This window comes from Erpetoichthys calabaricus, chromosome 3 (assembly GCF_900747795.2).
Source record: "Erpetoichthys calabaricus chromosome 3, fErpCal1.3, whole genome shotgun sequence".
NCBI classification, from domain to species: Eukaryota; Metazoa; Chordata; class Cladistia; order Polypteriformes; family Polypteridae; genus Erpetoichthys; species Erpetoichthys calabaricus.
Window position 1 is genome coordinate 53,438,222 of NC_041396.2, and position 233,958 is coordinate 53,672,179.

At 37.7% G+C, this 233,958-nt stretch overlaps 4 protein-coding genes across 12 annotated transcripts; 3 read left to right on the top strand and 1 right to left on the bottom strand.

Annotated features, from left to right (window-relative positions):
- The first annotated feature begins 2,478 nt into the window (after nucleotides 1-2,478).
- tp53i3 (tumor protein p53 inducible protein 3) lies at nucleotides 2,479-19,186 on the top strand. 5 transcript variants are annotated; one of them, XM_051925606.1, is made up of 6 exons: nucleotides 2,479-2,857; nucleotides 4,760-4,903; nucleotides 10,712-10,967; nucleotides 12,404-12,616; nucleotides 17,518-17,714; nucleotides 18,831-19,186. In XM_051925606.1, exons 2-6 carry the CDS (start codon nucleotides 4,766-4,768, stop codon nucleotides 19,017-19,019), a joined length of 993 nt encoding a protein of 330 aa, XP_051781566.1. In that variant the 5' UTR covers nucleotides 2,479-2,857; nucleotides 4,760-4,765; the 3' UTR covers nucleotides 19,020-19,186. The 5 variants fall into 5 exon arrangements, with proteins under 5 accessions (XP_051781566.1, XP_028652653.1, XP_028652654.1 ...); XM_028796820.2 differs by having other exon boundaries at nucleotides 2,479-2,685; XM_028796821.2 differs by having other exon boundaries at nucleotides 2,479-2,634.
- Nucleotides 19,187-23,815: 4,629 nt separating this feature from the next.
- On the top strand, nucleotides 23,816-35,236 carry LOC114648038 (uncharacterized). The gene is made up of 6 exons (XM_028796826.2): nucleotides 23,816-24,063; nucleotides 26,019-26,053; nucleotides 28,621-28,654; nucleotides 31,807-32,214; nucleotides 33,715-33,846; nucleotides 34,989-35,236. The coding sequence occupies exons 1-6, from the start codon at nucleotides 24,044-24,046 to the stop codon at nucleotides 35,197-35,199; spliced, it is 840 nt and encodes a 279-aa protein (XP_028652659.2). The 5' UTR covers nucleotides 23,816-24,043; the 3' UTR covers nucleotides 35,200-35,236.
- Nucleotides 35,237-36,448: 1,212 nt separating this feature from the next.
- slc25a27 (solute carrier family 25 member 27) lies at nucleotides 36,449-69,515 on the bottom strand. 2 transcript variants are annotated; one of them, XM_028796830.2, is made up of 9 exons: nucleotides 68,969-69,515; nucleotides 57,845-58,030; nucleotides 57,372-57,456; nucleotides 56,020-56,142; nucleotides 50,193-50,305; nucleotides 47,807-47,891; nucleotides 41,386-41,478; nucleotides 38,574-38,676; nucleotides 36,449-38,482 (listed from the first exon to the last, which is right to left on the bottom strand). In XM_028796830.2, exons 2-9 carry the CDS (start codon nucleotides 57,930-57,932, stop codon nucleotides 38,411-38,413), a joined length of 762 nt encoding a protein of 253 aa, XP_028652663.1. In that variant the 5' UTR covers nucleotides 57,933-58,030; nucleotides 68,969-69,515; the 3' UTR covers nucleotides 36,449-38,410. The 2 variants fall into 2 exon arrangements, with proteins under 2 accessions (XP_028652663.1, XP_028652662.2); XM_028796829.2 differs by having other exon boundaries at nucleotides 36,451-38,482; nucleotides 69,160-69,515.
- A 171-nt stretch (nucleotides 69,516-69,686) lies between these two features.
- LOC114648040 (24-hydroxycholesterol 7-alpha-hydroxylase) lies at nucleotides 69,687-219,372 on the top strand. Of its 4 annotated transcripts, XM_028796831.2 has the most exons (12): nucleotides 69,687-69,912; nucleotides 79,989-80,124; nucleotides 85,054-85,228; nucleotides 88,431-88,580; nucleotides 89,157-89,250; nucleotides 110,039-110,134; nucleotides 112,791-112,881; nucleotides 134,334-134,467; nucleotides 150,957-151,052; nucleotides 156,000-156,088; nucleotides 210,041-210,128; nucleotides 218,447-219,372. In XM_028796831.2, the coding sequence occupies exons 1-12, from the start codon at nucleotides 69,736-69,738 to the stop codon at nucleotides 218,516-218,518; spliced, it is 1,398 nt and encodes a 465-aa protein (XP_028652664.2). In that variant the 5' UTR covers nucleotides 69,687-69,735; the 3' UTR covers nucleotides 218,519-219,372. The 4 variants fall into 4 exon arrangements, with proteins under 4 accessions (XP_028652664.2, XP_051781564.1, XP_051781563.1 ...); XM_051925604.1 differs by lacking the exon at nucleotides 210,041-210,128; XM_051925603.1 differs by lacking the exons at nucleotides 210,041-210,128; nucleotides 218,447-219,372 and adding an exon at nucleotides 166,525-166,717.
- Nucleotides 219,373-233,958: the final 14,586 nt, after the last annotated feature.

Here is a 233,958-nt window from a genome sequence, read left to right on the forward strand (position 1 = left end):
GTGCGCCGTTACTGGTATTTTGATAAAAGAATTTGAACAACATATAAGAAGCGTATAAATTATTAAACAGTAATACATTAACATTTAAGAAGTAAAGATACATTGAGTACTACTGCAGTGCTTTCGGGTATACTACATTTTTTATTTGCATATTATGTGCATAAATGTATAAATTATTTGGTGTACCTACCCGAGAACACGTGACATATAGCTGACCGTGGGAGAAGCATGGATTTTAAACACGCTTTGAGTTCATCTGCTGGTGTCCCTCGTGGAATAACTGGTAATGTTTGACGAAAATCTCCTGCGAGTAAAACATCAGTGCCTCCCATTATTTTGGTAGGATCTCTGAGATCTTGCATTGTTCGGTTCAAGGCTTCATGAGCTCTTTTATGTGCCATGGTGCACTCATCCCAAACTATTATCTTTGAATGTTGCAAGACTTTTGCTTTTCCAGAGCCCTTGCGTATGTTGCAAATTGGATTTTCGTCGTGAGCGAGGTTTAATGGTAATTGCAATGCCGAATGTGCTGTACGGCCTCCATCTAATAATGTAGAAGCGATTCCCCAAGATGCTACAGCCAGAGCTATGTCACCATTCGCTCTCCCGACAAGAATCTGGTTTATTAGGAATGTTTTTCCTGTTCCTCTGTGGTCATACGTAATTTCCGTTTCAAATGCGAAAAGAATTTTATATACAGTATATAGATATAAATCGCAGTACCGGAAAGATAATGTTTAATAGTTTAGAAAATTAATTTTAATGTCAAACAGTAACCAGTACATAAAATTTATTTCATGAAACAGCTGGCCCATGACCAGCCCAGAGTCCGCGGCCCACTGGGCATTGCCCAAATGCCCTAATGGCCTGTCTGCCCCTGGTCAGGCCTTGCACTTTCTTTTTGATTTTGTTTGCCACTCAAAAAAATTAGGAAGATAACTCAAAGTCAGTTGTGAAGGTTGAGTGTCTTTTATGTTTTAAGGTCATGATGTTTTGAAAACCTTTGGCACAGTTCTGCTTCCGATTTCATTCTCTTTGTTCCTTCATTTATTTTTAAAGGAATGATGAAGCTTACAAAGCACTGGTAGCTATGTCTGAAACAATAGCTTTCAACTGTTGATTAATATTAATAATACTAAAATTCAATGTTAGATATGTCAATTTTATTACTACAGAGGGTGACAAAGAGAGCTCTCACCTCAGGTGCTCTCATTTACAAAAATTCCCCAGTCTTGGTGTGTGGGTCCCAAGTAGTGTCCATGCTGGCATGGGTTCACTCAAAGAGGTGAGGAGCAAAAAGGAGCTGCTCCTTCTGAGCCAATGTGAGCAATGGGACGCTTTGATTTGGCATGGTCGAGGAGAGCTGGGGTGGGACAGACAGGAGTGGAGTCTCGCAACAGACGCTCTATAAGATGGAGCACAGGTGACTGTGGATACTCGGGCACAGTCGCTGTGTAGCCAAAGGACCTTTTAAGTCAAGCTATTTACCTGTTTATTTGCTGAAGTAGTTCAGGTTTTTTATCTTTCAATAAGCTTGTCAAAATGTCTAAATTCCTGTTTTTACTTTATCATTCTTGGGTATTGAGTGTTGCTTGATGTGGAGAAAAATGAATTTAAATGATTTTAAAATAAGGCTGCATCATAACACAATGAGAAAAAAGTGAAGGGGTGTAAATCCACTCTATATACTCCCTTTTTGAAAATATTGTTATCTATATGACAAATGCAAGCACCACCACATCTGTGCTCCATTTTCAGGAAAACAGATGCTGCAAACCTTCAAAAAAACAGAACGGAAGCACATTTTTGGTACTTTAAAATAACATTTTAATACATTTATATTTTCAGTGATCTTTTCAGTCCAGTATGTATATATCGCAGTTTCTCAGTTGCATTTAATAATAATAATTCATTACATTTATATAGCGCTTTTCTCAGTACTCAAAGCGCTATCCACACAGAGAGGAACCGGGAACCGAACCCACAATCTTCTTACTGCAAAGCAGCAGCACTACCACTGCGCCAACCTATAGCACAGCTGCCTCACAGAATCTGCGTCTAGGACTCCTGTTCTCCAAAGGCTCGTTCTCTACGTGCAGTTTTAATGTTCTGCCGTGTCACTCCTTCTGCCTGACCCCAAAGTCATATGAGTGCGATAGATTGGTGGCAGACCTTTGATTATCTGACGTCTAGGTGCTGCATTGTGCCTGATATTGAGACGGGACTGGCAACGAATCCACACGCCCCTGAGATATCTCAGGTGAATTTAACTATGTTATATCGTTATCAGTTAATTTTCCTCAAGTGAGTTATAGAAAGGCTAGAATTTCTGCAATATTTTTAGAACATCCCAAATGTAGGCGAGCAGCGCGAAAGCAAACAACAGACAAGGCGGCTTGGAGGAGAGACGACGGGGAGGGCGTGTCGTGGGCGTGTTCGGAATGGAGCACCGCCCTTTATGGGAAGAGGCGCCCGGTGAGGTGTCAGTGTCACGTGTGCTGCTCCGCTCGGGAACGAAAGGCAAAGTTTAACGCGTGCAGTTTATTTTTCTAGTGCCGTTACACGATGAATATTTTCCTAAAATACGATTATTTATGCCACATTAACAGTAAATGATACATCTGTAATAACGAGGCAGGTCAGCGGGAAGTCGAGCCGAGCAAAGCCAAGCTCAGCTACACTCTGGTTGGTATTTTAACTTCTGGAGAGGACTTTTCATTTTTACCATAAGGCGCAGTCGGACGGTGAAATAAGAATTCTCGTCGTGACAACGAGAGCGGAACGTTTCGCTTCTTTTCCTCCGTTTGTCTGCAGCTGAGATCTCATAATCGAAGAAGAGGCACTTCTGCCATTGCAAGTAGGGAACTTGTTTTCGGTTACTTTTAGAAGCGAGAAACGATATTGTTCATTTATTTTCTTGTTTGTTGATTATGTTGAGGCTGTCTTGAGAATTCGGGGTTTAACGTCCGTCATGGTACCGGCTATTTGTGCCACGACTTTCTGCAGCTTACATCCATCTCTGGCTTTCACTAAATTCTTTAATAAAACCAGAGTATACGTGGCGCGTGTTTTGGTTAAGTTACACACTGGGTTACTGGTTTTAAATCAGGACATTAGGACGAATACCTGAGGGTGTAAATGACATTAATTTCTGTGGTGTGGTGTTGTTACTCGTCTGCCTCGAAAACAAGCGAGAAAAGTAAATTAAAGAAAAACCACAGTCAACATAATTTTAATAATGTAACGTGCTTCCTGTCTATATAAAATGCATTTGAAAAGATCCAAGTAAGCACTTCATACAAATATATATATATATATAATATACACAGCGGGGGGTCCAGATCTAATTATGCAATTATTGCATTGCATTAAAAGTTGCATAGTTAGATCTGACCACCCTATATATAATATATATACATTTTTATAAACGCAGTACATGCATATCCTCACAGAGCCAAGCCCAGTAATAAGCACATGGCACCAGGCAGGAACAGGCCATGGCCAGGGCGCCAGTCCATCACATGTCCTGTCCACCTAAACTCCATGTCTTTGTACTGTGGGAGGATGCCCACCCAGTGAGGACCTGGGATGTCATCCCCAGTCTCCTTATTGTGAGGCAGCAGTTACTACCTTTGTTCCAGCATACCATGGGTTATTTTATTCAAATTATAACTAAAGTTTTTTTTAGTTCAAATATTCCAAAAAATCCAGCCTCCTGCAGTGAGTACAAATTAGAAGAGCTAATCCTGGCATCTCCAATGGAGATCTTCCTGATAAATATCCAATTGGATTTGTGGGTACAATGAGCGATTACCAGATGAAAAATAGTAATGATAACAGCAGTCCTAAAGTGGTTTAATACATTTCAGGGTCACTGGAACCAGAGTCTGTCCTGGCAGCATCTGCCACAATTAGAGATGAATCCTGATGAGTCCATCACGTGGGTCACTTACCCTTCACACTGGACCAGTGTGAAAAGTGGAGGAAAACCCACAGACACCTGAGAATGGGCAGTGTCCATACTGTATGAACACTAAACCATGTAGATTTGAACCCAGTAATCTACATTGTGAGACAGCAGAGCTAACCAGTTTGCCCACTTTGTATAATTAGTCATTTTTGATTTTATAAAACTGATCCAGTTGTTTCTTCATGACTGATTATAGTCATTTACATTACATTTACTTATTTGGTTGGCACTTTTATCCAAGGTAACATAGTATTTGAGAAAGAATTGGTTACTTTTCTTGTAGTTTTTCCAGTTGGAGCCCAGGCAAGTGAAGTGACTTTCTTATGGTCACACACTGTCTATAATGGCATCTGAACCCACAACATCAGGGGTTGAAGTCCAAAGCCTTAACCATTACACAACATTGCCTGACGGCTGAATTCGATATTTGCCCCGTCTCTTTGTGTTGCAAGATTCTAGCATGTCAACAGTCAAGTAGAGGCATAAAGGGTCAAAAATAATCAGGTCCTGCTCGGATAGTACTTATGATAATCATAAAGACAGCAGCTTAAAATATTTTGAAAGAACCAAAAATCAAGAGAATTTACCTGTGAAACAAAAACATATTTTAATATTTGACCTAATGAGACGCCATTGGAAACAAGCAGTCAAACTAAACAAGTTAGCTTACATGTGGGTACTGTCACGTGATTAACTAACAGCTAACATGAAATTAAATACAAATAAGTAGATGACAAGTGATGCAGTTTTGAAAAAATATTTCTTATTTGGAATTTGTGTCTAATGCAGGGCAAGATGTTGGCAGTGCATTTTGACTCGCCAGGTGAAGCTGAAAATCTTTACATCAAGGAAGTCGCCAGGCCTGAGCCAAGCGAAGGTGAAGTTCTTATTAAAGTGCACGCGAGTGCCCTGAACAGAGCAGACCTCCTGCAGGTAATGTGTTAAACACGTAATCCGGTGGCGCTGTAAGAGAAAATGAAACTGTATTGATCTTTCACTAAACACCAGCGCAGGGGTGTGCAACTCTGGTCCTGGAGGGTAACTGGGGCTACAGGTTCTGATTCTAACCCTTTTTGTTATTAGTGGGCAGTATTTGCTGCTAATGAACTATTTTGCCTTAATTTTAACTGATGTACTATTTAAGATTCAGACCCCTCTACTGTTTCCTTTCTCCTTAATTAGTAACCAAATTTAAACCCGTGCCCATTATACAATATCTGAAAATAAAGAAAGCTCAGGTCCACAAAACACTTTCATGGTACTCTTTAAAAAAATAAATAAATAAAATAAAGAATTTTACAAATATCGGCTGTGGCAGAGTGAGAGCAGCAACAAGCCATAGAATTAAATAATGGCTTAAATTGACAATAAGAATTGGCTTCTGATTAAGAAACTGGTTGAAGTTTAAGGCCCCAACTTAGCTGGTCATCTGTTGGCCCATTTCACGTCTCATTTTTGTTTGGCCGCCACTTAAAGAAAACAGAAGAAACATTGATCAGTCTTGAAGACTGGCATTTGTATAATATGTAAAAACATTTTAAAGTCCCTTCCTTTAAAAGATGCCAGAGTACTGTGGGAAAAGAATCTCTTACTCAACATTTTAGAAAAAGAGTGGAAGGCAGCCACACACAGAATACACTCTAGCTCCACATGTGCAAAGCATACAATTACTCAACTTAAAATCTTTTATCAAGCACATCTATTACGTTTGAAATTCTCTGAAAAGTTTTCAGGGCAGGAACCAACCTGCAAACATTTCTGTTGAGCTCTAGCCTCACTGGTTGACATGTTTTGGGCCTGCACCAAATTAACATCATTCTGGACCAAAATCTTTAAATGCCTATCAGACAGCCTTGGTGTCACAATCCCTCCTAATCCACTAACAGCTGTGTTTGGTGTACTCCAGATGGGCTTAAGGTGCAGAAGGACAAACAAACTGTAATTGCCTTAATTTCACCATTGGCACGCAGACTTGTCTTGCTCAACTGGAAGAATCCTAGCCCAACTCTTTTTAACTCATTGGATAACTGATGTATATTATATATATACTATTTATGTAGTAATTTATATTATATAATTATATAATATTATAATTATAATTTATATTATATAATTAAATTCATCCATCCATCCATTATCCAACCCGCTGAATCCGAACACAGGGTCACGGGGGTCTGCTGGAGCCAATCCCAGCCAACACAGGGCACAAGGCAGGAACCAATCCCAGGCAGGGTGCCAACCCACCGCAGTATAATTAAATTATATAATTAAATTTATATATAACATATATGCACTATTTGAAATTGGAAAAAAATCAAATTCTCACTTAGAGGATCTGTACAAAACATTTTAAAATCTTGGCAGGACCTAATCAATAACATTTTAGAATGAGAAATTATATTGGGGAAAATGATTCTCTTCCTTCTTTTCTACTACAGCTACTCTGACTGTTGGCCTTCACCTCTTTCTCTTGGGTGGGGGTTGAATTGAATTTAGTCTCATTCAGTTTGACTTGATTGTATGTAATGTTACGTGCTTTTAATAAAACCAATTTAAAAAAGGAAAACATAATTAATTCAGAGGACAGAGTTTTAAAAACAAGGCAATTAAAATGAAGGAAAATAAATCAATTAACAGCAGAAGCTGGTCACTGATGAAGAAAGTGGCAAGAAGAAAAACCTGCATAAAGTCCAGGAATTGGAGTTAGACACCCCTAACTTTTATGATATATTTTATGCAATTGGTAGACAGTAGCATTCATTTTTATTGTGTTTACTCCCCCCACACACACCTGACACCTCACCATTAACCACACCATGTCTTTGCTGTTGCTTGGCAACTGCAATTACAGTACAGTCACCTGAGGCCTTTTGGATTAACTACCAATACTGAAGCGGGCTTATGGTGTCTACATGTTGTTCAGCAGTTGAGGCTTTGAAGCTTAGATTAAAGTTTGTTTTTTCATAGTTTCTGATTGCGTGTGGTTGTTTTTTTTTTATCTATTCAAATTATTGCTATGGCTTTGTTCAGTAGTTTTGCCCATTTTGCTTACTTTCTGCTTGGCTTTACACATATTTAACTATAATGACCCAGACTAAAACCTTTCATGAATTATAGAATGATATTTCATTTTATGAGCATCAACAGTTTGACCACAAGATACTCAATTCATGTCATTAGGTGAGCCAAGAGTCGATCAGTTAGGCAAACATTCATATTGGGTTAGTGTCCGCATTAAAATTTTGGCTTCGGTATCAATACCAACATCAGTATCTGCACCAAGATGGTTCCAAAGCAAATAACAGATGCATCTCCCCCTGTCTCACAGCTGCTTCATTCTCCCAGCCCACAAACACTTGTGCCTCCTTGCAGCACCACACCCCGCAAATTAATTACAGGAGCTCCGCTCTTTGGACTCTGTGGTGTTTTGTGTAAATGTGTACAGTACGTTTGAAGACATTCCCCCCTTGGATCTCCAGTTACGCAAACAAACAAAGAGTGCGAGGTGTTTGAAAACTACCATTTACCACCAGTACTGAAATGCTGGTACTGTGCAGTTCTAAAAATTGGTCTTTTCTGTACCTTTTCAGTACTTGTATACCATGCAACACTACACTGGGCACCTAGAAATCCAAATCTAGGAAGTGTAGTGTAATTACAGAAAATAACCAAAAATTCACTGTAATACTTCTTTATTTTGAGAAGTGTTCGTTTTTTTTTTTTTTTACATAAAGAAGTTTACAGCAGCCTGTAGCTCCTAAATAAAATGGCGTCGACATGATTCCATTTGACATATGCACTAAGGCACCTGTGGGGAAGCATCTGGAGATGCAAAGTGCATTGAGCACAGTGATGTCATCAACAAAAGGGATAACAGCAAATTTAAGTAAATAAAATGGTTTTCTATAGAACCAAAATTGGAAAAATTATTCGGATTGAATCAATATAAATTTAGTTCACAAAAGATCATGGCACTGTTCTCATCAGCTCATCAGTACTCTTGACTGTCCTGTGTTTGAATGTGACTGTTACGCCGATGTCACATTACATGACTTTTTACCATGGGGTTTGTCAGATTTGCAGAATGGATTCGCTGATCTTGCGTCAAATTACATGACTGGAAAAGTGCAGCCCATTTTACATTTACCGACTGAGTGCCAATCCCAGCTCGCCCCTTTTTCTGACAGCCAGTAGCGTGCTGCCTGACAGAGCTGGTGGTGTATGAAGTGCTCACAGCTGCAGCGAGTTCAGCAGCAATCTCTGCCATTTATATCTATTGTGCCTTCTGTTGTGGTATGTAAAATATGAGACATCAAACAGATGAGCTTCTGTTCTTTTTGTGAGGTCCATAGCCCCATGCTGCATGACAGAGCGTTGTGTGAAGGGTTAATAGTTTTTGTGCATTCAGCCCCAGTCTTGGCTCTTTTGTTTTATGTGGTAAAACAGAATGAAAAAGAGAAAAAAGACATCAGACAGATGAGTTTTTCTTTTATTTGTGAGGCTCAAAATGTGTCGTCTTTATTCCTCGTTGCCACATTCTCTGCATTGGCTCTCTGCACATACAACCCGTCCCTCTGACTAAAAGCAGAGTCAAACCTGATTGATTTTATCATAACTAGTCGCAGACTAGTTGGTCTCAGTCGTTAGGCAAGTCACATCTGATAGTCAGCTTCACTGGAGCTCGCCACTGACAGCATCCTACCGGCTCAGATTGTGTAAATGAAGGCTACGACTGACAATCACTGGAAAAGCCGTCTAATGTAACATAGCCTTTAGTGTCTCACAGTTGACTACATCTTTTATTGATGCTGCCAGCTGCTTTAGTTTTTTGTTCTTAACTGAGGCCTCCTGTATCCAACAGGGGTCAAATATAAGTGTGCAGAAAACAGTGAATTTCCTCTATGGCTGGGGTCTAGCACCAAGTGATGCCACAATTAAGATTTTTGAGCAGCTTTTTTTTTCGGCGGCTCAGTGTTAAAGTGGCTGCTTTAGGGTTTTAGGTTTTACTCCCAAAATGGGATCTGCCTGTGAGGAGTTTGCATTGCCATTATCCAGTTGGAAAATGAATCATATGAGTTGGCTTTGAAATGTTTGCGGACACACGAGAAGGAGGACAGATGGGTTGTGTGTGTTATGGCAAGAGATATATCCCACTGTATGATATTTCTTCTAAAATATTTTGATTTGATCTTTAAAATAGAAATATTGAGAAAGATTTCCCCCAAAGTGACAAATTTCTGGAAGGGCTGCATTTTTGCACTTTCAGCAGATTAATATAAGTAAGGTGGTCTGCCATTCATAAGATACAGACTGATCAAGTGATTACTGATATTGAAATTATCTATAGTTACTTTGCTGTATATAAGTTTTTACAGTAGACTATCACATTTTTTACAACATCAAACTGCATGCATACCATGAGGCTCGACCAAAGATCTCACATCGTAATGTTATATGAGATTTTCCTAAACACCTGTAATATTTTATAAGCTCGTAAAATCATAGAGTGTATGCCTGTTCCCTAATCGGCCATAAGAACAAGAAAGTCATTAAGTGTGAGTAGGTATCCAAATTCCTTATGTCGTAACACATGAGAAAATTGCAAGGTGTATGCCTGCTGTGTGACATTTATACATTGAATTATTTCACTGATATTTTTTATCATGACTCATGCAGCAAGAATTATACTGATAAGAAACCAAACATTTCATGACACACTTGTTAGCATGTACACATGATCTAGTTTTTGAACTGCCATTAGACAGTCAAAAATGAACAACCTTCAGCAATAGGTAGCATCATTTTAGTAAATTAGCTGACCACACATTGTGCCTTCAACATAAACGTTGAAGAGAGTATAGTGCAGCTCACCTGAGTGTACGGTGATTAACGTAGCTTGTAGGAATTAGTCTGAAATTAAAGGTACATTAATGCCAAATGAAAAAAAAATGTTTGCTTATAGAATTGGTTAACCATGTTGTCTTTCTGATCACTGCTAGGGCATTTGTGAGGCTCTGATCATGCATCTTCTACCCACCATGAGAATTTTCACTGCAAAACATTAATAGATATTATTATTACCATTAACAACTTTCTTGACTCTTTTATCCTCATTGCAGTCTTTGTTACTGCTAGGTTATGACAAATGTGTTCTGAGATGTTTCAGGTATGGAAGATGGATGTTTTGAGGTAAGGCAGTTATACTAATCATGGTGACATGGCACTTGGTACATGCAAATAGGAATTTCACTGTACTTTGACCCGTCATTATAATTTTTATTTAGCAGATGCCTTTATGTTTGTGACCAACAGAAACAAACTGTTATGCATGCAATTTAAGTGATTAGAAATTACAGAGCTAACGATGATCTCACTCACCCGATTTAATTTACACTTTACACGTTGTCACCAAGTGAGTCATTACAATGAGTGTTGAATTCTCCTCAAGCAGTTTAGCAGCTGAAGAGAAAAAAATAGCTCAATGAAAAACGATGCCTTTTCATACTGTATGTGGCCTCCTAATTAATAAAAGTTTATGGAAAGGAAGAGAACGATGATGATCTGCAGAAGATAGAGTCACACTGTGCCTGTATGATTGCCAAACATCTCAGTTAGAGGAAACTGAATCTTACACGTCCAGTGGTCAAGTTTTTTCACACATGGACATGTCTGTTTTCTTGTGTCATGATTTTCAAATCCAATGCCATTTATTCTTCTCTTTAAATACCTTCTATTCTGCAGAGAAGAGGATTCTATTTGCCCCCTCCTGGTGCCAGTGAGATACTCGGCCTTGAGGCAGCTGGTGTTGTAGTGAGTGAAGGAGCAGACTGGTCTGTAGGGGACAGGGTCATGGCCCTGCTGTCAGGTGGAGGGAATGCAGAGTATGTGACTGTTCCAGAAGACCAGTTGATGGCCATTCCCAATCAGATGACATTCATTCAGGCTGCTGCCATTCCTGAGGCCTGGCTCACCGCATACCAGCTTTTACATTTTGTAGGTAAGATATTACTCCTAATCTTAACAAAGAAAAGACACTGTTTAGGCATTCACAGTTAATGAAGATACTGAATAATATTGAAAACATGCCTAAACATTATATTCTACAATTGATGTAGGCAATAAATGAAATACTGAATCCCTTTTGCATTTCCACACATATTTTATTCTCTTTAGAGCTGTGGCTACCTTGGCTATAAAGCAAGAAGCAACCTCCTAAAGGGTTTTAAACTATCCTAGGACACACTTTGCCCACTGGGCCAATTTAGAGATGCCAGTTAACTTTGATGTCTCTGGAATGTGGGTGGAAAACTGGAGTATCTAGAGAAATACCCACATAAACAAGATGGGAACAATGACTGGCCTGAGTTTAGACCCAGGACTAAGGCTGTAAAGGAAGCATTCTAACCATAACCTCAAAAGACAAATCAGAAAATTGGAAGGAGAAGTGTGCTTAGTGAACTGGGATGTGAAAAATGTTCACATTTCAGCCAACATCAAATTTCTAGTTAATTAGCAGCAGAATCAGTGAAGGTCATGGGTGAGCAGTGACCAAAGACTACCAGGAGCTCAGGGAAGGAAAAGAGTCTGCTACAAATGATGATCCAAGTGGTAGTCCATTAATCATATGGGTGGGACAGTATATCTGAGAGGAGCAATGAATTGTGAGTGAAAACTGTAATGTATCTGCACTATTACACAAAGTATCAGTTATTTTGTGGATGAGTCAACACTTTCAGGGCAGTATTTTTATGCAGCGGTAGAGCTACTGCCTCACGACAAGGAGAGTGTGATTCATGTGCCAGCGTGGAAGTTGCATGTACCCCCTGTGTGTATGTGAGTTTTTTCTGGGTGCTCTGGTTTCCTCCCACAGTCCAGAGATACGCGTTTTAGGTGGATTAGTGTGGCCCAAGTACAGTATGTGTCTTCACTCCGGAATGGACTGGCACCCTGTCCCGGGATTGTTCCTGATTTGTGCCCGATGCTTGTTGGGATAGGTTCCAGGTTCCCCATGACACTGCCCTGAATAAGCAGGTAAAGAAAGTGAATGGATGGACATTATGTTTTCTACTGGGCTGTTGTGTGTGCTGGTAAACTTAGTAAGAATTTGGAGAGTTAATTCAGTAAAGACTTTGCATCCCAGTTGTCAGATGTGTTTTTAAATGTAGATATGGTAATAGTATCATTTTCTTTTTAAATGTTATGACATCCAGGGTATACTAAAAACCTTTCACAGATTCTTTCTTCTTGTCATTGCTAAGGATTTCAGCATTTGACTTTTTGAGGTCTTACATGAGAATTGTGTGTTCATTTCTTTGATAAATTCTGATTTGCCAGTGGACATTTGTTTTTAATAATTAAATGTAACACACGTAAGTACAATTAGTAAACTCTAAAACTAGCCAAAAGTTTAATTCAGTGCCCTTCTGTTTTCAGCTGAAGTGAAAAACGGCGAGACAGTACTAATCCATGCTGGAGGTAGTGGTGTTGGCACTGCTGCCATACAGCTGTGCCGGCTGGCAGGAGCTGTTCCAGTTGTAACAGCAGGAAGTGCTGACAAACTGAAGAAGTCAATGGAGTTGGGAGCTGCAGCCGGGTTTAATTATAAAGAGGAAGATTTCTCTAGCTGCTTGTTGACATTCACAAAAGGTGAGCTTGTGCCTACAGGTATCATTTAAGAAAAGCATGCTTTAATCTAATAGGAAAATTGAAAATACTATTGGCAGTTAGTGCTCTATCTAGTGTTGGTTCCCTTCTTGCCCCTTGTGCTGTTGGGATAAACAATGGCTTACCCATGACCCAGAACTGGACCGAAGGGTTAGAAAATGGATAGGTAAATTGATGGTTTCTCAAAAATACGATACCTGTCGATTACAGTAGTATGTGACTAGGGAATCTATTCCCGGATGGGTTTATCCATTCCCGGCAATTTGGGAATCCTGCATTTCATTCCCGGGAATCCCGGGCTCCCGTGGATGGCACAGTGCACAGGCATCTCACATGTGAACGGTTTTAGAACGACTGACACTTATTTTTAATAAAACTACTGCAATATGTTGACACAAATAAAAGATTAACCTTATCTACAAGCAGTTCATGCTGTCATAGAAGTACATGTATCTTTAGTTGCGGTAATAAGAGCGTAGCAAGCACAACGTCTTCACAGGTGGTGCAGTGGTAGTGCTGCTGCTTTGCAGTAAGGAGACTGTGGAAGATTATGGGTTCGCTTCCCGGTTGCTCCCTGTGTGGATAGCGCTTTGAGTACTAAGAAAAGTGCTATATAAATGTAATGAATTACTATTATTATTATTATTAACGTGTCCAGCGTGCGATTGTCCGGGCAAGAGCGCACCTTCGTGCAGAAGTACGCCAGCCGCTGAGAAAGCACGCTCTGCCTCCACTGAAGTAGGCGGCACAATCATCAGATACTGAACTTGTTCTAAACAACACCCGCGCTTGCCGTTTCTCTGAAACACCGCCATTTCAGCTTTTACTGATGCATCCAGTTTCTTGTCATCATTCTGTGATGGCAAGTTTCTTGGCACAGATAATGCGGATGCAACCGACTGACGCATTGCAATTTTAAGTTGCTGTTCAAAGCTGTTGTCTGATGGAAGTGCAAGCTGCAGCAATGGCACCACCTTAATTATTTTCAACTATAACTCTGTTATTTCTTGATCGATTTTTACACTTTTACACGCTATATATGCAAGCTTGGCCGTTCCCGTATTCCCGGGAATGCGGGAATGAAAAATGTCCAGGAATCCCAGGCTCCCGGTACTTGGGAGCCTGGGAATGGATTCCCTATATGTGATGTGTTTCCTCCAATTGATTTATAAATTTCTAGAAGAAGTTTTATTAACACCCCCATCCTGATTTTTGTAGGTTTCACTGTAGCCAGTAATTTGATCAGAGGCTATTCTGATTATTATAATTCATTCAATTTTCCGGACATTCTCTTATTGGGCTGCATATCTCAGAGGCTAGGGAGCTGTTATCCTTGAACAGAATAGCTGAAGTTGATTGAGGACGAATTTTGAAAAGCCAGTAAGCACTTGGTTAATTATATATGGGAAGATATACTTGGTCACTTTTGTAATGAGACTAGACTACCACTTTCCTGATGCAGTGACCAGTCTGACTACTCTTTATGGTACTGCATGCAGGCAGAATGCTATAGGGAGTCTTGCATTTAAAAGAAAAAAACCCTGTGTCTCCAAAAAATCACTGAACCATACAGTCATTGTTTAGTGCTTTGTGGTGATACACATACAGCAAAGTCATTGTTAAATGTTTTTTTCGTTTGGGAAGATAGACATGAAGGGAGCTTCCTGCATCTTTTTTGCCCCTTTTTACTATTTTTCTCCAAAGGCATTTGTCAACAAAAATCTAAAAGAATATTTCAATATATAAATCAACATAATTGTGACAGACTGTCAAAAACAAAACAAGAAAATGTGTCTTTCCTTAGGATGGATGACAACCACTGCCTTTGCTGCTGTTACAGCTCATTATTTTGAGTGCAAGATGGTAACTCATCCGGGACCAGGTCTATCACAGAGCACACATAACTAGTCGATGTAGAATCATCAGTCAGCCTAACCTTGGGATGTGGGAATAAAGTGGAAGAATTGGCAGACTGAAGCAGTGTGCCAGACACAGTACAGTGGCCTTCCCGAGCGTTTTATAGTTCAAATCGAGTAATTTTTAAATAGAATACTAATTTCACAGATTTGGTACAGGAGTTGATCTGTGTTTTTGTTCAGTTCCTCAGAATCCTGAGATCAAAGAGTCAAATTTGAAAATGGAACACTGAATTGATAAATCAAAAATAAATGAAGGTGCTGAACTATTTTACTATTAGGTTTAACCAGGACAATTAAAGTGTGAAAAGGAAAAAAAAATTCACAAGGATGACACTAAAAACCTAGTACAGGCTTCCACTGCTGACCACATTATGCATGGACTGCATTTTGTATATTGCATTACATATGTCATACTAGTGGGCAGTGTGGTGTAGTGGTCAAGACTTTGGACTTGAAGCCTTGAGGCTGTAGGTTCTTGAATTCAAATCCCACTACAGACATGAGAAAGTCAAAGGAAATGTAACCAATTGTCGCCTTTGATAAAGGAGTCGACCTAATACTGTAGGCTCATGTTTAGGCTCCCGACTTACACTAAAAACAGGCTGGAGACCTGGGGCCTCATGTATAAATGGTGCGTACGCACAAAAATGCTCACATCGCGATGTATAAAAACTAAACTTGGCGTGATGCTACGCACATTCTCACGCCAGCTCAATCCATTGCGTATGTAAGTTTTCGGCTCGGTTTTGCAAACTGGCAGCACCCAGTGTCAAAGCAGTGCTACTCTTCTTTTGTAGTTTCTCTTTCTTTTTTAGATTCACATCCCTGACACAGCTTTATCAAATATACTGAAATTAAACACATGTCATGTATTAGTTTAAGACATCTGATTGTAATCAACCTTTAACAATATAATGGTCCGCGGAATGGCCAAACTATTCCAAATACCATAGCCACTTTAATGTTGTTACTCTCAGTGTACCATTCAGAGTATTTTAACCCAGTCTATCTGAGTGTGGAATCACAGCTCTACAGCAGCTGATTGGAAACAGAATTTTCAGGATAGAGCTTTTAGCACACGCTGCCTCAGCCATGCACACAGTCTGTTAGAACTTCTCCCATTTGGCAAATGCTTCAGAGCCTTTCCTGTTGGACCTCGCGGTTCAGAAACAGTTTCATTCCAAGAGCTCTAAACACACTGAGATCATTCCATAAAGTGCTCCTCGTAGAACTGTTCGTACTTATAAGTACAATTACCTCACTGTAAACTTGCACTACAGTTGTAATATTGCACAACCTGAGGCACTTTATGAACTATTTCACTATCTGCACTATATGTACATGTATATTGTATTTATGCTTTCATATTGTATATTTTTTCATTGTTTTTTAGCATATTATTATTATTACTGTTATTTTAGCATTTTATAGTAAAATCAGTTTATGGAGGATTTGCATATTGAATCTCATTGTACTGTACAATAACAATAAGGGAATTCAATTCAATAGAAGAAAGCGTGTATTTACATATGGTGATGACTGGCTTCTAAGTCGATTTAGATTTCCAAGCTCTTATCTTCTTGGAGATATTGATATCATTTTTAAGATGTAATGCAGTAAAGTATGTATGTTACATTATACAGATAAATGTTTAACTACATTTAAATAATGTATATTGTTATTAATTAAACACTTGAGGGCATGGTGTCGATGCGGGAGTGATGAGCTGGCGCACCGTTCAGGGATTGTTCCTGCCTCGTTGTGTATGTTGGCTGGGACTGGCGCGTGACCCTGTATGGATAGATGGATGGAATAATTAAACATGTACTACGAAGATATTTCAAGGTTCCTTAAAAGTTTTGAAGAATCGGCATTCTAAGCTTACAGATGGCTTGACATTTATTATAGAGCTGATTATGTGGCGATTGGTTACTTGGAGAAAGAAAAGGAAGGACAGGAATTGAAGGTTAATATGTTTGAAAGAGACTGTACTGCTGCATTAAATTATTCTATTGAGGGTTGTGCACGGCACAGCAAGCAACTCCGGGAGGCAGGAACAATCTCTGGATGGGGTTCCAGCTCATCACTACCACTGCGCCACTGTGTCCCCAGGTTTAATACATGCTTTAATTCCTATCATCATGGAAATGATATCAAGTATACATCTTAGTATTTAAATTGTTCAGTGAGCTGTGATGTCATGAATGTAATGTATTCTGTGTCCTGTCGGCGTAAGAGAAAGCCTGTTTAAGAAGCACGTAGTGATTCACACACATAGAGTACATAGAAGAACACAGTATTTAACGTGCTACTTTAGTTACGATGGGATTTGAGAAAATGGTAAATTAAACGATTTTAAGGTGAAGTTTATGATCTACTTTAATGACAAAATAAACTAAGTGATTAAAGTGTCGAGGTGGGGTGGCAAGCATGTGCGTTACCTTTCAGGCTGACCGGGATTTATGTAGTGGAAGAATGTGGAAGTTGGTGTACGCACAGATTTATGCATCTGGATTTTTTTTGTGCATACGCACATTTCTGATTTTGTCCGTACGCAATGAGGAACATTATTGGGGCTTTATTAAGTATTGGAGCTTTTATTCAAACACACAGCAAACTGGGCAACTTCTTAGTTATCTGTCTTGCTCCAACTCTGCTCTTCCAATTAAAATAACGTGAAGGTATATAATTGTTGGGGGTTCAACTGCAGAGAGACAGGTGCAGAGGTTGGAGTGGAGCTGGACAGAGAGAGTGACTAGAAGAGCAGGTGAGACAGTTGGCTTTAAAGTCTCAAAGTATTGTACAATAAGTGCATTATGCAGTAATGCAGTTTACATTGGTAAACTTAAAGCCATTTTGTATTTAAGCTGTGTTTGAAAGTATGTTTTCTCCTTGACTAAAGCAGAGAGCGAAGGTTACAATACTAGTACCACTGTTATATCTGTTGCACACAAATTCCTACAGGTCATGGTGCAGATATAATACTGGACTGTGTTGGTGCATCTATGTGGGAGCAGAATGTGAAATGTCTGAGTATGGATGGTCGATGGGTTTTATATGGCACTATGGGAGGAGTGGAAGTGCATGGAGATATCCTGAGACAACTGCTTTTCAAAAGAGGACAGCTTCTTACTAGTCTGCTAAGATCACGTAGCCCAGAGGTATGTATAGTAGAAAATAACCACGTTAATGAATGGATTTTTACATTGTACTGGAATTATTACACTGTTATTACATAAGTTATTACATTTTGTTATTTTACTATAAATACTTATATTGTTACTACTATGATTTAAGTACAGGCTGGTCTAAGTTTATGGAAATTCCATAAATAAGAACAAGCACATAAAAAATCATTTGAACTGAATTCAGTTAATTCCCATCTGTTGATTTCCATTATATACTTGGAGGAAAACTAGTTTTGACAAGGGTAAATATGTAGCAGCCATCACTAGTAGTGACAAATACTACTGCACAGCAGTCCTTGTACTCATTTTCAGTCATATTGTGGTTTTGCGTATGTATGTTGTGGAAAGTAGCTGGCAGTGTACGCTGTAAGCTCAGTAACTAGTAAGCAGTTTGATTGGTAGCTGGCCATTCTCACCTTTGCCGTTTCAAGGATTATAGCTGCTGGGAGGAGGAGGAGGTTACACTCCTAGTGATCCACTGGTTAAGACAGTACATGTCAGCGAATATAACTGGCAGCTAGAGGGGCAGCTGTCTGTTTAGCAGAGAAATGACAGAACCTACTACTTACAATTACCAGCGTCCAGATATTCTTAGAGGGTATACTGATGGGAGGGGGAGGTAACAGTCTGAGTGATCCCTCAGAAATGACAGCATGTCTTTGTTGAGGGATCAGTTATCTGTTAATGATGACTGTTCATGTGATGAATCTATAAGGTACTGTGTCATTTTCAAAAACTGTTGGATGTTTAAGGATAAAGTCAACATACTGTACATATATGTAGTTCATTATAGTTTAAATTATTTGTGTTTTATGATTTGGAGTACAATAATGCAGCTTCATAGTCCTCTGATTAATGAACTTCAAACATTTTCCTGTAAAATAATAAAGCATTATGCATGTTTGCAGATATTTCTGTTAACTTGCATACAAAAATCTTGTTACTAACGTTGGCAGGAATGGAGCTCATTTGTAATTTTGAGCATTGTCTGTATATGTGCTTTAATTATATGTAATATGTTTTGTTAACTATGATGTAATTGTATGTTAATATTTTGTGTTTTGATTAAAAATTGTTGTTTTGCTTCAGTATAAATCCAAGCTTGTCAAAACATTTGATGAAAATGTCCTGCCATATTTTTCTTCTGATTCACGGACACCTCTACATCCGGTGATTGACAGCATCTACAAGATGGACGAGATTGTGAGTGCCCATAAGCACATGGAGGGCAACAAAAACTTAGGCAAAATAATCATTAATCTAGACAGTGAAGATTAGTGCTGTATGAGATATTTACATTAGGAAGAAATACTACATTTTCTGTGCATCGTGTTTTACTTAAGTAAACTAAACAATATTTTAATTAACTAATTTTAAAAACTAAAACTAAAATTTTAGTAAGCCTGTAAATGTGAGTTAATTTTCAAAGCTACACTGTTATTTCATTCAGTTATGGAAAAATTACTTAAAAATGCCTTTGAGTGTAAATTTGTCCTTCATGAAACCAGAGGCTGAGTTTAAAGGTGATCGATTGACAGAAGCCTCCTCTCAACCCAAAGGCACAAAAGCAGCACCTGCAGGCGCAATGTCTGGCAACAGTACTGGAGTGACTTCTCCTGAGGTCACAGGCCTTTGAATGGTTGTACTACTTCCTAGCTGGGATGACAGGAAAGGTGACTCCTCTCAGGCAGTGATGAAGACTGGCAACTCTGGCAGTGGTGGGAGGACTGGAACTGGTGGTTCAAACTGTGTAGCAGTAAAGACGCGATTGGAGCTGCAGGAACCAGTGACTTGAATTCAACAGCAATGAAAACCAGAACTGAAGGCCCCATATTTACATCAGTGAAGACAGGAAGATTCTACTTGAGTGCAGATGTAGACATTGTTTTCCTTTTTATTACTTTGTTTGGTTTATCTAGAAAAAAAAATCAAGTTTCTTCTTAACCAAATTATAATTGGGCCTCATCACTGGTCAAATGCTCTTGAAGATCCTCTGATTCATCTGGATCACAATTTGTTCTGACTGTCCAAAACCTGCCTGAAACAACTAGACTGTTCTGACATTGAAAAACCACTAGCGCAAGTTAATTTAAATACATTGGCACTATCATTAAATTTATTAAAAATCTATTAAAAAGAAATGTGTGTAGTATGTGCAAATTATTTGAATTAGATTTATGGTTTTGTTTCTTTAGGGGCAAAGCTGTTTTGTTATGACTCCATGTGTAACCAACACCAAAAAAATAGAAAGGCCCAAGCGCAAAATGGGCATTAGATGTTTAAAAAATCACCAAAAGGAAGAAGGAACAGTAAAAAAAAATCCTTGAAAAGACCTTAAATAAATACTTTACATTTGAATAAATGAATCCAAGAAAAGACAAAAAGTTTAATAGTAAACTAAAAAAGACAATAGTTACAAAAATGCAAAGGCACACAAATAGAAGTAGAAAAACAAGGAGAAACTATTACATATGGAGCGTATAAATTTTAAAAAAGGGAGCGTAGTCCAAAATCCAGAGTGTGTAAATCATACATAGAAAAGCAAAGGGTCATATTACCAAAAAGTCCAAAATGAAATTTAAAACAAAACACAAACATGAACAACCAGCTTAACGCCTCAGCAGTTTACATGAGGCATGTTGGGTGTTAAATAGGACTCAATAGGGGGGACCTGCCTCCTTAGACTCAGAATACGAGTAGCTACACATACAGTGCCCATCGAAAGTATTCAGCCTCTTGGAAATGTTCACATTTTACAACATTTAATCACAGCATTGCTATATTTCAGCCAGTACGGACCAACTGTCTACCACACTACTTGGTAGCTTATTATGTGTCTACGGTTCTCTGTGTAAAGAAAAACTTCCTAATGTTTCTGCGAAGTTTCCCCTTAACAGGTTTCTAACAGTGTCCCCATGTTCTTGGTGAACTCATTTTAAAGTATCAGTCTCGATCCACTGTACTAATTCCCTTCATAATTTTAAACACTTCAATCGTGTCTCCTTTTAATCTTTTGCTTAAACTGAAAAGGTTCAGCTTTTTTTTTTAACCTCCCATTATAATTCATCCCCTGTAGCCCTGGAATCAGCCTAGTCGCTCTTCTCTGGACCTTTTCTAGTGCTGCTATGTCCTTTTTGTATTCTGGAGACCAAAACTGCACACAGTACTCCAGATGAGGCCTCACCCGTGTGTTAGATAGAAAGCCTCAGCATAACCTCCTTGGACTTGTACTCCACACATCGTGCTACAGTATAACCCAATGTCCTGTTAGCCTTCTTAATGGCTACTGAACGCTGTCTGGGACACCAGGAAGTACTCTGCTCTGTTCAGTTTATGGCCTGTCTGTACAAAGAAGTGACTATAACAGAGGAATGAGGTTTATCTATAGGCACTTTTGGTCTCTTGGTGGCCTCCCGCAATATCTTCTTCTTGTTTGGTCACTCAGTTTTTATGGATGGCCTGCTCTAGCGGATTTACAGCATACTCTTACCATTTTTTACTGACTGGACTCCAGAGATATCCAGCGACTTCGAGATTTTCTTGTCTCCATCCTGAGTTGTTCTTTTTAATCTCCTTTTCATGGAGTTGTTTGAAGTGTCCTTTTGCCTTCATTGTGTAGGTCAGACCGCCATACTGACTCACTCCAAGTTGGACCTTCCACATACTGGTGCATTTATCTTACAATCAGCTGAATCCCCAGTCAGGTGATCTCCATTGTGCCAGTGCTGTGACTTCTAAAACCAATTGGCTGCAGCAGTGAAGATTTAGGGGTGTCATATTAAAGGGGTGAGTACTTAAGAAATCGGTTATTTTGTGTTTTAGACCCCTTTGCTGAGATTTTTTTTCACTTGGCCATTAAAGAGTGTTTTTGTGTTTATCAATTGAGTTCACTTGAGTTCAATGTTGAAGAACAATAAAATGTGAAGACTTCCAAGATGGTGAATTCTTTATATGCACACTAAGTACTTGGGGGTCCAAATCAATGAGGGGCTCGACTGGTCTAATAACACTAACACTACTATATATGATGAGAATGGGCTCCACGTATTCTGGCAATACCCTCCTGTCTTTTCATTTTAGAAGCACATATGCCACCTACTTTCTTTCTTTCTTTTTCTTTCTTTCTTTCAATGCTCATCTTTTAGATTTCTCCATGCTTCTGTATAACCCTTATTTTGTTGACCAAATTAATTATTGCCTCCTGCTGTAAGCACCTGAATGTGTAACTGAAGACAACTGGCAGTCCTCCTCCTCCTCCAGTTGAATGCGCCTTGTGTTGTCTGCAGTGTGAGTTAATGGTGCCTCCACCAGTGCAAGTGAAACTTGATCTACGGCTGCTCAGTTGTTAAATTTCTCTTTTTCTCTAATGCCTTGATTTTGTTTTTCTAAAAACTATTACTTGCTGTTTTTTCTTATTCTTGATTAGTTGTGATTCTTTAAATCCCATTTTGCCTTCTCTAGCGACTGGATTCTCCCAGAGTATATTACTCCTTGGCTCACTCTGGGTTGCATAGGGAGGGCGGACTCCTTGTCCGTTTTCTTTTCTAATGCACATTTTTCTATCTCCTGTCATTTTATCTCACTATTATATAAAAAATCTTTCAACGCAACGAGACTTTTTAGGAGACAAGACTAGACTACTGCCATGATATTTTTTCAAGTCACGCCCTCCTCTCCACCATTTTCAAACAAGACCACAGTCCTCTCCCCTCTCAGTCTTGTGAATGCTTTTGTCAGACACAGTTCCTGCACTCTCAGCACTTAGAAATTTTAATGTTTTCCTCACTTTAAGTTCCTAAATCTTATTGAAGAATTTCATCCCGAAGGGTTATCAACAGAAAAAATGAGTACAAGCGCAATCTTAGCACCGAGAAACGATGAAGTCAAATGAATTTTTGCCAACAATGATAATCAGTTACACAGCAAATTGGTTAAATGTGTGTCAATAGACTGCTGAAATAGTTGGTGGTGATCGTGTGGAAGAATAAAAGATCAACTTACAATATCATGAAGAATATCTACAACCGTTAACACCGTCTGGTCTTCCACCGCACAAATTACTGTAGAAAGAAGGATGTATCAAAGAAAGGTAATGTAGTACATCTTCAGGGGATAACATCACACAACAAAGGAGATCTTGATATGCCATTCGTATTAAAGCGTTTACAGTTTCCCATTAGAATAGCTTTTGCAAGACAATTAACAAATCTCAGGGCCAAACATTTGAAAAAGTCGTTTTATTCAACAGAAAGAAATGAAATTCAGTCACGGCAGTTATACGTCATGATGCAAATGTAACACTTCACATGAAAATTAAAATCTATTTAAATTGGACATCCGCATCCCCATATGCGAGCAGCAGAACCACAAAGAAGCTAGCGCGTAGAGCTGGACGGTGGGGTTGGCCCCTTAGTCTTTATCAAATAAAAAGTTAATCACAAAATAAACTGTAAAACTGGACAGAGCAGACTCTTAGAAGACTGAGCTCCTTTAGTGGTGGTACTGACATCCTTCACATCTACAACTTGCACAAGGTTGGACAAGTCTAGTATCACCAAGGACTACATTAGAAAGGGCAGAGCAGACCATTTTCCTTAGGAGACTTTGTTCCTATAATGTGAGTAGTGACATCCTTCACATCTTCTGTAACTCTGTGATGACCAGTGCGATTTCCTACACTGTGGTGTGCTGGACTGGTCCATAACATCACTTTAAGAGAGGCCCACCAAATTAACAAGCTCATTAAAAGGGCAGGCTCAGCTATGGGATATAATCTGGAATTAGCAAAGGAGAGAATTAAAACAAAACTGAGTGCCATTATGAACAAAGCTGCACATCCTCTCTGTGACACAACACTGAGGACTTTTAGCCAACAAATTTTTCAGCAGAACTGTGTCAAGAAACACTATGGGGCTCCTTAATACCAACATCTATCTATCTATCTATCTATCTATCTATCTATCTATCTATCTATCTATCTATCTATCTATCTATCTATCTATCTATCTATCTATCTATCTATCTATCTATCTATCTATCTTACTTGTGAACCATCTTTACACTAAAGTATAAACTGCTGAGTTAAGATGGCTATCATACGGTGTCGTGATAATAAGCTGCAACATCTGTAATCCTGTTCAGGGGTGGCCATTTAAGGTGAGTACACAGGACTACAAATACCAGAATTCATTGTGCAAGATTTAAAAAACAAACCAACCCATTTGTCAACGCCCATTTCCTTAAAAACTGGTTTGACTTGCGAAGCTTCAGATACAAGTTTCTTTGTTGCTGAGCCGAATAAAATGTTTTTGGATTCCACCAGGTAAATTAAAGGGCTGCTTGATGTGGATTTGTGTTCGGGTGTTGTGGCTTTCAGATGAGTTCTTACTTGATTGGATTTTTGTCTCCTGTTGCTGTTCGTGATCAGAAGTTACAGCATTTGAAAAAAATGGCGGGATAAGTGATCTGCGAAGAGGCCAGGGTGTAACCTGTGGCGCGTCTTTAAAGTGCTTGTTGTGTAAATCGGTCTTGTTTTGTGGTTCATGAAGTTAGATTAAGACATCCCATAAAAGTGCTCAGCTGCCAAAGGCTGTTGGCTTTATGAAGACATTTTTAAAATTGCTGGATGTATAAACTGCACTAGATCATTCTTTAGAGCTGTCGACATTTTTCAGTATTAATACTGGGAATGCTTGTGTTGTGTACAGATTAGATCTGTGGTTGTCATGCAGATGGGACATTTAGATGACGTGGAGCAGGAAACAGACCTGGCGCAGCCACCGCTTCACTGCCTTTAGTGCTTCCACTGACCAATGTGTATTCCTCGTTATTCCTTTATTAATTGACTGCTGAACATGAATATCTCTGTTATTTTATTATTAGTTTGTATTTGAATGATGTACACATTTACAGATAAAAACTCTTCCGTGTATATTGCATAACACAATGGTAAGCTCTATGCCCCCTTTGAACCCAGTGCTGCTGAGAAAGTATTCAACCATCCGCCTGTGGCGCTTATTTGGATTAAAGGCTGTCAGAAAGTAGACGGATATGAATAGCGTGACATACACAAGGGTCCAATAGTGACGCCTCTCTTGGGAAGAATGTGAAGGCTCTTCAACACACTCAGTGGGGACGAGGGGCCTAAAGTCCAAACTCTGGCCCACTCCTCAATGGCCTTAGATGAGTTGGTCTCCTGTGAATGAAGAAGTGTTGATGACGCTGGCTTGTTTGCTGAGGTCTGTTTCTGGTGCCCTTTTATAGCACAAAAGTCCTTCCAGCATGGTGTCTGTCACTGGGAGACTGGCTGGCTGCTCCTGCTGTATGTTAGACGCCATCACATTACAAGGAAGGAAGGAGTGCGGCGAGTCGCATCATAAAGCTGATAAATGTTGGCAAGAGTTTTAACTCTTTGTGTTTTAGAGGGCATTAGTAGTTAACCTTGTGGTGCAGCGTTCTGGCAGCGGCATGGGAATGTGTGAGAACTTTGAGTTCTCTCAGGCTGTCCGTGGGGTTTTGGAGTATCAGCACATCCATGGTGGGAGAGGAGGGAGCCATCCAGCCTGGCGCTCTTTGGCCACATGGTGGAGGGGTGCAGAGGAGATTGCCCGCTGACTGAGCTTTCATGAGAGCTCACGGTGGTGCGCTGTCGCAGTGGCATGCCGACAGGGTCATCCGATTATGGGGCAGCCGCACAGATTAGAGACAGTATTTAAGGCCGGAGTGGTTTATAGACGAGAGAAGACATGAGAGAGGAGCGTCCCTCTGCTTACTTATTTGAGAACAGCAGCAGGCCTGCCAAGCAGTTTAGGAGTGACGGACATTTGCGGTGGCAGTCCGACTCCAGTTGTGCGGTGTGGAAGGGAATGGCAGACGGCGGAGGATCTGAGAACGGGGAAAACTCGGTAAAGAGTTTCAGCAGACTGAGTGGAGGCGTGCGGTGGCCAGGGAAGGCGCTGGTGTGGATTTCTGCTGTTGGTCGAGGTTGAAGAGTCGCATTTGGGATTTTTTATTTTTAAGCCGTTTTTATTTTCTCTGTATTTTTACCTTGTGTGAGCCAACATGAACAAAGTCTGTGTAACAAAAGGTACACGTTGACATTCGAAGTTAAATCATTAGTTAAATACTTGGTAGATATGACCGTCTGTGTATGTCATTATGGCACCGGCACTCACCCGGTCCTGACCAGCAAGGTACCCACTAGTCCAGTAAGCACCGGGCATCACAAGGAGGCCTTCATTATATAAAATCATTAACGGACATATTTTGTATTTGCAGACTAAAAATGTATTATGAGGACCTCATTAAAAGTGGTAAGTGGCTTTCCTTCTTTTGTCTTGTTTGTAAGAGCCATTTTTTCAGTTTTTTCTCTATTTTGTGTGATCTGTTTTGCTTAAATTTTTTACTAAAACCTTTAAAAGAAAGATATTTGGGTCATGGAATTATTTGAAAACATGTCCCACTACTGCCTGGACCGTCCTATGAAGCAAACTAAAAGCTGCAAAAATTTGCTAATTCAGAACAAATGCCGCTGGTTATTTGCTGAACGTGTAAAACATGCCTGCGGTGCTTTTTAGGACCGCCAGTGGAGAGAGAGAGACGGGGGTCAGTTTTTATTTTATGTTTAGCTGGAAACTGTAAATAAAATATAAACAGAAGTGCTTTTAAGAAGAGTTTAAATTGGGCACTGAAAACATTCACTACTCAGCTTCATTGTACATTTTTTATGCCACCCCAAATTAGATCATACGCACTGGAAAGGTTTAAATACTTAGTATCCTACATTATAAATAATATATTTTAATTTGTGGCTAGATGCATTATAAATATAACACACACACATATAGTGATAAAAGGCGCTATATGAGCGCTGACTCAACACAGACTTGACACCAGAGGCACACGTAAAATTTCTTCACCTGGGGGCCATGTCTTCCCCGTGTCCCTCAGGCACAACGCAGTCTCAGCGCTGAGCACAAACCGCACAAAGTAAACTCCTTCATCTCTCTCTCTGAGATCCTCCACTCCTCCCAGGCAGCTTTGTCCCTCTTCCTCCCGACTCTGGCTTCCGGAGTAGTGGCTGCTGGTTCCTTTTAGTCCACCCGGAACTGCTCCCGGTGCTTGGTCGCCCGTTTCCGGTTACACTCGCGGGTGTGGCTGAAGAAGCACCCAGACGGGCTCAGGAACCCCTGCAGCGTCCCCTGGTGGCCACCCCGGACCTCAGCAGGGCTGAGGAGAACTCCATCTCCCAGGGAGCCCTGCGGGTGTCTGGGGCACCACTGTCACTCGGGGGCTGCCACCCAGCGTTCCGGGGGAAGTACTGTGCAGCCGATGGCTGTTTCCCTGGACCAAGTACAGAAGGGGCCCCGGCTGTCTGCCACAATATATATATTATATATATATATATATATATATATATATATATATATATATATATATACAGTATATATACACACACACACATATATACATATACTAGGGGGGGCAAGCCCCCCTGGCGCCTTTGGCACCCAATCCCCAGTTGCAGACAGAATATTAGTAAAATCTGTAAATGTACAAAAGAAAAATTATTATTTATTGGAGTCAAAATCTTAAAATTCTATAAATGTGTAAAAGAAAAATTAATTATTATTTAATGGAGTAAAAATCATGAAATGAGAATAAAATATTTACCCTCTTACCGATTGGAGTATTCCTGTTAAACTGAGGTCCAGAGACTAAATAAACAATCCATTCATTTTAACTGACAAAAACCAACGTCACATTAAAGTTCAATACATTCTTAAAAGAATAATACCAAACATATATATGTAGGTTTTAAAATAAGCCTGATTTAAAGCGTAACAAAAAAGTGACATAAAATCATTGCACTGTTAGGCTTAGGATTTTATATAGTGAGAGAGAGTAGATAAATATTGTGACGCATGAGTCCCTGTCTAACACCTGAAAACACGAGGCTGAGTCTCGGTACTTTAGCAAATCCAGCTTTAGTCATCTTGAAACAGGAACAGCGCAGTTATTTATTGTTGCGTGATCTGCCACTCTCCTATACACAGACACAGCAGTCAGGCAGGGTCGTGGTCATGTTAGTGGCCAAGTAATACTGTTCCCTGCATTTATAATGCATCACCCATCGATGGCAGGTGCTTATAGAGCAACTGCTATCGACTCGGATTCGCTTCGGCGACAAGCTGCTGCAGCACTGCGAGCCTGTGGTTGCCCAGGCAATGGATAAGCTGTCTTCGACAGACACAGCAATCGCACTTTGGGATGCTGTTTGGCGTGTCGTCCTGTTGTGGGGAGTCCCAAAAGAGAGTTCAGAAACCTTACTATATATATATATATATATTTGCAGCTGGAGATCCACAAAGGGAGAAAAAATGAATCACGCATCATAAAGTAGTTTTTATTCTTGAGCTTTCAACCCCTGCCAGGGGTCTTCATCAGAGGATAGTGCTTAGACTTACAAGAATCAAAGGCAATATATAGCAACACATTACGTGGAGGGGGGTGGGGGTGGGGGGACGGCTAAGTCAGTGTGTGGGGGGGGTTAAAAAAAACTACTTTATGATACGTGATTCATTTTTTCTCCCTTTGTGGATCTCCAGCTGCAAATATGCAGACCGTATCACAGACCTTCTCTTCCATATATATATATATATATATATATATATATATATATAAAAACACACAACAGGCTTAGCCCCTCCCACCCCCACCTGGTACGCTCATGAATTTGAGCTTAATTGAGCACAAGAGTTGGTGACTTCGCCTGCTGGGCGATGGGAATAGGAGGCTATGCTGCTGTTCATTAATGCAGAAGGTGATGGTGGTGTCAATGTGACATTCTTGTTTACATAATGTTATTTTTTTGTTACAGGTCTTCAACTTCAAAAGAAAAATAATAAGGCAAGGTAATGTTTTTAAATTGGTTTTCTAAGAGTTCTGCTTTAGAGGAAGCACAACTGCCATCAATCATACACCATTTTCTGACCTGTCTAAAGCCTTCTCAATGCATTAATGCTGTTGTGAACTAGAGGTCTCAAGCACAAAATTACTTAAGAGTCCCAAAATTACTTAAAGTGTCCAGTAGAGGGTGGGAAACCATCCGGCCAGTAATGAAAAGAGCAACGGAGAATCTTTTATAAAGAAAAAAGATTTCTTTCACAAAAAATACTCTTACTAAATAAAGCTCTAAAGAGCGCAAAAGAGAAAAGGATCTGCCTGAAAGGCAAGCTAGAGGAGGACAAGCCCCTGTACGAAATCCAAAAAGTGGTCAAAAATCAAAGTGAAACGTCACAAAAAAATCACAAAAGCAATGAAATAACTGTAGAGAAACTCGCCATACCATAAGCACACTCAATGAACTGCAGTGTACTATGGGTATTTACTCACAAGGCAAACACAAGGGCTGGGGACATCCCTTTGACGGTGATGGGCAGGTGGATCCAACTCTTGGGGGACCACCACAAAACACAATGAATGTAGCAGAAGTTACTTGAGCAGATAGAAACTAAATATACAATAAAAAAGAACAAAATAAACATAAATAAGAATCTTCACATTTGATTTTGAACCTCTTTTTATGCATACGCAACTTTTATAAACGAGTCCCCAGGAGAGTGTGGCCTGTATTCTAGTTACTGGTTGGAATTCTGTTTTATCACAGATGCATAACTTTTGCTATTTGAGACTTTTTGAGTTATTTTTATTGGCCCCGCTTCTGAAAAAAAGCCCATTAAGGCAGAAATGAATCCTATACAGGGGCCTCATTTATAAAGCTGGCGTATGCACTAAAAGATGGTCAGAATGTGCGTGCACAACTTCCCACGCAAACATCGGGATTTAAAAAAAGAACACTTGACTGGTGAACATGCGTATATTTATGGCAACTCTGAGCCGTGTGTACACAACATTTCGGAGAAACTGGGAAATGATGACAACTTTGATCAAGTAGGTAAATGCAGACAAGCCTCGTACACAGAATAATTCAAATCAACGAGCTGTTATTATACTGTGCATCGACGTGACAAATATACTGAAGCTCCCTGCCTCTGATAAACAGCAGCACATGTCAAGAGAAGCAGTGAAATCCGTGCCAGTCACGCCTTAGTGGGCCTGTGCCACATCCAAAGGGGCACAGATACCTGCATAACACTGTATCGCTTCTTCAATGACACCACCACCGACTGCACCCAAGCCTTCTGACACACTGAGGGCACCAAAGAGGCACCACTGCCTTTCTGAACTGCACGTGAACATCTGCTGCTGACTTCATCTCCACTGCATCGGGAAATGGCAAACGTCAAGGCACTGCAGTGGCAAGTGGGAAGTGGCAGATTAACCACAGAATGTTAACACTAACTCTTGTGGAAAATGCTGCAGTAACATCAACATCTATTTCTGTAGCACAGTTTCACACACAGGATGTCGCTCAAAGTGCTTTAAAAGATGTCAAAGAGAAAAAATGTAGATAAGAATAAGAAATGAATAAATAACATACAAAAAACAATGGAAAAAAAGATGAACGTGTAATTCATAGACATTCCAAGTCGATCCTCAAGTCTCTAAAGATGCCGAGTCAGGACCCCCTCGTGCAGCAGAACTGGATGGCGCTGTGCTCAGAGAACTGTCAGGCTCAGAGGTTTTTGTAGGTTGTTTGTGTGTTTAAACTATTTATATATTATATATATATATTGCTTTCTGATTATACTATGTAACACAATTTTTGTTCCTGGCTTCCAAGAGTTATATTTCAAATGCTTATGTCTAAAGCCTATGGAAAAAACGACTACATTCAGCACAAACTTTGATTTTATGACCACAGCCCAGAAAATTTCGTATTTATAGTGACAAAACAAGAGAATTTTTATCTTTTCGTTCATGCGGTCTGATAAAGAACACTTGCATGATAAATAGACAAAGACAGTCAAAACCACTCAAAAAGGTTCAGAAATGAGTAGGTGTTCTAGATTTGCGACTGTACTGCAAATCGCTTTCTCAAAGAAGCCCCCAAATGTAGTCCCCCATCATGTTTTCGTTATACTGTCCTTGGTAATGACGTTCAAAGTCCAGTATATCCTGATAAAAGCGCTCGCTTTGCTCCTCTGAGTAAGCTCCCATGTTCTCCTTGAATTTGTCAAGATGAGTGTCAAGGATATCTGCAATATCTTCCTTGCTGTCTGACTTGCTGCTGTCTCCTGAAGATGGCTGATCCCTCTTCAGAGGAGTGGAAACGGGCAGCTCGGGGCAGTGTGGTACTGGGGCAATGGAAGAAGGAATGTCTGGATAAACGATTTGAGGTGCATTCTTGCCAGTGCGACGTTTGGTAGGATCCACCATGCAGAAGTAGCAGTTGCTTGAGTGGTCAGTCGGTTGCCGCCAAATTCGCGGGATAGCAAACTTCATGGCTCTCTTTTCTCCCCTGTACCAACCTTCAAGAGTGTTCTTGCAATATTCACATGTGAAATGAGGTGCCCAGGGCTTGTCTTGATCCCCGACAGGCATGCCGAAGTATGCCTTGTAGGCCTCGCACATCTTACGACATGCTTTCACGGAATACTTTCTCGCTCTTGTCTTTATAAATTGTCCACAGACGTAGCAAAATGCATCTGCTGGGTGCAAGCAACCTCTTGATGCCATCTAAATCAAATCAAAAAAATAACATAAACTGAATTGTTGGTTTGAGTCACTTGTGCTTCTATACTTGTATGACTGCTATTGGACAGTCCGAGAACGTTCTAGAAAGTTCTAAAAGTTTCTTGAAAGTTCTAGACAATCCTGGAAAATTCCAGAAACTTCTGGACAATTCTAACAGTTCAAGAATATTCTAGAAGACTACTCAGTATTGAATGTGAATCAAGAATTTTCTCGAAAACAGACAAATTTCAAAATATCATTGTCCTGATCACAAAAGCAAAGTTTTTGTGGAACAACAGCTATTTGCTATTTTTTTTTAGACATAACGGGTTAGGAAAACACACTTTGTACCCAGGAACAAAATAAAAATAAAAATTTGTTACATAGTGTTATAAATGTGTCTAAATAAATTTTTTCTTTCTTTCAGTTTTCAGTGGGAGCTCATTCTTACAAATATGACGGACCACTGTTACATGCCCCCCGGTGCAATGCTGGGGAACAGCATCATTATTAATACCACTGTGCAAGATTGCCTTCTAACTGGTCTGCACATAATTCACATATTACCAGATATCTGGGATATCATGAGTGTTGATCCTTTTTTTAACGCCATATTTAATTTTTTAAACTTACAAAAATTTAATGAGGCTAAAATTTTATGGACTCTAAAATTACAAATTGATATTGGCAAAAATTGTTTTGAGAATGATTTTATTCAAGTACATTGTAATATAAAAGACCACCTTGCAAATTTTAATGGCATAAAATGTTCCCCTCAATTATCTGATGGTCAATGGAGTGGATCTGAAGAAAAAGTATACAGAACAACTATGAGGTAAAGTCACGCAACTTTAAAACCTTAATGAGCTTAGTGGCAGCCCATTGATAAAGATGACTGGGATTTACTTCCATGCTTAATGTATCAGAAATGAGTGTGTGTGTGTGTGTGTGTCAAAATAGGTGGGAATGTGTGAAATCCTTCAGACTCTTCATCCTCAAGTAGAACAGAAGAGATACGACAAATGAAAGGAGACCATTGACTCCATCAAGCCCGTTTGTTTAGCTAAGTGCTAAGCTGTCCCCATATCACATCCAGTTTCTGCTTCAACGACACGTCTCGGTAGCTTTTTCCAGGTTTGCACGACTCTTTGCATGATGAAGAGCTTCCAGGCTTCAGTCCCAAATGCACTTCCCCTTACTTTCCACTATTGGTATTCTCGATTTTGTGATTCACCATTTGTTGACAGACTCCACACAGTCTCCTCTCCTTGAGATTGAACAGGCTTAAATCTGCCATGACCTCATGTCCTGGGAGAAGCGCCTGGTTGCTCTCCTCTGTGCAGCGTCAAGTGCCGCTATGTGATTTTTTTTGTAGTGCGGTGACCAGAACTGCACACAACACTCCAGATGTGGTCTCACTAGTGTGTGTGTTATGTAGTCAGAACAACATGCCATTCTACACTATAAGGAGTATTATTGGATGTATGGTGAGCTCACATTATGTACCCAATACCAGTCAATGGGTGACTCAGTTCAGACTTCCCTTTGTGAAGCTGCCAAACTCAAAAGCCCTGCACAGTTGGCATTTGTTTTGTATAACAAATAAACCCCAAATACAGGCTTAGCAGCACTATTTGTTCACGCTAAAACTATGAAGGTATCAGATTTATTTCTGAGATTCCTACATTTTAATTTGTATGTAATGACACGTTGTGTTTTGAAATTATGTACAATGTGCAGATGTTGTTAAACAGAGATGGAATCTTGAGAACGTGTCACCTTTCAAGGGCAGCGTCTTCTGGAGATACTGTACATACCACCGCATCAAATGATTACATCACCATTTAAACTGTGTGACGCATTTGTGAATCTTGGTGTACCTCAGTCACTTTTAGAAGGCTGTGCGGTTCTGAAAGATAAATCGCACTGGCACTAGTGGAGCTGATGGGCCTGTCAGGGGTGCTGCTTAAATGACCTCGGTTATCACTGAAAATCCTGGGCGGCACACAAAGAACGAGTCAACATGGCAGCACTTCACAGTTCTCAGTTCAGTATACAAAGAGCGTACTGGACGGTCAGATGGATTGGGTACGAGGACAGTCTGGGCCCACCATTACATACTTTAGTGGAGGAGGCTTCTGAACTTTAGTAACCTAAAGATGGCTCTGGGTTCACACAAGTTATACTGCATAGTAGCCAATGTGTGATTTGTGAAATGCAACCTTTCAATTTTAAGTTGATGCTTAATTGTATGTAGAAGAACCAAGCAAGAAGACTCATAAAACATAGAAGTTAAGTCTTTTTGACTACAACCTCTAATTCTGATCTATTTCAGGCCATTTGAAGAGTTTGGATATGCTATAGCATTTGGGAAAACATGCATTCATCCGACCCTTGTATTGGTACATATTATTAAACAAGAATCATTGAAATATTTTCCTATATTTATTACAGATGATTATGGCAGGTGAGCCTTTCTGCAGATTGTTAAAGATATTGTCATTTCTTTTTTGTTATTTATTTGATTGCTTTGTAAGTATTTAAAACTGTGCTGTCTAATGTTACACGTACATTTGGATTTTGGTGATGGGTCACACCAGTGAGTTAGAAAACCTCACCGTACTCTGGAGACAATATTAAACACAACAAAAATGCAAAACAATCAGCAAAAACAAAAGTCATAGTAATCTTCTCTCTCTATATATAAAATCCTAAGCCCGAAAGTGCAATGATTTTATGTGACTTTTTGTTACACTTTAAATCAGGTTTATTTTAAAACTTACATATATATGTTTGGTATCATTCTGTTCAGGATTTATCGATCTTTAATGTGAAGTTGTTAGATTTTCAGATTCTTATTCCATTTTTAAATTATAAACTAAAAAATATCAAGAACTCACGTCCCGCGAGATGAGACTTTGTGCCAAGAGATTTAACCACACCCGGAAATAAAAGACAAAGAGTAGGACAGCTGCTGTAAAGGCTTTTAAATGTTCAAAGCGCCGCATGAGATGCAGATCACATAGCAAACCAGCAGCTGATCGAACAAACAGCAAGTAAAAAAACCAAACTATGTGTTTCCCACTGTATCACCATTTAAGAGGGGGTTTTGGAGGAGCGACCGCGTCTCCTTGGGGTGCGTTCAGCCCCCCTCTTCACAACACGAGCGGCAGAGACATGAAGTGGCTGGCACATAGCGCAGGCTGGAGGGGTTAGTGAGCGAAGTGAGCAGGGGGTGATCCCCCTGGTAGTCTAATAAACACACAAAAACAAATGATCTCTGTAAAGTCAAAAATGAACTGGGACTGAATATCAAGAAGGAAAAAAAACCTCAGCATGACGCACGTTAAGAAAAGAGACAGACAAGAAATCACAGGGCCTGGGGCTCGTGAGGTGCACAGCGTCCATCGTCTGTGTACATAAACTTTGTGCCTGTCAATAAGTGACATGTATGGAAGTACGTAGAAGCTCTTCATTTTGGTTCCACACATCTCTTTTCTCTTTTAACTCATCACTTGTTCATACTGTACACTTCAATTGTGTATGGAATTCTTTAGAACTAATATCACCGTCCCGTTTCTGACATTTCTGTCTGTCTTCTGCTTTCAGAGATTATGCACTTCAGTTTTTGATTATGGAAGTTGTGCAACCCGAGGGCAGTCAAGTGGCTCTGTGTGCACACTTCAGTGGAAGCTGGTTTCTATTTGGCCTTCCTCATTCACCAACATTTATGCCCACTGATCTTCAGCAACTGAAAGGAAACGACTGTTATTACCCTGTCCTGTGTGCTTATACTCGAAAGTTGCCAAATAATGTTTAAATCTTTTTTCATAAAATAAAGAGTGACTTTAAATGCACTTAACAGAGGTTCTTGTTTTTCTTTGAAGGAGTGTAATTGAGCAGAGAAGCGTAAAAGGTAAGTTTCATATCGTTCATGTCAAAGTTATTTCTTCACAAAGATGTTATATATGAATAAGACAAAGACATGTTTTCTTAAATCGAACCTTTTGCTGCTTCAAAGTGGAAGTATTCAGTAAGGCTTTTGTTTTCTGTCTATACCCATGCCCCATGAATTCCAATGGCAAACACCAGTGCAGGCAAGATATTGTTAAAAGTGCATAGAAAATGCTGGCATGCAATTTTGCATGGCAAATGGCACATATACTGTCTTTGTAAAGAAATAGCTTTGACTTGAAAGATGCAGAACGTATCCTTTAACGTCTGGTAATGTAGCATTCTTTAAGTATGCATGTGTGTTATATGAAGCCTGTTAACAGTGGCATTCGGGTATTTAAAAAGAAAGTCGTTAGATAGGGTGAGATGTTCCCCATGGAACTACAGTGTTATTATCCCTAAAACCAGGTGATGGCACAAAATAGGAACTGTGGGATCATTTAGTTTAGGATAAGTTAGGCTACTCCTTTAGGCCAGTTCAGCTGATCATTATTTGAGAAGGGTTGTCTAATTAGCGCACTTGAACATTTTTACAGTATGAACAAATGAACTCCTTGTTTGACCCAAAAAGCAACTCCTGGGATGGCATCTGAATGGCTCACAACCTCTCAATTCTCATGAATTTTGGAGCGGACACATGATACGGAGCCACGGCTTGCTAGCAGCTAAGTGGTGCAATCAGAAGTGCACATTATCAGCAGTTCAGTGTTACCGTTTCTGGGATAGCCAGCTGTTTCACCCCAAACTCCTCTTCTCTATTCACTTCTGTCATGCATCTGCATTTCTTCAGCTCACCTCTAGGCCTTTTTACTATCCACCTATAGATCAAGTCTCGGTTTCACCCAGTCGTCATCATCCTTTCACATCACATGCCCATACCATCAAAGGCAGCACCTCTGCAAGATGACACTTAGAGGTTCAACATCCACTCTGCTGTGCAGATCTACATACTTCAGCCTGTCTTTCACTGTCACAGCACACAACCATCTTATCATACACACCTCAGTTCTTTCTAATTTCCACCGGTGTTTTGATTTTAATGCCCAGGTCCCACAACCGTACAACATAAAGGTACTGTATATACACAAGAGGTTTCAGTGAAGTCACTGTGGACGTCCATAATGGTAGTACTGTACTCCTCTAAATTTTCACCAACCACACCTGAATCTCGTGGTCACTGCTAAATCTGACCCACCAGTAGAGCCTAGCATATCGTCAAGATAACTTATCAGCCCCTCTAATTTTGGATCGCCTTCAGTCACAAAGCCTGCCATGTCGCTGACTGTGCATATCACCATAAAATACTTTCATATAAATTTCATTTAGATTTTATTTTTAATGAATACTTCTTGCAAGCACCTCTTTATTAAAGTTATTTTATTATTTTAGAAACATTTTGAGGTCAGGACAGTGGAACAGTGACTAGTACAACTGTTTCATTGATTCAGCACACTGGGCCCTGCACTTGGTCATTGTCTTTGTGAGGTTTGCTCTTCCCAGGTATGCATGATGGGTAAGTTTTCAACCCAAATATGAGCACGTCAGGTAAACTGACCTAACACAAAGCCGACTGCAGTAATGTACGGCTCTGCCGCTGCAAACCTTAAGTACACTAAGCGTGTTTGTGAAGGATATGTTAGATACTATCAGAACTACTTCCTAATAAGCCATTATAAGAACTTGTTTCACAATGTTTTGATTTACGTTTGTTTCTGAAGGTGACCATTTTTTTCCCTGAAGGTACGCATCTGATTCCCAACAGCACAAATATCCTGAAAAAATAGGGCATTTGGAGATCTCCAGTAATAAAAGTAAATCTGTATATATATGTAAAAGTTAACATATGTGTGTGTGTGTGTGTGTATATGTATGTATGTTCCAGCATCACTTCCGAACAGCTGGAGTGATTTTCATGAAACTTGGTACACGTTTTTCATTGGTCAACTAAAAATACTGTAGGGTGAAATCAACCCTAACCCCGTAACCTTCTGGGTAGGGTGGGGGGTGATCTTGCAGTCTTGTATGCACGTTATCATCCAGTTGACACTCAGAACGACCACCAGAGGGCGAACTGGAGGTGACTGCCAGCATTCTTTATGTTTGAGCACCACATTGAAATTAAATACAGCTGGCCGGTTCCGAGCGTCAACTGGATGATAACATACACATAGGACCACCACAAGACAAGCACATTAGTGAGTCTCTTTGTTTGTTAATTTATTTTTATTTTTAAAGTTGTGTTTTTTTTTTTTAATTATATTTTTCTCAAACAATTAAAAAAAACAAACTTTATTTTCCTCCCGGGCAATGCCGGATATTTCAGCTATGTTAGCTAGTTAAATATAATGTTATTAAAATATATTTTTAAATCTTATAATAAAGTGTTCATTTTTCTACTGTTTTTTATTATATGCAACATGTGAACATTCATTGTAGCTAGCTAGATAATGCACTTACATAACCGACAGACTACAGAGCGATATCGTTCACCTCTCTATTCCAGAAATGAGCACATGAGTGGAACACAAAAGTAACCGAGGTGTGGAGTGCATTTGTTGCAGACACCAATGTGAGGCAGGTGCTGCTCTTTTGAGACTCTTAAATGGGGTCCCACCTGGAGTTTAGAAATTGAGAAGATCAGATCAAAAGTGGTCAGAAGAGGGAGGGAGTGGTGACACGGAGTTCAGGCGCCCACCTGATAAAAGGTCAGGAGCGGCCACAGCCCGTGCTGAGCTAAATGGGTGCCAATCAAAGACGCTGACAATAACTCGGCATGTGCGGCTCGTTTTTCTGGGAGATTTTGAAAGTCTCACTAAAGCCTATGCAGTCCGTTCTAATTTTTTGAGAACTAATGTTCAAACATGTGAGCAGACAGGCACAATTCAACAATAATCAGGTCTTAAGGTATAATGAATAGATGTGTTTTATAAAGAGGAACATAAAAATAAGCAAAAATGTGGGTAATGAGTGTTAAACCAGCATTACATAAATATATAATAATTTCTCTGTTGATGTGAGGTGGACTAGAAGCAGCTTTAGTAAACACATTTTTCATTTTCAAGTTACCATTGCAGGCATTAGAATGAGCTAACGCCTAACATTCTTCGAATCTGTTCAAAACTCAGCCAAAATGTCAAGGACCAGGGTGCCTGCACAAAAAAATGAAAGAAATTAATTTTCTAAACTAACAACAAAAGGACATTGTGTCTGTTTGTATGCATTGTATAAAAATGAACTCACCATTCTCATCCATGTTGGTATAAACCCTTTATATAAAGATCCAAAGCCTTCATTGCGTATTGCTTGTATTAGACAGTCAACAGAGGATTTGTAGAGTAAGCCCCTGGTTAGCAAAAAGCAAAGGAATGACAGCTAATCATTACTACTAAAACTTGAACTTATACCAAATAAGGCTATAGAAAACATGAGGACTGAAACAGATGTAAGTACTAACTTAAATGTTCTTGTAAATGATGCATCTATGAATTTGTTTTGACACACTTTTCTTACCACTTCAGCGTCGCAGTATTAGGCCTAGAAAGGTTACAAACCGGACCAAGTCAGACGGTGCACACACACGAATGCTACTGAACCGTGCTCAGGCCCACCTCTTCCAAGTGGGCCAGGTCATGGTACGGTTTACCCGGCACGGAGCGATCACACTAATCAGGTGAACTAGACTTTGCGGGGTTACATGCGGACAAATGTGCTAGGGCATGGAGCGAATTGTCAGTGTGCGTACACCCTGAATGAGCCATGTGAACTGAAGAGATCGCTCGCTAAGGTTGTTGCCATGTTAATGTTTACTTTACTGCATATAAAACAGTTAAATTGTTTAAAATATTTTTTATAAACGTTGCACCACTAATAATTAGCGACCCCGGGGATGGTCAATATGATAGCCGCCACTACAAAGTTGTTTTTGAAATGCGAAAGTCCTGTTTGGTGGTTTAGGTTTTAGAAAACCTGCAGACAGCATACAGACTCTTCAGATAAGGACAAGCTCCTTCATTCTGTCTTTTAACTATAAGTGTAAGAACCAAATCCTTTACGTTAATGGTACATTTTTTTAGCCTGCTTAGCTTGAACTTGAATACAGTAGAGCTTAACGTAGATAATGGAAGATTCTGTTTATCCCCCTATAAGTTATAGAAAATGGAATGTTCATAATCTTAACTCTGTGTGAGTTAAGATACACTGAAGTTAGACAACGAGAAAGAAATGTGAATGGTTAGACAGATATTAAAGGCCTCTCATTTTCTGACCATCTGCTAAATGGAAACCTTAAGAAATGTACTGTAACTTAGATATTTAAGACAGAATCTCATAAGTTCCTTTTTTTTCCTTTTATTTTTTGCATGTACTATGAAGTTTTGTTCTCTATTTTTTTATTTAACTTCACTAAAATCTTTAAAAACTTGGACTGCGGAGTATTTTCTTGTACAACAAATCATGCTAGTGTCGGAATGTCTGATGGCTGCACTTGAGCTATTTTGAACCATTTAGAAACCTTTGTCAAATGCAGCTACGGTTACTGTATGCAAAAGCATCCATGACCGTCTCCTTCATGAACAAACGGAAAAGTAAAGTAAAAGAAAGCAATTTTGTATTCCCCAAACATTTAAACATTTACCAAGCTCCCCTATTCCACTATCTAGGTCACAAACATCGGGATAGATCCTGACATACTGGTACACAAGAAGAACGCACCATGGATGGGATGCCAGTCCATTACTCAACACATTCATTCATACCAGGAAGGTTAAGAAGCTCAACTCTAGGATGAGGGAGGAAGCCAAAGTGCTCAAAGTGGCTCCATGGAGACGTGAGGAGAACATGCAATGTCTGCCTTGACACTGTTGTGTGGTAAGGTTGTCAGTCTGGCTCTTCACCATTTAACAGTCAGAATGTCTGACGTGTTGTTTTTACCACATACAGTGTGCATAATTCCTGTAGAGCTAATCCAGTTTGAGGGGATTAAATCCATCTGCTTAAGCAAATAGAGGTTACTTTAAAATAAAGGCTACAAAATAAACTTGAATTAAGAGTACATTTTTAAAAATATAAGCAAGCATTATTCCATACAGACAACTTTAGATACAAGAAGAAAACGATCACATGATGTAGTTAGAAATCCGTTGATCTTCAAATCTCAACTTGATAAGTTTTGGAAATGTTACATCAATGGTGGATAGGGTGGGACATTAGCACTGCTGCCTCACAGCTTCAGGGCTGGTTTGCTCACTGTCCTTGTGGTAAATGCATGTTCTCACAGCGTTTTTCTATCAGTACTGAACAGCATTTTGTAACAGTACTGCAGTTTTCCTCCAACATCCCGAAGATACGCACAAAAGTTAACGTGACAATTCTAAAGTGGACCCACATCAGTGACTTGAGGCAGTGCTCATGATGGACCGGCACCCTGCGTACACTGCGGACAAGAGAGATTCAAACTTTGAAATGTTAGTGCTAACCACTGAATTACGATGACATACAAATGATGGTATTGATCACTTTGATAAACACTTTGAAATAATGAATTTTAAAAATAGTATTTAGCTAAATACAATAAATGAAAAATGCTTCTTGAACTTTTTGCTGTCAACACTAAAGCTCAAGTACAGCATTACAATTACTAATCACCACAGTAAACTACAGCGTTTAAGTGGATTAAAATGTCTATACAGATTGCGCACTGTTTCTTAAAGCCACTTGTACATCTTGGATGTATTTAAATGGTGGAAAGAGTGGCCTGTAGCCCAAAGAAGAGGACTAACTGATACTTCACTGCTTCTGACCCGGTGCCTCACAGTTATTCCTGAGGGTGCCATTCACTTGACAACAATTCTAAATATGGCTGCCAATACTTAAACTCTTTAGTAACACAATTGTTGTGATTCACTCTTGCAAGGCTTTGTAATTTGGGAGAGTTAAACAGATGGCACCAAACTGAACCGCACTACCCCCTTACAAATCTCACTGTAGTACAATTAATTAAAGACATTACTACTAAATTGATTACCACATTTCTAATTATAAAAGTTAAACTCACCTTCCTTTTGCATCTGTTGGCTGATTCATGATTCTGGTTTTAACTACATCAGCAGGAGTTCCTACTATGGCAGCAACAAGTCCTGAGCAAATGCTGGAAAAAGGGAAGAATTGCAGACATGCACATCACTTGTTTAATAAGGAACTGTAACAACTGCATACACAGCACATAAAGAGACGAGATCCCTCACTCAGGATTAGCATTTTATTTCAGCTTTCCAGACTCTGAAGAAACAACCTAAAATGTGTTCCTTACATGCAAAAATGTTTTTGTCAAATTTTTATAATAAGAAATCTGTGGCCTTGTCTGAAAGACTTTATATCAGGGAGGCTGGTTTAATCCCACTCTGTGTCACATTACCTGTAAAAATTTCTGTCTATATGTAAATGCACAGGCCTTCTGTGTGTAATTTTGTGTTTCAGACATTAGCATTAAATGTCATTTGTATGATTTGGTGGAAAACAAACAATAACTTTACAGTGGTCTTTGTGCCCCTGCAGCTACAGAGGCAGCTTACGTGTGCAGTTTACATTTTTGCCCCTGTAACTGTGGAGCTATAAAGTTCTAAAAAGAAAATGTTTGTATGGTAGTCATCATGGCAAGATGCTCACATAAAATGATGGATGCTTACTGGTTTTGTTTTTTACACTAGTTATTGTATAGTTGGTAACATATCTTTATATATAATACACTACCGTGGCTGTCCGTTTGTCTGTCCAGGATTTTAAATCACCTGTAGCTCGTAAACCGTTTGGTACATATATACTACGCGACGTCTACTATCCGCTTTCGGGGTGATGATTGACCTCCAAGGTTATTCCTCTTTTTATTTTTATTTTATTGTAGAATCAACTCTCAGCAGCGGCTAGCAGGGTGGCACATGCATACCAGCGCCATTCTCATTCCCTACCACCTTCGCTGTCACTTCCCCTAACTCTTCATATCTTAAGTCATTCTTGAGGGAGATTGAAGACTTAAGTGTCAGCTTAAGTGAAAGATTAAGAAAATGCACCAAGTAATTGCAACACAAACACTGATTTAATCACTTTTAACGAGAGAAGATGCCGACAAAAGAAGAGAAGAAGCGGACCACTAGGGTGGAGAAAAGGAGAGCTGCTCAGGAAGCAGCAAGCGCATCAAACTCTGAGCCAAAGAATGCTAAACATACAGAGAAAGAGGATGGAAACTATTAATGCTCAAGTCAAGTATATTCACTGCACGTTATCACGCCATTACTGGTAATTAAATGAAACTGGACAGTATCCCATTGCTAAACTTCCTGTTGGAGTCTGAGCAAGTCACTTAAATTGCCTGAACTTTAAGTATTGAAACTGTAGTCCATACTTATAAGGCACCTTGGGGTGGCACACACTGTAGAAAGGTGCCAGATACAAAATAGAAGGTAACGTGTGAATTGACATCACTGACCACAGAAGACAACTGGCCAGTTTGTGTAAAATGATTCATATTTAATTTCTTCACAGTGTGTCAGCAGCAATTTCTTTATTTTGAAATACTAGTTTAATTAATTTATTAAATCACTGTGAAAAACATCCTGAAACAGTTAATGTGACTTATGGGTGTGTGGTATGATCCATGTAAAGCAAAAACAGTTTGATTTATAAACTAATAAAAAGATGTAATTTTCCTAAGTTAAGTAATCCAATTTCAGTAATAAGACTCAACGATTAAAAATATTCAAATAAAAAGCATGAACGTTACTGGCATACAGTACATAAAATGGCATACATGAACAGAATTTAGTGCTGAATAAAATTAAATTGCAAATTCAACAAAATATGAAAATACATGCATACATAATGTGTGTAAATAAAATATATCAAGATAAATTCATTGCTAAAACCTTTCAACGGATGTTTGCAGAACTCTCCCCTGGCCCTCCCAATTCTTGCACATCCCAAAGACGTGTTCCTAAAGAGCTTGCTATGAGACAGTGTGGCGGTTTGTGTGAAAGTTACCAGAGATGGATTGGTGATCCACCAGTGGTAGGTTGCTCCTTTGTGCTCAATGATGCTACTGCTAAATGAACCATTTAAAATAAAATGTATTTCAGTATTTGAGTGATGGCCTAGAACAGGGGTGTCAAACTCCGGTCCTGGAGGGCCACAGCAGCTAAAGGTTTTCATTCTATTCCTTTTCCTAATCAGTGACCAGTTTTCACTGCTAATTAACTTTTTTCCCCATCATTTTAATTAATATCCCCTGTTAGAAGGATTCAACCCTCTGAATCGATTCTTTTCTTCATTAAATGACAGCCAAACAAAAATGAGATGTGAAATGAGCGAATAGATGACCAGCTAAACTGGGGCTTCAAACTCCAACCAATTTCTTAATGAGAAGCCCATTCTTGCTGTTAATTAAACCCGTTATTTAATTCCATGGCTTGTTGCTGCTCTCATTCTGCCACAGCACACATTTTCAAAACTGTTTTCTATTTTTTCTAAGAACATTGTCAAAATGTTTTGGTGACCTGAGAGATCAACCTTACTGAGACCTTCACCTTTCTTTATTTTCAGATAGTGTGTGATGGGCACAAATGAGCTGGTCATGTGGTGGCTTGTTTTGTGTCTCTTTATTGTTTGGCTGCTAATTAAAGAAAAAGAAATGACTAAGGGGCCTGAGTCAAGCTAATTATAAGAAACTAGAGAAACAGCCCGTTTCGAAGATGAAACGGGCACGAGTGGAATAGTAATAAGTATAAGCACAACAAACCTGATATAGGTGTATTGAATGAATGTGTAATTAGGCCTCGAGCTGTAGTCGAAATCGCCTTTCAGGCCTCTAGAGCTTTAATCGAAGTTGCCTTTCTCTTTGAATTTTTGCGGCCGTAAATCCGCTGCCTGCCGCAATGTCTGTCTTGTAAGGTTTTTCGGGCAGCTGTGCAGAAGGCGACTTCGCATTCGGCTTCGGACAGACGTGAGTGAGTCAGTAAGTGGGCTGGCGAATTATATATAAGATAATTAGCAGCAAAAACTGGTCACTAATTAAGAAGATGGTAAGAATGAAAACCTACAGCCACTGCGGCACTCCAGGACTGGAGTTTGACACTCCTGGCCGAAGGTGTCAGACTTGAAATTCTTTGAATTGCCTCACAAAGGTATAACAATGTTCACAAAATAAACGTCTTCCCATAATTGAATTGATTAAATCTATAAAAGGTTAAGGCTGCATGATGACAGGCTTTGAAATTTAAAAGGATGTATTCTTTGGGTACACCATGAACTAAAGTTGAATAGCAGGCAGTCAAATCTTGGAGAGGTTTTTTAGGAAAACTTTTCAGGAGTTGATGTTAAGATGATGAACTTAAGTTTAATTTTGGCACACTCAAAACTTTAAATTAAGGCTTTGTATGGACAGACAGCTAGATTCAGTCTTTTAAACTCTCATATTATCATTTTGTTTTCTTTGTAAAACTCCACAGTGGTGATGCATGCTCCTCATGGTGGTATAAAAAAGCTGATTTATGTCAAGATTGGCTGTGAATACAACATGTGTATCGCTGAGATGCTGGCACAATTCTTTTAAAATAAAAGTATTGTATCTATTGTGCTGTATTTTCTTTTGCCATTTGTATTAGAAAGCTAATATGAGGGCTGTTCAAAAAGTTTCTGCACTTTTTTAAACTATTAATTAAGAATTTCAAAAACAAATGACATCAGTTTTCTACATAGTCACCTTCGTTTGCGATGCAATTTTCCCAGTGTCGTACCAACTTTTTAATGCCCAATTACTACTCCTCCCGCATTCACCATTTCCAACAAAAATATAAACGTGTGGAAACTTTTTTGACGTCCCTTATATATTGTATATAAACACCAAGCTTCTTTAGCTAACTTTTGTAGAGTAATTTGGACATGACTCTATGAACAAGTAGATGACAGTTATGTCCCAGGTAGGCACATCCTACAATTCACACGTTTACTTTAATTTGCTATAACATAGCTGGCAGATTTGCCTTACAAAAAGGTTAGGCCTTTAATCCATTAACCAAAATATTAGTAATGTAAGTGAAACTTGTATTCAGAAAGTGGCAGTGGACATTTTTGGCATTCGCCAAGTTACTTTTGATGGCTCTGTAGGCAATGACGCAGAAATCACTTTAACTAAGGCTGCATGAAAACAGAAGGATCACTCAAAATACGTATACATGCAGAGTGCACTAGATTTACAGTCATATGAAAAAGTTTGGGAACCCCTCTTAATTCTTTGGATTTTTGATTATCATTGGCTGAGCTTTCAAAGTAGCAACTTCCTTTTAATATATGACATGCCTTGCGGAAACAGTAGTATTTCAGTAGTGACATTAAGTTTATTGGATTAACAGAAAATATGCAATATGCATCATAACAAAATTAGACAGGCACATAAATTTGGGCACCCCAACAGAGATATTACATCAATACTTAGTTGAGCCTCCTTTTGCAAATATAACAGCTTCTAGACGCCTCCTATAGCCTTTGATGAGTGTCTGGATTCTGGATGGAGGTATTTTTGACCATTCTTCCATACAAAATCTCTCCAGTTCAGTTAAATTTAATGGCTTCTGAGCATGGACAGCCTGCTTCAAATCATTCCATAGATTTTCGATGATATTCAAGTCAGGGGACTGTGACGGCCATTCCAAAACATTATACTTCTCCCTCTGCATGAATGCCTTTGTAGATTTTGAACTGTGTTTTGGGTCATTGTCTTGATGGAATATCCAGCCCCTGCGTAACTTCAACTTTGTGACTGATGTTTGAACATTATCCTGAAGAATTTGTTATTATAGATAGATAGATATAGATATAGATACTTTATTAATCCCAAAGGGAAATTCACAATATTGGGTTGAATTCATCTGACCCTCGACTTTAACAAGGGCCCCAGTCCCTGAACTAGCCACACAGCCCCACAGCATGATGGAACCTCCACCAAATTTGACAGTAAGTAGCAGGTGTTTTTCTTGGAATGAGGTGTTGTTCTTCCGCCATGCAAAGCGCTTTTTGTTATGACCAAATAACTCAATTTGTATCTCATCAGTCCAAAGCACTTTGTTCCAAAACGAATCTGGCTTGTCTAAATAAGCATTTGCATACAACAAGCGACTCTGTTTGTGGCGTGAGTGCAGAAAGGGCTTCTTTCTCATCACCCTGCCATACAGATATTCTTTGTGCAAATTGTGCTGAATTGTAGAACGATGTACAGATACACCATCTGTAGCAAGATGTTCTTGTAGGTCTTTGGAGGTGATCTGTGGGTTGTCAGTAACCATTCTCACAATACTGCGTATATGCCGCTCCTTTATTTTTCTTGGCCTGCCAGACCTGCTGGGTTTAACAGCAACTGTGCCTGTGGCCTTCCATTTCCAGATTACATTCCTTACAGTTGAAACTGACAGTTTAAACCTCTGAGATAGCTTTTTGTAGCCTTCCCCTAAACCATGATACTGAACAATCTTTGTTTTCAGATCTTTTGAGAGTTGCTTTGAGGATCCCCTGCTGTCACTCTTCAAAGGAGAGTCAAAGGGAAGCACAACTTGCGACTGACCACCATAAATACCTTTTCTCATGATTGGACACTTCTGTCTATGACGTTCAAGGCTTAACGAGCTAATCCAACCAATTTGGTGTTGCAGGTAATCAGTATTGAGCAGTTACATGCATTCAAATCAGCAAAATGACAAGGGTACCCAAATTTTTGCCAGTTTTTCACGTTTGATTTAATTTCATAAAACTAAATACTGCTTCACTAAAAATCTTTGTTCGGAAAACACCCCAGTACTCAGATGTTCCTAGGAAATGAAAAACATACCACTGTTGTCTTTTTTGTTGAAAGTAGAGTCAGTTATTATGCAGGTTGAGAGGGGTTCCCAAACTTTTTCATATGATTGTATATGTCCATGTGTTATGCCAATAGCAATATCAACATAATCAAGGTTTTTTGACAGCATCTTCAACAACCTGGGAGCATACAAAAATTTGGTCACAACTCAGAGTGAGCGTGCATGTTTAGGGCAGCTGATGTCAGGCTCATGAGAATGTTTCAACATTTCGAATTTATAAAGGCAACCTATTAGTTTTTTTTTACTGCATTTTTACTGCACTGCTTTTGAACATTTTTGGTCACACGGAACATTCATGGAAATACGAATCAGTTTGTTTTCAAGCAAGTACAGTATAAGATCTCAAGCTTCCATGCAGGTATTTCACCCATTCTAAAACGATACACAGTCAAACATTCTAAAAGCAGCACTGGACGTATTTGTTTCACTTTGAACTTTCTACCCCCTTTTAACCGGTAACGCCAGATATATATAATATGGAGCTTAGGAGATTGAATATCAAAGTATTAATAACGCATTCAGACCACTTTGGCATACTGAAATATAAATGATAAAAACAATAATGAATAGACATACCTTGCTAAACCATGGCATATGCTATTGTCTGGCAGGGGTGTATTTCGCAGTAAAAAGTGTTTTACTGTATCATATGTAGTTAAATCTGGAAAGAGGAAAAATTACAAAAACAGACTTACAAATTTGAATTCATAATAATTACATACTTCTGATTTTGAGTAAGGATTATTTTTTTATAATAATATCCATAGAAAACATATGACATTTGTTATCTTGGGTGCAGCCACATTAAATACAGGCCAAACAGGTGAAAACCTGCAAGACTTACAAAAACATCATGTGATTTAAACAGACATGAGCATACTCCTCGTGTTTGTGAGACAGACGAACCTGTAAAATACCGTCAACTGGACTCTTCTACAATCCTCTGGGCTTGCACCTCTTAAACTTTACCAGGATTGGAAACCACAACAAGCGGCAACAGAAAGAATTTGTGAACTTGAGGTTCATGTTTAAATCTAATCTCTGTAGCTATAGATAAAAGATTTCCCTTTTAAGTATTTTAAACTTAAAGCTTTGTCAATTTGCGCTTTGTGAAAGATTCTTGTGATAATTTTATCTTTGACTACTCTTGTAGTTATTCCACCTTAGGCAACAGATAATTAAAAAGAAAACATCAATCCTTCTCTGATCTAAATAAAAGTGTTACTTTAGTGTTTTATGTTTGTTTTAGCACCTAATGTTCAATCATTTGACTGAGTCTGGATCTCACCAAATCAGAAAAATTGAGTAGTTCTAAATTCTCATAAATTTTTAACTAATTTTTAGTTTAATCTTGTAAAATAATATGGTATTTACAACTTCATGAATTTGATTTGAAACTAATGTTATCACAATTTAAATTATATTTATTATATATTAAACTGGGAAGAGGTGGGTGGTGAAAAGCTGAACAGGTTTATATCTCATTACTACTCCTTTATTTGTTGTACAGAAGTGACTGCATTTCAGTTGAAGGTCTGTCAGATGTGTCATGTTTGCTGATAACACCACACATTTTGATAGTGTCTGCGAATAGAAATAAGGTAACTGAGCTGGTCAAATGGTGTAGCCTTAATAACCCACAATTAAGTGCCAACGAAATAAAACAATTGGTGGCAGTCTATAAGCAAACCAATTGATCACTCTCACCTTTATACATCAACTTGTAGAGGTACAGGAATATCAAAGTCCAGGGCCACAATTTTCAGCACTCTAGGACTAGAGGTCAACACTTCTGTTTATACTTAACAAAGCCTCTCAGAACAAGTTCAAGACTCATAGTACGTAATGACTGTTTTCTACAGGTCCCTTATTAAAAAATGTTTTGAGCTTCTTCTTCACAGTTTGGTATATTAATGTCCATACCAAGGACAAAAGGTAGGTTGAGGAAGTCGTGTACCTTGATTCTAACACCTTCTCCCCATTGTCAGTTCACACTTAATTTGCAGACAAAAACATAAGGCCCTTAACATATTTTTCGATCTGTTACATTCAAATCTTAGTCACCCTCCTTCCATGTGGAAAATACTCAGGTTAGTGAACTCCAGGAACTACCAGGTTTCAAGCTGTGTGATGCATAAATTTAACATCTTGACCTTATGAGTTTTCATTACTGATTTGATCAATATATCTAAGCGTTTTTGTAACCAGCTGTTCAGCTGGGGACTTTTGGGGAACAACAGCCATTATGGTATATATTAGAATTGATGTTTTCTTTGAATATGTTTATTTGTATGAGTTTTATAAAATAAGATACCATGTAACTGATACTGTCAACAGATATTCTGCTAGATAAAGGCGGCCTATCAACATCTTTATTGCATTTTTAGCTGAAGACTACTTTGAACAAAGTCTTTTTTAACATCACTTGTCACATGGCATCATAGTAATGTAATTTACACATACACATGCATATATACAGTATGATATTAGGAGAATAGGTATTACATTAGAAGTTTCAGATTGTGTCACTACTAAATCACTGAAACCATTCTCTTTTCCTTTTGCTAATAAAAAACGTTCAGCATTAAATGGTAAAATTCATAGATAAAGTAGGACTTTTGGGAACTTCAAATGTGTGTGAAACTGGATCAGTTTGATTTAATTACAAATTTGACAAAAAGGGCAGCTCAATAGCTGCTGTTTCAAAGTTCCAGACATGTGGGTTTCATTTACAGGGTGATTGATTTTGGCTTGGAGTACACATGGTCTCTGTGGTTATAGATGCACTTGTTAGGATAACTGGCTTCATATACGTGTCATTGTGTGTGTGCGGTGTCTTGGTCTGGTGATGGGTTAGTCTCTCGCTTGTTCTTGATGCTGCTAGATTAAGTTACAACTTCCCTCTACCCTATATTGGAAAAAAGCAGTTTAAGAAAATGGATGGATGAAAATTTCACAATACCTCCTAAGTTGACCAAAGCGGCCCTCTGCACATTGGGAACCCATCCTGCCCAGAGACCACGCACACCTCCTTCTGAAAGTATTTTCATAAAGGCATGGAAAGGTCCTTGGACTCTAGGACATCAAAACATTTCTTCAGTTCAGATGTTAATATTCATACAAAGCTTCCACATCTTTTAAAAATGCTTTGCTTCCTGCACATTTTTAAATCAATAATAGAGGCTGTGCAGGTTTCAGTGATATTCCTATTATAATTTAGAGTAATACTATAATTTAAAAGTACAGTAATCCCTCCTCGATCGCGGGGGTTGCGTTCCAGAACCCCCCGCGAAACGTGAAAATCCGCGAAGTAGAAACCATATGTTTATATGGTTATTTTTATATTGTCATGCTTGGGTCACAGATTTGCACAGAAACACAGGAGGTTGTAGAGAGACAGGAACGTTATTCAAACACTGCAAACAAACATTTGTCTCTTTTTCAAAAGTTTAAACTGTGCTCCATGACAAGACAGAGATGACAGTTCCGTCTCACAATTAAAAGAATGCAAACATATCTTCCTCTTCAAAGGAGTGCCCGTCAGAGAGAGAGGGAGAAAAAAGCAAACAGTCAAAAATCAATAGGGCTGTTTGGCTTTTAAGTATGCGAAGCACCGCAAAGTAGCTGCGAGGAAGGGAGCAAGCATCTTTCAGCATTTTTTAGAGGAGCGTCCGTATCCTCTAGGCCAGTAGGCGAACAGCCCCTCTGCTCACACCCCCTTCGTCGTAGCGAGAGAGAAAGAGAGAGAGGAAAGCAAACAATCAAAAATCAATATGTGCTGTTTGATCTTTCAAGTATGCAAAGCACCATGCGGGAAGCATAACGCTTGCAAAGCTGCCACATGTAAGCCCAGCAAAGAAGGGAGCACTGTGATGGTAATCTTTCTGCGTTTTTTGAGGAGCGGCCGTGTCCTCTAGGGGTGCGAACAGCCCCCGTGCTCACAATATATTTGAGGAGTTTTATTTAATACATAATACGCGCTGTGGTTGGGTAGCTTCTCAGCCATCTGCCAATAGCGTCCCTTGTATGAAATCAACTGGGCAAACCAACTGAGGAAGCATGTACCAGAAATTAAAAGACCCATTGTCCGCAGAAATCCGCGAACCAGCAAAAAATCCGCGATATATATTTAAATATGTTTACATATAAAATCCGCGATGGAGTGAAGCCGCGAAAGTCGAACCGCGATATAGCGAGGGATTACTGTATAAACGGAAGCTATGAGGTAACTAGCATAGAAAGGCCCTTAGAAAAAATAATCCCATAGAATATACAATAAAAGTATCTTTAACTTATTGCTATTTTATTTTTTTCAACATCTGATTGCAAATACGGAGTATAATGTTTGCATTCTGGGCCTTTTCAAGTACAATCAGGACATTACCTGTGAGAGCTGGGCAATTGCTAAGACTTCTTTCTACATGTTTAATATGTTTATTTATGCTACTGGTCTGTGATGAACTGGCATCCCATCCAAATTTCATTGCTGCCTTGCATCAGATGCTAATGGGACATGCTATGGCCCCAAAGACCCTTAAGTGGATTAAGTGAATCCAATAGTGGATGGATGGATTTGTAATATTACTGCTTTCATCCAACTGACTACTGTCTGCATACAAATTATCTGTGAAAAATAACTAGTTTTCTGAGGAAGGTGTGTAGTTATGTACAGTAGCATGGCAAACCCCTTGAAAGTCATCATAATGTTCTGCATGACAAATGATTTGTACACATATTTACCCATTCAGTATTTTAATGTGATCTCTTATGCTGTAACAATACATTTTCAAAGTTAAAATAAACCATTTTCTGTAGATATTTAACTGAAGAAGAAAAACTCAAAACTTAGTGTTTGCATAAGTATTTAAACCTCTGTGCTTTGGAAGCGCCAGGTTTACAGAAATGATAACTTAGTCACAAATGACATGAAGGTGACAGCCATTTGACAGTCATAATTAAACATAATTAGGTACGACTTGTGAGTCCTTTGTATCTCTCTTGATTCAAAAAGCACCCTTTGTAAGGGCCATTGTCTTTGTTGGACAATCACTGGAAAAATGAAGACAAAGCAGCATTCTGCTAATGTGAGAAATGAAGTCATTGAAATGCACTAGGCAGGAAATGGCTACAAAAACAATCTAAGAGTTTGAATGTCCCATTAAGCACTGTTGGATCCATCATCAGAAAGTGGAAGGGTTAGGGTTAGTAAACTAAACATCAAAGCAAGCCGTTGACAGGTGAGAGAGGCTACTAAAACTCTAACTGTCACTCTTAGAAGTCTGCAATGCTCGATGGCTGAAACAGGAGTGAAGATGCATGGCTCTACAATTTCAAGAGCTCTCCATAAAACAGGCCTCTACGGGAGGGTAGCAAGAAAGAAAACATTCCTTAAGAAGGTCCACATGAAAGTACATCTGGTATTTGCTACAAAGCATGAGAAAGACTCGGTTAAGATGTGGGAAAAGGTTTTATGGTCAGATGAGACCAAAATAGAACTTTTTGGCCAAACTTCAAAGAGGTATGGGTGGCGTAAAACTAACACTGCCTATGCCACAAGAAACACCACACATATGGTGAAATATGGTGGTGGCAGCATCATGCTATGGGGATGCTTTTCATGTGCTGGGACTGGGAATCCTGTCAGAGTTGAAGGGACAAAGGACGGACACAAATACGGCCCAATATTGCTTGAGAACTTGTTCCAGTCTGCTATGAACCTATGGCTTGGGTGCAGATTCATCTTTCAGCATGACAATGACGCCAGGCATAAAGCCAAAGCGACACTGAAATGGCTCAAAAACAGAGAGGTGAATGTTTTGCAATGGCCAAGTCCTGATCTTAACCCTATTGAGAATCTGTGGCACTACATGAAAACTACTGTCCAGAGGCCACCTCCCACCAGCCTAGATGATATCTCTTGTGAATTCTGCCAAGGAGAATGGGGAAGAATCACTCCTGAACAATGTGCAAATTCTTATGCAAACACTAACTTCTAAGTTAGTAACTCTTCAGTTAAATATCTACAGAAAATGGTTTACTTTGACTTTGGAAATGTATTTGTACAGCATAAGAGTTCACATTAAAAGTACTGTATGGATAAATATGTGTATAAATCTTTTGTCATGCAGAAAATTATGATGACTTTCAAGGGGACTGAATACTTTTGCACGCCACTCTACATAACTATTTTATTTTAAAACAAAAATCGACTTTTCATTTTGTTAAATCAAATTACTGCTTTTGATCGACACTATAGGTGTAACAAGCATATCCAGATACACTTGTTCCCAACCATGACACCTCTTATAAGTGAAATTTTTTTTGTGGCCAGCTCTGCAGCTAGGAGAGCTGGTAAAGGAAATGCTAAAAAAAAACAAAAAAAAAAAAAAACAAACAGGCATAAACATATTGTTCAAGTGGCTGGATCATTTGTGCCAGTCAGGTTTCCATTCAGTGCAAAAATGCTAGTGATGTAGAAGGTGTGGTTTTGCAATGGCTTTCCACATGGATGTGGTGAAGCTTTGTTTGGCACAGTGACATCCGTCCGATTCTTTTCTGCATTGTTCATGTATATTTTTAGTTTTGCTTAGAGGGAAAAGTACATTTATTACATCATAGGTCAGTAGCGCTCAGCTTTTAAAATGACATTTGTCTTTGTTAAATCAAGCGGTGACTCATTCATTCAGAAATTCTCTCCTGCTGAGGCCTAGACATTAATTCTTTTTGCCTATTTTGTGCTTTAAATGAGTGTACAGTAATGGTACTTTTATATTACTTGTGTATCTGTGACTGCTTGCTGGCATAAGCTTACAGTATTTACTTTGTGTTTTTAAAACTTCAGTGTTTAGGTGACCTCTGCTGGCCATTTTCATTTTCATTCAAGTTTACATTTACAATTACATGTATTTTCTTGTCAGACACACTTTTATCAAAGGCAACTTACAAAAACGGTAAACATTACGCTAGGGTCTGTTTGCTCAGCAAGTGTAGTTGGACAGGTAAAAAAAGTTGATTGCCACAAGTGAAAAGATGTAATAACTAATACATTTACAATAATAGATTACAATCAATAAAGCAAATAAACTTAATCTAACAACAAATTAACCAACAATATAAAATATTACAGAGCAAGGTTCTTTTTAGAGTATAGAGCTAAGAGGTAGAGTTAAGTCTCGCAGTCTTGCTCAGTTTAACACATATATATGATCTGTTTAGTCCTGTGAGGGTCTTCCAGCTATTGTGAATTAGTATTCTGTTGTTAGTTCTTAATATTGTAAAAGCGAGGCGATCACAACAAGCTTATAACATTGTAGAAAGTGTTTTTCGCAACTACACTCAATCTTCTATATAATAAAATGCTACTGACTCTGTGTGTGTGTGTTTGTGTGTCTGGCCCTTCTCAGCAATCTGAATGGTCAGTTTGGCTTTGGTCTGATTGGTCAGTTTCACTTTGGCTGCTCAGACAAACAAGACTGATACAGGAAGCGCTAGGCAAGAGTATTCGAGACACAGGTTACAATGGAAAGGTGTAGGAGGAAAACTGAGAGTTGCCTTTAAAGATGGGAAGTATTTGGAAGACAAGAATAATGTTTTCACAGTGCGTAATAGCAGTAGTCAAAAAACGGACAGGAGGCAAGCAAGACATCTCGAAATGACAAAGCCTGAGAAGCAGGCTTTACAGGAGTGCGACTGAGAAAGGAAGGGACAGACAAGGATACCAAGGAAAGGCGTATGAAGAGTGCTGAGGGAACACATAAGACAAGAGATACCAAGTATAAAATATTTTTAAATGTATTCTATTACCTGTCTTCAACAAGTAATATAGCTAGTAATACATAAAATAACCTGTAATATGTAAATCTGCATTAATTCACTGAATTAGTTGAACTGATTATAATAATACATATTAGATGTACTTTGATTTGATTAACTGAAGTTATTGTGCAATCTGGGCTAAAAAGTAAATAGAAAGGGGTGCCATCCACGATTAGTTTGCATGTTCTCTCTGTGTCTGTCTGAGTACTCCAGTTGTCCTCCCAACTTTCCAAAAGTTTATGTTATTTGGTAATGAATGGGCCTTGTGTGTGTATCAATGAACCCTGTGATGCAATGGCACCAGTTGTTTCCTGCCTTGTCCTTGATGTTGCTCCTAATCCCACACCCTGAATTACATATTTCATATTGTTATGTTAGGTTTTAATGTTTTAAACATAACAGTTGCTAAACTGTTGCATTTTTGGCTAATTCAAATCAATCAAACCTGCCTTTTTATCTATTTCTTTTATAAAATTCTCAGTAACAATAAGGATAATAGTGTTCAGAAATATTTGGTAAAAAATGTTTACATTTATACAGTCAACAAAAAAACATGTCGTTTGGAGAGGACTTTAATGTTAAGCAAAAGAATCAGTAATTAATAAACACATAAAATAAAATCTATTCTCTTGCTCTTATAAAAAGAATCATAATCCTGTATGCTACAGCAAATGGTTTCACGTGTGATAAAATCTGTATGAACAGTTATTGTATGTAGCCTTTTAAATGCTAAAATCATTTTGATTTATTTATAAAAAAAGTGTAGGCTCAGTTCTCCATAACTAAAGAATCTCGTTAATTCATAACTAATTAAGTGTTGGGTTATTACATTAGACATCTTAAGCTGACAGACAGCATCAGCACACAGAGCACACACAAAAATCAAAAAATAAAACTGGGTTTTCATGAAGCTACACTTTTCTGTATTAAATGGATGTGTATAAAGTGTCAGTATCATCATCATTTAGGCTTACCTTGGTGGCTTTCCTTCTAATCTTCTTTTCCCTTCCATCTGCATTTGGACTTTTACAAGGTCTGTTGGGCTAGCAAAAAACTGTCCAATGGCACCGGATAGCATAGCACCAACAGATGCTTTCCTGAGTCATAAAAATTGACAGTGTATTTTGATTAAGAGCTTTGTAATAGATAAAACCAAAAAGCAATCATTACTTAGCAATATACTGATTTCAAGGTAGAAAATACATAAAGATTCATGTTCTGAGCAGAAAAAATCTGTAACAATTAGCAATTTAGTATAATATATACTTACTATGATAGAACTGCACCTTATGCTTTTAAAATTGTTGCTGTTGTAAAACTAAGGATATAGGGAAACTGTGCATAATGTGTGCTACTTATGAAAACAGTACAGTTACTGAACGGAAACAGTGGGGGCGGCAGGACATTAAACTGGTAAGCAGTATTGGTTCATGACTCAGAGAGTCCTGGTTCAAATTTGACACAACCATATTCTTAGTAGGACTTGCTTTGTTTCCTGTGTCCTTCATTAATATCTCAAAGACATGTAAGTTAGCATAACTGGCTACTCCAAATTGTCCGAGTGTGTGTGTGTGTGTTTGTGTGTGAGAGAGAGACAGAGAGAGTGTACCCTGCAAAGGACTTCAATACTTTCAGGGTTTTGCTCTTGTTATGCTCCCAATGCTGCTGTGATCAGTTTGGACACTTGCAACCATAAATTGAATTAAGCATGTATACAGTACTGTATTTAGAACACAATTACGTAGCATTGTCTGTTTTGACCTTTAGTGCTACAGCTATCAAATTTTACAGTTTATGTGTCAGGTTATGCAAGTTTTGGCAATGGTACTACTGAAGCATTGGATTAAATAGTGTGCTGTTAAACTGCATTGATAAACATTTGAACTCTGCTGAAATATACCAGGCTTGTAAATGCTAACCTTGATTGAACTGCTCGGTTTTTACTAACTCAGGTGAGTAATACAGTGGCTTGTGTAACAAATGATTTAAATCTGGAATTTCATTTCAGGGTTTATTTTTAGATTTGTCTATGATTACATTAATGTCTTAATATAACTAAATCCCTGAGCAGCGACTCCCAACTTTGAACACATTCATAAACAGATCTAATCCAAATTTTTACAGTAGACGAAATGTTGCAGAGAATTACTAATTAAGTAATTATGAGGTTGAATACATTAATAAACAACATTAAATTAATGAAGAGAACCAAGACAATCCTTAGGCATCTTTCTTTTCACCTGAGACTTTACTATTGACAAGCACTGTTTTACAAGGGAAGGTTCTGAAAACAGAGTATGTTTAATTGTATTTAATTTTTACTGACCACAGTGGAAAACTGCCATCTTCATTTCTTCCCAACACCGAGTCTCGCAGCTGTTCATAAGCAAGCATCCGCACACCTGAATACACTGTCCATTCGAATGTCAAACAATAATAATTAAAATAAAGACAACAGTAATGCAGACAAGACTGCAGAAGAATTGCATTGTAAAGGATGACATTTGGACAGTTCCCTTGTTTCAAATAATGCTCTTGTCTGCCAAATTGATTTTGACTTTAATTGTGTATACTGTAGTATATTAGTATCCTTATTTTAGGGAAAACTGTTACAAATAGTTTCAGGATAAAAAAAGAAATGCATCTGTCTTGATATACAGTATACTGCATTAGAAAAATTAAAAAAATATAAATGATCGAATATATTTTAGGAATGCAACCTCACTTCTTTCTAATAATGCAAAACAGTCATCATTGGTCCACTAATGCAGATTAATAATAAAATTAATCAGGTAGTACCTATGTGTCTGTAGATGGCAGGAGTGACTCCTTGCCACAGCTTAAGCGGCCCTTCTTCAGTAACAATTCCAATTGCTGTGCGGACCATCCCTTTGTATGGCACGTTCTTCCTTTCACCATGAAGCTGATGAGCGAGTTCACCTTGAATCTGGAGTCGGGTTTTTGTCAGATCCAGTGGAAAGGTAACTGAAAAAGCACCATGTGAATGTCTTATGTATAATTCCTTTAATGCACATATATACATACTGTATTCTCAACCCACTAAATTTAATGCATGGTCATGCAGGGGGGTTTGGTGGGCAGGAGCCTATCATTGCAGCAGTGGTTGCAAGGTGAGAAACAACACTGCACAGGGCAACAGTCAACTACAGGTACCATATGTGTACACTCTCAAATTAGAATTGGCACGTAACCTAAACTAATTGTGTTTGAGGTTGCAACTGTAAAATCCATGCAGACCCAGGAGAAACATAGAAACTCCACTCAGTCAACATCCTAGTGTAGGATTTGAACCCAGGAAACTGAATGTCTGTGGAAGCACTGCTATCACAACTGTACCACCCATTAAAGAAGCTAGAATAGATTAAAGTGAAAATGTAAGGTAGAGTAATACTTTTGAAATTTTACTTTGTTTGACTTCTAAATTCATTAAAATATTATGCTTTAAAAAACATATTTTATTGTAAAACACATTTGATTATAGGTCAAATTAAATTAAATAAAACAAAAGCACATTTTTAAACATTAGAGTGTTTATACCATTGGTCCATGCATAACTAAGATGGGTGACTGATAACAGTAAATTTATGATCTATTTTCTATTGGAATGAGAATAGTGCTGTAGTTGGCCCTGCTGCCTTTTGGATCTAACGTCCAGAGTTTAAGTCCTGCAGTCTCTTTATCTGTGAGGTGTTTGCATGTACTTCCCATGTCTGTGTTGGTTTTCCTCTGGGAAGTCTGGTTTCCCTCCTCTCTCTCTAGAAATGTGCATGTTAGGTGATTTGGAAACTCTAAACAGGACCCATGTGAGTGTGTTTGTGAGTGTAAATTGATTGCAATAGACTGATGTAGCAGAGATATGCTTCAGCACCCCTAAATCTTGGACTGGATCGAGTCAGCTTGACAAATTTTAGCTATAATTCAGTTGATTTAACAAATTCTTCTGTATTGTAACAGGTTTTGTTTATGGAAGCCTGATGTTGAAATGGTTACCACAGTCCTTGGTTGGTTACTATCTGTTTGGCATTTGAATGTTCTCTTTGTGTTGAATTTTTTTTTTTTTGGTTACTTTGGTGTTGCCCGATTTCTCAAAAACATGCAGGTTAGGTTGATTGGTGACTAAAGTCTGAAGTCCTACAAACCTTTTTTCTGATACTGTATTGGTAGGCTCCACTCAAATACATGATATTAATAGAGTATGCAAACGTTGTCTCTCTAATGAAGATCTGTTCCTACAAATGATTGATAACCCAGAAATATGAAAGGTTTGTATTCATCTTACTATAAAAAGAAAAGACATTTGTGCCCTGAAAGTATGAGCAGATGGAAGCTCAGCCACATAAATGTACATTAATAATTTATAGTTTTAAGCAATTTGTTTAAAACAGTTATTCTGTTTTAAAGACAAAATGTAATTACTAGCTATTGCTGTGCAGTCTCAGTTATGGGATGCACTCTGGAACTCCTGAAGGTGGTAGCAAAGGAGAGAATTAAAACAAAACTGATTGCCACTGTGAACAATGCTGCACATCCTCACTCTTACAAACTAACACGGAGTACTTTCAGCATATTATATATATATATATTATATATATATATATATATATAAATATACAATACCAGCCAAAAGTTTTAGAAACCTCAGTTTTTTGCAAAAATGCACACAATTTAATGTCTTAATGTTTCATGAAATCAAGGCATAGAACAACTAAACAATGGCAAATAAAAACATTGCTCAAGGAATCATTAAGTATATAAAATTTTATTCAAATTTTTGATATATTAAAGTAGCCATCTTTTGCTGATTTAAAAGCCAAACAGTGGTAACCTTTTTGATTCAGAATGCCAGTCACTCTGTGCAAGTCACCAACTCTGCCACCAGCAAAAGAACACACCAGACCATCACTCTTCCTCTTCCATGTCTGACAGCTGGTGTGACATACTGAGGAACCATCCTTCCACCAACTAGATGGCATTGAAACATCATGTGTGATGAACCAAAGATTTCAAATTTTGATTCATTGGTCTGTAAGACTTCCTGCAGTAGTCCACAGCTGGTATTTCAAGGCCCTATTTTGTCCTTTGGCTTTCTTACTGCCACTTGCCCCGTCAAACCTGCGGTGCAAAGTCTCCTCTTCACAGTTAGAAACTGCTTTTTTGTACCACTGTTAAGCTGAGCTTGAACCTGTTGTGTTGTGAGGCACATGTCATGCAAGCTGGTGACCATCAGAAACTGGTCTTCTGATTGGGTTGTAACTTTGGGTCTGCTAGATCTCTTCCTATCAGTTTCTTCCAGTTTCCAATTGCCTTTAGACTGTGTAGGACACCATACTCAGTGACACTTTGATTTTTCTTTTGCAATTTCTCTAAATGAAAGGCCTACACTTCTAACGGCAATAATGCTCTGCCTCATTTCATTTGTTAATTGCCATTTTCTTGTTATTATCGCTGGTATTTACAACTTTCTACTGTGTAATATTGTCCAAGTAGTACTTCAGAAGATGTTGTAACACGGTCTCTTCCAACTCTGCTCTTAAGACAGACAGGGTTTTTAAGTAATCAACAAAAGTCGGGACACCTTTGCAAACTGTTTGATTCAACTTGCAACGCTTACTTTACTTTAATTGCTGCAGAATATCTGTAGGTTGTAACCTATTAGTTGTTCTCTGCAGGATGGCCCATTTGTAATATTCTGAAATTCCATTTTTTTCAGTTTTTGTAACCTAAACTTTAAATTTAAACCTCTGGCAGTTTACTGCTTACATTTTCACCATTTTAGGTCATTCATGGCATTTCAATTGATTAAATTTGAAGATAAACTGGAAAAACTGAAGTGGTATATATATATATATATACAGTGGTGTGAAAAACTATTTGCCCCCTTCCTGATTTCTTATTCTTTTGCATGTTTGTCACACAAAATGTTTCTGATCATCAAACACATTTAACCATTAGTCAAATATAACACAAGTAAACACAAAATGCAGTTTGTAAATGGTGGTTTTTATTATTTAGGGAGAAAAAAAATCCAAACCTACATGGCCCTGTGTGAAAAAGTAATTGCCCCCTGAACCTAATAACTGGTTGGGCCACCCTTAGCAGCAATAACTGCAATCAAGCGTTTGCGATAACTTGCAATGAGTCTTTGACAGCGCTCTGGAGGAATTTTGGCCCACTCATCTTTGCAAAATTGTTGTAATTCAGCTTTATTTGAGGGTTTTCTAGCATGAACCGCCTTTTTAAGGTCATGCCATAGCATCTCAATTGGATTCAGGTCAGGACTTTGACTAGGCCACTCCAAAGTCTTCATTTTGTTTTTCTTCAGCCATTCAGAGGTGGATTTTCTGGTGTGTTTTGGGTCATTGTCCTGTTGCAGCACTCAAGATCGCTTCAGCTTGAGTTGACGAACAGATGGCCGAACATTCTCCTTCAGGATTTTTTGGTAGACAGTAGAATTCATGGTTCCATCTATCACAGCAAGCCTTCCAGGTCCTGAAGCAGCAAAACAACCCCAGACCATCACACTACCACTACCATATTTTACTGTTGGTATGATGTTCTTTTTCTGAAATGCTGTGTTCCTTTTACGCCAGATGTAACGGGACATTTGCCTTCCAAAAAGTTCAACTTTTGTCTCATCAGTCCACAAGGTATTTTCCCAAAAGTCTTGGCAATCATTGAGATGTTTCTTAGCAAAATTGAGACGAGCCCTAATGTTCTTTTTGCTTAACAGTGGTTTGCGTCTTGGACATCTGCCATGCAGGCCGTTTTTGCCCAGTCTCTTTCTTATGGTGGAGTCGTGAACACTGACCTTAATTGAGGCAAGTGAGGCCTGCAGTTCTTTAGACGTTGTCCTGGGGTCTTTTGTGACCTCTCGGATGAGTCGTCTCTGCGCTCTTGGGGTAATTTTGGTCGGCCGGCCACTCCTGGGAAGGTTCACCACTGTTCCATGTTTTTGCCATTTGTGGATAATGGCTCTCACTGTGGTTCGCTGGAGTCCCAAAGCTTTAGAAATGGCTTTATAACCTTTACCAGACTGATAGATCTCAATTACTTCTGTTCTCATTTGTTCCTGAATTTCTTTGGATCTTGGCATGATGTCTAGCTTTTGAGGTGCTTTTGGTCTACTTCTCTGTGTCAGGCAGCTCCTATTTAAGTGATTTCTTGATTGAAACAGGTGTGGCAGTAATCAGGCCTGGGGGTGGCTACGGAAATTGAACTCAGGTGTGATACACCACAGTTAGGTTATTTTTTAACAAGGGGGCAATTACTTTTTCACACAGGGCCATGTAGGTTTGGATTTTTTTTCTCCCTAAATAATAAAAACCATCATTTAAAAACTGCATTTTGTGTTTACTTGTGTTATATTTGACTAATGGTTAAATGTGTTTGATGATCAGAAACATTTTGTGTGACAAACATGCAAAAGAATAAGAAATCAGGAAGGGGGCAAATAGTTTTTCACACCACTGTATATATATATATATATATATATATATATATATATATATAAACTAAATAACTATATTATATATTTGTTTATTTAATGAACTTCTGTAAAAAGCCAAACTTCCCTATGGAGAAAAATAAAATTCTGTCTATACTCAAAATTGCATAACTGGCCAACAGCCTTAATCTGCTGGATTCTAATATTCTGCTCTCTGTGGGTACACTACTATTCTCTGCCATGAATTTGTGCACTCAGGAAATTGGGATTAAAATAAAACACTTCTAGATTTTACTTCCATGTCATTTTTAATATGATTTTAAGAGTTGTGATGTTACTAAACCTTTATATTGAACTATGCCCAATGCTGTACATCAAGAAATTATGCACTTTTTTCACCACCTTGAGCTGTGAAAATCTGAATTTTTTTACTGTTTTTATTGTCTATACTTGTAGCCCTAGGGAGCGAAGTGACTTTTTCCAAGATTGACTCTGCAAAATCCACACTCTGAATTATTTCATGCTATGCATCCCAAACCAACTGCTTGGAAGACAAAAAGGACGAATTCTGGGAAAGTGTTGATGCGCTCCTGCAATCTATACTTTATGATGAGCACCTACTTATTGGTGGCAATCTGAATGGACACATTGGAACAGCCAGAGATGGCTACATGCAGCAACATGGGGGCCAAGGTTTCAGCACCTGAAATGACGCTGGATATTAGACTGCGTGGTGGGCTCATGATCTCATCATCACCAATACTTTCTACAAAAATTGAACATCACATTTGGTAACATACAACAGTGGAGGGCACTCCACTCAAACTGGAAAATTGCATCGTCCAGCAGAGTGACCTTAAGCTGGCATTGGAGGGCAAGGTTATCCCGTGAGACAATGTTGCCCCACAGTGCAGCCTCCTCGTATTCGACTTAAGGATTAAACTTGATGGACCCACAAAAATCCAAAAGATGAGAGAGGTACACATCAAGTGGTGGAAGCTAGTGGAGGCAAAAGAACAGATCACTGATGAACTTGGAAAACTTGAGATAGAGCCCAACTAATAAATACAAGACCATTGGTCAGAAATCCTTGATCAGATCCAAAAAGTAGCCACCCGGACACTGGGAAAATGAAACCTTGTAGGCAATATTTACCAACAAACAGGCCTGGTAGTGGAGAGAAGAATTACAAGTGCTGATCAAAGAGAATAAAATGGTGCTAAAGAAATGGTACAAATCACAACCCGATGATGATCGACAATGATACAAGATGCTTAAATCAGCAGCAAAGCAAAGGCTAGACATTACAAAGAACTGTATACCCAGATGGACGAGCCCAGAGGTGCCAACAAACTATCCCACCTTGCCAACTGGCATCACCGATCAACCCAAAATATTGGACAAGTTAAGATTATCAAGGAAGAAGACCAGAGAATCCTAGGGGATCCGACTGATATCTTACAGCACTGGAATGCCTTGTTTTCAAAGATCTCTAATGAAAAGTTCCTGCACCAGCCCATCCCAGAAGCCGACCCAACTGGAGGCCCCGTTCCCAAGATAACCACCAAGGACATTGAACGGGCAGACAGGAAGATGAAGAATGGGAAAGTCACAGGACCAGACAATATACCAGCGGAGGTCTGGAAGTTACTTGGCAGCAGTGGTGCCAATCTGCTGGCAACACTCTTCAACTGCATCATCGCTGAAGGCAAGTCACCGAACTTGGTCCACTAGCATTATGATCCCGATATGGAAAAGCAAAGAAGACATTAACAACTGTATAAACTACCTCCTGATTTGCTTACTTTGTCATACCATGAAGATTTTCGAACACGCGCTGGAGAGAAGATTAAGGAACATTGTGGCAATCCTGAACAATCAGCGTGGATTTGTCAGCAGTTGGCGCATGACGGACATCTTAGATGCCCTTTGGCTCCTGAAGGAGAGACACCGGGAAAAGAACAAGCAGCATCACATGGCCTTCCTAGACCTGGAGAAGGCGTTCGACTGAGTAAAATGGCGAGCCCTCCGAACTCATGCATAAGCATACGACTAGTGGGCACAACTGCTTTACGTGGAAGCCACCAGCATACTTTTGTGCCTAGCCAGCATCTCACCACCCTTGACCATCAACAGGGGTGTCCATCAGGGATCTACACTTTCGCCCATGCTTTTTACCCTATGCAAGGACACAACCACCGTGGATCTCCAGATGCTGCATCCATGGACACAATCCTGTACACCAATGACGTTGTGCTTATAGAGGAAACCCAGCAGGCCTTAGAAGATCTTATGAAGTGATAGAAAACATGACTCAAAAAACATGGTCTCCGATTAAATATCAAGCAAATAGATACATGGAGTGTGGCACCCAGACTGATGGGGCCATCCGAGTCTGTGTACATGAGCTCATGAATTTCACTGAATTACCTGGAATCACTCGTCTGTTCAACAACAACAACAACAACATTTATTTATATAGCACATTTTCATACAAAAAGTAGCTCAAAGTGCTTTACATAATGAAGAAAAGAAGAATAAAAGACAAATAAGAAATTAAAATAAGACAACATTAGTTAACATAGAAAGGAGTAAGGTCCGATGGCCAGGGTGGACAGAAAAAACAAAAAAAAACTCCAGAAGGCTGGAGAAAAAAATAAAATCTGTAGGGGTTCCAGGCCACGAGACCGCCCAGTCCCCTTTGGGCATTCTACCTAACATAAATGAAATAGTCCTCTTTGTATTTAGGGTTCTCACGGAGTCACTTGATGCTGATGGTTATACAGACTTCTGGCTTTTAATCCATCCATCATTGTTGGAACATCATGGTGCTTTGGGTAGATGGTGGTGGCACAAGCCACCACCAATAGGACACCGGAAAAGAAAACAGAAGAGAGAGTAGGGGTTGGTACAAATTTTGAATGAATAGTTATTATAATGAATTGGATATACAGAGTGTCAGGATTAAATTACAGTGAAGTTATGAGAAGGCCATGTTAAAGTAATGTGTTTTCAGTAGTTTTTTAAAGTGCTCCACTGTATTAGCCTGGCGAATTCCTACTGGCAGGCTATTCCAGATTTTAGGTGCATAACAGCAGAAGGCCGCCTCACCACTTCTTTTAAGTTTTGCTCTTGGAATTCTAAGGAGACACTCAGTTGAGGATCTGAGGTTGCGATTTGGAATATAAGGTGTCAGACATTCCGATATATAAGACGGGGCGAGATTATTTAAAGCTTTATAAACCATAAGCAGAATTTTAAAGTCAATTCTGAATGACACAGGTAACCAGTGTAGTGACATCAAAACTGGAGAAATGTGTTCGGATTTTCTTTTCCTGGTAAGGATTCTAGCAGCTGCATTCTGCACTAACTGCAAACGATTGATGTCTTTTTTGGGTAGTCCTGAGAGGAGTGCATTACAGTAATCTAGCCGACTAAAGACAAACGCATGAACTAATTTCTCTGCATCTTTCGATGATATAAGAGGTCTAACTTTTGCTATGTTCCTTAGGTGAAAAAATGCTGTCCTAGTGATTTTATTAATATGCGATTTAAAATTCAGATTACAATCAACGGTTACCCCTAAGCTTTTTACCTCCGATTTGACTTTTAATCCTAATGCATCCAGTTTATTTCTAATAGCCTCATTGTATCCATTATTGCCAATCACTAAGATTTCGGTTTTTTCTTTATTTAATTTGAGAAAGTTACTATTCATCCATTCTGAGATACAGGTTAGACATTGTGTTAGCGAATCAAGAGATTTGGGGTCATCAGGTGCTATTGATAAATACAGCTGTGTGTCATCAGCATAGCTGTGGTAGCTCACGTTATGTCCCGAGATAATCTGACCTAATGGAAGCATGTAGATTGAGAAGAGCAGCGGACCCAGGATAGAGCCTTGTGGAACACCATATAGAATATCATGTGTCTTTGAGTTATAATTATCACAACTAACAAAGAATTTTCTCCCTGCCAGGTAGGATTCAAACCAGTTTAAGACACTGCCAGAGAGGCCCACCCATTGACTAAGGCGATTCTTAAGAATATTATGATCAATAGTGTCAAATGCGGCACTCAAATCTAAGAGGATGAGAACAGATAAATGGCCTCTGTCTGCATTTACCCGCAAGTCATTTACTACTTTAACGAGTGCAGTTTCTGTGCTGTGATTTGTTCTAAAACCTGACTGAAATTTATCAAGAATAGCATGTTTATTGAGGTGCTCATTTAACTGCATAATGACTGCCTTCTCTAGAATTTTACTTAAGAAAGGCAGGTTAGAGATGGGTCTATAATTTTCAAGAGAAGAGGGGTCGAGATTATTTTTCTTAAGTAGGGGTTTAACTACTGCAGTCTTAAGACAGTCTGGGAAGACCCCCGTTCAGATGGTGACACCCACCCAGATGCCCAAGCTTCAGTCAATGCAGCATGGCTGAAGTGGTGCCAGGTCACTGGTGTCCTCTGTGACCGCAAGATCCCAAAATATCTGAAGAACATATATACGTATAGTGGTTATCCACCTAGTGGCCATTTATGGGGCAGAATGCTGGCCAGCCTCCACCAACCACGAGCAAGCACTAAAAATCATGGAGATGCAAATGCTGTGATGGGTATTCAACCTGACCAGACTCAACCATGTTATGAATGAAGATGTTCAGAAGTTCATGTGTGTGGCACCAATTGATGAGAAGCTGTGTAATGCATAGCTCGGATGGTATGGCTATGTCAAGTGACAACAGCTCAGTGGCAAAGACACAAATATGCCAGAGCCCATGAGGAAGACTGAAAAACGTTGGCTTGACCGAATCAAAGAGGATGAGCGACAAGTCAACATTGTGCCAGGGACATCCTTGACCGGAACAAGTGGCAGGTAGCATGTTTGACAGCTGACCATGCAGAAATGTGAGAAAAAAGCTAGGAAGAAGACTCTGCAAAATCTTTTGGTTTATAGCCGAGCATATTGTGCTAGAACATATTGTATAGCAATTAGTTCTCACATAAAATTACAATACTCTGTGTGGGCTACAGCAGTGTACGTTATTTGTACAGAGAAACAATCTGCTGCAATATATGACTGAGAATTTTATGTTAGTGCATATAAAATAGTCTGATGATAATTACTGAAAACCCTTTATAGATAGACAGATAAAATGAGTCATGGTGCCTTGTGATGCACCTTGCCACAAAAGTTACTATAAGATAAGAAGGGTTGTGTTTTTTTGTTTATTAACTTCTTTTATGAATAGTGACTGATAAAACAATTTCTCAAATAAATTTAGCTAGGATTTGCATGTGGCACAGCTAAAAAGGAGTAAAACTGCCACATGAAAAAGTGATTTATATGTTTTGAAAAAAGTGATGAATTATACAAAGAGCTGAAAGATTTACAAAGTGTGATGATCTCTCTAGGAAATGCTAGTACCAAAAACATGAATGGCGCAATTAAGCAATTCTGACAGTATTATGATGTTAGAACCTGTATATTTTAATTGGACCATTCTAACCAAGACACATTACAGGAAAAAAAAATTATTTGAAAAACCGAACTGTGTGGAAAAACTTAAATATCATGTGTATACTGGAACAGTGACAGATAATGATCTGCTTGCCTTTAAGTTCATACAATATATTCCGTGCAAATGTATGGAGATAACTTTATCAAAAGCAACAGTGTAAATCAGCCTAACATATCTACTGATATAATGCAAGCTTTGGGTGAAGATCAAGATCAGACAGAACATGCAGTTTCTGATCCAAGGCAAGGATAATAAAAAGGGCATAGTACTATACCATAGGTTAATGACTAAATTTACATATTCACAGACTTCAGCACTCAATTGGTAGGAGATTCTGAGACCTTGATGCAACCTCGATAGAGAAGTCTCATTGATGTTATCATAAATTAATATACTCCTGGTACAAATTCAAAACTCTCATCCAAACACACACTGGTCTAGCAATTTTCATATTAAGTTGCATACTGTACCTTATGAAGTCACACATTTGTAAAATAACAGTACAGGCAGATCAATGAACTCGATTAATACAACAGACTGTAATTTTCAGGTTGTTTCTTAATCAGTAGGCGGCAATACCTGTCTGGGAATTCTTTATTCACACAAACACAACATACACATCTTCAAAAGTTTAAGGCAGGGAATCTGGGATGTTGGAAATAATAACACTATTGGAAAGTAATCAAAAATGAATCGATATAGTTTCATTACTACAAAAATTGTTTTCATGCATTATGCAGAATAAACTTTTTTTCAATACATTTTCAATACAACTACTTTTAGATATTAATTTGACCGTCTGCTACGCCATAGAGTAGACTGTGAACACCTGGTCAATGGCACTGGATAACTACAGTGTTTTTTCAACATTAATTATGTTTGGAAAATTATTACCTGAAGAAATTTTTACAGTAGTACACATCAATTTTGTCAATTTACCTGTAAATCACTCATACATAGCTTTGAAAGTCCAAACTCCGGAAGGTCCGGATGCGCTTTGACACCACGCTAGACATGCGGCGTTTCTTTTCAAATGTCCTCCTTTGCACGCCACTAACTACCGTAACTGCACGAGACTATCGACAAAGTCCCCCGTGTGTCCTGCACCCCCTCTCTGCTTAATTCCATACCTATTTCGGCAAGAGCGGCCGCGCAGGCAGACAGCATGAACTTTGTCATCCGTGGCCATTTCTCTGCAGTTGACAGATTTTCCTCTTCCATTTCTATTAACACCAATTACTAGATAAATAAGGTGGCGGTGTAGCTTAAGAGGTTCGTCATTTGGTGAAGATTTACACAAGACACTGCTACATAAACCACCTCTGTGTGAAAACGAGCGGTATCCAGTCTCCAATTGTGGGACAAAGTCCTCTCCGTGTGTCCTACGCGTTATCACACAAATCATACGAAGTGAAAGAGCAGAAATAATCATTTGTAGTTCCTGACAGGCGCTGCTAAAATTAACTGCCAGTCCTATACCGCCGAGAATGACAAGGAGAATGGCGTTCTTAAAAAATACAATTCCCACAATTCCACTTTCTCCTAGCGCGGGAAATACTCGCCCCTTTTTGTAATTGGATAGCGTTCAATTTTTCCTTTCAATGATTGGGTGGTCAACACATCACTTAATAATCACCTCTTTTGATCGTGTGTATTACTAAACGCGCTCACATTACACCGGGGTTATATTGAATTTTGTATGCACGATGGTTCCTGCAGTGCTATGCTTAATTGCAGTATTAGTACTTTCATTCTGCTTATTTTACACAAAGAACAAACAACATAATTACCCTCCTTGCATCAGAGGCTGGTTGCCCTGGTTCGGAGTTGCCTTCCAATTTGGCAGGGCTCCTTTGGACTTTGTGGAAAAAGCCCGAGCCAAGGTAATCAGGTTTTTGCTATTCACGTGTGTTTTTGCAAAAAAGATGTGATGAGATTAATAACTGAAGCGCCGTTCTCGTTAGATTTTGTTTTCAGTTTTGAGAAAGCGCTATATAAATGTAAAGAATTATTATTATTAGTTTTACTTATTAGTTTTACTTGCAACAAATGCGTTTGTTTATATTGGTGAGTAAATTTGTTAACATTTTTGTGGAATGTTTTTTGAAGTTGGCAAGAACAAATGCAGGATTTTCATAAAAATAATATTCAATAATGAAGTCCAAGCTGTAAACAAGTAACAAGTACTTTTTAAAAATAAATGAAAATAAGAACATGACCCCAAACAAGTGTTCATTGTCAAAATAAAAAGTGCTATGTCTGTTAATGTAAAAGTCTCGATTTTTGAACCGTATTTTTGCATTTGTGTCAAAACCGTCTAAATAAAAAGTAAAACAAAAAAGTAAAAATAGAAAACATGAAGGTGTACAGTATCAAGAACAAAAGTTGTCGAAAAGTAATAAGCCTCACATGAATCCGAACACATTATTTTATACGTTTTTAAAGTTTGGGTCATTTAAAATAACTGCTACATCCCCGATCTAAATAATGTATTGAAACTATAGGAAGATATTCATGTATCCTTCAATCCATCCATCCATGCATCAGTTCAGGGTTAAGGCTGCTGAATTCTACACAGATTATATGTCCAAACAGTGTTTTGTAGCAACTACCCAGTGTGCCACACTGCTGCCTTATTCAAAGTTTCATTTACCACTTTTGTATCTGAATGATAATTTTGTTAAAAGAGCATTACAGTAATCAGTACACATGTATTATGTTTGAGTGGCTGGAAATACAATGCAGAATAAACAGTCAATTGACAATGTTTGATAAGGTATGATTTGCAGTTTACAGCATGGCTAAATGTTAAAGAGAAACATGTAGATTTTCCACAGTAAATCCAAAGTAAACATGAGTGTGGGGAGCTTAAGTAGTATTGTGTAGTGAAGTGGATCTTTAAGATACCTGTTATGAAGGTCTGTAAGCTAGAGTAGTTCTGATTGTGAGAAACTAATTTCATTTCATGAGAACAAGAAGAGAGTATAGGAGAACCTTTTAAGTATTCCTGAATGGCAGATGCTTAGTAAGTAGGCAGAAAGAGGTACAGCAGAGTCTTCAAGGAGGATCCTACAGAGAGAAGCAGTGTGAGAATGATGAAAGATTAATGTGGAGCAGAGCCATTAAGAGGACTTCTGATCAGGGTAAGTTTTGTGAACTGGATTCTTGTTGCAGGACAGGGGTGGTAATATGAGTGTTGCGTGGTGTAGTTGGTTTACTCATTTACTGCTTTTATTTGGCTTTGGATAACTGGAAGGATTATTATATTTTAATTCACAGTTGGATTAACAAGTACAGTACCTGAAAAGAATTTTCTTTCTTTCAACATCCTTTGAAGGAAAGTCAGCAGAGGTTTCTAAGATAATACTGGCTTCTTGACCCTAACTGCTGGCTAATCAGTTTATGCTTACTCTAATCTGAAAATCTATTACCGCTTAAATTCTTAGCGGTCATATACCATGTTCTCTTTTAAATCATATAAGAATTAATAAAAGAAAGTATTAACATATTACTTATTTTTGATTTTCTACTAAAACAAATTTAACTAACATAAATATGGTTTAAGGGAAAAAAAATTGAAGTGCTGTCTCGTTTAAGCTCACTTAGGTGATCTGTTTATACAGACATGGAAGCGTAAGAGTGTAATAGCAAATCCTCACAATTTATTGCATTGACCAAAAACCTGTGGTGTGACCTCATACTGGACTTGACTAATTTTGAACGCATAGTTCCTTTGAGCTCCAGTAGTACCTAGACTGACTTTATTATCCCCAAATATATTCGATAAAAGTTGATGTATTAGGATTATAAAAATATATTGATTGAAATTAAATGCAGTCTTTTACTGTTTCACAGACAAACATCCATAGTCATACTATTTGGGAGTTTGAAGTTGCATATGCAGTATATTGTAAACTTATATGCATTTTCGTTGTGCTAGCATCTTTAGGATCTGGGGACTTTTTGGTTAAGTTTTATGACTCAATTAAGGGAACAGTGGTCTGTGCTTGGCAGTTGACAATGCAGGTAATGAGTGGGTGGATAGCACTTTATAGTTTCAGCACAATGACTTATCAATGAATGTTATCATAAACTGTTACTAGATATATGAATAGGGCAGCATGGTGGCGCAGTGGTAGTGCTGCTGCCTTGCAGTAAGGAGACCTGGGTTCACTTCCCAGGTCCTCCCTGTGTGGAGTTTGTATGTTCTCCCTGTGTCTGCATCGGTTTCCTCCCACAGTCCAAATGCATGCAGGTTAGGTGCATTGGCGATCCTAAATTGTCTCTAGTGTGTGCTTGTGTGTGTACCCTGTGGTGGTCTGGCGCCCTGCCTGGGATTTGTTCCTGCCTTGCGCCTTGTGTTGGCTGGGATTGACTCCAGCAGACCCCCGTGACCCTGTGTTAGGATATAGTAGGTTGGAAAATGACTGACTGACTGACTGACTGACTGACTGACAGATATATGAATAATCATTTTAAGTATATTGATATACTGTATGTGAAATAATAGTTTGTTATGCAATATTTGTTAATGTGTTATTAGTGAAACTTATTATACAGTTACTTTCCCTGTATATTACAGATTTTTGTATACTTAGTTAGCCTTTGCGACAGCTGGTCTGTATAAGCCCTTGTGTATTTGGATATGTTTAATTGCCTTTATTAATATTGTGTTTTCTAAAGGGGGGTGATACATTTCTGTTTTGATTTTTTTTTTTTGACAAAACTATAGAAATATATGTTTGTTCATGAATAGTTTTACACAAGCGACAAGTATGATTTACTATTGTATCTTTGAGAGTTACTCCAAAAGTAAATTTGATTCTCAAAGAGTATTACTTTTAAATACTGTGAGCGGCCGAGGTTTGTCCTCCATTTTTATATTTCTGAATGGTGTATACAATCACATGCCAGTGCTGATAATACCATATGGCACCATCTTTTATGATAATCTGCTGCCATGTTGCCACGGGGCATGTAGCACATGTATTGTGTGCTTATTAGCCATATAGCATCATAGAAACACACAAAATGCAATAGCCATAAAAAACAAGTACACAAAATGGTGGCACCCATGAGTAAACAAATACACAAAATTGTGATGTAACAACATCAATGGAAAAAAATGTAATAATAAATAAATAAAGAAAATGAAAATGAAGCCTTAGTTGAATAATCTCAACAAAACTCGTCTTATAATTCCCTTAATTGAGTTCCTCAAGTGAAACTGCAGATTTGGTCCATGACCTCGTCGACACACTTAATAAAAACACTGAAACTAAGGTGACATTCCATCATTTTTTTGTGTTTCATATTCACTTTCTCCATTAAAGATAATTGAGTGTAGTCCTTCAAAGGTCAAAGAATATGAAGATGTTTTTAATTGTGACTAATGGAATGTGGGTTGAATTTTATGATGAAATAGTAGCACCAACTTGAAGTGACAGGTCCTATCTGCTTTACAACTTTAAAAGGAAATCTGGGTACCCTCACCCAGTAGCCTCTCCCGATACTTGTAACAGAAATCAATGAAAAGCCTCCTACAAAAATTGTGCATGCTTTGACCATACACCACTATTTTCTAATGTAAAAAAACATGTAGGTTCTGTTGCTACCTTGGGTATACATAGAAACAGCCTAAAAATGAATACATCCAGTAAAAGTGAATCCCCCTGATTTTTTTAAATTCCATTTTGCTAACTTTTAAATTTCAATTATTATTACTACAATTAAAAAAGTAAGAGTTTTTTAAAGTGTGATTTGTACACTATAATAAGTACACTTATTATTTGTTCAACTCATATTACGATTTACAATGCTAGTGGTTGTGGAGTGAATCCTGGGATTACTGGGTCCAAGGCTGTAACCAGCTCTTGATAGGATGTTAGTTCATCACAGGCCAGGCTTACTCACATTTTAAACTCGGTCATGCAGAGCCAATTTAAATTAGTTTAAAATCCCTTATCAACCTAACCAACTTGTCTCTAGGATGTGAAAATAGACTGGAACAATGGGAGAAATCTCATAAAAAAAATGCAGAACATGTAATGCCTACATCGATGGAGCCTAGGCCAGGATGTGAACCAATGAATCCTTAGCTATAAGGCAACAGTGCTAACCTCTGTCCAGCTCTGTTACCCAGTATACTAACTTGAGCTTTAAAGGTTTTCTTTCACAGTAGTATGCTACATTGTATTGGCTAACTAAATAGATTACAAATGCAAGCTTTCGAGGCAGCTAAGGCCCCTTCATTAGGCAAGGTGTTGGTTACACCTTGCCTGATGAAGGGGCCTTAGCTGCCTCGAAAGCTTGCATTTGTAATCTATTTAGTTAGCCAATAAAAGGTGTCATTTCACCCTGCTTTCTCCTGTATCAATCTATATCTAACGCGGTACAACACTCTACAGTAGTATGCCTGATGATTGTTTTCTTTCTGACCTAGTTTTGCTTTCACAAGAACTTCATAAACATCATCTCAGTGTCTAAGGCAATGGTGCACTGAGTTTAAATCTGTACACTCTAGAAATGTAAAAAATCTGTATTTTGTATCACTTTGAAGACGTCTAGAAGTGAAAATACTCACAGCAGTATGCAGGAGATGTAATGAATAGGAAGGCTCTACTCTTTTACCAAACTGTGATACTTCAGAAAATATTTTGATAAACAGAAGGAACTCAAATGTGCATTATTTAAATCTTTTAAGTCTGAATTTTTAACATATTTTTAAACTGTTGTCTTGGAAAATTATCAATAGTCTAATGTATTTATTCTCTAGTGTAATTTTTTTCTCTTTTATATGCTGTATGATGTGTTGTTGAAATGGACACATACCACAATCAAGATCTAAATTCTTGCATCAATTTATTGGTCTAAAAATGATTTTACCAAAGTGATTTACACATCCTTTGTGTTTGAATTCAAAATGAGAGAATCATACAAGTCTCAAAACCATTAGGCAGGAAGTAGAACTTTGTTCTCAGGAACCATTTAGTTCCTGCAGGCCACTTTCATGTGTTGTGTTCGTACCACACAATGAGAACCGTAACCTTTATGCAAAATATATGATGTGCAAAGAAGAGTGATGCAGTGAGAGATGAGGTGTTTTTCGGGACATCCCTCCCCTTGCTTCAATGTGCTCTGGACCTCTTCGGGGATCCGCACCACATATTGCTTTGATGAATTGTATGGTGTAGTGCACCAGGGAGTTGGCTATGAAAAGTGAAGGGTGCTGAACTCTAACTTCACCAATAACTCTCCAAAGTCCAGACTACTAACACATTTGTAAGATGTTGCTAGTGCTTGTGGTCAACCAGTCAGCACAGTTCATTACTCAAGCCCACCCACAATAGCTCCTGGTTGAACAAAAAGTACATACCCAGTAGCAGGAGCTAAAAAAATGATAACGAACTACAAATGGCCTGTGTTCTTGCAGTGGGAATGCTACAAAAGCTTCTGAGTTTCTAAAAGTCCTTGGTTCTGGACAAAAGTTCTGATGGTTGACAGCACCTATTGGTATTGACTGTGTTAATTAATTGTGTTAGTTTATTGGAAACATTAATAATAAAATTTAATAAATGAACATGTGTTAAATAAATGTGTAAAATGAACACATTCAGTTGTCAGATTCTGAGAGAAACCAGTAGATGTTTGAGTATAGGTTAAAGACAAGGAAACTAATGAGCACAGAAATTACTGTGAGATTCGCCAGGCTTAAAAATTTAGGCAAGGTTTGAAGAGATGGGCTTTCAATCCTTTTGAAAATATGTGATTTAGCAGGTGTCATGTCAGCTGTTCTACTATTTTAGATAGATAGATAGATAGATACTTTATTAATCCCCAAGGGGAAATTCATATACTCCAGCAGAGGCATACTGATAAAAAAACAATATTAAATTAAAGAGTGATAAAAATGCAGGTATTATACACAGTAACTTTCTATAATGTTAACGTTTACCACCACCCCCCCCCCCCCCCCCAGGTAGAATTGAAGAGTCACATAGTGTTGGGGAGGAACGATCTCCTCAGTCTGTCAGTAGAGCAGGACAGTAACAGCAGTCTGTCTCTGAAGCTGCTCCTCTTTCTGAAGATGATACTGTTCAGTGGATGCAGTGGATTCTCTGTGATTGACAGGAGCCTGCTCAGCACCCGTCGCTCTGCCACGGATGTCAAACTTTCCAGCTCCGTGCCTACAATAGAGCCTGCCTTCCTCACCAGTTTGTCCATGCGTGAGGCATCCATCTTCTTTATGCTGCCTCCCCAGCACACCACCGTGTAGAAGAGGGTGCTCGCCACAACCGTCTGATAGAACATCTGCAGCATCTTATTGCAGATGTTGAAGGACCCCAGCCTTCTAAGAAAGTAAAGTCGGCTCTGCCCTCTCTTTCACATAGCATCAGTATTGGCAGTCCAGTCCAGTTTATCATCCAGCTGGACTCCCAGGCATTCATAGGTCGGCACCCTCTGCACAAAGTCACCTCTGATAATCACGGGGTCCAGAAGTCCAGAAACATAATTCTTACTGCACCACTGCCTCTGTCTAAGTGGGAGAGGGATCAGTGTAGCATATACAGTAGATGATGGCATCCTCCACTCCCACCTTCTCCTGGTATGCAAACTGCAGAGGGTCGAGGGCGTGGCGGACCTGTGGCCTCAGGTGGTGAAGCAATAGCCGCTCCATGGTCTTCATCACATGTGACGTCAGGGCGACAGGCCTGAAGTCATACAGCTCACCAGGACATGATACCTTTGGGACTGGGGTGATGCAAGATGTTTTGTCAAAGCCTCGGGACTCTTCCTTATTTTGGGATAAAATCTAAGGGCTCATTTATACTTCATGCTCAGAACGCGTACGTGCCACGCGTTCCCAGCGTTCATTTGACGTGTTCTCTGAGCAGGTCCTCAGAAATTAACATGCGCGACTTGCAATACCAGCAAAAAGTCGGGGGGCGAAGTGTGATAAAAATGGGAACATGACGTCAGAGTCTCTGTTTACTATCTACATTTGACAAAAAGCCTAGTAGGATCGATGTGTGCGCTTCAATGTTTGATAAATGGTTCGATTTGGTGAAGCAAAATGGCGACCTACAGATGCGTTCGTGGTGCTTTTATATTCAAGCGTCGCATATTCTCTATCGTAATGACACGATACATTTTAAAAGTCTCATATACCATCTTTTGTGCCTTCTTTTTTTTCTGAGGCTTCCTTCTGACCTGACAGGAGCAGCAAACAGCAATAGATCGCCACACAGAACACCTTAAATGTATGATATTCCAACTCTCTGCACATTTAGAATCCTTAGATTTGTACTTGATATCACTTTCATGATGAAATGCATTAAAGTATGTATGTTACATTTTATATATAAATTTTTAATTTCTTTTAAGTAATGAATACTGTTAATAGTTACACACACGGGGTGACATGGTGGCGGAGTGGTAGCACTGCTGTCTGGCAGGGAGTCATGTCCTGCCTGGAGTTTACATGTTTTCCTTCTGGGTTTCCACAGTGTGTTCCGGTTTCCTTCCAAAGATATGCAGATTTGGTGACACTAAAATGATGCTCGTCTATGTGAGTGCTTGTATTCACCTTGCAATGAGCTGATGCCTTGTCTAGGGATTGTTTCTGCCTCGTGCCCAATACTTGCTGGAATGGACACATCCCTGAATTGATAGATTTAATCATTAAACATCCTTTTCAGAAATATTGCTGTAAGGTGTCATCAGAATTTAATGGGTGTTCCAGGCGATTCACAACACAGCGAAGACAAACCTGTTCTCACCGTGATAATATCTAGCACTGCCACCTGGTGGATTCTTCCAGATTTACATAAAATACGCGCGCAAGTATAAACAGTAAAACGCTTGCGTAGCAGGAGCGTCCGCTGGAGTACACGTCACATCGCGTGAAGTATAAACCTGGCCTTATAAGTAGATTCTGAAAGAAATCTGTAATAATATCTTCAGAATATTGTAGTGGAAAACCTTTATGTAACATTTTTAGTCTGTTATGCTTTTTAGCTATATTGCTTTTTGTCTAATTGCTGTAATTTGGATGAGTTAATTCTTGTATTCAGTCTCTCAAGATCACCTCTGGCTTGGTTTGAAGTATTAGGTATCTTTCTATGTAACCTAAAGCAGGATAATCTAATGTCCCATATATGGACCTTTTAGATTAGATTAGCATGTTATCAGCTATATGCTAAATATGATTTTGTAGATTCATACACTAGTGTTGTCTAACAAGGATTGTTAGCACACCAATGACTACAATGCTAGATGCATGTGGTGCTCTGAAAGTATGTTTGTTAAATAAATTTCTTGTATATTGCTTAGAAAAGCCAAGCAAAATGACACCTTTTATTGGCTAACTAAAATGAGCCTGAAGAAGGGGCCTGAGTTGCCTCGAAAGCTTGCATATTGTAATCTTTTTAGTTAGCCAATAAAAGGTGTCATTTTGCTTGGCTTTTCTCTACATTCATAATGGCTAACACGGTACAACACCCTAGTACTACTTATGTATTGCTTGATTCTGAATAACCTTATATTAATATTGCTGAAATGGTCCGGGAACTGATATTTTTCCCCTAACATTGTCAAGGCCATCCTAATACATTTGTTGTTGGCTTGGCCTCATTATTGTCCAATAAATAACTACTTGTGTGTGGTGGGAACTGAACTAGAAACAATTTGGTTTACAATACAGAAAACATATAAAGTAGATCACATGATTTTGTAACTGTCAATCAGATTTGACATTGATCTTAATTAAAGGTATTTGAAGATTTTCTCCACTGTTTTTGGATTTTTTTTTTCTAATGGCAATAAAATCAATAAATGTAAATTAATGGAAAAACACAAATGTCTGACATCACTTACATACATCTGAAAATTTAATATCAGAAGAATCCTTGCTACGGTGTGTAATGTACCATATTGCAAGACAACTGTAGAGAGTGAAATAGTGCAGCATTCGTTTTTGCATGGGCACGTAAATATTAAGTAAACAAATAAGAAGATAAAGATAGTAAGACTAATATTTGACAAAGTACAGGTGTTTTTCCTTTAATATTTTATTCGGTATACTTATGAAAATCATTTTTTATTTAAGGGTGGCATGGTGGCGCAGTGAGTAGCGCTGCTGCCTTGCATTTGGGAGACCTGGGGACCTGGGTTCGCTTCCTGGGTCCTCCCTGCGTGGAGTTTGCATGTTCTCCCCGTGTTTGCGTTGGTTTCCTCCGGGCGCTCCGGTTTCCTCCCACAGTCCAAAGACATGCAGGTTAGGTGGATTGGCGATTCTAAATTGGCCCTAGTGTGTGCTTGGTGTGTGGGTGTGTTTGTGTGTGTCCTGCAGTGGGTTGGCACCCTGCCCAGGATTGGTTCCCTGCCTTGTGCCCTGTGTTGGCTGGGATTGGCTCCAGCAGACCCCCCGTGACCCTGTGTTCGGATTCAGCGGGTTGGACAATGGATGGATGGATGGATTTTTTATTTAACATAAATATTTAACATAAACATAGTTTTGTTTTGTCTTTTTACTAGAAATCCATTAAAAACTGTTTTGATGTTTATTCTCTTATATATTTATGAAACACAATTTATGGATTTGGTGGCAGCATTGCAGTGCAGGTGTTAGTGATTCTAATCATAGAAGTGTTTATGTTTGCATATTCTCTCCATTTGTGCATTTTGTCTGGGTACTCCAGACCATCATGTTTGTTTTACTGGCAACTCTAAATTGTCCCATAGTAGTGAGTGTGTGCATGAGTGTGCCCAGTGCTGGACTGGTGTCCCATCCACAGCTGTTTCTCACCATGTACCATATTCAGCATCAGGTTGGTTGCAGCTACTTTATACCTAATGTACAGTAAGTATATTTGATAATGGATTAATGACAGAATATGTGTGGGTCTGGATATTTAAATTGATTTAAAGTGTTTTTTAACTGTACTTGTATTTTTTGTAGTATGGACCTGTATTTACAGTACTGGCTGCTGGGAAAAGACTTACATTCATAACACTACATGAAGACTTTAATACCTTTTTTACATCTAAAGATGTGGACTTCCAGCAAGCAGTTCAAGATCCAGTCAGACATACAGGTATTAATGCTTAATGGTTGCTGTCAAACGTTTTAAATGAAACTTAGATAAGCTTGTTTGTAATTTTTTTGAATACTAATAAAAATGTTAGCTTATGATAAGAAAACATATATATCCAGCCAGCCATCAAATCTTGTTTATCCTGAGTGAGAGCAAGCACAGTGTGTACTGGCCATTACATAGCAAACACACTCATACTCACATACACACACACATGCGGGCCAATTTATCATCACCAATGCACTTAACCTGCATGTCTTTGGCCTGTGGGAGGAAACCCGAGCACCCAGATGAAACCCACATGAACACAAGGAGAACATGCAAACTCCATTCAGGGAGGACCTGGGACATGAACCCTGGCCTCTCTGTTGTGAGGTAGCAGTGTGACCACTGCACCACCGTTCCAGTCAAAAACATTATTATAAAAAATTACTTGTTTACTTACATTGCCTCATGAACTAAAATTATTGCCAGAAAAAAAAACTTGAAAGGCACTGATTAGGAAATAGGCAACAAAAAAAGAAAACATCAAAACTTCATAGTGGATAAGTAAGGAGACAAGGAATAAAGTACTAAAGAAAATCTACCTCTTTGGCACATAAAACATAAATAACACTATCACTAACCATAACACTTTTCAACCTGTGAGAGCAACACTACAGAGGATACAGTATAAAAATCTTCAAAATGTTGCTTGAGGGGGATATTGCTAATTAATTAAAAAGAGATTCTTCAAATCTTCTAGTAGTAAGAGAAAGATTGAGGAGCAACTTGGTGAACAGAACAGGGAAGATAAATTATACATAAAAGAAAATAATAAATGCATGTAATATTTTTGATATTGGTCTCTAAACAGGAAATTCACTAGTTACAGGTAATATTACAGAAATATTAAATGCTTTGGATGTTGCAGAGAGTGAAATGCTGGAAAAATTAAAACTAAAACAAAACAAATTAATACCTTACACTAGTACAATTCACTACAAAAGCTTAACTTGTTTTTTTTTTCAGAAAGTTATGACTTAAGCATAGAAAACAGAATATGATACAAGGGACATTTTTAAATTTAGTTGAGATCAAAAATGGCAATCAGAAAAGGTAGCTACTGGAACTGAGGCCTTTTTAGATAATGATTTGATTTGATGGAGCCAAATCAAATGCTTTTAGGTCGATAATTTATTGATCCCAATGAGAAAATACAGTTGTAGCAGTTGATACACAAAACACATGCAAAATGAGTGAAATAAGTAAGTAATTTTGTCTATAATCTGCTTTATGTTTCGATTTTAACTTATGTAAGTTAAGACAAATTCATTCATTGTGGGCATTGCACTCCATGAACTGTATATCCCAACTCTCTTCAGGTCTTCCTTTCCATCTGATTTATAACTTTATAGCTTGCCCTCTATCAGTTCTTTCTCTTTGTCAAGGGGATCTTCCATCAATACTTCCCCCTCTCCTGGAAATCTGTTTTCACCAGTTTTTATATTATTCTAAGAAATCTAATCTCTAAAACATTTAATTTGGGATTGTTTGCTGCACTTATTTTACTCTCTGAAAGCATTTTGCCATGGGGTTGCCCATTGAATTTTTCCCTGACTATGGCTGCCAACCGTCCTCATTTTCCTGGACATTTTTAATGTGCCATGGACTACCTGGGATGAATTTATAAAATTTTGAAAATGTCCGGAATTTTGGCTCCTAAAATTTGAAAATCTCCATATCCTTATCATTGGTAAAAATTGAAAGCCGTACACCAATCAGCATTTGCAGAAGTAGTGCGCACACTTTTTTCCATAAATCTTCACTTACATCCCAGTATTAAACAATGCAGATATTTATGAGAACAGTCGATATGTGTCCAACTTGGATTTTTCACAATCTTTTGAATTCAACTTTATCTTCTTGGCAAGTAGACAAGTATGTGAGATCTTATTTTCGATTCTTCTTTTAGCAGCATGGTTAAACAAGAACTTTCATACATCCAGGTACAGTCTGTCGTTTTTAAGTGCGAGTAAGTACTGCTTTGTAATATTTTAATGGAAAATATTGTTATTACCACCCGTTGTTCCAAAATGGATTTATAGTTGTAAATGAATGAGTCAACTATTAAAGTTTCAGTTAATTAAAAAAAAATCTCACATTTATTCTGTCATGTAAATGCAATATCTTTTTAGTTATCAGTTGATCATGTAATAACTCACTTCTTCAAGAAATTTAATAATATTTTCATAATTCTTTCATTTACATAAATTCAGGAGTATCCATTATGCCGAAAAGAAAGTGCAAGTTCACAGACTACTTGAACAACAAATATCCTTGTTTTTGAAAAAGTAGAATAGATTCAATTAAAGAGCTAATGCTCACAAGATTCAATTTCAGTAGCGTGCTTCAGTGGAAAAATATAAAAGAATGTAGATAAATGCAAATAATCTAAATTGAAAAGAGTAAAATTATTTTTATTTTACTAGAAGTGAATTTACCATGTTTACGACAGTTAAGTTATGCAAATAAGAATAGAAGGAAAGAAGTCTGTTGATTTAAGAGGCTTGACATTTTCAAAATATTTAATGGGTTATTAATTTGCCAGTGACTGTGATTGTGGCCATCATATCATAATTATAGCGATAAACTGCTACTAAAGGTTTATATCATTTTAAACATCCATAAGACAGTATTAAAGCGTATTATGGCATCATAGGGAAAGGCATCCTCAAAAGTTTTTTCACCCAAATGTCCTCATTTCCAGAGAAAGACAGTTGGCAGCCCTACCCTTGGCTGCCTTTCAAACTAACATTTCTTTCCTTCCTTAAATTTTTCTTTTACTGGACCGCTCATTTCTCTTCCTATCTTCCATCCAGATGAGGCTTTATTTTTCTAGGCAGAATAGCTGCAAAGTATTCTTTAGCCTCTCACTGGAAATGTGACGAGTCTCTATCTCTTTTCCATCTTGACTTGACCAGTATAAGAACTTAAGGACTGTATTTTTGCTGTTTGTAAATGATTTTGTCCATCTGCCTTTGATCTCAATTACAACCTCGAACAGTTTGTTGAGTGGGATGCAACTGGGATATAAATTACCACCTCCAGCATGGTCCTTTCTTTGAGAATAGTGGTTTATTGTCTTCAAATAATGGTTAAGCAGTTTCTGTAATTAGATGAGTTGAAATATCTTGTGGTGTTGTTCTATAGTAGGGGTAGAGGTGATTTTGAGATTGACCTGCAAATTGGTGCAACAGCAGTTTTATGAAGTTTTTATTGGCTTGTGGTGTTGAAGGAGGAACTAAATCCTCAGTCAGTCTCTATCCCCATCATCAGCTATATCTATGAGCTTTGGGTAGTTATAGAACTTTTGAGTTCATGATTGAAATATGTAGCATTCAGCTTAGAAAGTTTAATGATTGATTAATATTATATTTTCTATGTAAAGTGTACCAACAGCAGTAAACTGAGATATCAATAATTATAAATTATCATAGAGACTCCTAATAATGTCTAGAGGGTCTTCAATTGTAATGACTAATGTCCATTTTTCTGTCTGTCTGATGTGGACAATTTTGTATCCTTCCAGGAAGCACAGTGTTACTGACTCAAGATCTATGCTACACATAGAGCTGACTATGTTCTACAGGATGAACTCTTTAATAGTAAAGTAACGCATCTTTTCTCTGTATCAATTTTGATTTGATTCTCATTTATATGAGAGTATATTTATTTTTTCCCATTTCTTCCAGTAGGGCATACACATTAAATCATTGTACAAAGAAGAGCGTGGCTGTGAGGCAGATAGTATTGCTGATTTCAGGCAAAGTTCAAAGTTATGTTTTGCAGGAGTACAGAAAAAATATTGATTTTTTAAAAATATTTTATTATTTTGATGCTCCTTAACCTACATGATGTTTGTGAATCCATTTTTTTCCACTGAGTACCATCAGAATTCTTTTGTTGGAATATTTATGCATATGGACAGGATTTGTCATTCTTTTCATCAGTAGTTTCTCCTTTACTTTCTTTTATGTTCTTTGCTATAGTTCCCCCTTTTCTAATATTCTTACTCTCCCAGACCTTTCAGGTCTTGGTTGCACAACTACTTTGGCACAGTAGCTGTCCAGTTAGTTGCTCATACTTCTAGATGGAAGAACCTAAACCTAATTGTTTTAAACAACTAGCTACCCTCATTCTATAATTTGGTTCACCTAGAGCTGTCTGTATCACAAATTAGGGAAGCATCTTGTAAGTCCATGATAAACTGTGATTCTGATGTTTTCCTGGTCAAGTATTTTATTTGCAGTCACGATGCAGTCGCTCCCCTATTTGGATGTGCTGTTGTGATAAATTGGTGTTGACACTGTTCCTAGTGGTATGTCGCCTTTTGGTCTTGTTGTTTTATCTTGCTGTTAAATACTGACTCTTTTTGATTATATTAGCAAAACTTTAATCACAAAAGAAAACCTCGTAATCCAGTTTATATGTTTCATCCAGGGAAAATGTTGTATGGGAAGGCATGTTTTTAATTGCCTTGGCCTTGCTAGTTCTGTAGTATGCCATGTTCATTCCAATGGATCAAGTTTCTTGTTAGTTTTGCATTTTCATTTTCATTTGTTCAAATTGTTGGGGATCTACGCCGTCTTTTTATATGTTAGCATACCTGTCACATCTTTTGATTTTGCGTGCTTTGTCATGAACCATATTTGCACTTACATCAGTGTTGCTTGATTATTATTCATAAATGTTTTTTTAAAGTTTCAAATCTATGCATTGTGTTTCTCATTAATATTCGAAGTAATGCTGTACATCAATGGTTGCTTCCTAACACATCTTGAAAATGTATTTGGCAGAAATGCCATCAAATGACAAATTAGTGAAGGCTATAAAGGTAAACTCAGTTCTGGTGCACTCATTGTAACTAATCAAACTTGTCACCTGCAGCCTCCATAGAAAAAGACAGCTTCAACAAGAATCACCATATGTGTCATGCTTTCATAAAGGAGAGGTTAACTCGGTCCAACTTATCTGTCTTCTTTGCTGACCTTTGTGATGAGTTTAATAATCAGCTGAAACTTATGAAACAAGAGGGATCTGATGATCTTGCTGATATTGTCAGGTAAGGGTAATAGCTGCAGATTACACATCTTTCCATTACAAATTATTACATACAGAGCTACTGTATATATCCTTGCATCTTGTTAGACTAACAATCTCAAGTTTATGTTTGAAATGTAAGAATTCCACTGTATTGACAAAGACATTTTAAAAATGGTAAAAGAACAAAAAATAACTATTTACAAAATAATAAAAAACAGTTTAATTAGAAAAGAGAACCAATAATTTTGTACATGTTTTAAACAAGTGGTGGTTTCCTGGTAATACAAAATTTGTTATGTCAGTTACAAAAATGCAAAATGGCTTGAAAGGTTGGACTCCCACCACTCATTCCCCTTCCCAAAATGGCTACCTGCTTGACCACTGTTGAGAACTAAAAATATAATTGAAAACAAAGGTAAGCTTTTCTGAAAACTGAAATTTGTTTTTCTAAACCAAAAGGCTTCACTATAATTTTTCTGAGGTTAGGACTGCAAGGCGTCATTCACCAAAATCTTACTGACAACAACAACAACATTTATTTATATAGCACATTTTCATACAAATAATGTAGCTCAAAGTGCTTTACATGATGAAGAAAAGAGAAAAAAATACAAAGTAAGAATTAAAATAAGACAACACTAATTAACATAGAATAAGAGTAAGGTCCGATGGCCAGGGAGGACAGAAAAAACAAGTAAATGTGTTTTTAGCAGTTTTTTTGAAGTGCTCCACTGTATTAGCCTGGCAAATTCCTATTGGCAGGCTATTCAAGATTTTAGGTGCATTACAGCAGAAGGCCGCCTCACCACTTCTTTTAAGTTTAGCTCTTGGAATTCTAAGCAGAAACTCATTTGAGGATCTAAGGTTACGATTTGGAATATAAGGTGTCAGACATTCCGATATATAAGATGGAGCGAGATTATTTAAGGCTTTATAAACAATAAGCAGTATTTTAAAGTCAATTCTGAATGACACAGGTAACCAGTGTAGTGACATCAAAACTGGAGAGATGTGCTCGGATTTTCTTTTCCTAGTTAAGATTCTAGCAGCTGCATTCTGCACTAGTTGCAAACGATTTATGACTTTTTTGGGTAGTCCCGAGAGGATTGCGTTACAGTAATCTAGTCGACTGAAAACAAAAGCGTGAACTAATTTCTCAGCATCTTTCAATGATATAAGAGGTCTAACGACATTGTGTTAGTGAAACAACAGAGTCGGGGTCGTCAAGCGCTATTGATAAATACAGCTGCGTGTCATCAGCATAGCTGTGGTAACTCACGTTATGCCCCTAGATAATCTAACCTAACGGAAACCTGTAGATCGAAAAGAGCAGCGGACCCAGGATAGAGCCTTGTAGAACACCATATAGAATATCATGTGTCTTAGAGTTGTAATTGCCACAACTAACAAAGAATTTTCTACCTGCCAGGTAGGATTCAAACCAATTTAAGACACTGTCAAAGAGGCCCACCCATTGACTAAGGCGATTTCTAAGAATATTATGATCAATGGTGTCAAATGCGGCTCTCAGATCTAGGAGAATGAGAACAGATAAATGGCCTCTGTCTGTATTTACCCGAAAGTCATTTACTACTTTAACGAGTGCAGTTTCTATACTGTGATTTGTTCTAAAACCCGACTGAAACTTATCAAGAATAGCATGTTTATTGAGGTGGTCATTTAGCTGCATAATGACTGTCTTCTGTAAAATTTAACTTAGAAAGGCAGGTTAGAAATGGGTCTAAAATTTTCAAAAGCAGAGGGGTCAAGATTATTTTTCTTGAGTAGGGGTTTAACTACAGCAGTCTTAAGACAGTCTGGGAAGACCCCCAATGACAAGTTTACAATCCATCCATCCATTATCCAACCCGCTGAATCCAAACACAGGGTCACGGGGGTCTGCTGGAGCCAATCCCAGCCAACACAGGGCACAAGGCAGGGAACCAATCCTGGGCAGGGTGCCAACCCACTGCAGGACACACACAAACACACCCACACACCAAGCACACACTAGGGCCAATTTAGAATCGCCAATCCACCTAACCTGCATGTCTTTGGACTGTGGGAGGAAACCGGAGCGCCCGGAGGAAACCCACGCAGACACGGGGAGAACATGCAAACTCCACGCAGGGAGGACCCGGGAAGCGAACCCGGGTCCCCAGGTCTCCCAACTGCGAGGCATCATATCAATTAGCACGCCTGATACTTCTTTGAAAAAACTTGTTGGTATTGGGTCAAATACTAAGTAACTAGAGCCAAAACACTTACACAAAAAATGAGTTGAGGCAAAAGATTAAAGGTTAAAACCATAATATTGAAAATGAAATGTTATTTTAAAAGAACTTGTTCACTAACTGAATCCATATAAGAAACAAATTCCCACAATCCAAAAATTCAGCTTGAACCACAATTATGAGATGAGCTGTCACTGTAAAACACTATTTGAAGGAACTGTGATGTTTATGCAATCTGCAGTCTCAAAAAATATTTAAAACTTGAAAATTATTTATGATTGGAAGGTGTCCTTTCAGACTTGAAAAAGCACTTCAAGCTGTCGGCACAAAAATCAAAATTTTGGAAAGTGTGCTTTTAACACTCAGAAAGTACTATAACTGTAATGTGAGTATGTGATATAAAAATCCAGACCTACTAACTTTACTATGAAGGTGTACTACTACAAAATTCAAAACATGAAAATCTATTTTTCCCTGCAGGTGTTTCACCACAAAATCAAGTTATTGTTATTATTGTTTGTCTAATGCTGGAAAATCCAATGAAAGGACTCCTGCTGTTCTGCTAAACTTTATTACAGAGCCTTTGTGGCATTGTGCAGAGAGTCACTGAGGTGGTCCTTAGCAACGATGATATGTACCATAGCACTTTATTAACTGAATACTGAAAATGAAAAATTTAACTTGTGACAAACTAAAAATATATTCCTCAGGGAAGAATAATAAAGTAAAAAAAAATAAATTAAAATAAAGCTTTACCAATCAACTTTTTTTAAAACCTAATAAACTAACAAAATTTATCTAAAGCAAAAAAAGCTTGCCTAAATCACAACTATATGTGAATATTTCTATTTCTTTTGTAAAGATTAGTAGAATTTGTTTTAGTGTATTTTGTTTTATCTACTTTGTTTTCCTCTTTTATTCAGTACAAAATAAAACTCTTCTCCCACTTTCCTGCCTCCTTTAATTGTATCTCACTCTCTTTTTCAGATGTCTTATGTATCCTGCTGTTATGAGCAACCTACTGGGTAAAGAGTGCTGTCCAAATTGTCAGACTGAAAAAGAAGAGTTTAAAAAACACTTCCTAGTGTATGATGAAGGCTTTGAGTATGGAACACAGCTTCCAGAATTTTTTTTACGGTAATTGAAAATTATAGACTTTTGTTAAATCTCTGTGAACACGGTAAGTGCTTATTAAATAAGCTTGTATAAAACACTGCATGTGTCATACCCTTAAACTATTTCTTTTTGCCAGTTTTTGCTTTCCACTAAGAGTGAAACTTATCTATACCTGTAAAAAGTAGAGTTTTTAACAGAGGAGTTAAATTCATATAATTTTCCCCTGGACTAAATGTATTTATTGGTAATACTGCCAACAAGTAATTTGTGTTAAATAAAAATAAAGAAATGAATTAATTAAAATAATCCTGAAATAGTAAGCCTGAAAAATTATATCTGATGTCCTTGCTATTTCCATCCTTCCACTTTTCCAACCCACTTATCCTGAGTAGGGCTGTGGTGGAGCTGGAGCCTAACCCAGGAATCATCAGGCGCAAGGCCGGAACAATTCCTGGACAGGACGCCAGTTCATTGCAGGGTGAACACACTCACACACAAACATACAATAGAGCCAGTTTAGCATTTGCACTTCAACTAACCTGCATGTCCTAGCTTTTTATTTTTTCTTAAAATATTTTATATGTTTCTCATCTGCAGAGAATGGGCTAATTCAAAGACCTGGCTTCTCACTTTCATGGAAAACATTATATTTCAAGCTCAGAAAAATAAACCATCTAAGGCTGATGCAAAGGTAAAGAAATCTGTTGGGTGGTGTGGGTTTCTGAACATGCCTAAAGAGGAACAGAAGCTGAAAACCTTTTTTGTGAGGAACTGTTATTACATCCATACTAGCTTACCTGTCTTTGGTTATCTGGTTTGGGTATTCTATAGGGTTAGAATTCTGGTTTTTCTACTACAACCCAGAAGTGTACATATTAACTTGATTGTTGAATGTAGGTACATAAGTGAGTCTTAAGTTGCTGGAAAAAACAGTAGCTTTGGAAAATGAATGAGTAAATGACTCTGATTGGTACTGAGGTAAATAAAGCAAAGCACACTCTTATTCAGCTATAAAGCTGCAGGCTATGTGTCATAACTCACTTCTTAAGCTATACCTAGCAAGAAGAAAACACCGGGTAAGAATAATATTTTTAAGTGAAAGTATGAGTTATGTCATCAGTTTCATAAGTAAGTGTGCATGTTTTAGGGCCTGGGTGATTTTTTGCCTTGGAACACCTGCAGATTTTTTTTTTCTGTCCTTCCAGTTTTCTGACCTTATTGTTCTCATCTTTAGAGATTTAGAGACTTTTCTATTAATTATATTTCTATTTATATAAGCAAGTATTGATTTATTTTTTTACTACTTATTTGTTATTATTCTTACCTAATTAGTTTTTTCTATTGTTGACATTTCTTTGATATCCTGCAAACAGCTTTGAGCTACATTTTTGTGAGTGAACATGTGTATAGAAATAAATGCTATTGTTGTATACCTATTCGGATTAGACTATAAATTAAGAAGCAGCAAGGTCAATTGTCAAATAAGTATATTTTGTTAATCCAACTGTATTACACATTAATATTTATAACATTCAAAAATATTTTGTATAACATCACAACTCAAGCACAAAGGCTTCAATCAATATATTTTAGCACACAGCTTCCAACATTTTGAACATGTTATAAAAACGTATACCAGGTCAGGTCAAACACCCTTATTTATAAATGAAACCATTCTGAGGGACGAAGTTTCCAGAACTAAAGCTTCTGACATTGAATATTCATATTTTTGTCTATCAGGCCAACGTGTTTCGGGAATCTACCCCTCTTCAGGGCTGGACAAACTGGAAACTGAAGATAAATAGAGAATATTTACATCTTAAAACACTATATAAATACAAGCTCTGAAAGCAGTACAGTAGTCCCTCGCTTTATCGCGCTTCGACTTTCGCGGCTTCACTCTGTCGCGGATTATATATGTAAGCATATTTAAATATATATTGCGGATTTTTCGCTGGTTCGTGAGTTTCAGTGGACAATGGGTCTTTTAATTTCTGGTACATGCTTCCTCAGTTGGTTTGCCCTGTTGATTTCATACAAGGGACGCTATTGGCAGATGACTGAGAAGCTACCCAATCAGAGCACGTATCACGTATTAAATAAAACTCCTAGAGGATACGGCCGCTCCTCAAAAAATGCTGAAAGACTACCTTCAAATTGCTCCCTTCCTTATGGTTGCTTTGTTGCGCGATATGCTTCCCGTGCTTCACATACTTAAAAGCTCAAACAGCACCTATTGATTTTTGATTGATTGCTTTTCTCTGTCTCTCTTGCTCTGACATTCTCTGCTCCTCACGGAGGGGGTGTGAGCAGGGGGGCTGTTCGCACCCCTAGAGGATACAGACGCTTGTCTAAAAAATGCTGAAAGACTATGTTCCTTGCTGGGCTTCCTTGCAGCTGCTTTGTCAAGCGACATGCTTCCGGCACGGTGCTTCGCATACTTAAAAGCTCAAACAGCACCAATTGATTTTTGATTGTTTGCTTTTCTCTCTCTCTCTCTGACATTCTCTGCTCCTGACGCGCACTCCTTTGAAGAGGAATGTTTGCATTCTTTTAATCGTGAGATGGAACTGTCATCTCTGTCTTGTCATGGAGCACGTTTAAACTTTTGAAAAAAAGACAAATGTTTGTTTGCAGTGTTTGAATAAAGTTCCTGTCTCTCTACAACCTCCTGTGTTTCTGTGCAAATCTGTGACCCAAGCATGACAATATAAAAATAACCATATAAACATATGGTTTCTACTTCGTGGATTTTCACCTTTCGCGGGGTGTTCTGGAACGCAACCCCCATGATCGAGGAGGGATCACTGTATTAAGAAATCACCTACCCAAAGATTCAACTTCTAGAACACATCTCGGGCAGAGCATCTACCATCTAGAAACGTGGATCCCTATTCTATTTAAAGGGCATATAACTTATAAATATGTAGATCCTGGTGTGCCCATTAGCCCAATGCATTAATTAAATTTAATTCAGAGCTAATTTAAGACCGCATACCTATGCAGATTATACAGATAACCAGTAGTGGCGCACTGCACGATAACATGCAATTAATACACTTGACTTGAACATTCATAGTTTTCATACTTTCTTTGTACATTTAGCATTTGTTTGCTCAGAGGTTGATGTGCTTGCTGCTTCCTGAGCATCTCTTCTTTTCTCCACCCTAGCGGCCCAATTCTTCTCTTCTTTCGTTGGCATCTTCTTGCATTAAAAGTGATTAAATCAGTGTTTGTGTTGCAATTACTTAGTACGTTTTCCTTAATTTTTCACTTAAGCTCTTCAATCTGGCTCAAGAATAATTTAAGATGTGAAGAGGTAGGGGAAGTGATGGCGAAGGTAGTAGGGATGAGAATGGCGCCCGTATGCATGCTGTGCACTGCCGCCCTGTTGTCCGCTGCCGAGAGATGATTCTACAATAAAATAAAAAAAATAAAAAGAGGAATAACCTTGGAGGTCAATCATCACCCCGAAAGTTGATAGTAGATGTCACGTAGTATATGTGTACCAAAAATCAGAACAATAGGTCAAACGGTTTGCGAGCTACAGGTGATTTAAAATCCTGGACAGACAAACCGACAGCCACGATAGCGTATTATATAAGAAGATTGCAATCAATGGAAAAAAACAATACTGGGAAAAAGTACATACATTGTAAGCATGAAAGCAGACTGATTATGGGATTCTAGGCATCACCACAATGAAGTGCACAAGAGTGAGAGAAAGTGCACAAAGCGGGAGGTAATAGTAGAGGAGTGATTTAGTAATCCCTGCAAAATCATGAAGATTGCTGCCACCCACCATACAATACTTTAATTAAAAGAAAAATCTTTAACATTCTGTCATATAGTATGCACTATTTTTTACATATACTGGGTGCACAATTATGTGGATTTCCCAGGGTCCTGCAGCATAGTTAAACATAAAAAGGCATCACATACTAGACAGTTACAATGATTTCAAAAAACAAGGTAACATTTTTCTGAATTTGTAAATTTTTCCTAGCAATTTCTTTAGTTTAAAGTTAGGTTTCAAACATCAAGTTTTTCACAAATTGAAATCGAGTTTATGGATTTAAAGTTATTTTCTAATACTGTACTTGAAATTTGGCACTGTTTGCTTACTTTTACCCTGAAGCCATTTTGTTTTCATGTTGTGGTCGATGGCCAGGATGCCAATTCACTGGAAGGACTGGGGGAGAGCGAGCCTATCCAGGGCATTACCTCCCCGGAATGCTAGATGGCAGCGCCATGGGTTTGTTGCATGGAAGCTCAACCCTGCTGGGGCCTGTGGCCACCGCCAGGGGGTGCCTGGAAAATTGGTGAGCCCTTGGTTGCAGCACTTCCGCCACACCCAGAAGTGCTTCTAGAGAAAGGCCATCAAACACCTGGAACAATTCTGGGTGCCGTATAAAGGAAGCCAACTGCCACTACTCAGCTTGCTTGCTAGGAGGAGTGGAGGTGGATAGAAGAGAAGATGAGAAAGAGAGAGGGAGAGATGAAGGAGGGAAGTGTGCTTTGTGTACTGTATTTGTGCTGTGAAGGTGGGAAATGAGGGAAAGTGGAAAAATAAAAAATTTGTGTGCTGAACATGTGCTGCATCTGTCTGTGTGGGTGTTTGGGCGGCAGGAGCACCCTGTAGTGGCCACAACGGATATTGCCATTTTTGATGTCCAGTTGCTGGGATGCAGATGGGTATGGTCAGAGGCCGTGCCCCAGGAAATCACAGCAGGAGACGCCATCTGTGTAACAGTTTATTAACTGATTGTTGCTGTTCAAGTTTGAGGATAATTGTGTATACTCTGTGAGAACTAACTTTATGAATTTTGAATTAAAATTTTTGGTTTGTTTTGTTTGCAACTTAATTCTCATTTTTCAGTCCTTCATACATGCTTTTTAAACAGCAACTTTAGTGTCAGAAAAGTTAAGATCTGGTTAGTCAGTGCCCCAATTTATTTTGTGCAATTTTTGGATATGCTGCTTTTTTGATTTTTTTGTTGTTTTTAGTAATAATTTTGTGACATTTTTGTTTTGCCATTTTATTTCATGTGTGCTACCATTTTTTGCTTTGTTTTGTTTATAGCAACATCACTGGTTGCGCTCTACATCATCAAGCTTCCACTTTAAAACATGCTGGTGTTCACAAGAAAATATCTGAACTTTGATTCTTTTGTCAAAGGAAAGACCTAGTATAGAGGGGGCTAAAATGCGCTCCAAAACAAACATTTTTAATGTAAGTTTCTGTTTACAATGTAAGGAAACGATTTCTGACTTGGTTTTGTGTTTGGGTTATTAGAAATCTCCTACAGTACATGCAGTCTGATTACATTTTTGAATTACCTAATTTAGTGTCAGGTCTTTTGGACTTGCTTTATTCAAACTCTTCAGGTGTAGTGTTCAAGGCTAATTTCTACATAGAACTGTATTCATGTTTCTTATGTTAAGTATTTCATTTTCATGGTTTCAGTTTTATTTAGACTTTAACTGACATTTCTTTTTATTAATGTCTTGTTTTTATTGCTTATGTGATGGAGTAGTGTCACATGACTGATTCATTTGTGCTGCTAACGTCATGGGATATGATGCTATCCCTTGGTAGATACACTTTATGAATCTTAAAATAACTTTGTGGTAGTTAGTTTCTATTCAGATATGTTCTAGTCTTTACTCGTAGGTTTCTAAAGTTCTTTGTGTTTCTCAAGTATGTTTATTTGAAGACTTTTTTGAAATTTTAATTCAAAATTCATTTTATATACAAAACAACTTAGTCAAGTACTACTTTTCATTGTAACCTTCAAACCTATCTAAGCATTTACAGTATTTCACTTTTACACTTAGGCATTCATATCCATTCAGAAAAAATGGCATGAAGGTGCTGGAGCCAAAATGTTAAAAGTTGCTCTGAAATATTAGTGGGCTTAGTGTATGTGTCCTGTCTTTCCCTGATCATGCGGTTTAAACATAACAAATTGTTCCTGTTGAAAAAGTTCTTGGCTGCACAAATTGTATCTTATCTGTAACTGCTATCCTACCATTATTAAAAACATTGCATCAGGCACACTGTTTTTGTGATATGACTGCATAAACTTCTACCAGTTGGTGTTGAACTTTAGCTTGGGTTGCACTCTTTGAAATAAGGTCTCACTATGCACTTAATGTTTGGAGATAGCAGGATGTCTGAAAACATGAATAAACTGATGCATGCAGCAGCAGATGTTCAATCACATTCTGTGATGACCTGAAATATGCCCACATGTAATGTGTTAACAACTATCTCTATTCAGACTTTATATATTTTGTTTTTGAAATACTTACATGTTTGGCAAAGCATGGCAACCTACTTACTCAGCAAATATAAATGGATGAATGATGTTTGTTATTAGAATTCAAGTTTGAGGCTAAAGTGTTGGACTTGTATTTTGATTATTCAAACATGCACTGTACGTGTATTGTGTATTGCATTAAAATGTCTTTATTGATTTTGACAGTGATGTAATCTATAACATAACTATATATGTGCTTGTTATCTGATCTGGCCTGTGTGTTTCCATGTAGGGCATTTTAAGAAAGTTGTTGGCATCTCAATAAAGTTCAGTCCATTTCTTGATGAAAGGTTACCAAACATCTTAATTTCACTTGTATTGTATCAGTTGACTATTTCAAGTTATGTTCCTGTGTAGTTGACACATCCAGATTTAGTTTTTGTTTTCTTAGGCACAGGGATAACTCTCCCATTAAAATATTAAGTATGTCACTGAAAACTTCAGCCAGTGGGTTGCTACAGGCTTTTAACACATGCCATGAAATTCCATCCAGACTGGATGCCTTGTTGGACGTTAACTCATTTAAAAGTCCTTTTTTTGTCTCATTCTGATACAAAGACAGATGAATCATGTGGTGCTGCAGGTAATCGAATGTCACACTGTTTATTATTGTAATCAAAGCAGGCATGTAAGGCATCAAGTTTATTGGATAGTGAAAAGTACTGTAGGTGAGATAGGATTAGTCTTGACTTTGTACTTCATAAACATCTCTGTAACCTGCCAATACCTGTGCGCAATATCAGAATTGGAATCAGAATAACATTTATTGGTCAAGTATGCATGCATAGAAGGAATTTGACTCCGGTTTTGATGACTCTACAAGTATAAGTTACATAATTGACATACACACACCTGTTAATCACACACCTGAGATAAAAAAAACAAGACAGAGAATGTACACATATACCTGTATATGCAAATAAAGTGCAGAGTGTAACTCAGTGCAAGAAAAGCTGAAATAAAAACTGAAAAACAAGTATTAACAATATGTAAACAATATTGCAAGACACTGGGAGGTCTGGGGATAGGGTGTGCAGCCTGATTAAGCTGAATTAACCATTTGTGATGGTTTGTGGGGAAAAAAAACTGTTGTTATATCTGCTTGTTTTGACATATATTAATGTGTAATACCTGGCTGATGGAAGAAGTTCAAAAAGATTGCTGCCAGGATATGAGAGGTTGGTGATGATTTTCTCTGCCAGTTTCATGACTCTGGAATAGTGCAGGTCCTGTAAGATGGGCTGAATGGCACAAGTGATCTTTTCGTCAGACCTGACTATTCATTGTAGCCTGTTTTTGTCAAGTTTAGTCACTGATCTAAACCACACTGTTAATGATGAGCTTAGAAAAGACTCAATGATTGCTGTGCAGAACTGATTCAGCAGCTCCTGTGGAATGGTGAACTTTCTCAGCTGGCAGGAAGTACATTCGCTGTTGTGCTATTTATTTTCATCATTTTATTTTTTTCATCATGAACCCTACATTGGTCTTCGATTTCAAGTCCTGGTAGATTATAGATCCCAGAAATGTGAAGGTTTCTACAACTGTCACAGAAAGTATTAAGTATGGAGAGGGGAGATAATATTATGGGACCTCTTCTAAAGTCCACTGTCATCTCCAATGTTTTGAGAATGTTTAGTCAGCTGCTCAGCCCCCTATCTGCATGCAGACACATCACCATTCCTGATGAGCCCAATGATGGTTGCATCATCAATAGATAGATATGAGTTTCCTCTGTTTCACTTGCTATTTCTTATGGGTCATTAAATCGATGATCCATTGACAGGAGGAAGGCAGGGACAAAAAGCTGGATGAGTTTCAAATTGAGGGGTTCTGTGATTATTGTATTGAATGTAGAACTGTAGTCCACAAACTGAATCCATATGTCCCTGGGTTGTCAAGGTGTTGCAGGATGTAGTGCAGACCCGTGTTGACTGCATCATTCACTGACAGGTTCACTGGAGAAGCAAACTGAAGAGGGTCCAGTCTCTCAAAGGTCTTCATGACCACAGATGTCAGAGCTAAAGGCTTGTAGTCATTGGATCTTGTTATACTGGATTTTTTGGGGACTGGTATGATTGTGGCTTCTTCGAAGCACAATGGAACTTCACACAGCACTAATGATTTGTTGAAATTGTTAGTAGAGACAGGGGCCAGTTGATCAGTACAGATTTTTAAGCTAGTGGGTGAGTCTCCATCTGGACCTGTTGCTTTCTTTGTGTGCTGTTCTTTGAAGCGCCAACAAACATCCTCTACAGAGATATTTAATGTAGTTTGAGTGGGACAATGTATGCCAGGGTGGATGAGCTGTATAAGTCTCTACACTGAGAGAGCTGGAGATAATGTCTTTTGAATTTTGGGGCTTATCAAACCAGCAGTAAAAGGCATCCAAATCGTCAGCCAACTGGTAATTTACTGCAATATGGGGTGATGGATCCCTGTAATTTGCAATACTTTGTAGTCCCTTCCACACTGATACAGGGTCATTAGCTAAAAACTGATCTTTCAGTTTTTCAGAGGAACTCTTTTTAGCCAGTCTGATTTCTTTTGTTAGTGTGTTCCTTGCCTGTCTAAACAGTGTTCTGAACAGGTAGTTCTCTTGGCATAACGAAAAACTTTGATACATGATCTCTAGTTTAGCTTCTTGTATTGCGTTTCATATCTTCATTTCTTATATATTTCCGTAACACCATTTTAAAATACAGTAATCCCTCGCTATATCGTGCTTCGCCTTTCGCGGCTTCACTCTATCGCGGATTTTATATGTAAGTATATTTAAATATATATTGCGGATTTTTTGCTGGTTCGCAGATTTCGGCGGACAGTGGGTCTTTTAATTTCTGGTACATGCTTCCTCAGTTGGTTTGCCCAGTTGATTTCATACAAGGGACACTATTGGCAGATGGCTGAGAAGCTACCCAACTTACTTTTCTCTCTCTCTCTCTTGCGCTGACATTCTCTGATCCTGACGTAGGGGGATTGAGCAGGGGGGCTGTTCGCACACCTAGACGATACGGACTAAAAATGCTGAAAGATTATCTTCACGTTGCTCCCTTCTGTGTAGCTGCTTCGTGAAGCGACATGCTGCACGGTGCTTCGCATACTTAAAAGCAGGAAGGGCACGTATTGATTTTTGATTGTTTGTTTTTATCTGTCTCTCTCTCTCTCTCTGTCTTTCTCTGCTACTGACGGAGGGGGTGTGAGCTGCCGCCTTCAACAGCTTTGTGCCGTGGCCTTCAACAGCTTTGTGCCGTGGTGCTTTGCATATTTAAAAGCCAAACAGCCCTATTGATTTGTTTGCTTTTCTGTCTCTCTCTGACATTATCTGCTCCTGACGCGCACTCCTTTGAAGAGGAAGATATGTTTGCATTCTTTTAATTGTGAGACAGAACTGTCTTCTCTGTCTTGTCATGGAGCACAGTTTAAACTTTTGAAAAAGAGACAAATTTTTGAGTGCAGTGTTTGAATAAAGTTCCTGTCTCTCTACAACTTCCTGTGTTTCTGTGCAAATCTGTGACCCAAGCATGACAATATAAAAATAACCATATAAACATATGGTTTCTACTTTGCGGATTTTCACCTTTCGCGGGGGGTTCTGGAACGCAACCCCCGCAATGGAGGAGGGATTACTGTAAAGGGTGTGTCAAAATTATGTTAACACTAATGGTACTGCTATGTATATACTTACATGCAATTTTTGTGGACATTTATGTTCCACATATGGTACATGTGTTGAACATGATGGTGAACAGGTTGAGAAATTCCTATAAATCACACATGAACATATGAAGTATGTTTTGTGAATAAACTGTTTCCGCCATTCAAATGTTAACATAATTTTTACTCACCCTATATGTTACCTTCAGCGAACTTCTGATGTTACCAGTGATCCATGGTTTCCTGCTAAATTGGCTCTAGTGTGTGTGTGTGGGTGTGTGTTCACCCTGTAATGTACTGGTGCTCTTTCCAGGGTTTGTTCCTGCCTTGCACACTATGCATGCTGAGATAGACTCCATGTTCCCTGTAACTCTGCCATGGATAAGTGGGAACAAAGATTGATGGATGGATAAATGGAAGATGTAGATCATTTTTGTTGACACACAGTTGTCCACACACATTTTGATGAATCTTATAGAGATTTTTTGCATACTCCCTAAGAGTCTCTGAACATGTCCCAGTTTACATAATCAAAGCAGTCCTGTAGTTTTTCCTGCTGTTTGTTTTGTCTGGCACTGAGCTACTATTCTTGCCAGCTCCTCACAATTTAGGTTCTGCTTTAAAATGTTGTTGTGGGAAAAAAAACTTTCCTCTGTATTCAAATAAATCATTAATGGATACCAGATGAAAATTCAGAAAAGACTCTTTATTTACACATAGATATGCACAATCATTAATACAATGCATTCCTTTTTATACTTCTCTATTTTCATTATCTTATCTAATACATCACATCATCCAACTCTTAATATGCAGAATTTTATCATCTTAGCCAATCAACTACAGCCACCAGTAACTATGTATACATGTGAATTCTTAAATTATTCTGAACATCGCTTCATTAATAGGGATATCTTTCAGGATTTCCCATTGATCTTATCTCCGCTTCATAATATTGGGATTAATAAAGTATCTATCTATCTATCTATCTATCTATCTATCTATCTATCTATCTATCTATCTATCTATCTATCTATCTAATAGGGGTGTTTGGGCTTTCTCACTAGTTTGTTCTCGCTTTTAAAGGGGGTGTTCATTACACGTCTGTTTCATTTTAACCTTAGTAACAATCTTGGTGCCACCTCTAGATGAGGCAAAAACCTCACATGCCCAAGCTTTAAGCCACGTTTAGTTAACCCTTTAGTTACCTTCAGTCCTTTTCCTTATGCTTTTAATAATCTATTGTTACAACTTAAGTATATGCTTATATTAAATTGTAAAACTTAAGTATTGATTAAAAATATTTCATTAAAAATTCTATATAAGCTGACTGCAGAAGCACTGACTGGCGATTGGACCATCCAATGTGAAGATGCACTAGCAAGCAGTAAGCGTCTTTTATCAAGGTGTAATAGTGATGAAGAGTATGAGCACCATTAGAAAAATAAAATCCACCAGAACGCAAATATTAGTATTCTGTAATAATGTTGAACAAATCGTTCAGTGCATTGTTTGCATTAGCTTCCAATGAAATATGAACAGCAATCTTAAAAACACCAGAGAACTGCTTTAGAAGATAAAATGAATGCTGTGTGCCACTGCACCACCGTAATACTTTTCATAGTGTAGAAAAAGTGATTCAAATAATATTTAGCTTTGGAAAAGTTAAGTGGTATTAAAAACTTCTTATGTGTTGTCCTTTCTTTTTTTGTGTTCATATTAAAGAGAAAATTACTACATATTCCAGAATCATTTTTAGAAGATTTCTCACATCAAATGTGCATCAGATTTGGTTTTGTTTTGCCTTTTTACTTCTTCATTGCTAAACCAAAATGCCATAACCCTTTCCTAACCATTTAGCTGAAATAATCCTGCAATACTGTACAAGGTTTGTTCTGTCCATTTCAGGTCATTTTACAAGGCTTAAAATTAATCATACAAAAACAAATGAATTAATTCAGAATAAAGTTAAAGCTAAACATACAAACTTTATTCATTAAAGTACAATATCCCAAAGTAGTTTATAAATGCAGTGCCATGGCACAATTTTTTATAGATATTTTTTACAGGTACAGCATAATCATGCTAATAATTGGTTTGTTTAAGGTCTCAGAATGAGCTGGAGGCAAGAATTGAACCACCAACCTTGTGGGATAAAGTGCGATGTTTTAGCAACTAAAACAATATTACCTGTATTCCCTTATACAAAGCTGTCAGATAACTGATATAAGCCTTCTCTGTATTACAGTATCAAACTGGTTCTTGGCAAACAACATTCATTTAGTATTTTGTGCCAGCCTTCTGAAATTGCCCTCTAATATTTGTTCATTAAGCACCTTTGTACCTTACCAATGTGAAATGTTGAGGAGCATGTTTATATATTTTAGTGTCACATTGTGCTTTTTAAAAGTTTTATCTTTGTCTTATTTCTATAAAATAATTCTTTAGAAAGTGTTGTTATAATTGGTATGCAGTCTGAGAAATATGTATTATCTAGGACATTTCCTTTTACTGCAGAAGCGTTAGTAATCATAATGTCACAAGCTTTTCTCACTTTTTTAAAATAAAACAAAACAAGGTTAATTTGCTTGTTATTTAATATTTAGTTATAGAAGCATTTCTGTATAAAAAAACATTTGAAGAACCCCCCCCCCCCCCTCCCCCTACTTTATTTTGGGTAGACATCCTGTATTTGAGATACCGTATATACTTTCGTATAAGTCGGGTCTTGAAACCTGAAAAATCTATCATAAATATCAGACCCTGACTTATATGCCCATTCAAAAATACAGCGCCAAGTACTGTACAGAAGTTCACAAAATTTCACATGCATATTTAGGATTCTGAAAGAAAAACTTTTGTGAATTTTGACTTTAGTTCTAATTATGAGCTTTGAACTTTTAAAGTCCAAATTTTTCAAATGTAGCAGTCACAACAACTAAACACAAATTACAGTATAAATAAAATTTTATGCATTTTTTAAATTACCAGTGTGTATTGTTTTGAGGCAGGTACTTCATTTTTTTGTTCAAAAGAGTTTTCCTACTTTGATTCCTGTTTATGAGTTAGCGGTCTCAGTATCAAGACCATCCCATCTGCTTATGGAAGGTATGGGTTTCTGTACTTTCTCTTCTAATTTTAACATTAAATAAAACAAACCATTAGTAAATGAATTAATACAAAATTCACACAGTTAAAGGTGAATCGATTAATTAAATTAATTAAAATTTAGGACAAAAAAAACAAAATATTTTATATTTTTAGTTACATGAAATGCAAAAAGATATTAAACAGATTTGCCTTTAAAGTGAAATAAAAAAACTGTCCGATAATAACACGTTAAATTTGGTTTAAAGAATGGATTGGGTAAAGATTTTATTTTAACTATGAGAAGCAGAATCTTGCCTTTTTTTATCTTGAACATGTGTTGTCTGTTAATTTCTTTAAGGGTCCATATTATGATGTATTAATATTCTTACAGACTTGCATGCATGTTGCTAAGATAAGTAGTGATGCAGTTTGGGGAAATAAATCTCTGTCTGACGTATGGTTTGAATTTTCTGTGTTCACACATCTCCCATTGTTCCCGAGTAAAAGCTGCAGTTGAAAACATAACATTTGAAACAAGGCCTTGAAGCTGCCATCTGGGATTAGTCATCCTCAATCCCTTCACTGAAACTTTACTTACACATTGCTGAGAAACCAAAGTTCTAGTAAAAATATCTAAAGAAATGCACAAGAGATGCGAATGTTTTAAATAAAGCAGGGCAAAGATGACAAGATTATTTTCCTAAGTTTGGAAAACATATTCTTAGATAGTTAAGTAGAATATTCTGTTAAACGAAGCAAGTAAATAACCCATTCATATACTGTATCTTCATAGGTAAAAGATTTGCCCTTAAAGAGCATTTATTTTTATTTAGTTCAGTAGTTTTTAGTAGTCTGTTCCATTTGCTATAAAATGTAATAATTATTATTACTGTATTTACAGATACACTTGGCTTGTTACACTTTTCTGAGTGATTTGTTTTCTGTTTATGAATTTCTTAAAGGCTTTGACAAATACATACAAAAATACTGTACCTACATATATACATTTTAGTATCCATCCATAAATCTATTATTTTTTTAACTGTTTTCCCAGTTTAAGGCTGTACATAACAGTTGAAATATTATTAGAAAATCAGGTCAGTTAATAGTGATAGAATGTCATCCTAGCCTTGGATGTTAAGTCTGATTTTCCTGCATTGTCTTTCATTTTCTCAGTGAATGTTACCATATCATCTAATAACAGAGACCTTGAGAAACCATATATTATACAAATTTATCACTTAAAGTATTCCATGTATTATTTGTATATATGTTCCATATATGTATTAAGGAAAGTTATGCAACTTCAGTATATAATGTGAAAAAATAATTTGTCTCTTGGACTGAAGTGGTCATTTCACTGTTAGCAACAATCACCTCCACAGGTGTCTTGTACTTATTGATCATGCACCATTCAGAAATTTTGACTTCAGCCTTCTGATAGAATTGCTCCAGCTCTAACATTTGTTGTATTTTTGAGCATGCACTTGCATATACTGTAGGTCAGGACTGATTTCACAGTGTGGCAGGATTTAAATTAAGGTGTAATCAGAAGATGGATTGTATGTGTAAAAATTAGCCAAGATTGTAACTGGGATTGCAGGAATTTAATACACAAAGGACATTACGTAAAACAAAATTGAAGATCGAGAAATGTAGCGAAAGAGACAAGCAGGATATTTCAAACTGCCAAAAGGCAGACACAAGACATAAATAAAAGTTGAAAAACAGAAATGAATTTGTAACCAGAAAGAGTTTTAAATAATAATAATGCAAGGGTTTTATTTTTAGTTTTGATTCATCCACAAACTTGTACCGCCAGGAAGTATATGAAGCCGACATTTATAATGTTGTTGTAATAACATCACGTGTCACACGTGATGGTGGTTCTACCTAGCAACAGTGTGACAACTCTGCATCCCAAACAGCAAACGATGGCAGCATCTATAAAAAAATCAAAATGATGCAGCAGCAAGATGTGTTTCAAAAATAATGTCTTCAGAATATTATAAATCAGAAAACACACCACACACATCAAAAAAAAAACACACATCATTAAATTCCTTGACCCCTAAAATTCACAAAATGATATACTGGTATACATTATTTTTAGAGACCAAGAACTAGCTGCAAAAATATAAAATAAATTCCAGATCATGGCAGTGTGATGGACGGCCGGCTACAGACTCCGGTCGCCACCCCCAGGCCACCAGGAGGAGCCCTCCGGACAGCATGATCGTGCCCCGAGTTCCAGCAGGGCCTCATGGACTTTGTAGTTTGTATACACAGCCCTGCTGGATACCTTGGGGGCCACCGGAGTCGCTGTAGGGGGGCTAGTAGGCTCTTATATGCCCTATAACCCGGGAGTACGTCATCATCATGTGACAGGAAGGAACGACGTGCTCCCGGGCTGAAGAAAAGGACTGTTTACCCTGACCCGGAAGAAATAAGGACTTGTGGGTTTGGACGGGAACCACTTCCGGGTCAGTGGATATAAAAGGACTGTGGGAAAGCCCAGACACTGAGCTGAGCTGGGAGGTAGGAGGGTGAAGTGTCTGGGCGAGGAGGATTGTTTGAGAGAAAGAGTTTATTTGTAGTTTATGAGTGTGGAGTGGAGGGTGCTTTGTGCACAGTTTAATTATAAAATAAATAATAATTATACTTTCACCTGGTGTTCAGAGTGGTACCTGAGGGTTCAAGAGGTGGACCACGCCTCTATCTGCTACAGCAGCAACATTCCAGACCTCCAAATATACTTTGTCTTTGTCGACTTAGATACAGATTGGGTTGTGAGTTTCTTACCACTGCCTTTGTGTATTACACAGCTGCTCTATGACTTGAAATCATCCTGAAAAATCCTGTAAACCAAAGGAGAATTTCATTGTGAAATGCATTGCTTGCTTTCATCCTAAAACAATGGGGCCCATTTTGACCAGCAGATTCATATTTACATTAATTTGTTCAAAGAATTGAACAGTATATAAAAGGGAATTTAAAGAATGTGTTATCTCCAGGAAAAATAATTGGAGCTCTTTCTATTTGTAACTCCTAATGGAATTTATAATCATCACTAAAACAACTGTCCACTTTTTTATACTACTAGTATATTTCAGCCAGTTTTTTTTTTTAATTGCAATTATAAAGAGATCAGTGGAACACAGTAGGAGTGTAATGAAATGAGCATTTAAAATTAGTATTGCATGATACATGGCCTTTGAGGCATGACACCCTTTGAACCAATAAATGCATGGAGTTTCTCCTTAGTATTATCTACAAGTTTTTCCAAATGGTAATCAATAAACCTATATCTGACTGTGTCTAAATATTTCTTGAGTTTGTATAAGGAGAAGCAGTCATGCTATGTTTAAAGGTTTACTCAAACCAATCATCTACTCACTATGGCGATCCAGGATTACAAACAGCTGAAAGCTAAAAGACATGGTACATAAATTGGTGAAAAACAAACTGAAAGAAAACCTCTTATCTATTCTATACATGATAATCGCTTATTTCAGACTCTTTTAACCTATCCAGTATGCAATGTATGAAAGACACTTGGGATTTGCAACCTTTAAAGATTTTTATATTGATTAGGAATTTGTATCCTTTGAAAGGTTACACTACAAATGCAATCTTTTAGCTGCACATTTTTTTTTCTGCATACATATTAAAAGTGTTAGAAGGAGACTACCCAGTTTTCCACAACTTTTACTGATTTATATTCATGGAGTTTTATTGGCTGGAATTTACCACTTAATAAACTATTCGAAAGGGATCTTTCAATTATAATCTCAGGAAAAGGAATGAAATTAAGTCATTGATAAAATACATTCTAGTTCAATTTGTGCCTATCAATTCATCATTCGACTAAAACATTTTCATAGATTACATATATCTGATTTATAAAGTACCCAGGGTGTGATCCAACATAAGAGTGATGTCATTAAGAGCCTGCATTTCTAGGTCACATGCTCTACACTTTTATTGGGGGAAAACTTGTCTTATCTCTTGGATAGGCTTGGATTTAAAATCATGTATAAAGCCTAAATGGTGGTATCTGGTTTAACAGCAGGTGGGTTAAAAGTGTGCTATGAAAGATCAGTTTTATTATCCAATACTGCACTACTTGAATAAAGATTAATTTTGCTGTACTGGAAGAATCCCAACCCACCTTCCATAGCTCAGTGGGAAAATAATTTTCTATATTATCTCAAACTGGAAAAAAATCTAATTTTCTTAATGAGGATCTCTTTAAACAGTTTAAAGAACGTTGCAAGATCTCATTGATATACTGTAATTCTACAGTAAATATGCCAGGCCAATGCTTAGCTTTTTTGTTCTACACACTGGTTTATCCTCTATAATTAAGTATTTTAGGCTGTTCCTTTCCTCTACTTTTTATCTGGTGGGAACTGAATGCAGTTTTTTTGGAGAATTTTCAAAATATATGTTATTCTCCATTTGTCTGATTCTATTATAGCATTTTCTTTCCTTATAAAGTTGAAAAATAAATTACTTAAGTGTGGGAGATTCCCCTGAGCTTTTCATCCAAATATGCACAAAGACTACAAAAAACAGCATTTTGTTGGCTTTGTTATCACACACGTAATACATGATTTGTTTTTTAAATAAGTACTGCTTTCTTTTATTGTTTTTTTTGGATGTGTAGTAGTCATGGATGTGGTGGGGAGCGCCCTTAGGTGTTGGTAGTAGAACTGGGATGAAGCTTGTTTTTATTGAGGTGAACCAAATAATGCAAATTATTTTAGTGAGCAATGATCATCCATAAGTAGCAGAATTAACAGATGGCATATTCAAAACATGAGTTTAAAGTGGAGTTTACACAATGCTGAAGTGTATTGAGCCCGCTGTCAAAAACCTGAACAGTTAATTGGAAAAAATTACTTTTGCTTGATTTGGGTGACTAAGGAGACTGTTATAGCATCATGCCTACTACTGGGAGCAACTAACACTCAGTTCTTGGCTTTTGAAATAATTCCCAGTTTGTGGGGACTGTATTTTTCCTAAAAAGAAAGTCAATCCTGCCTAAAAAGTCTTGATAAACTAAAATCTTTAATTATTTAATTTATTAAATAAAGGTTTCAAAAATGCAAATGTAACAAAAGAATAACGAAATACAGAACAGTAAACCAATAACGAATATTCTAAAGGTTATGCTAATTAAACAAAACCGAGCATCAATGAAATATAAAAAATAGACTCAAAGGAGTGAAACAAGTCTAAACAAATCTCAGTACTTTAAAGCAAAAAGTAAACTTTTATTGGAAAGAATAAAAGAGCCGAAAACATATTCATAAACGAAATTAATGGAACCTACACTAGCAAATTTAGTTATGTATTAGTCTAAAGTGCATGCAGTAACCTTACTGCAGTCATTTGGGAGTAATTAACAGTTTAGGGACATTGTCCTGAAACACATACAACATAATCGTAGGGAATGGATTGAGGTTGAATTAAAATCCAAAACAAAATGAGAGCAAAACACAAGCAAGATATTAAAAGCAAATAGCAAAACAAAAAATCTAAACAAATTCGAGGCTTGACTGAATTCCTAATATCAATGCACAGTTTCTGCTGTACTAGTTTGATTCTGCTCTCTGTAGAGTTTGTATTTGACCCTCACGTGGACTTTAGTTTACTCTGGGATTCCACTTTCCTTTCACTTGTTTCCTTCCAGAGTTGGTTTTTGATTCAACAAATATACGAATGCCAAAAATAGATGAATGAATACAGAGGTCTGTTGTCCATGCAACTGTTCATTTATTTAGAATGGTGAAAATGGAGTGGTTTTAAAGTGCAAGTTAGTAAGATCCGTAGATTACATGTGTTAGACATATAAGGAGCTTTGATTTTAAGGTTAATGTTTTCTTTTTTAACTTTAATGGTAGCTCTGAGAAAGGATGCAAAACTGGAAGTGATAGTTTTGCATTGACTGCACACTATAATAAAAACTGAACTGATTTGATACAAAGCCTTATAATGTGTTCAAGTGTCATTGTATTTGCTACACAATTTCAAAATATATAGTAACATTTATAAAACAACTGTGAAATATTCACATATTAAGAGTAAATATAGAGCTAAATTAATTCAGTCAGCATCCTTTAAATTTTGAATGTGACCTTCCTTTTCTGTGTTTTGACTTGACCAGAAGTGTTTCCTTTTGTGATTGATTTTCTGTTTATTAGATGGTTAATTTTTGGAATGTAGTTTGTTCCTACTTCTAATTGCTGTTTATAACTACAGTATACTTGTCTGCCTATTTGTGTTCTGGTATATCTTCAGAGAAAACGTTAGAAACCCTGATACCAGGAATAAACCATTCTAATGAACAGCACGGTCTTTCACATTAGCAGACATACAGTGAGAAAAAGTGAATTAAATAAACATCTTGCAGAGAAGTTTGAAATGGATGATAATGCTGAACTGTGACAACAAGATAAACACTGTTTTAATTTGATTGTCCTTGTATCTGTTAAATTCTATTTTGCCCATGGTTTGTATTTTTGCTTTCATTTTGATTATATTATTGTTTTGAATTGATACTTATAATATGTCTGTGCTGCCATTTTGTATTGTGTTTTTGATTGCAGGCAATGGCACCCTATGCTACATATGTTGTGGGAAGCTGTGATGTGTGACATCATTGGGCCGACAATATGCTGGCGCACTATCATAACCATCCAATTCTTTTGGATTATGAGAGAAAATGTTTGTGTATTCCATTAGAGATAAAAATCACTTTGAGAATTTTGATATTCTTTGACTTTGGTTTCTGCTTAATGTGTTAGGCATTTGTGCTATTGCGTTTGTTGTTGCTGACTTGCCATTCTCCCTTTTATCACCTTGCCTTTTGCCCTATCATGTTTTCAGTTTCTCTTTTTTGTACTATTAAACAATGTTGCTTGAACCTGTGCCTTAAGATATGCTAATCTATTGTGACAATTAATATATTAAAACTTATTGCTTATGATAAAAATATTAAAATAAAACTACACCCAAGCTAGCAATCTACAGTTTTTTGTTATTTTTTCTGGGAAGGCAAAAGTTCACAGAAGATGTGGAGTAAACTTACACCTCAGAAACCAGTACATGTGCCATATCATATAAGTCTGGAGAAGGCTGCTGCTATCACATAGCTATTCCTGTTTGCAATCGTTTGCTGAACACTATTGAGCTGTTTAACTTTTACTCTACTTCATTGCCATGAATATTGGAGGTTTTGTGCAAGGTTTACTGGAAAGTTTAGCGCTGCTTATTAGAAATGACAACCATCACCTCTGTGGCTATATATACTGTATATTTTCATTAATGCACTTTTTTCTGTATGGAACAGTGGCAATGTGGTAAATGCTGCTGCCTCATGGATCCAGTATGGATTTCAATCCATGCTCTGTTGTTTGCTGTGTAGAGTTTGCACATTGTTGCCTTGTCTGTTTGAGTGTTCCTCCCATATTCCCAAAAACCTGCAGGTTAGATCAATTGGCAACTCTAAATTGTTCCAATGGATGTGTATGAGAGCAGGCTGGTGCCCTGACTAAGGGTATTGTTTTCTTTACCTCTAGTGGTGCCTAGATAGCATTTGACCTCCCAACCCTTAACTGGACTACTAGGGCTAGATAATGTTTTGCTTGGTTTTTCTGCACTTGATTCGGTCACCTAGCAGGCAACAAACTTGTTAAGATAGTAGGATATTTTACTGTTTTTTTTTTCTCAACCATAGTTTTTATATCTGTCACTTTTAGTACATTCAGATACATAATTCATAAATAGTTAAATGTTTTAAAATATGAGTTAATATTACGGAAATTAATTTTGAAAAATCTCTGGAAACTAGTTTTTGACCTTTAAATATACTTTTTCTTGTGATTTCTGAATCTGTTGTGCTTAAAAATCCTTTTATGCTAGGAATGGCATAAGGAAATTAGGACACTAGAAAATTAAAAATGTCATCTTAGAAAATTCTATTACACCCAGTACTACTGAATATGCATGTCATTTAATTTTCTAACCTTAATAATTTAGACCAGGGTTGTGGTGAAGTGAAGGATGCCTGGGTGGGGGGATGGGGGAGGAGTTTGGTTTGGAGGGCTGAAGCCTGACTCAGCTAGTATAAAGTGTAAGACCGGATCATACGCTGGACAGGGTGCCAGTCCATCACAAGTTGAACACATGCACACATCCAAGTAGTAAACTGGGCATAAAATCACCACTACATACTACAAGAAATAAAAAAGCCTGAATTTTGTTTGAATCGGAGAGCATATAATTGAAAACATATTAAATAAATAACTGTTTTGTCCTCATTTAGACAACCCATTACCCATGTCTTATCTCACAACAGATTTTCTGGATTGATAGTAATTGTTCTAAATCTTTATTTCGCAGACATTGCTACACCACCTTATGCTGAATATTACGGATAAATTTGTCTCAAATTATGGGCTCCTCATGGTCTGGGCTTCATTAGCAAATGCTATACCTGTAAGTTTATTTCTGGATTAAATTTTGGTCACCATTCATGATGTAATGTGATTTTTGTCTCCACTTTCAGAACAAAGAAAAGTTAGCCTAATAAAGTCAAAAGATGTAGACATTTGTACATGACATGTATTGCTATGGGGTGGCGCAGTGGTAGCGCTGCTGCCTCGCAGTTAGGAGACCCGGGTTCGCTTCCCTGGGCCACCCTGCGTGGAGTTTGCATGTTCTCCCCGTGTCTACGTGGGTTTTCTCTGGGCGCTCCGGTTTTCTCCCACGGTCCAAAGACATGCATGTTAGGTGGATTGGTGATTCTAAATTGGCCCTAGTGTGTGCTTGGTGTGTGGATGTGTTTGTGTGTGTCCTGAGGTGGGTTGGCACCCTGCCCGGGATTGGTTCCCTGCCTTGTGCCCTGTGTTGGCTGGGATTGGCTCCAGCAGACCCCCGTGACCCTGTGTTCGGATTCAGCGGGTTGGTAAATGGATGGATGGATGTATTGCTATGTTTTGGATTTTGCAAATATGTGCTGCTTTTACGATTTATCATTATAATTTCAAACATGTATTCTGTAATTGCTTACAGGACAGTATGGTGGTGCATTTTTTTTTGCACTGCTGCCTCATGATTCTGACATCCTACATTTGAATCCGGTTTTGTTTGTGCATGTGTGGGGTTTTATCTGGATATTCCAGTATTCCTTTAACATTCTAAGAAGCTGCCAGATAGATGATTAATCTTGGAGGCTTATACAAGTAGTCCTCTACATCTTGCTCTGTCACACCCATCACCTGCATGTCCTCTCTTACCACATCCATAAACCTTCTCTTAGGCCTTCTTCTTTTCCACTTGCCTGGTAGCTCTATTTTTAACATCCTTTTCCCAATATACTGTACTCATCTCTCCTTTGCACATGTCCAAACCAACGCAATCTCACCTCTCTGTCTCCCAACCATCCTTCCTGAGCTGACCCTCTAATGTACTCATTTCTAATCCTGTTCATCCTTGTCACACCCAATGCAAATCTTAGCATCTTTAACTCAGCCACCTCCAGCTCTGTCTCCTGCTTTCTGGTCAGTGCCACCGATTCCAACCCATATAACAAAGCTGGTCTCACTGCCGTCCTGTAGATCTTCCCTTTCACTTTTGCTGATACCCGTCTGTCATAAATTACTCCTGGCACTCTTCTCCACCCATTCCACTGTATTTTTCACCTCTCTTCCACAATCCCTGTTACTCTGTACTGTTGATCCCAAGTATTTAAACCGATCCACCTTCCCCAACTGTACTCCCTGCATCCTCACCATTCCTCTGACCTCCCTCTCATTCACAGACATGTATTCTGTCTTGTTTCTACTGACCTTCATTCCTCTCCTCTCTACAGCATATCTCCACCTCTCCAGGGTCTGCTCAACCTGCTCCCTACTCTCGCTACAGATCACAATGTCATCAGCAAACATCATAGTCCAAGGGGACTCTTGTCTAATCTCATCTGTCAACCTGTCCATCACCATTGAAAATAAAAAAAGGGCTCAGAGCCGATCCCTGATGTGATCCCACATCCACGATGAATGCATCCGTCACTCCTACCGCAGACCTATACAACTCTTACATACTTCTCTGCCACTCCTGACTTCCTCATACAATACCACAACTCCACTCTTTCCATCTTCTCAACACACCCTCCTCACTTGTGAGTATGTTTCCATCTTTATCCTTTATGACCCTACCCTGCTGTATATCTTTCCCAGCTTGGTCCCTCTGTCTAGCCAATCGGTACAGGTCCTTTTCTCCCTCCTTAGTGTGCAACCTCTCATTCAACTCCTCATTCACCTTTTCTTTAGCCTTCACCACCTCTGTCTTCACCTTGCACCTTATCTCCTTGTACTTTTGTCTACTTTCTGCATCTCTCTGACTATCCCACTTCATCTTCGTCATTCTCTTCCTCTGTATACTCTCCTGTACTTCCCAATTCCATCATCAGGTTTCCTTTTCCTGCTTCCTCTGTCCAGATGTCACGCTAATCACCCTTCTTGTGGTCACCCTTACTAAATCTGCTGTAGTTGTCCAACTGTCTGGTAACTCTTCACTGCCACCCAGTGCCTATCTTACCTCCTCCCTAAACTCAACCTTGCAGTGTTCCTTTTTCAACTTCCACCATTTGATCCTCGGCTCTGCTCTCATTCTTCTCCTCTTCTTGATCTCCAACGTCATCCTGCAGACCACCATCCTATGCTGTCTAATTACACTTTCCCCTGCTACCACTTTGCAGTCTTTAATCTCCTTCAGATTGATTCTTCTGCATAGGACTTAATCGACCTGTGAGCATCTTCCTCCAGTCTTGTACGTCACTCAGTGTTCCTCCCTCTTCTTAAAATGCATATTCACCACAGCCATGCCCATCCTTTTTGCAAAATCCACTATCATCTGACCTTCTTCAATCCTCTCCTTGACACCATACCTACCCATTACCTCCTTGTGTCCTCTGTTCCCTTGCTGTCATTGTTGCAATATCATTAAATTATAAATTGCTGTATGGTTTACCAATGAGCAATATTATAAATGATCTGTCATGCTATTTTTTCATTGAAAACGGTTTATTCATATATTATTTATTTATGCTACTATAATGAACAGCATTTAAATGTCTTTTGCTTGTTTTAAGATTACATTTTGGACGCTTGGATTTATTCTCTCAGAGCCTTCAGTGTACAAGACAGCAATGCAAGAGATAACATCAGTGTTTGCATGTAAAGGTATTTCATCTTAAGATTTAATAAATACAGGGAAATAATCTCCTTAACTGATTTTTTCATTACTATTAAATTTAAAGGAGTTATTTTAAACTGTTCGTGTAAATACGTTTTTAAATACATACAGCTCTCAAAAAGGTTTAAAAATAATTAGAAATTAGAGGCAATTAGGTAAATAAAATACTTTGGTTTATAATGTTACTATACATATTTGAAGTTGTAATTCCTGCTGGATGGATCCACATGAGATTTAATGTACAATAGTATCAAACACATTTTTTCTTATCTGTTTCATAATATCAAAAAGTAACTACCTGAAATGCCACTATGGCCCATTAGAGGGAGATGGTGCATACTTTATAAGTCAGACAATAGATAAAATCCTTGTAATACAATAATGACAGCTTTTTTCTTTGTTACTAGTTTACAGTATGTTGTGTATTAAGTATTGTTTTTCAATATGTCTTTTCTAAAGCAACAAACTTTTTTTTTTTTTACATTTTGCTTGGTTTTCTTTCTCTTTTCTCACTGTCTCTTAAACACCTAAATTTTAAATGAAAACTTGGCCAAACTTATTTTTTTCAATCAAAGACCTTAAAACATCTTGCATATTTGACAGTGAATTTTTTCATGAATGGTATAATACAGGGTAGAAAACATGTCTTTAATGCTTAAACAACAACAATATTTATTTATATAGCACATTTTCATACAAATGATGTAGGTCAAAGTGCTTTACACGATGAAGAAAGAGAAAAAAAGACAAAATAAATAAGAATTAAAATAAAGGAACACTAATTAACATAGAATAAAACTAAGGTGAGGGCAGCACGGTGGCAGTGGTAGCACTGCTGCCTTGTAGTAAGGTGACCTGGGTTCGCTTCCTGGGTCCTCCCTGTGCGCAGTTTGCATGTTCTCCCCGTGTCTGCAGGTTAGGTGCATTGGCAGTCCTAAATTGTACCTAGTGTGTGCTTGGCGTGTGGGTGTATGTGTGTGTGTGCCCTGCGGTGGGCTGGCGACCTGCATGGGGTTTGTTCCTGCCTTGTGCCCTCTGTTGGCTGGGATTGGCTCCAGCAGACCTCTGTGACACTGTGTTAGAATAAAGCAGGTTGGATAATGGATGGATGGATGGATAAAACTAAGGTCCGATGGCCAGGGAGGACAGAAAAAACAAACAAAAAAAAAACTCCAGACAGCTGGAGAAAAAAATAAAAACTGCAGGGTAGCTTGCATCTCTCTCTAAATTTGTTTTCTTATTTTTGAAGTGTCCTGAATTTTCACTAACAACCTATAACTTTGCAGTCATTCCAAGTACAACTTGTTGCAGCCTGCCACACAGAGCAGGCCTAGATGTTTGATGAATGGTTGTATATTTGACGCAGGGCAGGATGTTGGTACCAGTCACAGCCTCATTCATTCTCACAGTTGATGCTGCATTCACATGTAATGGGTCAGTTAACCTATCATATGCCTTCATTATGGCAACAACTTCCCCCATTAAATGTGGCTAGAAAGGGAGCCTTACATGACCTCAACTTTGTTTTGTCTATTGGGCTTTGGCATTTTGATGTCTGGTTTCCTAGTTATGACCTATGCCCATTTTAAATTTTGATTTTCTCTCTTATCTCCTTCTGTTTTGTTTTGTTCTCTGCCTTTTCAGTCCAAGTACAGCATAAACCTATACCAGAAAAATTAGCGACCATTGGTTAATTACTGAATTTAAGTAAGTTCAAAAAGATGTTAGGGCACTGCAAAAACAATTTAATGATATAACTGGCTTCATTTCTACAAAATAGTAAATTGGTGAAGGGACAAAACCAAAAATCAAGTTAATTGTTCATCTAAGCCAATATGTGACATACCTTTCAGTCAAAAAACAATAAGCCAATATTTGCTTCCAGGAAAAAGTACTTGTAAAGAAGAATTTTAGGAATATCCAGTCTTGGACAATGATTTACATGCAGCTCCTGTTTATATACTGTATTTTCACACTGATAATGTCACATGTCATTGTGCCATAGCAATCATGTCACAAAGTGGTGCCACCCACAAAAAAAATACCGCACCATTGGAATCCTCATATTCTTCACAAGCATTTTCATACTATAAAGAATTTTAAGCTATATTCAGTTGACTAGAACTAGAGTTCAGGAAGCATTCCAAGTCTATGGCAAATGATCACTGCAAATGAAATATGAGAGGAGACAACACTAGTCATGCTGCTTGAAAAGGGTCCGTCACCGTAGTTGACCTTGTGAGTTATGATGTGGATAATTCCTTAGATAAACTTATCATATTAACTCTTAAACTAGGGACCTAATTGTATGAATGGAAATTAGAATGAAAAACCTTCCACTAGAAAGTAAAGTACCCTTGTTCTTATGGGCTTGGGCAAAAAGTCCATTGATACTGAAGAACAGAGATTTTGTATCCTGGAGAATGTTTGTTTTTACTGCGGTAGGTTGGTTTCTTTCTGTCCCAAGATGCACAAAAATTCAAATGTTCACCCTATATTAGGGTTGTTAAGATAGACATCCATCCATCCATTATCCAACCCGCTATATCCTAACTACAGGGTCACGGGGGTCTGCTGGAGCCAATCCCAGCCAACACAGGGCACAAGGCAGGAAACAAACCCCGGGCAGGGCGCCAGCCCACCACAGGGCACACAAACACACACACCCACACTCCAAGCACACACTAGGGACAATTTAGAATCGCCAATGCACCTAACCTGCATGTCTTTGGACTGTGGGAGGAAACCAGAGCACCCAGAGGAAACCCACGCAGACACGGGGAGAACATGCAAACTCCACGCAGGGAGGACTCGGGAAGCAAACCCAGGTCTCCTAACTGCAAGGCAGCAGCGCTACCCACTGCGCCACCGTGCCGCCCTAAGATAGACAATTATAGTCAAATCCTTCTTAGATATTTGCCAATTTTCATTTTGAACAAATTACCTGTTTTAATTCAGTTTGTGTCTGTTTTACAGTAGGGTTGTTTTGGTTAAAACTCCTTAATCCACATATAAACTGGTATACCAGATAGATTGAACCCTGGGGACCATTGTATTTCAGGAAATGTTTGAGAGTCTGAAATTTCACACTTCCATATTTATATTGCTGCATAGCTGAAACCATGCCTTCTCACTGCATATATTTTATGTGATGACTTTAACTAGCAAAAGTTGCTTAAATTATTCCCAGATATTGAATTTGATTGTTCCATTAAGTTATTACTAGGTTACCATTGTCTAAGTGTACATTATACCCTTTCTCACAACCAGAAAGAGATGCCATGCAAGACTGTATCTCAGAAAATATAAAAACTGGCTTTGCTAGACTTTCAGGCAGCCTGATAGAAGCTGGCTCTTCTTTTGTTGAAAATAAGACAGTTTTGTGAACTTGTATTAATTATAGGTAACTTAATAAGATAACAATCTAGAATAATTACCCACTCCCTTTAATTTCATCCCTACTGAATCAAATTGGAAAAATTATTTTTACTAAGTTGGATTTGTGAAGCATTTACAATCTTGTATGCACCTGGTTGGGAGATAAGTGGAAAACTGCTTTTAATACTGTCATTGGTCATTATGAATAATTTATAATTCTCTGTGGTTTGGCTGATGTCCAGGGGGTGTTTCAGTCATGTGTAAATGACACCTTTTGGGACGTTTGGCATATACTCCACATTATGTTTTACATTGATGATTTTTTGATATTCTCAAATAACTGAACATTCATCCTGCGTGAGAGATAGGGCCTTACTAGACTGAGACAAAACAAATTAGTTGCAAAATTAGAGAAGTATGAATCTCACCATACTTTGGAGTGTTTTTGGGTTGCAGGATTATTAGGAATGGTGTTAGTATGGATAAATCTAGAATATAAACAATACTTCATTGGAAAGCCTCTGAGAATTTAAAACAGGTTTAGAGTTTTGTTGATTTCACCAATTATTGCTGTTGTTTCATAAAAAAATTTAGTTCTGCCATTTCTCCAATTACAATTATTACTAAGAAAACCTCTCAATTGTTTTTGTCTCCTGAGGTTCAAAAACCATTTAAGGATTTGAAAGTATTGTTCACTTCTGTCTCAATTATTCATTACCATAATGTGAGACTTCCTTTTGAGGTGAGAGTAGGTGCAGCCAGTGTTGATTTTTTTTGGCACTGGGAAGTTCCATTCCTGCCCATTCTAATCTAAGAAATGTATGCCTATAGAACAAAATTATGATGTAGAGAACTAAGAATTTCTACCATTAAAGTCGGAACTAGAAGAATGACACCACTGTACCAAAAGATACAAAGCATTCATTTGTGATATTTATTGATCAGAAGAATTTAATGTATTTAAAATTAGTTAAACCAAAGCACTTGACACAATCCAGATAGTCACTGATTATCAGTCTCTTCAAATTTTCTATTTTGTATAGGGCTGGAGATAAAAAATAGTAAAGCTGTTGCCCTTTCCTATAAAAACATACAAACTCTTAGAAAACTAGACAATACTGTACCATTCAATAGATTTTTTAGCTAACACCATACTAGTCTCCTCTAATGATATTTTAAAAAATTGTTCAAATAGCTTTAGACTTGCATGTTATTGTGAATTTCTCCTTGGGATTAACAAACTATCTATCTATCTATCTATCTATCTATCTATCTATCTATCTATCTATCTATCTATCTATCTATCTATCTATCTATCTATCTATCTATCTATGTTCTTTCAGGACTACTTTATGTCAGGATTTTATCTCGGGGGCATTTCCCCAAAAATGTTTGGTCATCTAAATATTAGCCAAAATAGTTAATTAAAAGACATTTTTGGTGGGAAGTACTACATTGAGATGTAAAAACCAACAATGTGAGTCTGTGTCTAGTTTTGGCTAAAATCATGAGAGTGATGCAATACAACAGGAGTCTTCATAATAGATTAGATCTGAGCCAGGCAGCAAGATTTGACAATTGCTTAAACACAAGACAACATCTTACTGATACACTTCCAATCCTGGAAACAATCATTCACTCATTCACATGACACACGTTAAGTCAGTTTAAACCCATCAACTTTATATCTATGCAAGATAAGGAAACAGCATAAGAAAATACGTTAGGTGCAACTATCCTCAGAAATATGGCACTTTCAATTGATGTTATCCAACAATAGTCTGAGGGTGGTGCAGTAAAATGGAGACCTTGAAAGCAAGTTTCAATCACAGCAGGGAAATGCTCATCCATTTACCAATGAAGCAAGAGCAAGAAAGAAGTGCCTCGCTCCAACTTCCACTGATACTTGTTTAGGTTTTTTTAGTCAGATGAGACTGAGATAGTTTTTTTTGGTGGTTGAGATATGTGTTGTGCAGATGTAACATTATCCACATATTACATCTACAGTGAGATATGTTGATGGTAGCATTACCATCATACTTTAGGGCTACTCTTTATCAGCAATAAATGAAAGAGAAACTGTTTCAATCTGTGAAAAGCAAGATTCGGCAAAAGCTCATATTTCAGCAACACAATAACCTAAAAATGTAAGGCCAAAGCAACCCTGGAGTAGGTAAAGAATGAATAAGTGAATATTTAACAGGCTGTTGCATTGCTTGAAAACTGTAGTGCACGTGTCATCTGACTAACCTGAACAATCTAGAGAAAAGCTACCTAGACGAATTGGCCAAAATCATTCTCAAAAGTGTGCAAAGGTGGTGCATACCTAGTCCAACAGACTTGAACATATTATTGCTGAAAAAGATGGATTAAGTACTTGTGCAAACAATAAAATAATCACATTAAAAGGTAATTCTGAGTTTCAGTGCTTGAAAATACTCAAAGCACGAAATTTCAGTGTGGGATTTGTCATTCAACAAAATTTGAGAATTGGTTAGTAGAAAGCATTGTATATCTACAAAAGATAAATTGGTAGACAAAGAACAGAGACATGAAACTGACAAAGGTGGTGCAGCAAGATGTGGTCAGCATGGCAAAATAAAAAATAACATTGAAATTTAAAGCACAAATTGAAATGGAATACTTAATGCCTGAATCGAAGAAACTCTCACAATGATTATTTATGTAAATTTAATGATGATCAGTACTCTGGAGATGATGGCCATGTTTTGGGTGTTTCTGTAGTTATTGTGATTTTTTTTTTATTTGTTTGGGCCTGTTCTATGCTTTCTTTAATTTTTATTCTGCTTGCTGAGAGTATATGTCATCTAGGGGCTTTCTGGTGTTTTTTTTTTTGTTTTTACAGGTTATTTGCCAGGTAGGCAGCAACAGTTTTGTCTTCTATGCTTTGTCCCCTTTATCTGAATCTGAATGCAATACCCTGGAAGCTGCTGTATCATGTTAATATTTGCAGCAGATCAATCTTTATGTGTGCAGCTGCTTCTCTGGGCCTTCTTTTTTGTTTTTTGCTGCAGTATTCGATATATCTCAATATGTTCACAAAAAAAATTAACTATTGAAGATCTGTACCATACAAACATGTATATTCACATTTTCCATAAAGAATCCAAAGCCTGATATATTAGAGAAAGAAACATGTTTATTTTCTCAGAATTCAAAAATTTCATGAATAAATGTGCCTCAGATAAACAATCAACCCAAAAAACATCTTTCCTGTCTTGCCAGCTTCTGTATCAGCCCATCTCAATCATCTCAATATACATTGCTCTCATTCTGTCTCTCTCTCTCATTTTATATAAACAAAGAAAAAGCTCTGGATTCATTACCACACTAATAACAGTTCATAATACCTATATACAGTATATTTTGTGATTTATGTCATTTGTAATGGTTTAAAAGTATGAATTTGCATACACTTTTTTCATATCTTTAACAGTCTGTTTGCAATCGGGTGTTTATTTCATAACATTCAGTTCACTAGCACTGTAAGCATTTGTGGCCGTGCAACTCATAATTTACATCCCATGTTCTTAGCAGCTTCTTGAATACTTCTTTCTCTGCAGTACAGATTTGTGTTTACAGGGCTGGCACCAGGAAAAAAAATCTGAAAAGGGCTGTTTAAATTCTAAGGGGACTAATGAGATTTCAGTAGAAATAGACTCATTGCAACTATACTTTGAAACTTTATTTTCACTTTCAGTTGTAATAAACAGTAAAATAACACCTCAGTATTATATTTTACCATTGTAAAATCACTCAAATTTTTATTTCATTATTTGATATCCTATTCACCTATTAATAACATTTTTTTCAAAAAAATATCATATGTATTTGTTTTATTTAATTTCAAAACAGAGTGGACGCAGTCTGATTTGGATAGAGAAGTACTTATACTGTGCAGGTCTGTTGCTTTTGATGTGAATCAGTGGTTAGCGTAGTTATCTGACCACTGGCAACGTACAAGCATTTTTATGGTTTAAGTCATTTATGCAAAAGTGTGTTCTGTAATACATTAAGTTGGCTTCTTCCACCTGCTTCTTGCCTTTTCATACTTCTCAGGGCCCCATCCTGCTGAAGGCAGGAGGACAGGTTGCAAGCATCACACATATATATATATAGTAATGTGTAAAGTGTTTCCTCACACTCAGCATTGCCACCAAGCAACATAGACGGAGTCGACGTGGTCATACTTAAATTGAGCAGTGGAATTTTTGTAAATTTTATTTTATGTACAATTTGTTGAAAATAAACTAAAAGTACTGAGCATTGCGATACTGGCTTTTGAATTTTGATTTCCTTAAAATATTGAAATGTTGATAATGTATATATTTCCCATCCCTCTTATGCAGCTTACTTATATTGTATTCACCATTGTTGTTGTCATATTTGTAACAGCTGCTACCCATTGTACTTAATTATTATGAATTTTGAAAAATGCTTATATCACCTCTTAATTTCTGTTTGCTATAGCTTCCCCAGTCGTGCCACATAATAGGCTTGGAAATAGTGTCTTCATCCATCCATCTTCTAAAATCACTTAATCATGAGCAGGGCTGTAGGGCGCCCATCACCCTAAGCATAAGGTGAAAGGCAAGGAAAATCCCTGGACAGGGTGCCATTCATTTGCAGGTTGAATATACAGACAAACCCCACACACAACTCACATTAGGGACAATTAGGCATGCATTATACAGCTTAAGCATAACCTCTCTTGACTTGTAGTTCAAAACTCTATACACTGGTTGTGAATTAGCAAATTCTACACAGAATCCTAAGGTTTACTCATAAGCTGTACATTTTAGCTTCAAGTTATAAAGTTAAATATTCCATATTTTTCCTTTTTTTGTGTAGTGCTTTACTTTTATTTTGAAAAATTCTGCCAGGATTCATTTGTAGGGATTTCGCTGACGTTCAAGTGTCAGGTAATCCCTGCATATTTTAGTAAAAATTAGTAACTTTTTATCTCACTGATTTACATAAATGAAAATGATGAATATACCTGGCGCTGACTCTTTTTCAACTGTTCTTCCATCCATATCATACTTTGAGTTTTTGTTGTTTGTTCTAAGCCAGTTCTGCAGTCTTCTGCACACAGAATCCTGAGTCTGTGCTACTCATAATTTAATAACAAACCCTACCCCAAGGGTAACAAATTCAAACCCTTTTTAAAAATGAGCCAAATACTAATGCATGCAATACTGTGAACAAAATTTTTGGTGATCCATTGTAAAATGGTACAAGATTAGTGGAGAATGATTTCTCAGTCTGTACATACTGTATGTTGTTTTCCAATGTATTTGTTTACCTTTTACACAGTTAACAAGGTCATTCTGATTACATTTTTCTGTTAAAACAATATCCTTCACAGCATAGTGAAATCCTGGTTCTTAATGTCTTTCCAGGACATTTTCTTTTTCAATCACTACAGAGAGTTTTTTCTAAAAAACACTCTTTTTTTTTTTCTTAGTATTAATTGATCATTGCTAATTAAGACCCTTCCTCAGGGAACATTTGCCAAAATCATTGCAAATGAATACTTAAGATTCTGAGCATAAGGTTCTTATGAGAAATTGGCATATTAAACATCAGGAAATCAATTAATTAGCATGATTAAAGTTAGTAATGACTGGTACAGTATTTAGGGCATTGTATTTAATATATATATATATATATATATATATATATATATATGTAATATACTTATCATGGTTACAGAATAGTTTGAACAAACTTAATTTTTAATTGAAATTATGCATTTTTTAGAACACAACATTTCTTTGGCACCCTTTTTCAGTATGTCATATTTGTGATTCATGTTATAAAGGGTAGATAACAGGTCTGCCATTTAAACTAAGAATTGCTTAATAGCATACCAGCTTTAGTTAAGCTAAATTACTTGTTACCTGACTTGCTTGTGTGAAGCTCTGATTCATGTTTAGTCTAGTTTCATATAAAAATATTCAGAAGTTCAGAGCTTAGTAACTTTAATGAGAAACACAAGGTTTAACAGTTTTGACGAGGACAGCCAGTTCAGACCAATACAGCTTATCAGTTATTGACATTGTATTTCCATAACAATATCAAGGTGAGATTTGAAGGCCTGAGAGTTGCTAGGTAACTGGTTCAATATAATTAAAATTCTCCATGGGAAGAAATGTATTCTCATATATGTGTGAAATAAGTTTTTAACAAGCTTCCAATTGTGTCTTATTGTCTGTTTTAGAGAACTTAATTAAAATATTATTTTAGAAAAAACCTTACTTATTTTCTTCATAATGTTTGGTACTTATAGCACATCTTCTCTTAATCTCTGCTTGCTTAAGGTGAAATGATTCCGTTCCTTTAGTTTTTCATTAGAGCTCCTACACTCCTTACCTCAGATCTAGTGGCTTTTCTTTGGACATTTTCTTTGGCTATTACATCCTTTTTGTAATATGGAGGTGGATACTGCACACTGTGTTACAAGTGCATTACACATTGTTTGCAAACTGTATAATCAATTCTTTGAACAGCATCTGTGTTATGCTGTGTAAGACGCTACTGTAAAGATCTAGAAACAACTCCATGTGAAGAGCAGAAGAAAAACAGCTAGAAAAACTCGAAAAGTTAGAACAACTGAGCTAACTGCTTTCGTGTGGGAACTAAAACCTTTAAAAAAACATTTTTTTTGTTAAAGGGGAGAAGGGGATTTTTTCACTGCAGAATTTTGTTTTCTTTTCCCAGACCAAGTTAGTCTATCTATTTGTGCTTCTTGTATACGATGAACTTCCACTCACAGATGTTTTGCCCCTGTGTAGATAAAAAAAACAAAATGTCATGCTAATGATAAAAATCTTAAAAAAAAATCTCAGTGATTCATTATGTGAGACCAGTGTCTACTTTTAGAGGCAAACTCTTTGTTTGAAGCCTGAATTTAATAAAAAGGAAAAAAACAAACTCCTTAAAACAGCAAAATACAGTGTTTCCAACCATAGTAATGTCAGCAATGTAAATTATACCTATTAAGTAAATGCTTAAGCGTAATCCTGTCCACCTACTTTATTTAGTACTGTATGTGGTTACAGTGTCATTGTTAGTAATGTACTTTATAGATAGGAAAGCAAAAAATCTACTGAGGATGATGATAATATGGCAAATAACATATTTTTAGCATTTGAAGTGATGAATTCTGCAGATTATGTCATTGAAAGTGTGAGCCTTTTAGCATATAGGTTACTTTTACTTCATAATAATGTGTCTCTAGCAAATGATACACAAATAGGAAAAAGCACTTTTTTACCCTTTTATTTGAAACTGAAAATCCGCCTCAAATCCAGAACTGTTAGAGTGGTAGCTTAATATGTGGTCTGTCATAGGTTCTGCCATTGTTTTCACTGCTCAGATAATAGTTCCTGTCTACAGCAAAAATGTAAAGTGTCTATCCTGAAGCATTTTTTAGTTTCTATACATAATAATGCAAGGTTTGTGGGTATTTTGTGCACTGCAGAAGGAAAAACCTAAAGGAATGTAGATTGCTGCTGGGATAGGCTGTGTTATGCCATGTCTCTAGAAAGGTCACATTTAATTCAAGGCTGAATGCTATAATATTTCTAGTTTTGCAAATTTTCCTGAAATCTTAATTTACCTTAATTATTTGATTTGTACTGTTTATGCAACAGAGGAGACATTGGTTTGCTAATTATACATTTCTACAACCAAAAAGCACTTAAGGTGGACAAAATAAATTCTGCAAATATAAATGTATGATATATGATTTATTTTTTTTCAGGTATTCTGGTTACTCTCCATGTCCAAAAAGATAGGTTAACTGACATCCATAGTTTAACTCAGCATGAGAGAGTGAGTGTGTATACTGTCATATGAAAAAGTTTGGGAACCCTTCTTAATTCTTTGGATTTTTGTTTATCATTGGCTGAGCTTTCAAAGTAGCAACTTTCTTTTAATATGTGACATGCCTTATGGAAACAATAGTATTTCAGCAGTGACATTAAGTTTATTGAATTAACAGAAAATATGCAATATGCATCATAACAAAATTAGACAGGTGCATAAATTTGGGCACCCCAACAGAGATATTACATCAATACTTAGTTGAGCCTCCTTTTGCAAATATAACAGCCTCTAGACACCTCCTATAGCCTTTGATGAGTGTCTGGATTCTGGATGGAGGTATTTTTGACCATTCTTCCATACAAAGTCTCTCCAGTTCAGTTAAATTTGATGGCAGCCGAGCATGGACAGCCTGCTTCAAATCATCCCATAGATTTTCGATGATATTCAAGTCGGGACTGTGACGGCCATTGTACTTCTCCCTCTGCAAGAATGCCTTTGAAGATTTCGAACTGTGTTTTGGGTCATTGTCTTGTTGGAATATCCAACCCATGCGTAACTTCAACTCTGTGACTGATGCTTGAACATTATCCTGAAGAATTTGTTGATATTGGGTTGAATTCATCTGACCCTCGACTTTAACAAGGGCCCTAGTCCCTGAACTAGCCACACATCCCCACAGCATGATAGAACCTCCACCAAATTTGACAGAAGGTAGCAGGTGTTTTTCTTGGAATGCGGCCAGTGCGGCTTCTTCCACCATGCAAAGCGTTTGTTGTTATGACCAAATAACTCAATTTTTGTCTCATCAGTCCAAAGCACTTTGTTCCAAAATGAATCTGGCTTCTCTAAATGAGCATTTGCATACAACAAGCGACTCTGTTTGTGGCGTGAGTGCAGAAAGGGCTTCTTTCTCATCACCCTGCCATACAGATGTTCTTTGTGCAAATTGCGCTGAATTGTAGAACGATGTACAGATACACCATCTGCAGCAAGATCCTGCGCATATGCCACTCCTGTAATTTTCTTGGCCTGCCAGACCTGGGTTTAACAGCAACTGTGCCTGAGGCCTTCCATTTCCTGATTTACATTCCTTACAGTTGAAACAGTTTAAACCTCTGAGATAGCTTTTTGTAGCCTTCCCCTAAACCATGATACTGAACTGTCTTTGTTTTCAGATCTTTTGAGAGTTGCTTTGAGGATCCCTTGCTGTCACTCTTCAGAGGAGAGTCTAAGGGAAGCATAACTTGCAATTGACCACCTTAAATACCTCATGATTGGACACACCTGTCTATGAAGTTCAAGGCTTAACAAGCTAATCCAACCAATTTGGTGTTGCAGGTAATCAGTATTGAGCAGTTACATGTATTCAAATCAGCAAAATTACAAGAGTACCCAAATTTTTGCACAGCCAGTTTTTCACATTTGATTTAATTTCATACAACTAAATGGTGCTTCACTAAAAATCTTTTTCGGAAAACACCCCAGTACTCAGATGTTCCTAGGAAATGAAAGACATACCACTATTGTCTTTTTTGTTGAAAGTAGAGTAAATTATTGTGCAGGTTGAGAGGGGGTTCCCAAACTTTTTCATATGACTGTAAATATGTGCCCTGTAATAGACTGGTAACTTATCTATGGTTGGTTCCTGTCATGCTCTAGATACTACAAAGATAGCCATGTTCAGAATTAAATAAAAGTGATTCAAATTGTAACATATTTAAGATCCTAAATCAGGTTAAAACAGAATTAAATAGATTCCAAATAAACATAAGGCATTTTTTAAATAAAATGTTCACTACTACATATACAGTAGTACTGAAACATTTACAATATATAACACCTGATACTGTTTTTAAATTATTAACCAGTCAATGTCAAAATCAAACAAAATAATCTTGAAGCCACATTTGTTTGCAGTTTATAGAGAGGTAGACTTAGGAAAGTTGTGGACAAGCATTACAAAAGAGTGTGTCCAAATTGCTTTCCTTCAGGGACATTATGACGTTAAAAGGAATTGCCAATGTAGAGTACATGGGGAGCAAACTAACTTGGTCCACTTTCCAAATTACCAACGGGATCATCATACAAACTATGGAGGGAGATGTGCATTCATTTAAAATATCAAGTAACTTAGAATTGAAAACATTTAAGAGTCCATTCGTTAGGGTACAGTATATATTTTTCTGTTTCACAGTTTGTTGAAGTAATAATAAGTAATACACACATACTGAGTGATCTAACTACCTAGTCAGTGTTTAAAATTTTGAGGTCATTCCAGCACAGAGTATAACCTATTAGACGGTCAAACATTTGTACATATTGAACTAGTAGCTAGTCCTGGTTATCATTTTATGAAACTGCAGACTGCTTATATTAATTTTGCTCAACTGAATTATTTTTAGAATGTACATTTTTGGAAAATATTAAATCATGAATGATAAAAGATAATCAAAAGTCTACAATCACTAAATGAGAGAAAAAAAAATGATGTTGTCTTATGTATACAATGTATACAGTATAGACTAATAAACATAATCAAGACACATTTAGGATGTCTTGTTGTCACCACACCTAAGTTGCCTTTGTCAATTTTAAATCCAAGCCTAAGTATGCAACAATAATCAAAAATATGTTACAGATTTGTTCTCCATGACACCTCTTCTACTATTGGATTGATTTCCAATTTCCTCTTTTACTAATTTAATCTTCCATGTTACATGATTAAAAGGATTACTTTTTTTCCCTGTCCTTAGAAACCATTCACTAATGTTAACAATGCATAAACAATGATCTGCTTCTTTTTGGGGTTTCTAGTCTATGTTGTTAAAAACACAGTTTAGCCATTTTAAGATTCTTCAACTGTTTAAAATGCTTTTAAGAACTGTTTTGGTATTTTTTTGCTGCATCTGTTACATCATTAATTGATGTATATGCACAGCAGTATATTTGAAGAATTAAAATAAAATAATAAAATATTTTTTTAAAAAAGTAAATCATAGAGACATTTCTTGGGTAGTACAAAAATACATCTATCCTACTGGTGATCGTGATAAACCTACGGTTGTGCAAGGCTTTCAGACTTATCAAGAAGGATCTGGGAGACAACCAAATAAAATTACACAATAGGAATCGTTTCCTTTTCCAAAGTAACCTGGCAAGTTTCCATGGATTTCAGATTGCATATCTCTATAATGGCACTGCTGATTGCTCCTTGACTGGTGTTATGCTTGAATGTTCTGTACCACCTTTACTGGTATTTGGCAGTCTTCAGCAATGAGCTGCTCTTCTCCCTTTCAGTTAAAGAGTGTTTGTTTCATACATGGAGACAACATGGGCAGCAATACAATCCTGGCACGTACAACAGCATATGCCATTGGTTTAAGCACCATTGCTCATTACAGCCAGTCATTTCCCTCTAGGACACTTCTTGACCACATATGGTTATAGTCTCCCAAATGTCCTAATGACATCAGCAGCCAGGGTTGGTACTAGAACAAATTAAGTAGGGGGAAATTGTGTTTAGGCAAATGTATGATTAAGATAAAATAAAACCAAAAGTATCTTCAATTTACAACTAATATGCCAGAGAGTGAGTATATAAAAGACTAGAGCAAACAGAAGTCTATTAGAAGACTATAATATGAAAAATACAGTATACGTCTACTTTTGCATTATTTGCAATATTCTTCTCTAACTAAAAGTCAGTTAAAGAGGAATATTGCAGGTGAGGCCAAAGAGATAATTTCAGTGTTTTAGTAGTAAAAGAACATCCAAGAAGGAAGTAAAGTGTGTCAGGGATAATTAAATTAATTTAAAAAAAGTAATTAAAATATACAGAAAGTGAAATAGCAGATGCCCTAAACTTGCATTTTTCTGAAGTGGATAACCTCCTGATATAAAAGAGACTATTAAGGAGGTACTAAGCGATTTGGAAATTGTGGAGGGAAAAGTACTGCTCAGTTTAAATAGGCTGAAATCTAACAAATCAAGAGGATTAGATCAAATTTATCCTTGAGTACTTAAGGAAATTCATGAGTGAATATTTAAACCTTTGATGCATATTTTTAGTAATTCGCTACATGCTGGGGAAATTCCTAAGATCCTAAGGACCAGAATATGGCAGATATTATTCCATTATATAAAAAGGGTGATCAGGCAGATTCAAGTAACTGTAGGCCAGAAAGCTTAACGTGCATCACAGTAAATTAATAGAAGGAGTTATTAAGGATCGGATTGAGCAACACATGGAGTGTTAGTGAACCCTGAGCATGGATTCAGATGAAGGAGGTCATGTTTTGCTAACATGCTGGAATCCTATGAGGCAGCAACAAAAGGAAATGGCCAGACTGGTGAATATGATATTATTTATCTTGAGTTTCAGAAAGTATTTGAAAAGGTACCGCATTGGACATCAAGCTAAAAGAAGTGAGAGTTCAGGATGAAGAGTGCAGATGGGTGCAGAACTGGGTAAAACACAGAAAGCAGAAGGTTGTGGTGTGAGAAACCTTATCCGAATTGGCTGATGTTAAGAGTGGTGTCCCTCAGGGGTCAGTCCTGTGGCCGCTGCTATTTTTATATATACTGTATATAAATGATTGGGATAGGAATAAAAATAATAAGTTGGTTAAATTTGCAGATGATACCAAACTAGATGGATTGGCAGATAATCTGTAATCTGCTGAATCATTAAAGAGAGACTTGGACAGCATATATGCTTGGGCAGATTTTTGGCAGATGAATTTTAATGTAAGTAAAAGTAAAGTACTATAAATAGGAAGTAAAAATGTTAAGTATGAATACACAATGGCAGGTCAGAAAATTGAAAATATACCCTATAAGAAGGATTTAGTAGTTATAGTGGACATGTCACTATCAAATGCCAGACAGTGTTCAAAAGCCATTAAGAAGGCTAACTAAATGTTGCATTATGTAGCACAATGTGTAGAGTACATATCCAAGGAGATTATGCTTAAGCTTTATAACACTGGTGAGGCCTCATCTGGAGTGCTATGTACAGTTTTGGTGTCCAGGCTACAAAAAGGACATAGCAGCACTAGACAAAGTCCAGAGAATAATGACTAGTTTGATTCCAGGACTAAAGGGGATGAGTTACGAAGAACGATTAAAACAGCTGAGCCTTTTTGGTTTAAGCAACAAGAGATTAAGAGGTGACAGGATCAAAGTGTTTAAAATTATGAGGGGAATTTGTACAGTGGATTGAGACTGTTACTTTATAATGATCTCAACAAGAACATGGGGACACAGTTGGAAACTTGTTAAGGGTAAATTTTGCACAAACTTTAGGAAGTTTTCTTCGCACAGGGAACCATAGACACATGGAATAAGTTACCAGATAGTGTGGTAGACAGTAGAACATTAGGTATCTTCAAAACTAGTCTTAAATGGATAGGACTGGTGAACTTTATTAGGCTGAATGGCCTGTTCTCGTCTAAATCTGTACTAATCAACTGTATGTCCTCAAGATGCATTTCTTCCACTAGTCACTATTTTCTGTAACATATCACATTTTTCACCAAATAGTGATTTTTATCATGTAATATAAATATAAATACACACACATACATACACAGATACATATATAAAATAAATTTTAAGCAATCACTTTGGAGTTCCGTAGGTCTCCATGGTGCTGATCATGTCAGCACTCTTCCCTGTGTCTAATAGTTTATGTGTGTGGTACTTTAGAAAGCTAAATACAGATCACATCATAATCATAGGCCACTGTTTCTCTGAAGCAGCGTTTGTACAATTTTAGATCGAATTTGCTGAAGGACACCACTTGGCACCTATATGAATTCAAGTTATGGTACACAGTTGAAACTGTCACTATCCGTGGGGGTTTTACTTAGTGCTAATGGCCCATATGCAACATTCTGCTGAACAAATTGTTTCTTTTTTTAGTCATCAGTATTCTGTTTAGTATGCCAGCTTTTATGTGAAATGGGCCATTGCGCTTATGTTTTTTAGTCGCAGTTTATGTATTTTATTACGGCATATATATAGATGACATATTGTTTTGTACTCTACTTTCATTATATTTGTAATGTGTGCAGTGCCATTTGATCTATCATTCAGTGCTTGATAAAGTGAGATGCAAGAAAACCAGGGAATATATTATACTTATATACAAAGTCCTTTTAACATTATTAGAAGCTGAAATAATAAAATATGCTGATTATTTTTTGTCCCATTGCTTCCCTATTCACACAGCATATTTTAATCAGCAATATTTTGGCTAAAGTATGGAAATATTTTTTCAAACTCCTACAGTGGATACGTATTTGATCACATTGCTCTGTTAATACAGGTATTGCCAATCCACTTAATTTTTACATGACATTCATTTACCTTTACTTAAACTTTCAGATATGTAAACCTACTAATCCCTCACTGTACTGCATCAAGAAAGGATAGTAAATGAAAAATAAATATACTTAAATATTATATTAACAGGTGTTATTTAAAAACTGGAAGCAAATACTTACTAATATTACAAATTATATAATTATATTTTTTCACTTGCATTTTTTCAGTTCATGTATTGTGTGCCGTATTCTCATTGTTTCACTTTCATTAAAAACTCCATCCATCCATCCTCTTCCGCTTATAAGAGATCGAGTCGCGAGGGCAGCAGCTTGAGCAGAGATGCCCAGACTTCCCTCTCCCCGGCCACTTCTTCTAGCTCTTCCGGGGGAATCCCGAGGTGTTCCCAGGCCAGCCGAGAGACATAGTCCATCCAGCGTGTCCTGGATCTTTCCCGGGGCCTCCTCCTGGTTGGACGTGCCCGGAACAACTCACCAGGGAGGCATCCTGATCAGATGCCTGAGCCACCTCATCTGACTCCTCTCGATGCGGAGGAGCAGCGGCTCTACCCTGAGCCCCTCCCGGATGACTGAGCTTCTCACCCTATCTTTAAGGGAAAGCTCAGACTCCCTGCGGAGGAAACTCATTTCAACCACTTGTATTCGCAATCTCGTTCTTTCGGTCACTACCCATAGCTCATGACCATAGGTGAGGGTAGAAACATAGATCGACTAGTAAATTGAGAGCTTTGCCTTACAGCTCAGCTCTTTTTTCACCACAACAGACCCACGCAGAGCCCACATTACTGCGGACGCCGCACCGATCCGCCTGTTGATCTCACGCTCCATTCTTCCCTTATTCGTGAACATGACCCCGAGATACTTGAACTCCTCCACTTGGGGCAGGATCTCGCTCCCAACCCTGAGAGGGCACTCCACCCTTTTCCAGCTGAGGACCATGGTCTCGGATTTGGAGGTACTGATTCCCATTCCAGCCGCTTCGCACTCAGCTGTGAACCGATCCAGAGAGAGCTGAAGATCATGGCCTAATGAACCAAACAGGACAACATCATCTGCAAAAAGCAGTGACCCAATCCTGAGTCCACCAAACCGGACCCCCTCAACGCCCTGGCTGCACCTAGAAATTCTGTCCATAAAAGTTATGAACAGAATCGGTGACAAAGGGCAGCCCTGGCAGAGTCCAACTCTCACTGGAAACGGGTTTGACTTACTGCCGGCAATGCGGACCAAGCTCTGACACCGGTTGTACAGGGACCGAACAGCCCTTATCAGGGGGTCCAGTACCCCATACTCCTGGAGCACCCCCCCACAGGATTCCCAGAGGGACACAGTCGAATGCTTTTTCCAAGTCCACAAAATACATGTAGACTGGTTGGGCAAACTCCCATGCACCCTCCAGGACCTTGCTAAGGGTGTAGAGCTGGTCCACTGTTCTGCGACCAGGACAAAAACCACACTGTTCCTCCTGAATCTGAGGTTCGACTATCCGACGGACCCTCCTCTCCAGGACCCCCGAATAAACTTTTCCAGGGAGGCTGAGGAGTGTGATCCCTCTGTAGTTGGAACACACCCTCCGGTCTCCCCTCTTTAAAGAGGGGGACCACCACCCCGGTCTGCCGATCCAGAGGCACTGTCCCTGATATCCATGCGATGTGGCAGAGACGTGTCAACCAAGACAGTCCTACAACATCCAGAGCCTTGAGGAACTCCGGGCGTATCTCATCCACCCCCGGGGCTCTGCCACCAAGGAGTTTTTTGACCACCTCGGTGACCTCAGTCCTAGAGATGGGGGAGCCCACCTCCAAGTCCCCAGGCTCTGCTTCCTCATTGGAAGGCATGTTAATAGGATTGAGGAGGTTTTCGAAGTACTCCCCCCACTAACCCACAACGTTCCGAGTCGAGGTCAGTAGCGCACCTTCCCCACCATATACAGTGTTGACACTGCACTGCTTCCCCCTCCTGAGACGCCGGATGGTGGACCAGAATCTCATCAAAGCCATCCGAAAGTCGTTCTCCATGGCCTCCCCAAACTCGTCCCACCACCGAGTTTTTGCCTCAGCAACCACCGAAGCCGCATTCTGCTTGGCCTGCCGGTACCTATTAGCTGCCTCCAGAGTCCCACAGGACAAAAGGGTCCTGTAGGACTCCTTCTTCATCTTGACAGCATCCCTCACCGCCGGTGTCCACCAATGGGTTTGGGGATTGCCGCCACGACAGGCACTGTCCACATTATGGCCACAGCTCTGGTCAGCCGCCTCAACAATAGAGGCATGGAACATGGCCCATTCTGACTCTATGTCTCCCACCTCCCTCGGGACGAAGTCGAAGTTCTGCCGGGGAGGTGGAAGTTGAAGCTACTTCTGACAGGGGACTCTGCCAGACATTCCCAGCAGACCCTCACAACACGTTTGGGCCTACCAGGCCTGACCAGCTTCCTCCCCCACCATTGAAGCCTACTCACCACCAGGTGGTGATCAGTTGACAGCTCCTCCCCTCTCTTCACCCGAGTGTCCAAGACATGTGGCCACAAGTCTGACGACACTACCACAAAGTCGATCATCGAACTGAGGCCTAGGGTGTCCTGGTGCCAAATGCACATATGAACACCTCTATGGTTGAACATGGTGTTCGTTATGGACAATCCGTGACAAGCACAGAAGTCCAATAACAAAACACCGCTTGGGTTCAGATTGGGGGGGGCCATTCCTCCTAATCACGCCCTTCCAGGTCTCACTGTCATTGCCCACTTGAGCATTGAAGTCTCCCAGCAGAACGAGGGAGTCCCCAGAAGGTATGCCCTCTAGCACCCCCTCCAGGGACTCCAAAAAGGGTGGATACTCCAAACTGCTGTTCGGCGCATACGCACAAACAACAGTTAGGACCCATCCCCCACCCGAAGGCGGAGGGAGGCTACCCTCTTGTCCACCGTGGTAAACCCCAATGAACAGGCTCCAAGTCGGGGGGCAATAAGTATGCCCACACCCGCTCAGTGCCTCTCACCGGGGGCAACTCCAGAGTGGGAGAGAGTCCAGCCCCTCTCAAGGATATTGGTCCCAGAGTCCAAGCTGTGCGTCAGGGTGAGCCCGACTATATCTAGCCAGAACCTCTCGACCTCGCGCACTAGCTCAAAACTACAAAAATTACTTCTATATGCTCTTTATTCATTTTGCTATTGTTCTGGGTTTCTTAATGGAATGATTCTGATGCTTCATGTAACAATTTAGTTAAAATATTATTGTTTATTTAATTATTTTAAAGGCTTTTTTTAGCTATTTTTATATTTTTAGTGGTTATACTGTTTTTCACTGTTAATGTAAAATCCACAGTTGTTCAAAGCTCATTTTTTTTCTCTTTGGCTTGTTAAAAATCAACATTTTTGATAAAGATCCATCTTTCAGGACAGATCGACACTGTAAATTAATACATACATTATAAAATACAAAATATAAATGTTTTTTAAAATAAAAAATGGAATAACAGTTGCTCTTGTTATTTATGTTAACATACTGTTGCAGACCAGCAAATTATGCACACTGTACTTTACTTTACTAGATGACCTTTTTGATATCCATCCATCTGGATTAAATATTCTGCTTCTAGTAAATGAGAGTATCAAGGTGCTACACCAACCATAGTGAACTTTAAAATTCCAAAAAAATAAATCTTTTAGGCACATTTTTTCCAAAATAATGCAAATACATTTACTTCTCTAGGGCCCTCATAAAATGAATAGTTGATGTCTGAATGTTTTCATTTTTTGGAGAAAAGATATTGTAAATTACTTTTCATTGTTTTATATTTCTGGGCCACTATGATTATAAGTTTCAGAAATAACAAAAATGTGGTTTCTGTTTTTTTCCCAGATACAACTAACATCACAGTCACAGAATCTGACCTTGGAAGCCTTACTTACATAAAATGCTGCATGCTGGAATCGATTCGCCTAAGGTCACCAGGTGCCATAACCAGAAAAGTGGTGCAGCCTCTCAGAATTCAGGTACTGTCTCCTTTGCTCCTTTAGTGCCTGCATATTTATGTGCTAATGAATGGGATGTAATAGACTTCAGGTGGAATTGTTTTCATATAAAAATCATGCAATGCTTTTTTATGTGTTATAACATCAAAAATTTTATTTTCTCAAAGCAATTGAAGACTTTGGAATAATTAAATATTGTCCAGTGGGGTAACTAAAAAGTAAACAAAATAATAACAACAACTCTCCCTTTATGCCCTCTGGATCACTCGTAGGGTGACAGAAGTCATGTACTTGAGAATGAAACTGAGAATGCTTGTTTTTCAGGATCTCAGATAGGATTAAGTGTCAAAGAGATGTAGCAAGGTCTTAGGGAAAGAGTCTACTTTGGTGCAGACTCTTGAATGGACTTCTGGCTGCACAAACACACAGCTACTTTCCCAAAAGTGATAAAAGGTATTCAGAAGTCTGAAATAAATAGATTGGGTAGTACAGTACAGAAGTGCTCCTCAAAAAATCTCACCAACTACGACTTGGAATAAAAATGGACTAAACAGAAAAAAAGCAGGCAGTTGATGCTGCTTACGTGTTGTATCTGTAGCTTTACAGAAAATATAATTTCACTGCTATTTGACACCAACTTGACCATTACATTTTTTTAATAAATGTTTATCTTTATACATGGTGTGTGGAACTGGAGCGGCAAGGAGCCCCAAACACAATCACAGTCCCGTGTTCAAATAAAGAATAATTTATTACAAAATACCTCCAAATGAAGCACAAAACGCACAGGTTATCTCTCCTACAACCGACCACTTCTCTACTCCAGTGGAGTGTTGCTCTCTGTCCTCCCAGCTCCAACTCTCCTGGACAAGGGAGTGCAGTCTCTTTTATTGAGAACAAGGGAGTACTTCCGCTGCCAGGGCTGCTGCCCATTGGAATTACTTTAGAGTCAAACAGAAGTCCAATATAGGAGGGAATGTGTCTCCCTGCAGTGGTATTATGCACATGTTCGGTCAGGACACCTGTCCATTTATCTGGGACTTCCCTCCCGGGAAAGGGATCTTCTTCTCTGCTCAGGATGTCCGTCCTTTCATTATGATAGCCCTTTCCGGTTGCGACATCCTTCCCTGTCTTGGCTGGGATACCTTTCTGTTCACTCTGGGCCTCCCGTCCAGGTAAGGTATCTTCACAATTCCTTGCTGGGATGCCTGTCCATCCCGTGTGCCACCTTCAGGATGGATATACAGTATTTTTCATGTGTTTTATAGTTGGCTTTCAATAGGGTGAAATTCTTGGTATGCAGTGTCAGGCAGAATGATGCTAAAGAAACTATGTACATGCAGCATTTGTCTCAGGTGGAATGACACAGCAGTGCAAACTAAGTGTAGAAGTGCCACAGACAGTAGGCTTCTAGCCATAGCCCCCAGCTGCAGGTTATCAAGCTTCTGATACTACAGTATAATAATATGCTAGTCTGTAGAAATCCTAGGTTTCTGTTTTGATTGTAACAGTGGATATCAATGGGTTATCATCTTATATCTGTGTTTGTGGAGCAGTATTTTATGGCTGTACATTACTGATGCAGATATTTCCCAATAGAATATTAAAGGCTACCTAACTAAAAGAAAAGCTTATTGCAGTCATTCTCAAAGGAATGGCAACATTCTTCTCAGTTGGTTTGGATACTGATCTCTAAATGTTGTTCTGAAATAATATTTACTGTTTTTCAAATTTAGAAAAAGAATACCATCCATAACCAACACTCTATCCAAAACTACGGATACATGGAATCCATTTTGTTTGAAAGTATTTTCTACAAATTGTCTAGCATTCATTTGATTGCAGGTACTTTCTTTAAATGAACACATTAAGTCAAACTGCACCATTTGTCAACCTTTCCTAAAATTGGAATGTAATTAATTTGCTAAAATTAAGCATGTTGGTATGTTCAGAGGCAAAAAAATCAAACAGTAAGTCAAGAAGGAACCTGTTCAATGTTTAAAACTTAAATTGCTTTGTCTTTAATTGATAAAATTAGATTCACTACAAATTTGCACAGATAATAAGTTTGGGTCATTGACTTTATAGCAGATTTGGCTTTAGACGTTTCTCAACATATTTATTTGAAATAAAGTAGTTAAAGAACAGTCACTATCTTGCTTGTGCAGCTTTTAGGAATTCTGGCAATTTTTTAAAAAGATAAACAAAAATTAGACTAGTACCTTCCTATCATTGCCTTCATTTTTTCAAGACAAGATTAATACTCAGAAGTATGCGATTCCTGGCAGCAATATTATTCTCTGCAAGCATAACATTTTGTTGAAAAATTCAAGAATGTATTTTGTTGATTTCAAGATATTTTTGAAACAAAACAATATCAAAAATACATTTTGAAAATGTGCTGTAAACCTTTTGTGCATTTGTATTCAACTTAATAAAACTATTTGCTGTTTTTCAGTGATAATGCCAAAAAAGAGTAACATCATCCATAACTATCATTTTCACAGTTTTGCTTTGTGAATAAGTAAAAAAATCTTTCCTTTTTCCTCCAGTGGATCATTGCCATTTTGAGTGTTAAATGTAGGTCAAAATAGTGTTTAAACAGCAAATAAGGTTATTGTAATCAAAACCATGGAGGATAACAGGACTCTAAATTGGGAGTCCAAATCAAGAAATCTCAAAGTTTCAGTGCAGCACTTTGAATGGAAATGGCGGCTGTTCTAACAAATAATTGCTGCTCTTGAGGGTTTGTAGGCTGACAGAGTGTAGAAACTCAGGCAATTGTGTGGCTTATTGCACCAATGAGAAAGAGACCACCTAGATTTTCTTTCTGCTTGGACAAGGCAGAAGAAATCTATCAGAGAAACACATAGCATATTGCTGTTCTCACTACCCACCTCCCCCCAGCTTCCAAAGAAGAAAACAAATTCTGATATTCTATTTGCAAGTATCTTTTTCTGTTTATCAAAAAAATACTATTTTTCCAAATATATATACCTAGGTTAATGTTCTACAGTATCAGTAGAAAAAAAATTGTTGGCCTTGATTATATTTATTCTAATGTCTGGTAATATAGAAAGGTGGCTATACAGTTTAATGACTGGTCTGTAAAGTTGTAATACTTTTAAATTATATCTCCATTTTTATTACAGTAATCCCTCCTCCATCGCGGGGGTTGCGTTCCAGAGCCACCCGCGAAATAAGAAAATCCGCGAAGTAGAAACCATATGTTTATATGGTTATTTTTATATTGTCATGCTTGGGTCACAGATTTGCGCAGAAACACAGGAGGTTGTAGAGAGACAGGAACGTTATTCAAACACTGCAAACAAACATTTGTCTCTTTTTCAAAAGTTTAAACTGTGCTCCATGACAAGACAGAGATGACAGTTCTGTCTCACAATTAAAAGAATGCAAGCATATCTTCCTCTTCAAAGGAGTGCGCGTCAGGAGCACAGACTGTCAGAAACAGAGAGGAAAGCAAACAAATCAATAGGGCTGTTTGGCTTTTAAGTATGCGAAGCACCACCGGTACAAAGCTGTTGAAGGCGGCAGCTCACACCCCCTCAGTCAGGAGCAGGGAGAGAGAGAGAGAGAGAGAGACAGAGAAAAACAAACAGTCAAAAATCAATACGTGCCCTTTGAGCTTTTAAGTATGCGAAGCACCGTGCAGCATGTCGCTTCACGAAGCAGCTGCACACAGAAGGTAGCAACGTGAAGATAATCTTTCAGCATTTTTAGACGAGCGTCCGTATCGTCTAGGTGTGCGAACAGCCCCCCTGCTCACACCCCCTACGTCAGGATCAGAGAAAGTCAGCGCAAGAGAGAGAGAGAGAAAAGTAAGTTGGGTAGCTTCTCAGCCATCTGCCAATAGCGTCCCTTGTATGAAATCAACTGGGCAAACCAACTGAGGAAGCATGTACCAGAAATTAAAAGACCCATTGTCCGCAGAAATCCGCGAACCAGCAAAAAATCTGCGATATATATTTAAATATGCTTACATATAAAATCCGCGATAGAGTGAAGCCGCGAAAGGTGAAGCGCGATATAACGAGGGATCACTGTACTTAGTCACATACATAATGGCAATTTACAAAAACATGTACTGTATGTGTAAAATTTGATTTTAGTGAAAATAAAACACCAAATTGGCTGAATTCTATTATTTATTTGCTTTCCCCCCCACATTTATTGAATTCTGACTGAACAGAAAGCATATGATACAGGCTTATTGGTCTGATTAGATGTTAGATGAGCAGGTCTCTGACTACCTAATCAAGTGGTCAGTCTTTGTCCATGTCAAATCCTCAGCCATCTGTTCAGTACAAACTAGGGCTGAGCAGTGTCTTAAGTGTTCACATTGTCACATCTTCATTTCAAAACAGGAAACTAAAAGTTACAAATGACTTTTTCTTGCTCAAAAACGTTGTCCTCAACCAAAAATTGACTTGGTACATGTTATAGAAAAATTGTATTTTGTTGTGTTTCATTGTGGCATGGCTATAGTACATTTTTTACCATTTGCATTTGCCATGCAAACATCATACCACGAAAAACACTTAACGCTTATTGTTTCTTGGTATTGTGAGCTTGCAATGTACCATGTGCATTTAAGGAGGACAATGTCACTGGCTCTTTTAAAAATATTAGGCACTGCCTTGATATACAGTGGCATGTATACTATTTTGACATGATGGGGCAGGGGCCCACATTGGAATTTGAAATGTGTATTAAAAACTTGGGGGTCTCCTTGAAGCTTTGTGCACCTCTGGTATTGTCTCGCTTCAGGCAGTGCCAGAAAGACCTAACAAACAAAACCACACCGCCACTTTTTTTTGTCTGGTACCCAGATCTCACTGCACAAATTATGTAAAATATAACACCACAAGGATAGGCTCCAGGAGTCTTGCAGCCCTACCCAGGATAATCAGGTTAAGAAAATGGATGGTAAATGAAAAATATTACAATGTTGCTGACAGGAGGCATTTAGCTAGGGGATAGGTCACCCACTCTACGAGCTGTTATTCTATCTTGCAATTGAACATCTACAGGTGACCCTTTATAAAGGGCAAACCTGCCAAAGTAACGTGCAGTGTTACAAATATGCCTGTGTTCTTCTCATTTAAACTTTCAGAGTGATGCACTGATCAAGCTGCCTCCCCTTGGCTACAGTACACTCCTACTAACTAGCTCACAGGAACCTCATGTGTCTCCTGCTGCGAATATGAGTGCCTGACAGATTTAAAAATAAAATTAAAAAAGCAGTGATGGCTGTAGTTTGGCACTTCGACAAATGTTTCCACAAATGTTTGGAGCCAGTCGACAATATTTATTTACATCAATAATGTGCCCAATCAAATGGAGATGAAAGATATAATAGATCATCAGCTCAGCCCTAGTACTAACTCAGGGATGGGCAAGCTACGGCCTGCAGGCCACATCTGGCCCTCGCGCCTGTTTAATCTGGCCTGCCAAATATTTACAAAATTGCCTTAAAGACCTCATTCATTTCACCATTTTCCTACATTTTCCTGCAATACCTGGCGGATTTCACTAGATGGCGGACTACTGCCTTTGCCAAAGGCGAGTCTATGCTATCTACAGACAGATATTCTTTCTTCATATTTGTCATTACATTGACCCATACTTTAACAATGAATGGAGCAAAGAAAAGAAAAGTCGACAGTGAGTGCTGAGTTTTTAATAAGAAGTGGGCTAAACTAAATATATTTTTACCGAAGTCCGATCAAAGGCCGTATGTCTTATTTGCCAAGAAACCCAAGCTAACTATGCTAGCAATCAGTCAATGCAGGAAAGGACGGCTATTGCTCATAGGTTAGCACCAAGTCAAGTTACTGTATTTTCTGTCATTCAAATTAGCAAAAGCCTGCAAGCCTTTCTCTGAAATGGAGCTTTTGAAAGAATGCATGGTAGAGAAAGCAAGTCTCTTGTGTCTAGAGAGCAAAAAACAAATTTGAACAAATTCGTTTATCATGCAGAACAGTGACTCGCCATATAGAACTAATTGATAAAGACTTGGCCAGCCAGTTAAACACAAAAGCTGAGTCATTTAAGTTCTGTTCCATAGTACTGGATGAAAGTAACGACATAAAAGACACTGCGCAGCTCTTAATTTTTATTAGAGGGATTAATGAAAATTTTGTGGTCACGGAGGAGTTTTTGGCTATAGAGTCCATAAAGGGGACAACGTGAGGAGCGGACTCATGTGACAGGTTGTCTGGCATCATCGAGAGGCTGAGGCTACCATGGTGTAAACTTGCGAATGTCACCTCAGATGGATCGCTAAACTTGACAGGAAAAAATGTCAGGCTGCTGAAAAGAATTCAGGATAAGGTGAAAGAGGAAAACCCTGAGTTGGATGTAATTTTCCTACACTGCATAATCCACCAGGAAGCCCTGTGCAAGTCTGTGTTGCAGCTTGATCATGAAATAAAGTTAGTTGTAAAGCTTGTTAACTTTATACGAGTGAAGGGACCTAACCATTGTCAGTTTATTAAATTCCTTGAAGAAACTGATGCTAATCACCACGACTTACTATACCACTCTAATGCCTGCTGGTTAAGTTTGGGCAAAGTATGTCAGCGAGTGTGGGAGCTGAAAGGGGAGATAATTTTTGGAGTTAACACTAGAATTACCAAAGCTTACGAGAAAACTCGTAAATCCGGCCCAACTTAAATCCACTCGCACCTCTCCATTCAGTATCTTTTGTCTTGTAAATGTGTCGATAATCCCAAGCAGCAACCAGCCTGCTATACCAACCCATGGAGAAACTGCAAAAACCTCTCCCAACTGAAGCCTTGTTGATCAGGGAGTCAGGTACCAAGCCAAAAAAAAATATAATACATGCATTTCATGTGTGTTCCATGTCTACAAAGATCTGTGTAAGTGTAGGATGACAGGAAATGTTGAACACATACCAAAAGACAAACTTTTTCCATGTTTTAGTACTAACGACAAAATGTAGACATGAAGTGTAATAATGTGTGAAGACTGAAGTCCAAATATCAAATAAGCTTTTTCACAAAAGATACAAGTATAACAGAACAAATGTGCTTTCTCCCCCCAAAGACTATAACCGAAGAAAAAAGAAATCAGGTTAGTGTTGCTTGTCATTCCAATTTCTTGGGCAGTACAGCGGTTAGAGCTGCTGACTCCTATTCAGAAAATCCTGGGTTCGAGTCTTAACGTTTTACAAAATAAATGTTTTGAGTAGTGAGCTGTTCTTATTGTTACTATTATACAATAAAAACATACATTTGATATGAGTCTGTAACCTCCGCTGTAAATGTATGGTACTTGTAAAGGTTAGCATTTTTTTAATTCAGTTTTATGCTCACAGTTGCGTTCATGCTCACCCTGATCTGACACTGCTGTTTGCAAATAAAGACAAGCTATAACAGAGGTGAACTCAGATCGGAGAAAGAGAACAGAAGCCCTCCCCGCAAGAAACATTCACTCACATATAAGAACAACGCACCTGCGCAAGGCTTAAAAGCGAAAGATGGCACCGTTTGGATACAGGACGAATTACCAGTATCAATTTAAAATCCACAGTGCATCTGAGAATGTCATTTATGACTGTGGCAATCTGTCTGGCTCCACTTGAAAACATCTTTGAACAAGTCAGCAGGCTCTTTACCATTAAAGACTTTCCTGTGTCATGTAGAATTTTAAGTTTCTGTTATCACATTCAAGTGGCAATGTGCTCTGAGAAATAAATAGGGCAACCAGTCCTCTAATAGATTAGACTAACTAACATTCACCAGTGCAATAGGCATAGCCCTTGGAATTTAGACATGACTTTATCAAATGTGTCCTTAGTCTAATTCATCAGCCTACTTTTCACTCACCAGCCTCGTTCATTGTCATGTCAACCTGACCTTTTCTCTTTCCTCCTGTATATATGTGTTCTTTATCTATTAGGGTTTCTAACTTGATAATTTAGCAAACTCTGTCTTCTTTATTATCTGTTATATATGCGATTTAGCATTGCTTATGATCACATTAAGAAGACACATAAGCAATAAGAAGAGAAGTGGAGTGAGTGGGCCTATGGGGTGTGTTTTCTCTTGTTGTATAAAGGTAACTTGATGCAGGAGTTTCCGTCTGTACTTGTTATTGTATTTTTTAAAAAGGTGACAAAGCTATCCCTAAATATCCCAAATTCTCCAAAATGCTTTGTCTGATTTGGTTGAAAATTGGAGATGATGTAGAAAAAACAAAATTGACCGACATCTGTCACATAGTATCAGTAGCATGATTTGAACCACTACACCACTCTGCCTGACAATAATATTAGCCCTTGTAAAAAAAAACAACAAATATTGTATACTGAGAAGTACTTAGTTACATACATAGTACTTCTGATACATCTGATTAACTGATAACACTATAACTGAAGCCCATTGTCTGATGAAGTTTCTAGGGTGAAGCCAGGTAACACAGCTAGATTTGTTTATTTGCGTTAAAACAATATGTTAGAGATGTGACTCTTAGCAACAATGCCAGCACATTTACTGTATCTGTGTAATCAACTGAAAAGGAAGAGTAGTGAGAAGTCAAGCAAAATGACACCTTTTATTGGCTAACTAAAAATATTACAATATGCAAACGTTCGAGGCAACTCAGGCCCCTTCTTCAGGCTATACAACAATTTGTAGATGCTCGTAAATGTGCATTAAGCAATTGGTAGGTAGGCATTGGAGGTGACATTCACTGACTTTAATGCTCTTGTTGTCCATGCTGTAACACTTTCTTTGTACAGTGTAAAAGTTCAGCCTTTCAGAGGGCATTCCACATTTGCTTGTGTATATAGCTATAGGAGTCACTTTTTAATTTTCTGCTCAAACACTTTCCTAATGAATGTGCTAGGTGCCATAGGTGTCATTATAACTGACAGTAAATTTGATTCCCACTTTGTATCTGTGCTCAAACAAACGTCTTTATAGAATTGTTACTCCATAATTGTGCAAATTTCATTTGGAAACCAAGCTGTCCTAAAGCATGTTTGTGTGCAAGTGCTCTATAAATGGACTAAAGTCCTAGTCAGCAGAAGTTTTGCATTTTCATTTATATGTAGAACCTTTGACTTCATTGTGGTATAGACTACAATAAAATAGGCATGATGGCTTAATGGTTAGTACTGCTGTTTCATGGATACAGCATCCTCGGTTGGAATCCTGAGCCTGGCTGTTTCTGTCTGGGGATGGCATGTTCTCTATGTATTCCATGTGTTTTCCTCCAAGAACTCCTGCCTTTTGGCATACAGCTTATTTTACCTGCCACCTCTAAATTGTCCATGTGTGATTGTGTGTGAGTAGGCCTGTGATGTATAGGCCCTCTTTCAAGAGCTGTTGTCTGTCTTGTGCCAAGTGCTGCCCCTACAACCTTAAATTGGATTAAGCAGTTTATGAATGTTATGATAAGTTATAATCTTCATGTCCTCCTTTACTCAGATCTTATTGGCAATATGATTTATATGCTGAATTGAAAATGCTTCCCTCTCTAAAAGTACCAAATCACCATCTGTGCATTTCTTCTTGTGAACTGCTTACACATCTGTATTATGCTCATTCACCAAAGTGCAACCTATATTAATATCTGCCATCGTTTGCTCTTTGTAAATAACACAATAGAGAAAAAAAAGTGGCCTCCATGACATTCTCCTTTTATTCGGGGAGTGTCTGTTCTTATTAACTCAACACTCTTTATTTGTAGTTTTTGTATGTAATTGTGCTCAAACATTAGATTTTTTATTGGTGTAATACATTTTTATCATTTGCCTGTTGTTAATTCTGGTTCCTCAGACAGCTAACAATGTTACTGGTTTTAGCAAATATTGACTAGACAGGTTTTTACATTATTTTGTTTTCTTTAAACTAAAGCAAATTGTTTTATAGCCAAGATACAAGACCTCTTTTTCTACCAAAGCTCTTTGTGGCAGTCTAAAATGATTTGGTGTCTTAAGAATGCAATTTAAAAAAAAAAAAAAGAAAAAGAAAATAAACAATTTTTTAATGTGGAAAATTTCCACTGTTCTTGGCACAGAGGAGACTGGTGATTGCACAAACAAAGCACTCCTTGCAATGTTTGGAATAAGAAAGTCAAAGACGCCTGTGTGTTTTCATTAAACAAAAATAAATAAAACAAAATAAAACTTTTAAACAAATTTTGAAGCCAAAAATAGTCCAGCTACTCTTTTATCACATTTTTTTTTATTTAATAGAAGAAACTCAAAAACTTTAGCACTGTCTCACTCCTAACTCTAGTACACTTGCTCAAGAATGGTAAAGGTCATTTTTTTATCCGTCACTGCAGTCTGTCAACAACTGAATGTTGCAAAAGCTATTTTGGGGTGTGCTGGAGGATTTAATCTCTGGAAATATGTGAATGACTCTCTGCTGAAACAGCAAAAGAATGATGATGACTGAAAGTTCTGAAAATGGAGGCTGGTTTCAGTCTGTTGTTCAGAATGTGCCAATAGTAGGTCATCATATGTTTGAATTCACCAATCTGCGATGAGCTAAACCCACCATATGTGTTCATTTGTGTTCTGTTTTAATCCAAAATTTATGCTGTATGCCATTGATAAACTTTTTATTCCTGGCATATCTGTATAAATATAAATGCTAATCTGAAACACTTATATGCTTGAAGAACCATTTGTAGCATTTTCTAAACAAAGCAATATAAAACATGTTTTAGGTGATTACTCTTTTAAGTTCTTTGTTTCACCTTCCGTAAACTGTGTTTTTCTAAGAAACATGGTTTGATAGATTAGAACTGATTTTACTCTCCATAGAACAGAGTTTAGGATTGAGAGCTTTGCTCCTCTGTCAGCATTAAATTTGTAATTTGTTTTTAGATTTCATAATTACAGATTGGTTTGACATCCATGTGCTTTACCATATTGACATGCATTTATCTGTTGTGATAGACTTACCCTGTTTGAACCTTATTTATTTAACATATCACAGTACTGTACTCCAGTGTCTTAACTCACTTTTACCAAATTAAACTAGTGATTAATAGAGTTACCCATTCTGTATATAAAGTATTGGATTGATATAACATATATTTAAAAATTGACAGCTCTAACACATATTATTCTGCCAAAAGGAAATGGCCAAAAAAATATATACTTGTATGAAAATGCTAGCAGAAAACCCTAGCATTTCAGCTGGGTCGTTTTGTAGGCAAGCATATCTGCTTTTTTAGCTCCAAACTTCCCTGCTACAAAAACTTGCTAAAAGGATCAGAAGATGGATGTTGTCAGCAGGTACATAAATAGGATAATTAACACATTTTATATGTATACTTCATTTTGTTTTAACTATTATAGTTTCTGGGTCATTGGTTTGAAGTTTGTTTTTGATTTAAACATATTTTGACAAAGTTTAACATTTTTTAATTATAATCAGAATCAGAATTCACTTTATTGGACAGGTTCACCTAGGAATTTGACTTCTAGTACTGGTGCAACATATAAGAACAACACAGAATACAAAAGATAAATATAAAAAAATAAAGTATAAAATGATATAGTATGATGCAGCATACAAGGTCAATGCAAAAAAAAAAAAAAAAAACCAAAGATAGTAGGATTAAAATGTCCAGGCCGTCTAATGTGTATGTATATATAGATACTGAGTAGAAGCTCAGACCTGATTAGTAAGAATAACTGCCTGTGGGGAAAAAAAAACTATTTAGGTGGCTGTTTACACTATGCTCTGAGTAGTGTCAAATGACTGTTTCAGTTGTGCTTCTGAAGTCACAGGAAGTGACACTATAAAGATGGTGGTGTTCACCGTATTTGCTGTCCCTTGGTGGACACGCTTTCAGTTCTTTGCAGACTCTTAGTGATAGTTAGCTTCAAAATCAAGAAGGCTTTAGCGCTAGGATTTTTGACTTTTAACTTGGGATTTACCATTTTGGTAGTATTTATAACAACCCCTACCTGTCTTCGACTACCATTTTCAGAACATGTTTTCATGTTTTAATCTCAATGCGTCTTGCAACAACGCAAAGGTTAAAACCAAAAGAGCAAAATAAAGGCATCAAAACCAGAACCAAAACCCAAAGCAAAGTAAAAAAACAGAGCCAAAAAGTTTATTACCAAGGAATAGAGAAACAAAGAATATCACACAAAGTCTTAAGGAGTAATCCACAATGTAGGATGGCAAGGAAATGGCCGGTGTTGACTTTTTATCCCATTGCAGTTATAATGTCACAGGTCATGCACTTCATTAATGACATATGACAACTGTAAAATGTGAAAAAATCTAAATAAGTTTTAAATCAAAAATGTTATCAAAAATTGGTTACAGGATACTTAAAAAACCATAATAAGAATGAAAAAGATCATAAAAAACACAATATAGCAAAAAAGGGTCACAGTGAGCTCATTCATAATGCATATAATGTGTATTTGACAAACCTGATAAATATTTTTGACTTTACTGAATTTTTTGCTTCCAAGAATGTAGAATTACAGTTTTTAGATTGCTTTAAATTATTTTTGTCCATGTACATCTATTTTTGCTTTCCTTATTGTGCCATTTTCAAGGTGGATTCTTAGTTTAAAAGCTCAGATCAGGTGAATTATAATAATGCATACTGTCACTTATTGGAAATTTAAATTAAATAAACATTTAACATAAAGAGTTCTGATTCCAGACAGACAACTGGTTAAAAAAGCAATAAGACATCTCTGTAATAAGAGTAATAATTGGAGTAAACAAAATAAGCAAAATTAATGCAAATGAATCTGGACAGAATTCAAGTTTGGGCAGATGAAATTTATTTTAACAATACTGTATTACATTTAATTACATATTTAGATGTGTGAAATTGGAGAGAGCACTTTATGAAAAAGACTGTACTGAGTCCAAACAGTGTACAGAAGCTATTAAAATGACTTATAAGGTATTGAGACAGCATGATGTAAGTTGTACAAGTCCAAAGAGATTCATCATAAACTGAACAATGCACTTGGAGGCCTCATTTGTTATATCAGGTGCAGTTTTGGTCTCCATGTCACAAAAAGAATATAACAACATTAGAGACTGACCAGAGGAGAACAACTACACTGATTACACAACTACTCTACAAGCTGGATAATAAAGATTTAAGGAGTTTAATCTTCAGTTTAAGCAAACAGAGATTAAAATGAGACATACTAAAAGTTTTTAAAGTTATAATGTTTTGTTAGAGTGATAAATGCCAACTGTTAGTTTAAAATGAGTTTTCCAGCAAAATGTTGTTTCAGGATAAATTTCACTCTAGCACTATGAAGTAGTTGATTTTATAGAGCACAATAGATACAAGGAATACATTTACAAGTAGGGTAATAGGTAATAAATCTTTGAGTACCTTGACTTGGAAACACTTTTAAAAGTTGGGTGAAAACAGAAATTTCCAGTGTCCTACCGCTATACTGATATCCATTTTCACAGCAGGACAACATTGCATCTGAAAGTTAAACAACATAGCCATCCTTCAAGAAAACGGATGTTGTTCCTTCTTCTATGGTAGCATAGATTTGGTAAATGTAAATTATTTTCTGCAGTTATTGTGTAATATCTGTTGTGAATTTACTGTATATAATTTGCTTACTGTTCTTTTTATGATTATATTTTAAGCTTAATTAGGTGAGTTTGTCCGTTTACTCAGCTGTACATATTTATGTTACTACTCATTGCATACTTTTTTCAGTCTTTTTTAATTTTCAGTATCTCTGAAAAAGAGAGTTAAACATTTATAAAGGATATTAAGCCTAAGACATAAAAGGAAAATGTTATTGCAGAGCAGCACCTTTTATTGTTATTTTGTAATCACAAAATAAAATATTTTTACAATAGTTGTTATATTTCCTTAACAGTCAAATCAGTTTTTGGTTATTTACAGAATTTGTTATGTTGTAATACTTAGCAATTAAATTATATATGATTCATACACAATATTTTATTGAACACATCTCTTTAGCACACCACTGTGTTGAAAAAGATTTCAAGCAGTTATTGCTTATAGAAATGTTTTAGAGCAAAGTTTAAGCAGCTGTGATGTCAGTCCTGGTTTAAATTAAATGGAATTCTGTTTAGCCAAGTCACTGTCTGCCTAAGGTATGAACATTCTCCTTGTTTTTACAGTGGCTTTCTGTAGGCACTATCGCACTATGAAGACGGGCAGATTAGGTTGATTGGTGGTTCTGAACTGGCTTTTATGGAGTGTGGTTGAATTCTCCCTTTTATAGGACTGGTATCCTTTTAAGGGCTGAACCTTGCTGGATGGATAAATTTGGGAATTTCTTCAAGTGCTTCCAATATAGCATCATTTGAGCAACATCATAAAAATGGTGATTGAGCAGATACAAGTAACTATAAACCAGTAAGCTTAACCTACATTGCATGTAAATTAATGGAAAGAATAATTAAAAAAGATTGGGCAGCACATAGCAAGAACAGGATAGTTAGTGAAGAGTCAACATGGTTTTGGATGGGAGAGATTGTGTCTTACTAATATGCTGAAATTCAATGAGCAACAAAAGAATATGATATGAGAGTTACATATGATATTACTTATCTTGATTTTCAGAAAGGAAGTTGGGAGTCCAGTTTGTAGTGTGTTAGTGGGTGCAAAATTGGCTAAACCACAGAAAGCAAAGGGTTATGGTACAAGGAAACTTATCAGAAGTAGGTGATGATACAAGTGGTGATCCTCGGGGAATAGTCCTAGGGCTGCTGCTATTTTAATATACATAAATGATCTGGGTATGAATATAAAAAATAAGCTAATTAAGTCTGATGATTACCAAAGTAGATGGTATGGCAGATACAGTAATATAGTATCAGTCGAATCATTACAGACAGACTTGGACAGAATACAGGCTTGGGTAGATTTGCAGCAAATGGTATTTAGTGTAATTAAATGTAAAGTATTACACATAGGAAGTAGAAATGCTAGATATAAATACACAGTAGTAGATCAGAAATTTTAAATTTCCCACTTTTGAGAAGGTCCTTGGAGTTATAATGGACTCATCACTATCTACTTCCAGACAATATAGAAAAGCCATTAAGATGACTAACAGAATATTAAGTTACAGTATGTATCACAGTGTGGCTATGTTTAGGCTTTATAACACACTGATGAGGCCTTACCTGGAATACTCCATGCAGTTTTGGACTCTGAGGTGCAAGAAAAACAGCAGCACTAGATAAAGTCCAGAAAGGAGTAAGTAGGGTGGCCCCTGGGCTACAGACAATGAGTTATGAAGAAAGAATAAAGGAGCTGAAATTTTCTAGTTTAAGCAAGCAGAGATTAAGAGGAGATACTGTAAGCTTTAAGATTTTAAAATTATGAAAGTTATTAGTACAGTGGATCAAGGCTTTTGATTTAAAATGAGTTCAACAAGAATACAGGGACAGATTTGGAAACTTGTTAAGGATTAATTTAATGGTAAATTTTGCACCAACATTCGAAAATGTGTGTTCATACAGAGAACCATGGACACATACAATAAATTACCAAAATGTATGGTAGAAAGTAGGACTTTAGGGACCTTCAAAACTAGACTTGATGTTATTTTGGAGAAATTAGGTGGATAGGATTAGCAAGCTTTGTTGGGCTGAATGGCATGTTCTATCCAATATGTTCTAATAATAAAGTAATAATAATAATAATGTACTTTTAGATGTAAGTGAGCAACTACATCTGTTATACACAGCAATTTAAAAGTTCTGACTTTTAAGAGAAGCCATTTGTTTACTGTAGTATGTTCTTCACAATGTAACAAATATTTTATTCATTATGTTGTGATATTTTAGTAATTCCTCAGTTTTTCTTCTTTTGGTACATATCTTTATTCTACTAGATATTAAAATAATTTTTTTTATACTATACAAGGCAGCATTAGTTTAATAAATGTGAGACAGCAAAATGAAATCACTAAAGAATTTCTATTGAGCTGGACAGTAAATGAAACACTAATGGTTGTCCTATATAAAGTGCTCTGCATTGCAGGAGAGATCATGCAGAACCTCCTCGTCTTTGTATTATGTCCAACACACTACTACACGGAGATGGTGGCATCAACCCTCATTTCTGTAATGTGAGCAGAATGATCACAATCACTTATTACTTTAATTCAAGCCATCACTGTGATTTGTAAGCTTATTTTGTTGCATGTGATGTTGTGTTTTATTTTAACTTTGTTAAATTTACTGGTACATGGTGTGTTTGTTTTTTTCTACAAAAGGAACAGGATATAGACCATGGCTGTAACATACTACAGGTTTCCCACTGTATGCTAATGTTTCTAATAGTACACATACTAATACAATAACTTGTGATGACATATTTTATTTTTCTCTTCAAAGTTTATTTCAGAACTCCATGTTTTTGTAACTGGTAACAAGGTTTTACTTTTGCTGTGTTTAAGACAATGCTCTATCAAAGGTAATCTATAATAGTAATTTTTTACTTCTTTCAGAATTACATTATCCCTCCTGGAGACCTACTGATGCTATCACCATTTTGGGCTCACAGGAATCCAAAACTTTTTCCAGACCCAGAAAAATTTATACCTGTAAGTTAGTTTGTCTAATTCTTGAGAAATCCTGTATTTACCATACCCCTTTAAGTTCACTCGCATAGGTCTCCACTTTGACCATTAAAAGTTCCTTGCTTTTGATGAAATACTAAAATTAATGGTTTATGGTTGGCTTTATAATTAGCTCATACTGTACATATACAGGTATAGAGAGTACTAAGCAAGTATTATAATCCACGGTCATAGCTAAATTCAACATTAACTGATGTCTTTTACACGTAAGATGCTAAGAACCCTTAACAAGATGCAAGTATGCAAGATGTTAGTATACTATAACAAAAGTCCAGTAAAACAATTTTACTTATCTGAATTTATTTCCTTAGTGTTGACTTACTGTACTTTATATGTACAATTTGTTGAGACTAACATTTTTTGACAGATGACATGCTATAGAGTAGAAACATGTCTACTGTATCTTTTCTTAGACATAGTACTCAAGGATTTGTTAAGGGCGTAGCATGTATGTACTTCTGTATATATTGTACTCATATGCCAGTATGGCCACCATATGCATGTGACTTGTAGATGTCATGGAAGCCAGAATTAGTGGTACAAGTAAACAAGCAGCTTCTAAATATGTTCGTTCTTCCCCTTTGACCAAATTACATATGGATGACAAAATGTTTATTTACACCCAAACACTTTGAAAAAAAGACATTTGCCTAATCACAGCAACATTTGCTTCTATAGCATATTTTCATACACAGGATGTAGCTCAATGTGCTATACAGAATGTCAAAGAAATAGATGCAGGAAAAAAAAAAACAAGCTGAAGGTTGGTAAGCATAAAAATGAATAAATAACCAAAGCAAATCAGTCAATGCAAACTTAGATAACACAGATATACTGTATACTGTAGCTAGTACATTGGCAGAGTTCTTCCAGTGTTGGAAGATCTCAGATTGTGAGTTGGAACATAGAGTGAGAGACACTCCAAAATATAGGCAGGAGTGAGACTGTTAACACCCTGTTAGTTAAAAATCTCCCTGTTATCCAAAAGTTTGGTCACTGGTAATTGCATGCTGCTATTGGTTGTTGTGGTTTGCAACAAGCTTCATTACTGTCAACAGCATTATAGCTTCCATGACAAATAATGGTAAAAATCATAAACTACAAAAATAACAATAGCAGTAACTAAAAGAATTAAAATGAATTGGGGAATTCTCCAGTGAGATTGTAACAAACAGCATAAAAGAGGGAAAAAGTGCAAACAAAACAAATCACGACATCCATTACTGAAATCATGACACTTATTATGTATTATATATTAAACATACTCTCAGAGCACATTTATCAGTATAGGATGTATACTGCTTTTCAGTTTGTAAAAATCTCAACATGGATCAATACCATTGTACATCAACAGTTAAATTTAACTCAGATTTTCAAAGCCTGTTTTTTCATGAGATATTTCATGTACACAATTAGTAACTAGTGTTAGAATGCTCCCTAGTCAAATTCATTTTTTGCAAGTACTTGTTAAGTTAGAACAGTTCTATGATGTAGGAGATTCTGTTTTGCCAAAGTTTAAATTAAAACCCATTAAAATTTACTTCCTGAACCACAGTGTTTATTATAAGAATTCATTCTATATGTGTGCCAGTTGATATAACTACAAAATTATTTCTGTTTGCTAGCTCACATATTGTGTAATATGATTATGAGGAGTCGGCATTCTTAGATTTCAGCATGAATGGCTGTTGTCATCACAACATAAACATGGCTCTTCTCTTCAAAGTATGAAGCTGTATATTTCTATTACTTTTTTCTATTTAAACATACACATGCTTTTGCTGTTGGCATAGTTTACATTTTAATTTCTTAAGTATTTTTAATTGTAAGGTCATTTAAAATAAACTTTTTTAACATTGCAGCAAGATTAACGATTACTAGACCGATAACCTAAGAAAATGGGTAATGTAAAATTTACCATTTACTAGCTCTATGTAATGAACTCTTTTGCATTAGAAAGAAGCTTTCCACTGCAGTGTTAACAAAATATTAAGATAAGGTTATAGCAAAAACCGACTCTGGTGTTGCATGGCTGTCACTCTTGTTTAAATAGATTCTTACGCAAACCCATAAAAAATTGTGACTGTGAAGCATTACGTAAACTCTAATTGTTCAAAAATCAGAAAAGGCACAGCTTGTGTAAGAGTCAAAAATTCTCTTTAATATCACAAAGAAATTCTTAAAAAAAAAAACAAAAAAAAACTCATACTTAAGCTTCATAGCCTCTGAAGGTGCTGTGAACTTATGAATTGTTTGGGTGTTCAGATTTTATTTAAATATACACCATCTTAAAATCTCTAGTAAAAACAATGAAAACGTAAATAAGGAGTTTTTACTCATTTACTCACATGAATCTGGGTAGTGAGTTTATATGAGGAGAGATACTATAATGTGGTTAGCATATTAAAGGAGTATTCTTTCCAGAAATCCTTGTTCTGGTTAGCAGGGACTATAACACAAATTCAATTGCTAGAAATCCACAGCAGCTTAATTTTTTTCCAATCTCATATGCATGTCACTTAATTATTTAAGAATAAAACAAAAATTATGTCAAAGAAAACTTCCCCAAAAGCGTTGCTAATGCAAGGTACTATGTTTATGTCCTCTTAAGATGTTCTTTATAAACGTTTCCTAAAATCCTTCTTAACTAAAGTAGAACATAAACTAAGTCACGATTACAATTGCTATTACTGTTTTGACACATTCCCTTTCAGTTATGTTCAGTAATCCCTTAATTCTGTCTTTCTTTGGGTGACGGTAGATACGCTAGTCCCAGTGCTGAATCCCCAAACCATAGATGAAGGGCGGTATCACAGCGCACAGTGCACTAAGTGCAGCATTGTGGTGCACACTCTAGGATTTTTGGAAGATGCACCTTGAACAACTACACATATCATTTTCACTTAAACACTTATGTGTTGTTATTGTTGCATTGCTATGCTGCACAGCATTGCAGCCAAGCTGGCATATGCCTAACACATGATGAAGTGGAAGATGATGACAAGGACACGGAGGAAGAAAACTTAGCAATTTAGTTTCCTGGGTAAAGGAGACAAGTACTTCATCAGGTGGGTTTTAATGCACAAATGATCATTATTATATTAGTTGCTTTCTGTTTGTTATTTGTTTTTTTTTTTGTTCTATTGTCACATTAATAAATACACTGGACACTCTGAATTGTCATGTTTCCATTCTATTTAAACTGTTGTGTCTTCGAAAGATTGAAAATTAATTAAAAAATGCACCTGGGGTGAGAAAATATAAGTGTAGTACTGACTTCATCTGGCCTTCTGTCTGTCTGTCTGAGAAGAGACTATAAATGACTGACTCTGGTGCATAATGTCATATGTACATTTAAATGTACATATGTCAATGTAAAGTGTACATCTTTTTTTCATTTGGTTTGTTCTCTCTGTATCAACTAAATCCTTTTTTTCCATTTATATATATTTTTAAGTCTTCTTCACATCTCTTACTCACTGCCTCTCCTTCATCCCTTTGCCACCCAAATACTCTTCCTATAGTTAATCATGTGAAGGGCCATCGTAAATCAGGTTTCCCCTCACTGTGGTTTGGCCAGGTTCCCCTACTTTCTTATTGTTGTAGGGAGGCGAGGGCATCCCCAGGGTACTTTGGGCTGTACCCTGCCCATGCTTTGTTCCTCTTATCATTGGTACTGCTCATGAAACCAGTCTGGCCCTCCAAGATCTGAGTCTTACATCTTTGCTGTACAGTTTTAAAAATTCTTCTATTGTCTGTGTAGGAAATTTTCAGAGCACTCTGGTTTCATGCCATATCTTAAACAATGCATGGACTGGTGACTCTAATTGAGTTAGTGTAGTTGAGTATTAAATTTTCCTTCTGCCCAATGATGCAAGGACATGCTCTAGCCTCTGCAACTGATCAAAAACAAACAATGAAAGGACTGCAGTCATTATTTGGATTATTCAGGTTATAATGTCTCATGCTCCTAGTATGATAATAGCCATACTTAAACTTTATAGATTTTTTTGAAACAAAAATGTTCAGTTACTTTGTTGAACTGAAGAAGAAAAGAATATGATAAGAAAAGGTGTTCATAATGCAGGAAGACTCTTCCATCCATCCATCCATCCATCCATCCATCCATCCATCCATCCATCCATCCATCCATCCATCCAGTCAGTGTAAATTAAAAATAAGAATTGTCATAAAGAAGCTCTGTGAGATTAGACACATTCATGGAGCTTGACACGTCATTTACTTATTGTTTATATTTGTTCCTTGTTATTTCAATAGCATGCTATAATTGTTAAGTATACAATATGTTAAATTGAAAATGTGTGCTTTTACATTTTTTTTATTTTTGGTACTTTCTATTTTACACATGTGCCACTCATGCTTCAGTTTGAATTTCTTTTAGTGTTAAATTTGATTAAACTATCAGGTTATGATTGTTTAGGGTGCGTTTGATATAGCCTTTAAAGTGGTGCGTTTGATATAGCCTTTAAAGTGGTGCGTATTATGCTAATCCTAGCCCTTTTACAGCTGCTGTCATTCCAGCTCTGTAATAATTCACAAATAAGACAAAGGTCAGACAACCCTCTCCCCTGCACTCTCCCTATACTACTTGAGAAACAGAAACCGTACAACTCATTTACAGCTATTTACTCTACAATTATAATTTTATAATTTAAATGAAAATAAACACTGGAACCTCAAACACAGCATGAGTTTATGTCTGTGTCAAAAAGTCTTATTATTGTGCTTGTTAAGATTTTTTTAAATTAGTAATACCATTGTGAAAACATTCTGTGTTGAATTTCAACCGTCTGGTTTTAGAGAGGTTCTGTGTGTGTGTTTTGAGATACCGTTATCATAAAGTTAATTTCTTCTTTGCATGCTTAGTGAGAATTTTTTTTCTTCCCACAGGAACGCTGGAAACATTCGGATTTAGAAAAGAATGTCTTCCTTGAAGGCTTCGTGGCATTTGGCGGAGGCAGATACCAATGCCCAGGAAGGTTAGAGAGCCAGCTGTGTTCACTTATTTAACTAAAAGTGATCTTGATTTAGGTCTTAGCTTTGGGAAACTGACCTTATTTATCCTTGTCAGAAAACATGTAGTTTGACCTAGAAACAATTTAAAATATACCAGACATATAAGTCATTTTTAATAAGGTTTTACATATATAAAATTAAGAGGGAGATATAAGTGTGTGTTGATCTGTATATTGTATATTAACTATATCTTTAGGATAAAAAAAATACATTTACAAATGAAGCCAATATTATATCAAAAGACATAATAATTTTGAAATGATTACTGTTTATAAGAATAAGATATATCAACGGTGTGGGGCAGAGAATAGTTGATGAAAGTGGGTAGTAGATGAATAAGGAAAAAAGAATAAATAAGCTACAGCCACAGACTGAATTGTGCCTAAAATTGTCATATAGTGTTTATCTGTAGCATTAATGTGCCTTTATTTATGGTGGACAGATCTATGCATTAACCTTCTATTTATCCATTGTTATTTCCTGCGCCTTATTAACTAATTTATCCTGTAGCATAAAAGAAAACAGAGGTATTTGGGGAACCCAGAGTTTATTCATTTTCCTGTAGGAAACATCAAAACACAAGACTGTTGTTGAACAAGTAGACTAAAAACATTCACACTTTCATAAAATGAGCTAATTTGGCCTATAAAGTTGTGTCTTATTTAAACACTTTCTATCTATACTCTAAAAACTCCTATATGGGACAGCACGTCCTCTCATAACTGTATTATGAAGTAAGGTTATTGTATTCTCTTGTATTTTTCTAATGCTACCTCTTGTGCTTTCCCAGGCATCATTTTAATGGATGATATGCTCAACTGAATTAACTCCTGAATGACTGCCTACGTGCTAAAAGCATTTGGAAATCCACTAGCTAATTTAATGACCCAATCTCAGTCATTAAAGTAGCAGGTATTAATAGATCATATGGTGCCAGAGCTTATACTAGTAGTGGCATAACTGAATCAGGGATGCAGATCCACACGTTTATTCCAGTTAGCTACCGATGTGGTACATGATTTGAGTGGTCAGTGTTACTTGTGATTGCATAAAAATGAATCGAGCCCTCATTTATGTTCATGAAAAAAGACAGACACTGCAAAAGGAAATTATGTTAACTTAGCCAGGAAAAACATGTTTTTGTTTTTAATGTGCATGTTTTTTACTGCCTCTGTTTCAAATTAACCTAATCTTAAACAAAATTAAGGATATGTGATAAAAAAAAAAATCTTGTCTACAGTACATAGGACTTGTAATGGTAGTGTTACTTCAAGAAAACATTGGTCTTTTGTTTTAGATGTTAACAGATTTATTGAATGGCAATTGTACAGTTTAAGAATGGATGTAATAGGATCCTTTGAGCCATATTCTGAAGAAATAAAAAACTGCAAAATTCTTCTGAAAAAAAGACTGTTTTTTATGTATGCTAATTTTGTGTTCTTTTGATCACACGGATCCATGCTATAACATAAAATTTGTCAATTAATTTGCAAAATAAAGATGCAAACGTTCTTATCATACTGGTTGATATATAAGTACTGTGTCTCACACTGTTAATGCAGTACTAAGAACATATTTGAATAATCACTGTTGAATAGGTTTAATTATTTTAATTGGGAGTATTGTGAAGGACTGTGTTTTCCTGTGTATTTATGAAACAAACTATTGTTGTATTAATTGGGCTTTTGTTTTTGTGGTGATTGCAGTGTATAACAGAAGGAAGCGTGAATAAAAAGGCAATTTAATAGAATGCAAATTAATCATCTGATGAAACGCAAGAGTATACTACTGGTTAAAGGTCATAGGCAATGAGTGTATGGTGGAGTAGGAATGATTTTTGTAGTATGGGACAGATCACAGGTTCACTAGTTAAATAGGGACTGCAGCCAATCACCCTTACTTACTTACTATATGTGCTTGAAAGAGGCTTGTTAAAATATCCATTCATTCATTTTTTGAAATAGCTTTGCCAGTGTAGTGTCATGGGGGGATGGTTGCAAGGTTTGAACCAGCTTTTAAATGAAGCATAAATCCATTGCAGGGGAAATTCATTCATCACCCATATTCACACACATTTTGATCCATCTTTTAATTGGTCCAACTTGAACATCTTTATGATGTGTGAGGAAAAAATTCAGGTGGGCATGGAAAATGTGAGAACTCCACACAATGAAACAAAAACAAGTTTCTGGAGCTGTGGGTTAGCAGTGCTGTTCTCTGTAACATCATTTTACTTTCCATAAAATTTTTATTTTAATTTAAGCATAGTTACTTTCATTTTTTTGGCCTAATAAAATGTCAATTCATCACCATTGCCTCCCATACACCTGACTGCCCTTAGCTGTTGTACAGTTTAGCAACAAAATGTCCAGTCCTCTATGCATTTTACAAATCTGTTTATCCTTATTTATGACAGAATTGTCAAAAGGCAAGAACCAGCTGATCGTGGGATATCAGCCATTTAAAACACACAAAAAGTCACAGGGACAATCACAACAGAAAAATTCATTGTTTCACATTTACCTGCCAATGTGTCTCACGACTATCAAAGAAAATTGGAGTTTTTGAGAAAACAAATTGTGAATGTAAGGGGAAATGATCACTGTATGTTACCCAGCGCATCATGGGTATCTGTCTGTCTGTCTGTCATCTAGGCTGCCCTGTAGGAAAATAGAAACATTTTCAGAATAGCACAATTATATTTTGCAGAGATTGCAAAAAATATGCTATTATAGTTCACTTTGAGGCTTGTAGGACACTGTGGGTGTAGATGTATATAGCATGACTTAAGGGGTAATGTGTGCTTACATATACTCCAAGTTCTTGATCCACATCGTTTGTAGTTACTACTTCCAAATGTATGTGCTGAAAAAGCTAATTCTTAAAGTATCTTGTGTGTTTGCTTGGAAATATTTATTTTCTCTGGAGAAATAATGATGCATATTGCTGCACCAGTACATCGGCAGGATCAAAAGAACATTTGTTCTTCACCTCATGCCAGCCTAGTTCCCAGTCCCATTACAGCAATGGAACTACACTGTTTAATGAGATTAATAAACTGATATTGAGTGCTCAGATTTAATAAACTCTACTGGAAGCCACTGCTGCTTTTCTAAACATCTTCCTGGAGTTTATTATGAATTTTACTGACATTCCAATATATATTGCTAATAGTTTGGCTATGTGAGAGTATGTGTTCTCTGTTAATCCAAAGACCTACCTTTATCCCTTGTATGTCACGTGATTTAGCAGTGCAGCCAAATGATTCAAGCACATGCTCATGTCATTCATAAACATTTTCTGTATGAATGGAACTGCTTTGTGTATCTGAGCCCTGTACAAAGTCAACCATTATAGGTTGTGAAAAATGTCCTGAGCCTGTGAGCTATACATATAATATTATCATTATGAAAATAATTACTGTATAAATAATATTTTCATTTTGGATAATTTCATTTTCTTTCCACTGATCCTGGTGAGATTCACAGTGATAATGACTGAGCATGTTAGTCATTACTGTGAATTGTGTAACAAAATAAAGAAGATTTACATTTTACAAAGTACAGTAAGTACATTAAAGAAGTTCTGACATTACAATGTTGCTTCATTCTAACTTAACAAAAAAGCTCTTGTGAGTCACAGATAAAAATATAACATAGAAACCATTGCTGAATTGCACTTAAACCTAAAAGCTGTGAAATGAGTACTTGGAGTAGTGACTGAGCCAATAATTGAAGATATTTACAGAATATTTGCAAATGACAGTTGCCAAAGTATTGGGAGGAGGAGGAGGAGGAGGAGGCGGCGGCACTGAGGAGAACTTCTAAAGGGCATTTTGGGTTTTAATTATTTAGGAATGGTTTTCATTTCTGGACATTGTATCACTTTAAAGAACAGAGATACTTTAGTTAAAAACAAGCTGTATTATACTTATTTAATGTAAGTAAACACAGAACAAGTCAACGTCACCCTGCTAAACCCATTTTCCCTCATAGGGTGCCTGGGGGCTGTAATCTAGCCCAACTGGCATGGGCTCAACGCACCAAATAACTGCTGTCAACATAATGCAGACAAACAAACACACTAATATCAAATATATATACAATGAATTTCACTTTGAAATACTATAGATACAAAAGTGTTTATTCAAATAGGTACTGTACATATCCTTAAAGTGTCAAAACAGTATAAACAGTGGAGGGAAAGTATATTGTTTTTATCACCTTTCATAACCCAGTCCAAGTTAATTAAAAGAGGACATAACCACGTTTGCCTCTTTCAAGGTGACACTGGGTGGTAGTGGAGAAATGTTTTCAGAGCTTCAGTGATAACAGTTTTTTTTTTCTGGAATGAAAGTTTCAGCTGCAGCTCTGGCTGTATCTCTGTTTTGTCCTTTCTCTCACAATTCCCCCTTTATTGCCATTTGAAAACTTTCCTTTTACTATTCACGTCAAATGCAATACATGGATATCTGAATGCTAAATTAGTCCAAAAAGTCCCTCACTACTGCCTTCTCTTACCTTGTGACAACTACTGTGTTGTCACTCCAAAATTTTGTTTTTCTTAAGGTATCAGATTTAATTTAGAATGGATCTTATTTACAGAGTCTAGCTTTCACACTATCAAGTGAATCTGCCTTCAAGTTGGGCATTCCAACCAGTTTAGAGAAGTATTTTATGGTAGATATAGTTGTACTAGGGGATATAGTAGTAAAATTAGGTAAAACAGAGAGGAAAAAAGATTGATGCTATACACATTTCATAGGAACATGATGAAAATGATAAAATACAGTTTAAAAGAATTACTGAGGAAATCCCTAGTAACAGGAGAGCAAAACACAAGGTATTACTGGGACTCTCTGACCTTGTAAAGTAACTGATAATTTAAACACAGGCAGGTATCCTATTGTGCACTTGGTAGAAATCAGGAAACAACCCAGAAGGCACACCAGTCCATTGAAGGGCCCACTCACACTCACATCCACACACACACAAAATGGGATAATTTGGTTTTAATAGTTAACCACACCAGAACTTTTTTGGGGATATAGGTGGAGAACCACACTAAGTGGAAGAAAACCAGTTAAGGTTTGAGGAGAACGTACAACCTCCACATGTACAGTTTTTGGGCATGGGATTAAAACTCTTGAATGTTGGGTTCCACTCTACTACCATGCTGCCCTTATTTAATATTGTATATACAAAATCTAATAAAAAAACAGCTGTTGCGAATGAATATAAACATATTTTTTGACTCACTAACTTCTACCCAGAAAACACATTAATTTGGTAATATTTGTTTTAATAGAAAACATAGTAACATGTGTGTGACTGTGGATGTATGTGTCCTGTGAAGAGGCTGGTGCGAGTTCCTGTCTTGGGCCTGTTGTCTTATAATACAGGGTAATATACTGCGCATGGCTTGCATTTTTAGGATTTCAGAAAAGCAATTTAAAAGTAAAAAATTATTGTCAGGAAAGTGACATTGATGATTTAAATAACATTGACATCATGCAAGATTAACTATCTGGAGCCTGTGAACATGCAGTAAAGGTTTAAATGTTGAGATTTCATAGCATAACCTTTCCCTATTGATTTTTTTTTTTTTAAAGAATACTATTTCCTTAAACAAAAAAAAAATGAAATGCATTGAAGTAGTGTTTTTGCTGGATTAATCTAAGACATATAAATATTTGTACTTTGCACAGCACATTGATAGCGATAAAGAGCACAAGAGATAAAGATAGATTAAAGCAGACTGCGCATTCATTCACAGTAAACACCAGACAAATGAATCTCCACAGATAAAGTAAATGTCAGGTGTGATGAAAACTCATTACAGAATTGTGCCTTTCCAATTACGAACCTCATAATCTTCCTTCCCAAGAACTAATCGTGTGGGCTTGCAATTTTATCTTTGGAGATGAATCCTGCACACTGATTTGCCTTTCACTATTGCTGCTAAATGTGTCTGTCTACATTCTACTTTCAAAAAATATACCTCAGAGTGACATGAACATAATTATATAAATAAAATCTTCTTTATATGTTTCACTGATTCTTTTTTTCCCACAATGTAAGATTTAAGATATCTAATTGGATGGGGTAGCTCAGTTTTTATTTATGAAAAGTGTATATTAGTACAGAATTTTTAAAATCTAAAAAAAAGGCTGCTAGAATGAGTAACCACCAGTAGATTCATTTATTTTCAAACTCACCTCACCCAGCTTTAGGTTAGTGTGAACTCTGTCCTGGTAGCATCAATTACAAAGCAGCAGGTAACACTGGACAGGAATCATATACATCACTGGACACAATCATGCACACATGCGCAGGTTTTAAGAGTTGCCAGTCAGCCTAACTTGCATGTCCATGGGGTGATGGAAGAAAACTCACAGGAGTACAGGGAGAACAGAAAAAACCAACAAAGTGTCTGTTGGGTTCAAAACCTTGGACTAACAGCTATGTGGAACACCAGCAATTGGCAAAACACATGAATTCCACAAAGATCCATATTAGCATAATCTTGACTATTCATTTCCTGACTTTCTGCACTAAAGCCTGATCTTTACAGTTAGTCTGAATAGCAAATAACAAGTTATAATTAATAGTTTTTCATCCTAGGCAGTGAGGTTGGGAGGGAGGGATTCAGAGGCTTAATGATTTTTCATCTATTGCACTTAGCTTCTTAAATTTTTTGTTTTTGTTTTATGTACATTTTAATGACTGCTCTTTGCCATTGTTCCAAGAAATTAATTTTCATTCAAGAAGAGTAGTGGCTCTTTGACAAGAAGAGTGGCCAAGCTTAGATAAATAGTTAGGAGGTGAAAATTCAAGTGAAGCTGAAGTTTAATCAGGTGTGCTGGCCGTTATAACAACAGACAAATAGACAAGTCTGCACAGGGCAATTTGGTGCCTTTTCCGCTCTTATTTTTCTCTCTACACTTCTGGGGTTTTTTTTCTTTTCAATACCTTGCCTTTGCTTTGGTGTTTTTTTTATAATTTTTTATGTATTTTTTGGGTAGTCCTGAGAGGAGTGCGTTACAGTAATCTAGTCGACTGAAAACAAAAGTGTGAACTAATTTCTCAGCATCTTTCGATGATATAAGAGGTCTAACTTTTGCTGTATTTCTTAAGTGAAAAAATGCTGCCCTAGTGATCTAATTAATATGCGATTTAAAATTCAGGTTACAGTCAACAATTACCCCTAAATGCTTTACCTCCGTCTTGACTTTTAATCCTAATGTATCAAGTATATTTCTAATAACCTCATTATATCCATTATTGCCAATCACTAAAATTTCTGTTTCTATTTATTTAGCTTGAGAAAATTACTATTCATCCATTTAGAAACACAAGTAAGACATTGTGTTAGTGAAACAACAGAGTCGGGGTCGTCAGGCGCTATTGATAAATACAGCTGCGTGTCATCAGCATAGCTGTGGTAACTCACGTTATGCCCCAAGATAATCTGACCTAACAGAAGCATGTAAATCGAAAAGAGCAGCGGACCCAGGATAGAGCCTTGTGGAACACCATATAGAATATCATGTGTCTTTGAGTTGTAACTACCACAACTAACAATTTTCTACCTGCCAGGTAGGATTCAAACCAATTTAAGACACTGCCAGAGAGGCCCACCTTGACTAAGGCGATTTCTAAGAATATTATGATCAATGGTGTCAAATGCGGCACTCAGATCTAAGAGGATGAGAACAGATAAATGGCCTCTGTCTGCATTTACCTGCAAGTCATTTACTACTTTAACTAGTGCATTTTCTGTGCTGTGATTTGCTCTAAAACCCGACTGAAACTTATCAAGAATAGCATATTTATTGAGGTGGTCATTTAACTGCATAATGACTGCCTACTCTAAAATTTTACTTAAGAAAGGCAGGTTAGAAATGGGTCTAAAATTTTCAAAAGCAGAGGGGGTCAAAATTATTTTTCTTGAGTAGGGGTTTAACTACAGCAGTCTTAAGACAGTCTGGGAAGACCCCTGTATCTAATGACGAGTTTACTATGTCAAGAATACTATCAATTAGCACGCCCGATACTTCTTTGCAAAAACTTGTTGGTATTGGGTCAAGGACACAGGTGGAGGGCCTCAGCTGAGAAATTATTTTATGTAAATCAGGTAAATCTATCCTGGTGAAAGAATTACATTTGTTTATAAAGGAGTACTGGGGCTTAAGAGGATCCGCAGTGTTGGGGAGATGTACTATTTTATTTCTAATATCATTAATTTTTTGATTGAAAAATACAGCAATAGCCTCACAAGTTTCACTGGAAGTATTTTGGAGGCATTCCTTTAAGTTACCTGGGTTTAGCAAACGATCAGTCGTAGAGAATAAGATTCTGGGATTACTAGCATTGTTATTTATAATCTTAGAGAAATGGCAGCGCCTCTCAAAATGGACTGTGTTATTGTATTCTGTTATTTTAACCTTCAGTATCTCATAGTGGTTAGTTAGTTTAGTTTTCCTCCATTTACGCTCAGCTCTACGGCATGTTCTCTTTAAATCAGAGACTCTTTGGGTCTTCCATGGTATAACAATGCTAGAAGATTTTTTAACTGTCTTTTCAGGTGCAACTATGTCAACAGCAGCTCTCACCTTAGTATAAAATTTTTCTACCTTACTATTTACATTATCCTCGCTATTATAGTTAGCACTACAAACGAACTGATTACTTAGAATGTTTGTAAATTTTAAAGCTGCTGATGAATCAAAAAAAGCATTTTTTAACAATATGCTTCTCATGAATGTTTTCTATCAATATTTCTATATTAAATAGTAAAAGAAAATGGTCTGATAGACCAATATCAATGATCTGCTTTACATCAACTTTTACTCCTTTGGTAATTACTAAGTCTAACGTATGACCTGCTTTATGTGTAGGCTGATTAATGAGCTGACACAAATCAAAAGAGTCCAGCAGTTTCATGAATTCTTTTACTTTTGGGTCACACTGATTATCGATATGAAAGTTAAAGTCGCCGACTATTAGGAGTGTGTCATAGTTCGTAATTATAATTGACACCAAGTCTGAGAATTCCTCAAAGAAAGACGCATTAAATTTAGGAGGTCTATACATGGATAATACTAGAAAGTGAGAATCTCCATGAATAACAACGGCAAGACACTCAAAGGACTTGAATTTACCAAAACTGACATCTTTACACTTTAACCGGCACGAGTAAATGTTTGCTAAACCGCTGCCCTTATTTCCCTGTTGATCCACACAAGTAAAACTGTAATTCGGAGGCGCAGATTCGATTAAAACGGCAACACCATCTGAGCTAAGCCACGTTTCACTTAGTGCAATAAAATCAATTTTTCTATCACTAATAAGATCGTTGATGAAAAACGTCTTGTTGGTTACTGCTCTAACATTTAATAGTGCCATATTTAATGTTTTGGAGGAGCAGAGCTAAATTCTATGTGCGTTATGGGTATTTGAATTAGAAATTAAATTATTTTTATTAACGCCACTCTGTGCGTATTTTTTATTTAATCTATAATCTGTTTTTATAGATTTAATACATTGTTCATCTAAAGGTGTAATTGTAATTAAATTGTTATTGTTTACGTCGCACTGCCTAGATTTTTTACGTGCATTGAGATTAGTTATTAAAGTCGTTATGCAGTGCACTTTTGCGGAAGACAGTTAATGTTCTAAATGAATGGGGAAAACGTGATTACAACTGTGGCATGATTACTGGTGCCAGATGAGTTGGGCTGAGTATTTCTGTAAACTGCTGGTGTTCTGGGATTTTCATGCACAACACTCTCTAGACCTTACTTGGAATTGGGGAGAAAAACAAAAAACATCCTGTGGATAGAAATACTTTGTTCAGGAAATAGGTCAGAGGAGACTGGTCAGACTGGTTCAAGGTAACAGAAAGGCTGCCCAGCTGTTGTGAGTAGAAAAGCATCTCAGAAGGTACATCAAATTGGATTTTGAGGTGGATGAGCTACAACAGAAGAAGACCTCTTTGGGTTTCACTCCTATCAGCCAAAAACAGAAAACAGAGGCTGTGATGGGCACAGGCTCACTAAAACTTTATAGCTGAAGACTAGAAAAATGTAGCCTGTCCAAATGGATTTAGGAATCAACAGTATGAATCCATGCACCAAACCTGGCTTGTATCGTTAGTCCAGACTGGTGGTGGTGGTGAAGTAATGTTGAGGAATATGTTTTCTTGGCACACTTTGGGGCCATTTTTACTATTCATTCATCGCTTGAATACCATGGCCTATTTGAATATTATGTCTCTTCATCGTATCACACATGTGTATCTGAGGACTCCCTCGCAAGTTCTTTTGTGGTATGTAATGACCTGCCTGGGCAAGAGATGGCGTTGCAGCTAACGCTGTCTTCTCTTTCTTTCCCTACAGTGCCAAGAAGCCCCCCAGTGAAGGCAATTAACTTCACCCCTTACGATCCGACTGACATAAAACCCATGCGTCCTGGAAGGAGGTGTCACTTTTGATCTGAGCAACCCACAGGACGAAGCTCCATTAAATCTAGAACCCTCAAATTTGATTTGAACCCCCATTGAAGGGACATGCACAAACACCCACTAATTACATTCTTTTTTCTTTATTATTATCTCGTCCTTAGATGAATAAAGTACTGTCAGACACTTTAGGTTAGTGTGAACCCTGACCTGGTAGCATCAATCAGGTTGGCTTCCCAAAATTTCTTGGCTATTCAGTACTGTCTTTCTTGCACCTGGCCACAATGGCCACAATTTACCCATCTTCTAATGACTACTTCCAGCATGGTATTGTAACATGTCACAAAGCAAAAGTCTTCTCAAGCTGGTTTTATGAACATGACCATGAGTTCAGTATTCTTCAGTGGCCTTCCCAGTCACTGGATCTGAATCAAATAGAACATCTTTGGGATGTGGTAGAATGGGAGATTCTCAGCTTGAAAGTGCACCAGACAATTTTTCAGAAATTGCATAAGGTAATTATGCCAGCATGGACCAAAATCTCAAAGTAATGTTTGCAACATCTTGTGGGATTCATGCCTTGAAGAACTGAGGTTGTGTTGAGAGCTAAAGGAGGCCCTACCCAGTATTAGTATAGTGTACCTAATAACTGGCTCTGTGAGTTTATATTTCTGCAGTAATAACTTTTTTGCTCTTTCTAAATGATCATAATATTAATGGCAAAGATTAAGCAGTTATTGCTCAGCTTCTGTTGTGGTTAATACATTAAACTCTATTTATAAAGACATGCTTCTTTTTAAATATCAGTGGTTGGCAGTCTTGCATATTTATCGTCAAGTTTATAGATATTGTCGATTATTTCTCTTGTCCTTGTGGTTTGTGATTTCTTTTTGTGTGATAAAGATGTTATTTGTCCCTTCAAATATTCTTTGAGAATTTCCTAAAGAGTTTTGGCAGAAATCTCTGGAGCTGAATTAGTTTGTGCAGAGATAAATTTAATAATGTCCTAATCTGCAATATCAGTGGAGTCAGACACCATTTACCCATTGATCTAATAGAACTTGGTATTCTGAGCACTGAGATTAGTACGGCATGAAATAGCAATGAGATTATGAATGAAAGATCTGATTGAGCATAAAGTTTTTGTTAACAACGATGTCAGTTTAAGAAAGAAATATTAGTGTTACAACTTTAAAAATGTATTATTTGGGCAATACATTTTTTCTAGGACTCTGCTTTGTTGTTTTGGGAGGTTTGTATGGCTGGGCTCATTTCTGAATTTGCTTCTTATTTATATGTAACCTCCTGAATTAAATATCCATCCATCCATCCATTATCCAACCTGCTATATCCTAACACAGGGATCTGCTGGAGCCAATCCTAGCCAACACAGGGCACAAGGCAGGAACAAACGCCGGGCAAGGGCGCCAGCCCACCGCAGGCGCACACACACACACAACCACACACCAAGCACACACTACGGACAATTTAGAATCGCCAATGCACCTAACCTGCATGTCTTTGGACTGTGGGAGGAAACCGGAGCGCCCGGAGGAAACCCACGCAGACACGTGGAGAACATGCAAACTCCACACAGGGAGGACCCAGGAAGCGAACCCAGGTCTTCTTACTGCGAGGCAGCAGTGCTACCACTGCGCCACCCTGAATAAAATGTTTTATTATTATATTTTCATGTTACTGCAACACCATTTTATTTTGTTTATGGGCATTCTGCCAATGGTGGAACTGGCCAGGAATGTCCTCTATCATTATTCTTTTATAATGCCTTTTACAGTTTTAAAACCCAGTTTGTTAGAATTGAAATCAGTATCTTCAGTGATGGCCTAGTTTGGCCCACTGTATTAAGTTAAGAGGAACCAGGAGATTCTAAATAAGACAGAAACATCTTACAAACAATTTGTGGATTGTAAAAGAAAGAAGGCTCCCGAGTTTAGCCTGAAGGTGTGGCTCACCATGTGAGATCTCCAATTAAACATTCCACCCCGAAAACCCGCTCCTAGTTATATTGAATAATACACTATTTTGATGAAAGCTTGATCCTTTTCTTATAAATTGGCACTTCCTGTTCATTTTAAGGTACATCCTGTTTGTCTTTTTTCTAGATTGAAGCAAGTCTTTCCTAGTCACTGTAGGATATGAATTTCAGAGAGTCCTGGATTTTTTTCCCAAGGCTCCACTGCTTAATATTTGATTCATTGGTGGAGTTATAGCCCAGAGGAATGCCCCAGGGTTCCATTTAAAGATATAAATACCATCTAGGTTATTGTGGTCATTTCACTTTTGTTACCCTGGTAACGGCCATTCGTTGGTTGTGGGACTGTGTTACAAATTAGACGACTTTAAAAATGTATTATGCAGCTAATATATTTCATTTGGCTATTGTATCTGGATATGTGCGTTTGTGGTATGTTATTATCATTATGTTTTGTTACTAACTTGTATCTTGTTTTCCAGAGAGATTCATGCATTTAATTTTATTATGTTTTTTGGGTTTGTGAATTAAAGACATTTTAATCAAGCGTTGCATCCGTAAAGGCTATAGCATTATGAAGGATCATTCCCAGCCCTCACACGGTCTCTTTGTCCTACTTCCATCTGGTAAAAGGTTCTGCATCATTCAAACCAATTCTGGCAGGTTCAGCAACAGCTTCTACCCGTTGGCTGTTATGCTTCCCTTTTACCCTTGTATCTACTCCAAGTATTTTATTTATATTCATTTTGTTTGCTACTACTGTTGTTTTTATATTATTAGTTGTTATTGTTTTTTTATTTATTATTTATTTATTTAAACTTTTTGCTATATATTCATTTATCTATTGCTTATTTATTTTTATATTTATTTATAGTATAGTATAGTTCCTCACTTGGTATGCCCTTGTACTGTGTTTATATGTTCCACCGCAGTTCTAGGCAATGTTATTTTGTGCCACAGTATGCTGCAATTCTGTATATGGATGATATGTGAATCCATTTAAATTGTTACTGTTTTTCATTGTTTTTTTCACTAGTTTAAAATTATTTGCATCTTTTTTTCTACGTTCTTGGTTTTCAGGGATGCCACCATTTAAAAGGAGAGGTTATGACCACCTTACTGGGGGATTAGTATAGTAATATGCAATGTATGACAACCTTGTCGATGTAATGACAAAAAAGGACAACACCAGGGGCCTCATGTATAACGCCGTGCGTAGAACTCACACTATAACATGGCGTAAGTACAAAAGCGGGATTGTGCGTACACACAGAAAAATCCAGATGCAGGAATCTGTGCGCACGGATACTTTCACGTTCTTCCACTACATTAATCCCGATCAGCGTGAAAAGTAACGCACGTGCACGCGCCTTCTGTCCCGCCCCAACTCCTCCCAGAATTACGCCTCTTTGAATATGCAAATCAATATAAATAGCCTTCTGTGAAAAGACAATGGGAAAAGCACGGGGGAAAATATAAGAATTTCAGCGAATACCAAGTGGAGGCAAAGGAAAAACGTACTATTTGTTGGTTTAAACAGTGGTATAATCAACAAAAGAAAGTTGATTGAGTGACAGAGTGTCGGAAAAACTCGAAAGATCAAATTCACAAAGTCGCACAGTGCCCGAAATAAAAAAGAAATCACATATCAAAGTCGCCGTGAAAAGGCGAGTCGTAGCCCACCGTCTGAGTGTCATATGAAAGCTTATTAGGGTACAAACAAAAAACATAGGCACACAGTGGGAAAAAAGCACGAAATGTCAACTTTAATCTCGAAATTTCCACTTTAATCACGTAGTTTATTTTGCCATTAAAGTAGAACATCATAAACTTCATCTTAAAATCGTTTATTTTACTAGTTTCTCAAGTAGCACGTTAAATGCTTTGTTCTGTGTTTGATCTTCTATGTGCTCTATGTGTGTGAATCACTACGTGCTTCCGTTCTTTCTCTTTCTCCGACAGGACACAGAATACATTACATTCGAGAGATTAAAGCTCTCTGAATAATTAAAATACTGAGATGTATACGTGATATCTTTTTCATGATGATAGGAGTTAAAGCATGTTATTAAACATGGGAACACGGTGGCGCAGTGATTGTTCATATCTCACGCAAGAGGCTTGCTGCACCATGTGCGACCTTCGATGAAATAATTTATTACAGAAGTACTGTCTCTTTCAAACGTACTAACCTCCAATTCCTGTCCATACTTTTCTTTCTCCAATCGCCACACAATCAGCTCTGTAATAGACGTTAAGCCATTTGTAAGCTTAGAACGCCGATTCTTCAAAACTTTTAAGGAACATTGAAATATCTTCGTAGAACATGTTTAATTATTCTATTCGTCTATCCTTCCAGTGTCGCGTCAGCACCAGCAAGAATACAGCGCAAGGCAGGAGCTATCCTTGAACTAGCTATACGCTGCGGCACCATGTCCTCACATGTTTAATTATTAACAATACAGATTATTTAAATGAAGTTAAAGTTTTATCTGTATACTATAAGCAACATATTTTGCTGCATTTCATCTTAAAAATGATATTGTCATCATATGCGCTTTATAAAGTAGCACAGGTTGTGCAATATTATAACTGTAGTGTAAGTTTACAGTGAGGTGATTGTACTTATAAGTACAAACAGTTCTACAAGGAGCACTCGATGGACTGATTGAGTGCGTTTATAGTTCTTGGGATGAAACTGTTTCTGAAACGCGAGGTCCGTACAGGAAAGGCTTTGACGCTTTTTGCCGTGGTTGAGGTAGTGTGTACTTGAAACTGTATACCGATAATTCTCTTTCCGATCATCTGCTGCTGTGATTCACACTCAGATACAGTGATATAAATACTCCGAGTGGTGCAGTGAGAGTACTGTAATATGGAAAAAGATGATCCGCAGTGGCAACCCTTAACGGGAGCAGCAAAAAGAAGAACAAGATGCAGTGAGCGTAACAACGCTAAAGCAGTTATGATATTTGGAATACTATGGCTATTCCCTGGACCATTATATTGCTACAGGTTAATTACGATCAGATGCATTACACTAATAAACAATATGCAGTTAATTTCAGTGTATTTATAAAGCCGCGTCAGGAATGTGGAGCTAAGAAAGAAAGGATGAGCACACAGGAACAGTAGTTTGACCATTCTGTGGACCATTATATTGTTACAGGTTAATTACAATCAGATGCATTACATTTATGAACGATATGCGGTTAATTTCAGTGTATTTGATAAAGCCGCCGCCGTGGATGTGGATCTAAGAAAGGGTAACCACATAGGAACAGTAGCACTGCTTTGACGCTGGGTGCCGCCAGTCTGCAAAACCGAGCGGAGAAATTGCATACGCCAAGGTATGAGGTACCGTGGAAATGTGCGTGGCTTTACGCCAAGTTTAGGTTTTATACATCGCGATTTGAGCGTGGAAAGGTTCGTACGCAACATTTCTGTGCGTATGCACCGTTTATACATGACGCCCCAGATGTTTTTGGGCCATTTGAGATTGGATAGTGACAGTAAATCTAGCATGTGCACTTCATTTTTGGTTTTCTGTTTCAATGATGTATTCATTTGAACTTGTATTTGGCCTGATAAAAATATCTATTTGAATTTATGGTTACAAACTCACACATACATTCTGGTCTCTTTTTCTTTCTGTGTGCTCAGTAGAACATCTGTAACTCCTGGAACTAAGTATATTTTCTTCTTATTATATTTTCTGTTACACCATTTTGTTTTGTTTATGGGTGCTACCATTTTGATTGTCACATTATCAGTAATAAACCTTCCAGTTGTTAGGGGGCACGGTCCCAGGAGTAAAATCATGTGACATCACTAATGCAACACTTTATAAACTGGCACAACGAATCCTTAACCACCCAAGACTGTGGATATTAAAAAAAGAACATCTGAGAGTTTAATTAGTATGGTTTCTGGTTTTGAAATTATAGCTATCCCATGGTTTTGGCAACAGTATCATTTGAATTCCTTATTGCAAAAGACCACTCAGCCCCCATTGGGGATTCTACCTAACATACCTGTAAATGTTCTTAAATCAGTCTTCTTTGTTTTAAGGCTTCATGAGATAGGATTTGATGAACTTGGTCTTGTGGACAGCTGGATTGTCTGTCTTCATTCCATCATAATGAAGAGTGGTGGCTCTGAGGCTAGGGATCTGCACTGGCAATCGGAAGGTTGCCAGTTCGAATCCCATAAATGCCAAAAGGAACTCTGCTCTGTTGGGCCCTTAAGCAAGGCCCTTAACCTGCAATTGCTGAGCACTTTGAGTAGTGAGAAAAGCGCTATATAAATGCTAAGAATTATAATAATAATAATAATAACAGGTGGCTGCATGGTGCCTTGATCAGATGATGGTGATGATGCAGACTGATACCTTACAGGAACCAGAGAAGACAAGGAGAGTAGACAGAAAAATGGAGATTAGTAAAGACTGCAGATCCCTGAAGAATATGATAATTCTATGCCTATATATTCTGTTAGGAAAATGGTTAAAATGTAGCTATGAAAAAGCCAAATTAAAATAATGTTTTAGCAGTTTTTTAAGTGTTCCACAGTATTATCCTGGTAAATTTCTATTGGTAAAGTATTCCAGATTTTAGGTGCATAACAACAAAAGGCTACCTCACCACTTCTTTTATGCTTGGCTCTTGGAATTATAAGCAGGCCACCATTAGAAGATCTAAGGTTATGATTTGGAGTGTAGGGGGACAGGCATTCTAAAATAAAGGACAGAGCAAGATTATTTAATGCTTTATAAACCATTAGTAGTATTTTAAAGTCAAATCTGAATGACATGGGTAACCAATGCAACAACACTAAAACTGGTGAGATGTGCTCAAATTTTCTTTTTCTAGTTAAGATTCTAGCTGCTGCATTCAGCACTAATTGCAGCTGATTAAAGTTTTTCTTAGGTAGTCCTGCTAGGAGTGCATTACAGTAATCTAGTCAACTCAAAACAAAAGTGTGAAGTAATTTTTCAGGGTCTTCTAATGTTATAAGAGGTCTAACTTTAATTATATATTCCTTAAGTGAAAAAATGCAGTCCTAGTAATCTGGTTAATATGAGATTTAAAGTTTAGCACAGATTCAACAATTACCCCTAAGTTTTTTTTTTTTTACCTTTTAAACCTAATGGATCAAATTTACTTCTAATACCCTTGCTATTTCTATATTTGCCAGTCACTAACACCTCTGTTTTCCCTTTTTCAATTTGAGAAAGTTACTTCTCATCTAAGTGGAAATACTGTTAAGGACACTGGACCAGAGCCAGGGTCATCAGGTGCTATTAATAGATAAAGCTGTGTGTCATCTTCATAGCTGTAGTAACTCACCATTTGCTTTGAGATAATCTGACCTAATGGAAGCATGTAGATTGAAAAAAGCAGCAGTTCAGAATGGATTCTTGTGGTACTCCATATAAAATATCATGGGTCTTTGAAGTACAATCACCACAACTAACAAAGAATTTTCTATCAGTTAAGTAAGACTGAAACCAATTTAATATGCTGCCGGAGAGGCCCAACCATTGTCTAAGGTGATTTATAAGGATACTGTGGTCAGTTGTGTCAAATGCTGCACACAAGTCTAAGAGAACAAGAACAGATATACAGCCTCTGCCCGCATTAACCCGCAAATCATTTACTACTTTAACCAGTGCAGTGTCTATACTATAATTTGTTCTAAATCATGACTGAAACTTATAAAGAATGAAATGTTTATTCAAGTAATCATTTAGCTGCTTAAAAACCACCTTTTCTAGAATTTTACTTAAGAAGGACAGGTTAGAAATTGGTCTAAAGTTGTTGAAGACAGAGGAGTTGAGATTATTTTTCTTGAGCAGGGGTTTAGCTGCTGCAGTCTTTCGACAGTCAGGGAAGACCCCCCCATTTCTAATGATTCAGTATGTCAAGTACACTATCAATTAGCACATTGGAAAGTTCTCTGAAAAAGTCTGTTGGTACTGGGTCAAGGACGCAGGTGGAGGGTTTCAGCTGAGAAATTATTCTATGTAGTTCAGATAGATCTATTCCAGTGAAAAGATTTAACTGGCTTAAAAGGGCATTCTGGGGTTCCATGGGATAAACTTTGGGCAGATTATTTCTAATATAATTTATTTTGTTTTTTAAAAATATAGCAAAAGCCTCACAAGTTTCACTAGTAGTTTTTAGGAAGCATCCCATTAACTGAGCTTTGTTTAGAAGAAGATCAATAGTTGAGAGTAAAACTCGTGGATTACTGATGTTATCATTTATAATTTTAGAGAAAAAGGACTGCCTTTCAAGCCAGACCGTGTTGTTATATTCAGTTATTTTTGCCTTCAGTATTTCTTAGTAGACTATCTGTTTATTTTTTCTCCATTTACGTTCAGCTTTACGGCATGTTCTGTTTAAATCAGATACTCTTTGGGTCTTCCACGGTATGACAGTGCTGGTGGATTTCTTAACAGTCTTTTCAGGGGCCACTATGTCAACTGCAGCTCTAACCTTAGCATTAACGTTTTTCACCTTACTGGTTACACTATTAGCGTTATTAAGGTGAACACTACAATCCAACTGATTGTTTAAAATATTAGTAAACATTGAAGCTGCAGATGTATCAAAATAACGTTTTTTGATACTGAATAACTTTTGATATCGAATGTTGTTTATGCATCAGTGGAGTACAATGGTTCCAACAGCCCTGTCCTTTTGCTTCTCAATGGCTATAATATCTCACATTCATGCACTGGAAAAACAAGAAACACAAGTTTTATGTTTAGGGCATGAAATACTGAGGTGGTGTAAAATTGAATCCCCAATAACAAGTACATCACCAAAATCTGGCGGCACTGTGCAGGAGTGGAGAGGGTCAAAGAGGTCCTGGATGGTGATGCTTACACCGAAATGATGGAGATGATCTAGCCTTGAACCCCCACCTGCGTTTCTGAAACAGCTAGTCGTCATAGGAGCAGGGGTAAAACATGCTTGGCCTAGTGTGCAAGTTGCAGGGTCGATGTTGTTGGGTCTAGTTGCATCGATCTCAGCTGCTGAGGAGGTCTTTTGTAGCAGGTGAGCTTTCTGTTCCCTGGGGTGTGTCTATCTGGCAAGGAGTTGCTGAATTTGATTCTTAAGGGCCTGGAGTTCATCGACAACGCACTGCAGCTCATAGTTGGCCCTTTTCCACTTCCACTTCACATCCTGAAGATAGAAAGAAAGAGAGAAAAATAGTATGCAGTACTCCCTCTTACCTGTCTTTCTCTCTCTCTCAGAGCACCCTCTAACAGGCCCAGGTATCCCTAGATTCCTGATTCAAAGCCAGGTCACCAACTGCTAGATCTCTTAGGTGAACAACAAGGCCCCATATTTATCCTTCTGGAACTGCGCACCCACATGCTGCTTGCCTTGCCACTCTCTTTCTTAAAGATCAGAGTATTAATCATGCTTGACAAATAACTGGGTTTCCTGTCACCTATCATACTAGGGATCTATGCACGCTTCAGCAAAGGCCGCATCTCTGAGCTACTTACATGAACACCTCAGCAATTATAAAATGTTATGAGAAGAGCCCAGGTACACTAGAAATAAGTTACTCCTAAAAAAAAAGCCCAACCTAAAATCCCAAGATCTCCCTAATTATTTAAACAAGTGATTCCCAAACTCGGTCCTGGGAACATACTGTGGCGGTAGGTTTTTGTTCCAACCAGTTTCCAATCAGTGATAATAACTGATTTAATTGAAACAGCTAGTATTTTTTTTTTTGCTCTATTTTATTCTGTTTACAGAAAACCACAACATTTTTACATTTATAAGACATTTAAAAACATTTCCATTTTTGCTATAGCTGTAATTGCTTAACTTTCTTTTGATGTTTTCCTATTATGTTGTCCTTTTGCTATGTAGTTTGTTCCCTTAATTTTGTCCTAATAACGACAATTAATGGCTTAAAATTATTTTGTACTATCTTTATGCCATGTTTGTTCTCCGTGGATGCCACCATTAGTTATTCCATCACCTTAGTATTTGAAAGGATAAAAGGGCCTTCCATCTGTTCTGTCAGTATTCAAGAATGGAGATATCCTAACAGACTTTTATAGTGTTTATTTTCCTATTCACCTTCTTGATTAAAGAACTTTTTGGCTATGTTATTTTTGACTTTGAATGACAGGAATTTCTGGTTGAGGCAAGAAGACTGTTCTTTGAATTCCTGGTTACAGTCTTGCTTTGTTTATTGCCTATGTCTCACCTTCTGGTAATTAATTAATTTTTTCTGTGCTGATTCATTATTCGGCACAACACTTTTAAGGTTAGAGACCTCTCAAGGGATGCCACAGCCTCTAGGAAAACAAAACTGAATGCTAGAATAATGTCCCTTCTTAAATAAAGTAGACCCACCTGCTACATAATTTTCTCATCTGTCTTAAAATTGAGCTCTATCTGGGAAAGACCCACTGAAGGTGGAATTTTCATTACAGACCTTTACTGTAATTAGTTAAACATTTATCAGTGTGGGCAGAGCCCATGGTGAGCAACAATTAAAAGGAGGTGGAGGCAAAGTCCAAAAAGACCACAGACCAGATCAACTTCTTTAGAGATCAGTGAGCTAAGTACAGTAAGCAGTAGAGCAAGAGTTTAAGTCAGTGGGCCAATTACTCAGAAATTAATTTAAAAAAACTGAAAAGCTAAACAAACATTACAAAACAATTTTCAATGTATTGCTAAATAGGTTTACATTAGATAAGAGTTGAATGGTTTTTAAATAATGTTAACAAGAAAAGTGTATGTTAAAATTTTCAAGATGTTTATTGCATTATATTACTGTTCAAAACAAAGAAAGCAAATGCATCTGTTGAAAATGCATTGCTTGAAACAGATCAGTTGCCACTACCACATATCTTTTCTCATGAGCTATAAATACATAAGAATCTGGACACTTACTGTTTATTTATATTTGTTGGCAAAAAAATATTTAAGTATCAGAGATCTGTTTCCTTTTGCAGCACATTCCAGAGTTAGGTTTCTTATTTTTATGCACTACAGCGCCAGGTGATTCATATCTGTTGAACAATCAGCTGGATGCCTTTTGTTTCAGTTCGGGAATACATATTACCATAATGTTTAATATTTATCACTAAGTACTCCAAGGTATCTGAGAGAAAGATCTATGTTTGCAGTTGCAATTAATGCATAATAACAATAAAACTATACTTAATACATTTTATTCATTTGCTTTTATATTTTAAATAAACAATTATAGTTTTAGTTAGGCGGCACGGTGGCACAGTGGTAGCACTGCTGCCTCGCAGTTAGGAGACCCGGGTTCGCTTCCCGGTCCTCCCTGCGTGGAGTTTGCATGTTCTCCCCGTGTCTGCGTGGGTTTCCTCCGGGCGCTCCGGTTTCTTCCCACAGTCCAAAGACATGCAGGTTAGGTGGATTGGCGATTCTAAATTGGCCCTAGTGTGTGCTTGGTGTGTGGGTGTGTTTGTGTGTGTCCTGTGGTGGGTTGGCACCCTGCCCGGGATTGATTCCTGCCTTGTGCCCTGTGTTGGCTGGGATTGGCTCCAGCAGACCCCCGTGACTCTGTGTTCGGATTTAGCGGGTTGGAAAATGGATGGATGGATAGTTTTAGTTAGTAATCAAACATACCAAGATTTTTTAGTCACCAGTGCTTTGTTTTCTTAAGGGCATGCAGTATGTCCCATAAAACATTGTCTTTTATTGTCGCATACTGGACTAAGCCTCATTCAATGAGTGCCTGTATATCTAAACAAGTTGCACAATAGATGTTTTAAAAAAAAAAAAATGCAGGCTTATTAAACATTGCTTAGAATCTTGTAACAGACTTTGTTGTAATCTTACTTTTTCTGTGGAATGCCATACAGCTGTACTTTTTCACGCTGTGTGTAATATCAGTAGATAAACAGATATAAAAAATACCAGAGGCCGTGAGACTGCATAATGTACATGGCTAAGATCTTCTTAAGTTATCTTTTGATTACGTAGTTCAACTTCCAATGTATCATCTTTCTGGTTTATTTTACCAGCTGGACCTCTGCTTAGATCTTATTAGGTTTTCACCACCCTTTTTAAATGCCTGAATCAAATATGGAGCTGTTATGGTGCGATATTTGAGAATGGTATTCTGGTACATCTTAATCATCATCATTATATCTTTATACCCTGGTGATTGTCACAGTAGCAACATGTTTAGCTTGGCTGACCCTGTCACAGAGAGATAGCTTACTCTAAACCATTGCAGAAGCTTTGTTTTGGCTGTATTTTGTACTTGTGAGCTCATTTTTTTCAGTCATTACCCAGAGGTTGTGACAATAGGAGAGGATGACTGATAAATTGGCACCTTCTTCCATTGGCTTAAATCCCCCTTCACCACTACAGTCTGGTACATCATTTTTAAAACTGCTCTACCGTCTCTTATGAATGAGATGTCAAGGCACATAAAATCCTTCAGTTGAGATGATTCACATCCATTACCAGTAGGGAACATCTTACTGTTTCCAGGGAGATGACCTCAGATTTGGAGGTGATAATTCTCATAACCTCATCACACTCTGCCATTAACTGTTTAAGATGATACTTCTTAGATACTACGGTTTTCACTAAAATTAAAAGGTTTTTTGTTTCACCCTCCAGACCCGTTCCTCACTCTGATACCCTGTGCATGAAAATCATGAACAAGATAGGAAACAATAGAGAAGAGTTCAAATCACACATTAAATGGTAAACATAATGCTAGGTTTGCAAACACAGCTCTGATTCTGAAAATGCATCGAATGGCTCACAGCCCTGGCACCCTGTATTTTTGTAGCACTTTCCAAAAGATACCACAGGGTACATGGCAAAAGCTTTTTGAAGTCCACAGAGCATTTGTAGACAAAATCTGCAAACCTCTATGATCTGTCACATATGTGTACAAGGACATTGAGTTGGACCTCTGTTTTACTGTGTTGTTGACAAATCTGTTCATGTATTTACTGAAATGCCACAATGTCTACTATACTGAATAATATTTAAAGTTTATTGGAGGTTTTACAAAAGAGTCTGCAAACTGGTAAAAACTAACCCTGATATGTTTGGATTTTTTTAATTAATACTGTAAATAAATTAAATGAAGGATGCTGCTGCAATACAGCTAGACGTGAACACATATTTCTTATGCATGTACTTTATGTAGGCCTATGTGAATCATGTATGAATACTGTATACAGTAGTCTTTGTAGCTGTCATCACCCCTTACCAAAAAATGTTCATGCGGCCCTGTACACTGCAGCCCTTCCTTGTAATTATGGTTCAGTTAGCTAGAAAAGGCTGGTGTTTTGAACCATAAGATCAATTAAAAGTTAGAATGAATAACTGATTGTGATCATTTGAGGCCCGCAACCAAAGAGACCCAACATGACTGAACTAAGTAGGTTCAGAAAATAAGTGGGTGAACTTTTATGATTGTGGAATGTTGTGCATGCACCAGGAATCTTTTGAAATGCATGATGTTGTCAGGAGGTTTAGTTTACATTCCTGACAGACTTGCTGTAAGGATTAAAGCCACAACCAAAAAAGATCACTTTAAAAAGAGCTAAATAATTTTTAGGGTACAGTTTGGAATCAGCTCTTTTAGAGCATAACTGTGCTTTTTTGGTCACATATTGGCATTCAATTTCTGTGCTCATAAGTGGGATAATAGAGATACCAGAGAAATGTGATTCAGAAAAACGTCTGAACTGAACTTGATTTTTTTTTGTTTGTTTGTTTGTGTGCCAGTCATAAATTGTCCATAACAAACACTTTGTTCAAATAAAAGGTTTCTCATAAGTGCTGTTGGTTTTGGAGCACCTAGGGGGAGCAGTCTGTTTTTGACTTTATAATCATGCTATCTGGTCCAAGTGTCTATGTTTTGAACATTCTGGGGAAAAAGGTGATGATCTGTCAGCTGAACTTTACTTGGTAGGTCAATAGTTAAGTAGGTCCATAATGCTAGAGGCCAGGCTGAACATCTAAGAGAGACACAAATGGATTGGCAGAGTGTCTTTTTGGGATTTGTTTAGCAGTCAGTTCTGCTCTTCCTGCATCTTGAGGGATGCTAAGGATAAGAATTTCACATTAACCCTGTATTAGACAGCAGTAATGGAAGTGGTTGTCTGGAACTACAACTGAGATATGATTCATTTCAATCACGGCAGAAATCCTAGGAACTCTTGGTAGGCAAATGTTAACTAAAAGAAGAAGGCCTTTCATAATAGTTTAGTACCTGTGGTTTGGCATGTTGCGATGTTGGGTCAGTATGACAGTTTACTTTAAGAATGCCATGAGAAGTGACCATAGTTCATCAATGGACAGATATTGTTGTTTTCCTTTTATGTTTAATCAGTTACTGCCTTGTTCATTGTGTGTTTTATGAAATCTGTATTTATATGTGTATCAGCTCAGTATTTAGTAATTAGTATAATCTATACTTGTATTTTAACTGAGAATTGTTCACAGCTTTCTGCGTATGCACTCAGTGAAGAGTGCTGTACAAAATGAAGTTGTAATGTGTTAGTGAAAAGTACAGTGCCCTGTGGCTGTTTCTACATGCCATTTGGTCCCTTTGTATGTGGAGCATTTAAAATTACTTTTCTAAAGACAAGCCATCTCAGTTTAAGATAATGGCCTATGTTTCCATATTACATGTTATTATAGCTTTTCTTCACAGTATTCTTTAAGTACGTAAACAGTATGTACATATACAGTATGTGTGCTGACACAGTTCATTTCATCTCCCTTGGTGAAACAAGCTGGTAGCACAAGAGGAATACTACTATAAAGAGGTATGAAAACTCCAAATGCCTTAAGGCCTGTTCTGCCCCCTATTCAGGAAGGAACGGAAAGCGCTTCAGACAGATTACAACCAGCAGGAACTGTAGATGTACCAGTGAGCCAATCTGAACCCATTAAAAACAAAAGAGAAAGTACCTCTTCTGGTCAAATTGTCTCAAATGTATATAAAAGTTAAATACGGAAGAAGCAGAACACTGGAAATCTGCTGCAGGCTATATTTTATATTTAAAAGACCCCACTCTGTTTTCTGGGGAAGAATATTATTTGCTTAATTGGCCTACTATGCATTTAAATCCTTTCATAATTATTGTGTAAGGAGAATTTAATTTGTCAAACTAAAGGCACAGAAAAATTAGCAAATCTTACATGCCTGGGCCTAAAATTCGAGTTAATACTTTTTAATACAAGTGTATTATAATCATTACGATACTTGTTTTTACAAATATGGTCTTTATTGAATTTTGATATCATTCTATATTATTGTATATTTACCTGAAACCTTTTTCCAAGGTGACTTATGTAGTCAGGATAATTTACCAGTGTTTACAGATACAGTATTTTTCTAGTTTAAGAGCAGGCAGGTGACTTGTTCAGGGTCTCACAGTGAGACAAAGGTGAGAATTGTCTTGGCAACCCTGTGGATTTAAAGTCCAGTGCCTTAACCACTACACCCCACTTCTTTCTTTCTGTATAATTATGACTCCAAGGAAACAATACCGATGCACACTGGTGAATAAAATATGAAACTTGGAACAATGAATACTGTACATCAATAAAGCTGGATTGTAAATTAAAAAAATGCTCATAAAGAAAAGTATTTGAATGTGACTTTTAACAACAAATTTTAAGTAGGACTTGCAGTAAGATTGACATTTTTTCAAATGTTAGTGTAGATTTGGAGTAAAAGAGTACATGATGGTGTATCTTTCAGCAGGGAACAGAGTCCTGGCAAAATAGTGATTTCTGGGTGTCATAATGGAGGGGCCTATCCTGCAAATGTCATGTTGGCAGCAGGCTCAGAACAAGTCACTTGGACTGAATCTCAGGGATGAATGGTGAAAATGACAGTTTGTTGGGAATAGCTAGTCTGGTATCACTGTAGAAATGTTAAACTCCAAATGAGCTATTAAGGTCATATTTCGGTTTAATAATTAGTTCAGTAATCAGGATATTGTACTATAACTGGCAGGAATACTAATTGTCTTCCAGTGGTTCAGAAGAAGGTGGACATTACACTATTTTTTCACATGTGAAACCAACTAAAAGAGATCTTTTTTTACAAGTCAAGTGAGAAACAGAAAATTTACTGCTGCAGTGAAGCAAAAGAGATGATAAAATGTAGTCATTGACACAGAGGCAAACAGGGACAGCAATGGTGTTAGCAGGTTGGTTTGGCAAGTTGTTGCCTACATTTTGCCAAAAATATTTTTCTTTTTCCAAAGCTTCATTTGGCCTCATTTCCTCCTTATTTATCATTTGCTCTTTTTGTGATTATGTGCGTTCACACCTAATACTTGCAATATATAACAAAATGAATTGATAGTGTTTTACAAAGTAAACAGTATTACAGTTCCACGGAGAGTTCCATGCTGGACTGCATTAAGGCCAACAGAAAGTAGAAGCAGGTATACTCCCTAGTAGATAAGAGGGTATCTGATCCAGTGCAGAGTCAGATAAATATGGTGGTTTTGGCTATCCTTGGCTAAGGCCATAGTATATAATAAATATCACAACTGCAGAAGACAGCACTGTTTATCAGTTTTAGTCTATTAGTGACCAAAGAGTTGAGGTCCAATAATCTGTCTGTGAGGTAACTGTCAAGAATAATTCCAAGGGTGGTTACAGAATGAACAACCCAACAGTATAACAGGATTGAGACCAGTATATAGCATTGTCACTAAAAAGAATTTGCTTAAGCTTCCACCCCTCTCTATTTCATGTCCTAAAACTGAGAATCTGGTCGCAAACCCCAAAACCATAAACAGTATGTGGTAGCATGCCCTGCTGAGCTAAACTGAATTTTTCTTTTCCCCAAATGATAAAGCCTAACTCTGACTTTTAAAGTGCAACTGGGAGGGTATCATATTTCACAGTGGCACGCTCTTTCTTTTTCGGATTTGCTGCCCAACACTTACATGCAGGGACCAATTTTGGATGAAACTCCAGACAATCATATACTCACACCTGATCAAATTAGACTTAACAGCTTTTGATATGTGGAAAGAATTTTGAGCTCCTGAAGGAAAGCACACAAACTTGTGACAAGGATATAACTGCCACAGGACGCACACCAGCTTGCAGTCAGAGTAGGATCTGAGCCCTGAAAGGTGGCGCTGGCAATGCTTTTTTAGTCTGTTAGGCTGTCCATAAAGTAAGATTTTGGGGAGGAAAAAAACAAAAAAATCCATTCATCTATTTTCTTGGCATACTTATTTTGATTTAAAGTTACTGAGAACTCTAGCCAGGGTAAAAGAGCCAACACTTGATAGAGATACTGGACCGTAATGCAGAACACTCATGAACACATCCACACTTAAGATTTGGGACTTAACTATAACCCACCTGTATGTATGCTGTGCTAATAAAAGTGGAATAATTAGTGAAAAACCCATTGGCACCAGTGTAGAACATACACATTCTACAAAGAGATTGTTTGGGTCCATGATATAAATTCAGTCTCCTGGATGGGTCAGACAGCATCCCAAATTAAATGTGCTAACATACATCTAAAGACCATATCACATTAGACTCTTCTCCAGTGATTTTCATCCATAGACTTTTTTAATATAATCTTGTGAGTTGGATGCAGTTGGTGGCACTTTTCAGTTGTCTAGTATGAGATACGTAGCGACTCACTCTAACTAGTCAGCATTTTTGAATGTTTCTTAAGTTGTAAGCGTGGAATATGTCTGCATGAGAGCTGACAACCAATGAATTCTCATTTGGAAGTACATGGCATATAATGCTGCAATGAGGAATAAGGAACGTGGATTTTTTGATTCTCTGATTCTTACAAACAGAAGAGAAGTTGTCTGTCTGATGTCTCAAATATTATGTACCACAACAGAAAGGAAAAAAGAAAAAGGGCCTGTTAACTCCTCATACGTCACTAGCTATTTTGGGCTGTTTGCTATTGATTGTCAGAGAAAGGGACGAGCATGACTGTGCTGGATAATCAAAATGTAGTCACATGATTTGACATGGCCAGTGATTTTCAATTGGTTAAATTGACATGGTCCGGCGATGAGATCAGCAATTGCAGCTGTCATGTCTGAAATACTGTACTATATAAATAGAAGCTGTGTAATTTGACATTTTCTTTAAAAACATTAAAGATTAATATTGCTAAAGGAGAACACAACAGCAGCCAAAGTAAGCTCTTGAATAAAGAGATAAAAAAGACTTAATTATGGATCTGTACCAGTGCTCAAAAGTGGCTTAGCAGAAGAAAAAAATAAGAACTTTAGGTCAGTTCACCAAGTGAGACGGGGGGCCCATGCTACAGATAGGCAAAGTCAGGAAACGTGTCCTCCAGTTCAGTATGGTCCAGGTTCTAGCAACAAGGATGTTTAGAGTAGTCAACTGTTTATTCTTCTTCCATTACAAACCTCAAATAAATTAAACTATTCAAGTGTACAACATAAAGAAAAGTACTTGTACATTTGTGTATGCTACATTTTCATTGTTTTACAATACTTCACAATTTTGTTTTACAGTGAATGTCTTTCTGTGTTCCTTTAACATTTAAGCTTTGTTTACTTTAGATGGTCACCCTGATCTCTTAAATGTACTGCAACAAGAGTTAGAGGCAAGGATTTATAAAGATGTTCTTACTAAGGGGGAGATGAAAACCACTCATGTTTGTGTTATTGGGTGATAAAAATAATTTACAAATGCTTAAGAGCATGAAGCATTTCTGGTCATTTTACATTTCCTATACATTATGGTAAATTGAAAAATTTACTGTTTATGTGATGCAGTGTGTTGAAAATCTTTTAAGTGATTAATTTTTTATATCTGGTTTTCCTGGTAGAATTTTAAGGAATGCAAAGATGTCAGCAATAAAATTTCTAATAATATTAAAAGTTTGAGCCATAGAACATAGTGTGAATTGAAGCTTAATGACTTGCAGGTGTTCTGCCAAAAACAGGTGGAAATCAGGAGGAGCATGAGTAGACTTTTTATATAAAGAAAAAAGAAATTTTTATTTTCCAATCTGCTGCTCAGTTTTTGTATCTTATCCAAAAAACCAGATACTACATATTTGGGCTAACAACCGATGAGAGATCACTCCTTAATGAACAAGCTTTTGCGATAACTTACACTACACTTCTCTCAAGTCATTTTATCTTGCTCAGCTGCAAGAATCCTAACCTACCAAGTAAAACACAGGGGGTAAAAGATTCCCTATGTTACTTAAAATTAGACACAGTTAAATTAACTTTACAAGGAAAAGTTTAACAGTTCCTTAGAATTTGGCAGACAGTTGTCATGGTTCTCCTCAGCTAACCATCATGTCTTTTTCCACACTATTTATGACTTTGCTCATAATGAATATTACTTTTTATATTCTCATTTTCTCTTTATCTTCCTCTTAGTGTGAATCTGTTCATAGCTACGTTCATATTGCAAGATATGACTTCACCTGACTACACATGGGGACATTTTCAAGGCTTTTAAGTTAGAGAAGTCTTTACCTAGACACAGCATCTAATTAGAAACACTTTAAGATGCCAAGCTGTGCTTTCTATGGGAACTGCAAGTTGATAGACATTATTACAAGATACGTATATGTCCAATGTCCGCTTAATGGCAGAATAATGTCTATGTCTGTTAAATGTCTTATTTTGAACCATACCTTTTAAAACTGACAGTTACAATATACCATACATGAATATATTGTGATTCACTCCAATAGCAAGTTATACTGTACTTTGCTGAATCCTTGTGCACGTAGCTTGGGTGTTGATTGGTTATCAAAATCCCTAAATGATGCATATGCTGCACCCAGTGATTGTATAATCATGCCAACAATCAGTCTTTTTTGCAGACCATATGCAAATAGTTACTTTCTGGATACTGATGTTATACAGACAGGACAATTTATTGAAAATATAATGCATTTGCACTAGACGTTGTAAGTCATTCTTTCAGCTAGAAACAGAAAAAAACGAAAAAGCTCATAACATTGAGCATCAGCCTGTTTTTGTAGGCAGCAATCTAAATATATTGTTTCATGCTAAGTTCTAAATTGGTCTGGGACCTAATAAAGCAGGACCTGATTCTACTTTACTTTATTCAACTTAGTTGTTGGTGCTATGTATTATCCTGTCTATTATAATGTACCTGTAGAGCACCCATCACTTTATGCATCTTGTTCTTATTAAGCTAAAATGCCTTGATGCAGGCCTGCACTAATGACCTTCTTTTGTAACCATGAGAAGTATTAAAGAGGTGCTTCATGTTTATGTGCACGCTAAAAAAAACTATCATCATTTAACAGTGTCTGGTCTCTTAAATAGAGGGGATGTAGTTTAAAATAGTTTCCATCCCTTCAGCTGCTAATTATAGGCATAGACTGCATCTAAAAGCATAGTCCATTATTACTGGAGGTGATCACTTATCCATCCATCCAGTTTCTCAACTTGCTTATCCAAAGCAGGGTAGCTGGGAAGCTGCAACCTGCCTCGGTAAGCATTAGGCACAGGCCTGGACAGGGTGCCAGCCCATTGTATCGTAAATAGCACAAATATCTGGGGCCAATTTAGCATTGTCAATCTACCTAACCTGCATGTCTTTGAACTATGGGATGAAACCTGAGCACTTAGAGGAAACCCACATCAACACAATGAAAACATGTAAACTACACGGAGGAGACAACTAGGACATTAGCCCAATCTCCTTGCTGCAAGTCAACAGTGCTATGTGCCACCAATTGATCTTTTACATTGTCTTCAATATTGCAAGAAGACTAGTTCACTATCTAGAGTACCATCAATACATCAGCTGTGCAATTTTAAACTGTATGGGGTATATTATGAGATACAGTCATTCCTCACTTTTTGTGGGGGAACAGGTTCCAAAGCATCCTGCAAAAAGTGAAAATCTGCACATCATCAAATGCACACCCAAAACAACTCGGGTAGCCTGCAAACATCACCCCTTCTTTAAGACTTGACTGAACCACCATAGGTTGTGTTTGCAATTGTCGTCCAAAAAACATGGTCTGTTATTTCACTAAGCACTACAGGGAAGACTACCTTAACCAGCACCTTTAGGATTCATAAGGAAATCACATTTTAAATCTATCAAGCCAACTTTTCCTACCTGTGAAAATGTTGTCACTGTAAGCCGATATTTCTTCTACAGTATATCTTGCTGCTCATTATAATATTACAGAAAAATACGGGCTGTGTAGGGATTTAAAAAAAATTCATGGGGCATCCAACAATAAACCAAAACTTTAAGTGAAAAATCATGAAAAGCAAAGAATGGCTGTATTTATTTTGGCTCTGACATATACCCATATTCTTGCTACAAATTTCAAATCAAGTATAAATTCGATATGCATCCACCATGTTGAGTACATTTAATTTGATGTTGAATTAAGATGAAATTTAATACTTAATATTTTTGCATCAAAGATTCCTAACATTTTCTGTTTAATATTAGGAAATAAGTTCTAGATAATTACACTATTATAAGCAAAAAAAGTCTGTTGTTACTGAGACCTATAAATCAAATGTACAAACAATATTCCTTTACTAGAAGGTTTTATCCATCCATCCATCCATCCATTATCCAACCTACTATATCCTAACTACAGGGTCACGGGGGTCTGCTAGAGCCAATCCCTGCCAACACAGGGCACAAGGCAGGAAACAAACCCCGGGCAGGGCGCCAGCCCACCGCAGTAGAAGGTTTTATGTAAAATATATTTCTGATATTCTGATCTTCTCACGTATCTCACCATTGTTATCCTTTTAGATTTAATTTCAGTTTTTCATACTATTGATGCTAACATGCTACTATACAAATATGAGAATTTACCGGCACTGTAGTGCACCAATTTTATCTAGTTTACTTCATAATTTTTGGATTGTTTTCTGTATGAGTAGAAGTCTGGAGATAGTTCTTTCTCACTCCTCTGCAGATAAATATGATGTCTCTCATGATTTGATTTTGGGATCAATTTTTTTCTTTACCTTAATTGTATTGTTGCATTTACAGAGAGCAGTGAATGAATGAATAAATATCTTTATTGTCATTGCACAAGTACAACAAATTCGATACCATCCTATCAGTGTAAAACAACAAGAAATGACTAAAACTACTAAAACATAGAAATATAATAGGGATTCTAAAAGTGGAAAAGCAAAACAAAGCATCATACAACACAATGAGACATTTTTCACATTCTGCTGGTATTCGTTGACTGATTTTTTTTCCTATAAAGTTTTATAATATGAGCATTGTTTAGTGCAGTCACAGCCTTTTGGTAAAAACTATTTTTTAATCTATTTGTCCGTGTTTTTATTGTCTTGAAGCGTCTGCCCAGAAGTTCAAACAGAGTGTAACATGGGTGGGATGGATCTTAAATTATGCTCCGGGCCTTTCTCAGGCAACGGGAACTATAACGATCTTCCAAGGATGGTAGAGGGCATCCAATGACCCTCTGCAGCACTTTCCTCTCCTATGCTGTTCAACTACGAGGGAGGATGGTATTAAATGCAGAGCTAAAGTCTATAAAGAGCTGTCTAGTGTAACTCCCCTGCTACTCTAGGTGGGTTAGGACAGTATGGTGAGTTGTAGCTATGCCAGTGCAAATCTTACTTACATTTCAGAGATGCATGCAACAAATAATCACTTTTCAACACCATTATTTAACTTAATATGTATGTATGTATGTATGTATGGTACGGTACATATCTATCTATCTATCTATCTATCTATCTATCTATCTATCTATCTATCTATCTATCTATCTATCTATCTATCTCCTCTAGGAGATATAATTTGGGAACACATTAGTAACTTTCATTCATGTACTAATAAAACTAATATTCTACTAGTAAATGATAGATTTTCTAAGAGTGCGCGCTTTACCCCCCTTAAGAAACTACCAATTTCAAAAGAGTTGAATAATAATATCATTTGAGAAATTTTTACATTGTATGGTTTCATGAAAATCATTATTCCTATCATCAACTTGTCTCCCATTTCTGGAGATAATTTTGTGCAAAAATAGGTGATGTATCGAGTTAATAGAGACCTGGAAAAATTTTGAGGCATGTGACTTACTAGAAAGCTATTCTGCTATTGGGAGAATTTTCAAGAAATATTTTATTTGACTCTGCAATCAAAATATCTTTGTCTGAGTGACTACATGGATTTCAACTAGGATTGCTAAATATTTAATCTACATGTTCTTCAGTTCCTAGTCTGTCTGGCTATCTTGATAAATTATGGAACAACTGGAGTATTGTGAGGGACCAGTGGTAATACAATATGACACACTACTAAATGGCATCAAAGTCATACCAAAAGAAGGTGAAAAAATAAGCATACACGTACATTTGCATAAAATAATTATAAAAAAATGCCCAAACTCCTTGAAAATAATCTTACATGGAAGCAGATCCTGATACAAAAGCTGTGATCTTCAAATGAGATCCACAAATGTTTAGGGAAGAATTCAAATATATGTAATGTGACCTTTAAATGTGTAATATAATTATCTTCAAGTGATTTCTAGTAAATAAAGAATTCAATATTAAGAAAATAAGGCTTGTGAATAAATTCCTGTTTTGATTCATTCTGTTCACATAATGCTTCCCAGCATTGATGTTATGATCAGATTTCTTTTGGTGCTGAGTGGCATCACTACCATTTTAATTAGGTTGTCCACATAGCATCCTCTTCCACCATAACACTTACTTTCTTTCCCAGTTTATTTAAAATACCTTTCCTGTTCGGTTATTAAGGCCTTTTTTTTCAAATCCATCTTTTTACTATAATAATAATAATTCTTTGCATTTATATAGCGCTTTTCTCACTACTCAAAGCGCTCGGCAATCTCCTACTATATTCCTCCTAACCTGTAAGAACCAGTTATCTCTACTCTATTCTAAGCACTTTCTTTGGCCACCACATCACTTGCAACTAGGTCCCTAATCATTTTACAATATCTTGTTCTATTAGCCTGTCTAAAAATGTGGTGTGTGCATGCTATTAAGTTAAAACAGGAACACAATTTCAGGAACTGCACCCTAACCCTCTAAAAGCTATCCTTACATACTGTTCATTTCATGTCTCTTCATCATACCTATAATCTTTTTATTTGTGTCCTTTTGTAGGATTTAAATGACACTTTTCACAAAAAGCCAAAGAAGAGAAGCTTATTCTCAAATTTGTATCGCTCATTCCCCCATTACTAAACTAAATAACTAATCCTTTAGTCTCTAATTTTATCTTCTATAATTGCTACCTTTTACACCCATTCTGTCCTTTCACCTCTTTTATCTCCCCTGCACACTCCTCTCCTCTTCTAACCCATGTGTATATCTTACCTGCTTACTCCAGTTGAGGCATACATTTAATATAGGACAAAAGCCATAATGTTGCATGTTCTAAATGTCTTCTAATCTTGTTTTTTTCATCTTGAAATGACACTTCTATAAAGCTTCTATCCTTGCATTTGAAAAGTTTTACATTTGCATTTGAATTTCAAGACAACAGTGGCCCGTAACAATGTTATTAAGTGACAGAATATTTGCAGGCTGTGTTACATGGTATAATGGATTTCCATTTGCATTTTGTATCCTTCTCTGTACATTTACATACAGTATGCTGCTGTGCATTTGTAATTGTGTTAGGAATTTGTGAATTAATTTATGCATGCCTTCTGGCAGTGAGCAGCAAATCTACAAGACCATCAATTGATGGAGATAGTTTAGCTTTTATTTATATTAGATTTGTTAATATTGTATACACAGTATTGTTATACACTCTGTCAGGCTAAGGGAATTAAATCTCTTCTGTTCTGAAAAAGGTGGCTACATGAGGAACTAATCCTGAATTCAAAATTCTCAGAGGCTTTGAAAAAACAGACTCAAAATTCTTTACTTAAGTTTAAGCTATAAGCTATAGTTTAAGGTCTTTTTCAACTTTCTTTTTAGTTATTGTTGTTTTCCTAAGTGGCTTTTAACTAGTATTCAGGTTGCACTGAGTGGATTCAGGCGCACCTTTTGTGGGACAAGTTATTTTTAGCTGTATCCGTTTATCCAAAGTCATTGTCCTCATTTAAGAAATATTTACAGTCTGGGCCCTTCCAAAGCAAATCATAAATATGGAGTGCAGAAAAACTTGAGCACAACTTAGTCTTATTAGGTATTTTGACATAGCAAAACACAAACCTCAAATTTGCTTCCTCAATCATTGTACACAAAGTAGTAAACATAAAGTTAAATAAGAAGTTCAGTAAGATTTACAAATTAACCCTGTCTTAATGTTTGACTTAAGTAAACTGTTTTGAGATGAAGTTTATTATGAGGACGACTTTGACTGTAACAATTCTTATGAGGATCTGAAAATTATATATGACAGTGTTTTTAAATAATATGTAAAAGCTGTAGCATTTAAAATCCAGTCTGCTTAGAAATAATACACTTAGTGCTTTTAGTGTTACCAACACCACTGTGTTGTCCATACGAGTCTGAAATCTTTTAAGGAATGGCCAATGGATAGCAACTTCAGAAAAAAAAAATGTCAACAGATTTTGCTTTTCTTAATGTTTTTATGTGTGTGATGTGTGAATATCAGAGCAAATGACACTGACTACAAATAAGTAAAACATGTTGCAATATTTCAGTCTGTAATTGCTGGATAATAGATTAGTAGGTTGTGTGTCCCTACTGGTTCCCAGGATGGATTGATAAATATGCCTAGTATTAATCTGGTCTGTATACCAGTGAAGGTGTTTACATGCTGTGCTGCCTTTCAATACCCCTGTGTAAAACAATATCTATTTATAATATTGATATTTACTGCTATTGTTGCATCTCTGTAGTGAAACCATCAAAGCATTTCCAAATTGTATCCCCAGGAATAGAAGCCAGCTCTAATAAATTAATCCTGAAGATTTGTTTCCAGCCTGTACTGTGTCAACATGTTTAAAAATAGTCTACATTATTGAAGCTATAATGCTGCATTTATCTATGGTGAAATAAAGGCGATTAATCAGTTCTAATTTTAGACACTCACTTGTTTAGAATGGAAAATCATTTCATTTTAGATCAAATTATTTTTAATCTCTTGGACTGGAATTTATATATATATATATATATATATATATATATATATATATATATATATATATATATATATAGCTTAATCCAGCTGTTGTTGCAAAAATAGCAGCACATCAGAATCAAGAACTCTGCTGGAAATTCATTTATTACATTTTCATGCAACAAGTCACACTTAATTTGATTTTGATCTTCATTTAAGGAGACTGTCTACCTGCGTCACAGCTACAACAGCCCTGCATGACTCACTGTATATTTACAGCTTTCAAGGTTATTATGACAGATAAAACCATGGGTGACCATAGTGCAAACAGCAGGAGGAGAAAATTGCTGTTTTCAATGTTTAGTTTTTTAATATCTCCCAGCATCACACAAAGAAATATATTGTTCCTGAAAAACATACCTTTATCAATTAAAAAGGAAATACAGCAATAATTCACATCTGTTATTGTGAGAATACTGTATGTGAGGGGACATTTATAGCAAAAATTATATTGGTCTACATCCATTCAGATTACTAATGCCAGACCAAAGATCAATAGCTATTTATTTAAATTGCAGTAGTGTATACTACAAAATAAAACAAATACCAGAAAGATACTGCAGCATTCATACAATAATGTCTGCAGTGAGGTGCAGCATGAGCTTCCACTTTAATTATTTTTTAAAGCAAAAGCTTCATCTATAATTAATTTTTAAAGAATTCCTTAATTTAGGAAATGTGTAGAAATTTTATACAATTATGTTATAATGTAACAAACTCTGCACATGATTACCTAACCTCTAAATTCGGAGAATAACTATGTTTTTTTGCCTACCTTTCATAAATTTGTAAAACACTTGAGACAGTCTAAAACGTAGGTTTTTCAAAGAGTCGCGAGAATGTTGAAACAAACTGCCAGGTCATGTACTTTTAGACAACACAATATACAGTAACATACCAATTACATACTTAAATTTGTTTACTCCAATTCTGGGTCATGTGTTGCCAGAGCCTATCTCAGCAACTTCATGCACAAGGCAGGAATCCACTCTGGCAGAGTGCCAGTGCATTATAGAGAGATCCTGATATGTTTTAAAAATTAATCTTGGTGAGATACTGACACAGCTTAGTTATCTAACCACAAAATTTGATGGACTGAATGGCTTTTCTCTCATTTACAAAATTTCTTTCATAAATACGTTCAAAGTGCTGCTTGCAGGTAAATGGAACATTAATTATAAGTCCTACAAGTGCTGTTGCACTCCTGGCAGGTGAGCTTCTGTGGCCTCTGCTCTGTAGATCTTGCTCTCTAGGTTTGAAACTGAGTGTACAATAGATCAGTTATCAAAGTTTGCCTAAAAGGACATTATACTTCTCAGATTTTAGATACACAAATTAATATTTTTAATTGATATTTTTAATTAAAAAAGATGTATGCCTTTAATTGCAGAACAGTTATTTATAACAATAGCAAAGTGTGATGCTGGTTTGCTCAACAAAGTAATGGGTTTTCATTTAACTAAGTGTTTATAACATGTTTCTTCATTACCACTTGGAACGTGTGCTTTATGGAAGTAGATTCATGTGCCATTTAAATTTTAAGAAACTAAATTACCTGTAGTTCTTTCATTTCTTTTACTAGATTACGGAGCCTAACAGCTAGTTAGACAGAAATACACCAGACAAGAGAGTCTTCAAACACTTCGTATACACAGTGAATCAGCAGTTTAGAATGAGGTAGGCAGCTCATCCACCAGCCAAAAGCCACAAATGAAGAGTATGGGTTGAGGTTTGATACCATGCAGAGGTGGCATCACCAGATGCCGTTCAACAGCTAACCTGAGTGGTCAAGAAGGAGCATAGAACCCCAGAAGTGTCTTCATATATATAGTATAAGAAGGAACACAGACAACTGTTACGTGTTGGGGTACCCATAGACAAACTCTATAGCATGGATTATAAATGCTTTGAAACATCATTGCAGATGCAAGTCTCCAGCAGACTAATTCAAAATGGCAGAGCTTCTGCTGATAAGGAGTTCCAGCAGGAAGAGGTGGGACCAGACAGGCGAACACCAGTAGTGACATCAAGGGTGGTAAAGCGATCAATCTTCTAGTCTGCAGAGGAAGGAAAAGACAGTGTCCTCTTGTGTTCTGGTGGGAAATTGCCATTATCCGAGCCTTTAAGCTGTGTTATTATGTAAGGCCCTGCTTAAAATAATGGAAGGTGGTGTCTAATCTAGCATCCCATACCAATGTGTTGGGGGCCCTTTTCTTTGTTAAGTCAGCTAAGGACGCAGCTGTCTCGGAAAAACGAGGAATAAACTTGTGGTAGTATCCTGCTAATCCTAAGAAAGCTTGGACTTGCCTCTTGCTTTATGGATGGGGCCTCTTCATGATGGCATCAATTTTTGGATTGATGTGTAGGCCAGCTTTGCTTAGTGTTAGGTACATAGCGCAAACCTGCAGTACATGTTCTTTTCAGAACATATGTCATTTCTATATAATTAATTCCACTTCTGTATAAGTATACAGTAAATATATACTGTGATTGGTATCACCACTGGTTAGTTGCTCAAAATGGTGGCGACCGTCACTCTTGTGCAGTTCATTAGTTCCCCTGCTCCATTTTTCCTCCCACACAGAGCCACCAGCTGCACGCACTTACACTCTTAACTGCGAGCTGTCTCTCTGTTAAACAGTAAACCTATGGCAAAGAAACACATCTGGCCTTCAGAAACTCCCTCTTAAACGTTATTTCAAATGAGAAACAAACGCACTTTTAGCCGTTCCCTTTGCAGGATCAACTGCTGGCTTACAGGCTCACCGCTCAACATGCTTCTTGCACAAGGTTTAGAAGGGGTTCAAAAAAGTTACCTGAGATATCAAAATATAATGTTTCTTAAATGGAATAGAATTAAAATAAAGAGAGAGCCTTGCTTTGGTTTAGGAAATGCTTAAAAAATGTGAGCAGGTTTCAGGGCCAGGTGCATGGGGAGAAGTGAGGAGCGATGGCCTCTCGTGGCACTTTGGTAAGGGTGTCATTTACATGCAACAGTATTTTTTTAACATTAAAATATGATACAGAGAATGAATAAGGTGCATGCACATTTTAAAGCTACATGAGAAATATTTGCATTCATTTTACAAATTTTCACATATTATATAATGTATAAATTGATTATATCATTTTATAAAATTGGGTTAATGTCTGCAATTGTTATCAAGATATTGGCAATATACCTTGTTTTCCTGTGTGTTTAAACAAATTTCTGTCTTTATGTTTACTAATTCTGTATTTAGTAATTTGTAAAAGTTTATACTTTGATTTTACCTGTGGGCTTTGTATCTGCACTCAGGGATGAGTGCTACTTAAAAATAAACTGCATTAAATTGAATGTTAGTCACACATACAATGTCTGTAAAATGTGCCTTATGTTTGCACCATGTGTGTTCAGTTAAAAAGGGCAAATGCCTTTTAGCTTGCTGGACTGAGTTTGAAAGTCCAAGACATTTAGAGAAGACTGCAGGATACATGAAACAGCAGAATTTCCTTTTACATTCAAAATTGGAATTGCTTCTTAGAATTTTGGAATTATGTCAGATTGATTCTTGATAGTTTCTGCATTTTTTACACTTGTCTGTCTTCAATAGCAGATCCAAATATGACACTGTGCTAATCTCAATCACTATAAACCCATTTAGATTTGACAGACAGGAGTTGAGGTTGGCTGTTGGTATGGTGTAGGTTTCTGACTCTGTTTTCAACAGTCTATGTTTAAAGTGTAAGTCTCATTAGACTGCTTCTTTAAAGCATTTTGTTGACTTTGGGATTAAAAGGAGTTCTCTGACATCTTTTTGTACTAGAAGTAGAGAGTCGAAAAAGGAAAAGGGTTAGTTAAAAAAAAAATGCACAATCCCCAAAATCATCTTATGCAGGTAACACATTTAGTTACAAAGAGGAAACAATTTATTTAAATTGGCAATATGCTTTTTTAATTGCTGTGCTACCTGCTCATACATGAAAAATGGAAAGTAAATCAACATTTTTGTTTTTCCTAATATAATTATAACTTGATGCTCAAATCCAAAATCATAAAAAGAGAAAACCAAACAAAACCAAATAAACTAAACCTTTTTTTTCAGTGGACCTAAATAATAACCACAGTGAAGGACAATATCATTACTCCTGCTCAACCCACTTCTACAAAATAAAGCCTATGTAAATGTCTCTCTCTTCCTCTGGGTGTTCACCTATCCTAAAATTCAGTGACTCAGCTGACATTAAATGCTCTTTGCAGCTCTTAGCAATGCATGACTTCTTAGGACTAGTACTCTGAAACATCTGATTAAATTAAAAATTTTACACATAGGAATAAAAAGCATCATCCATCCATCCATCCATTATCCAACCCGCTATATCCTAACTACAGGGTCACGAGGGTCTGCTGGAGCCAATCCCAGCCAACACAGGGCGCAAGGCAGGAAACAAACCTCGAGCAGGGCGCCAGCCCACCGCAGAACACACACAAACACACCCACACACCAAGCACACACTAGGGATAATTTAGAATTGCCAGTGCACCTAACCCGCATGTCTTTGGACTGTGGGAGGAAACCGGAGCGCCTGGAGGAAACCCACGCAGACACGGGGAGAACATGCAAACTCCACGTAGGGAGGACCCGGCAAGCGAACCTGGGTCTCCTAACTGCGAGGCAGTAGCGCTACCGCCCAAAAGCATTATTCAGTATTTATTTAAATAAAAAAAAAAATATATATGATTTTCTGTAAAACTGAATGCAGTTTTGGTTTGCATATACTGTATTACTAAAAGGATTTAACAGACCAAGAGAAGATCTGAAGAAGATCTAGTTTCTGAACTTTAGCTATGAGGAGAGTCTGAAGAAGCTGAGTCTTTTCATCACAAGCTAAGGGAAATTATCAGGAACATGACAAAGTGCTCAAAATTATTAAAAGTAGTGAGGATGCAAACTGTTACTTTAAAATCAATTCTTCAACAAGATCACAGATGCACAGATGGATGCTGGTTTAGGAGTAAAGTTCACACAAATGCTAAAATACATTTATTCATGTGGTGAACTAGACACATTGAAGATTATAGTAGTTTAACTGAAAGTATTTAATTGGGCACCTTCAGTTCGGAGCCTGAGATTATTTTTCACAACTCACAGGTCCAGAGTTGCGCTATTTCTCAGCTCCAGAGTTGTGCCATTTCTCTGGGTGTCCACAAAGGTTTTTCTTTGGTTGCTCATTTCCTCTCACATGCTACTAACGTGCGGATTATGACAGTGTGTCCAGCAGGGAGCGCTAGCTCCTTAAATGGACCAGGTTCAATGCTGCGAATTGCACTGTGGAGAAGCTGCTCTGCTTACAGTGAAGCCCCCAAGCTATAGTGGCACCAAAATAACCAGAACAACAACACAACCCAAGAATAAAACACAAAGGCAAGCAATGAATTGCAAAAAGGAAGAGTGAACACTGTAACATAGTGATTATAATAATAAGTAAAAATAAATAGTGTATGCACATGAAAGAATAATATTTCATAATTTTGGTGATTATGATAGTCAAGATGAACACAAATGTAACTTCAGATTAACTGTATCATTTAGGAATTTGGAGAAACATAAAATTAACTTTTATTGAATTTAACATGTTTATAATCACTTAATGATGCTGACACACTGCACAGTTCAGTGGAGCTAAAAATGTTTTTCTTCTGATTTTTGTTTATGCTCAGCATCTGATTATTCTTGTTTCGGTGTCCAGTGATAGTCAGGCAGCATTGATGGATTCACCCTGCGCTGATACCTCTTTTCTATCCTGGTGAAACTTTTCACAATTTTTGGCAGTGATTTCACCAAGATTAGCAGGGAAAAAGTCCAAATGTGAATGGAGAAAATGAATCTTCAGCGCCATGTTGCATTTCCTGATTGTGCATGATTGACGCATATGGTCTTGCCAGCTGGATATAATTGGTGCTATGTAGTTGCGAAGAAAATTTTAAACATCCTTGAATACCTTCCATCTGATTTTCTATGTACCCACTAGCAGATCTTCAAACCACTTGTCACTGATGATGTGTCTGATTTGTGTATAAAAATGCCTTCCTTAATCTTGGCAACAATTATTCATGAAGCCATCTGTCTCAAATATCAAAAGCCTTCACCTTCCTTGTTCATCGCTTTCATGAAATCTTCCATAAGTTTTATGTGAAGAAAAGGCAAAATCTCTGTTGGGTCAACAAATATTTTATGTGCCACGCTTTTCTGCTCTGGAACCAAATGGTTACAGAGTGGCCAGTTCTTTATACTGTAATGAGACTGTAGTACAGCTTCCCATCAGTAAATGAAATAACAGTCCTTGGTAATGTATATCAAAGCTGCATTCACAGTAGCAGTGAAACTGCTTTTAGATCACCACAGATGTTGCAGTTTTAGTTGTTCTACTGTTTATGTATAGTTATAATATGAGAGGAAATAAAAAATAGATGATTGCAATAAAATGGTACATGATAGGAAAATCTAAAGGTGATTTTTGTGATCAGCAGGCCAAATCCATAAGATTATACCCAAAAGTAAAAAGGTAACCAAAGCCTTCATTGTCCAGTGTTATTAAATACTCACTTCACAGTGACACACTAAAAATCATTAGTTTTCACTGTTGCCAACAGTGAGGGAGTATGGGGGTGTGTTATTGTACTTGAAGACTGACTTTGCTCCTCATGTAGAGTCTATTTTTGAGTGTTGTGCACAATGCTTCTGCAGGAGGGTCTGGCCCCCTACAACTCTGTATTTGAATAAGCAGGTTTAGAAAGTGAAGTCCTGGAGTGAGGTGCATTTTGTATTATGATATACTAATGTGATAATCAGTGGATGTCAGAGAATACTTTATAGGAGAAAAAACTTTTTTATAAACCATGGGAGAGAGTGGTTTCTCTCTTCAGAGAAAATTGTCATGTTAGCTGCTACTTTTTCAGTGACTACAAGGTCAGGAGGCAAAATAATGATACTCTTTTTCTCAAAGGAGAGCTCTTTGGAGCAAACATGACACTTCCACTTTTTATAAACTGTGTGGTTGGCTGTTTTATGAAATTGTCAAATCAGGTATACAGCAAGAGTACCATTTACTGTACATTCCTATTTAAAATGATCTTCTAATAAATCTTGAGGTAAGATGTTGTGCAGCTGTGAGGCTTCCTGCTAGCACCCATTGTGTCACATGTACAATGTGATGAACTCTTAATGCATTTAAACTTGCTGATTAAGCCTGCCCAAATAGAAATTTGGAATATGTAAATGCGATCCTGCCTTTGCATCCTTATACTTTCTTGGAGGAAAAACAAATTGATGACTGAATAAATACTCACTTCTGATGTGCTAACCAACTTTCTTTTAACATTTCTATTACAATAATGACATATTTAGGAAAGCTGTATGATGAGGTACTGTATATGCTGTATTATACATTGCAGCATGATTTTACATTGGTTACTGCTTTTTCATGAATGTTTTTAAAAAAATCTGTCCCAAGTAGGCTGTTCATGTTCCTTTCTTGACTACAGTAAGTAGATTTTCAATTTTCTTTCCACATGCCATTGTGATGTATGTTGGGTTGAATAGCAAGTTTACTTTGATCTTGTGTAAGTGAGTGTGTGGATTCAGAAAGTACAGACTCATTCAATGAAGTATAGGAGGGTTGTCTACCTCTTATTTCTCCAACACAATATATACATCTAAAACTATGACACCAAGGTTGCGTGAACTGCCCAAACAATCCTTTTGTTAAGCAGTCAGCATTTTTTCCTATGGTAAATAATCACTCCTGAATAAAACAGATTTCTTTAAAAAATGGCATAATCTTGCATCTATGTACTTACGCAATGCCCAGACATGGTTGTTTTTTCTGGATCAGGATCTCATGGGATTACAGCCTAACTGGCAGGGCATGACTCAGATTTAGACAGGAAGCCAGTATGTTACAGGGTCCATGTACCCACCTATACTTGCACTTATATGGGGTCATAAGTTTGTGGAAGCTATCATTACTGATTTATAAACAAAAATGTAAACTTTACTAAATTAATATTAGGTTAGTATTAGGATACACAGAAGTGTTCTCGGCATAGATACTTGGTAATACACAATTCAAGCACATTCTCTCAGGAGCTGAAGAATTTTGACCAGATTTGCATTATATCAAATTTCATCGAATGACAGTATGCAGGTCCTGGATGGAAGTATTCAGTATTCTGATCTAAGTTCAGAAACCTCCTAGCATCTTGTTTTTTAGAGGTCCAAACGTTAAGTACTGCCTGTTAACTTTTGTACATTTTTTATTATATTTATAGTTCTTCTCCATAATTGAAAAATGTCTGCTTAAGCATCTGAAGCTTTTGCCATCAAACTTATCAGTTAATTAAGCTAATTAGTAGACTGTTATCATCAATTTAATTTTTATTTGAGTTTCCCTGAACTTTTATAAAAAATTCTACATGTAGAATAGGGTTTTAAAGCCCAAGATATCTATTTATAATATTTGCTTTTGTTTTAGATTAGCTGTCATAATGTTAAAAAAAAATTCATAATTTGCCTGAAATTATTATTTTGAGCAATTTTTGTTACAAGATACTGTCATTGTTAGGCAAGGTCAACCAAAAGTGTGTGGCATGGGACATCACCAGGCCCAAGTTATAAATGTTCAGCACTGTACACAGCACCCAGGTTATCGGAGATTGCAAAGACTTGTGGTTTTTATTTACATGTTTTTCTGGATAATGATTCTCTGCTTGTGTTTTCCTGACCAAGAATTTTTATTTAGTGTTTGAGGTTAGACATCTTGGTTTATTGGTTTTTGGAATTGAACTTGGCCTGGCTTTTTGACTGTGTTTCATTACCTAAACTTTTCATTTAAACAATCCATCATTGACTTCAAGTGGCAGAACAGTAGACTTGCTGAGTGAGTTGTTCAATCTGCATTACTTACAATGTGCATCATTTTCATTTCATGGAGTTTGACCATGTGCAGTTGGCAGTTGTACTATGTGCCAGTAGAGGCTGCTGCCAAAATCCCCACACTACTAAATTCAAGTCCATACAATCTTCCTTCCACTGGTGGGAAAAAGATAGAACAGTCAAAAATTAGAATGTTAAACATTGTCACACACTTGTGCATGGAAGGCAGCTAAAGGCCTTGATTCCACCTGGCCCTGTTGACATCACTTCCGGGTCCGAGCCTATGGAGGAAGACCTTGTCGGCTCCGGCCCCTTTGATGTCACGTCTGGGCTCGAGCCTATGGCTCAAGACCCTTATGAGCCCGACCCCTCTGACTTCACTTCCTGTCTTCCCCTTTAAAAGTCTCCACCTTTTTCTTATTCCCCCAGTGCTATGTAACTTATTTACGATTTTGTAGCCAGGATACCAATTATATGGGTGGCTGCCCCAAAGCTTGCCAAGGCACTATGTGGAGTTTATGACAACATTTACTTCACATAAAGGATGACAAGCTAATTGATGGCTTTCAGAATCAAATCCTGACTCTCTGGTGTTGCACAGGGTGTTCCCATTTGGGAGCGTATCTGTATGGCAGGAAAGAGAAACTGATGTAAATTATAATGGAAATCTAGAGTATTGTGAACTTATTTATTGCTATGCTACATACTCTGATTTAGCATTAATAATTAAGAGTAAAAGTGCATTTATTTAACTGGATTAAAAATATATTGTGTATAATTTCTTTATACAAATTTGCTAATTAAAAAAGCAGTAAGTGTGCTATATAATAAATGATTAAAATGCCATACATAAAGCATGTTCATATCACATCCAGTTACAAGCGCTCTGTTCTGTGAAGCAAAGATGAAAAAGTAGATGATTCTCCTTGCCATGTTTTAGGCTTCTCTGAGATCTGTAAACTAAAGACTATGGTGATGATTTATGGTGGAGTGGTTTGGTGAAGTTACACTGAATCTCTTTTATATTATAACTGAGAATATACTACCACTCGTACTAATAATAATTATAATAATAACAATAATAATTCTTTACATTTATATAGCTCAAGTGCATTATCCATATTACTAACCGAGAATGCTAAACCGGATGATGGACGCAGGCACATCCGGCCATGGGCCGTAGCTGCAAAAAGACGTACTGCGCAGGCGCAAAAAGAGTCCGCGAGAGGCGGATGAGGAGCCGCGAAAGGCGGACAAGACCACAGAAAAAAGGAGTGAGCACAGAAAAAAGACAAAAAAGGAGAAATGAGGCGCAACGAGCACCGAAAAAAGGAAAAGGCACATAAAAAAGTAGTCAAACGCAGGCAAAGCACGAAACACATTGCACACGAAACTAGACCCAAAAAAAAAAAAAAAAAAGAGGCTCATGCACAACAGCAAGGCAACCCCCCCCCCCTACAGGCACCGGACGGGACACACACCAAGAGGGGGATTCAACAAGCCCATGGAACACAAAAAAAAAGAACACAAAACCACCCCACAGACCCTACAAGCAAGGGACGGGACACACACAAAGAGGGGGATTCAACAAGACACAGGAACACAAAAAGAAAGAAGACGCTCGCGCAACAACAATCCTCAAACACACACACACACACACACATCCATAAGAAGTGACACCCAAAGCCACATATTCTAAAGTGAACGTCAACACCTTCACACTAGACAGCATAGGTGTCAGCATTGGTGGATCTCCTTACAATAAAGCACTATTAACCGTTCAACTGCAGAAAAGGAAACATATTAACAGTGAGTGCGATCCTCCTTATTACTTATCCATATTTCGCATGCTGAGAAAGAAACAAGTCATGAATACACGGTCACGGGTACAAAACGAAAAGGAAAGGATAACAGGAACAAACACACGAACACGAAAGAAACAACAAAATAGACGGCTATGCAGCATGGGTGGATCTCATTACAATAAGGCACTATTAACCGTTCAACCGCAGAAAAGGCTCCATATTAACAGTGAGTGCAATACTCCTTATTACTTATCCATATTTCTAAAAGAAAAAATGTCTCGACTCCAAAAACGCAAAGCTCAACTAAAGCTTCTAACTAACGATGTACCTAAAAGTAAAAACTTTATGAACTGCATTAGATCCTACAATAGTTCATTTGCTTTTGCATCTACCGGAGTAAATATCAGGCCACCGAGAGGCAATGGCCCATACTGCTTTCCCATATTTGCACAAATACTGCATCGCATTGGAACAGTGCACCCTGAAACAAATCAACAACGCAAATATGCACAAATCTACATCCTAGATCCACATGACGCAAGCTATCAATCAAAGTGCTGCATCGCAACAGTCACGTATTCAAAATGAAACACATCCCGTCTCAGACATACGTTAACGGCAAGGAAAGCTACAACGGGCTTCTCACACAGCACAGGCAAATCGATTACAGCTCTAAAACAACACGTCCCAAATACTACACATGCAACAACGCGCCTCTCAAACGGCACAAGCAAAACATACACCAGGAAAATTCATTCGGATTAATGAATGTCATTTGCAATCATTGTCATTCAGTTCACTTCCCTGAAGAAACAACTGGCAATACAAGTAATACATTTACACGTTGTTGTCAAAAGGGTCAAATTAGACTGCCTTCTTTACATTCATATACTGAATATCTACAAAAGCTTCTAACTAACGATGTACCTGAAAGTGAAATCTTTATCAACTGCATTAGATCCTACAAATCGGTATCCACTATGAACATTAACAGTGGCACTGCACGTGACATCCGTCTTGAAAAAATGTTAATTATTGATGAATGTACAATGGCATAAAGTCACTTACTCAACACCATTCATAAACGGAGGAGATTTTAGACAGTGCTTAGCTATTCTTCCAGATGCCATGCACTCAGCTATTGTTCAGTGCACCTTAAAATACGCAGACAATTGGCATTGCTTTCAAAAGATACAGTTAGTAAAAAAGATACGATGTCCAGAACCAGATCATAACAATTGCTTATTACAACTGAGAGATGGTACACTCACCAATACAGATGGACTTCAGCCACATATTATTACAATTCCTCAAGCCTTTATCTGCGACAACTTAGTTGCAGAGAGATTTGGAACAGCAATCTCATTAGACCAAATGCCCCTTTTAACACAACGCACTATATTATGTCCAAAAAATATTAATGTGCAAAACATAAATACCCAAGTCATTCCATTACTTCCTGGAGAGACACAACTCTTTCTAAGCTCTGACAAACTTGACTCTGATCACAACAATAACCATCTTCATTGACCTTACAAGTTCTGAGCTGAAATTACCTTTTACACTTAAACGGCGTGTACAAAGAAATTTTCCAATAAACCTTTACACTGTGCCACACACTTTATTGTTTGCTTTCTATTTGCATCATCTGCACCGTCACACTATTCTATATCTCATTCATACATCACGCTCTTTGTCATTCCCAACACCAGGGGTTGGCGAGCGAAGCGAGCAGGGGGCGGAGCCCCCTAGTCCATATTACTAACTGAGAATGCTAAACCGGATGATGGACGCAGGCACATCCGGCCATGGGCCGTAGCTGCAAAAAGACGTACTGCGCAGGCGCAAAAAGAGTCCGCGAGAGGCGGATGAGGAGCCGCGAAAGGCGGACAAGACCACAGAAAAAAGGAGTGAGCACAGAAAAAAGACAAAAAAGGAGAAATGAGGCGCAACGAGCACCGAAAAAAGGAAAAGGCACATAAAAAAGTAGTCAAACGCAGGCAAAGCACGAAACACATTGCACACGAAACTAGACCCAAAAAAAAAAAAAAAAAAAGGCTCGCGCACAACAGCAAGGCAACCCCCCCCCTACAGGCACCGGACGGGACACACACCAAGAGGGGGATTCAACAAGCCCATGGAACACAAAAAAAAAGAACACAAAACCACCCCACAGACCCTACAAGCAAGGGACGGGACACACACAAAGAGGGGGATTCAACAAGACACAGGAACACAAAAAGAAAGAAGACGCTCGCGCAACAACAATCCTCAAACACACACACACACACACACATCCATAAGAAGTGACACCCAAAGCCACATATTCTAAAGTGAACGTCAACACCTTCACACTAGACAGCATAGGTGTCAGCATTGGTGGATCTCCTTACAATAAAGCACTATTAACCGTTCAACTGCAGAAAAGGAAACATATTAACAGTGAGTGCGATCCTCCTTATTACTTATCCATATTTCGCATGCTGAGAAAGAAACAAGTCATGAATACACGGTCACGGGTACAAAACGAAAAGGAAAGGATAACAGGAACAAACACACGAACACGAAAGAAACAACAAAATAGACGGCTATGCAGCATGGGTGGATCTCATTACAATAAGGCACTATTAACCGTTCAACCGCAGAAAAGGCTCCATATTAACAGTGAGTGCAATACTCCTTATTACTTATCCATATTTCTAAAAGAAAAAATGTCTCGACTCCAAAAACGCAAAGCTCAACTAAAGCTTCTAACTAACGATGTACCTAAAAGTAAAAACTTTATGAACTGCATTAGATCCTACAATAGTTCATTTGCTTTTGCATCTACCGGAGTAAATATCAGGCCACCGAGAGGCAATGGCCCATACTGCTTTCCCATATGTGCACAAATACTGCATCGCATTGGAACAGTGCACCCTGAAACAAATCAACAACGCAAATATGCACAAATCTACATCCTAGATCCACATGACGCAAGCTATCAATCAAAGTGCTGCATCGCAACAGTCACGTATTCAAAACGAAACACATCCCGTCTCAGACATACGTTAACGGCAAGGAAAGCTACAACGGGCTTCTCACACAGCACAGGCAAATCGATTACAGCTCTAAAACAACACGTCCCAAATACTACACATGCAACAACGCGCCTCTCAAACGGCACAAGCAAAACATACACCAGGAAAATTCATTCGGATTAATGAATGTCATTTGCAATCATTGTCATTCAGTTCACTTCCCTGAAGAAACAACTGGCAATACAAGTAATACATTTACACGTTGTTGTCAAAAGGGTCAAATTAGACTGCCTTCTTTACATTCATATACTGAATATCTACAAAAGCTTCTAACTAACGATGTACCTGAAAGTGAAATCTTTATCAACTGCATTAGATCCTACAAATCGGTATCCACTATGAACATTAACAGTGGCACTGCACGTGACATCCGTCTTGAAAAAATGTTAATTATTGATGAATGTACAATGGCATAAAGTCACTTACTCAACACCATTCATAAACGGAGGAGATTTTAGACAGTGCTTAGCTATTCTTCCAGATGCCATGCACTCAGCTATTGTTCAGTGCACCTTAAAATACGCAGACAATTGGCATTGCTTTCAAAAGATACAGTTAGTAAAAAAGATACGATGTCCAGAACCAGATCATAACAATTGCTTATTACAACTGAGAGATGGTACACTCACCAATACAGATGGACTTCAGCCACATATTATTACAATTCCTCAAGCCTTTATCTGCGACAACTTAATTGCAGAGAGATTTGGAACAGCAATCTCATTAGACCAAATGCCCCTTTTAACACAACGCACTATATTATGTCCAAAAAATATTAATGTGCAAAACATAAATACCCAAGTCATTCCATTACTTCCTGGAGAGACACAACTCTTTCTAAGCTCTGACAAACTTGACTCTGATCACAACAATAACCATCTTCATTGACCTTACAAGTTCTGAGCTGAAATTACCTTTTACACTTAAACGGCGTGTACAAAGAAATTTTCCAATAAACCTTTACACTGTGCCACACACTTTATTGTTTGCTTTCTATTTGCATCATCTGCACCGTCACACTATTCTATATCTCATTCATACATCACGCTCTTTGTCATTCCCAACACCAGGGGTTGGCGAGCGAAGCGAGCAGGGGGCGGAGCCCCCTAGTCCATATTACTAACTGAGAATGCTAAACCGGATGATGGACGCAGGCACATCCGGCCATGGGCCGTAGCTGCAAAAAGACGTACTGCGCAGGCGCAAAAAGAGTCCGCGAGAGGCGGATGAGGAGCCGCGAAAGGCGGACAAGACCACAGAAAAAAGGAGTGAGCACAGAAAAAAGACAAAAAAGGAGAAATGAGGCGCAACGAGCACCGAAAAAAGGAAAAGGCACATAAAAAAGTAGTCAAACGCAGGCAAAGCACGAAACACATTGCACACGAAACTAGACCCAAAAAAAAAAAAAAAAAAGGCTCGCGCACAACAGCAAGGCAACCCCCCCCTACAGGCACCGGACGGGACACACACCAAGAGGGGGATTCAACAAGCCCATGGAACACAAAAAAAAAGAACACAAAACCACCCCACAGACCCTACAAGCAAGGGACGGGACACACACAAAGAGGGGGATTCAACAAGACACAGGAACACAAAAAGAAAGAAGACGCTCGCGCAACAACAATCCTAAACCCCCCCCCCCCCCACACACATCCATAAGAAGTGACACCCAAAGCCACATATTCTAAAGTGAACGTCAACACCTTCACACTAGACAGCATAGGTGTCAGCATAGGTGGATCTCCTTACAATAAAGCACTATTAACCGTTCAACTGCAGAAAAGGAAACATATTAACAGTGAGTGCGATCCTCCTTATTACTTATCCATATTTCGGTTAATAGTGCCTTATTGTAATGAGATCCACCCATGCTGCATAGCCGTCTATTTTGTTGTTTCTTTCGTGTTCGTGTGTTTGTTCCTGTTATCCTTTCCTTTTCGTTTTGTACCCGTGACCGTGTATTCATGACTTGTTTCTCTCTCAGCATGCGAAATATGGATAAGTAATAAGGAGGATCGCAGTCACTGTTAATATGTTTCCTTTTCTGCAGTTGAACGGTTAATAGTGCTTTATTGTAAGGAGATCCACCTATGCTGACACCTATGCTGTCTAGTGTGAAGGTGTTGACGTTCACTTTAGAATATGTGGCTTTGGGTGTCACTTCTTATGGATGTGTGTGGGGGGGGGGGTGAGGATTGTTGTTGCGCGAGCGTCTTCTTTCTTTTTGTGTTCCTGTGTCTTGTTGAATCCCCCTCTTTGTGTGTGTCCCGTCCCTTGCTTGTAGGGTCTGTGGGGTGGTTTTGTGTTCTTTTTTTTGTGTTTCATGGGCTTGTTGAATCCCCCTCTTGGTGTGTGTCCCGTCCGGTGCCTGTAGGGGGGGGGGGGGGGGGGTATGCCTTGCTGTTGTGCGCGAGCCTCTTTTTTTTTTTTTTTTTGGGTCTAGTTTCGTGTGCAATGTGTTTCGTGCTTTGCCTGCGTTTGACTACTTTTTTATGTGCCTTTTCCTTTTTTCGGTGCTCGTTGCGCCTCATTTCTCCTTTTTTGTCTTTTTTCTGTGCTCACTCCTTTTTTCTGTGGTCTTGTCCGCCTTTCTCGGCTCCTCAGCCGACTCTCGCGGACTCTTTTTGCGCCTGCGCAGTACGTCTTTTTGCAGCTACGGCCCATGGCCGGATGTGCCTGCGTCCATCATCCGGTTTAGCATTCTCGGTTAGTAATATGGATATGTGAGCAGTGCAAGACAAATGGAAAAATACGGGTATGTGTTTTGTTTCTTGCATTATAGCAGAGAATTCGGAAATATGAAAAATGTAATTATACTTACAGCTCATTATCCTTTTTACTCACTTGATGAGGCAGGTATCTTGTTTCTGGTGTCTAAAGCAAATACTGCCTGGGTTAAAACTACTTTGGGGAGAGTGGCCCAGAGTAGTGTTTGACTGGTGTGGTACATCTGCCATGCTGTAAAGCAATTGTCTTTAGGTGAGCTTTAAGTCAAAACTTACTTGATCTTAATTTTCAGTACAAGGACATTCTGGCTAAACAATCCTGGGATAATTAGGTTTTATGCCTGAATCTTCACAAAATTTGCCACAGGGATAATGGATTTGTCATGGCCAACAGATCACAGCAACATTGCCTTTTGATCTCCTATTCCTATCATTACGAAGAAGAATCAACCAAGGTTTGGAATGTTAACCCACTCATGATAAACAAAAGCTGATATTTAACTGTTCTGAGGCAGATTAATCTTATCCTACTGATGATAAGATGTTGCAGTAGCAATCCTGCTTAATACAAGGAGAACTGCATGTTCAGACTGACCCTTAAGAGCACAAACAGCTCCCCAGCTTGTTTTCTTTCAGAACTGACATCCTTACCAGACATTTTTTATATTGTCTGGGGAAATCCAATTAATCTAAGTACAATACATAACAGGAAATTAAAAGGGTAAATTCATATGTTTTTCATATTGCTTCTTTTTTCTATAGATGGTATGCCTTAATGGAGATCCAGATGTTTGTTTCTCTAACCCTATATAAGTATGAATTCACACTTTTGGATGCACTACCAAAACCTGTGAGTATGTGTTTTTTCTTTCTGTACAGCATGATATAGTCTACTTGCAAATCTAATAGTTGATGGGTAAATCTATAACATACAGTATATATTAAAATTAAACATAAAGGTAAAACTAAGTTGTAGGATTCCAAAAGTTGAAAATAGCAATTTGAAAAATAAACTCATATACTGCCTGCTGCTAAGCAGTTAGCTAGTTTTTGAAATGTTGCTTGTATTAAGTTAGAGCCTGCTGTTTCTCCCTTCTGCATCTAAACATAGTTTATCACAGCGCTGTAGAGTGGCAATGTGTTGCATGTTGGTTGGACATGCAAGTAAGAATTTCACTATGCACATGACAATAATATACCACTACTACTACTACTACCACCAGCATCACACCTCCTACCCCCAAATAATTGACTGCTCCATTAATGTTTGTCTCATTTATACAGACAATTCAGTTTTAGAGCCGGTAGAACACTGTTTATGTAGGAAACAACAAACTGTGTGTATGTGTGCAATTTAGAGAAAAAGTGGACAAGGCTAAAGGTTGAACTAACTTTGCACATGATTTCCATGTTAACATAAGCAGCAGCTCTGACGGATGTTTCAAACACTGTAGTGCAGTCGGTATGTAATGGAAGTTTAAACAGGTGGTTGAAATTTTTTTGTAGTTGTATCTATAGTGTAGAATAATTAAAATTCATTAATGAATTTAGTATGTCTCTTTGCTGTATAAATTTAGTTTCTTTACATGTATATATACACTTGATTTACCTATTTATATATACTACATGGTTGCAATGGAAATAAAAGTATATTTGTTAGTGAAGAAAAGAAGTGACATTTTCTTCAGTGATAAGGCTCTTTATAAGTTTCTAGTTGGCTGAGCTGTTTTGGGAATAAATGTATAGCTGCTTTACCCCAGCTTCAGTTGATATTATGTGTATTGCATTAACACTATAATTATTGAAGCCTACGAAAAACCTTGTAATCCTGGCCCACCTTAAACTTTACACCGGCTGTTACAGACTGAAATCAAAGGCTTCTTCTTTTTGGGCAGCACGGCGCTGTCAGATCTAAACACTAGCGTGGCGAATTGCTTGCATACTGAAGTGACTTTAGCTGCAGGTGGAAGTCCTATTTTACTTATAGTGCCAAACAGAGTTGCATTGCGTTTCAACAGTCTATTAGCCAGCAAAAGCGCTGTGAAGAACCTGTCTGTTGGTACAGTCCTGCCTTTGTCCAGTCTGATAGCGGTCACAGGACATCGTATCTTTGATTGCCGCTACAACAAATTGTTCTGAGCAGGCATCAGCTACAGTGCTGCTCTTGTGAAAAGAATGGAGATAAATGCCATCAAGTCAAAGAGGGAGAATAAAACTGAATAATAAAAAAACTAGCGCTAACTTTTACAAGTAGCCAAAATTTACACCGGGTGTTACAGACTCAAATCAAATGTATGTTTTTATTATACTGTGGAAATAATAATAATGATAATAATAGCAGCTCACTACTGAAGACACGGAGCACCCACTCTCGAACCCAGGACCTTTGAATTATAAGGCAGTTGTACTTACCACTGCGTCATTCAAGAATACGTATAAATTCCCTGTTGATTGACATTTGAGCTTGAGTTTTTAACTCATTGACGGCCACAAATAAATCGAATGCTTTTTTTTCCTTTCTTTATATTCTTGAATAAAAGCGCATGTGTTTATTTGATATTTGGACTAAAGTCTTCACACATTATACACTTCTCGTCATTATTTGTATAACATGGAAAAGTTTCTGCTTTAGGTACGAGTGTTCAGCATTTCTTGCATTTCTCACATTTCCTTTCATCCTATACTTACCCACATCTTTGTAGACATGGAACACACATGAAATGCATGTTTTCCAAATAACGATATGCTGTGTTATTTACCCTGTACAAATCCAGGCAACCCACACAAAGATAAGGAGCCTTGGTTTGAGCTGGGGGACCTTTTTGCCTGAGTTGAGCTCCGTCAAGACGGGGGATGGGACAGCAGGCTGCTTGCTGCTTGTGCTAATCGACACATTTACAAAACAAGACGCTGAAGGTAGAGGTGTGAAGGGATATAAGGTGGGCCGGGATTACAAGTTTTTTGTAGGTTTCAGGAATTCTAGTGTTAAAAGGTGACATGTTTTATCTCTCCAGTGCAGGCATAGGTGGGGGTGAGATTCATTGTTTCAATAATGCTACACCTTTTAAAAGAGCACTTTTACTAGAAGTGTGTTCCATTTATAGGATATGTTAGTTTTGGCTGGATGATTGCATACTCTTTGGAAAATAACTGTACTATGCAGTGAACTGCCAGTAAGCCAATAAAACCTTCTACTGAATTCCAGCTTGATGCCAGTTGACAGACCGTCATTTTGAAGACTGAATCAGATGACCTTAATTTGTGGATTAACTTTATTAAATCATCTCGAGTAGAAACATTTAAAGATTATTTAGGCATTGTACTTCTGAAAATAAGAAAAGAGCTAGCAGTGAATAAGGAAGAAGCCTGAGAAGCATGCAAAATAGACCACACCTGTAAGCAAAATACTTACAAGGTGGAGAGGAAGAGGACATATTTGGCTGCATGCCAAAATAAAATAGATTTGTGTAGGGCCCTCATTTGCCCATTTAGAGAATGAAGGGGTGTTATGCCAGGAAGCTAATTGTGCATGATTATTGTTTTTGATATGTGAGCTTTGTATATTTTTAAACAATATATAAAATGTAATATTCTTATCTCAGTTATTGGACGGCAGCCCTACTACAGATGTATAGGTTTATCTTACAAGGACTCATCCATAGATAAATTTAGACAATGCACTTGCATGATGTAAAGGGCTTGGTAGCTGGCTGACCAAGGAGAGATGGAATCTGGGACTAGAATGTTTGTCTCATTATCAAACATTCATTCATTATCTGTATCTGCTTTGCCTAATTCAGTGTCATGGAGACTGGACCCCATTCTAGCAGTATTTAGTACAAGGCAACTAACCTGGTTTGTATCAGGCACCAGTCTATCACAGGTCACACTTATGCATTCAGTCAGCTTAGAATTGACAGTTAAGTCTGTGTGCATTTGTTTGTGTAGGAGGAAAAAAACACACACACACACATACACACAGACAGACAAGAGGTAAGTGTACAAACCGTGCAGAAATAGCAGCCGCCTTGTGATTTAAAGTTAGTCTCCTGACACTGTGCTAATTACTGTGCCATCATTTTATTTATTTATATCTGGATATATATATATATATATATATATATATATATATATATATATATATATATATATATATATATATATATATATATATATATCCATCCATTATCCAACAAGCTATATCCTAACTACAGGGTCACGGGGGTGTATATATATATATATATATATATCCATCCATCCATCCATCCATTTTCCAACCCGCTGAATCCGAACACAGGGTCACGGGGGTCTGCTGGAGCCAATCCCAGCCAACACAGGGCACAAGGCAGGGAACCAATCCCGGGCAGGGTGCCAACCCACCGCAGGGCACACACAAACACACCCACACACCAAGCACACACTAGGGCCAATTTAGAATCACCAATCCACCTAACCTGCATGTCTTTGGACTATGGGAGGAAAACGGAGCACCCGGAGGAAACCCACGCAGACACGGGGAGAACATGCAAACTCCACGCAGGGTGGACCCGGGAAGCGAACCCAGGTCTCCTAACTGTGAGGCAGCAGCGCTACCACTGCGCCACCGTGCATTTATATATATATATATATAATATAATATTGTGGAGGCTTGCCGGCTTTCCAGTCCGGCCCTCACCCCCAGGTCGCTAGGAGGAGCCCTCCGGACAGCATATTGGTGCCCCGAGTTCCAGCAGGGCCTAATGGACTTTGTAGTTTCTATACACAGCCCTGCTGGATACCTTGGGGGCCGCCAGGAGTCGCTGTGAAGGGGCTAGTGGACTCTTGTATGCCCTATAACCCGGGAGTGCATGTTAGTCACGTGACTCAAGGAAGTGACGTGCTCCCGGGATGAAGAAAAGGACTGTTTGCCCTGACCCGGAAGGAAAACGGACTTGTGGGTTTGGCTTGGAACCATTTCCGGGTCAGGGGCTATAAAAGGCCTCTGGGTAAGCCCAGACATTTGAGCTGAGCTGGGAGGAAGGTGGGCTAAGTGTCTGGGCGAGGAGGATTGTGTTAGTTACTTGAGAGAATTGTTTATTGTGTTCATGAGTGTGTGGAGGAGAGTGCTTGGTGCACTACTGTACAATAATAAAATAAAATATTGTTGTACTTTCACCTGGTCTGAAGAGTGGTACCTGAGGGTTCAAGAGGTGGACAAACGCTTCATCTGTTTATATATATATATATAAAGGCAAAGCCTTCACTGATTCTCCCACTTTCCATATAGGTGGGAAGCTGAAATTTCACGTGCTCATTCCTTACGGTGTACTTACAAAAGTTAGGTATGTTTCATGTCCTATTGCAACACCCAAGGGATGGAGAAATGGGTGTACCCCCTAAACTGTATATATAGATAGGGGAAACCCGTCCTCACTATTTCTGTGACTTCCAATATACATAGGAAGCCCAAATTTCCCATGCTCATCCTTTACACTGTACTTACAAATGTTAAGTATGTTTCATTTCGTACCATGCCCCATAACGAACTTTCGAAAATAACGTCTTCTTTTTGGCGGTTCTCACCATTATGCCGTAAGGAACTTTCAGAACTGACATCTCCTTTTGGTGGTTTCATTTCTTATTTCCGTTAACAGACGATTTATTTCATGGCAGAGATGCACAAGGGTCGCCCCAGGGTCCCCCTTCCTTTTTCCGCACGTCCACTGTCTGTACACCTAACACAAGGTTGGCTCCCTGTGTATATACATTAACGACATCCAGCGCTCATGTGCCTCCTCACTCGCTTCCTTACTTTCCTCAGCTGTTCGTCGTGCTCACTACTCCCTTCTTTACTCCACTGCTTCAAGCCTGTTATTGTTCGCCTTCCTTCATGTCTTCCTGCTGGTGACTCCTGCCTTTTCTTTTACTCTAATGCTTCAAGGCTGTCATTGTTGGGCTTCCTTAATTGCTCACGTAAGTCTTCCTGGTGCTGACTTCTGCTTTTCATTTCCTGCTCCACCGCTTCTCGCCTTCCTTTGTACTTTCTCGTTACAATCATCAAATTCACTCTCAATACTAAAATAAGCCTACAACAATTACATTGACAATCATGTTACGTTATTTTTAAAATGTTTCCTTTTCTTTTTCATAACTTCTTTAACACACTACTTCTCCGCTGCAAAGTGCGGGTTATTTTGCTAGTATATACATATATGTATACATTTCTCAGTAAATGTCCCTTAATATTTGTGTTATTTGTGTCTTTGATAATTTCCTGTTTTAATTTATATATACTAAGGACTAGATTAATTCACCCGGTGTCACTCTGTATGCCATGTGATGGGCAAAGACCCTTCAAGGTCTCAGCCACTAAAGCCGGAATACTCTTTAAGGTCTTTAACACTAGAATTACCAGAGTCTACGAAAAAACTCGTAGATCCGGCCCACCTTAAAACCGTTCTCACCTCTCTTTTGTCTTCTAAATGTGCCGATTAAGAGGAGCAGCGAGCAGCCGGCTATTCCACCCCCCACCGTCGCCAAACGTTCAATAAATTTTCCCAGCTCATGGCTTGTTTGATTATCTGGGAGTGACTGAACTGCTGGAGTTTTAGAATGAAAATAATAGATGTTATTTGGAATAGATGCATTTCATGCGTGTTCCGTTTCTACAGTAATCTGTGTAAACACATTGCTAAAACAGAAACTTTTTCATATTTTAGTAATAAATGTTACAAAATGTAGGCATAAACTATAGAATCTGTGAAGCCTGAAGTCCAAACATCAAATAAACATTTTCACAAAAGGTTCAAGGATGATACAACAGCTTCCGTGGCTTAACGCTACGGTTTGCTGACTTGGGGCACAACAGCCCTGTCGTGCTATAGAGACGTGAGTTCGATTCTCAGCTTTAAAGGAAGTGTTTTTTTTTTTTTTCCTCAAACGGACATTGAATTTATAAATTGGTATGCACTGTAAATCGTTATCTTTAAAATGTCAATCGCGGTTATTTCTGTTGATTAATTCATGCTTTTTTACTTAGAGTCAGAACAGGAGCCTTTTCTGCTTATTCAGCTTCTGATCTGACTCAAACAGCGCCAGTATAACTTCACACCCGATCTGACGCTGTTCGTTTTCAAATAATATTGCATTACTTCGATGATGTTTTCTGAGTGGTACTATTCGCGTCATAAAATGATTTCTTCAAAACGTCACATATATTTGTCTTTCTTTTTTTAAAATGTGCGTTGTGGCACGCAGCAACTGGCCACCTGCATGTTCTTGCTATATGCAATCATCATATTCAAATGTTAAAAGTTATATAGCACAGAATGGAAATCAGCAGTTCTTAGCATTGCACCACACAAGCTGTCATATCAACCGCCTACTGTAACTTGCTTTCTTTTTTCTTCGTTATAGTCTTGAATAAAAGTGCACTTGTTTTGTTATACTTTTACATCAACATATGTTCCTGTGTTTGAGCTACATGGGCATGCTCAAAAAATACACGTATAATGCCACGAAATGTGCATGCAGGCACTTCAGTTCGCAAGCATTGGTACGACAATGCAGTCACAAGTACACTGCAGGGCTTTAGCGCATCTTTATGTGAAAACAGCAGCATCAGATGGGGAGTGTCTGATGATTGCATATAGCGCTGAAGTTACTGCTCTTTACTATGCTTTCCTCTGCATGTCCTGGAGTACAAAAGAAACAGCATACAGCAACACGTGGGGACTGGCAATATTGGGGGAAAAAACACGCGTTCGTATGTATCGTGATATACTGCAGAACTATAGCGCGTCTTTATGTGAAAACAGCAGTGTCACGTGGGGGGCGGTAGGGAAGTATCCTGAACGCGACTGAGACAATGAAAAGTGAATTAAAAAAAAAATAATAAAGCTAACCTTTACAAATATCATAAATTACACCAGCTGTTACAGACTGAAATCAAATGTATCTTTTTATTCTAAAATAGTGAAAATAAGAACACTTCTCAAAATGGAGTTGTGCAGGATCGAACTCACGACCTTTGGATTCCCAGTCAGCAACTGATACTGTTGCGCTACGGAAGCAGTGATAACTAATGCGTGTCAAAGTCGCACACTAAGGCGGCTTTTTTTGGCGGTGGCTTTTTTTTTGTACCTTTTGTGAAAGTGTGTCTTTGATATTTGGACTTCAGGCTTCATACATTATATAGTTTATGCCTACATTTTGTCATTTGCTACTAGAATATTGTAAACTGTTTCTGTTTTAACAATGTGTTTACACATATTACTGTAGAAATGCAACACATATGAAATGCGTGTGTTCCAAATAACAATCTTATTATTTCTACTCTAAAACTCCACTTCACTCCCAGATAATCAATTAAGGCATTAGCTGGGAAAAGCTTGTTTACGTTCTAAGTCGTTGGGGGGATGGAATAACCGGCTGCTGGCAGCTTGTCTTTATCAGTACATTTAGATGACAAAAGACGCTGGCGGAGAGGTGAGAACGGTTTTAAGAAGCGATTTAAGGTGTGCCGGATCTACGAGTTTTTTCGTAGGCTCTGGTAATTCTAGTGTTAAGACTTGGCCAGCACCAGAGAATCTGTGCCTGTATTCATCAAACATCTCAGAGTAGAAAAACGGTCCTAACTGGCTCAAATTTGACACATCTTTGGTCCTACATTTAGAAGTATGAGTTAGCATTTTATCAATTTTCCTAATTTAGGAAACTACTTCTAATTTCACGATGATTTAGGAGAGCTTGTGAGCTGTCCTAACTTGGTAGGAGCTACTAGAAGATGATGTTCAGGTAGAGAATGGCACACAAATCCCAGGAAAAGCTGAATGTTTTGGAATTTTGGACAATAATGGAGTCATTTGATTTGAGAGCAATTGAATGATATGTGTAACATATGTTGTGTGATCTCTCCATCTATGTGGAGAAGCCATGAGCAAGTGTTGGTAATATTATGTAGGATTAGATAGGACAAATTCTTTTTCTAGTCAATTTTAGTGCAATTCCTAGGAGTAATTCTGAGGCTCTTGATAATTACAGGCACTGGTCTGTTTATTTTGGGACTTGAGATTCAATTGTGATTTAAAATGAGGTAACCCAGAAAATGATGAATCCTGACATAGCAGTAAATTAAAATGTCATATTGTTTCTTTCCTTAATCTTAACTACACTTTCTTTTTTTCATAGAGTCTTCATCATTTAGTGGGAACCCAACAGCCTGAGGGACCTTGCAGAGTTCATTACAAACAGATAAAGTAGCACATGGAAAAAATCCTGTGGATTGACTTATAGTGTCTATGTTTCTGTAAAAATTGTGTCAGAAATTTGTTCTATCTAGAGCATGGGTGTCCAACTCTGGTCCTTGTGGGCCACAGTGGCTCCAGGTTTTCATTCTAACCATCTTCTTAATTAGTGAGCCGTTTTTGCTGCTGTTTAACTTGTTTTGCCTTAGTTTTAATTGACGTGACTCAGACATTGCCTTAGTTGTTTGTTTTTTTCTTAATGAGCAGCCAAAAAATAATCAGACACAAAACAAGTTGCCACATGAACAGCTCACCTGAAAATAAAGAAAGGTGAAGGTCTCTATCATGTTGGTTTGCTCAGGTCACCAAAACATCTTGATGGTGGTCTCAAAAAAAGCAGAAAATCAACAGTCTGCTGTGGCAGAATGAGAGCAGCAACAAGTCCTGACATTCAGTGAAGGCTTTCATTAACAGCAACAATTGGCTTCTCATTAAGAAACTGGTTGGAGTGAAATTGGCTAGAATTTGACATTCCAATTTAGCTGGTCATCTGTTGGCTCGTTTCACATCTCATTTCTGTTTGGCTGCCATTTAACGAAGAAAGATAAATTTTAAGGACGGAATCCTTAAAAACAAGACCATTAAAATGAAGGGAAAGGAGTTAATTAGCAATGAAAACTGCTCGCTGATTAGGAAAAGGGTTAGAATAAAAGAGCATAGCCACTGTGGCCCACCAAGGCCAGAATTGGACACTCCTGGCCTAGAGCATTGGCTCTGCTTCCATTTTTTTAAAAAGAGCACATGCCTCCATCAATGAATTCATATGTAAGTTCAGTATAAAAAATAATGTTTATTAATGTATTAAACTACTTGTTGTGAAATGTTCAATGTAGAAACAGGGATTCCAAGACATTTTTTTCAGAATAAATACTTATTAGAGTTAAGTGCACTATACTGTAGCTCTTTCATTGTTTTTGTGAAATATTTTTTCCTTGCTTGTTACAATAAGCAGAAATATAGAAAATAGGCAAGAGAAACACTGGAGAGGCATGAGAGGGCTTAGAAACGGAGTACTAGTGAATTGATCATAGCTTGCTTAAATAACATCTCCCATGGCAACAAGCTTCCGTCTTGTTTTTTAAAGAACATGTACCTTATTCCATGCATTAATATATCAGCTAAGACTTAAAAAAAATTAAGTATTAAACCTTGTATTATGAAATGCTAACTCTAGAAAATGGTTTCTAAAATATATTTTTCTCTGAGAAGGAAATACTTATGGGAGTTAAGTGCACTACAGCTCTTTGGTCCTTTTTGTAAAATGTTTGTTCCTTTCCAACCAATAATTTTTATTGGAGCACTCTGGTAATTTAATTAACAGGACAAATAGATAATTTCCTATTCAGAAACTGTATTTATTGGTTGGCAGAAACAGAGAAGTAGTAGAGCTCCAGGACAAAGACGCAACTAAAAATTATGGAAGGTGATGGCCATTACATCTATTTATTTAGATGTACTGACAGTAATTGAGATGTCAGTCTTCTGTCTAAACCACAAAGGAGGTGTTCATTGCTCACTTCATGATCATAAAGACTTAAATATGAACTACAAATGTCAAATGTTGTATGATTTTAATATACATATAAGGTCAGATAATCAGAATAAAGCTAACGCATGTATTACATCAGAACATGAAGTTCTGAACAAACAAAGGTAATGTTCTCTTCTCATTTCTTATGTACGACCTGTTGAGTTTTTTTTTTTGGTTTGATATTAAAATATAAACAGTCTCTGAAAGCAAAGGTAATGTTGGAGTGAACTGTATCCTGTTCTTTATAACTCTCATCTTCTCATGCCATCTTCTCAATTGCTTTTCCTAGTGAGGGTCACACCAGCAGCAGATCAATTAGGTCACCCCAGACTTCCCTGTCCCCAGCTACATATTCCAGGTCTTCCTAGAAAATCACCATACATTCCTAAGCCAATTGAGAGATAAAATCCCTCTGGCCTGCCTTGGGTCTGCTGTAGGGTTGGACAAACCCAGAGAGCAACACAATGGGCGTGCAAACCACCTCAACTTACACATTTTTAAGTTTTAAGGTTATTTGTGTAGACCAATGAAAAAAAAATGTTAATTACAGTAAACAGAGTAAAACCTCAGTTTTTAATGCAGTGAAATTTTAAAATGTATGAATACGGTTTAAAGACACTCTGTTTGTGTATTTTAATTAATTAGTGAATTGATTTTGACTTTTGTATTCATTTCTTATGTACATCCTGTTGAGTTTTCTGTTTTGGTTTGATATTAAAATATTTACAGTCTCTGAAATATCTTAGTAAACCATGTGACATTTCGTATTTTTGTGTTATGTTGTAGTTTACCATGTTATGTTTTGGTCCACTGTGTTTTATTGCATTGTTGTTTGACCATAGTAGTGCTTTGTATGTACGTTTCCTGTAACAGCTCTGAATAAGTAAAATTTGAATTAATTGCTACTATGCTTACCTACTTTAGATGAATGACTCGGGTCTTACACATGCTTGACTTTTCTGTTCCTTTAGTGAAAATGCCTTCTTTCTGTTGGCACCAAACTCTTGTTTTATTCTTAGGCGCCTATATTATTATACTACAATACTAGGCACTCCTAAAGTTATCCTACAAGCCTACCGTCATGCAGCTGTACACACCTTCTCTTATTGCAAGGTCAAATTTATTTAAAGGTAGCAAAAAATCAGTTTTTTTCCTCTTGCTTTAACTCCACTTACATTCTAGTGATTTTTATGAACAGTAGAATGAAAAAGGCTGGCAACTGACATATTTAGAAAAGATGTGTGAAATGTAATGCTGTTATTCATTCTGAATGACCGTATTTTATCCATGTATACTTTTGTCATCACTAGCATACACCAATTCATGTCTCAGAATCTGCTGCAGAAGCGCTCTAGAACATCCATTTATAGTAGTGAACCCAGATATTTAATTTGCAAACGCGAGGTACAGTATGGTTCTTTAAGCCTTCTAGAATTCTTGCCTTTTTTGTCCTACAATTTCCTAATCAACAGTATTCTGTATGGATGGGGAATATTTTAAATGATCCTTTTATATGACTATTTTTCTATATGTTTTATATTAGTAAGTCCAAAAAACTTTTAAAAGAACCAGCCCATGGAAATGCATTTGAATCCATATTCTAAAAATCCTGATCTGTATTTCTAGTATTCTGGGCAGCAGCTCCTAATGCTTGCTTTTCATCACAAGCTTTTCTGACTTTCCATTAGATGAGTTACACAGTCTGGTACTTTGTTTTTAATCTCACTTGCTGTCACCTATTTTTGGACTTGGATGCGCTTCATGAAATGCATCTTAGAGAGCTGATAAGATGCTAATGTTGTTTCTTCTTTGTTCAGCACAAGTTGACTGAGCCTCTGATTTCATGTGGCAAGAAGTGAAGGAGATAAATCTACCATCAGCTTCATTTCTTAGACATGCACACACTACTTTCTATTTCCCCCAGTGCTAGTTCTAAATTTCATTATACATTCCATTTCTAAGTCTTGCAATAAGAAGATAAAGTGACACTTACTGGAATGCTGAAAATAGTAACATAAGAAGCACGTTGAAAAATTAAATATTTTTAACTGTAGATAAGTAAAAAATTTTCCAAGACATGTTCTATTCTGTCATTTGGGGAGGAAACTAAAGTCTTCTGAGGAATACCCTGTGAACACTGGATGAGGTAGGGAATTATGTGACCACCAGCAAGAAGGCCCCTACTGTGTAAATGAATAGTGGCATACAGTAGAGGTGGGTCATGTCAACAATGCTAAATTCGGTCAAAAACAGGTAACAGAATACATCTTAAAATATTTCATATCTCTTGCCCTCGGTATCCTTGTGTGTCTGAACCTCTCTTTACCAGTGCTCCCTTTCTCAAGTGTGTTCTCTTAAAGCCTGCTTCTCAGATGGTATCATTTTGAGGCACCTCTTGTCTGCTTTAATACTTTGACGTCTCAGTGTGCCACCTATGCCTTAACTCAGGGATCCTGGTGGGCCGCAGTGGCTGCAGGTTTTCCTTCCAACCAGTTTCCTAATTAGAAGACCGTCCTTGCTGATAATGAATCTTGGTATTTAACTATTTGGCTTGTTAGTGCTTTTGTTTATCCAAGAGAAATTTTAATTGCACTGTAGAGTTTCCTTCTCCAAGAACATTGTTCAGGTGTTTTGTGGACCAGACATTTAAACTAAATGGTCCTTCCAATTTCCCTCTCATTTATTTCTAAACATTGTTAACACAGATACTTCATGGTGGATATGCACACATTTAAATGGATGCACCTTAGCTGGAGTGCTGTTGGTTTATTGGTTATCAGCATTTCATCTTTAGGGCACCACTTCCCCCAGAATGCTAGATGGCAGCTCCCCTGAAATGCAGCAGTGCCCTGGATTCCCACAAGGCACTATGGGACTTGGAGTTCTTTATCTCAGCTCTGTTGGGTACTGTGGGTGCCAAGGGGTGCTGTAAAAATGGAAGAGCCATATGGCATGGGGTTTCTGCCTAATCCAGAAGTGCTTACAGACCACATGGGCAGAACAGAAGCACTTCCAGCTTGGTCACTATAAGAGGACTTGCCAACTTCAGAGCAATGAGCCAGAGATGGGAGGTGGAGGACAAAGCTTGTGAGGAGGAGTGGAGGTGAAGAACAGAGAGAAAGGATTGTGTGTGTCATATTATTTGGTGCTACTGTACTGTACTGTATACTATACTGTGCTGTGTGCTGTGAAGAGGGGAACTGCAGAAAACGCTTCCCCACTGAAGAATAAAACGTGTGCTGTGTTAGAACTTGTGTCTTAGCCTGTCTGTGTCGGGGTTTGGGGAGTGGTGTGCCTCCTGGTGGTCCATATAGGAAATAATTAAAACTTAAATGCTGCTGCTAAAAACTAAAATAGGCAATTAAGGGTTCTGAATTGTAATAGGTAAGATAACTAAAATTATTCCAAAAAACATATAGATTTAGTGTAAATAAATGAATGCTAATTAAGAAAGTGGTTGCAGTGAAAACCTGCAGCTACTGTGGACCTCCAGGACTGTAATTGAGGACCTTTGATCTACAATATAACTGAAATTTGTCTTTGATGAATGAACGTGTTAACGAGGCATATAGGTAAAGTTTCATTATCAAGAAGGACTGAGTTCTATTTAAGATACTGGCTGTAATGAAAACCTGTAGCCATTGCAGCCCTCCAGTACAGTGGAACCTCGGTTCACGATCATAATTCGTTCCAAAACTCTGGTCGTAAACCGATTTGGTCGTGAACCGAAGCAATTTCCCCCATAGGATTGTATGTAAATATAATTAATCCATTCCAGACCGTACGAACTGTATGTACATTTTTTAAGTTTTTAAGCACAAATATAGTTAATTAAACCACAGAATGCACAGCGTAATAGTAAACTAAATGTAAAGACATTGAATAACACTGAGAAAACCTTGAACAACAGAGAAAACTAACACTGCAATAGTTTGCGCTATAGCGCTACCAACCGCTGGCTAAAAACACTTTTTTTTTTTTAATGAGTTTTAAGCACAGGAAAAAAAATGAACATTTGAAAAAATCTGTAATTTAATAAACCACCAAGAAAAGTAACATTGCAACAATGCACACTACGAACTGATCGCTGTAAACAGAAGTGAAAACAAAATCAAGCCCAGTGCATTCTTTAACTGCCTTCCTACCTTATGAGTCCAGCCCCCTCTCTCTCATGCTGCCTGTGTGTGTGTGTGTGTGTGTGTGTGTGTATTTGTCACGCTCTCTTGCTCACTGCACAGGAAATGCACAGGGAGAGACTGAACACGTACAAACCGAAAGGGAACCTGGCTTGTTCATATACCGAGTGTGTGGTCGTGAACCGAGGCAAAAGTTTGGCGAACTTTTTGGTCGTAAACCGATTTGTACGTGTACCGAGACGTTCGTAAACCGAAGTTCCACTGTACTGTGATTCAGAACTCCTGCCTTAATTCCTCTTCATGTGCCTCATATTTGCGCTTCCTTTTTTAATCATGTTGTTATCGGCAAACTGACCATTCAGATTGCTTGCTTACACACAGACCTTAGCGTTTTATTATATTTTTATTATATAGTAGATTTATGTGTATTTCATTTTGTCTAAAATACTCCTTCATTGAGGGTGTCTATCATGACACGATAATAAAATTTGGGTGTGGAAGCATGGATAGATTATTATTTACTGTTACTTGCCTTTCGTCAGTTTCAAGGACTAATTTAAATAAATCTATTACTCAACAAGGATAAAACAAGATTAAAAAGCAGCGAAGTAAAATTGACATAATTCATGCTAAATAAACAATGTCAATTAGTTAATATAATATTTCACAACATTGTTTTGAAGTAATGGAGGTTGTAGCATATTAGTTAACAGTTACGTAATAAGATACATCAATAACACATATGAGCAGTAGTTGTTTGTTTTTTTTTTACTTTAGAAGAGTGACTTTCCAGATAAGCCTGCACCAGTGTTAACAGCTGAACTGAGTGACATTTTCTGATGCTCAATTAAAGCAACTGGCATTGTTTAGATAAGATGAGTAATTTATATACATTGACGTGATTTATGAAGTGAACTGCATTCCTGACCGATGATTTGCAAGGCTATGATTCAATGGAAAAAATATGTGTCAAAGCATTTTAATTAATATTCTTTATTTAATTTAATTGTTTGTCTTAAGTAAATGAAGGAGGCTTTATAATGTGTTTTAATGAAAAAATCAAAGTATTCTTTGCCTAACACCTCTGCATAACCAAAATGACAGTGCAGACAAAGAACCCTTTTTACATTTAATGCACTAACTGAACTGTCAGAATAACAGTTGTAAACACATTTTTGCCAGTGCACAGAGGAGTATTTAATCTTTACTTTCTCTGACCAATTTTGCCACCTCCTCTTCTGCCACAACAGTGTGTCTGTTCTAGTAAAGTAATTATCACTTGCACGGCTATAGTGTCTGGTGCAGCAGAGTCCACAGTCACTGCCAATGTCTCTCGCAGTATAATGGATGCTTGAACAATGACTGTGTGTTGCTAATTATATCCAAAACAGACTTTCATATAATGCAAAGTCTGACTGACAAAACATAAAGTGTTGTCATTTTTTCAGTAATTTGTTCCCGTGTTTTCAGAATGCTGCACCAAAAACTTCAATGTAAAATAACATTTTACTGTACAAAACACCCCAAAGACACATTACACATGCACTAAAACTGTGCATAATCCTACATCTGGGTTCTCTATGGTTAAGTGTATCCCACTACACCACACTGTCTGCAGCACACCCACTGTAAACACCACTCAGGAAGAAATGTTTCTTTTAAAGCTTCAACTAGCAGTTCTGTTAAAGTAGATTCATCGTCTAGGACATATCCTAAGGTCATTTCAAGTGCATTTCTTGTGTTAAATCATTTGTGTTCTATAATACAAAGTGATTTGGGGTACGTCTGTACATTCAATGACAAAGTCTATATTTTAATACAAAATGGTTGTTTATTTGACTTAAGTCATTTGTAAATAAACAGAGATAACAAAGTAACACGTAAACAGAAGAGTAACTGTCCCACTGGGTCTGGCTATATAGGATCATTTTCCTGTCTAGTAGATGAAGTGACTTGCCTATTTGCCCACCTTTCACAAACACAGTGCCTCAAGCAACATAACATTCTACTACCTGTCTCTCGCTCCCTCTTTCTGTCTCTATCCATGCTTCTTCCCTCCCAGAGGAGCTTTTGCCTCAACTCACATATAGATTCTGAGTTCAAGAAACCACTGGCAGGAAACGGCCTCTTTAGTCCATCCATCTACTTCCAGAGGAGTCCCATGAATCACTTCTGGTATTAGGATTACCCTCTGAATATTGTGAGATTGTATTTCTTCTTAAGTTAACTACATTTACATTTATTTGCCTTTCAAATGCTTTTATCCAAAGCAACTTACAAAAGAGGTAAACTACAGCCGTAATTCATATTTAAAAAGCCATGTTATCTTTGGGAGCTCAGTGACTGCCTGCCCTGTATAATATGGCAAAGATTTCCACAACTTTTAGCTGACAAACACCCAGTCTTGTGGAATTCTCCTGGAGGAAGTAAGGACAGCTATGAAGAGGATGAAAAATGGAAAGGCCGTTGGTCCAGATGACATACCTATGGAAGCATGGAAGTGTTTAGGAGAGATGGCATTGGAGTTTTTAACAAGATTGTTTAATGGAATCTTGGAAAATAAGAGGATACCTGAGGAGTGGAGAGGAAGTGTACTGGTGCCGATATTTAAGAATAAGGGGGATGTGCAGGTCTGCAGTAACTACAGGGGTATAAAATTGATGAGCCACAGCATGAAGTTATGGGAAAGAGTTGTGGAAGCTAGATTAAGAACTGAGGTGATGATTAGTGAGTAGCAGTATGATTTCATGCCAAGAAAGAGCACCACAGATGCAATGTTTGCTCTGAGGATGTTGATGAAGAAGTTTAGAGAAGGCCAGAAGGAGTTCCATTGTGTCTTTGTGGACCTGGAGAAAGCATATGACAGGGTGCCTCGAGAGGAGTTGTGGTATTGTATGAGGAAGTCGGAAGTAGCAGAGAAGTATGTAAGAGTTGTACAGGATATGTACGAGGGAAGTGTGACAGTGGTGAGGTCTGCGGTACAAGCAATGGATGCATTCAACGTGGAGGTTGGATTACATCAGGGATCAGCTCTGAGCCCTTTCTTATTTGCAATGGTGATGGACAGGTTGACAGACGAGATTAGACAGGAGGACCCGTGGACTATGATGTTTGCTGATGACATTGTGATCTGTAGCGATAGTAGGAAGCAGGTTGAGGAGACTCTGGAGAGGTGGAGATATGCTCTAGAGGGGAGAAGAATGAAGGTCAGTAGGAACAAGACAGAATACATGTGTGTAGATGAGAGGGAGGTCAGTGGAATGGTGAGGATGCAGGGAGTAGAGTTGGCGAAGGTGGATGATAGATAGATAGATAGATAGATACTTTATTAATCCCAAGGGGAAATTCACATACTCCAGCAGCAGCATACTGATAAAAAACAACATTAAAGAGTAATAAAAATGTAGGTAAAAACAGACAATAACTTTGAATAATGTTAACGTTTACCCCCCCCCGGTGGAATTGAAGAGTCGCATAGTTTGGAGGAGGAACGATCTTCTCAGTCTGTCAGTCTGGAGATAATACTGTTCAGTGGATGCAGTGGATTCTCCATAATTGATAGGAGTCTGCTGAGCGCCCGTCACTCTGCCACGGATGTCAAACTGTCCAGCTCCATGCCTACAATAGAGCCTGCCTTCCTCACCAGTTTATCCAGGTGTGAGGCGTTCTTCTTCTTTATGCTGCCTCCCCAGCACACCACTGTGTAGAAGAGGGCACTTGCCACAACCCGTCTGATAGAACACCTGCAGCATCTTATTGCAGATGTTGAAGGATGCCAGTCTTCTAAGGAAGTATAGCCGGCTCTGTCCTCTCTTGCACAGAGAATCAGTATTGGCAGTCCAGCCCAATTTATCATCCAGCTGCACTCCCAGGTATTTATAGGTCTGTACCCTCTGCACACAGTCACCTCTGATGATGCTCCCACCTTCTCCTGGTATGCGAACTGCAGAGGGTCAAGGGCGTGGCGTACCTGTGGCCTCAGGTGGTGAAGCAGCAGCCGCTCCATGGTCTTCATCACATGTGACGTCAGAGTGAAAGGCTGGAAGTCGTTCAGCTTACTAGGACGTGATACCTTTGGGACTGGGGTGATACAAGATGTTTTCCAAAGCCTCGGGACTCTTCCCCTGTTCCAGGCTCAGGTTGAAGATGCGCTGTAGAGGACTCCCCAGCTCTAGTGCACAGACCTTCAGCAGTCGTGGCGATACTCCATCTGGACCCGCTGCTTTGCTGGCACGAAGTCTCCTCAGCTCTTTGCTCACCTGCGCTGCTGTAATTGTGGGTGGGGATGTCTCTCCTATGCTGGTATCAGCAGAAGGATGGGTGGAGGGTGCAGTACTCCGAGGTGAGAGTGGGTTAGGGTGGTCAAACCTGTTAAAGAAGTTGTTCATTTGGTTTGCTCTCTTCACGTCTCTCTCGATGGTGGCAATCCGCTTCGAGCTGCAGCCAGTGATGATCTGCATCCCATCCCACACTTTCTTCATGCTGTTATTCTGCAACTTCTGCTCCAGCTTTCTCCTGTACTGCTCCTTCACCGCCCTGAGCTGGACTCTGAGTTCCTTCTGATGATGAATTTAAATACTTGGGATCAACAGTACAGAGTAATGGGGATTGTGGAAGAGAGGTGAAAAAGAAAGTGCAAGCAGGGTGGAATGGGTGGAGAAGAGTGTCAGGAGTAATTTGTGACAAATGAGTATCAGCAAGTGTAAAAGGGAAGGTCTACAGGACGGTAGTGAGACCAGCTATGTTATATGGGTTGGAGACGGTGGCACTGACCAGAAAGCAGGAGACAGAGCTGGAGGTAGTAGAGTTAAAGATGCTAAGATTTGCATTGGGTGTGACGAGGATGGAAAGGATTAGAAATGAGTACATTAGAGGGTCAGCTCAGGTTGGACGGTTGGGAAACAAAGTCAGAGAGGCGAGATTGTGTTGGTTTGGACATGTACAGAGGAAAGATGCTGGGTATATTGGGAGAAGGATGCTAAGGATAGAGCTGCCAGGCAAGAGGAAAAGAGGAAGGCCTAAGAGAAGGTTTATGGATGTGGTGAGAGAGGACATGCAGGTGATGGGTGTAACAGAACAAGATGCAAAGGACAGAAAGATTTGGAAGAAGATGATCCGCTGTGGCAACCCCTAACGGGAGCAGCCGAAAGAAGAAGAAGACAGTCATGACTACAGATAATGGACCTTCTACACTGTTGTTTCTGGTCAATGATATAGTATTATTATACTGTCTTTTAAATTTACATAAATGTGCAGCCCCCAACTCCCCCATCCCATGATACCATGAAGGTCTTTATTTATCTAATGTATTCAACAAGTTAATTTCAAGAGAGATGAGTTGTTTTGAAGCTGTCTGAACCTATGTGAAATGAGCTTTCATTTGCATTAATAACATACTATCTGGTAGATGCTGAGTTCCTTGCTAATTTTTCAATTGATTTGTGAATGTAGCCTTAAAATACCATACACTTGTAGCACAGGAGATATTTTTGCCCATCATCAGGTTCCCCCTCTAGCACTTGTCTATATACTTTTAATCCTTAGGAAAGCTCATCTGTGACACGTCGATAAGAATGTACACCCATTCTTAAGTTGGAAGTTACGTTAACCATATTCTAATTAAACAACTTTAACTAAATCACAAGTCATACATTATAAGGAACATACTGTATAAAATAAAGTAAAACTGAAAAGAGCTACAGTTTTGGGTGAATTCCTGCTATACAGGTGTTAATGTAGGATTAGATTCTGAGCAGTGAAGATGGATAGCTGTTTAAAGCAGATTTGTGACAATTTCTATGCATATATTCTTCACATTTTTACTAATATTTTGATTACAAAAATATACAGAATATCAAAAGGAAATATGTCAACATTTGATAAAATATATCAAAATAAGTGGAGAGCATTACATATCCAAGAGGGAAATACACTTTTTAATCTTGCTTTTACCATTATAGGGACAGGAAAAAGATAAGGCAGATACTCACCTTGGATGAGATGTGAATGCATCAGAGCACACAATCAAATAAACCCTTTCTGTGACCAAAAATATTCACTACAAGGCCCAGTTCCAGGTTCTTTACCATTAAAATAAAAAAAACGCAAAAGGAGGTTTTAGTTGTAAATTGATTATGTAACAGTGAAGATACACACTTCACACTTTAGTATTTCTGATTTTTGTGCTCTTTTATGTTAGATTTTTGCCTATATGCATTATTCCTGTACAAACAGACATGTACAAGTCCTGTTGAACAGTCTGTGGAGTATACTGGTTACTTCAATTTGCATGAAAAGTAATTATTGCACAAAACAATAAATAAAGTGAGAGTTTAAATGTGGCACATAGAGAAGTAAAGCCGTGTATGTGGCCTTATCATCTGAAAATCAAAATTGCAGGTAAAGTAATAAGAGATCATAGATAGATAGATAGATAGATAGATAGATAGATACTTTATTAATCCCAAGGGGAAATTCACATACTCCAGCAGCAGCATACTGTACTGATAAAAAAACAATATTAAATTAAAGTGTGATAAAAATGCAGGTATAACAGGCAATAACTTTGAATAATGTTAACGTTTACCCCCCCTGGTGGAATTAAAGAGTCGCATAGTGTGGGGGAGGAACGATCTCCTCAGTCAGTCAGTGGAGCAGGACATTGACAGCAGTCTGTCGCTGAAGCTGCTCCTCTGTCTGGAGATGATACTGTTTAGTGGATGCAGTGGATTCTCCATAATTGACAGGAGCCTGCTCAGCGCCCGTCACTCTGCCACAGATGTCAAACTGTCCAGCTCCATGCCAACAATAGAGCCTGCCTTCCTCACCAGTTTGTCCAGACGTGAGGCGTCTTTCTTCTTAATGCTGCATCCCCAGCACACCACTGTGTAGAAGAGGGCGCTCGCCGCAACTGTCTGATAGAACATATGCAGCATCTTATTGCAGATGTTGAAGGACGCCAGTCTTCTAAGGAAGTATAGCCGGCTCTGTCCTCTCTTGCACAGAGAATCAGTATTGGCAGTCCAGTCCAATTTATCATCCAGCTGCACTCCCAGATATTTATAGGTCTGCACCCTCTGCACACAGTCACCTCTGATGATCATGGGGTCCATGAGGGGTCTGGGCCTCCTAAAATCCACCACCAACTCTTTGGTTTTGCTGGTGTTCAGTTGTAGGTGGTTTGAGTTGCAGCATTTAACAAAGTCCTTGATGAGGTTCCCATTCTCCTCCTCCTGCCCACTCCTGATGCAGCCCACGATAGTAGTGTCATCAGCGAACTTTTGCACGTGGCAGGACTCCGAGTTGTATTGGAAGTCCGATGTATTTAGGCTGAACAGGACCAGAGAAAGTACAGTCCCCTGTGGCGCTCCTGTGTTGCTGAACACAATGTCAGACCTGCAGTTCCCGAGACGCACATACTGAGGTCTGTTTGTAAGATAGTCCACGATCCATGCCACCAGGTTTGAATCTACTCCCATCTCTGTCAGCTTGTCCCTAAGGAGCAGAGGTTGGATGGTGCTGAAGGCGCTTGAGAAGACCCCCAAAATGCCTTGTTGAGGCTTTACGATGCCAATATAAGTTCCAAAAACTGAATTTGGTGCTAACTATTTGGAAATTTAGGTTTAGGTTTATTTGTCATATATAGGTTAACACAGGGTCAACATACAATGAAATGTGTATGACGAGAAAAAACAAGTCACTCAGCCTAGATCCAATAAAGCTTAAAAAAAGATTACAAGTTAAAAATAGACAAGTCATATAAAATAAAATATGTACGTTTTAAAAGAAGTTATAGAGCAATATGAGTTGAATGAGCAGCAAGTACAAATGACAGTTATTGCACAGATAATGTTTTATAAGTGCAGATGCATATTCCATAAAGTGCAGATGCATGTTCCAGTCAGTATTCAGAGTGTGTGCAGGTACAGTTTGTGTGTGAGTAGTGCAATGTAGATGTAATGTAAGTGTATGTAAGTGTTCAGGTGTTGCTGTTGAGGAGTCGAATGGCCTGGTGGTAAAAGCTGTTCTTAAGTCTTGTAGTCCGAGCAGCCAGACTCCTGTATCGTCTGCCGGACGGTAACAAGGAGAACAGCTGGCGTGCTGGATGGCTGTGGTCCTTTATGATGCTGCTTGTCTTATGCAAGCACCGATGGAGGTAAATGTCTTCAATGGCAGGAAGACTCTTGCCCGTGATGTGCTCTGCTGCCTTCACCACTCTCTGTAGTGATTTCCGGCTGCTGGCAGAGCAGCTCCCATACCAGACGGTAATGCAACCCGTTAGCAGACTCTCGACCACACTCCTGTAAAAGTTTGAGGTGATGTTGGCATTCATGCCAAACTTCCTCAGCCTCCTCAGGAAGTAGAGCCACTGGCGAGCTTTCTTGACCACAGTGTCTATGTGAAGGGTCCACGAGAGATCCTTGGTGATGTTTACTCCGAGGAACTTGAAGCTGTTGACCCTTTCAACTTCTATGCCACTGATGTAGATGGCCTGGTGTTCTCTGCCTTGTTGTTTTCGATAGTCCACAATCATCTCCTTGGTTTTGCTGATGTTAAGAGACAAGTTGTTATCTAGGCACCAATTACTCAATGCCAGCACCTCCTCTCTGTAGGCCGTCTCATCGTTGTCAGTGATAAGGCCTATGATGGTTGTGTCGTCTGCAAACTTGATGATGGTGTTTGTGCCGTGTTTTGCAACACAGTCATGGGTGAACAAGGAATACAAGAGGGGGCTAAGCACACAGCCCTGCGGCGCTCCTGTGTTTAAAATGAGTGATGAGGATGTGTGTTTGCCGACTCTCACCACCTGGGACCTGTTTGTGAGGAAAGAGAAAATCCATCTGCAGATGGTCGTCCCCAACCCAAGGTCATCAAGCTTCAAGACGAGTTTTGAGAGGATGATGGTGTTGAATGCCGAGCTGTAATCTATGAACAGCATTCTTACATATGTATTTCCTCTTTCCAGGTGGGTGAGGGCAATGTTTATTGTTAGCGCAACGGCATCCTCTGTCGATCTGTTTGCTCTGTAAGCAAATTGGAGAGGATCCAGCGTGTCAGGGAGGGAGGAGCAGATGTAACCTTTGACTAGTTGCTCGAAGCACTTCATAATGACCGATGTCAGTGCAACCGGGCGATAGTCATTCAGACAGGAGACCACCGGTTTCTTTGGGACAGGAATGATGGTGGATGCCTTGAAGGAAGTGGGGACCACTGACTGCCTCAGGGAGAGATTGAAAATTTTGGTGAACACACCTGCTAGCTGGTCAGCACACGCCCTGAGGGCACGGCCTGGGATGCCATCTGGTCCCGGAGCTTTGCGAGGATTGACCTTTTTGAAGGACCTTCTCACATCAGACGTTTCAAGGATCAGAGTGACAGACTCACTGCCCCCTTGAGGATATAGCACCTGTTCTTTGTTGGCTGCATCAAAACGAGCATAGAAAGTGTTGAGCTCGTCTGCAAGACATGCAGTGGGCTGAACACTGAATGTGTTTTTCTTTTTATAGTCAGTGATGCAGCACAGTCCATTCCACAGGCGCTTGGTGTCAGAGCTGTGGTAGCTTGACTCCACTTTGTCCCTGTAGTCCCGTTTGGCCTTCTTGATGGACCTCCGGAGGTCGTATCTGGCTGCTTTGTATGCATCAGAGTCCCCTGAGCCAAAGGCAGAGGTCCGCGCCTTGAGCTTAGCCCGGATCTCCCTATTTACCCAGGGTTTCTGGTTAGGATATA

Coding starts and splice junctions, on each gene's coding strand:
- tp53i3 (XM_028796819.2), top strand. CDS start 4,754: ATGCAGGGCAAGATGTTGGCAGTGCATTTTGACTCGCCAGGTGAAGCT. Junction 4,904..10,711: donor ACAGAGCAGACCTCCTGCAG/GTAATGTGTTAA, acceptor TCTATTCTGCAG/AGAAGAGGATTCTATTTGCC. Junction 17,715..18,830: donor TAAGATCACGTAGCCCAGAG/GTATGTATAGTA, acceptor GTTTTGCTTCAG/TATAAATCCAAGCTTGTCAA.
- LOC114648038 (XM_028796826.2), top strand. CDS start 24,044: ATGTTTTTGGATTCCACCAG. Junction 26,054..28,620: donor TGAGGACCTCATTAAAAGTG/GTAAGTGGCTTT, acceptor TTTTTGTTACAG/GTCTTCAACTTCAAAAGAAA. Junction 33,847..34,988: donor ATTACAGATGATTATGGCAG/GTGAGCCTTTCT, acceptor TTCTGCTTTCAG/AGATTATGCACTTCAGTTTT.
- slc25a27 (XM_028796829.2), bottom strand. CDS start 69,250: ATGGAAGAGGAAAATCTGTCAACTGCAGAGAAATGGCCACGGATGACA. Junction 57,457..57,844: donor TGCCATCTACAGACACATAG/GTACTACCTGAT, acceptor TCGAATGGACAG/TGTATTCAGGTGTGCGGATG. Junction 38,483..38,573: donor TACCAACATGGATGAGAATG/GTGAGTTCATTT, acceptor TTTTTTGTGCAG/GCACCCTGGTCCTTGACATT.
- LOC114648040 (XM_028796831.2), top strand. CDS start 69,736: ATGGTTCCTGCAGTGCTATGCTTAATTGCAGTATTAGTACTTTCATTC. Junction 151,053..155,999: donor ACCCAGAAAAATTTATACCT/GTAAGTTAGTTT, acceptor TTCTTCCCACAG/GAACGCTGGAAACATTCGGA. Junction 210,129..218,446: donor TGGATGCACTACCAAAACCT/GTGAGTATGTGT, acceptor TTTTTTTCATAG/AGTCTTCATCATTTAGTGGG.